Genomic DNA, 259,832 nt, shown 5'->3' with positions numbered 1-259,832 from the left:
GAGAGTTTATTGTCATGTGTCCCAGATAGGACAATGAAATTCTTGCTTTGCTTCAGCACAGTTCACAGTGTGCCGACTGATCTTAACAAACTTCTCAATGCTACTGGAAAAGCAACTTGAAATCAGAGTCTACTGATTATAAACCTGTAATTCATGCTGGAAAGATTCACATTGATGGATTAGAAAAGAAACAACTTGTGGTAGAATAGCCTTTAATCAGTGTTTATGGTATTCTGTGGTCACAGGCAACATAAGAAGACTTTCTGTGCTCATGTTACTGCATCTTGGATGAACTGATGGACATATATGTTCCTAATTACGAGCAGGAATATTGCAGTTGGCCCTTAAGCCTGATCTGTCTTTATATAGATACATAGACAATAGGTGCAGGAGTAGGCTATACGTCCCTTCGAGCCAGCACCGCCATTCAATGTGATCATGGCTGATCATCCACAATTACTACCCCGTTCCTGCCTTCTCCTCATACCCCTTGATTCCGCTAGTCCTATGAGCTCTATCTAACTCCTTTGAATGCATCCAATGAATCGGCCTCCACTGCCTTCAGAGGCAGAGGATTCCACAAATTCACAATTCTTTGTGTGAAAAAGTTTTTCATCTCAGTTCCAAATGGCCTCCTCCTTGTTCATAAAGTTGTGGTCTCTGGTTTTGGACTCCATCAACTTCGGGAACATGTTTCCTGCATCTAGCATGTCCAATCCCTTAATAGCTTTAAATGTTTCTATCACCTCTCATCCTTCCAAATTCCAGTGAATACAAGCCCAGTTGCTCCATTCTTTCATCATATGACAGTCCCGCCATCCCGGGAAACAACCCACGCTGCACTCCCTCGATACAAGAATGTACTCCCTCAAATTAGGACACCAAAATTGCGCACAATACTCCAGGTGTGGTCTCACCAGCGCCCTGTACAACTGCAGAAGGACCTCTTTGCTGCTATACTCCTCTCGTTATGAAGGCCAACATGTAATTAGCTTTCTTCGCTGCCTGATGTACCTGTATGCTTACTTTAAGTGACTGATGTACTAAGCCACCCAGGTTGTATTTCCCCTTTTCCTAACTTGACACCATTCAGATAATAATCTCCCTTCCCATTCTTGTCTCCAAAGTGGATAACCTCACACTTATCCACATTATACTGCAGCTGCCCACTCTCCCACCTGTCTAAGTCACTCTGCATCCTCATAGCACCCTCTTCACAGCTCACATTGCCACACAGCTTTGTGACATCTACAAATTTGCTAATATCTATTATATATTAAAACTGTGTGGCTGCCGCCTGCCACCTGGCGTTCGGCTGCCTTTTGATTTGTTCCTTCCTATCAGCTTCCAACACACTTCAAAACAAAGTTGCAAGACAGGAACACTCTGAACTTTTCACCTCAATGGGATATCACAGCAAGTGCTTCAACAGGAGGGGGAGGGCCAGTTGGTATTGCAATTGGAACTGCTGCAGCAGGCAGGGGAGGTGCAATTGGAATTTTTTTTTAATCCACTGCTGAGGGAGGCAAGGGAGTGCTGGAATCTTAGATTTGGGAACGGGTTCAGTTCCTTTGGAGGAGACGGGTGCATGGTGGAATATTGGGTTGGGGGTTCACACCATTGGGGGAGCAGACCCAACGGGTTTGCACTTGGTCTAGTTACATTTAATTCCTTAATCTAAATCATTAATGTGTATTGTAAATAGGTGCAGATCCGGCACCCCACTAGTCACAGCTTGCCATTCTGAAAGGGACCCGTTAATCCCGACTCTTTGTTTCCTGTCTGCCACCCAATTTTCTATCCATGTCAATACCCTACCCCCAATACCATGTGCTCTAATTTTGCCCACTAATCTCCTGTGTGGAATCTTATCAAAGGCTTTCTGGAAGTCCAGGTACACTACATCCACTGGCTCTCCCTTCTCCATTTTACTTGTTACTGTAGATCAGTATTGCGGATTTGATCAGTGTCTGGTTTTGCTGCTGACCTGATCCATAATCAAAGGTTTTCACACTACCACCTGGTGGAATGCGAGCAGCCATGTTAGGTTAGTTCAACTTATGACTGCAGTACGCATTTCGATGGTTTCTATATGTATCCAAATTAAAGTACTTGTTTTGATATATAATGACTCTGTATCAATAGTGCTTTGCACATGGTGTCAGAAGTGGGATTTCGGTTCGACTTTGGCTGTTATTTACAAGGCTTTTCATAGACATGGCTGAAGGTTTCAGAAAACCTGACCCATTTGTCTTCGATAGGCGAATCGGACAGTAGTGGCGTACCTTTGAGCGACAGTATGATTTGTTCATTCCTGCAACTTCTCATGACAAGCCGGCAACGGTCTATGCAAGCATGCTCCTTCTCCTCACAGGAGATGTTCCCACAGGCATGGCCTCCATTGGGAGTTTCTTAGCAGGCGACGACTCAACCAGCACAGGTTTTGCAGGGGATTTGTCGACAGGCTTTACGAAGATCTCCATCATCGGCACCAGCCCCATTGTCAGTCTTTTTGCAGGCACAGAAACAAAGTCCTGATCCCGGAACTGCTCACCGTCTGCTGTCAGATAATCGTTTCCATCCTCTGTCCATAACACATCATCTGGGCCATCTGCATAATCATACTGAACCTGCCTCAATGGCACCGGCTCATTTACTGGCAGAATATGTCGTTGGTTTCGTCTGCAGAGTCCTCCACCAGATTGAATCAAATAAGACCTTGATTCCGGACACACCTCCTTGACCATGCCCATACGGTCATACCAATTCTGGGTTTGGAGATGGACCACCTGGCCCTCCGACAATGGTTGGAAAGGACAACTACAACGGTCATAATACGCCTTCTGCATCAGTCATTTACGATGCAGACGCGTCTGAACCACCTCGGGCTTGCACACTTGTGGCTGGAGCAGCTGCTTCGAGACTAGTCTGTCTGGTCACGAGTCGCTGAGCTGGTGAACCGACTGTGGGATCACGTGGAATGTTGCGGAGATTGAGAAGATCCAAAAATACATCAGACCCGGCCCTGCTGGACTTCTCCATGAGCTCCTTTGCACCGCGGACAGCTCGCTCAGCAGGCTGTTCGACTGGGGGTACTCCGGACTGCTGGTGATGTGCTTAAAGTCCCATTCCTTTGTAAAGTCCTTAAAATGCTGGCTTGTGAATTGGCCACTGTAAACATGAACCAAAGTCATTGAGTGATTTAAACACATCTTTAATGAGCACTTAGCAGCACTTAGGACAACAGGTTATTGGCTCACATGCACTATCAATCTACAGCCACTATTGTCAGACATGAGGGTTTGAGGGACCCCATGAGCCGAAAAATGCCCCATTGACCACTCAAAGTGCAGCCGGGCAACCTAAATGCCGACTCATTTTGCCCAGCTTGGCAATCAAATACTGGTTTATACCGATAGACACAAAAAACTGGAGTAACTCCTCGGGTCAGGCAGCATCTCTGGAGAATAGGAACGTGACATTTCGTGTGGGCGGCGGTGGCTGTATTCCTCTAGTATCTTTGATAGTGGGGCAAAGATACTAGGTGCGTGGTGGCGAAGGGTCGAAGCGAATGATGGGCCCCGATCAGCGGCAGCAGCGGCCGCGACAGCGGCTCCATCGCCTCCTCCTCCCGCACTCCGCCCGGCGGAAGGAACCTCCCTCTCTCCCGGCGTGCGGGGGGTTGTGAAAGCGCCGTTGGCGGATTTGCAAGCAGCGGCCGCTATCGCCCTGATAACGGCCACTGCTTGCAAATCCACCAACGCCGCTTTCACAACCCCTCCCGCACGCCGAGACCGGGAGAAGGGAGAGAGGGAGGGGGAGGCCCCCTTCCGCCGTCTGAAGCAGCTGCACGACAGATCCTATAGCTATAGGATCTTTGAGCTGCACCGCTCGGCCCCGCACCTTCCTGTCGGCTGGCGGAGGAGGGAAGGCGGTGGCGTGGAGTCGGCGGCACTTCGGCGTTCTACAGGGACGGCCAAGGCAGCGGGGCGATGTTGTCCGAGGAGCGCTGACCTTCCTTCCTCCCCACCTCCTCTGCACCTTCCACCTCACCCTCTTGTGGCCCTATTGTGCTTCATTGTCTTCAGAGCGAACATTGACTATGTTTGATAACGGAATGCAATCAAATGTGTTTAAATTCCCAATGTTATTTTTTGATTTGACACCTTTAAACATATTACCAAAAGAACATTTGCTGCAGTTATGTCCTTTGGTCATCTCTTGTCAGTTAATGTAATGTTTAACCTGTCAGATGGGTATAGTCGGTTTTAACAGCTATTATCATAAAATGCCTTTAGAAATAATTTTGCTGCATGTCATTGCGGTATATATAATGTCTTGATTGGTGAATATGTTTAGTTTGTGACTTTATTTGAAGCAGAAATAATATGTGAATGTAGACAAAAGTGCTGGAGAAACTCAGCGGATGCGGCAGCATCTATGGAGCGAAAGAAATGGGTAACGTTTCGGGCCGAAACCCTTCTTCAGACTGATGGGTTTCGGCTTGAAACGTTGCCTATTTCCTTCGCTCCATAGATGCTGCTGCACCTGCTGAGTTTCTCCAGCACTTTTGTCTACCTTCGATTTTCCAGCATCTGCAGTTCCTTCTTGAACATAATATGTGAATGCTTCATTGAGCATAATTCCAACTGGTAACTACGCACTTCGTCCAAGCACATTATCACACACTTCATGCAAACCGTCTTAAATGACCACCTAAACTGTCATTTGGCAACCTAAAAAGCTGTCAAGGTTGCCCGACTGGCAACAGGGCAAAAAAGTTAAGCGAGAGACCTGGTAACCACCATAGACTACGGCAAGTCAGGAACCGGGTGCTGCAAAAGGGGCTCTTTCTGTTGATGTGGAGCCATGCTGTTGCACACAGCGCATGACTGCATCCTCTGGCGTATATAATCCGACATGGCAGGCCAGGAAAACATGTCCACGATCCTGCAATAACTCTGGATAGAGCTATCATGGTCTGTGAGACACGAGCTGTCGATTCTCAATGCTCAAACGCTCATTCAAGCACAACATTCCAAAGTGGGAGTAGATTGTATACATTCCAGTATACGGGTTGATAGCGTACTAGCTCCGTAGTCCTTCATCGTCCTGGAAGCATAAGCAACAGGCTGCTCATCCTGCAGACATGCTGCACCGAGGCCATACTGGGATGCATCACAGGTCAAAGTAACAGGTTTGTTGACATCGTAATAAGCCAGGGTAGGTAGGCGTGACCTCTGACGTTTTAGAGTATCAAAAGCATGTTGCTGCTGTTCGTGCCATGTCCAGGCATTGTCCTTGTGAGTAAGCTGCTGCAAGGGAGTCAAGATCTCGCTGAAGTTAGGAACAAATTTTCCGAGGTAATTAACAATGCCCAGAAATCTCTGCAGGCCTGCAACATCAGTAGGTGTGGACATTTCACTAACAGCCACAGTCTTAGAAGAATCCAGCTTGAGACCATCAGCCGTGAATATATGCCCCACGTAGCTCTCCTGGTTAACACGGGACGGACATTTTTGGGGATTCAGTTTTTGGCACGCTCGAGTACCTTCTTCAAATTGACATCATGTTGTTCCATGTCTTTGCCACTAACAATGTTCACTTAGCACAAGGGTATCCATCAAATAGTTGCTCCATAGAGCGCTGAAACACCTCACTGGCTGAACTGATACCAAATGGCATGCGCAAAAATCTGTAGCGGCCGAAAGCAATGATGAAGGTGGTACGCATAGATGATGCATGATCCAGGGGAATCTGCCAGAAGGAGCTATTGGCGTCTACAGAGAATACTGTTGGCTTACCCATGTGGGCAGCTACCTCCTCCACGGTACGCATGGGGTGATGAGACCTTTTGAGTGCTGTGTTCAGGTCCCTCGGATTATTATATATACAAATCACCCCATGCGTACCGTGGAGGAGGAAGACTCTCTCTAACTTCTACAGGTGCACAGTAGAGAGCATGCTGACTGGTTGCATCGTGGCTTGGTTCGGCAATTTGAGCGCCCTGGAGAGGAAAAGACTACAAAAAGTAGTAAACACTGCGCAGTCCATCATTGGCTCTGACCTTCCTTCCATCGAGGGGATTTATCGCAGTCGCTGCCTCAAAAAGGCTGGCAGTATCATCAAAGACCCACACCATCCTGGCCACACACTCATATCCCTGCTACCTTCAGGTAGAAGGTACAGGAGCCTGAAGACTGCAACAACCAGGTTCAGGAATAGCTACTTCCCCACAGCCATCAGGCTATTAAACCTGGCTCGGACAAAACTGATTATTAATAACCACTTTCTGCTATTTGCACTTTATCAGTTTATTTATTCATGTGTGTATATATTTATATCATGATATATGGACACATTTATCTGTTTTGTAGTAAATGCCTACTATTTTCTGTGTGCTTAAGCAAAGCAAGAATTTCATTGTCCTATACAGGGACACATGACAATAAACTCACTTGACTTGACTTGACTTTATTCTTCTTTGTAGCAGCCACCATCGAGGACATCCAGTCCGTGGGTTCTGAAACAGACTTGATGACTCCCAATGTCACCATCCTATCCAGTTCGGCTTTGACCCGGTCTCTCATGGCAATAGGTTCACGCTGAGCAGGACGAACCACAGGACGCATCTCCGGGTCTAAAGACATAGAGTAAGTTATTGGTAGCTTGCATAGTTTCTCAGTGAAATGATCGTGGTAATCCATGAGAATACGCTGTGTAGAATCTGGAACTGGAGTTAGTTGATGCACGGCCTTGCTGAAGGTAACCAGTCCCATATCTTTGCAGGCATCATAGCCAAAAAGTGGAATAACATTGCGGTCAACGACATAGAATCGCAACCTGTATGGTTGATCCCCCTAGGTGGCATTATAACTTTATAATGCCGACCATGTTGACCTCGCTTCCTCCATATGCGAGAAGAGTAACATTGTTGGGTTTTAATAGCTCTGCCTTCCTCAGAGGATTAAACTGTTCCCGAGATAAAACATTGCATTTCGCTCCAGTGTCGATTTTCATCTCGGTCACTTTATTGTTTACTGTTACGGAGGCTATCGGCACACTATTCTGCACATTTTATGATTCCATCGACCTTTGGCCTCTCGTCCATGCTGCTATCGTACAAATCTGACAGGGGCTCAGCCTGCAGCAAATTTATGGGCTCCTTTGTCTGCTCTCTGTTAGGTCGGGATCTGTAACATCTTTAGAAATAGTTTAGTCTGTTGCACCCATGGCAAACTTGATCAAAGGCAGGGCATTTCTCTCTCTTAATCAAGTGCCCCCCATCACAGTTGTTACATTCTTGAATAAAACGAGCTGCAGGATAATTAAGTTGTCTCTGCCTTGTTAATTCTTGTCTTGGTTGACTGGGGGATAAGGCCCGAGTGCTCCCAAGCTGACCTTGTAGTGCCATCTGCTGCTGCCTTCGTTGCCTTTGAAACGGAACTAGCACACTACCAACCCCTATACAGGAATGTACACTACTACCATGCTGGAATGTTGTGTTTGAGTGTGTGTTTGAGCATTGCAAATCGACAGCTCATAAGTCTCACATATCGCGATAGCTCTATCCAGAGTTATTGCAGGATTGCGGACATGTTTTTCTGGCCTGCCATGTCTGATTAAATACGCCAGAGGGTGCAGTCATACACTGTGTTCAACAAGCATGGCTCCACATCAACAGAAAGAGCCCCTTTGGCAGCACCGGTTTCTGAGGCCGTGGTCTATGGTGGCAACCAATACTTGGTCCTGGTTGACTCTTACTCCGGGTGGTTTGAGATCGATCTGCTCTCCACAGCTTCCGCTGCGGTGGTCGTCAAAAAACTTGCGAGGCGTTTTGCAGTCCATGCGGTACCTCAAACCAGCATGTCTGACAATGGTGTCCAATTCACAAGCCAGCGTTTTAAGGACTTTGCAAAGGAATGGGACTTTAAGCACAACATCAGCAGTCCAGAGTACCACCAATCGAATGGGCTGGCTGAGTGAGCTGTCCGCAGTGCAAAGGAACTCATGGAGAAGTCCAGCAGGGCCGGGTCAGACTTGTTTTTGGATCTTCTCAATCTCTGCAGCATTCCACCTGATCCCACACTCGGTTTGCCGGCTCCACGACTCGTGTACAGGCAGACCAGGACTATTCTTCCAGTCTCGAAGCAGCTGCACCAGCCCCAAGTCTGCGAGTCCGAGGTAGTTTGGGCGCGTCTGCATCGTAAAACTGACACAGAAGGCATACTACGACCATTATAGTTATCCTCTCCAACCATTGTCGGAGGGCCAGGTGGTCCATCTCCAAACCCAGAAGGGGTATGACCTTATAGGCACGGTCAAGGAGGAATGTCCGGAGCCAAGGTCTTATTTGATTCAATCTGGCTGAGGTCTCTAAAGATGAAACCAACAACATCTTCTGCCAGCAAATGAGCCGGTGCCATTGAGGCAGGTTCAGTATGATTATGCAGGTGAGCCAAATGATGTGTTATGGACAGAGAACGGAAACAATTATCTGACAGCAGACGGTGAGCAGTTCCGGGATCAGGACTTTGATTCTGCACCCACAAAAGGACTGCCAATGGGGCTGGTGCTGATGATGGAGACCCACGTAAAGCCCGTTGACAAATCCCCGGCAAAACCTGTGCTGGTTGAGTCGTCGCCTGCTAAGAAACTCCCAATGGATGCCGTGCCTGTGGATTCATCTCCTGTGAGGGCACGGCTGAGGGGTACGCGTGCAAGATGGATCAGCAAGCTTGTGGCTAGTCAAGAGTGTGTTATTGTCATATGTCCTGGATGGGACAATTAAATTCTTACTTGCTGCAGCACAACAGAATATGTGAATATGTAAATATAGTACATAACGGGGGAAGAGAAAAAAAGAGGAAGTTCAATAAATAACAAATATAGTGCAATAATAATAGTCTTTTGCAGTTCAGAGCTGAGAGTTTATTAATTTTTGTGTTTAATAGCCTGATGGCTGTAGGGAAGAAGCTGTTCCTGAACCTGGCTCAGTTTTCAGGCTCCTGTAACCTTTTTTCTGATGGCAATGGTGAAATGAGTGTGTGGCCAGGATGGTGTGGGTCTTTGATGATTTTGGCTGCCTTTGAGGAAACGACTACGATAGATCCCTTCGAAGGTGGGGAAGTCAAAGCCGGTGATGGACTGGGCTGTGGTCACAACTTTTTGTAGTCTTTTCCGCTCCTGGACGTTCAAGTTTCCGAACCAGGCCACGATGCAATCAATCAGAATGCTCTCTACCATGCACCTGTAGAAGTTTAGGAGAATCCTCTTTGACATGCCGAATCTTCGTAATCTTCTCAGGAAATGGAGTCGCTGATGTACCTTCTTTATAATTACATCGGTGCTGGGTCCAGGAAAGCTCTTTGGAAATGGGCATGCCCAGGAATTTGAAGTTTTGACCCTCTCCACCATCGTCCCATTGATGTGAACAGGATTGTGGGTCCTCATCCTTCCCCTACCAAACTCCACAATCAGTTCCTTGGTCTTACTGATGTTAAGAGCCAGGTTGTTGTGCTGGCACCATTTGGTCAGTCAGTATATCTCACGTATACTCTGACTCATCCCCATCTGTGATTCGTCCAACTACAGTGGTGTCGTCGGCGAACTTGATGATGGAATTCGCACTATGACCGGCTACGCAGTCATAGGTATAGAGTGAGTAAAGCAGCGGGCTGAGCATGCAGCCTTGAGGTGCTCCCATACTAAATGTTACTGAGGATGAAGTGTTTCCGCCAATTCAAACAGACTGTGGTCTGTGGATGAGGAAGTCGAGGATCCAATTGCAGAGGGATGCGCAGAGGCCCAGTTCAGTGAGCTTGGTAACTAGCTTGGAAGGGATGATGGTATTAAATGGTATTTAAATGGTATAGATACTGGGATTATGTCTAGATGCAGATCTTGGACTAACTATAATCAACGTTACATATTACTTGCTATATATCCTCCATTGCTTTACTTTATATACATATTACTTCTGCATGCTTTATGTTTACCCTCCGGGCAAAAGCCTAAGAAGGGGGATGTAGATCAAACAGTATTGTTGAATTGAACCGTCTGGTTTTGCTGCTGACCCGATCCATAATTCAGGTCAAGTTTCCACACTACCACCTGGTGGAATGCAGGCAGCCATGTTGGGTTAGTTCAACATGACTCCGAGCCTGAAGTACGCATTTCGATGGTTACTGTATGTATCTGAATTAAAGTACTTGTTATGATATATAATGACTTAATAGTACTTTGCAATAACATCCTCAAAAAATTCCAGAAGATTTGTCAGTCCTCTTCGTAAATCCATGCTGACTTGGACCGATCATGTTACAGATATCCAAATGCTATTACATCTTTGATAATCGACTCCAGAATCTTCCCCACCACCGATGTCAGGCTAACTGGTCTATAATTCCCTGCTTTCTCTCTCCCAACTTTTTTGAAAAGTGGGACATTTAGCTACCCTCCAATCCACAGGAACCGATCCAGAATTCAAGATTCAATTTAATTGTCACATGTACCAATTAAGGTACAGTGAAACTTGAGTCACCAATTGAATTTGAATCTAGAACATTGGAAAATGATCACCAATGTGTCCACAATTTCTAGAGCCACCTCTTTGAGTGCCCTGGGATGCAGACCATCAGGCCCTGGGGATTTATCAGCCTTCAGTCCCATCAGTCTACCCAACACCATTTCCTACTTGATGTGAATTTCCTTCAGTTCCTCCGACACCCTAGGTCCTCTGTCCCCTAGTACATCTGTGAGATTGTTTGTGTCTGCCTTAGTGCAGACAGAACCAAAGTACCTGTTCATCTCGTCTGCCATTTCCTTGTCCCCATAATAAATTCATCTGTTTCTGTCTTCAAGGGACCCACATTTGTCTTAACTAATGTTTTTCTCTTCACATACCTCAAGAAGCTTCTACTATCCTCCTTTATATTCTTGGCTAGTTTACCTTCATACTTCATCTCCCCATATTGCCTTTTTAGTTTCCTTCTGTTGATCTTTAAAAGTTTCCCAATCCTCTGGCTTTCCGTTCATCTTTGCTGTTAAACGTCTTCTCTTTTATCCATCCAGCCTTCCTTTAACACTTTAGCTTCCGAATCCTTCTTCCTGGCATTTGCCAATGAGAAGTATTTATTTAAAACCCGACTCATATCCCTTGACTTCACACATAAATTACCGCTTTGGTTCCATGGAGGCTGCTCTTTCCTTAGCTACCCTTGATAAGGTTCACTACTTAAAACACAGACAACTCACAAAAACGTTATACTGATCATCAGGAAGTGACGGGGATACACCAGTCAATGTAGCAACAGGCACTTGACTTCCCCGCGCCACCACTTCAATGAACAAAGATTTGCATGTTGTTGTATGCCGTGTGTCACTTAGTCACATTCCAAAGATGTTAGTCACGGTCACAGGATGCAGCCAATGTACATCACTACAGGACGAGTCTGAGCTTGTCTCTTATCAGTTGGTTGGCTCTCTTATCAATTAGTAGACACATTTCAAAGGCATCTTATCAGTTCCCCGCGCCACCACTTCAATGAACAAAGATTTGCACGGTGCTGTATGATCAAAAGTAGTATATGACATAAGCAATGTGCTGAATATTTGTCTCCATTGATCTCTGATATGACCAAATCAAGTTCAAATTTTAAATATGGTATTTTATGTTGGCGGACTGGAGTGCACGTAACAACTTGTCATTAAACACCTCCAAGACCAAGGAGCTGATTATTGACTTCAGGAGGTCCCATAATGGAGAATACGCCCCAATCTCCATTTACGGGGAAAGTGTGGAGAGAGTGTCCAGCTTTAAATTACTGAGCACTCACATTTCAGAGGACCTCACATGGTCCACCAACACACTGGTCAAGAAGGCACAACAACGATTGTTCTTCCTGAGGGCATTAAAAAATACTGGTCTGCCCCAACAGCTGCTGACAACGTTCTACCGCTGCACCACAGAGAGCATATTAACGCATGGCATCTCTGTGTGGTATCTCAGCTGCATGGAGGCGGAGAGGAGAGCTCTTCAGCGCGTCGTCCACAGAGCGCAGAGGATTATTGGGACACAGCTACCAGCCTTGGAGGGCATCTACCACACACAGTGCCTCAGGAAAGCCGTCAGCATCCATAAAGACTCCTCACACTCTTGTAACTGACTATTCGAACTACTTCCCTCCGGCAGACATTACAAGGCCTTCTACGCCCGAACCTCCAGACTCAGAAACAGCTTTATTCCCACAGCTATAGTGGCTCTGAATCGGCCCTGCTGAGTGCCCCCCATCCACCCCTGGACTGTCTCCCTCGGATGGTCACGTCACACAGCTTATTTATTTATTTTACTTTTCTTTTACATCGGTTGGAAGCTGCATACTAAATCTTGTTGCACTGATGTGCAATGACGATAAAAGATATTATTATTATTATTTTTATTATTATTAAGTATCGGCATGGGTCAAATCAAGCTGACACAGGCCCTCTGCCTGCAATTGCCGCTCACGGTGGCTCCAAGTAAAAAGATAACTGGTCCGGTTGCAAGGGAGACCCTCTGCTGGTCTACAACGTCTCTGACTCCAGCGAGACACCTAAAAATCTTTTCACAGCTTTGACAGCTGTCAAAGCTTTAAACATTACAGTAATTTTCAAATATCTCAGAATGCCACAATCATTTAGAAACCATTACAAAGATAATAAATAATTATTTTTAATTAAAAGTAGTAAAACGTGGAAATAAGCCACATTGTTTGAAACGATGAACTTACCTTCTCCTTTATATTTGCAGCTACAATAATTATTAACTACAATAATTATTGAAATGTTTGGATGCTTGATCCTGCACCATGTGTAACCTTGGATCACATGGAATGCAACAGAGGACTAAAATAGTGAATTTAGTATTTTAAACCTTTAAATCCAGGACGATACAATCACAGAAGAGTCAAGAGTCAATTTAATTGTCATTTGGACCCCTTGAGGTCCAAACGAAATGCCGTTTCTGCAGCCATACATTACAAACAAATAGATCCCAGACACAACACAAATTTACATTTTACATAAACATCCATCACATTGCTGTGATGGAAGGCCAAAAAAACTTATCTCTCCACTGCACTCTCCCCCCCCCCCCCCCCCCCCCCCCCCCCCCCGTCCCCCCGATGTCAGAGTCAAAGTCAAGGCCCCCGGCTGGCAATGGCGATTGTCCCGCGGCCATTAAAGCCACGCCGGGTGGTGCGAGGTCGCACACCGGGTCTTAGTGTTAGAGCCCCCGGCGTGCGCTCGCAGAGTCCCGTGGCCATTCCAAGCCGCGCGGGGCAGTGATGTAGGCCCCGCTCCAGGAGCTCTTCGACCCCGCAACTCGGGCGGGAGAAGTCGCCGTTGCAGGAGCCCTGAAAAGCGGTCTCCCTCCAGGGACCCGCGGGCTCCCGATGCCGCCGTCCGCAGACCCGCAGTTGCAGCCTCCGAATCAGCATCAGCAGCAGCAGCAGCAGCAGCGCTCCACCACCGCTCCTCCCGCTCTGGACTCGGCCAGCTCCGCGACAGTGAGGTGAGTCAGCACCAGAGTCCCCGGCTTCTTCTGTTGGAGGCCACTCCTCATTTGCAGCCCCAACGACAACGGAGACCCGACGAGAAAAGGTCGGGTCTCCCGTGTAGGGAGAGATTTAAAAGTTGCCCCCTCCCTCCCACCCCCCCCCCCCACACACACCCCCCCCCCAAAAAAATAACAAAAACTACATATAAACATAGACAAAAAAATAATTAAAACGCGGACGGGCTGCAGAGGCCGCTGCTGACGAGAGTCGCGCCGCCTACCGGTGCGACAAGACCTGACCTACTTCCATTTAAACAGATAAAGTCAGTGTTTTTGTTCAAAACAGCAAGCATTTACCAACAAGAACAAAGCCATGAAATATCAGTCTACCTTTCATTTAATATTAAGCTTTACTGGATTTAGGTTTGCAGAGATAGAGTTTTGTAAACAAAATTAAAGCAATGGTGAAGATTTTTCATTTTCTACTCACATATCGAAATAGTTTGAACTCTTAAAATTATAGCTTAAAAACAGAATGACTACACTGTTCAAATCATAAGTGGCAAACATTCATTTCTATTAAAACTTTTCTAAACAAATGTGGAACTACATATTAGGTTTATCAACATGTAAAAGGAGGCACGTCAATATTTTGAGTTTGAATGGAATTGAGTGTTTTTACTTACTTGTTGATGAGGTGAGAACATTGTCCTTAAGAAGTTGCGGCTCACTGTTTTCTTGAATAGCTGCAGCCTATGGTGAAAGTACTCACTTTCTCTTTGACAAGCATTATTGATAAGTTCCAGAACTTTGATCCAGTAATGGCAATATATTCCCCAGTCAGGAAGCTAAATGCAGGATTATGGAACTGTCTTTCAGGATGGGAGAAGCCACAATGTGTTTAAGAAGGAACTGCAGATGCTGCACCCACTGAGTTTCTCCAGCATTTTTGTGTACCTGGGAGAAGCCACAAGTTTGGGAGGAGCTGCTGAAGGACCTGCAATGCATCTCATAAATGGCACACACTGCAGCCACAATGTACTACTGATAGAACAATTAATATTTAGGTACGAACCTCAATCAATCTTTTTTCTTTTTTCAGATGCCGAATGACCTGATGTTTTTTTTTTTTAGCATTTTGATATAAATCAACTTTCCAGCATTCATTGGTGTACATTGATATCTTAGGTAGTCAGGTGATATCATGAAATTTCTGTAGCAGACAAAAATAAGAAAGTCCCTTAAACCTCCAGACTCATGGACAGTTTCTTCCCAGCTGCTGTCAGGCAACTGAACTATCCTACCACCAACCAGAAAGAGGTCCTGAGCTATTATCCACCACACTAGAGATCCTCGGGACTATACTAAACTTTATCTTGTACTAACCATTATTCCCGTTATCCTGATTCTGTACATTGTGGATGGCTCGATTGTAATCATGCGTAGTATTTTTGCTAACTGAATAGCACGCAACAAAAAGCTTTTCACTGTATCTCAGCACACGTGACAATAAACTAAACCAAACCATTACTGGTGACAGACAACAATTAAATCCTGAAGGCACAAAGTCACTAGGCCAGTTGTGCAGCCATGATGAGGGAGCCAACATAAAATAACGATCCATTCGACTGTATGCTTTTCAATATGCCTTTCATAAGGCACCTGACCAAAATAATTTTGATAGAGATGACCACTGCACAACCCCCATGAATTCCTCTTCTCATTCAGGACATGGTAGGATGCCATTACATAAAACAAAATAGATTCAGAAGAGGATGTCATAGCTGCAAACCGAGCGTTGACTAGGAGATGAGGTCTATGGGCAGTAGATCTTTGCCTGACCCCAATCAGGAGCCATATTGTTAAATTACCATTAGCAAGGCCAGTGGATCAAGGTTACTTCACTGAAACATGTTAAAACAAAACCACATAAGTGGCAGCAACAAACATTCTTAATATCAGGTACCAAACTTGGAGCTACAACTCATGTTGAGCAGCAGAAACAACATACTAGTGGCAGAGGTAAGCATTAGATTAAATCAAAGTTCTATAATCCTACCATTGGCAAAAAAAAAAAACTTCCAACAGATCAAGGGTCTCAATCCAAAATGTCACCTATCCATATTCTATCCAGAGATGCTGCCTGACCTGCTGAGTTACTCCAGCGTCTTGTCTCTGATTGTTTATCAGGCTTTAACTAATATTCCAAGGGTACAACATTTCCTCTTTACATTTGTCATTATATTACCAATTTCCCCAACAACTACATTCTGAAACCACCAATAAAAACTTGAAATCGAGCCACTCGAACCGTTTTCAACATTCAACGTGATCTTGGCCACTCTGCAACATAACACCACGTTCCTTGTTAGTAATAGGTATCTACAAAAAGTATTCTCACAATTAAAATTAACAATTGATGTGACATTAACTGCCATTTTCAGGGGAGTTCTATACTTCCACCATCTTGTGTATCTAGAAGAGTTTCTTGAAGTCACTATCCTAAAACCTGGCTCCACAAAATTCACGCTAGATATCAAAATCAGAAGAAAAAGTTTTAATTCTTAGCCTTCACTTAATACCTTGAAAACTTCATAATTACAACTCTATTTTGTGTCAACTGATGATGTAAATCTCAGAGTTGTTATCATTATAGAAGAATTACATTGTACTTCCTCTCAAAGGCGAAGTATTCTTCCCAAAGTGTGGTCTCAGAACAGTGGAGAGTATTTATTTATAGATTAACCACGACTTTGTGTAGCTGTACCTAGTCTATTCCTTTGTATTCTAATACTTCTTATTTACCTTATCAATCCCATTAAATGCTGGAGGATTTTCTCGTTCCTTCTGAAATTTCAAAAAGGTTTTTAATCATTTAATGTACAAATTATCTCTTTATTCTTCATCACAAAATGCATCATTTCATATTCTTACTTGAAATTTCAAGTAATTTACATTCATCTTCAAAATATACTAACTGTCTTGAAGATATTTATAGGCCGTTTCACAGTGAAACAAACTCTTTGCATTTGATTATGCACCCAAATCTAAATCCACATCATTTCTACTTACTGAAAAAATACACATTAATTACATGCATTGAAAAAGTCTCCAATGCTTTTGGAAAATTGGAGATTTGTGTGTTTTAAATCACAATGTAAAAGATTCTGATTTAACGACATCTGTCCTCGACCTCCAACAATTAGATAGAAAATTACAATACTTAGCCAAAGAACATAAAAGAAAATGCAGTTTCACCCAGAAGATATATTTTTTTATTTCCAAATCCCTTTTCTAAATTGATAAATGATAAAAGAAGGGACATATTTTCAACATAATCTTATTTTACATCATTAGGATAATTAAGGATACTCTGAATTCCACAAAATACTAAGGCGGCATTTTTGAAGCTATACAACTCAAGTAATGTAATAACAAACACTAATTTACAGGTACACCATTTAATATTTATTATATGCATTTTATATACATTACTTTTAAACAACTGTATTTTAGCTATGTGGTACAATCTTACAAATTTACTTAATCATGTATTGTAAAACAAAAAAACCTTACAAAACTCATCAGAACTTGCAAACTCATCAGAAATCTTTGTGGAAGACTAGAAAAAATACTTTATTGTATTAATCATGCATTACACAAACAAAATCTTTAGTTACACCATTAACTGAAGCACTTTGAAAATCTGGGCTAGCTATTTCAAATACAGCAGCTTTCTGAATCTTGATTTGGCCATTTTAGTTTTCTATGTTTTTAATCCAAAATAAAATCTTTTCACTCCGGATTTCACACAAATTGTTCAGTTTCATGGAGTTAGGGAAAGCCCCTAAAGCAAGTATTCTGACAAGAAATCCTGGGCTGTGATATAAACAGTGTTCCACTTTAAACCTATATTTAGAGCTTGCTATTTTTCTGCAAGAGTTCCATGTTAGACAAAGATATACAAGGCCCGTTAACACACAATACATGAAGGATATAAAGACCAACAGAAAAGTGAAATAAATAACAGTAGGCCAATAGCATTAAGATGGTTAACCCTCGATAAATAAACTTGTAAATACAATAAGATGTACAAAATATCACATAGTGATAGGATGCTGCAATTTTATTTAACAGAGTTAATTATGGGTGTTAAACCCTCTGTGTTTAATTCCAACACATTTTACAGTTTTCAATGATTACTCTTAATTAGCTTTTACACTGATGTTAAAATAGCATCCACGTGGAAGGATTCACTGAGGATTTTGTTTCATTTAATGGCGCAAGGGAACGATGCAGTTACATAATAGTGGATCAGTGACGTTTCAGTGTGGTCTTGAGCCAATGAAACATAATATTAACCCTGTTTGGAGCATTATTCTGACAGGAAAATTATACAAAAGACATATAAAAACTAGACATCCTGTCAAAAATACTGTAAAACTAAGGTTAAAATATATTTAATTTCTATTTTCTTTATAATGCTGTAAGTTGCTTAAAAGTATGTTTGGTGGTGGAAAACTGATAAAGGAATTGAAGGATGACACTCTATGGTTCCATTTTAAGCTTGTTGTCCACCACTGTACCATAGTCCTTACCATAAGGCAGGATATGAGCCCGAATTATTTACTGCTGCAAGAATAAATTCCACAAGACTTTGAATACACCTACATAACAGTAAATTAGCTCAGTTTAAATCCAGTCAAGGCTACAAATACTGGTTTGTTTCTTTTTTTAATTACAGTAATTAAAATTAGTCAGCCTGACGTTATTCAAGGATCTGGTGCTTCTTGGATCAGTATGCACTGTCCCTTAACAGAGTGCCTGGATATCACCGCCCAGGGAGAACAGGCCAGTACTTAGTGTTGTATGATAACCGGGCAACTAATGGCAGTGAAGCAATTCCTGTATTTCCAGCTCACCTGCTACTTTGGGGCAAACATGTTCTAGCAATTGTTAAACAAACACCTTTGCGAGGGCATCTGCTCCTGCACAAGCAATATAGGCCTTTGATGGATGGAAGGCTACATCATAAATAGATTCATCACATTTCTTTCGATGGGCAGTAATTTCTTGAACACATGTCTTGCTATCCAAGTTCCATAGGCGAATAGAACAATCATGACCTGGTACAAAATTGAATATAGAAAATCTGCATTACAGTAGAAGAGTTCAAGTCCAATTACTGAACATATTAACATTTCTTTTTTGCAAGCTTATTACAACATTTTGATCCAATATAACCAAAGCTAAAGTAAAGACATTTCCATACAAAGACAGTTTCTTCCCAGCTGTTATCAGGCACTAGAACCACCCTCTTACCAGCTAGAGTATTGACCTGACCTTCCAACTACCTGATTGGAGACTTTTGAACTTTATCTTGCACAATACGTTGTACCCTTTTACCCTTTATGGAATGGAATGCTGAGGCTCTATAAGGCATTGGTAAGGTCGCATTTGGAATATTGTTAGCAATTTTGGGCACCATATCTGAGGAAGGATGTGCTGGCTCTGTAGAGGTTCCAGAGGAGGTTGACAAGAATGATCCCAGGAATTAGTAGGTTAACCTATCATGAGCATTTGTCAGCACTGGGCATGTATTCACTGGAGTTTAGAAGAATGGGGGGGGGGGGGGGGACCTCATTGAAACATGCAGAATAATGAACGGCTTAGATAGAGTGGATGTGGAGAGGATGTTTCCACTAGTGGGAAAGTCTAGGACTAGTGGTCATAGCCTCAGAATTAAAGGACGTTCTTTTATTTGGTCAGAGGGTGGTGAATCTGTGGAATTCATTGCCACATAAGGCTGTGGAGACCATCAGTGGATATTTTTAAGGCAGAGATAGATAGATTCTTCATTTGTACAGGTGTCAGAGGTTATGGGGAGAAGGCAGGAGAATGTGGTTAGGAGGGAGAGATAGATCAGCCATGATTGAATGGTGGGGTAGACAATGGGCCAAATGGTCTAATTCTATTATCACTTATGACCTTGTGTGCACACCGTGGACGGCTTGAATATAATCACGCAAAGCCTTTTCTTTGACTGGATAGCACACAGCAAACAGTGTTTCACTGTACCTTGATACATGTGACAATAGTAAACTATACAGATGAACACAGCAATTATTCAATATGTCTTATAAATACTAAGGGCCTTGAAAATGACATTACTAAGTAGAATATTATTGTGTATTAGTATAGTTTTGTGTAGGAAGGAACTGCAGATGCTGGTTTACACCAAAGATTGACTCAAAATGCTGGAGTAACAGCAGGACAGGCAGCATCTCTGGATTGAAGAAATGGGTTACGTTTTGGGTCAAGACCCTTCTTCAGACTGTCAGGGGAGAGGGAGACACTGAGAAAAGGAAGGGTAAGATGTGAAAACAAAACATCAAATGAAATATCAATGAAAATGTAAAATAGATCATTGTTAGCTTGAAAAGATTGACAATGAAGCAAACAGGGATAAAATTCAATCAGGGGGAGTCAGCCTGGTCCAAGATCTAAGAAAGGGGAGGGATGGAGAGAGGGTAAGCAAGGGTTACTTGAAGTTAGAGGTCAATATTCATACCGCTGGGGTGTAAGCTGCCCAAGCGAAATATGAAGTGTCACAGGGCCAATGTGACGGAAAGGTCAGTTTGGTAATGGGAGGAGGGGTTAAATTGGGTTGAGCACCCAGAAGATCAAGTAGGTTTAGGCGGATTGAGTGGAGTTCAGCGAAAGGATCGCTGAGCCTGCGCTGGGTGTGTCCGATATATAGGAGTCTACACCAAGAACAGTGGATACAGTACACCTGAAAAGACTGTCGGGGTCCTTGGACGACATTGGGATAGGAGCTATCGGGAGGGGTGTTGCATCTCCTGCGGTTGCAGGGGAAAGTACCTGAGAAGGGGGTGGTTTGGGTGGGAGAGGAAGAGTTAACCAGGGAGTTGCGGAGGGAACTGTCTCTGTGGAAAGCAGAAACGGGTGGAGATGTGAAGATGTGACTAGTGGTGGGATCCCGATGGAGGTAGCGAAAATGTCGGAGGATTATGTGCTGTATGTGATGTCTGCTGGGGTGAAAGGTGAGGACTAGGGAGTCTCTGTCCCTGTTGCGACTGGGGAGAGGGGGAGTAAGAGCGAAGCTGCGGGATATCAAAGAGACCCTTGTGAGGACCTCATCTATGATTGAAGAGGGGAACCCCTATTGTATGGTCCCAGAGTAGGGGAATCGAGGACCAGAGGACATAGGTTTCAGGTGAGGAGAGAACGATTTTACAGAAGGTGGTAGGCGTATGGAACAAGCTGAGGGAGGAGGTAGAGGAAGCAGGTACTATTGCAACATTTAAGAAATATTTAAACAGGTACATGGATGGGATAAATTTAGAGAGATATGGGCCAAATGCCGGTAGGTGCAACTAGTGTTGTCAGCGTGGGCAAGTTGGGCCCAAGGAAGGGCCTATATATAATCTGTTTTATTTAATCCTTGATTTGAAAAAAATAGCTATGGTCTAGTAAATTAAATTAATATATCTTAACATTCAAGAACACATTTTCTATTACAGAAAGGAGCTACATACTTCCTGACATTAAGTAGATTCCATTAGGATCCACTGCTAAACTAGTAACAGCATCCAGGTGAGCCACCATAGCATGGATCAGTTTACCTAAATAAATGAACAAAGCAGAAGTCAGCTAGATTCATTTGTAATTGTACATTATAAATCTTGATACTTTCAATCACTCACCTGTTTTATTATCAAAAAACTTAATATGCCTATCTTCATGAGCCGTGATAGTAACGGGCAATGTGGGATGACTGACAACTCTATTTATTTGATTGGCTAGAGGAGACACTGTGAACAGAAAGCAAGGGAAAATTTGATAAAATTATTCAAATCAAAACATAATTCTAATCATATCAAACTGTAAGCTACTGCTGTGTCATATCTAGAATTCCCAGAGAATTAAGTTAATATAAAATGGAAAAGGTGCAATTTAATCTAAACCATGCAGTTCTGAAAATTAAGCACTATCTTGATGACTTTCCTTCCATCATAAGGTCAGAAGCAAGGATATTTTGAAGAATGCACAAATGTTAAATTCCATTAATAACTCCTCAGCAAATGAAGGATTCGGTGTCCACGTGGAGTAAGACTTAGACAACATTCAGGCCAAGGTTCCACAAGACCCTTTCACCATCCACAAGGCAAAGTCAGGAACATGATGGAATTTTCTCCATTTGCTTGGATGAATTCAGTACCCACACTATTCAAGAAGCTCAAGGTGATCGAGAAAAAAGCTGCCTGGGGGACTGTCATCTGATCCATTACTATAAACATTCATACCATCACTGGCACAGTCGCCTCAATGCGCACCATTCACAAAATGCTCTACATTTACTCACCTGGGCCACTTTGACAGGATCTCCTAAATAGAATAAATAGAACTTCTACTGGTTCTTTACCACACTGTTTCTCATTGAGATTTGTCTGCATTTGTCTTACTATTAAGTCAAGCCAAGACACTCATCATCACTGCTATGCCTTCAAATCTATGTTATAACTTAATTAGTTACATGAAATTATGACATCCTATAATTAAAATCACATAAAGCATGTGGGTAATGAAATAAGCATGCTGACACTATAAGGCAGATATCCGAGTCGGACCATTTTGGAAAGCTACATTTCTATATAGGGAGAAATGAAAACCAGCAAGCTTCCATGGCACTATTCAATCCTCCCTGGAGATACGCTGGCCTTGATCCAAGCCATCTGTCTATCTATTTTTGGGGAACAGTGTATGATGTGGAATCTAAATTTACATGCATGGGGGAGGAGTAAAAATAGAACAAGCAAAGTCATTAATTGGACATTGGAAATACGCTAGTTTATTTTAACGTATTATAAAAGCACAAGGTAAACCAACAAGTGCAAGAAGTGTAAAAGTAAATTCTTTATTGTACCCGTCGAAAGGAAAATTATAATGTAACTTACATTATAACTATCCACTTTCTGAAGTGATGCAGCCTGACCTGTTGATTTACTCCAGCATTTTGTGCCTATCGTTTGCATTATACCTATCAGCCATACGGATGTTTTAATCTTTCCTTATCATTAAACAAAACGCCACTTGCATCCTAAATCATCATCATATATTTTTTGAAAGATTTAATTGTACATGAAGTTTTCAGCAAAGAACTCTCCCTTTCTAGAAGTAACTATAGATCACAGTTGGATATATTTTAACAGGTGGAAGAACGGACCTAGCACCAAGATTGTATTTCCTTTGCTCGCTTCATTAATGAAAGGAAAAATAATCTGACTATTTCAGGTGTCTTGCAGGGTTCAAAGTTAGGAGAAAAAGGGAAGCTAAACAAAGAAGACAAAAAGTGGGCACTGGTGAATGCAGAAATAAAATTTGATCTGCATGAAGCCACAGAATGATATTCAATTAAAAAACATTATTTATTTCATTGTTTATATTTTCATTCATAAACTGTCATCAAAATGTTGAAGGAACCTGAAGGAAAATAATAAGGTATGAACCAAGCCATGTATTGGACTACATACAAAGCTATCATATTTCAAAAAGCTAATATAAAATAGTCAACTTAAGAAAATATTCGTATCGATTGTCGATTTCATTTAAAAAAAGCTCAATTAACAATAAAGCATTGAGGAATCCGACCCAACCTGTTGCTTCAGAAGGGGTAGGGTACTCAGTCTCATTTCAACAATGCTATTTTTCTCCCTTTTACTCTAAAGTACTAAAAGTATTATCAACAATCATATGTGACGTTTTATAGCCAAGGTGATCATGGATCTTCAAAGCAATGCACTGATCATATTACTCATTTATCTATTCACTGGAGTTTCTGTACTATTTGAACTTCCTGCTTTTATTTCCATTGTTCAACTCCCTTTTGCGCTGATCTTGAATAATGCAGGCATTCAAAAACCAAGCTAATGTGTACAGCAGAGAATATCTTATTGACAATCAGGATTTTTTTTATTAATTAAAGAAATTTGACCTTGATACTAGGTTCAATCTTTTGCCTGCTGAGGTCAGAATTGCTTGAATGCTTTTTGAATTTTTCAAATTTTTGTTGATCAAATATGGCAATCAAAGTACAGACAGTGGAAGAAATAAGCAGCAGGAATAGCCATTTAAACCTTTAGGAAACAATGTTGGATGTGGAGATGGTGATAAGTGTACTCTTCCTTACTGCCCGGTTTGTTTCCCAGTTTCCCATACACCAAATATTTGTCAATCTTGAAATTACATATATTCAATGATTCAGCCTTCCAGGGAGCACGAATAGAAAATTCCAAATAGTTCAGAAACTCTAAAATGAAATTCCTCATCATCAGTTTTAAATGGGCATCCTCTTATTCTGAATCTGTCAATAGGCAATAGGTGTAGGCAGTAGGCCATTCGGCTCTTCAAGCCAGCACTGCCAGTCCATAACTTAGAGCAAGTCCATAACTTTAGATTTCCCCCACGAGGAAATATTCTTTCTACATCTATCTTGTCAAGCCCACTCAGAATCTTATGCATTTCAATGAGAAGCCACAAATGATAACTTAAAGAAGCTATATACGAATAAACTTTTAAAAAAAAATGTAGTATGAGACATTGGTTGAAAATATAGCATCAGAAACACAGCCTTACTCAAATGTTCAGTCTTAATGCTTTCAGGATTAGGAAACGAGAAGTGGAATGGCGAAAAATGGGCATTCAAGGAGTCAATTTAATGACGATTGACACAAAATGCTGGAGTAACTCAGCAGGACAGGCGGCATCTCTGGAGAGAAGGAATGGGTGACGTTTGGGTTGAGACCTTTTTTCAGACTGATGTCAGGGGAGTGGGCGGTACAGAGATAAAATGTAGTCGGAGACAGTAAGCCTGGTAAGAGAACTGGGAAGGGCGAGGGGATGGAGAAAGAGGGAAAGCAAGGGCTACTTAAAAGTTAGAGGTCAATGTTCATACCGCTGGGGTGTAAGCTACCCAAGCAAAATATGAAGTGCTATTCCTCCAATTTGCACTGAGGAATGAAAAACTTCAAGAAAGTGTTATAGAAACATAGAAAATAGGTGCAGGAGTAGGCCATTCGGCCCTTCGAGCCTACACCGCCATTCGATATGATCATGGCTGATCATCCAACTCAGTATCCCATCCCTGCCTTCTCTCCATACCCCCTGATCCCTTTAGCCACAAGGGTCACATCTAACTCTTTCTTAAATATAGCCAATGAACTGGCCTCAACTACCTTCTGTGGCAGAGAATTCCACAGATTCACCACTCTCTGTGTAAAAAATGATTTTCTCATCTTGGTCCTAAAAGACTTCCCTCTTATCCTTAAACTGTGACCCCTAGTTCTGCTTCCCCAACATCAGGAATAATCTTCCGCATCTAGCCTGTCCAACCCCTTAAGAATTTTGTAAGTTTCTATAAGATCCCCCCTTAATCTTCTGAATTCCAGCGTGTACAAAACAAGTCTATCCAGTCTTTCTTCATATGAAAGTCCTGCCATCCCAGGAATCAGTCTGGTGAACCTTCTCTGTACTCCCTCTATGGCAAGAATGTATTTCCTCAGATTAGGAGACCAAAACTGTATGCAATACTCCAGGTGTGGTCTCACCAAGACCCTGTACAACTGCAGTAGAACCTCCCTGCTCTTATACTCAAATCCTTTTGCTATGAATGCTAACATATCATTTGCTTTCTTCACTACCTGCTGCACCTGCATTCCTACTTTCAATGACTGGTGTACCATGACACCCAGATTTCGTTGCAGCTCCCCTTTTCCTAATCGGCCACCATTCAGATAATAGTCTACTTTCCTGTTTTTGCCACCAAAGTGGATAACCTCACATGTATCCACATTATACTGCATCTGCCATGCATTTGCCCACTCACCCAACCTATCCAAATCACCTTGCAGCCTCCTAGCATCCTCCTCACAGCTAACACTGCCCCCCAGCTTTGTGTCACCCGCAAACTTGGAGATGTTGCATTCAATTCCCTCATCCAGATCATTAATATATATTGTAAATAGCTGGGGTCCCAGCAATGAGCCTTGCGGTACCACACTAGTCACTGCCTGCCATTCTGAAAAGGACCCGTTTACTCCCACTCTTTGCTTCCTGTCTGCCAGCCAGTTCTCTATCCACATCAATACTGAACCCCCAATACCACGTGCTTTAAGTTTGTATACTAATCTCTTATGTGGGACCTTGTCGAAAGCCTTCTGAAAGTGTTGTACCCATTTATTGCATAGCAAGCAGATTTGCAATAACCTATATTCATGCAACTCACCAGCATCCACCTGTGATGCCAGCATCACCAGAGACTGAGATGTTTCCATATCATAAATGACTGAATTGCCATTATTAAAGGAACCCACAATGTGTGCTGGATCAGCACCTACAAAGTCAATAGACGTCGGGATTCCATTTTCTGAAAATAAATACAAATGAAACAAGTTAATTGTACTTCTACACCTTTAAAAATAAATATTAAATGGAGGATTGAATACAGGTGCACAACCTTTTATCCGACGATCCAGATAACGAAAACCTCCGAATAGCGACATTTTTTCGGTCCTTGAAGAAAGGTCCTTGAAAACGTTCACCGAGGGCGGCCCGCAGAGGTGACAGCGGAACCTCCGGTCGGTCCTCGAAGAAAGGGGAACTAAATCCCCATTCATAAAAGAGAAGGTGAGGGTATATTGCGCGGGAGGGTTAATAATTGACAATATGCTGCTACCTGCCAGCTGCGTTAAAAAGTTCCTACGGTAGACTCACGATACACAGTGTATCGTGAGTCTTGCTTGGGAACCTTTTAACTCAGCGTGCAGGCAGCAGTAGATTGTCGCTCCCTTCAGTTTCACCCCACCTACACCCCTCTGCTTCCCGGCCATGTGTGTGACCCCTTCCCTCCCCTCTCCAGCTCCCCGCTCATTGCACCGGCGCGGGGGCTTTGTACTGTCTTCACGTCGCGATGCTAGCAGCACAGTGCCAGTCACCAGAGACCAACGGAACACCGACCCCCAGGCCCACTGCAAGCACGGAGATCCCAGATCAGCAACTCCAGCCCAGCCCCGTTCCAACTCCAGAGGAACACGCTCCCCGTATGGGCAGAAGCTGATGGTGTGCAAGGGGTACGTCTTGTTCTTGGGTTGGCGCAGCTCGGGCTGTGGGCGAACTGCCACGTCGCCGTAGCGGCCCATCGGGGAGCGGATTCCTCTGGAGTTGGAGGGGGAGGGGGGTAATGTGCTGTTTGATCGCCCCCTACTATTCCAGGGACAGGGAGACAGGACGTTCACCGAGGGCGGCCCGCAGAGGTGACAGCGGAACCTCCGGTTGGTCCTCGAAGAAAGGGGAACTAAATCCCCACCCATAAAAGAGAAGGTGAGAGTATATTGCGCGGGAGGGTTAATAATTGACAATATGCTGCTGCCTGCCCGCTGTTAAAAAGTTCCCACGGTAGACACGATACACAGTGTATCGTGAGTCTTGCGTGGGAACTTTCTAACTCAGCGTGCAGGCAGCAGCAGATTGTCGCTCCCTTCAGTTTCACCCCACCTACACCCCTCTGCTCCCCGGCCATGTGTATGACCCCATCCCTCCCCTCTCCAGCTCCCCGCTCATTGCACCGGCGCGGGGGCTTTGTACTGTCTTCACGTCGGCGATGGCAGCCAGCAGGCTAGTGCAGTCACCGGAGACGTCAGGACCAATTGGACGTCGACCACCAGGCCCACCGCAAGCACGGAGAACCCAGAGACCCACAGCCTGCAGCAGCCCAGCCCAGCTCCAACTACAGAGGAACTTGGGTTGCGGATGACGGGGCGCAGCTCGGGGCGTTGTAGGGGCCCATCGGGGAGCGGGTTCCTGTTGGTCCTGACGTCTCCGGCCACCTGCTATCCTCCGGAAACTGTATCGCCCTTGCAGGAGAGTGGGGTTGTTTGCAGTTGCAGAGGGAGGGGGCAAGGGCGGTACAGTTCCCAGTCTCAGCTCCAGTCCAGGGGGGTGGCCGGAGACGTCAGGACCAACGGGACAGCGACCCCCAGGCCCACTGCAAGCACGGAGATCCCAGAGACCCACAGCCAGCAGCAACTCCAGCCCAGCCCCGCTCCAACTCCAGAGGAACACGTAGGGGCAGAAGCTGATGGTGTCTCGTTCTTGGGGTGGCGCAGCTCGGGCTGTGGGCAAACTGCCACTTGTCGCCGTGGCGGCCCATCGGGGAGCGGATTCCTCTGGAGTTGGAGGGGGAGGGGGGTATTGTGCTGTTTGATCGCCCCCTGCTATCCCAGGGACAGGGAGACACAGCGGCGTTTTAGACTGGTGGGCAATCACTTCCAAAGTTCTGCCCACACAGTCAATACACCTCTCCTACACTGCATTTCATACAAACATTTATTCTGCATGAAAAAACGACATTGAAGACTCAAACTCGCGACCGAGTAACTGCCGGGATCAAGGCGCAAACTCGCGACCTTGCGGATACGAGCCGAGCACTCTACCACTGAGCCAGCCATTAAAATCTACGCTAAAAAAATTCCATTCCGAAGACCGACAAATTCTGAATTACGAAAAGTGTCTGGTCCCAAGGCTGTTGGATAAAAGGTTGGGTTGGGCATAAACTTTACATCTCTGACTAAAATACCTACTTGTAAAGATTTTTGGTAGGAAAATTGTAACATGGGGCCACAACATCACATTAATTACATGGCGAAGAATGAACCCTACTTTGCATTCAACCATTTAAAAAAAAAAATCTAGAATGTTTGTGCGAACACCGCATATTCCACTTGATCAAAAAATAGGAAAATGGAAATCTAGATGTACCACAAATAATCTTAAATATTTAATACCTTCTGTCTGGATACCTATTAATTTTAATATATTTATATAATTTAATGTTACGAGTTCATCCCACAAGTAAACCTGTCTTCCACTTCAAAAGGTTGGAGATGGGAAGGGGAGACAATGCCTGTCTACATGAAGATGGATATCTATAATGTAGTCAAAAGTATTAACATAGTGGCCTTTTCTTATCCCAAGTATTAAATACAGCAAAATAAAACAGCTCCAACCACGACAAATAGTGACTGCAATATTTCTCTATTACCTAAATCCTGAGTGAAATATTATTTTACATTCTCATCAAGCAAGAACACTAACAGCTTGATTGCTTTATATGTAAACTAACCAGTAATTATATCCTGCACACTCACATATTGTGAAGACGACTTTCAACCTTTATAATTAACTAAAAGAGCCGTAGTCAGATCATTTTTTTCTTTTTTTAAGCAGACTATTTGCCTTGTATGATTCACCCACATTAAACAAAATGCTAATGCCTCAGTCACGCAACTATTCAGAAAGAATACACTTCAAATCCAACGTGAAGAAAAAAATCACTTACCCCTTTCTACATTGTAAGTACTTAGGCAAGGAGACTTATCCGCTGGATTCCATAACCGAATAGTGCCATCTGCTGAACAAGACAGCAACCGGTTCTTTATACCACTAAACGAAAGGCCCCATACTGCATCCGTGTGGGCGGTCAGTGTACTCAATATCACACTTGGATCTGCAGTTCAATGTGAAATGAAGCAGTTAGCTTGGAAAAAAATTATTAGAGTTCTTTAATGTTTTGAAATCTTCTTTCAACTTTGCCCCTCTCACTTAAAGCTGCACCCTCTAGTCTTTGACATTTCCACCTTAGGAAAAAAAAGTTCTGAGTGTACGCAATATGTATATCTCTCATAATGTTGTAGCTTCTATTGGATGTCTATCGGTTACTGATGCTAGGGAAAATCCAACCTCCCCCTTATTGCTTATACCCTCTAATTCAGGCAGCATCTTGGTAAATCTCATTGGCATCCTCTTCATGTGGCTGTCCAGAACTACACACAAAGGTAGTGGCATGTTATCTGGATTTCTTTGCGTGATTTGACAGCCACTCAAATCATTCAAATGAATGTTATGTACTGTGATTTCATTATCACTACTTTTAGGAAATTGGAGATTTGTATGTTTTAAATCACAATTGTAAAAGATCCAAGTATAAAAGACATACTTTTGGTTCAGTACTTACCATATGTATCATATGGATCAACACTGGGGCTTGGCATATTCCAGCAACGTATCGTTGCATCAATTCCACCACTAAAACACTGTTCACCGTTAGAACTGACAGCCAAAGAAAGCACAGATCCACTGGGCACAATGGAAAAACATTTGTATAGAATTAACCACACCTGAACTTCACTGCAATAACTAAATGAACAATTAATAGTCATACCACACCTAAAGCATAAATATATTCAATTGATCTAATTATAATCATGTTTACAGTAGTTTAGTTTATCCAAAATTAACAACTAATTAGAATTAAAAAGCCTTTGGCTTCATTTTTGCAGAAAATTGTGTAAGTATTGAACATTGCTGGATATTTTTACCAATAGTTTAAAATAAACAATATAAATGACAGCAGGTATAAGGCAAAGATAGAGGCAGGCTGGTGTTTCATCCGCATTTATTTCAAGGCTTGAGGCTCAACAGGTAAAGTGAATGATCTCAGTGGGTGTATTGGCTTGGGGAACTGGTTTATTATTGGCATAACAGAAACATTGCTGGAAGAAAGGCAAAATTGGCAGCTCAATATTCCAAGGTATGGACGCTGCAGGTATCATAGAGATGCAGGTAAGAGAGGAGGGGGTGATTTTGATCAGGGAGGACATAACTACAGTGCTTAGAGAGGATATTCTTGAGTGTTTGTCTAGTAGGCAGAACATAGCAGGAATGATTACATCACTAGGAACACATTATAGGCCTCCCAATAGTCAGCATGAATTTGAAGAGCAGATCCTTAGATTGCAGATAACTGCAAAAATAATTGGGTAATATTTGTGGAGGATTGCATCTTCCCCAATGTTGATTGTGTCTCCCATAGTATAAAAGCGCATGGCAGGATGGAATTTTTGTTTAAAATGTGTCCAAGATAACGTTCCTTGCTGGAGAAGGTGCAACACTGAAACTCCCCTGAGGGAATGAGGTAGGGAAACTGATTGATATGTCAGCCGGGCAACACTTTGGGACCAGTGACCATAATTCTATTAGTTTTTAAAGTAGTTATGGAGAAGGATAAAATATGTTTACAAGTTAAGATCCTAAATCAGGGCAAGGCCAATTTTGGAGGAATTAGGCAGGAGCTTCCAGAGGTCGATTGGACAAGTCTGTTTGCAGGTATGGAGATGGGTGACAACTGGGAGGCATTCAAAAGTAAGAGTACAGGGCAGAATGTTCCTGTGAGAGCAAAGGAAAAGGCTGGTAGGTTTAGGGAGCCCCAGTTCACAAGAAATATTGAGGCTCTGGTCAGTAAAATAAAGGAGGCATAGATCAGATGTAGTCAGTCAGGATCAAGCAAATTCCTCTGTGAGTATAAGGGTAGGAGAACATTCAAGGCAAACAGGCAAAAGGGGATTATGAAATAAAGCCAGCAGGCAAGTAAAGGGAAATCCTGAGAGATTCTACACATTCATTAGGAGTAAAAGGATCACATTAAGAGTAAAATGGAAAGAATAAGTCCCCATGAAGATCAGCGTGGTCATAGTTGTGTAAAGACACAAGAGATGGGAGGATATTAAACACATTTCTCTCATATGATTTTACTGTGGACAAAATCATGGAATGGTGATGTCTTAGATCAGATTACCAAAGAGGAGATATTGGCTATTGTAAAGCAAATTAAGGTGAAAAAATCCCCATGGCCTGATCAAGTGCATACTTGTGAGAAGCTAAGGAGGAAATTATGGAGGCCCCCACTGAGACATTTGCATCATCTTCAGCCCCAAGTGATGTTCAGGAAGAACAGAGAGTGGCTAATGTTGTACTGTTATTTTAGAACAGAAGCAAGGACAAGCCTGCAAACTACAAGCTGGTGAGCAAGTTCTTCAAGGGGATTCTTTGGGACAGGATCTACCAGTGTTTGGATAAACACAGACAACGTAGCGATGGTCAGCATGGATTGTGCATGAGAATCATGTTTCACAAATCTGATGAAGTCAGTCTTTTTCCCAGGGTAGAGGATTCTAAAACTAGAGGACATAGGCTTAAGGTGGGAGGGGAGAAATTTAAGAGAGATCTCAGGCGCAACCTTTTCACTCAGACAGTGGTATATATCAATAATTTGCTGCCAGAGGAAGCTATAGAAATGGATACAATTACAACTTTTAAAAGACTCTGGACAGAGATGTGGATAGAAAGGGTTTAGGCTAAAGGCCAAAGGCAGACAGGTGGGGCTAGTGTAGATGGGGTGTGTTGGTCAGCATGGGCAAGTTGGGCCGGGAGGCTGGTTTCAGTGCTGAATGATGCAATGACTATAAATGGGAGTAGCCTAGCATTCCAACTTGATCAGCATGAATAAGATGGAAGGGCCTATGTCCGTGCCGTGTAGCTCTGTGGCATATATGGCTTTACTTACATATGGGCTCTGAATGTGTATATTGGCTCCACATCTAATGAGGTACTTCTGAAAGAAAAGAAACAGTTCAACATTAGTGCCTTTTGGCTACAGCGGAAGGCAACTAAAGTTATTTTCCAGGTCATTAATTGGTTATTATTGATATTTTGAACAAAGGAGTTGAAACAAAATCAAACAAGATCACAGCAAATCTGATCTTTAATATCACAATTAAAATGCTTCTTAATATAAAAGTATACAACAAAAGAAAATGCTTTATTTCAGAACTTTCAGTTCTTATCATTTCCGAGTACATAAGGTTAAAAGAGTTGATAAATTGAAATAACTTCTCATGGAGAAACCTCCGAGCACCAGGCGCAAATTATCAAAATTTATGCTGCCTATACCGTGGAGTTACTCCAGCATATTTTGTCTTTCTTGGGTGGGCAAGAATGTGAGTGAGAGGAAGAGAATGTGGCATGGGAAAGAATGGTATATGTGGGAGGATCCTGGTGGGAATGGATGGATTGGGGTTACCTGAAATTAAGGAATTCAATGTTCATGCTGTCATTTTGTAGACTACAGAGGTGGAATGAGGTGGCTTTAAACTAGAGGAACTGATGCAAGTTAAAGGAATAACAAGATACAATAAAAAGATGCGTTCAGTCGCCTACTATGCTCCCTTTACACTTACGACTGTATGGCCAAATTTTGCTGTAACTCCACCTATAAGTTTGCAGAACTGAGTAACATTGTAATTGTTAGGAGAATAACCGCCCCCTCAATGACATCAAGATGAAGGAGCTAGTTATTGACTTCAGGAAGCACGGTGGAGTATTGCTCCAATCAGTATCAATGGTGCCGAAATGGAAATGGTTGAGAGCTTCATTCTTTGGGATTAATATTCCAACAATTTGTCGTCGAACAATTAAATTGATGTGACAGCTAAGAAGGCATACCAACGCTTCTACTTCCTCAGAAGACAGAGGGAATTCATTATGTCTCTAATGACACTTACAAACATCTACAGATGCACCATAGAAAGCATAGTGCTGGGTGGAATCACAGCTTGGTTTGAGAGCAGCTCTGTCCAAGACTGTAGAAAATGTCAGAGTTGTAGATCTAGCCCAGTCCATCCTCCAGATTTCCCACCACCGACTACATCTACACTTCATGCTGCCTCGGAAAATACAGCCAACAAAATCAAAGACTTATCCCATCCCGGTCATTCCTTCTTCTCCCTGCTCCCGTCTGGTGGAAGGTACAGAGTTTGAAAGCATGCACCACCAGACTCAGGAATAGCTTCTTTCCCTCTGTGATCTAGCTTCTGATAGTCTTTTCAATCGTTAGGGTATTACCAATTCATCTCTACCCCATTGCGGACATTGGACTTTGTCTATGTAATACAATGCTGAGAACTATATTCTGCACTACATCTCCCCTTTTGCTTTACCTATTGTACTTGAGTTTGACGATTGTATTTATGTGTAGTATTATCTGATCTCATCGGTTAGCATGCCAAACAAACCTTTTCCCGGAGGTTTTTGTCGGTCTCCCTACCTGCTTCCACTACCTGCAACCTCCGGCAACCACCTACAACCTCCGGGAACCGCACGGAAACCTTGGGTGTGGCGCAAAGTCTCCAGAGGTTTCCGTTCAGGTTTCCTAAGTGGGACAGGGGCTTAACTCGCCTGTTGAAGCCCTTCTGTGGCTGTTTGCTGCTGTACTGCCTTATTCGCAAGCTCTGCAATATTCTCATATCCAGTTTATGAAAACAAGCAAATCCTTTGAATCACTTCTTGCCTGTACAAATTACTCAAGTGTTTCACATGAATAATTGCCAAAACAACCAAATACCGGCATAAAGGCACCACAAGTACCTAAAACAGAAATTCAGAAACTTGATGATGACTGTCTACAAGTAGAAGTGGGGGAAAAACTCCTACAGATAATAGAAAATTAAAATAAAAACAAAATACTGGAAATAATCGGGTCAGTCTGTGGAGAGAATGGAGCTAATGTTTCAGGTCAAAGATGTGTCAACAAGTCTATGACTTGAAAAATTAATTATTTTGCTTTCTCCCAAAATACTGCCTGATCAGCTGAGTTTTTCCAACATTTTCTGCTTTTATTATAGTTTGAAGCTTTTTAAATAACATTGGCAAAAGTTGATCTGTCTATGCTCTAATCACAAATTTCACCGAAGGATCCTGACTGAAGCAGAGAATCCTCCTTAATATAGTTCAACAACAAAGCAAGGGAGTGGTGTCAATACAAGGGTGTGCCTCGAATGTAAAATTATGCTTTGCTACATCAACTTAGACCCAGGAAATGTGGCAGTGCTTAACACATGCCAACTCTACCTGACATATAAATATATAATAGTTTAAAAACAACTAAAAACATACTTTTTGGCAGGGACAGTTTTTTGTAGATTCCAGAGTTTAAGCGTGTGGTCTTCAGAGGCTGTAACCAGCACAGGCTCTACAGGATGGAAAACTAATGCACGTACTCCATCAAAGTGACTCCGTAGTGTGTATTTGGCGTTCCATGTCTTCCTGAATGCATCCTTATTAGCCGGTAACTGAAAATGAACATAGGATTAAAGTATTATATTGCTGAATTATACATCTAAATATAAAACATTAAAGTGGAAGGACTCTTTACAAGTTGACCAAAACCGCATTATGTAATCTTTAAAATATTATAAAATCAATATTCAAAGTGTGTAGGACCTCAACAAAATACACCTAGCTATGGATTTTGGTTTATCCTCCATTAATAAATGAACAGATTATAACCAAAATACTGCCAGCCAAGTGGGCCTTATTTTGATGGATTAATTTTTCTGACCCCTACAACCTGCAGTGGAAATTAGAACATAATTGTTCTTTAGGCTTCGGCAGAAAATGAACATGACCCATGTACAGTGCCCTCCATAATGTTTGCGACAAAGACCCATCATATATTTATTTGCCTCTGTACTCCACAATTTGAGATATGTTATAGAAAAAAATCACATGTGGTTAAAGTGCACATTGTCAGATTTTAATAAAGGCCATTTTTGTGCATATTGGTTTCACCATGTAGAAATTACAGCGGTGTTTATACATAGTCCCCCCATTTCAGGGCACCATAATGTTTGCGACACTGCAATGTCATGTTCATGAAAGTAGTCATGTTTAGTATTTTGCTGCATATCCTTTGCATGCAATAACTGCTTGAAGTCTGCGGTTCATGGACATCACCAGTTGCTGGGTGTCTTCTCTGATGATGGTCTGCCAGGCCTGTATTGCAGCCATCTTTAGCTTATGCTTATTTTGGGGGCTAGTCCTCTTCAGTTTTCTCTTCAGCATATAAAAGGCATACTCAATTGGGTTCAGATCGGGTGATTGATTTGGCCACTCAAGAATTGACCATTTTTTAGCTTTGAAAAACTCTTTTGTTGCTTTAGCAGTATGTTTGGGATCAGTGTCTTGCCGGCCCGCTGGCCAATGAGTTTTGAGGTATTTGTTTGAACTTGAGCAGATAGGATGTGTCTATACACTTCAGAATTCATTATGCTACAACCATCAGCAGTTGTATCATCAATGAAGATAAGTGAGCCAGTACCTTCAGAAGCCATACAAGCCCAGGCCATAACACCCCCACCACCGTGTTTCACAGATGACGTGGTATGTTTTGGATCTTGGGCAGTTCCTTCTCTCCTCCATACTTTGCTCTTTTTTCCAGAACTGTGGTTGCTCTTTTAAGTACTTCTTGGCAAACTGTAACCTGGCCATCCTATTTTTGTGGCGAACCAGTGGTTTGCATCTTGCAGTGCTGCCTCTGTATTTCTGTTCATGAAGTCTTCTGTGGACAGTGGTCATTGACTAATCCACACCCGACTCCCGAAGAGCGTTTCTGATCTGTCGGACAGGTGTTTGGGGATTGTTCTTTATTATAGAGAATTCTTCGGTCATCAGCTGTGGAGATCTTCCTTGGCCTGCCAGTCCCATTGCGATTAGTAAGCTCACCAGTGCTCTCTTTCTTCACAATGATGTTCCAAACAGTTGATTTTGGTAAGCCTAAGGTTTGCCTGATGTCTCAAACAGTTTTATTCTTGTTTCTCAGTCTCATAATGGCTTATTTGACTTTCATTGGCACAACTTTGGTCCTCGTGTTGATAAACAGCAATAAGAATTTCCAAAGGTGATGGAAAGACTGGAGGAAAGACTAGGTGCTGAGAGCTCTCTTATATCTGCATGAAGGAGGCAATTAAACACACCTGAGCCTTTACAAACACCTGTAAAGCCATGTGTCCCAAACATTATGGTGCCCTGAAATGGGGGGAGGGACTATGTATAAACACTGCTGTAATTTCTACACGGTGAAACCAAAATGTATTAAAATGGCCTTTATTAAAATCTGACAATGTAACCACATGTGATTTTTTTTCTATTACAAATTGCAAATTGTGGAGTACAGAGGCAAATAAATAAATGAGGGTTTTTTGTCCCAAACATTATGGAGGGCACTGTATGAGATTTTTTTTGTTAATGCTTCTAGTACATCAGATTGAAGGGATGGCAAGCAAAAAGGTTTGCTTATGGAATTTTTAATGAGGGAACAGTAATTCAATATCAGTAATCAAAATCTCAAATAGAGACAGAAGATGCTGGAAATACTAATTACGATGGAAAATTGTACGGGAGAAAAAGATTTGATGTCTCAGGCTGATGGCTTCATTTTGAATATGACACAGGCAATATTGCAAGAAAGAGGAAGTTTATTTGGATTCCTGGGATATATTGAAAGTGTAAAGGAAGATAACAGGCAATTATAGGAACAGAGGGAACATTTCATGGACAAATGCAACTTGGGAGTAAACAATAGATGCAAGGAGGGTAATGTCAGAAGCAATAAGTAAGAATTTAAGGAACAAGGACAGCCCATTTGTCGTCTCAAGCCTCCACCATTCAGTAAGATCATGTTTGATGTCTGATCTCCAAGCTACCTTCTCTCTCCTCCCTCAGCCCTGATGAAAGGTCTTGACCCGAAATGCTAACAATTCCCCCCCACACCCCCTACAGATGTCACTCCACATGCAGAGTTGCTTGAGCAGATTGTTTTTCGTTCCAGATTCCAGCATCTGCATTCTCATGTCTCCATGACTGATCTTTTCTTGCACACAAATGCAATTTCCTACCTGAACCCCATAACCCTCAGATCAGAAATCTATTCCTGTCTTGTACATTTGCTATAATTAAATTTCACAATCTGAGCCGGAGTTTTAAAGATTCATTAGGGGGAAAAAAATTAACCTTCAACTCTGTCTGACACAGATGACATCTTTGGTGGTAGGAATGTATCAGGAAGATTAATTGCAGTGGATGGTGTTTTATAGAGCATTGGGATGTCAATAGGTTCTAGTAAAGCTATGAAGGATGCTAAGAGGACACTGGAGATGCATTAGTGCAATGTACAAGAGATCAGTATTCCAAATATATCAACAGAGTAATGCATAGAAACTCATTCTGCAATCATTTGCTTAAAAGATTTTTTTTAAATCAGAAAGCAAATCTGACAGCCACTGAGATACAGCAACAGGAACAATGTATGCTGTCATAGCTTATCAGCGACACTAAAGTATGATCAATGGGATATTACAGGCAGTAAATAGCAGTTTTAATTGATTAATAAAATAAGACACAAAGTGTTGGAGTAACTCAGCGGGTTAGACAACAACTCTGGAGAACACGGTAGGTGACGTTTTGGGTCGGGACCCTTCCATCTGAAGATGGGGCCCGACCTGAAACCTTTAGCTATCCATGTTCTCCGGGGATGCTGCCTAATCTGCTGAGTTACTCCAGCACTATGTTTTATTTTTGTAAACCAGTATCATTGTTTCTATTAGTTTCAATTGATATGCAATTTACAAGAATATTTCTGCATTTCATACTTCCCTACAGTGCCACCAGATGGTGGTATAATCAAACTTTTAACACCACATTGCACGGAAAGAAGGAAAAAATAACTGAGATTGACACAATGAGAGTATGAGAACACAGAACGAATTAAACAAATTGCGAATAAATCCGGGAAAACAACTCAAGATTAATACTTTAAATAAATTTCTGGGTTTGTGATGGGACAAAATTTGCGAAAGAGGAAAGGCAATACAACAATGAGAAAAGTACAAGTGCCAAATGACACAATCTAACCAGAGTTAATTATAGATTTTCCTCCTTACAGAAGATAATATTTTTGGCAGTTTGATTCATTTTACAGTTTCTCAAGAAACAGCTGACTTCACTGAATGCAGCAAAGGCTACAGAGTCAAGCACTACCAAGCAACACTTCAAGTGTTTCAGTACTGGCCACATTGCCAACACAAAGTAAAATACTGTTGATGCGTTAGGTTCTAAATTAAACAAAAAGTGCTGGAAATATTCCGCATGTCAGGCACCATCAGTGGAGGGGAAAAAAAGAGGTTTCAAGCTGCTCTTCTGTCATTAAAACTGGGGAAATAAGAGTGACAGAAGTCTTAAATTGCAGAGAAACCAATGAGTGGAAGAGAGAACAAAAGGAAAGATCTGTAATAAGGTGGAAGCCAGGAGATGCAGATATCTGCAGGAGATGCAGACACCTGTTCTTATATCTTGACTTTTTTCATCTCCAGGGACCCAAATAGCCCTTCCACATGAAGCAGCAATTCACAAAATAGTGCATTTCATTGGGTGCTCATGATTTTATTCTGGAGGGTGCGAATGCAGATTGAGCGACCTCGATGCAGTTCAATTCTACTCTTTCTGCTTGGATGACCTTGAGCTTCCAGCATCCTGTCAATTTAATTCTCCTTCCCATTCTGACCTTGACCTCCTACACCGTTTAAATAAAGTGCAGCGTCAGCTTGTGAAACAGCACCTCATCTTCCATCCAGGCACATTGCAACTCTCAAAACTCAACAATGAATTGTATCATTTCAGATAACCAGATTTCAGATAACTGTTTGTGGCAGAACTGACTTCCAATGCAAGGTTGTCCACCTAAAACATTAGTGCAACTTTCCTCTCTTCACAGGTGCTAGCTGGCATGCCGACGATTCCCGGCATCTTCATCTTCTTCATTCAACACTGCCCTCATTCATCTTCCTCCATTTGTACTCTTCCAGTGACCAAGCCTCATTAACAAGTATTCACTTCCTTCTCTTGGAAAGCACTGAAAGCACCTGAAGAAACTCGTCCTCATCCTAAAGCAGTTACATTTTTGTTCCCCTCACGCCCGCCACCCCTCCCTCCTCACTTCCCACGTCCCCACCAAACCGTTGCCACTTAAAGAAACCTTGTTTTCTTATTTTCCAGTTCTGATGAAGTCATTGATCCAAAACGTTATCTGTATCCATAGATGTTACCTGACCAGCCGAGCATCTCCATTGCTTTCCAGTTTTATTCAGAACCAGGTGAGATTGAATAAATCAAGTTGTGGCTATACTAACTAAATGAGAGTGGTAGAGGCATTGTTGTGGGATTGTGGGTAAGGAGGACACGACCAACACAATCGAAAAGTATCAGGCAAGAACAAATTGTGCAATTCAAATCCAAATTAGCTAATTTATTGTAATTGCTAAATTTGTTATTGGTGCTGAAAGTACTAAGTTGGAAGAGGAGGTAAGCTACGTTGAACCAATGTAGGAAGCCAAAGACAGAGGTCAGAGCAAAAAAGGCAAAATAAAGTGACAGACTAAGCTCAGGGGCAACTCTGGACTGAATGGAGATGCTCTGTAATATAATCACACAATGTGTTATCTTTCCCCAATATAACCATATAACAATTACAGCACGGAAACAGGTCATCTCGACCCTTCTAGTCCGTGCCAAACACGTATTCTCGCCCAGTCCCATATACCTGCGCTCAGACCATAACCCTCCATTCCTTTCCCGTCCATATAACTATCCAATTTATTTTTAAATGATAAAAACGAACCTGCCTCCACCACCTTCACTGGAAGCTCATTCCACACAGCCACCACTCTCCGAGTAAAGAAGTTCCCCCTCATGTTACCCCTACACCTCTGTCCCTTAATTCTCAAGTCATGTCCCCTTGTTTGAATCTTCCCTACTCTCAGTGGGAAAAGCTTATCCGCGTCAACTCTGTCTATCCCTCTCATCATTTTAAAGACCTCTATCAAGTCCCCCCCCTTAACCTTCTGCGCTGCAAAGAATAAAGTCCTAACTTGTTCAACCTTTCTCTGTAACTTAGTTGCTGAAACCCAGGCAACATTCTAGTAAATCTCCTCTGTACTCTCTCTATTTTGTTGACATCCTTCCTATAATTAGGCGACCAAAATTGTACACCATACTCCAGAATTGGCCTCACCAATGCTTTGTACAATTTTAACATTAAATCCCAACTTCTATACTCAATGCTCTGATTTATAAAGGCCAGCACACCAAAAGCTTTCTTTACCACCCTATCTACATGAGATTCCACTTTCAGGGAACTGTGCAGTTATTTCCCAGATCCCTCTGTTCACCTGCATTCTTCAATTCCCTACCATTTACGATGTACGTCCTATTTTGATTTGTCCTGCCAAGATGTAGCACCTCACACTTATCAGCATTAAACTCCATCTGCCATCTTTCAGCCCACTCTTCCAACTGGCATAAATCTCTCTGTAGACTTTGAAAATCGACTTCATTATCCACAACCCCAGCTATCTTAGTATCATCTGCGTACTTGCTAATCCAATTTACCACACCATCATCCAGATCATTGATGTACATGACAAACAACAGTGGACCCAACACAGATCCCTGTGGCACCCCACTAGTCACTGGCCTCCAACCTGACAAACAACCATCCACCATTTGAAATATTTCTGTCATAGCCCCTGCTATTTCTACACTAACTTCCCTCAATGTCCTAGGGAATATCCTGTCCGGACCTGGAGACTTATCCACATTTATATTTCTCAAAAGTGTCAGTACTTCCTCTTCTTTGAATCTCATAGTCCAATGCAGGGGAAACATGTTAAATACATTTAAGGGACATTTGAGCTCCTGCAAACAGGAAAGGAGTGGATAACTGTACAGCTTTGGCAAGTGAGTCAGTGGCATTGGAGTGTATTGTGAGAAGAAGAGCATGCGTTAATGTTGTTGGAGAAGACTAAGCATGGAACGTTGTAAAAGAGAGAAGGGGAGATGAATCTGCTAGCGGTGGAACATAGAAGGCGGAAGACATTATGGAGAATGATCTCTGAAAACTGGAGACTGGTATAGTGGAACCAGAGAATAAGAGCAATCCTACCCATAATTGGAATAGGGATGAGAATCGGAGTGCAGGAAATCCTTTCAGACACGAAGGTGATCTCATCAGAAAAGATGTGACTCTTATGGGGGAACAAAGAGAAAAGCATGGCTTTTCTGCACGGATGGGAGGAAATGAGGACAGTGCTCTCCTCTGCATCTTGGAGACACCAAGAACTGCAAATGCTGGAATCTTGTGCAAAAAAAAAGTGCCGGATAGCCTCAGCAGATCAAGCAGCATCTGTGGAGTGAAATGGACAGATGACTTTTTGGGTCGGCACCCTTCTTCAGGCTGATTGGAGTGGGGGGGGGGGGGGGGGGGGGGGGGGGGGGAGGGGGGAAAGCTGGAAAGGAGAGGGGGGCAATGGGACAAAGCTTGGCAGGTGATAAATACATACATGTGACAGTTGTGAATAGCAGATGGACAGAGTAAGGAAGGTTACAATGAAAAGGAGACAAAAGGGTGCAATCTCATTAAACTACATACACATCTTAATCTGGCAAGCAAAAATTGAAGAATTGTAAAAATAAAGATACATTCTTAACCTAAAGTGAGCAGAGGATAGGTAAGGAGGAAACAATGCCGAACTTCCAATAGACAGTGACGCTGCTAGTAGAGCTGCTGCATCACAGCACCAGAGACCCGGGTTCAGTCCTAACCTTGGGTGCTGTCTGTGTGAAGTTTGCACGTTCTCCATGACTGCATGGGTTTCCTCCGGGTGTTCCAGCTTCCTCCCATATCCCAAGAACGTGCTGGTTGATAGGTTAATTGGCCACTGTAAATTGCCCCTAATGTGTAGGTGAGTAGCAGAATCTGTGAAAGTTGATCAGAATGTAGGGAGAATAACAAAGGGATTAATGTTGGATGAGGGTTAAATGGGCAGTATATGGACTGTGTGGATTTGGTGGCCTGAAGGACCTGTTTCAGTAATGTGTCTTTCAATGATTGTGACACCAATGACGTATATTGATCACATAAGATTGTTCAAAAAATATTTGCATAATCAAATATTTAGGGTTGGTAAGTGAAACAATTCCTGTCATGATGGAATGCATATTTTCACATGCCTCTAATTTGGACTTTGCTGGTGACATTTTTCCAATTTAGAGGCAGCAGTGAATGAATTCGGGAAACTTGCCAAAGTCTACCTCAGATACACTTGCTATATACACTGAAACAATTGCATCCATGTTCGTACTTGGGTTTGAAGGAACAGTGTTTAACCTTCTTTATCATTTTGTTACATTGGCAAAGTTACATTTCCTAAAGACATTTTTTAACAAAAATCACGAACAGTACAACTACAACGGAAATGTACAAATAATTGAAGATATCAAACAAGTTACAAAATCTCAGGTTACATATTATACAGTACAAAAAGGAAAAGCAAACATATGAAGTATTGCAATCATAAACATTTTACAAGGGCAAGTTTAAAAAAAAAAGATGAAAGCCAACAAAAGTTCAAAAGGAGAAAAATACCGTATTTCGCGGCAATGAAGACGCACCTGCGTCGAAGACACACACCTATTTTGAGTTGCTAAATTTTGAAAAAAGGCTGGCGGGACATAGAATTTCACACGCTCAAAATATATATAAATAAATAAATAAAGTGACAATTCAATTTGCCCAAGGCTTCCAGATCTCCTCCATTCTGAATAACTGAATGGGTGGGGGGTGGAGGATGGTGGGAAAAACGGGAGCACACCGGGACAAGTTGAATCAGTTGTCATCTTATTGAATGACAATACCAATTGAGGTTACTCACACTGACACAGGAGTAAGCTCCACTGCCCCCTGTCCTGTTATCCATCACCCGCTGACCCGCTCTATGATCTTTGCTCTTGAGCTGGTCCCCTCATTGTCCGGTCTACATTGAAAGACACGGACCGGGCAGTGAATGCCATGCAGTGTCACCAAGTGAGGCCATGTTCTGCTCCTGGCGGCAGTCGGAATTTAAGGATTTGTGGGAAGCGGCTGACATGAGCAAGGCCGGCGAGCAACAGGAGAGAGGTGTTCAGACGGAGAGCACTGCCAGAGGTGAGTGGGCCGGCAGAAGGCGCTGAGGTGGCGGCCGGTTCCGCTGTCCGGTCCAGGCGGCTGCTTGCAGCCACCTGAGCTACTTCCCACCCCGGCCACAATGCGATGGTTCCCCGCCGGGAGCGCCGCGGCAGCAGTGAGTTGCTGGCATGATCCCCGACCCCCTCCTTCTCAACGCTCCTGCCCGTGCTGACCCGGGCCAGACTCCCCACACGCTGTGAAAGGAACTCTTCGCCCCCACCCCCCAGCGGCGCTGTTCTTTTACAGCCGCTTCCCATCAGCTGCCAGCAATGAGGGATAAATTTGGCTATCCCTCAGTACAGCAACATCGTTCTTGATGTTGCTGCACTGAGGGATAGCCAAGTCTATGTTTCTTGGCTAACAACCTAACCTTCGGCCTCCTAGACGCAGGTAAATTTTCATGCTTTATTTTTGGGTAAAAAATAACGTCTTCATTGCCGAGAAATACGGTAATTACTCACTCGAGAGTAATTTTGAGCTTTATTATTCCAAATCTAAATTTATTTCCAGGACTTGCAGGAAGTCGTGTTGTAACTTCATAGGACTTGAGATGCTGCGTTTGGAGTTTGGTGTGCAATTTTGATCGCCCCATTACAGGAATAGGAAGGTTTTAGAAAGGGTTCAGAAGAGGTTTACCAGAACGTCGCCTGGATTAAAGGCTACCAACTACAAGGAGAGATTTGACAAACTTGGATTGTCTTCTCTGGAACATCGGAGGCTGAGGGGAAACCGGATAGTATATAAAATATAAATATAAGTATATAAAATTATGAGAGGGATAGATAGGGTAGACAGTCAGAACCTTTTTCCCAGGATGAAAGTGCTGGAGGATATATCTTTACTTTTAAGATGAGAAAGGCAAAAGTTAAAGGAGTTATATGAGACAAGTTTTTTTTTAAAAACAGTGATGGGTGTCTGGAACGTGCTGCCAGAGGTAGAGGTAAGTATGATAGAAGTTTTTAAAAGGCTTTTGGATAGACACATAGATATGTAGGGAATGTAGAGATATGGATCACATGCAGATAGAGAAGATTTGGTTTGATCTAGCATTATGTTCGTAGGAACATTGTTGACTGAAGGGCAGCAGTACATGTTCCTCAGCAGTACATCTACTGTTCGATATTTCTGTGTTTAATGTATATTAAGGTGATGATGAATAATCTTCCTGAACTGTGCAGATGATCTAGCAAAGCTGTTCTCACAACGCTGAGTTTTGCAAGAAGGAACGGCAATATATTTTCCATTCAGTATTTCATCCAACTGAGGGATGTGGTGGCATCCACAGGAGCTTGTTGCCCTTATCAGTGTGTGATGGAGGCTGCAGGTTTGGAAAATGCTGTCACAGAACTCACATTAAGTTGTAAAAGCTGTGTATTTTAGATGGGTTGGTGACAATGATGTCAATGTCTCTCATGATGAATGGAACGCCAGCCAAATTAGTCTCTTTTTCCGTAATGGAGACACAAGGAACTGCAGATGATGGAATTTTGAGTAAAACCCAAAATGCTGGAGTTACTCTGGGTCAATCAGCATCCCTGGAGGGAATGGACAGGCGGCATTTTGGGTCTGATCTAACCCACTAAGTTCTTTGTTTTGCACTTTAAGCACTTTATTTCACCTTGAAGAGTTCATTTTCCACAGCGTTGCTCAACCATGCAAGCTCACGGTGGCCCATCACATTCATGACCTGGGCCATGTAGCTGGTGGAATTACTTTGGGGAATCTGGTAAAGGGTCATGCGCCACAGGATACCCACAACTACTTTATCAATAGAATGTTCTTTACTAACTTTCAAAGAGAATTGATAGAAAGTATTAGCTGTAATACTAATCATCTGTAATACAATTTCATTTTGAAATCTGTCTCATGTTTATAATCTCACATGGCTCTGTTTTACACCATTACTCGGTAACAATGTGGCTGGACCAGCTACAATAGGATAAAGATGTTCTATATCTACTAATTTTCACCTCAATGTGCATTAGGGTAATTATAAAAAAATGTAGTTTCTGTCATGAATTTAGCAGCTGCCACTGACCCAGGTGAAACAGTATCAATCTACACCACAGGGATGGACATTCCAATTCCAGACCATTAGTGGATTTTTAGCAATGGAAAGATATCAAATTTCTTGGCTAAATAAAGCAATGAAGAGAATAGTGGGACTGGAAAAAGAACACATCCATTGCCTTTACTCCCCTCCAATCATAAATCCTAATGACATAAAACAATGACATGCCACACACAAACACTAATTTCCACCAGTTGATCATAACTAAAAGAAAACCACACATCTTTAATTTTTCAAGTCTGCTGGCTTAAAATTGGTCTAGGTGGCAGAGATGGTGGAATGCTGGGGATTTCTTTGCAGCGAGTGACTTATCTCTTGCCCCTGCCAACATTTTCATCACCAACAAGACACAAGTCCAGAGTATTGGAAAGGTCCCCACTTGCCAGTGGAGATATCCTCCAACTTTACTCAAGACACTCTACAAAGAACAAAGAAAGAACACTAGACTGGAAATCTTCCTACCATTTTCAACATTCACTGCTTTCATCAAAGACACAGTGTGACTACAAGGGCACCATCTACAAGATGCAACAGAGTAAGTTGTTAACACTTCCTCCATTAACACTATCCAAACCCTCAAACCTTGCCACTAGCAGGCAGGCAGCAGTTGGAGGGAATTTCAACATTCTGACTTGCAAATACATTGCTGTTCTTTCGGATGTAGAGTAGGAATAAATGGATTTGCTCAGGTTGGGTGGCTGTGACTACCGACCGGTGTAATGCACAAATCAATTCCTGGGGCCACGCAATTCACAATCTACATTAATGATTTGGCTGAGGGAATCAAAAACCATAAGCAGCACCTGTATTACAGCACCTGTATTACATCCATTTTTTTTAGGGTAATGGAAAATCACCCTAAAAAAAAAAATCACAAATAATGACCCAAACATTTGGGGAACGGAATAAGATTCACTCTTAAATAATTCGTGAATCAAATAGTAAATAAATAAACACAAAATGTATTTTTTCAAACTTTAGTTTCTTGACGCATGTGCAGTTGATGCAGGTTTGCGTTACAGAAAACAGTGATATGTATGTAACATGGGGATTGTTACATTTCCGAGTCTGTGGACAATACTAAACTAGTTGGGATTGTGAATGTTGAGGGCAATACAAAAAAAATTCAAAAGTGATACGAAAAAGCTTTGTGGGTGGGAGAGAACTTGGCAGATGAAATATAATGTGGAAAATGGTAGGGGCACCAACACTAATGTAGATAATGGAAAAGCAAAGTGTTAGTTAAATGGTGAGAGATTAGGCAATATTGATGTTTAAAGGGACAGAGACATACTTGCAACATGCAGATTTAGCAACTAATTGGGAAGGTAAATTTTATGCTAGCCTTTATTACAATAAGATTTAAATACAGGAGTAAAGAAATTTTAAAAAACACACCAAATATTTGTGCCAAAACTGTTGTCCAGTAAAAACCTGCTGACCTACACAATTACTGTAAAACAACTTCCTGGCCCTAAAATCTAAATTTTAGGTATGCACAGTAAATTAACTCAAACATATTTCAAAATATCATTCATTAGAAAATAGCTTGAATAACATTTAATATTTCAATTGGGTCATTTTGTCTATAGTGTCAATTGCCATTTTTGCATTCTGTAAAATGTTCAAAATTAAACATTTTAGAATGTTCTGGTTTGCACTGCAAGAGATTTTCTGTATGACATTTGATAAGACATTTGAATTGACATTTGCTGAATTCCAGGAATCTTTTTGATTTGACAAAGGACCAAAGAGGGGAAAGTCCATATCACCACAACGCAAAATCTTTTGAGTAACCTTCAAGTACTGTGGTGAACCTTGCTAAATACAACTAACTGACAAAACCAGGCAATAAATATTATGTATAGTAATGCTTTTTCTATCAATATAGAAATGAACTGCTCTTCATCTATGTGCTCCAAAATATTTTTTAAAATTCAACTGTGAAAATCAAACTTAATTTAAAAGAACTTTAGTTAATATACTCACATCATAACTGAAGTCTGCATCATTTGCTACTGTCAGGTCTGCAAGGTCACCAAGGCCCAGAACACTTTCCAGCACATCATCTGGGCCCATAATAAATGATTTCCCAGTTCCAGATGGAAATGTTAGTGGCTCAGCTGTTTTGAAAAAAATGTTATGTTAAGTAAGTAAATTGAAAAGTAATTTGTGTCATAGAACATGCTCAATTTGTTTTAGATATCTTTAAATATATTTAAAACTGATGTATTTGACACACTCTCATTTTTGAGTGGATTTTATACACACTCATTTTTCGATGATTAAACAAGCTTGCAATGTATCTGCAGACTATCACTAATTTCAATCTTGTCATGCAGTCAAGAAAATTTACAAGATTCAAAGGTAGACATATTGACATAACACACACACCAGACCCAGGTTTATAAAAGTATACTTAAGTCTTCATGATGGGGTTCCATTTCTTATCTCAGAGGAGAAATAAGAAATGGAAAGGGGGGAGGGGGGGGGAGAAATCCTGCAAAAAGGAGCTTGCACCAAAAATACACCAAAATACAGATCCCTTGGAAGCAACCAACTTATGCAGCAATGCTATATTAAATTATGTTCTGCTTACATATTATTGTAAACAAAATAAAGCGGAAAAGGATCATTCATACAATGTATTTTTCTCCTTGTTGTGTTTTATCAGCTCATTTAGACTTGAGGATTCTCTCTCATTCCCCAAGAACATATTTTCTACACTCATGGCTATCTCTAATTCTACAGATTTTGCATTCACTTGATTCTAAATTATTATTATTGGTGCAATATTGATAATTTTTCACCTAACAATAAAACCAACTGAGAGAAAAGAAAAATTCAGTAACATGCCACAAGACTACCACTCAAAGAAAGCATCAAATGTGCAATTATGAAAAAAGCAAAAAAGTCTGAAAATGTCATTGAAACAGCAGAAACTCAAGCAGTCCTTGCATGCAGAAAACATATTCACACTGAAGACCCAATTATTCACCACTCGCCATAACTGTAGGTAATGCTTAACGAGTCAAGTCAGTGCAAGGAATCTCAGTAATGTACTGTCTAAGAATATCCTCAAAGCTCAAATGGGAAAAGCCCATTCATCGACAATTTCTTTGCTTTCCCAAATACTGGCAGGTAATATACGTCTGTATTTGACACCACGGAATAACTGTCAAGTGTAACCATGCACTGTAGTTTTACAAATAGCTAGTACAGTATCTATCAATGAGAATGACTTTTGAGTTTCATCGTGAGTTCTTCATAGTTATTGTAGTTGCAATCTGTGGACTCAAGTAGATAAGCACCATTTAGAGCATGAAAACAAAGTTCTTAGCAGAGTTTACACACTCCATCTCACAGGAGGAAATAGCGTAAAATAAAAAGTAAACTAAGATAGTTTTCGTGCAGATTACAAATACCAGTTATGAAGCAAGTCATCAGTCAAGAAGCATTGGAGATTTAGACCGGAATTAAATGGAGAACCTAGATCAAAAAACTAACATGGATATTCTTAACTCTTATGTTTTATGTTTAATGCAAGTTGTTTAAAAATGTAAATATACGATTAACTAAATCATGCAAGGAAAATATTGCAATATTCTGCTGCTTGGCAGAATGTTTTCCCCAAACATTCTGCTTTCCCTAAGCTTAACTGAGATATTACTTTGCCAACAATGCTAAATTTATTTTCAATTGCAATCCTTTGTACAAAATATTAGGGAGATTTACATTTACATATCACTACAAAATATTAGGGAGATTTACATTTACATATCACAAAAAAATATTTGTTGATTTAAAAATGGATAAATGCGCAAATGAAATAGCTTATCAAACTCTAAATAACAAATTATATCAGGCATCTTCAAAATACAAATTTCCAGTGGGCAATTGCATTATTTTGTGTATTTTACCCAATTGAATGCAGTGCTTTGAATGTCACAATTTTTTTTACACAATTGTTTTGACACAATATTACAATTATAAATGATCAGCATTATCTAAACCAAGATAATTTGGTTCAGATAACTGCAAAAGCCTGAAACAAACGATCAGTCAGTTTTTGTTACTTGGTAAACAAAATCATTGAATAAAATTAGGGAATCGTTATGTCATAGGAGAAGGCCATTCAGTCCACCGAGTCATTGTCAGCTATACATGGCAGATTTTAGTTGGTTCCATTCCTCTTGCCCGTCCCCTCAAATGCCTTTCCTATTGTCTTTACTGCATTTCGTTGTCTCTGTACTGTACACTGACAATGACAATTAAAGTTGAATCTGAATCTTTTGAAAACCCCGATTGTCCCAGCTTCCAACATTCTACAAAGGCAGTAAGCTCAAGAATGTAACCACTCTTCACATCAAACAGTTTTCTCCTGTCAATATTTTGCTCATTAGCATTTATTAGCTAGCATTTATTTTGAGAGAACTTATATACAAAAACAGGATGTAATGCTGAGGCTCTATCAGTCGCTGCTGGTAAGGCCGCATTTGGAATATAGTGATCAATTTTGGGCACCATATCTGAGGAAGGGTATGCTGGTTCTGGAGAGGGTCCAGAGGAGGTTCACAAGAATATTCCCAGGAATTAGAGCATTTGACAGCACTGGGCCTACATTTGCTGGAGTTTAGAAGAATGAGGGGTGAGAGACCTCATTGAAACATACAGTATTGTGAAAGGCTTGGATAGAATGGATGTGGAGGGGATGTCTCTACTAGTGGGAGAATCTAGGACTAGAGGTCATAGCCTCAGAATTAAAGGGCGTTCTTTTAGGCGTTGGCTGCCTTTCCTGGAGACCGAAGTGCGCTCCAAGCCGTAGGAGTCTGCGGGACTTTAACGTCACGGAGCTTGCGATCCCTTTGCCGGGGATCGAAGCTCCAACGGCGGGGCTTGTGGACTTTAACATCGTGAAGCCCGCGGTCTCTGGTAAGAAGAGACTCGAGAGCTCCATGCCGCGGAGAGAGTTTCAACCGCCCCGATGCGGGAGTTTTGATCACCCCGACTGGGGCTTCGATCATCGGCTGCGGGGGCTTTGATCGCCCCGACTGCGGATGTTTGACTGCCCCGACCACGGGAGAACAAAGAGGAAGAAGATTGAACTTTATTGCCTTCCATCACAGCGAGGAATGTGGAATCCACTGTGGTGAATGTTTATGTTAACTTTTATGTGGTTGTGTGTCTTAATGCTTTTCACTTAGTATGGCTGTGTGGTAACTCGGATTTCACTGTACCTTAATTGGTACATGTAACAATAAACTGACCTTGATGCTTTGAAACCTTATTTTTACTTGTAATATGTATTCTTAGTGCTGTAGCTGTAAGCATGTTGCTTTGATAAAGTTTGTGAATGCGAGCTGAAAAATGAGCACTGCGCATTTTCAGAGGAAATTGTAGAAAAGATTGATTAGAAATGCTCGAAGGACTATAGATTTAGTTGCAAGGTGGAGTTGTCTTCCTTGGAGCAAAGAAAATGTAGGAGAGCTTTAATGTCGGTGCACAAGTTAATGGCAGATATTTATTTCGAGAGGGTTTATATACAAAAACAGGATGTAACGCTGAGGCTCTATAAGACACTACTGGTCAGGCTAGGAAATTAAAACATTTTACATCCTCAGATTCTATTCACATTGCCAAATGAAAAATCTTAACATTACATTTAGAACATAGTCCTGTGCACAAACATTTATCACATTATATCTACACCAAATGTTTAAACTGACCGGAGATACTATTTTTCACTGTCAATGTCAGAAAAATCAATGCATTGAGGTTTATGTTCTTGGCACATATGAAATACAGATACTAGAATCTACAATTCATTCATCTCTTGCCTCCACAACTATTAAAGTGGGAGTTACCCAGCATATTGGGCAAAACCCATTTGTTAAAATGAATGGATGAATGGACTTGGAGGATAAGTCCCTGGGTTTTGATTTAGTGATTGCCTCTTTAAAAGCTCAACCAATATGCTAAGAGCTTAATAGGTAGCTTAATCTTTATGGCTCATGATGATAGGAACTTTGGTCTCAAAATCACAAGACAAGAGCACTGAGATAGGCTCCGACTGAATTTCCAAACACATGCAGACTGAGTAAATGTTTATGTACTTACTGATAGTTTCTTTTGTACGCAGTGCAGCTGATAATTAAAATTCCCAATAACTCAAATCAGAAGTGCTAAAAGTTGCTCTGTTTAAGTGTATGAAGGCAGCTGCAAAATTTTTATAGGGTGGCAACTTAAAAAGATGCAGCAATGCAAATATGGTTTTCCAAAAAAGATGTGTGATGCTCTTTCAAGAAATCTGTAATGATTTTGCTATGATCTTGAAAATAAAGATAATACTTGTATGACATGAAACTTGCAGAATCATAACGTCGGGGTTGATTCTGGATCTATATGGATCTCAGTTATATAAGCAAATAGACAGAAAAAAATACTAGGAATTCTTGTGGTTACATACTTTTTAGTTAATTATCATCTAATGATGCCTATTAGAAAGTCAGTCATAGCAATGGAAAATAATCCCATCAAGCTCTTGTAAATGAACTTACATAATTTCAATTATTTTTTGAATATTATCCAAAAAACAAAAAAAACAATTGCTATTAGTTCAAGTATAACTACAACAGACACGTGATTAAATCCATAAAACATGCAAGAAACCAGAAAACATACAACACATTACTGGAAGTAGGTAACCGGAGGAACTGAAAGAATTGTACTATGCACAACCATATTATGTAACGCAATAATTTACATTTATAGCCACCTGAATGTCAACGTAAAAACCATTGACACAAACTTGTGCAAGTGGTCATCTGAACAAAAGAACCTGCTTTACATACTTTGAATGATCGAGCAATCTTCAATATCACACTTTAAAATCCCCACAGACGGTGCTGGGGATCACAAACCCCAAGATAAATCTTGTAAATAAGCAGCATTAACAAGGAAATCTTAAGTTAATTATAGAAGGATCTTGTTTCTGAACTGTCTGTATAGCAGTAGCATTTACCTTTTCAAACAAGGAGCATTAAATGGAATCAGCTATCCTCAGTTCAACTTCCAGTACACAATCATATTGACCATAAGAAATACATTTCTTAACACAGCACCTAATGAGAATATTACTAATAAGTAAATAAGTTTTATTTATATAGCACATTTTAAGTCAACTAGCATTGACACCAAAATGCTTTAAATAAAATAGATAATAAGTTTCCATACAAACCATAGAAAAAAGTTAAAAAAATAAAGAAAATGGACTCAACACATTATAGAGATTCAACACAAATGTCCCCCCACGGCAGAATCAAAAATTTCCACTGTGGGGAAAGGCACCAGAAAGTTAAGTTCTCTTCCTCTGTGAAACACCCGAGGTCGGGGCCCATTTGTGGCCTTGCAGCCAGTCCGATAATTTTCAGGGCCCTCTTGCCGTGAAGATGGAACTCCGGCGTCGGGTGAAACATTCCTCAGCGGCTTGGAAAGTCTGGAGCGGCTGCCTTCTCCCCGGAGACCAGAGACCGGGGCATTCGTAGCCCTCAGGCCGCGCCGATTGGAGCTCCGACCCCGACGAACTCGATCCCAGGCTCCGCGGCGCTCCAAATCCAGCGCCGCCTGCGGCCGGACGCCCGCAGCCACAGCTCCGCGATGTTGGGAGGTCGGCGGCCACAGCGCTCCGGAGCTTACCGCACGGCGACCCGGTAAGGCATCACCCGCTCCATGATGGTGTCCCAGCGCTGCGCCGCGGCCGAAGCTGTAGCCCCGGACTGTCCCGACAGGAAACGCCGCTACATTCTCGATGGTAGGCCGCGAGGACGGGGCGAAGAAGCAGCTCGGAGGGATGCTGCCTCTCCGACCAGGTAGGGGACTAAAAAATAAAAGTTTCCCCCTTCCCCCCCCCCAACCCACCACACCACATAAAAGACCTCCAACTAACATTTTATGACAGGGCTTAAAATTAAAAAAAAGGTGAAGAGACGGACTGCGAGCAGGCTGCCATACACAGACGGCGCCCACTCCTGCACATCCACCATCTTTAACTAAAACTTTTAAAAATGTATGAAACTTTGGAATTAAGTCCCATGAGACATATACTTTAAAAGTTATATATTGAAGCAGTTTGAAAGTACTGCTCAAACTTAATACATACGTAACTGAGATAAAAAGACCTCCTCCAGAAAATGAAGTAAAACATGATGGAAATCTAATTAAAAAGTTAACCTGGAAATTTAATATTGTCACTTCTTTATCAAAAGAATAAACAATATTGCTAAAAATTGAAAAGCTCATGACCAAATTCACACACATTGACTACAATCCACAAGTATGTTTAAAAGCCAGTTCTAGTGTTCATAAGTCATAGAATATTTTTCCAGACTAATAATTTTCTTTCTAGGTTGATTATTGGAAACTATATTGCTGCTTAATTCAATGGTGTAGGGACATTTGTAACAATAAAATATTAAAGTGTCGAGGGTAAAATATTTGAAAATGTCTCATCAAACTATCAAAGTTTAAGTCAGCGCAGCATAAACTTTTGTGCTAGCATTGATAAAATAAAGACAAGTCCCACTCAAGGATTTGAATTCTTATTTTCAATTCATTTCAGGGATGCAAGATATAATTGCACTTCTAAAAAAAAACCTTCTTGAAGGGTCCTTATGTGGTTTTTTTGATATGGTTCCTACATCAAATGGAGAGTTGGGTGGATCATACACAAACCATTTTTTGTCTGAAAATGGTTGGAAACGCTTTAGATTTGTCTTTTGCACCATCATGCTGTACACCATATTCTTTGAAGATGGAGATTTTCAGTGCCAGCTCCTGCCAATATTGTTTAATTATCAACCATCATTCATGACTGGATATGGCAAGCTGAATAACTCCAAAATAATCCACTGCTTCTAGGAATGTCTAGCCTTAATTACAGCCTCAGTTTCAATATGATGCATGCAGCTCCTGACATTCATTTTTATATTCAATCTCTGCCTTCCAATTTAATAGCAATGATCAGAGAAATAAAATAATGAACCACGGTAAAATTGATTAAAAACAGCATATGCAAAGTTCAGCAAGACATTGGGATCCATTGGTCAGGTATTGAGTGTAAAGGGCCTTGCTGGAATCTAGAGCAATAAAAGGGGAGCTGCTGGAGCAATTCAGCAGATTAAAGGGAACAACACCATTTCAGGTTGAGATCTTTCATCAGTCCAGATAAGAGTCGCAATCAGAATTGATGACCCTCCATTACCCACCACAGATGCTGACTCCCTCCAGCAGCTCTCTTTCTTTTGAAACATAGAAATTAGGGGAGCTGCTGGCCAGCAAGCCTACAGCAGATTATGATCATGGGATCATCCAACAGTACACCATTCTCTCCAGGATCCCCTTAGAGACATCTAACTCCCTCTTAAATATAGCCAATGAACTAACTACCCTCTGTGGCAAGAGTCAGAGATTCACTCTCTGACCCTCCAGTTACCTCCCTGCTCCTATACTCAAATTTGCAATGACTACCATTCGCTTTCTTTAATGCAGCTGCACCTGCATGCCTACCTTCAATGACTGGTGTACCATGACACCCAGGTCTTTTTGCTTTAAGTTCCTATTGAACCAGTTATTATGAAAACGTTCATATCATGGAAAGTACAATAAACTTTTGCTTTAGATGATAAGGTAGTTAGAAACATCTCTTTTTTTAGCTCCAGAAGCTCAATCGGTAGTGTACAGGTGATCGCCAGTCGGCATGGAGTCGATGGGCCAAAGGGCCTGTTTTCACACAATATTTCTAAAGTGCAAATCTCCTCCCATTGCAGATGCAGTATATTAAAAGCAAATTGCAAACATTACCTATTCTTATTCTCCAGAGATGCTGTCTGACCCTCTGAGTTACTCCAGCTTTTTGTGTCAATCTGCAAATTTACAAATGCAAGCTGGTCATTCATCCAATAATCATTATTACCAGATGGAAGGGTTCAGATGCCTGGGAATTTATTGCAGCTAGTTAATTTCCAAGCTTTGTTCCAATGAACCTGATCAGAGACTTTTTTTCCATGGGTCTATATTTGAAACACAACATCCAAATGAGTTTGCTTCCCTTTCTTGGAGCAATTGAAGCCTGGATTAAATGAGAAATCGCATTAAATGAAACCATTCATTGAGTGAGTGTTTCTTAACCCAATAATATTTATCTCTCAAATCAACACCCTTGAGAAACAGATTAGCTGGTCTTTTGTTTTATTGCTATTTGCATGCAAATCAACATGTCTCCAAAACAATTAGAATTCACAAGTAATTAAGATGTACATTTAACTTAATAAGCAAATGCTCCTTGACTCTGTCCAACTGGAGAAGAGGAAGTTAATTATGGGTTAATCTACCGAAAAGACAAACCTGAATGATTTTTGTTCTCATTTAACTTCCCTAGATCCACACAAAACATTTGCTGTGGGTAAAGATGATTATGGAATAGAATGAAGTCCCATTAACATGGAATGCACAATTCTCATCCCACCACCTCCACTCCTTTTCAAAATGTGGCACTGTTACATCAGACTGCAATGTTTCAGCATTTCGCTAACTTGACAATTCAATATCAATAACGCAAAGTGTTCATTTAAGGCAGCGCTAAAATGGTCTTGCATCAACACCCCCTTCAGAACATTCCAATGTGGATTATATGAAATCATGAACTAAGTTGCAAACCATGTTGGAAAACTCAAAATATCAAGTCACAATAGAAATTAATGAAGGCTTGAAACATATTCATGCAGAGTTCAACAACCACTCAGCCAACTGAAATTCCTTTCTACCAACTGCAATAATCTTTTCTATGATCTAATCACTGACCACCTGTATCATAACACAAAATAGCAAAACTCCACTCCACGTGATAACAGGAAGAAATGGAGAAATGCTGTTTTTATTTAGGAATATTGATGGGTTGCAATGTTAAATGTTTGTTGATTTAGTTAGAAACTGGAGCAGGGAACCGTGTGGTTAACTAACCTCTTTATTTTTTTTCAGATTCTCACATGAAAAGAAATCTACTTTTCCTTAACAGATTAAAACTGATGGATATGTTCGCTAACACAATTATGTTGGGATGAAAAGAAGATACCAACACAAAATACTGACAGCTGAATAGGGAGACACAGTAACAATTTTAATGATACCTTCTTCTGCTCTTGAGCTGTCATGATCAGCCAGTCTGGAAGGGATTGGCCTAGACTGAATCATGGTTCCAGATGGCATATGAGGCAGCTCATCATCTCTAAGATCTGCAATCATATCCTGAAGTTTTGACCTGTTTACCCCTGTAAATGAAAGCCATTACAAACTGTTCAGTTACATATTTACATTCTTGCTTGTGTAAAATAGGTACTATGACTACATCTCTCTGTTCTGATGGTCAAATTAAACATAGATTCACTCTAACTCTTGCTAAAGCAGTCCAGTCTAAATAACGTTTCATACATGAATCCATACTCAGGCATCATTAAACAATTGTCGCATTAATCTGTACATCACATTATAGAAATTCAGTATGCACAATTTTAAAGTTATTAAAAAGTCATTATGTTACTGTGTCAAGTAAAGAAAAGTCATTAGGTTCAGCTATAGAAATAAGAGTTCATTGATTATGCTTTGAAAGGAAAAAAAGGAACAATTTATTTGAGCAACATGAATGGAGAAAACAAAGATGAAAAGGTTAAGACTTTACTCTAGGGGTGCAACCAACTAGGACTTCAATTTTAGGGTCGCAAGACTTGACTTGATCAGCTTCTGTCATGATGATTTTATTTAATATGTTCTGAGTTACACCAAAGAATGCCTCACCATACAAATAACAGGAGCAAAACAGGAAGCAACTATTCATCTTTCCCTTTCTTTCTTCTTTACCTAGATATTTCATCACAGCAAACTTGATGAAAGAGCAAGGCTAGCATAAATTATATTTCTCAAAATAACAATTACTCACCAGGGTAATGCTAATCCTCCATGGCAAGTCTTCCATGTTGTTAATTTTGCATCAGACTACCTCATGATCTAGAAGTTGAGTGTAATGTCTTATAGTCAATTTATGGAATTAGCTTCCATCTTAGGATTCTTCAAAGGCCAGAGGAATTTGTACAAAGAACTTTTGTACAAAGATGTGGAAGTGCTCTTAATTCAAATCGGTCATGGGACCATCTGATATATCCAATATATCCCCACACTCCAAGAAAGCACTGTCAGTTAACTGAAGAGTAAGGTCCAAACATAGACTCAAGGAGTTCAAGCACCAACAAATAGAGGAATGGACTTAAGTGCAAAAGATTTTCTTACTTAGAAATGATCAGCAGAACGTCCAAAGACAGCATAGTAAATAGTTGTGTGCAAATGCATAGTAAGCAGCGGTATTTCCATATTCAGTGTTGCTGCTTCCAGCTTCAGTTTAGTGTGAAACAAACTGGTAGACGGTAAAGAACAAGACATTGCTGGAAGGATCATGAAACAAATCATCTATAAACAGGGTTTAAAGGAAGAAACATTCCATACAAGGCAAACAAAAGATAGTTTAATGGCCTGTTCCGATAAATGGTAACATTTGAGTCACCCTGTGGAATCTTATCAACTGTTAAGAGAGAATGCATACATATTAGGTAGCATTCATTCTTCACACACAGCCTCTCAAAACCATATGAAATGTCATTCTATATGTTACAGCTAAAACACACTTGCAAGCCTTTAGGAACTTTACATCTTCTCTTTTTAAAACATAGTCAGACTATAATTCAAGCACACTTTGGGGTGTCTTTTATTGAACATTAAGTTCTTGCTTCCAGGCAAAGTGCATATCGATTTTAGCCAGGTCATACAAACACAAACAAGCCTTTCAACCTACCAGGTCTACAACAGCCATCAAGTTCCAATCTAGACTAATCTGACAAATGAAACATTTCCTATGTATGTATCACAGGAAGCAATATTCTCTTCCAAGGACGAAGCATACAAGAATACTTCCCATGTTCCCATGGGTAACACAATGCTAACATGTATTTCAAGAGGACAAGAATACAAAAACAGGGATGTAATGCTGCGGTTCTTTTAGGTGCCGGTCAGGCCGCATTTGGAGCCATATCTAAAAAGGAAATGCTGCCTCGGAACAGGGTCCTGATGAGGTTTATAGGCATGATCCCAGGAATGAGTGGGTTAACATGAGTATTTGACGGCACTGGGCCTGTACTCGCTGGAGTTTAGAAGGATGACGGGACCTCATTGAAACTTACCGAATCGTGAAAGGCCTAGATAAAGTGGATGTGGAGAGGATATTTCCACTAGTGGGCGAGTCTAGGACCAGAGGTCATAGCCTCAGAATTAAAGGACGTTCCCTTAGGAAGGAGAGGAGGAGAAATTTCTTAAGTCAGAGGGTGGTGAATCTGTGAAATTTTTTGCTACAGAAGGCTGTGGAGACAGAGTCAATGGACATTTTTAAGGCAGAGATTCTTGATTAATACGGGTGTCAGTGATTATGGGGAGAAGGCAGGAGAATGGGGTTAGGAGGGAGAGATAGATCAGCCATGATTGAATGGCAGAGTCGACTTGATGGGCGGAATGGCCTGATTCTGTTCCTATCACATATGACCTTAAGACCCAATGAATTGATCAATCATTGAGATTGTCTGCTTTGTTCTGCCACTTAAGATATAGAAGCCAAGTAAAACTCTTTACAAAACAATGTGTTTCACAAAACAATTAGAAGTGAATGTAAAACTAATTGCTATTGTAGCTCTTCCATTGACACCTGATATATGTTAAAACCAAAAATATTAGGATATATCCACATGTATGGACATTTTTGCACGAGTCAATTAATTTCAACTGGTCAGTGTTTGAAATGTTACTAATGATGTCTACTGACGTGCTGGTTGGGGGAAAAAGTGGGATTGCAGGATTATCCTGCAACTCTCCATCCAAAGTAAATATGTGTATGTCAGATATAAACCCGATACACATATCCTCTCTTGAACAAGTACGTTGAAACTATTCATCTCATCTAAGAATAATGCTTATTTCAGCAAGTCAGCATCTTGAACAGTTAAAAGATAACAATTTGTTACAAATAAAACCACACAGCATAAGAGTGTAGTATTCAATAGATGAATAGCAATTCCAATAAAGTGCTTTGAAATGTGCCATATTGACAAATAGGTTTCTTACACAGGAATCATCCAACTATTTATGTTCCTCAGGAAAATTACATTCTAAGACAAAGTTTGAAAAAAAAAAGTCCTTGTAGTTCTATTTATATTCAATTATTAATCATTATGTTTAATCTGACATTGCACGTATTAATCATTGCAATTTATTTCCAAACTACAACACATGGTCCAAGATCTAAACACAGAGGTTAAATAGTGCTGGCTATCCCCTAACAATGATGCCATTTTGAAAATAAATTACTCCTAATTCAGCAATTTCAGAGTTTAAGCTTAAAAAACAATGTAACTTTTTTGCTTTAGTGGGAAAATTATTACTAATTTGAAGTATACTTTTGCTGGACTAATCTTGGTTTGTGGTATATGGACAATTAAATAATCCAAAAGTAGGCACTGGAACAATAGACACATAGACCATCTTCCTACAAACCAAAAGTGCTGAAGAGGACATGAATGGCAGTCTTCAACTGCAAAACAGACACAAAAAGCTGGTGTAACACAGCAGGTCAGGCAGCATCTCTGGAGAAAAGGAATAGGTGATGTTTTGGGTCAAGTTCCTACGGTGTTTCAGTCATATAGCTCGTTATCACCTGCCCCACAGTCAACAATGGACCATTGTGGGCTCCATCTTTCCTTGATCAACATTGCTTTTTGCGTATCTTTCATTAATTTGTTCTACATCACTGTCTATATCTCGTTTCCTTTTCCCCTGACCCGCTGAGTTACTCCAGCTTTTTGTGTCTATCTTCGGTTTAAACCAGTAGCTGCAGTTCCTTGCTGAACATGTAGTCTTCAATTACAACCTGGGAACATATTAGATTAGATTAGACTTTATTAATCCCCTTATTCAGGGGAAATTCAGATGTCCTTGCAGCACACTAATAAAAATACAACATAGCATTCAAGAAGAAATTCAACACCATGTTCTCTTCGTAGATAGCTAGCAGAAGTGTTAGTTGAGGCAGGTACTATAACAACATTTAAAAGACTTTCGGACAGATAAATGTGGGGATATGGCCAAACATGGACAGGTTGGACTAGTAGAGATCATGGTGTCATGGGAAAGTTGGGCCGAAGTTCCCATTGCCATGCTGTACGATTCTATGACCTGCATGGAAAATTTACAGGGATAATGACCTCATTGTATTTGTCTCTATTCCTTTTGTCTAAAGGATTATGAATGCATAATTGACTTTTAAATATTTATGTAGCAGTAATAACTGTCTAAGAACAAAAGAATGAAGGAACTTGTTTAAAGGTACCCCAATGGTCAATGTGACTTTGGAACTATTTTGACTTGATATAGTTATATTTGTGATACCGAAGACTAATGACTTGCTGGTGGGGGATGGAGGTGTAGAACGACTGAACGTTCATAGTAAAGATGAGGGAGTAGAGCCTTGAAAATGGAAGTCATTAGAGGGAAGAATGGCGTGTGAAGTATCTTGGACGTAGGTCGGTTGGAATTAGACCAGGGGGGGGGTAGGATGGAGAAGTCTGCGCCCAAGGTGAGTTGTTCCATACGAGAACATCAGAGATATCCTCAGTCTTTAGGGAACGGGATTCCTCTCTTCTATCATAGATGAGGCCCTCACATGTGTCTCCTCGGTACCCCGCAGCTCCACTCTTGCTCTTCCTCCCCCTAGTCCTTACCTTTCACCCCAACAGCCGTCACACACAACACATAATCCTCCAACATTTTTGCTATCTCTAACAGGATTGCACCACGAGTCACATCTCCCCATCTCTATCCCTTTCCGTTTGCACAGAGACTGATCCCTCCACAACTACCTGGTTAACTTAACTCTTCTCACCCAAACCACCCCTTCCCCAGGTAACTTACCCTACAACTGCAGGAGATGCAACACCTGTCCCTATACCTCCTCCCTCGACTATCTATCCAGGGACCCCGACAGTCCTTTCAGGTTTGGCAAATGCTCATTTTCACCTCCTCCAATATCATCTACTGTATCCATTGTTCCAGGTGTGGACTCTTGTAGATTGGTGAGACCAAACATAGACTGGTCAATTGGTTCACTGAACACCTTCGCTCAGTCCACCTGATCTCCCGGTCGTGAAACACTTTAACTCCCCTTCCCATTCCCATATTTACCTTTCCATCCTGGGCCTCCTCCATTGTCAGTGAAGCCAAATGCAAATTGGAGTACCAACACATCATATTTCATTTGGGCAACTTACAACTCAGCAGTATGAAAATTGATTTCTCTAATTTCAAGTAACCCTTGCATCCCATCTCTCTCCATCCCTCCCCTACCCGAGTCGTTGTACTAGTTTCACTGCCGTCCTGGAGAGTTCCATTGTCTATAACTTGTTTTCACCTAGCCCACAGCTACTATTTCCTTTATCATCGTTACTTTTTTGCATATCTTTCATTCATTTGTTCTATATCTCTCTCTGTACCACCATCTTTCTCTCTCGTTTCCCTTTCCCCCGAATCAGTCTGAAGAAGGGTCTCAACCCAAAACGTCGCCTATTCCTTAGCAGAGATGTTGTCTGACCCGCCGAGCTACTCCAGCTTTTCGTGTCTATCTCTATACTTATAAAACTATGATCTTGGATGTGTGTATTTATTTGTGTATTTGTATGTGTGTTTATTTGTTCGTCTGTGATTCACATCACCTCGAAAACACGACACGCTAACGGTGAAATTTTTACTTATTCCGATAGAGCTTTACGCCATGATGTAAAAAAATCGCCTCATCTGAAAATTTGATGCATATTTCCCCCCCCCCCCTGAGTTATTTATGAGAATGTTCAAAAAACTTGGTAAATAAACGGGATGGTCTCGCTGATGACATCACAACAGCTCTGCCTGCCTGCCTGCCTCTGCTCGCGCTGTCACAATGGATCTGCCTGCCGCTGGGAGTGACGTCATGCCGGTTCTGTCTTCTGTACCTCTTGGCTTCTTGACTTTCACTTCTTTAAATTTGTCACTTAGCGTTTTTAAACTGCTGCTCAGGTCGTGCTGCACGCTCCGCTGGGCTCCTTCAAGTTCTAGAACACTGCGGCCGTTATCTGTTTTTCCACGTGCTTCAAGTTACCCCCCCCCCCCCCCCCCCCCCCCGACTCGCAGTCTGGCCGCAGCCCGCTCGTAGTCGACTCGCACTCGGCCGGCTGTCCGCCTTCCTCCCTCCCCCTGGATTTAAGTCTCTGAACACGCAGTAATTTGGTTGGGCTTCTGAGGTCCCGAGTGCTCCCAAGGCCCGCCCCCCACTCGCAGTCGGCCCCGATCGCTCAGTGTCCGCGCCGCTCGCTCACCAAGTTCAAGTCCGCTCTTTCCCTCTCTCCCCTCTCCGCCCTCTTACCCATCTCTCTCTCCCTCTTACCCATCTCTCTCTCCCTCCCTACCCTCTCCATTCCCCTCCCAACCACCTCCCTCTCCCTCTATCTCTGCCCCACTCTCTGTCTCTGCCCCACTCTCTGTCTCGGCCCCCCTCTCTAGACACGCCCATGAGGTGGGGGCTATGCATCAGTGGTTAGTGTGTGTGTGTGTGTGTGTGTGTGTGTGTGTGTGTGTGTGTGTGTGTGTGTGTGTGTGTGTGTGTGTGTGTGTGTGTGTGTGTGTGTGTGTGTGTGTGTGTGTGTGTGTGTGTGTGTGTGTGTGTGGGGGGGGGGGGGGGGGGGGGAGGTGGTTAGTGTGTGTGACGCCGTAGCTTTGGATGTCCTTGCAAATAAATAATTTATTTCTGTTAAATTTCAATTTGCAGTGCTGGCAAATCAGACAATCATGAAATCTCTAGCATCAGGCGGGTCCCGGAGGACTGGAAGAATATTGTTCCTTTGTTTAAAAAGGGAAGTAGAGAGAATTCAGGGAGTTATAGGCCCGCGAACTTCATGTCAGTGGTAGGGAAGTTGTTGGCGAGGATTCCTTGTGATTGGATTTACTCGCATTTGGAAGAGAATGTTAACTAGGGATAACCGCCATAGCTTTATACACAGCAGACTGTGTCAAACTATCTTGATCGAATATTTTAAGGAGGTGATGAAGGTAATCGATAAGTGGTAAAACAGGCATATGGTATATTTACCTTAATTGGTGGAAGCATTGGGTACTTGTCAGGAAGTCACAATGTATCTTTATAGGCCTTGGTTACGCGGCATTTTGAGTACTGCATTCAGTTGTGGGCTCGCCAATACAGGGAGGATGTGGAGACTCTGGAAAGGGGGCAGAGGAGTTTACCAGAATGATATCTGGATTCAAGGCTATTAGCTACAAGGAGAGGTTGGACAGATTTGGAAGCCGAGGAGAGACCTGAGAGATGTATATAATGAGAGGCATAGATAGAGGGCATAGGTTTAAGGTGAGAGCAAAGTTTAAAGGAGATGGACGAGGCACGTTTTTTTTTATTACACAGGTGCCTGGAACGCACTGCCAGAGGTGGTGACGGAGGCAGATACGTTAGTGACGTTTATTTAAGAAACTTTTGGATAGTCACAAAGATATATAGAGAATGGACAGAAATAGATTTGTGCAGGTAAGTAAAATGTGTCTTGTCATCAAGTTCGGCACAGACATTGTGAGGTGATGGGAATGTTCCTGTGCTGTACTGTTCTATGTTCTAAATACTAATTTTCAATTTATGTTATTGTGTTTCAATTATAGAAGGACATTACACAATTTTTGTTTGTCTGAAACACGTTTGAACCTGCAAGGAATTCCTCAATTCCTATGGACTTTAGTTCTCACACAATGCTACACTCATGACCTTAATATCAATGTACCTCACCTGCAAAACACCTGTGAGATTAACAATGATAAACCATATGAAAGAACTGGTCATTGACCAGCGAAATGAAAGAGATGATTACTAAGTTATTGAGCTTTCATTTCAAGGATTTAGACCGATGATGAAGGAACTATAACATTTTTCTCAATCAAGAAAGTGCACAACTTTGAGGTAAACCTATAAATTGCGCATCTCGTATTATTTACATTCATGCCGGTAGTGATTGTGGGTGTAGGATGTGGTGAAATAGGAGTCTTAGCAGATTGCTGCATTGCATTTTGAAGTCAGTGCTCTCTGTAGCCACAGAGTGTCTGATGTGGAGGCAGTGGTTGTTCTGACTGGTGGATTTGAGTGCCAAACAAATGGGCTGCTTTGCCTTGAATGCTATGATGTCCCTGCAGATGCACTTACTCTGGCAAGTGGAGGACATTCCAATACATCCATCTTGTGTTTTGTAGGTGGAAAGGTTTGCATAATCAAGCCAGTCGTTTGCCATGCGATACGCAGTCTCCAGGTTGTTTTTGTAGCCACAATAATTGGACGGCAAGTCCAGTTCAGTTTCTGGTCAATAATAACAACCTGAATGTTGATGGTGGGAGACTCAGCAACTCTGACTTGCTTGAGATGGTCTTTACGTGACAGTTGAATTTAGCAAATATTACTTGCCACTTATTATACCATGCCTGCATTTTGTCTAAGTCTTGATGCATGCAATCATACATTAGTTCATTTTCTGAGCTGCAAATTGAATTAAATATTGTGCATTTATCAACCAACCATCTTCACTTCTGACCTCATAATGGAAGGCCATTAATGAACCAATTACAAAGTGTTTTGACTCTGTAGCTCCTTAAATGATAACCTGGGGCTGTGATGATTTAACCAACGAGCTTTCTCCTTAATTCCTGTGGACTTCAGACCTAACATGATGCTACCCTCGGTGAAATATTGCCTTCATCAACGTCTCCACCTGCAAAATTTGGCTCTTTTCTTTATGTTTGGACCCAGTGTAGGGAGCAAGTTTCTCAGCAAAAAAAACAAATAACACCGGTGAGATTAACAATGAGAAACAATACAATGGAGCTGGTCACCAACCAGCAAAATGAAAGTGATGATCATGGAATTCAGGACGCTGGGGAGTACACACCCCAGAATGCATCAATGGTGCTGAAGTGGAGATGGTCGAGAGCTTCACGTGCCTTTGTGAAAATATAACCAACAATTGTTCCCAGTCCAATCACAGTGATGCTACAAGAAAGTACACCGATGACTCAACTGCCTCAGTAGACTAGGAAAATTCAGCATGTTGCCAGTGGTTCATTCCAAATTCTACAGATGCTTCACAGAAAGCACAGAAAACTATCTGGATGCTTCACATGGCAACTGCTCTGCCCAAGATCGCAATAAATTGCATAGTTGTGCTTGCAGCCCTGTTCATCACACAAACCAGCCTTCCTCTATTGACAAAATCTACTATCATGGGTGCCTTGAGAAAGCAGCCAACATAATCAAGGACCACTCACTCTGTTCATTCTCTCTTCTCCCATCTCCAGTCAGGCAGAAGATACAAAAGCTTGAAAGCACATTCCACCAAATTTAAGAACAGCTTCTTACCTACTGTATCAGACTCTTGCATGGATCTTTCATATGCCAAGGACGAATTCCCTATCTCCAAAATTACCTCACTGAGGTCCTTTAATCTTATTTCTATCTGCACTTTGTCGTAGCTGTGACACTATATTCTGCACTGTTTTCTTTCTCTTTGACACTGCATGTTTTCTCATGCATAGCATGATTTTACACATGAATGGTAGGATTTGCCTGCAGAGCAAGCAATACAGAACTTTTCATTGTATCTGAATTAACTTGACAATAATAAACCAAAACTGTTTGATAGCAGTCAAAAGTCTATTCCATCAATTTGTTGGACTTGTGCAAAATGGAGGAATGGCAATTGTCCAAATTAGATTTATCATGCCTCATTCTATTAATGATACATCAAAGTTAACATTATGTTCATGTACCAATGTGCCAAAGCATAAAAAAGCAATTATGTTATTGCTGCTAAACTTCAATTTTAATTTCACTAGATAGTGAAGCCTGGTATTGTGGCACGAAAAACCAGAAAAAAATCAATCAGTAAAAAAGATGATATGGTGCAATGACTGAGGAAACCTAGACTTAGAAAGGCAGTTGCACAACTTTGCAAAGGAACAGCATTAAAGAATCTAGTGCAAATACATCCAAAATTTTATGTCAATATAAAGTAGTAAGCACTTAATTAGTCTTTATCATCTTTGAATTCTATTTATCGAAAATTATCTTATAATAACTAATAGAAACGATCAGGTTCAGAGTCATTGAACATCTTGTGTTTTCCCACAACCTATGCATTGTTCCTGGGAATTAAATTTATCTCACCTTTGTCACAACTGTATTCAGTTTTGTGTTTATCACTTAAGTAACTATGTTTGTTCGCTTGTACTGTGATCTCAAACTGCTTATATAGGATGTCGAGCATTTGTGGATTTGGAATGCATGTCTGGATACTCATAGCAGTATAAGCCTAATTCAGAACCTTCTTCACCTGGAACTAAACCTGCCTGAACCTAACCAAATAAATGGCAATTGACGCTATTGACAGAGGCAAATTATTTTTGAATTTCAAATCTATATTTCATTTGTTAAAAATTGAGCAATACTTTATTGATGGGTCGTCTTTCAAATTACATTCCTAAAATTAAACCTTAATTAAAAGGTCCAGAACTACCCTTTTCCTCATCTCACCCTGGTCCAGTTATACATGAAGAAACAAAAACCAAAATCTTATTTTCAGTTAATACTGCAGCAATTAACAAAATCAAAAATATAGTGGGCTTTGAGGCTCCATTACTAATTCTTCCACCGCTTACTCCATTGCATCTTAATGATTATTTTAAGATTTGATCTTAAATTAACATCAAATATTAAAGAAAGTTGACTTTAATTACCTTGATAAAAATATTATTTCATGCACATGCATCCATTACTAAAAAAGATTTGCAAAACTTAACCAGTATACATGCGCTTCTATTTTGTTTGTATGACATTCATGCAGTTTGAAATATTTAACGTGCAATGTTAGTTACAATGTGGCATGTGCAGCATTTCAACTTTATCCTAAGATAAATGAGTTTATATTTTGTTTGTTAAAAGACAAAATCGGTAATTTGATTTGCTATATCCCGAACGATCATTATTTACCAATCTTTTAATTGAATACTTTAGCTTTCAAACAAAATTCATGAACTTTCTGAAACAGCTGTTTACTTATACGGTACAAATGTATCACTTCAGAAGTAAATCCATTTAAATAGACCCATCTCACCAACTGGTTCTGCCTAACACAAAGGGAATCTCAGTTTATGAGCAATTTAATATTATGATAGAAATTTGATAATGCATTATTTTCTAAAGGTTTGAACCACAGATATAATTGTACTCTCAGACTATGACTTCCAAATCACAAATTCTAACCCAACTAATCGATGTTCGTTGCACCCCCAATCTATCGCGTCAGAGTTAAAGAAAAATAATGAGCAAATAGAAAGGAAGCTAATGAAAAACAAAGTTTTGGACAAATGAAAAACAAATGAGAGTAGAACAAGTTTATGTCTACAGAAAAAGTAACACTATATGGTTAATAATCATCTGCACTTACTCTTGACCCCCTTCTTGCCCTTCCGTTCCTTCATGTACTCTTCCTTCAGTTTATTTATTAGTCCCTTGTCTACAGCCCAAATCTCCGAAGATGGGGAGAAGTCATCTTTGTCTACATGCAGCACATCATTAAAAGAAAGATCAGCCAATCATTGCTGCTAATTCATGAAGATTAGTGGTTTAAAACATAACCAACGAATAATTACACACGTTTTTAACAATTTTAAGTGTTAACAAAACATTTGCAAGCAAATTATTTTTTTTGTTATAAACCCTATCTTAATGGTCAATGTGAACATAGTTAGAGCAGTTCCACACCATCTTATCCAATATTGCAAAGCACCAATGCAGCCTGCATTTTTACAAAATCCTTACAAGCAATAAATTAGACAGCAAAATTACAAGGGTTCTCCCTACTAACAAATTCACTCAATGTCTATATCAACATGTGCAAAGATCAGGAATAGCTTTCTTTAATTTGATTACTCTGGTGATTGCCTGTTTATTGAATAAATGGCCACAGATTAGTTTCATCAATATATCAAATTTATTATCTTTTGACATGACTTCTAAATTGCATTTTTCTGGATTTGTTTTATCCTTTTACTAAGTTGCTTATTGATGGCACAAAAATGTTTTATAGTCAAAGCCCATTCTTGACACTGATAACCCCTGCAAGAGGCCAATTACACAAATGCTCCAAACCCAGATAACAAAAATATATTAGTAACTAGATAAGCAAAGAAAATAACAGAAGAAAAACTATTCAGAGTTCTAGTGTTTAATTTGTGTTAAATTTTCTGGACCCATTCAAAGCAATCCATTCAATTGTATTTGGCAAATGTAGACTTTAGACTTTAAAGATAAAGCACGGAAACAGGCCCTTCAGCCCACCAAGTCCGCACTGACCAGCAATCACCCCCTACACTATTAACCTACAAACCTGTATGTCTTTGGAGTGTGGGAGGAAACCCACACGGTCACAGAATGTATAAAGTCCGTACAGACAGCAGCAGTATTCAGGATCGAACCCGGTCTCTGGCACTGCAACATAGCAACTCTACCGCTGCGCCACTGTACCACTCTATTAATAGAGGATGTGGCGGTTCAGGGTAAAAGAGAGAGCAGGGATTTGGAGATGATATCGACATTCAACCACAATATCATTAAATGGCGGCTCTGGCTCAATATAACCCCTCAATTCTATACCCTTATCTTTTTATTGTCTTCATGGCAGATTTCACAATTCAGTCATCCCCAATATAAACAACAGCTTACTGACAAAATATTATTTAAGTATTAAGTAAGGGGGTAAAGAAAATGAGTGTAGACAGGAAAAATCCTAAAAGTAGAAAAACACAAAGAGAAATTTAAAGTTTTTTGGATAAAAAGCTAAAATTCACTTTTTTCAGATTTTATTTTGGTCCAATCTATTTCAACTAAAACAAAACTTGGAGCTTTCTAATAAATACCCAAAACCAAAATATCTAAAAATCTCGGAATGGTAGTCAGCAACACTGGCTGAGGTTTATCATGCCACTCAGTTTTGAACAATTATTATGAGGGGAGAAGTTCAGAACCAAACTAATTTGATTTAGTTGGACAAGTAATCAAACATAAAAAAATAATATAGAATATTTTTGGAAATAATCCAGGGATTTTCTTATATTTTCTATTCTGATCATTTATTTTCCAGTATGATTATTTAATAAAAATCTAAACCAACTGAATTATGCCAAAGATACACACTGAATATTTTATTTCAAGAGATTTTGTGTAAGAGGTGAATTATTAACAACAGGATAGCAGGGAGAGATCTGCTGAGAAAAGTAATATGTTAGAGAATTGTGGAACATCCTTTAATCACAAGGGAAAACATGCAGAATGAAGTACCAGGGTCAAGGCACAACATTAATACATGTTTAACACAAACTTGCAGCATCACCTGCAAGGAACTTATTGTTCTTGAAAATGCATTTATCAGAACAGACAGCAGCTTATTTCAAATCAACCGAGTAATCAGAGAAACAAACCTTGAAACATGTTCAGGACATGGGATTCAAAGGCACGATAGGCAATCACTGCTTATTTACTGGGTTACCCTAATAGAGGTTGTGGGCTGTGCAATTGCGATCCACGTGGACAAAGCATTCCCATGATGAAATTTGTTCATTTTCAGGATATTAGCCAAGTATTGACAAAAGGCCAATACAGATCCTAGTCAAAAATGCAAGACTTGGTTGGTATCCAGTATTGTTGCAGTTTCACCCTTTCAGCCTCTGGTGAGTATGCCATCATACTCCTGAGTGGAGGTTCCTAGTAGATATTGGGAAAGCTTTGGAGGATCTTAATCCATAATTTGCCCAACTCAGTTACAATAGTTATGTGGCTGATCTGGCATAATAGCGACTGTAAATCCCCAACGCCACGAATTTGGGCATTTTAGGACAGAAATAGCATTGAATGTCATACGCAGGTTAGACTCTCTCTTCCTGTAGATGGTCATCACATATCACCTATTAATCTAAGGCACAATCTTGCCCAGGTCATTGATACACATGGGAAAACTACACCATTACTTGAGGAACTATAAAACTGAATCCATATTGCTGATCTTATGATGGAGGAATCCCGCTTCACGAGACTGATGAATACTTGTAACTACGGATAAAAAATATTAATAATGGAGGACAAATGCTAAGCCCTCTGCCTCAAACACAATCTCAATTTCTTTCTAGAGAAATAAAACTAGAACTATTTGCATGTGACAGAGATAATAAGTTCAATCACATCAGATTACATTAAACTAATTCTTAAGATATATTGTCGCAAAACCAATGGTAACATTGTCAAATCTCATCAGAACTCAATAAACATCAACAAATACCAAATCACATGCAATGAATTGGCCTGCGTGTGTAATTTGTCTTTAGATGTTCTTACCCCATTCTGTTCCATCCCCAGAGCTTCTAGCTTCCCCAGCTCCTTCACCATCTTCAGCTGTAACTAAGAAGTCAAATTCTTTCAAAGCTTCTTCAGTGTCATCAGGCAAGTCAGTAGCTAGCCCTTCGTTACCGATCTAGAAGTTCCAAAAATTGATCATTTTAAAATCACTGTTGGTATCTTCTCCAGTCAAATGCTCCTCAACTTGAAATGGTTAGCTGATACTGTTCAAGAGCTTTACAATAGTTTTTTTTTAAATTAAAACAAATAATTTTGAAAATATCTTGTTAGATCTCAATCAAAGTTACACGTCACAAAAATGTTCCTACAAGTTTGGAAAACAAAAGTGCTATTTCAGGACCACAATACTCACACAGGAGAATGAACAAAATAATGTTCCAAAGCAGTATAGTAAATTATGAATAGATTACTGCTGTTTTATAACAAATTATGATTTGACTACTGCTGTTTTCTTATATCTTCCCAATTAACTACAAAAGATATTTTTTGTGTAGACCTTTGAGTAACAGTGCAACTTCATTGTGTCATATTTCAATAAAATATTTAAAATGTTATGAGGTAAAATACTGTTGCAAAACAAGAAACAATCTTTACTGTTGCTTAACGTTTCACATGATGTATTATTATTCTTTAAGAAGTTGTATGAAGTCTCTCAAAGATACTGGTACAACATATCTGAATATTTACTTTATGCTTCTTGTTTATTCTGTGCTTTTCTTTGCTGTCTGTGTTATCTTCTGTCATTTCACCTTCTTCTTCATCATCATCACTGTCATCATCTGTATTTTCTAGGAAATTAAATGTTTCAAGAACAGTCTCAGCTAAGCCACCTCTTGGCTTATCTCCTGCATTCCTATATATTGAAGAGTATAGAAAAAATTAGCATGATCTAAAGAGAGCATTGATATTCAGAAATTAACTTTACAAAACAACTTACATGTCTTCAATACACAATATTCATATTCATTAAAATTTAGCTGTGAATACTTTGCCTTCGCAATCAGGATTGACTTTATTGCACTAAAACCACCTCACGGTTTTAATCTGTTTTTCACCCTCGCCCTCCCCCAACAGTAGAGCGACTTCATTCCACAGCAAAGACTCCATTTTGATCAAATTCATCTGTGTTCATTAACAACTGAGATTGTGTTCAGGCTATTTTAAGGGGACGGGACCCAACAGGTCTAGTATTTTTTTTTATTTTTTATTTTTATTTATTAGAAGCAAATGTACAAAAATAAAACCAACGGCATATAAAATAATAGTTATTGTACAGCTTCAATTTTAACTTTTAGCTATAGTCGGAAGAAAAGAAAGGAGAAAAAGCAAGAAAGAGAAAAAGTGAACTGTACAGATAGAACCCCTAGACTACCAAAGTGGTGTAGCCAAAGAGTGAATAAATGAAAGAAAGAAGAGAGAAATAGAAAAAATAAGAAAAATCCACTACACTACATCCACTGGCACCCCTTCATCCATTTTACTTGTCCCATCCTCAAAAAATTCCAGAAGATTAGTCAAGCATGATTTCCCTTTCATAAATCCATGTTGACTTGGACTAATCCTTTTACTGCTATCCAAATGCCCCATTATTACCTCTTTGATAATTGACTCCAGCATCTTTCCCACCACCGAAGACAGGCTAACTGGTCTGTAATTCCCCATTTTCTCTCTCGCTCCTTTCTTGAAAAGTGGGATAACATTAGCTATCCTCCAATCCACAGGAACTGATCCTGAATCTATTAAACATTGGAAAATGATCACCAATGCATCCACTATTTCTAGAGCCACCTCCCTGAGGACCCTGGGATGCAGACCATCAGGCCCAGGGGATTTATCATCCTTCAGTCCCATTAGCCTACCCAATACTATTTCTCGCCTAATGAAAATTTCTATCAGTTCCTCTACCCCCTTAGGTCCTCTATCCTCCAGTACTTCTGGGAGATTGTTTGTGTCTTCCTTAGTGATGACAGTTCCGAAGTACCTATTCAACTCTTCTGCCATTTCCTTGTTGCCCATAATAATTTCACCCGTGTCTACCTTCAAGGGACCCACATTTGACTTTGCTACTCTTTTTCCCTTAACATATCTAAATAAGCTTTTACTGTCCTTCTTTATATTCCTGGCCAGCTTCCCTTCGTACTTCATCTTTTCAGCTCATATTGCCCGCTTTGTTCCTTCTGTTGTCCGATGAAAGTTTCCCAATCCTCTGTCTTCCGGCTACTCTTTGCTGTGTTATACATCTTCTCTTTTAGTTTTGTTCTATCCCTAACTTCTCTTGTCAGCCACGGTTGCCTCCTACTCCCCTTAAAATCTTTCTTCCAAGGGGAGTAGGAGGCAACCTGTGGCTGACAAGACAAGATAACCCAACCACATTTTAGTTTGGAAGTGGAAAGAACTAATAGAAATTGCATTAATTGCAATGTATAAAAAGAGTTGAGATACTGTCTTATAATTTTGCTGCATGTCATTGTGGGATATATCATGTCTTGATTGGTGAATATGTTTAGTTTGTGACTTTATTTGAAGCAGAAATAATATGTGAATGCTTCATTGAGCATAATTCTGACTGGTATCTACGCACTTCGTCCGAGCACATTATCGCACGGGTCATGCAAACCGTCTTAAAAGACCACCTAAACTGTCATTTGGCAACCTAAAAAGCTGCCGAGGTTGCCCGGCTGGCAACAGGGAAAATAAGTTAAGAGAGAGCCCTGACATCTCTTTTAATCTTTACCTCTCTCAACTTAAAGCTATGCCCACTTTGATTTTTTCCATCCTGGGAAAAGATTCTGACTGTCTACCCATTCAATGACTCTCACATAGAAACATAGAAATTAGGTGCAGGAGTAGGCCATTCGGCCCTTCGAGCCTGCACCGCCATTCAATATGATCATGGCTGATCATCCAACTCAGTATCCCGTACCTGCCTTCTCTCCATACCCCCTGATCCCTTTCGCCACAAGGGCCACATCTAACTCCCTCTTAAATATAGCTAAGAGCTATAATATAGCACAATTTCATATATTTCTACCAGCTCTCCCTGCAACCTCCAGCGCTCCAAAGAAAACAATCCAAGTCTATCAAACCTAATAGGAATCTGGAGGGTAACCTTTTCACACAAAGGGTGGTGGGTATATGGAAGGAGCTCTCAGAGGATATAGTTGAGGCAGGTTCTATCACAATGTTTAAGAAACAATTAGACAAATACAGGGATAGGACAGGTTTAGAGGGATATGGGCCAAATGCAAAAGGTGGGACGAGTGTAGCTGGGTCATGTTGGCCAGTTTGGGCAAGTTGGGCCAGGGCCTGTTTCCACACTGTAGGACTCTATTTAAGGATGCCACATAAATGATAGCTACATTGTTCCTTCTCAGAGTTCTTTAAAATAAAGATAAAGGAAAAGCCTAATGTCAAGTGAAGGCTAGAAAAAGTTTGCTTATGTTTCTTCTTATTCCCGTTGTGTAATAAAGGGAACACTGCAGTCACTGTTCAAATGAGAAACTAAATACTTGCTTTTCATTCATCTACAGGGGACAGGTCAGATTCAGATTCAGATTCAATTTTAATTGTCATTGTCAGTTTACAGTACAGAGACAACGAAATGCATTTAGCATCTCCCTGGAAGAGCGACATAGCAAACGATTTGAATAAATAATAATAAGTGTCCGGGGGGGGGGGGTGGTGATTGGCAGTCACCGAGGTACGTTGTTGAGTAGAGTGACAGCTGCCGGAAAGAAACTGTTCCTCGACCTGCTAGTTCGGCAACGGAGAGACCTGTAGCGCCTCCCGGATGGTAGGAGGGTAAACAGTCCATGGTTGGGGTGAGAGCAGTCCTTGGCGATGCTGAGCGCCCTCCGCAGACAGCGCTTGCTTTGGACAGACTCAATGGAGGGGAGCGAGGAACCGGTGATGCGTTGGGCAATTTTCACCACCCTCTGCAATGCCTTCCGTTCGGAGACAGAGCAGTTGCCATACCATACTGTGATGCAGTTGGTAAGGATGCTCTCGATGGTGCAGCGGTAGAAGTTCACCAGGATCTGAGGAGACAGATGGACCTTCTTCAGTCTCCTCAGGAAGAAGAGACGCTGATGAGCCTTCTTGATCAGAGTAGAGGTATTGTGGGTCCAAGAGAGGTCATCGGAGATGTTGACTCCCAGGAACCTGAAGCTAGAAACACGTTCCACCTCCGTCCCGTTAATGTGGATGGGGGTATGCGTGCCGCCTCTGGACTTCCTGAAGTCTACAATGAGCTCCTTGGTCTTCTTGGAGTTAAGGGCCAGGTTGTTGTCAGCGCACCATGCTGCTAAGTGCTGGACCTCCTCCCTGTAGGCCAGCTCATCATTGTTGCTGATGAGGCCAATTACCGTTGTATCATCTGCATAATTGATGATGGTGTTAGTGCCATGTACAGGTGTGCAGTCATAGGTGAAGAGGGAGTAGAGGAGGGGGCTCAGCACACAGCCCTGAGGAACGCCGGTTTCAGGGTGAGGGTTGAAGAGGTGTGCTTGTCTAACCTCACAGACTGGGGTCTGTTGTTTAGAAAGTCCAGTATCCAGTTGCAGAGGGAGGGGTCGATGCCCAGGTTACCGAGTTTGGTGACACGCCAGACCAGCATTTATAGTCCACTCCTCATGATGAACTTACAATGGCCCTCACATCAGACTTTTGGAATTAATGTTCAAAATTTTGTTGCAAAAAAGCCTAATTTGACTGACCGGGGCTATGTAGATTTTGTTTAGTAAGTTACAAAAAAATCTTGTTAAATCCCCAAATTGAGATTTGTATGATGCCAACCCACTTTAGTCATTGTATCGAAACTAAATCAATGTTGGGGAAAGTACGATGCAATTAGAACACAGAAAACCTGTACACAGTATTCTTCCTCTTATCCAAGCAAAACAATGAACATTTTAGTATCTCACCTTTTAACTTCTTGTGTTTTTTGTTTAGATGGCGATTCTCCCCCATTAAGAATCTGTTCCAGATTTTTTGACTCAACTGAGCCATTCTGCTCAGAGGCAGTCAGGCCTAATAATGATCGCACTCTTTGTGATCGCACATCTAGAATTGTGTCTGTGTAACCAACTTCCTGTAAATACCTGTGAAATTTGAAAGAATACTCATGATTTTTGATTTGCAATTATTTCAGATTTCTATTGCACTTTTAAATTGCTACCAATCAATATTGCTGAGATCACACAAATGTTTATAATAAATGGATTAGTTATGCCATATTTCACCAGTAACAGCTTTCAATATATTAACATAAAGAAACTTCAGAAAAGTTGCACAATTAATGTCATTAGCATAATTATAATCATTGTTTAAGTACATTCTTTCACCAAATCAACATTTTTCAAACAGTGGTTGCTTTATTAATACATAAATTGAAAATTAGAACTGTAACTATGGGTTATAGAAGAGGGTAGAATAAACCATTACAAATTAAGACTAAACAGTTTATTTAAAAACACAGCAAATTCTTAGAAAATGAAGCATATATTATCTTCAATTTTTCGAAAATATTGTTCTACAGCACTGTAATAAGAGAAAACAAAATTCAGCTCGTACTTACTGTCTGAGCAACTGCCTGCCTTGTTTCCATGTCAACTGACTATTCTGAGGTACAGATGGCACCTCTGTGTCTTTGGTTTCATCTAGAGAAGAAAACACACAATATCAGAAGATTAAAATAGTGAAACTCCAAAGAAAGCAACAGATGGCCAGGAAAAGGCAATACAGCAAACACACCGAGTTCCTACACTCACACCCAACTGTTATGCAAAGGATCACTCAAGGCTACATTATAGGCTCAAAGTGTGCATTTCATCTGATATTTTATGGGTTTACATTTTATCCCACCTCCTAAGGTCGCCAACAAAATCAAAATGAAGGTGCAAAGTAAATCCCCATTCCATCCGAATGGAAAAACTTTTCTTATCAGCGTTTAATGAGAAGCGTCAATGTTTTACTGATTGAAGAAATGGAGGTCTAAACATCATGGCCCAAACATTGTGCTATTCTCAAAATATCCCAAAGTAATCACTCTTAACTGATAAACCCATCACACAATAAACTTGCTTTTGTTTCTTTAAGAAGGAAGACTTTGTTTAACAATAACAATCTAGTTTGTTGGTATAAATAAACTCTAATTTTTCTCTTGGGAAAACCTGATGACCAAAATGACTTCCGCCTAGGTTGTAAGCAAATAACGGCATGAGTTCCCTTGAACTTCCCGACCTTCTCCAGACTAAAGGGCATGTCTCACTTACGCAATTTTTTTTTGGCGACTTGCCGGCACCCGCCATAGTCGCAGCAAGTCGCAGAAAAATTTCCAAATGTTTAAAATCCAGCGGTGACCAGAAAAAGGTACGACTCTTTGGGCCACTACTCCCGACCATACAGGCGTTACCCCGCGACTGTTTGGCAAGCTGTAACAAGTCTCTGCTATATGAGGCCAAAGCCATAAGCAATGACTGGTCGTGCTTTTTCAAATGTGAGCCCCATTTATATCTATGTTAAGTATGTTTGCATAATTTTTCTTCATTCACATACACCTAGATCAGATCAGAGAAGGAATAAATAACTGAAAATTTATTTTTGCCCACAACTGGAAAATACCATATCGCTATCAAGTGGAAATATTTTTTACGGGATTTTCATTCGGGGGGGAGGGGTGGGATAGGGGGGAGCTTTCATTTGGAAAAAAAAAACATCGCAATTTTCATGGAGGGGGGTGGAATAGGGGGGAGGTGAGGAGTGGGGGAGCATGGGGGATAGAGGTAGGGAGGGAGGGGAGAGGGAGGGGAAAGTGGGGGAGGTGAGGTGGGAGAGTGAGGGGGAGGGGGGGGTAGGGAGTGGGGGATAGAGGAATTGGAGGGCGGTGGGGGGGGGGAGCATGAGGAGGGAGAGTGGGAAGGTGGGCTAGGGGGGAGGTGAGGTGTGGGGAAGCAGGGGGATAGAGGGAGAGGAGGGGGTTAGGGAGGGGAGAGGGGTTATGGAGGGAGGGAAGGAGTGACTGAGGGTAGGGGAATGGAGAGGGAGAGAGTTGGGGAGGGGTGGAGGAGGGGAAAGACGAGGGAGGGTGAAGAGGAGTGCTGGGGATGAGGGCGGATGGAGGAGGATAGTGTTAGGAATAGGGATAGCGAGGTAATGGAGGAGGGGAGGGGGAAGAGGGAGGAGGGGAGGGAGGGGATGATATTTTATAGGTTATTGACACTTTGAACTTTCCCACTTGCCGGCCGCACCTGCGCGGTTGGGGGAGGGTTTGCTGTGACTCGCTTCACAACGGGGATCTCTGGCGTCATAATGGAAACCCATCATGTATGCGCAGTTGGTGGCTATGGGTCAGTGGTGGAATATTGCCTTGGGGGATGGGCCCAACGGGTCTGCACCTGGCCTAGTATATCTATATACTTATATAAGTCTCATCTTGTTTCTATGTGTGTATATGTATTATTGTATCTTCGCCAACTTTAGCGCCAACATTCTTGCAGAACCGTACTCAGATTTTTCATCATCGCCACCCTTTACAGGTACTTTTTTTATTCATTGATTGTTCCACTCATTTGGAATATCTTTTAGTTATTTAACATGTTATACTTCTTTCCATGCTGCGGATTAGTAACCTTGCTCAAGGTTCTATGGTGCCATATATTTCACCTCATCGTTGAACTTTTAATGATCTACAGTTTTGGAGCATGCTCTTTTGCCTAAAGTCATGTTCAAACTCAGAAACAAACATTCCTCCAGCTCTAATAGAAAAAACATCAATACTCATGAAAGCACAAAATAAAATACCAAATCCCACCTCAGTTGTTGCTAAATTTCAGAAAAATAAATCTAATTTCCTGTTTTTGGTTAACAATTAAAAAAAACCCTCTGGTTTCTAAACACTAAACAAATCTTCAAAGCAGCATTATGAAAGTTCTTATCAAAATATTTAAAGCAAAAGAGAGCAAATTGAAAGGGCTATCTTTCAAATAAAAATAATTGTGTAAATATTAGCTATTTAGTACAATCAAAATCCATATGGATTATTAACACTGGCAAGGTCATCGCAAAAATAACTTGAATTTGCTCATCATACTTCTACTGCTACACATATCTACTGTGGTGCCATACCTAAACAGAAAAATGTACTTTAAAAATGTTCCCAATTATGAACCGACTGCTCTGATAATTTGTTGGTATCACAAAGTAAAGAAGAAAAATTATGAATGCCTACAGACATGCAGGATGGAGTACATTCAGCTAGGGATCATACTTATTTAATTTTTTCTGTCAGAAACATGGTACGGCTATGATGAGTCCGATCAATATTATACCGTTATTGATTTATCTTTATAATGTAGCAATGTTAACCTATTGCTTTTATCTGTTAAGAAAAGAGTTTAAATCAACCAGATATCAATGGGCTTTTTTATCAAGAGTTTACAAACATGATATTGATTGGTGCAGATTAAAGACTTCCAGAAGTAATAACTAATAACTAATTACATATAACTGCAGCAAAATGACCAGTAACATAATTAAGGAAGGAAAAGGGAGAAAATTTGAAGTTATTATTTGTTAGTAGTTGTTAGTTTATTTATAGTCAACTGTACAGAGTCACAATTAAATGTTTTTCTGCATGCTATCCAGTCAAATACGAGAATTGATACACGTATCCCTGAGTTGTTCCCAGGAATACACTTGGAGATTGAGTTCAATTCAGTTAAAGACTCTTTGGTCTGCCAAAACTTGTTGTTCTTCCAGCACAGCAAGATGCCTGCAAAGGAATGCTGCCTATTGGCTCATTGCAGACTGCAGAAGGAAGTGCTGAGGGACACACTGAAGCTTGGTGCAGCCAATGCAAAAGGCTCTGTGGGGGACAATCAGTCAAGTGTCCTTCTGCTACTGGACATTGAGGGGCAGAGTCTGGATGGAGCACCCCTCAAATAGAGGAAGAGAACTTCATCTTAGTAGGATACGAGTGAAAATGGTGTGACGAGTAAAGAAAATGCGAGGTGTTAACAATACTGCATAGAACATACAACGGTACAGTACAGTACAGGAACAGGCTCCTCTGCCCACAATGTCCGTTCCGAATACAATGCCAAGTTAAACATATCTCCTCTGCCTGCATGTGATCCATATCTCTCCATATCCCATGTATCCATGTGCCTAACTAAAAGTGTCTTTAATGCCACAACCATATGTCTCAATCACCACCTCTGGCAGCACGCTACAGGTACTCACCATTCTTTATAATAAAGCTTCTCCCGCATGTGACTTTTAAAGTTTGCCCCTCACACTTTAAACCTATACCTTCTAATCTTTGACATTTCCACACTGGGAAAAATGTTCCGAATGCTGACCCCATCTCTGCCTCTCATCCATCATTTTATATAGTTCTATCGATGTTCCAGAGAGAAAACAATGCAAGTTTGCCCAAACTCTCCTTCTAGCTAACTCCACCTCCCCATGCCCCATCATTCTGGTAAACCTCTTTTGTAACCTCTCCAAAGTGTCCACATCCCGCCTGTAATGGAGCTACCAGAATTGCACACGATACTCCAAATGCAGCCTAACCAAAGTCCTATAAAACTGAAACATGATTTCCTGACACTTATACCTGCCTAGACTGATAAAGGCAAGCATATCATACACCACCTTTACCACTCAAAAATATAAATGTATAAACCATCATGAGAGGAATAGATCGGGTAGACGCAAAGTCTCTTGAAATCGAGAATCAGAGGGCATAGGTTTAAGGTGAAGGGGGAAAGATTTTATAAGAATCTGAGGGGTAACATTTTCACACAAAGGACAGTGGAATTATAGAACAAGCTGCCAGAGGAGGTAATTGAGGCAGGGACAATCGCAACGTTTCAGGAGCAATTAAACAGGTACATGGATAGGACAGGATTAGAGAGATATAGGCCAAATGCAGGCAAGTGGGACTAGTGTAGATGGGTCATGTTGGTTGGGGTGGGGAAATTGGACCAAAGGACCCTTTTCCACTGTATGATGCTATGACCACTATCCACTTGTGTTTACACTTTCAGGGATTTATCAATGCTGTAAATATTCTGGCCAAGTTTCCCTTTATATTTGATCTCCAAAGAGCAATACCTCACACTTGCTTGGATTAAATTCCATCTGCCATTCCTCTGCCCATTTCTGGTGCTGATCTACATCCCACTGTATACTTTGACAACCTTCCTCACTGTCCACAACTCCACCAATTTCTGCAAACATACCAACCAAACCTTATCTAAGTTGGTTACATATAATCACAAACAACAGAGGTCCCAACACAGATCCCTGCTGAACTCCATTAGTCACAGACCTCCAGCCAGAATAACAACCTTCCACCACAACCCTGTCTTCGCTGAGTCCAACGACCAAGTCACCGTGGATCCCACACACGTTAATCTTCTCAAGCATGCTACCATAAAGGACTTACTAGATGACATCCACTGTCCTATCCTTATCGATCACCTTCATCACCTCAAACTCGTAAGACATGACCTGCAGAAGCAAAGCCATGCTGACTGTCCCAATTAACCCATTCTCTTCCAAATGTGAGTAAATCTATCTTATCATGAGGAATCTTCTACAATAGCCTCCTTACCATGTGGGGTGGCACAGTAGTAGAGTTGCTGTCTTACAGCTCCTGTGACCCGGGTTCAATCCTCACTAGAGATGTACAGTTTGTATGTTCTCCCTGTGACTGCGTGGGTTTTCTCCGGGGAGCTCCGGTTTCCTCCCACATTCCAAAGACATGCAGGTTGGTGTGCTAATTGGCTTCTGTAAAATTGTCCCTAGCATGTAGGATTGAACTTGTGTACTGGGATTGCTGGTCTACATGGACTTGGTGGGCCAAAGGGCTGTTTTCATGCTGTGTTTCTAAACCTTTTTTTTTTAAATCCACTGATGTGAGGCAGTGTATAATTTCCTAGATTATCTCTACACTCCTTGTTAAACAAAGGAACAATATTGGTGATTCTCCAGTCCATTGGGACACGTTTGTGGCTAGAGTAGATACAAAGATCTTCATCAATGCCCCTGCAATCTCATCTTTTGACTCTCTCAACAACCTGGGATAGTTCCCATCAGGTCCTGGAGATATGTCCACGTTAATGTTCTTCAAGAGCCCCAACACCACCTCCTTCTTGATCTTAAACTGCCCCAGCATCTTAATAAAGTGCACATTTAGTACCTCGCCTCCATTCTCTGACCCCAGGCATAAATTCCCCCCTTTATCCTTGAGCAGTCCTACTTCTCCCTGGTTACCCTCTTGGTCTTAATGTGCTAATAAAAAGCCTTAAGATTTTCTTTAATCCGACTTGCCAATGACATTTCATGGCTCCTTTTGGCCCTTGTAGTTTCCAGCTTGAATTCTACCCTGCTCGTTTTATATTCCTCAAAGATCCTGTCTTATTTCATCTTTCTAAACCGTACCTACACTTCCTTTCTCTTATTGATGCTATTCCATTCACGCTGGTGTTTTATTCAGATGTACACACAAGTTGAAACAACATATTATGCAACCCATCATTAAAAGTTCGTTAGTCACCACATTCTGCTATTTTTTTTAACCCAGCATTGGTTAGCACATTTGTGAAGTTTAGAGGCATATCAGAAAATTTCTTAGTGATAGTTTCTGATTGAGCAACTTCAGAAAAATATACACGTTAATGTAATAATGTACACTTTAGTTTTCTCATCGTATTTCCACTTGCTCTTCACTTCTGTTTCTTCAACATTATGCCATTCGTTAGCACAACCAAAATAGAAATTGGATTCATCATTAATCTCTGCATATAAATTGAATAAGACATGCACAATTCTGGCTGGGTATGAGGCTGAGCTACGGGAGGTATTTGATGTTTTCTTTTTGTTAATATATTGAAACTGGAAATTTCAAGCCTTAGCTATAAACAAAAGCAATCCTCTAACATCAATAATACACTAACTTGAAATCAAGATCTGTTTTTATAATTTTGTTTGCCAATGACATTTATGGCTCTATTTGGCCTTAAACTGAGTAACTTGCTCAGCCACATTGTCGTGGGTACAAAGTAACGTGTATAGAGGTCAGGCAGGGTAACAATTGCAGTTTCCACTCACATTAATAAATCAGATGGGTTTTCACATCAATCTGACCACCATCAACTGGATACTTTTTTTTCTACTACAGATAATTTAATACATTTAAATTCTTAAGCAAAAAGCAATGCTAGCGGAACCTAGCAGATTAGGCAGCAACTGCAGATACAGTGCCCTCCATAATGTTTGGGACAAAGACCCATAATTTGTGTGCCTCTATACTCCACAATTTGAGATTTGTAATAGAAAAAAAAATCACATGTGGTTAAAGTGCACATTGTCAGATTTTAATGAAGGCCATTTTTATACATTTTGGTTTCACCATGTAGAAATTACAGCAGTGTTTATACATAGTCCCCCCATTTCAGGGCACTATAAAGTTTGGGACACAGCAATGTCAAGCAAATGAAAGTAGTTATGTTTCGTATTTTGTTGCATATGCTTTGCATGCAAAGACTTCTTGAAATCTGCGATTCATGGACATCACCAGTTGTTGGGTGTCTTCTCTGATGATGCTCTGCCAGGCCTGTATTGCAGCCATCTTTAGTTCATGCTTGTTTTGGGGGCTAATCGCCATATTCTCTTCAGCATATAGCATATTATATTCTCTTCAGCATATAAAAGGCATGCTCAATTGGGTTCAGATCGGGTGATTGACTTGGCCACTCAAAAATTGACAATTTTTTAGCTTTGAAAAACTCCTTTGTTGCTTTAGCAGTATGTTTGGGATCATTGTCTTGCTGTAGAATTAACGCCGGCCAATGAGTTTTGGGGCATTTGTTTGAGCGAGCAGATAGGATGTGTCTATACACTTCAGAATTCATTATTACTACTACCATCAACAGTTATATCATCAATGAAGATAAGTGAGCCAGTACCTTCAGCAGCCATGCATGCACAGGGCATAATTCCCCCACCGCCGTGTTTCACAGATGAGGTGGTAGGTATGCTTTGGATCTTGGGTAGTTCCTTCTCTCCAGCATACTTTGCTCTTGCCATCACTCTGATATAAGTTAATCTTCATCTCATCTGTTCACAAGACCTTTTTCCAGAACCGTGGTTGCTCTTTTAAGTACTTTTTGGCAAACTGTAACCTGGCCATCCTGTTTTTGTGGCTAACCAGTGGTTTGTATCTTGCAGTGTAGCCTCTGTATTTCTGTTCATGAACCTGCCAAGCCTTCGACCCTGGAACTGTGTGAAGTGGGAAGCGGCTGATGTCTCTAACTGTTTTATTCTTGTTTCTTGCTCATAATGGCTTCTTTGACTTTCATTGGCACAACTTTGGTCCTCATGTTGATAAACACCAGGAAAAATTTCCAACGGTGATGGAAAGACTGGAGGAAAGAATAGGTGCTGAGAGCTCTCTTATACGTGCATTAAGGAGGCAATTAAACACACCTGAGCAATGACAAACACCTGTGAAGCCATGTGTCCCAATCATTATGGTGCCCTGAAATTTGGGGGGGGGGGGGGGGGGGGACTATGGGTAAACACAGCTGTAATTTCTACATGGTGAAATCAAAATGTATAAAAATACCCTTTAATAAAAGCTGACAATGTGCACGTTGAGCATGGGATTTATTTCTATTACAAATGTCAAATTGTGGAGTACAGAGGCAAATAAATAAATGATGGCTCTTTGTCCCAAACATTATGAAGGGCGCTGTATGTAGTGGAAAGCCCAGTGTGGTTCTGTAAGGTGCATGGAAGTACATGGTGGTTGAGGCACAATTGTGGTTAGGGTTATTGAACAGCCTGACAGCTGATAAAAAGAACCATTAATTAATTTAGAGGCAATGATTCAGGTAGCAAATGATTAGCAGTAAGTGGTGTGGCCAGGGGAGTATGGATCTTAGCTGCCTTCTTGAGGCAATACTTCTGGTGAGTCCCTTAAATTATTAGGGGGTCAGTACCCATGAAAGATTGGGAAGAATTCTGCAGCCTACTTCATTCTTAAGCAATAAAATAGTAAGATTAAACGAGAACTTGCCAGATCGAAGTTTGATCATTATTTTATGAGGAGTACGTTGAGGGAATACGTGAAGAACCCCGCCAGGACGCATGCGTGTCATTCTTCAAAGCAGCGGTGTGAAATCACAGATAACTGTAATGACTTAAACATAGTAAGATTAGAGAATGAAATACCAGTTGAGTATATGATCATCGGTGGGAGCGGAAGGCACGTATTCCCTCAACGTACTCCTCATAAAATAATGATCAAACTTCGAACTGGCAAGTTCTCGTTTAATCTTACTATTTTACCTCGGAGTCACGTGAGTGACGTGAAGATTTCAAAGCTCTGTGATTTCATGCCGTGGAAACGAGTCCATGTATCACATCTGCCTTAATGACTGTAGGAGGAATTGTGTCAATATATTTTAGACATGAATCCGACATTGAAATCCATGAATTGATTAACACAAATTATAGCCCCTATTTATGGGGTAATTAAATTACAGAACTTAAATTGTTTCTGCAAATGTTCCAGGTTTAATGACTGGTTTATGATAAAATAGTTGGAATGTTTTTTCCCCTGACCATCCTGCTGCCTTGAGGATTTGGTCCATTGGTACATCCAACTGCATAGCTGCCGATGTAGCTGCAGCCCTGGCGGAATGAGATTTAAAATATTAGTATCCACCCCAGCCAGTGTTAGAACCTGTTTCAGCCATCTTGAGATGATCTGGACCGACACTTTTTTGTGTGGTTGCTTATGGCTGATTAAAAGTGCCTTCTCATTGCCTCTGATGATTTTCGTTTTCTCCATATATAACGACTGTAATGACTGTACCCTTTGTGCCGTGACCAATGCCATTAGCATGACTGTTTTTAATGTCAGTCTATGTAGGGACAGAGCTGTTGCTGGAGACCAATTCCTGAGCATCTTCAGGACAATACTCACATCCCATATTTGGGAGTACCTGGTTCTTGGGGGATTGGTATTAAAAATTCCCCTCATAAGTTTTGTTACCAGTGGGTGAGTTCCAACAGAGTGACGCTCTGTTCCTTGCCATAGATAAGTCGATAAGGCACTTCTGGCGCAGTTGATGGCACTATAACTGAGCCCCTCATCATAATGGAGGCCTGCCAGGTATTCCAGAACAGACGGGATGTTCATATCTCTGTAGGTGATGCTGTTTTTGTTACAATACATCTCCCACTTCCTGATATTGACCAGATACTGTTTTTTGGTGGACTGAATTTGGGCCGCAGAAATCATGTTCACTGTTCGGTCCGTCAGTCCCAGCTGTAGTAGAGGTATTTTTAAACTCTACAATTTAATAAATTCAAATCTGTAGTCTAACATGCTGGTGATATGACCCAGTACAATATGACTTTAGGCCATAGAATGCACCCAACATTTCCAGGTAGTTTATGCCCAGTGTTAGTAATAATGATGCCTCCTGAGCAGTCCATCTACCTCCACAGCTGGAGATGGAATTGGTGGCACCCCAACCAAGTGCACTGGCATCAGTTTGTAGCACCATAGAAGGGTTGCTGATAATGATTGGATTGAAAGCCAAATGTTATCTATTCACCATTTTAGTTCCATTATAGCTTTGATTGGTAGCTTCATTGGTCTGTCAAAATGACCAGCATTGATTTTGAGTGCTTGTATTTTTGCTCTCTGTAAATTTTGGTAATGTAAAGGTCCAAATTGTGTGGCTGGAAAAGCAGCCACCATTTTGCCAATTACTTTTGCTACCAATCTGATGGACGGTTACTAATGGCAATGAGGTTATTGCAAGCCTCTATTAAGTCTATAGCCTTTCCCTTTGGCAAAGTCACCGACGTGTGAACGGAGTCAATGGTGAACCCCAAATAGTCCATAGTAGTGGAAGGCGTTAATTTAGATTTAACTGGATGGATAATAAACCCCAGTTTTTCAAATAACTGTTTTGTGGCTGTTACTGTTTGTTTGGCCAATTCCAAAGTTTTGCCCACAATAAGTATGTCATCTAGATATGCCATGACCATGTGTTTTCGTTTCCGTAGAAACGCTAGGGCTGGTTTCAAAATTTTAGTGAACAGCCTGGGGGCTGATGTTAACCCATTTGGCAGCGCTCTATATTGCCAGTGCTGTCCCATCCAGTTGAATTTTAAGTAACATCTGTGGTCACCTCGTATAGGCACTGAATAGTAAGCATTTTTTAAATCAATGCTAGCCATGAAGTAACCTTTGGAAATCAATTGTTTAGCAGTAACAAAGGTTTCCATTTTAAAATGAATATATTGTACAAATGTATTCAATTTGGTCAGATCTATGATGATGCGACAACCACCATCTTTTTTGATTTTGGTAAAGATATTGGACACGAATTCTAGCGGTTTGTGTTGGGATTTTTCAATTACACCTTTTGCATAAGGCCGCTCCAGTTCAGCCTGCGCTTCTGATTTTTCTTTACCGGAAAGTACTAACATTCGGTTCGGTATATGTTGAACTGGAGGGCTGTACTTGTGTATAATTCTATTGTATATCCCTGGATACTGCTTAAATATAAGTATCGGTAGTTAACATACTCCATTCATCCAGAAAGGAGAGTAATCTCCTCCCCCCCCCCCCCCCCCCACCTCCATGCTCCCTGCAATTTGTAGGGAACCAGACCCACCTACCTCCATAGTTACCAATGGCAGGTTTACTTATTTTTGTAAATCCATCGTTGATGTTGAGGCGTCGGTGTCTGGGTTTGTGGTTTGGTTGATGTTGGAGGTTTGCGTATCTTCCAAGAAGGCCGGTCTGGGCCATGGCCTAAGAAAGACTCATGTTTGGTGTACGGACCTTCGAGCTTTCACCAGTCGGTCTTGTTCTACTGGTGGGTGCGTAAGGGTGCTGTCTATGGCCGTGTGTTGCAAAGCAGTGCCAGTGCATCCTGTTGGTCCTGCGACATGTCCTTCTCATCCACTGTGCGGGTGAAAGCTGTTATCCCCGCTGTTTAGGAGTTTCCATATACAATTATTTACTACAGGAAACATTCCGGGATATACAGTTACCCGGTGTCAGATGTCCTCCAGGTTTTGGCCAGTCTGGTCTGTCTGTATGAAGTTGGACACCATGTCCAGTAGATTTTCACGTTCCTGCACCCCCTGCACACTTGATTTCTGTTCTGCAACCCCCTCTTCAGGATCAGCCCAGAACTGACCCCCAGTGCTCCCCTCTGATGAAGGAGAAGCACTGTGCAGCCCTACAAGAGGTGCTGCTGTGGGTTTTACATAGAGCCCACAGTGACTCGACTCCATCTCCCGGAGCCTGTCACGTTGGAGCAAATGTTCCACACATCGCTCCATCTGGCTCCAGCGCTCACGGTCGCTGGCCGCCCGCGGCTGCTCAAAGTCGGACTCTTCTGAGTCCACGACTTTGATGGTTTTTTGGCTTGCCTTACCGCCCGGCCGCGGAGTGGATCTGGCCGGTGCGGAGGCGACATCGGGCACAGCTGATCCCATTATAGGTGATTCAAATGCCGCTGGCCGCTGCTAGCCCACCAGCTTTGTCGCAGCCCGTTGGTTTCTCCACCTGTAATCAGCATGGGAAAACACAAAAAGACCGCAGCTCTTACCTGCAGGTCCAGGTTTAAATTGTCGCTACGGGGAAACGTCGTTCCACCCCGCCTCCTGCCGTTTTCGACTTGTCAAAAGTCGACGGCCGCATCTGAATAGTCTCCTGCCCGGCCGTGGTGTTCTGGCCGGCGCGGGACCAAAAGTCGGCACAGCTGATCCCTTACGGGGCTTGTGCCTTCAGCTGCTGCTGGCTCCCGCAACTTCGCGGTCCTCCCCAGCCAGCTTCACTCGCAGCACTTGTGGACACTATTTTGTCCAACTTTCCCCCTTTGGATAAACACAGCGCGGGGACAAAAACTACCGCAGAGTAAATCACTTACCTGCAGGTCGCGGTTTCAAACTTACCGTTGCGGGGGAACGCTCCACCCCGCCTGTCGTTTCGCAAGCGTGAAAGCGATATGACACGCATGCGTCCTGGCGGGGTTCTTCACGTAGTCACTCACGTGACTCCGAAGTAAAATTTCTGAACCAGACCATGATCAACCAGTCAGTATGCTCTCCAACCTGCACTTTTCGAAGTTTGATAAGAGTATTCAGTGGCATGCAGAATATCCTCAAACTTCTGCAGTAGTGGCTTCCCTTGTGATTGGGCCCAGAACAGATCATCAGGGTTTGTACACCCAGGAATTGACAATGAAGACCGAAACATGGTCTTTCAGCTTTTCTTTCCTTAAGTCAACAATCACCTCCATGGTCTTGATAACACAGAGAGCAAGATCTTCCTCTTGTACGCTAACTCGTCGTCACCCATTATTCATCCAATGATGATGTCAGTAAATTTAGAGATGGCATTGGAGCTGTGTCTGGCAACAGAGTCGTATATATATAGAGAGAGTAGAGCAGAGAACTAAGCACACAGCCCTGAGGTCCCCCTGTGCTGATGGTCAGCAAGTGTTGTTGCCAATCCAATCCATACTGGTTGTTTGTCAATTAGTAAGTCATGGATCCAGTTGCACAGGGAACAGCAGAAACCCAGTTCCACAAGTTTGATGATGTGCTTTGACGAGATGGTGTTGAACAGTAGATGTAGAACAGGAAGATGTACGTGTTCTTATTAGACAAGTGAACAGTGCAGAGTGGAAAGCCAACGAGATTATATATGCTGTTAAATTGTAGTGGCAGAAAGCGAATTGAAGTGGGTCCAGGTCATTGCTAAGGCAGAGATTGTTTTTTTGTCATAACCAACCTTTTGAAGCACTTGATCACAATGAATCTGGAATGCATTGAGTAAAAGAGGTAAATTCCAATGTAGTAATCACATGGGATGAATGACCTCCTCTGCTAAAAGCAATTAGCAAATTATTAGACTGGACATTGCAAATTATACAAACTGTTCCAAATGAAGTGGAATTATGGATAAAGTTCAAGTTCACATTTATTGCCACATGCACCAATTAAGGTACAGTGGAATTTGATTTACCATGCAGCCACACAAACAAAAAGAGCACAATACACAATAGAATATAACATAAACATCCACCACAATGGAATGAACATTCTTCACTGTGGTGGAAGGCAATAACGTTCAGTCAGTCCTCCTCCTTTGTTCATCTGTGGTCATAAACCTGATAACAAGTGACGTAAAGATTTTAATAGATGAAGCAGACGTTTTTAGTTAAATGCCGTTGAAATGCCCAATCAGTTGTATCATTATTGCTATTTTAAAACAAGAGAGAACTGAGCAGACCATCAGGAATGAATGAAAGCAACAAATCTTGACAGGGCAAAATTTCTACCAGCACAGTTGAACTTGTAACGTCGCCCTCATGAAATGGTGCAGATTGATATCTAAATTACGAGAGTTTTCCCAACAAAAGACAGCAGCAACATCGTTACTCTAACAGAATCAGACTTTGATTCAGGCAATGTGCCCGACCTCCATTACGATCCCCAATAGCTCCCAACGAACTTCTTTCTTCAAGGACCAGAGAGACTATTCCCCTTCTAAGTATTTATTGAGGATTCCTGCATAGGATGCGGTACTGTGGAAAACTGTCAGGAAGGAGTGGACTTGGGAGTCCGCAATGACTCCAAGAACCATGATCAGCATCAGGACTAACATGGGGCTGGTAACCACCACAAACACTCCGCCTTCTGCTGATGAATTTGTTCTTGTAGTTGAACAACGCTTGACATACTGGAAGTAAATAAAGGGCAGAGATCCTTGCCTCTTGATAATCACCTCGACAGACATGACCTTGACTTCAATGTCTAGCACTAAGAGTGGCTTGATAGCACCACTACCATCCCCAAATGCTACCTGAGCTGGGAAAGGTACTGAATGTAGAAATATGTAGAACTGTAGTTGCTTCAGAAAAAAGACTGTGGAAGAAGAAGGGTCAACAAAACATCAACGTTCAGTCAGAGATCCTGCCTCCTTTGTTCATCCAGCATTGGTCATAAACCTGTCCCACTAACAAGTGACGTAAAGATTTTATGGGCATCATAGATGAAGCAGACGTTTTTTGTTAAATGCCGTTGAAATGCCCAATCAGTTGTATCATTATTGGGTCAACGCGACCACGGGGTCGCGTAATTTGCGTGCCAAGGACACGTAAGTGGGACAGGCCCTTAACTCAGCAGGTCAGGCAGCATCTCTGAAGAACATGGATAGGTGATGTTTGATGGACAGGGGAACTGACCCTTCTTCAGACCTGATTGTTCACCTACAACAGAATGGAAGGACCGAACTGGGCCGGCGGTCCGGATCCGCCCCCACTTCTACTCCCAGAGCGGGGCCAAGAAAATTGAAGATAGACACAAAATGCAGGAGTGACTCAGCGGGACCGGCAGCATCTCTGGAGAAAAGCAATGGGTGACGTTTCGTGTCAAGACCCTTCTTTTCAGGCCGAAGAAGAGTCTCGACATGAAACGTTACCAATTGCTTCTCTCCAGAGATGCTGCCGGTCCCGCTGAGTTACTCCTGCTTTGGGTCCATCTTCAAATGACATCACGCACTCCAGACGTCTGTGCGTTCGCATGTAATCACGCCCGACCTTCGCAAGACCGTCTTGGGTCAACGCGACCATGGGGTCGCGTAGTTTGCGTGCCAAGGACACGTAAGTGGGACAAGCCCTTAACTCAGCAGGTCAGGCAGCATCTCTGAAGAACATGGATAGGTGATGTTTGATGGACAGGGGACCCTTCTTCAGACTGATTGTTAATGGAAGGAGTGGGGCGGTTAAAGAAAGCTGGAAAATAGGAGAAGCAGGACAAAGCCTGGCAGGTAACATGTGGATATAGGTTGGGGGGGGAGGGGGTTGAAGGTCGTTTAATAGACAGATGGTTGGACAAAGGTCAGAAATGAAAAGGTGGAAGGTGTGTGACAAAAGGATTGAAGAGTTGCGAATTGTGAAGCTAGAGGAAGGAATGTAGGTGTAAGGAGAGGGCGGGGCACAATGGCAGGATGTGAGTATCGTTAACTAAAATTGGAGAATTCAATGTTCATACCATTGGGTTGTAAGCTACCCAAGCGGAATAGGAGTTGTTGTTTCTCCAATTTGTGCGTGGCCTCTTCCTGGCAATGGAAGAGGCCCAGGATAGAAAGGTCAGTATGTGTACAGGCAGGGGAATTACAATGGTAAGCTGCAAGCAGGCCTTGTTGGACTGAGTGCATGTTTGGTGAAACGGACACCGAGTCTACACATGGGATCGCCTATGTACAGGGGGCCACATCGGGAACACCAGATGTAGTAGATGAGGTCAGAAGGATATAATTACAAGACTGTGTCTGAGGCAGCTGAGGAGCAAACCAACAGAGGTCACATAATAACTTGATTTTGAAATTTATATTCCTTCATTAGCTCTAGTTTTGAATCCTGGAAAAGTTAGTGCTAATTAACATTTTAAATTACGGAGAAATTCAAAAGAGAATACATGCCAACTAAAATTAATCCAAATACTCCATGCACAGTTAACTTAAAGGCCGAAAAATTAATCAGTTGTGGTGAAATATTAACAAGTAACTGTATAAGTGGTCCTGTTAGCACTTATTTTACAAAAGTAGATCTCAGATGTGCACCAGTTGCATATACTTACAATTGCATATTTTGGTTTGAATATGGTTTGCCAGAGATGCAAACGAATAAACTGGGCATTGGTGAACAACAAGATCAGTTAAGCTTCTTCTTAACGAAAGACATTTAAGAATTGAAAAGGAAGTTGGTGCCAAATTGGATACAGAGTAAGAACAAAAGCAGATCAACTTAAGAAAGCGGAAAACGAGACAGAAAAGGAAAAGTAAAGATTAAAAAAATAATTTGGGCATTTTAAGTCTCCTTAACCTTTTGATTCCACACACATTACCTTACGGGAGAGAAGGTGATTAGTGGTCACCAGCAAGGATCATTACATTATTACAAGTGCACATAAGCTGATAACTTTCTGCGATGTGATGATCAATTAGCTCACAGTTGCAGCAATACCATGTAAATCTGTGAGATTTGATGAAATTAAATAACAGCACCAGAACAAATCAACAAACATAGTAACTTTGACTTCATAGGATTCCCTCTATCTTCCTGACCTCTAATCATTGCAAATTAAAAAATAATTATTTAAGCTTGGTAAAAACAACAAATTTCTTATAACATCCTTGAGCAAATGCATTTTGTAATTATTGTCTTAGTCCTAAATAATTTGGTATACAGTGACATAAATATATAAATATATTATCCAACCAACTTCAAATTAACTGTTGAGTACCATTAAGAAACTACTGTAAAATAAGATATATTTAAAACATAAGTATTTCATCTGCTTTTATTACCTGATTCAAATGTTGGCATCCTTAAGTCACCTTGATTCAATTCTGTGCCGTATTTTAATTTATGATATTTTGCCCTTTGGAAATAAATAAAATTGTTAGCATATATCATTTTTTTAAAAACAAATCTTATTTAGTGAAGAGTGCAACAGTAATTCCCAAAATAAAAAATGGAAAAATTAGTCATTGTTCCCACTCCTATGGTGTTCCCTCAATCAAAAGCAAGGCTAAAAAGCTTGATGATGTACCAAGCTTGATTGCTGACCATTGCATTCAACATGAAACATTTGCAAAAAATGTATTATCTAAGTTTTCAATGTTTTTGAAAGCAAAATACAATAAAAATCAATGTATTCATATAACTATGAATAAATTTATGAATTATATGAATTTACAGTCAGATAATTTATACAGTTCAGTGTGGAGAATGTTCAAAATAGTAAAAATTACTGAACATCATTAGGTCTAACAGAAACAAAGGATAAACCTGACCCCAACATTTTCCCATAATCAAGAACCAGTTTCACACCCTCTTCTCCCCACTACAATCAGGCAAGAAGTACAGAAGTGTGGAAATGCATACCTCCAGATTCAGACACAGTTTCTTCCCAGCTGCTATCAGGCAACTGAACCAACTGGAGAGCGGACCTACCCTACCATCTACCTCATTGGAGAGCTTCAAACTACCGGTATCTTTAATCGGACTTTACCTTGCACTAAATGTTACACATGTTATTCTGTGTCTGTATACTGTGGTCAGCTTGATTGTAATCATGTATAGTCTTTCTGTTGACTGGAAAGCATGCACAAAAAAGCTTTTCATGCACCTCGGTAAACGTGACAATAAAATAAACTAAATAAGTCCGAAGAATCATTAGCTATAATGGCACATAAATAACTGTGTACCTAAGCATAACACAGTCATAAGTTCCGGTTTACAAATCAGACATTATTCGAGGTTGGGCAGAAGAGTGGCCTCACTGTTTCAGTAACCTGGGATCAACAGGTGTTAATTCCCCCCACCCCACTTCCTCCATACAGGTATGGTATGGGGAGATGTTTAAGGTAAGGTTAGAGAGAAATAAGTGAGGTAATGAGTTTGATCCTTACAGGTCTGTCCCCCAGCCTGGCACTGCCCCAGTCCCACAACGGCCGTGACCCCCATTCTGTACACTGGCAGTCAGGGGGGTTCAGTAAACTGGGGAACGCACAGAATCTGCCCGCATCCATTAATTATGCGAGTCACGGAGCCGGTGTAATCCAGAAACTCTACGGCAGTCTCATTCACCGTTCACCTCCAGTCAGACTCTTGCCTGAATTTCACCTCCTGAACTTGTTCCAAGTCACCTCATATTCACCAGCGTCCTCTCCACGTAGATCACAGATTTCCAGACTGAAATTCCCACGGCTAAGAGTTATGCCCGTCCCACTTAGGAAACCTGAACGGAAACCTCTGGTGACATTGCGCCCCACCCAAGGTTTCCATGAGTCGCCAGAGGTTTTGGTCACTCGCCTGGAAAGCCTCGACCGAAGCGTGAGCTGCATCTACCAACCAAAGATCCTACAGGATCTTTGCTACCGACCGCACACACACACACACATCGCGAAGGTGGGGCCAGGGACAACAGAGGAGTGCTTAAGAGGAAGAGAATGACTGCCACAGAGTACGGTAAGTCATTTAGAGAGCGTGGGAGCGGGAGAGAGAAGGGGGAGAGAGAAGGGGAGAGAGAAGGGAGAGAGAGAAGGGGGAGAGAGAGAAGGGGAGAGAGAGAGGGGAGAGAGAGAGAAGAGGAGAGAGAGAGAGAGGAGAGAGAGAGAGAAGGGGAGAGAGAGAGAAGGGGAGAGAGAGAGAGAGAGGGGGAGAGAGAGAGAGAGGGGAGAGAGAGAGGAGGGGAGGGGAGGGGGGGAGAAAGAAGGAGTGGAGACAGTTTTAAGAAGTTTAATAAAGTTTAGCGGGCATTTTACCTTCTGGCGGATCTTCTAGGTCCTGAAAACTCCAATGAGCCAATCAAAATGGCTGGTCATCGAAGGAGATTGCCTTCGACTGCCTGTAAGTAAATAGCGACCACACTCCACTGGCTTCGACCAAGCAGCAACCTATTTTTAGTCGAGGCCGGTTTTGATTTTGTTGAAACAATCGAAGGAACATAGATGAAGCCTCGATCATGCGGAAACTACTTTCCACCATTAGGGCGAGTGACCAAAACCTCCGGGAACCTCATGGAAACCTTGGGTGGGGCGCAAGATCATCAGAGGTTTCCATTCAGGTTTCCTAAGTGGGACAGAGGCATATCCCGTCCCGTGTAATTGGCATAATAGTATTCAATGTTCCCATTCGAGTCTCGGCACTACCACAGAGCCCGCTAAATAGACCGCCACACGGAATCCAACTCCCCATAGAGTAATATACAGCTGCCTATTATTGAGCACAAGATGGCACTGTTACTTTTTCTAATTAGCTTAATTAATTAGTGTGCAACCCTTTGAATTGACGAGTTATGAATTCCTCTCAATGATTTTTTAATCTAAATCTGTGCCAAATTACAAGTAGATACCAGAGATGGATCATAAAAGTGAAAATCAAGACACATTTTGGATGTTCGGCCCACCGCTTAAGCTTTCAACTGAGAGCCTCATTGTGTTTATTCTTTTCAGTCAATCTTCTCAGTTCTATTAACATACAAATCTTTGTGGCACCTTCTCTGACCATCAATCTCAATTTTTTTAATGTAGGCCAGAATTGTGCACCAGGTTCGGCATATCTGCTCTTAATTTGGTGTGTCTAGGAATTAATTAAGTTCTTAGATTGATTTTTTAACTTTATTTAACTTTCTCTCAGCCATTTCTGCATCTGCACTTCTACATCCCTTTATTCCTCGAGTCCATTCTTATATGTAGTCTCATTTTCTTCCCATCAAAATATACCAGCCTACAATTACCTCCACGGAAATTGATTTGCTAATTTCATTAAAGTTACAAAAGTGCTAAATTACTTTACTGTTTAACATGTCTATATATCATTCTAATGTATTCTACCTCATTAATTAACCAAAATCACACCCCTCCATTACACTTAGCATTATCTACAATTTAGAAACACTCAATTTCCTGCCTGCTGACAACAGCATAGTCCACACTGTAATAGCTTATCAAAAATCCTTTTGAAATAATATCTTGGATTATATCACCAATTGTTCACTTAAAAAAATCAATGATCATGTATACATTTCATTTTGAAATTCATTGTTAAAAAGAGGCTGATATCAGCAGACATAGAACTTACAGAAATTCCCCTTCTCAAGCACCGGCAAGTTCAGTACTTTCATGTATGCGACTTATTTATCATTTTCCACCGCCAGATTCAGTATAGTGAATAATTACATACGATTATAGCTGAGTGTCAGTATTTCTTGATTGTTTTTTTTAATTCCTTAACAGTGTTAAATGTTTGTGTCATAGGCTGTTTTAATATGTTTAATAATTGCTTTAAGTTGAATAGCTAAAATTACTCTAATAAGCTTTGGACTTTATTGAATGGTAGAAACAATCTTTTAACAGCCAGCTAAAGAGGGATGTAAATTAATTGGCTGTCAAAAACCTTTCAATATTTCCATAACCAGACCTTATTTTCCTGCAACATCAAATAACGATTAATAAGGCCCTCCCACAGTGCATCAACTTGCTGTAGGGTTTGCAGCCAGTCTTACAGCAATTTATCTATTATTACATTTTCAATATCTCCATCATTTATTGGATTAGGAGTTTTTAATCTCCCAACATCAATAATCAGCTAACATAAGGGTAAGAATAATTAATTCTTAATTAAAGGTCCTTAAAGCCTGCACTGCCATTCATGATCGAGAGCTGATTTTCTATTTCTGCAGTATCTACATCCCTTGATTCCCTTAGTCCAGAAAGTTAATGACCTCTGTTTGATTGAGCAACCGAGACTCCACAGACTTCTGGGCTAGAGAATTCCAAAGATTCTCCACCCTTAGAGAGAAGAAATGTTGACATTTCCCTGTGCCCCCTCTCTACTTAAAATTAAAATACATTAAATGCACGAATTAACAAACATCTTGAGAGAACTCACAATACTCTTTATGAATGAAAAGCAAAACAAAAAACTGCAAATGCGAGAAACATGAAATAAAAACAGAAAATGGCAACATCTATGGAAAGAAAACAATAATTTATGTATGGGAACCTTCACTGTTTCTCATTCCACAGATGCTGCCTGATCTGCTGAATGTTTACAACATTTTTTATTTTTATATAACTTCATATATTTTGTCAACTGCTCATAATAAGCCAATGAAAAATGTTGTAATAGTATCTATCTATCTATCTATCTATCTATCTATCTATCTATCTATCTATCTATCTATCTATCTATCTATTTACATAACTAAAACTGATCTTGTGCTCTTCCGGTTTGCGCAGTCTTTCTGTTTGCGCAAAAATGGTACGCAATAGCGCTATGATTTTTCATCAGCTCACCGTTCTCCTATGCTGCGAGTGCACCAAGTTTTGTTCCGATCGGTAGTATGTTGTAAAGGTTAGTGAGGTGTAATATGCGTAAAAACCGCGAGATCGCAGATCCGCGCTGATTGGTCGCTTCTCCTGTCACTCCCCCGGACGGTCCGCCCCTTCCTGCACCATCGTGTCTTCATTGGAACTGAGGATGGCCGGCAGAGGTCTCCAACCGGACACAATTTTCGGGAAAGGATCTACTATTATCCAGTATAACAGTTCCATTCGTTTACTAGTGTATGATTATACTCGGGTATGATTTGACTGGTCAGCATGCAAATCTGTTTTTCATAGTATCTTGGTGCATGTGAAAGTAATAAACTAAACCAAACTAAACTTACTCCCTCCCCATAAATGAGGGACCAGTAATTCCATGTGAGGTGGAGATTCGCAGACACTGCTCCAATCTGGTTGACTGCATTCAGTGCTCGTTATGAGGTTCCTCTACATCACCAAGACCAAGCATAGACAATGAAACTATTTTGCAGAGCACCTGTGCTCTACCCACAATAGCCATTTTGAACTTCCAGTTGCATATCATTTGAATTCCTCAACTCCTTCCCACGATTACCTATCTGTTCCCCAGTGACACGGTGAGGTAAAACACAAACTAAAAAAATAACACGTCATGTGTAGCCTACTATCCAATAGTATGAACATTGAAATTTCCTATTTCAGGTAACCCACACCCTCTGTGTTCCTCAAACCCACTCCCACGGGTTCTCTCCCTTTTCACTCTTTCCATCCCTTCTCTTCGCATTCACCCCTCATTACCTCGACTCATTACCGTCCCCACATATTCCCGCCATCCCTCCATTATCTGTTCCACCTGTCATCTGCCAGCATGTGTTCCACCCTGCTACCTCCTCCACCTGGTCCCATAAGCCCAATTCCAACCTCCTATCTGTTTTCAACGTCGTCTATCAACCTTTGTCGCATTCAATCCTCTTGCTTATTTATACTGGCAATCTTCTCTTTACACTTGGGCCAAATGAATATCCTTTTGTCTATACAGACACCGCTTCATCCACTGAGTTCCTCTACAAATTCATTTACTGAAAACATTACTGCATCAGTTTTGTATTTACCTCCATTTGAGCACATTCCATGTTGTAGACCCACCCCCAAGAAAGAAAGTGTATTATGGCTTGTTAACTAGTCTTTTTAGAATCCTAAAGTGACTTTTATCACAGTCCTCTCCTTATATTCCCTTCTTTGGTCCATCCTTACTCTGCATGTCAAACTGATTGATCTTCAACTGGTCTTCATTCTGTGAAATATTATTGACCCGAGCCATATCAGTTTCTCTCTTCGCAGATTCTACCTGGTTTGCTGATAATTTCCATTGTTAAATTCATCAGCTTTAAATCTTAAAGGTGGGGGGATCAGGGGGATTGAAATTAGTGCTTTACTATTATTATTATTATTGCTAATTAATACAATATTAAATATTCATTTGTCATGGATATAAACATTCTCTCACTCAAATTGTCTTATACTTCAACAGTAATAATGACCTATTGTATTGCTCCAATTCAGCTTTTTTGCAAATATATTTAATCTATACTTTTATTGCAGTAAAATCCTTATAATGGGTATATGATTAAACCAAGTACAGGTGCACAACCTTTTATCCGAAAGCCTTGGGACCAGACACTTGTCGGATTTCGGACATTTTCGGATTTCAGAATGGAAGATTTTTAGCGTAGATTAGGTAGGTAGCTACCGGGTTTGTCTGATCATTTCCATTGTTAGAATCATCATAAATTTAAATCTTAAATGTGGTGGTGGTGGTCAAGGGGATTTAAATTCTTAGTCCCCTACCTATTATCGGCGACTCCCAAACCTCGCGGAGCTGGGGGCTCCGTGCCGGCCGCGGCGGCGCGCCGGTACCCCGGCAACTCTACCCCTGGCTGCGAGGCGCTCCAAATCCATCCAGCTCCGAGAATGTCGGGAGTCGGCGGCGTCGCAGCGCTGGGATACCAGCGGGGAGCGAGCAATGCCTTACCAGGTCAATGCGGCAAGCTCCGGAGCGCTGTGGCTCCAATTCAGCTTTTGGATTTACAAACCCCGGGCAACTTACCCCTGGCTGCCGGCTCCAAATAATCCAAATATACTTTTCGGAGGCCACAGCGCTCCGGAGCTTGCAGTAAAATCCTTATAATGGGTATATGATTAAACCAAGTACATTTTTTGTACAGGGTGCCCCTTGGTTACAAATGACCTGACTCACGGAAATCTAACTTTACACAGATTTTCCCATATATTTTTAAAGCATTTATCAAGCTATAAGAATAGATTGTTCCATGGTATACATTAATGACTGGATACAATAAATATTACGTTAGTTTAAGGCGGCTATTCAATGAAATGAAAACAATTATTCCACATCCCCTTGCGTCATCTCACATCTGGATTAAATCTAATTTGCCATTTCAGTTTTAGTTTTAGAGTTTTGGAGATACAGCATGTAAACAGGTCATTCTGCCCACCAGCAATCCCCGCACAGTAGTTCTATCCTACAGAATAGGGACAATTTACAGAAGCCAATTAACCTACAAACCGGAGTGAGTGAGAAAACCGGAGCTCCCGGAGAAAACTAGTGCGATCACAGGGTGAACGTACAAACTCCGTACAGTCAGCACCAGTGGTCAGGATCGAACCTGGGTCTCTACCACTGTGCCGCCTTCTTCTCAGCCCAACTGAACAGAGCATTTACCTGTTTACATTGTCAAAACTTACCTATGCTTTATCAGTCATCCAATTTTTGTGCAAACATCTATGCCGTGCTTTTTATATTTACGTCTAAACAACCAACAAATGTTTAAAAAATACAGGTACCGAGTTCTGATGAGAACACACTAGGTACAATATCATCCGTCAGCCATTACCACTTACTTCCTGCCCAAGTCGATTTTAGTTTCAATTTATTTTTAATATTTTGATAAAGCAGGATAGTGGATTTAATTATTTACAAGAGCATGGATAACCAAAATTAAAGAGGAGCAAAAGCTATTTCAATGTAATCTTAAGTATATTCCAATAGAAAGCCAGTAAAAGAGTATCAAATCAAAATCAAAAGCTTCAAGTTACATTACATTTTTCAAGAACTGTATACTGTATTCAGCTTTTCTGCATTTAAAAAGCAAACATATTTTATTAATTTAAGAGAAACTGACATTGTTGGCACTATCTTTAATTTGTTTGAGGAGTCTGATGAGCCGTTGTCTTGAACATTGTCTTGGAACAAATTCACCATTAGGTATGAATTCCATGGTCTTGGCCAACTAATGATAAGAAATAGCAATTCATGTTCAGGTTAGAATGTTGCATGACTTGAAGGGAACCCTGCAGTGGTGCTGAAACTACATACATTACCACAAAACCAGGGCAGAAATCATCCTCAATCGAGGGACCACCTCAGAAATCTCAGACCTTCAAAGTAATTGAGGCAGTGAATCTGGAGAATGTTATTAAAGTCTAAATACTGAATTGCAGTGTGCTGGTGATAACGAAGGTGAATGTTTAACAGGTTGCTTTACCCTGGGTGATCTTTAGCTTCTTAAATTCTGTTAAAGCTCATCCAAAGAAGTGAAGAGTATTCAATCACACTCCTGATATAGATAAGTGTTAGAATAGAAGCCGTAAGTGTGCAGTCATATGTCACTAATATTTTGTGCCAAGACATAATAGAAATGTATACACTACCACTTCAATGACAAGCCTAAAAAGGTAGGATACTCCAGCGGAACGAGGGATGCAATCATGCCAAGCCTCATTTACAAGGACAAAATTAAATGACAGTGCTACTTTAATGACAACACTGAAGCTGACATTCAAGCAATGCTTAATCAATTATTTAAGAACATGTATTCACAGACAAATATATTGAATGAAAATCAAAAGATTCAAGTAGCATTACATTTTTCAAGAACTGTATACTTGCAAAGCTTTAAAATAAAACCCTCAATCAGAAAATGCTAGTATTGCAGAGAATATCAATTAAGTTGCAAGAAATTTGATTAATTTATGACTGTTTTTATTATCTTTACATAAGCTTTTATACATTTGCTCAATTTGATGCCAATTATCAACCAGATTCAGGAAGTGTTAAAATTAACCATGTAAGGATTGCCGTGGCTCACTATTAATGTCTTTATTTCTGTACCAAGCTCAACTTTGGATGTGAATCACCACACTATTAGAAGTGTCATCCTTAACATGAGACATTCATTCAAGACGTCATCTGCCCTCTGCTGTGGATATTATTATCACTGCAGATTCCATGTCACAATTTGACAATAGAGACACAAAAGATTGCAGATGCTGAAATCTCGAGCAAAGAAACAACCTGCTGGAGGAAGTCAATGGTAGCATCTGTGGAGGGAAATGGACAGTCACCATTTTTGATCGACCAGAAATATCAGCTATCCATTTCTCTCCACTGAATTCCTCAAGCAGCTCATTTTTTGCTCACAATTCAATAAAATGTATTTGGAAACTCAGTACACTGGCTAACATTCAGCCCATAATCAACATTTATTATTTCACTGTTCATCAAAATTTTGCTGAAACGAAGCAAGTCATAATACTTCCAAATTACAACTGCACTGTGCTCGAAGTAATTTAGTCTTCAATCATTTTGCAGGCAACAATAAGATTATAAAAGGATACCATATACTACTTAGAAACCAGAGAGAACCATCATTTAAGTGTTAGTTGTACTTCACATGCATTTTCAAATATCAGTGATGTACTGAATCATTAATGGCCCTCACCATAGCAACTCAATTCAATTCAGTTCAATGCAATTACTTCTACAACAACAACAATCGACATTCATTCACATTGCAAAAAACAAAAATTTCCCAAAGTGCAACTTTAAAATGTAACCAGTGTCCAGGTACAAAAGTAATTGTTATCCATCAACAATCTTTACATTGATCAAGTACCAGCAAATCAGCAATCTGTACCCACCCCCCCCTCCCCCATTCAAATCCATTCTCCTTGCTGTGACTCACTTCTGATCCTAATCTCATTGCATTCAATTTAGTAACCTGCACTCTGATTTTGCAATTTACCCTGTAACCAAGTCAAAAGTATACATTAGCACTCAAATTTTGTTCTATCATTTATCATGGACCTGGAGCCAAAAGCTCATATTTCTCTCTCGAAGACAGCTTTGCATCGATTTTTTTCTAGTGTTGTTATGACTGTATGAAACTTACGTTAAATTAACAGCTGTATAGACAGATATGAGAAAGAGAGTAGTTCCATTTCTCAACATGGACATAATCTGCATTTATTTCAAAAGTATTTGAACTCTTCGCTGTAAATAATTCAATAAATATAAAATCGCCAATTCGTTATAGAAGTTCTCGGCAGGATGTTTTTGCAATGTGCTCAAATTAACTATAATTTTAATAGTTGCTCATATGCAGATAAGTTACCTTGTTTGACAAATACGTAGCCCCATTACATTTCTCTCCATACAGTACAATCCCTCAGAGAAACCAACACTTTCTGGGGCTAAATAAGAGCAGAAAATGCTAGAAAACTCAGCACTTCATGCAACATCTGTGGAGAGAGAATTGTGGCCAATCTTTCAGGACGATGTTCAATCAACACAACTAATCATTGCCCCGAAATATTCAGTTTCTCACTCCATAGATGCTGCCTGACTTACTGAGCATTCCCAGTGATTTCTGTTTTTATTTCAGATATATTGCCTTCTCAATATTTTCTGTGACTTTGCTTTTAAGGTTTAAATGTTAGTATAAGATGTTTAAATGTTAGTATAAGACCAGTACATTATTCTCCACTGTACAATTTAAAATGATTGAGTATTTAGACAAAGGACAATAGGTGCAGGAGTAGGCCATTCGGCCTTTCGAGCCAGCACCGCCATACACTGTGATCATGGGTACCCCGTTCCTGCCTTCTCCCCATATCCCCTATCTTTAAGAGCTCTATCTAATTCTCTCTTGAAAGCATCCAGAGAATTTCACAGATTCACAATTCTCTGGGTGAAAAATGTTTTCCTCGTCTCCGTTCTAAATGGCCTACCCCTCATTCCTAAAAGAGGTTAAAAGAATTTAAAATTCTTATTATTCTTTAATAAATGGTATTAGTAATAAGTACTCAAAATTTGGCTTTTAATTAGTTTGACAGTAAAAATGCCGATTTCCTTACTCTTTCTTCCAATTCTCAGTAATGTTCCAGGGCAGGTATGACTTTCTCATATTAGAACCAAGCAGCTAATTTTCACATGAAGCCAAATGGAAAGCTGTCATCAGATTATTTCAAAAGCACATTCAAATTAAACCCAAACAGATTATCATCATTAATATATGAACAGGAATGTGCACATGAACTAAGGGATCCTATGTAGTCTCATTGTAGATTTTTTTGACATTCCATCATTTACAATGTAAAAGGGATTTTTTTTAATGTGCCTTGTAGCCAGTGTATCAATAACCCTACTTCATAAAAAAATATGCAATCCTTCCTTGAATGCAACAACCAGAATTAACTTCCAATTAAGCAGGATTTTACACAGTACTGAAATAATCACTCACAACCGATCAATAAATGTTCACTTTGAACTAACTAACAAATGAGTAATGCGTATTTAAATATTCAAATTAGGAAGAACATTGGAGGGGAAACTAATATATTCTGGCTGGAAATATAATAATTAGGTTAAATTTATACTTTTATAATATTATGATCATCAGTTGGAAAATTTCCGTATAGATAGTACTTTAAAACAGTTACCTTTCTTGTTTTAAGGCATATTCTAACATTTTTATTCTTCTTACTAGGTCCTTCTTCAAGTTTTCCTGACCTTTCCTTTCTCCTTGTAAAAATGCTATCCGAGCCTGAAAAATAAAATGAAAGGAAATAATTGAACAGCTAAATCAACACCTTGTGGTATCTGCAACAGAGATCTCCAAAATCTCAACAATTAGGAAGTCAAGTGTTGGTCAGAACATTGGCTCACATTTTAAATATTCGGTACCATGGAGCCTATTTTAGTAAACTTTTAGCAATAGTTTCATCAATATAAAATACTTAAATATAAAAAGTGTGGAATCATTACTTCAAACGGGAGTGCAGGATAGCATCACATTAAGCAGGTTTTAAGCAGCCACAATGAGGCCACCACAAACTAGAGGAAGAGTACCTCATATTCCGCTTGGATAGCTTACAAAGTAACAGTACGAGCATTAAATTCTCCAATCTTAGATAACACCCCGCTTTCCTGTGCCCCTCCCCCTCCCCCAACCCCAGCGTGTACCCGTTTCTCCCAATATCTCGGCTCTCCTTCCACCTCTATCCATCTATCACTTGCCAGGCTTGGCCCTGCCTCCACCTCTTTTTCAGCCTACTCCCCCATATTGCAATCAGTATGAAGAATTGACCCAACACAAACCGTCACCTATCCGTGTGCTCCAGAATACTGCCTGATCCACTTAGTTACTCCAGCACATTGTATTTATTCTATGCAAAAATCCAGCATCTGCAGTTCCTTGTTTTATCTATGTTATGCACCATCATTATTGTACCGGTAAAAAAAAACAATGAAATCATGCTCTGAAGATAGACACAAAATGCTGGAATAACTCAGCGGGTCAGGCAGCATCTCTGGAGAAAAAAAAGTGGCAACATTTTGGGTCAGAACCCTTATTCAGACTAGAAGTAACTTTCTTGTATTTTTTCATATTTTTTATCCCTAACTTTGTTACCATAACTTTGTCAATTGTTGGTCAGCCTGGCTCTACTAGACACCACAATCACTTATAATTGGCTTCAAGTTATTGCCACAGGCGGCTGTGGAGGCCAAGACATTGGGTATTTTCAAGTCAGAAATTTATAGGTTCTTGGTTAATAAGGTTACGGGGAGAATGGGATTGAGTGAGAAAAATAGATCAGCCATAACTGAATGGCAGAGGAGACTCGATGAACCAAATGGCCTAATTCTCCTCCTATGTCTTAACATTAGAAGACATTTATTAGAAGTACAAAATTGCAGGTAGAATGTAACCGTGAGCTACATTCTGTTCAATTTTTCTGGTAGAAAGTGATAAAATTAGTATTACCATCATGGCACCTGGAGATTTTAAATTCAGTAAAACAAAAAGTAAAGTTGTAATTTAAAGCTATCGGTAATGATAAAAAAATGGCCATATACCTACATACCTATTCTGGTTGAAGAAGAAAAACCTGCTGTCCTTACTGATTCCTGTGATCACAAATAGGCCAGATTAGATTCAAATTTCAGAATCGAGAGAATTGTCCTAAAGTTGTGCATCACAGAAACAGGGCCATGTAGACAACTTTTCCCACTTTGGGTCACATTATAAATAAGGGAGCATTCTCACTTAAATACAGAAAACCACGTATCCAAAACAGCTGTTTAAGTCACAAAAATAAATAGGATTGTAATTCTTTTCAATAAACAGATGCAATGAACCTGTTCTGTGAGAAACAATTAAACCCTTTTAATTTACACATTTAGATAATGTACTCCTTTCACAATAGAGATTTCCTATATACTAAAGACATCACTATTCCAAATCCAGAAATATATAATTTAACACTGGATTTTTGGATGACAATCGTAACAAAAATAAAAGGGTCAATATTAGCATCAAATTAAACATAACATTAAAACAAATATAAGTTTAAAAAAATGTACAAACGTCAATAACTTATTTTTAATTGTCTAACTGCTCTTCACTTCCTTTTCCAAAAGCACATCTATAGTTTTTGACAATATTCTGTTTCTTTCCCTCTTTTTATTAAATGTAATTATTGCTGATTTATTTAAGCGAGTCTATAAATATCGAGCAAGGAAAGATAACACTTTAACTTACTCCAAATGGAAACTAAATTGTCAGCAGGGAATGACGAAAAGCAACAGATGTCTTAATAGAACTGCTTTCCAAATTCTATATCTGTTGTATAGACTGAAATCACTCACTACATTTACACTATCAGCTAAATAAAAACATATTTCCTCCTCTATGCTTATAAACAATGTGGGGGGAGGGGAGGTTAAAACTCTAAAGGTTCACATATTCAGAATTATCAAATCTAATGTGTAAACATTAGGCCAGAATGCGGATAAAAAAAACCTCATCTTCAGCAAAAGTTATTTTAAAAAGGTACAATTTTCAAAATTGTTACTAGACTTACATAATAGAAAAAAAAACAATTAAATTCCTAGAAGAAGTTCTTGGATGCATCAACATCAAAGAAAAACTTGTATAAAGCATTATTATTTGTTTGACAAACTACAGATATGTTATTCCAGCATACACTCATGTGTTGCTTATCGTCAAACTAATGGTTAAAGCAAACTGCAGATCTTACTAAAAAGGATATTGAGATAACGCAAATGCTTAAAATGTTAGGGCACTTGCCAATAAAATAATTAAAAAGAGGCTACTAATGATAAGAATGCAAACTCCTACTAATATAGAATGTAACCATGAGCTACATTTCTGTGACTCTTCTAATGATCTTCTTAAATATCACTATCATCTTACACTGGAGAATGTGATGGCACAATTCATCATATATTTTATCTTCAGCAACTTTTAATTAACATATATCAATTATTCAATATAACAAATCTCCAAACAAATGTTGCCATAAAATAATAAAAATAAACATTTTATGAATGCTCATTCAAAATCCAAGAGCCAAACCACACATTGAAGAATAAAACTAGGAGCAAGCCATTTATCTAATTTCCCCTCGGCTTTTAATTAGATGCATAACTTCTCCTTTTCTACCCCACCTGTAATTCTTAATATAGATACAAAATGCTGGAACAACTTCGTGGGACAGGTAGCATCTCTGAAGAGAAGGAATGGGTGACGTTTTGGGTTGAGACCCTTCTTCAAACAGTCATGGGAAAGGGTCTAGAGATATGGAAGGGTAAGGTGTGTAAATTACATAACAAAGCAGATGTTGATTAGGAAATGTGGAATGGCTCTTTCTTAGCTATGGGGAAGGTGACAACGCGGCATACAATTAGTAATATAAAATCAGGAGGACAGTAGAACTAGTCGGAGAACTAGAAGATAGACACAAAATACTGGAGTAACTCAGCAGGACAGGCAGTATCTCTAGAGAGAAGGAATAGGTGACGTTTCAGGTCGAGGGGGAGAGGGAGGGGGATGGGGGAAGGGGAGAGGGGAGAGAGAAAGCAAGGGTCACTTGAAGTTAAAGTAATCAATAAACATACCACTGGGTTGCAAGCTGATTAAGTGAAATATGAGGCGTTGTTCCTCCAATTTGTGTCGGGCCTCATTCTGACAGTGAAGGAGGCCCAGGTCAGTATGAGAATGGGAGTGGGAGTTAAAATATTTAGCAACCCGGAGATCAGGTCGGCCTAGGCGGACTGCTAAACATCTTTTCCCTATTTTCAGTCTAATTGGTCCACACCGGAAACGTCATATATCCTTTTTCTCCAGAGATGCCGCCTGTCTTTGGTATAAACCAGCATCTGATGTCCTTTGTTTCAATACATTGTCGATGTGAACTTTAGCAAGGCCTTTGACAATCTCTACTGCTTTGGCCTCATGCATCTTCTTGGTTGCCTCATCAACAAATTCAGTTAAATTGAGGCATGATTTCCCACGCACAAAGCAATGCTGACTATCCCTAATCAGTCTTTGATTCCCAAATGAGGAATAATTCTGTCTCCAAGGGGGAGTCTGGGGAATATTCTACTTCCTTGTTCTCATTCAACCATGAACTCAACAACTTTGTCTATATCTTCTCTTTCAAGTACAGTTATGGATGGGATTCTATGGGCTGTTGGGATTCTTGACCTTGTCCCCAATTGAGTGTTGGCCTTGAACTAAACTTTCGATAGATGATCTTGAGGTATGTGTACCACCAGTCCTAGCCAGCGAGAAGACTAGAATAGTCGGCATAGATTGCCATAAAAACAGAAACTGCTGGAAAATACTCAGTTCTGACAGCATTGATGAAGAAAGAAAGAGATCGCATTTCAGTTCCGTGACCTTTTCTCAGACCTGTGAACATTTAGAACTTTTCTAATTTCACCTATTTCTGATGGAAGTTATTCAAAAGGTTACTATGTTAGTACTGACTGACATGCAATTTTAAATATTTTCAGTTTCAGTTTAAATTTCTAGAACCTGCAACTTTTGTTTTTCTATTTCTGTAGACATTGAAAATACAATGTGGAACATTCAATACAGAAGGATGGCAACCAGAGCAGGTAGTTCGCTGCAGGCAGAAAATGTTGTACTCCATTTGTCCAGTCAATAAAAGATGTAATCTTCGACAACTTTCCTCACTGTCAAGACATCTTTAAATATATTATCACTGCTCCTCAATCTATTTTTATTATTGTTTTAAATCATTGGTAATTGCAAAAAAACGGATGCAAAGCAGCTCATTAGTAATACTGTCATTTACTCTTGCCAACTATAATATCACTAGTATCTGGCTTCAAATTTAACTTAGCCAAACACTTTCTCTTGATAATAAAAACCCTTGTGTTGTTTTATTTTACAATCCCTTTCTACATTTCTTACCACGTTCTATCATTTGCTGTCGGTCATCTCTCGCACATTAATAGAAACCCTACCAGTTATGTTTACTAAATCATTATTAATCTTACAGTTTTAGTTTATGAGACTGCAAAACCTTGCAGCTCAGAAATACCTTCCTTAAACTTCTTCGTATTTCTATTTCTCTTTCCAGATTTAAAATATGACAAAATCCCAATTTTTATCTCACCTTCGGATATATATGTCCAATATTCCTGAAAGATCACATATTTTTATTTATTTGATATCACTCATTTTGGCCGATTTAATAACTTTTACTGAAATGGAAGTTGCTATTACAACATCCCACTTCCCCTTGTGATAACTGCTTTTAATTACACATGTAAATTTAGCAAACTACAAAGATCTTATCTTGTGCTAGAATCATACAGTACAGATATAGTTTCTTCAGTGTACTGAATTTACAACGTCAATCACCCAACACTAATCCCATTTTATTCTTCCATATTCCTATCAAGTCTCCCAGGTTTTCACTTACACAGTAGGGATAATTTTCAGTTACCTGCTAACCTACCAACCCACAGCTCATTGTGACATGGAAGAAAACTGAAGCACCTGGAAGAACCCACAGCGTCACATAAATAATCTGCAAATGCCACACACAGCACCGGAGATCTGGATTGAACTATGGTCACTGAAGCTGAGAGGAAGCAGCCCTATGAGCGGCCCATAACTTTATTTAAGCTTTACTTAAATTTAAAACATTGATTTCAGATTTAGTCTTCCCCTTTTCAAACCGAATACTAAATTCTAATATGGTATGGTTAAATACAGAGATAGCCGAGTGAATAACAAAGTGCTTATTTTATGGAACTAAAGAGAAAGAAAAGATGGGTGATAGATTATCAATGACAGATCAATCAGGATCCCTGATCTAATTGTGTTAAAAGATGTATAAGCACAATATAAGGGCAACAATTGGAATTAAGAATCCTTGACGGCTGAGTTTCTTGAAAACCCATTATTCTAAATGTGAAGCTCAAGATATCCATCAATAATATGTTGAAGGTACACAAAAAAGCTGGAGAAACTCAGCGGGTGCAGCAGCATCTATGGAGCGAAGGAAATAGGCAACGTTTCGGGCCGAAACCCTTCTTCAGACCGCTGAGTTTCTCCAGCTTTTTTGTGTACCTTCGATTTTCCAGCATCTGCAGTTCCTTCTTAAACAATAATATGCTGAAGTTGGGGTCAAGGAAAGAGCGTTCACGTCGCGGCCCTGTTTACACCTATCTTTCCACCACCACGCACAAGAAAGACACCATGAAAGTTGTTCAGCTCTGGCTGAATAACTTCTAATCTTGTGTGTCGACACAATAAGATGAAGATGCTGAAGTTTAAGACAACGGATAATTTATTTTTTTAAGTGGATGAATTGAGAAAAGCTACATTTAAATTAGATTCCAATATATTAGAGTCATACATTAAAGTGATGGACCCTTCAGCCCAACAAATCTCTTATGAAATAATTCTGGTACAATGACGAAAATTATTACCACATTTGTGGAATACCAAACATTTGTTCATATTCTTTATTAATTTCTCACAGCAGTACAAGTCCTTCCCATGTCTTACATTCGAATCTAAAATTATTTTAAACATACTCAAATCGATACAAAAATCTTATTCTTAAACAGACCGAGGACAATACATATTTAAACAAAGGTATGTAAATAAAAATAACAGTATATAAAAAATTACTGTACAGCAAGTTTTTGTCATCCGCTGACTTATTATCAGAGGATCAGTATACACACAAGGTCATGTAGGGGGATACTGCATGTGCTGGTTAACACCAAAGATAGACACTAAATGCTGGAGTAACTCAGCGGATCAGGCAGCATCTCTGGACAAAAGGAATAGGTGACGTTTCGTCGAGACCCTTCTCTGCTGAAGAAGGACCCAAACTGCTGAAGAAGGGCCCCTACCCGAAACGTCACCTATTCCTTTTCTCCAGAGATGCTGCCTGACCCGCTGATTTACTCCAGGATTTTGTGTCCATCAACACACAAGGCCGACCGTGCATTATGTGGTGTTAAATATTACACAATCCTTTGGAGCCTTCTTCTGTGGCATCCAATGAATTCTGTCTGCCACAAGATTGGCTGTATTTGATGGTTTTGTGTTGACAAATAGTGAAATGTCAATAATCAGTGTACAGCTAAAGCAGGGGTCAATAACCTGGCCTGGATTTTTTTTCATTGGTTACCATGTTAATGTTTCCAAAATATTCAAGATTACATCTAACCTTGCACATTTTGTCTATGTATGGGTCTTTACAATTCCTGCAGTCATCTACTGGGAAATTAAAGTAACAACTATACTGATACATAAACTTCCTTTGCGGACAGAGCTAGGATAAGGATCTAACATGGACAGGTTTGTGTGGAGTTTCGCTGACAACTGTACTGTTTCTGCTTCAGAGGTAGTTATAGCTGCCCTGGAAGAAGAGAAAAGTCCAAAGCAAGTCAATCTCCTCCTCATAAGTCTGCAGCAAATCAAAAGCAAATTTAATTTTCTTCACCAAGTTGAAACCTACATAGAGGCTGCTATAACCGCAGTAGGTTTGACAACTAAATTTCATCGTAGCCTTTGTATCACTGTCAGTGGCGTTTAAGGTATGTGTTGTAGTTACCCATAGGAAGTGTGTTTCTCCCTATTCCTCACGAATAACAAGGACTTCAATGTCTTTCTTTGACTTCATAAAAGTAGAGCCACTGGCTTGTCCCAAACGATATGTTCACCTCTAAGTACTTCTCACTTAGCCTGAAAAGTTCCTCTCATTTGATTTTCTTAAATTTTCATGTCATAGCATCCAGTTAAACTACTCAATTAATACAATTTCACCAGGACTCAATCTCATCCCCATCCCTCTTCTTCTTCACCTGGAGTAAGGGACGTAGAATCAATTTTGAACCCCTCAAACAACACAAACGATCCATAGGTTGAAGGTCTTAAATAAAGCCCTCCGTTTCTTTCCCGACCACAGAACCAACCAATCCCCGTTTACAAATACTCTCCTCTGCCTAGCAGCGCTGGTCCTTACCCTCAGCAACTTTTCCTTTGACTCCTCCCATTTCCTAAAAAATCCAAGGTGTAGCTATGGGCACGCGCATGGGCCCCAGCTATGCCTGCCTCTTTGTAGGGTACGTTAAACAATCCTTGTACGAGGTGTACCGTGGCCCTATCCCCGAACTCTACCTCCGCTACATTGATGACTGCATTGGTGCTACCTCCTGCACCCGTGCAGAACTCACTGACTTCATCCATTTCACCCCTAACTTCCATCCGGCACTCAAATTCACCTGGACCATTTCCGACATCTCCCTACCATTTCTAGACCTCACTATCGCCATCCCAGGTAACAAACTACTGACCGACATCTACTACCAACCCACTGACTCCCATGGCTCTCCGGACTACACTTCTTCCCATCCTACATCCTGTAAGGACTATCCCCTACTCCCAATTCCTCTGTCTACGCCGCATCTGCACCCAGAATGGGGTGTTCCAAACCAGGGCATCGGAGATGTCCTCATTCTTGAGGGAACGGGGGGGGGGGGGGGGGGGGGGGGGGGTATTCCCCTCTTTCGACTATAGATTAGGCTCTCACCAGAGTCTCCTCTATATCCCGTAGCACCGCTCTCACTCCCCATCCCTCCACTCGTAACAAGGACAGAGTCCCCCTTGTCCTCACCTTCCACCCTACCAGCCATCACATAAAACAGATAATCAGCTGACATTTTCGCCACCTCCAACGTGATCCCACCACGGGCCTCATCTTCCCATCTCCTCCCCTTTCGACTTTCCGCAGAGACAGCTCCCTCCGTAACTCCCTGGTCAATTCGTCCCTTCCCACCCAAACCATCCCTCCCCTGGTACTTTCCCTTGCAACCGCAGGAAATACTACACTTGTCGTTTTACCTCCCCCCTCGACTCCATCCAAGGATCCAAGCAGTCTATCCAGGTGAGGTAGAGGTTCACCTGTACCTCCTCCAACCTCATTTATTGCATCCGCTGTTCTAGGTGTCAACTGCTCTACATCGGTGAGACCAACCAGGCTTGGCGATCGCTTTGCCGAACACCTCCGCTCAGTTTGCATTAACCAACCTGATCTCCCAGTGGCTCAGCACTTCAACTGCCCCTCCCATTCCGAATCCGACCTTTCTGTCCTGGGCCTCCTCAATGGCCAAAGTGAGTCCAACCACAAATTGGAGGAGCAACTCCTCATATTTCGCTTGGGCAGTTTACACCCCAGAGTATGAACATTGACCTCCAATTTCAGGTAGTCCTTGCTTTCTCCCTCCTGCCTTCTCCCCTTATCCCCGACTGCTATTTTTAAGAGCCCTATCTCGCTCTCTCTTGAAAGCATCCAGAGAACCTACCTCCACCCTCTGTTCTCTGAGGCAGAGAATTCCACAGACTGACCACTCTCTGTGAGAAAAAGTGTTTCCTTGTCTCCGTTCTAAATGGCTTACTCCTTATTCTTAAACTGTGGCACCTGGTTCTGGACTCCCCCAACATCGGGAACATGTTTCCTGTCTCTAGTGTGTCCAAGCCCTTAACAATCTTATATGTTTCAATGAGGTTCCCTCTCATCCTTCTAAACTCCAGAGTATACAAGCCCAGCTGCTCCATTCTCTCAGCATATGACAGTCCCGCCATTCCGGGAATTACCCTTGTAAACCTACGCTACACTCCCTCAATAGCATTGTGAACAGCAATAGTCAACCTCCGCCTTGAGGTTGCACAAAACCAAAACTTATTACTGAGACTATCACTGCCTGAGGAGGAATGCAAAGAGCCAAATCAGTGGTTTCAAGAAGCGATGGATTATCTTATAGGCGTTGTTGGCAATGTAGAGAAATGGATAGCTGAAGTTGATTATAGGACCCCATGTGCTGCAGCTGGAGATGCTACATGACAAGGTGTGGAAATCGAACATGAAGTAACACCACGAGATAATATCTCAAATGTCTCTACACGAAGATCAAGACATAAGTCTGGTTCTGAAGCCAGTGCAATTTCAAGAGCCTCTGCTCGTATGGAAGCTGAAGCAACTATGCCTGCTCTTTCGCTACAAGTTGCCACCTTGGTAAGAAAGCATGAGATTGAAGCACAGGAAGAACAGTTGGAACAGGCTAAGGCACGTGCGGAACAGATGAGGAGAGAGGCCGAGGCACGTGCGGAACAGACGAAGGGAGAGGTTGAGCAACAAAGAAGGCCGTTAAAGAGAGAGAAGGAACATTTGGAACTGGATACGAAGTTGGAAGCCAGGACTAAGATTGCGATACTGGAGGGCCAAGGTTCAAGAAGCAGCTCTAAAGTATCTGATGGGAATAAGCACTTATTTGAGAAAAGGAACTGCTCCAAGAGAAACAGCAGCTGAATTAAATATATAACCACCAGAGGAAGACTGGTCTAGCCATTCAAAGCTAGCACTGAGTAAGTGGATGGTTAATAAAGCTCCATCTCAACCACAGGTAGTCAAACCAAAGCAAATAACCTTTGGACCATTAGTTAAGGCTCGTGATAAGATCTACGCAACTCAGCACTCTTTTCAGAGGCCTAATACACAGGCTCGAGCAAGCCAAGATTGGCGGATGCCTGTTTACGATACATTGAGGCCTAGCCTGGGAAGAAAACTAGCCTAGGGACGTGACAAAACTTATCCAGACCAGTACTCTTCTCAGAGACCTGTTTACCGTTCCTCGGAGTCCAAGGAGGGATTTAGAGAAGAAGTCTGTGATTTGATGTGGAATAAAATGAGAATTAGCGAGCCTCTAGCTCAACATAATATCTCTCCCACTTTATCTCCAACGGAAATTCCTAAGTTCGACGGTGATCCTTTGCAATATGAAATTTTCATAGACCAGTTCGAGGATGGTGTGGAAAAGAAAACAACTAATGAAAGAGGTCACTTACAATAGACAATAGGTGCAGGAATAGGTCATTTGGCCCTTCGAGCCATTCAATGTGATCATGGCTGATCATCCCCAATCAGTACCCCGTTCCTGCCTTCTCCCGATATCCCCTGACTCCGCTATTTTTAAGAGCCCTATCTAGCTCTCTCTTGAAAGCATCCAGAGAACCTGTCCTCTGAGGTAGAGAATTCCACAGACTCACCACTCTCTGTGAGAAAAAGTGTTTCCTCGTTTCCGTTTTAAATGGCTTACTTCTTATTCTTAAACTGTGGCCCCTGGTTCTGGAATCCCCCAACACCGGGAACATGTTTTCTGCCTCTAGCATGTCCAAGCCCTTAAACGATCTTATATGTTTTAATGAGACACCCTCTCATCCTTCTAAACTCCAGAGTGTACAAGCCCAGCTGCTCCATTTTCTCAGCATATGACAGTCCCGCCATCCTGGGAATTAACCTGGTAAACCTACGCTGCATTCCCTCAATAGTAAGAATGTCCTTCCTCAAATTAGGGGACCAAAACTGCACACAATACTCTAGGTGTGGTCTCTCTAGGGGGCCCTGTACAACTGCAGAAGGACCTCTTTGCTCCTACACTCAACTCCTCTTGTTATGAAGGCCAACATGCCATTCGCTTTCTACATTGCCTGCATGCTTACTTTCAGTGACTGATGAACTTGTACTTGGCCCATTATATACTTCCCCTTTTCCCAACTTGACACCAGATAATAATCTGCCTTCCTGGTTTCGCCACCAAAGTGAGTCGCAGCGGCGGCCGACTCCCGTTTCAGCGGCCCCTACCGCCTGTCTTTTTTTTTTTTTTTGGTCTAGTTAAATGTAGTTGTCGTGTTTTTTTTTTTTTTTTTGGGGGGGTTATACTGTTTTTAACTGTGTGTATGTGGGGGATGGGGGGGGGGGGGGGGGGGGAGGGGGGGGGGGGATCAGGGGGGGGAAACTTTTAAAATCTCATCTCCGTTGTCATTGGGGCCTAGCACCGTGGAGCGGCCTCCAACCGGAACAACCTGGGGGCTCCAGTCGTGGAGCCTGCGGACTCACCATCATGGGGCTGGCCGGCCTCGGAGCGTGGGGAGCGGTGATGGCTCCAGCCGCAGGCCAGTGGGCTGTGACATTGGGAGCTCGCGGGTCCGTGTGGGAGACCGCTTTTTGGTGCTCCCGCAATGCAACTTTTTCAGCCCGTGTCGCGGGGTTGGAATGACCCAGAGCAGGGCCGTAAATCGCCCGGCGCGGCATTAATGGCCGCGGGACATTCCAACGCCCGCCGAGGGCTCCAACTTTGTGACGTTTAGACCTAGAGCGGGGCCATGCATCGCCCGGCGCGGCCTTAAATGGCCGTGGGACTTACCATCGCCCGCCTGGGGCTTCAACATCGGAAGAAAAATAATGCAGGGGAGAGAAAAGACTTTGCCTTCCACCACAGTGAGGAGGAGATTCATTGTGATGGATGTTTGTGTGAATTGAATTGTTTGTGTATCTTGTAGGAATTGTTTAGTTTGTATGGCTGTAGAAACAGAGTTTTGTTTGAGCCTCACTGAGGTTCAAATGACATAGAATAAATATTGAATTGAATATTGAATTGAATAACCTCACATTTATCCACATTAAACTGCATCTGTCATGCATCTGCCCACTCACCCAACCTGTCCAAGTCACCCTGTATTCTCATAGCATCCTCCTCACAATTCACACTGCCACCCAGCTTTGTGTCATCTGTAAATTTGCTAATGTTACTTTTAATCCCTTCATCTAAATCATTAATATATATTGTATATATATTGTATGCGTTGTGGTACCCCACTGGTCACTGCCCACCATTCTGAAAGGGACCCGTTAATCCCTGCTTGTTTCATGTCTGCCAACCAATTTTCTATCCATGTCAGCACCCTGCCCCCAATACCATTTGGTCTAATTTTGCCCACTAATCTCCTATGTGGGACCTTATCAAATGCTATCCAAAAGTTCAGGTACACTACCTCCACTGGCTAATCTTTCTTCCTCTTTGGAATGAACTGATCCTGCACCTTCTGCATTATTCCAAGAAATACCTGCCATTGTTGTTCCACTGTCATCCCTGCTAAGGTATCTTTCCAGTCAACTTTGGCCAGCTCCTCCTTTATGGTTCCATAGACTCCTTTGTTGAACTGTAATACCGACCCCTCCAATTTACCCATCTCCCTCTCAAATTGTAAATTAAAACTTATCATGTTATGGTCACTACCTCCTAATGGCTCCTTTACCTCGAGTTCCATTATCAAATCCAGTTCAATACACAACACTAAATCCAAAATTGCCTTCTCCCTGGTAGGTTCCAATACAAGCTGCTCTAAGAATCCATCATGGAGGCAAACTCCCTTTCTTAGGGTCCAGTACCATCCTGATTTACCCAGCCTACCTGCATGTTGAAATCTCCCACAACAACCGTTACATTACCTTTACGACATGCCAATTTTAACTCTCAATTCAATTTGCACCCTATATCCAGGCTACTGTTTGGGGGCCTGTAGATAACTTCCCATTAGAGTCTTTTTTACCCTTACAATTTCTCAGTTCTAACCGTACTGACTCTGCATCTCCTGATTCTATGTCACCCCTCGCAAGGGCCTGAATTTCATTCCTCACCAACAGAGCTACCCCACCCCATCTGCCCACCTGTCTATCTTTTCGATAGGACGCATACCCTTGAATATTCAGTTCCCAGCCCTGGTTCTCTTGCAGCCATGTTTCATAAGGAAAGTAATTTTCCAGCCAGATACCTGTACTGATTTTTGACAATCTGAATAACTTCTTTCAGTGATTATCACTGTGATCAACTGGAATCTAATTTATTCACATAATATATATCCAGCAAGTCTGAAATCACTTCTTCATGCAGGAAAATAATCAACATGTAATGTACTTATACTTTACTGCACTTTATTGGAGAGGATAACTGGCATTCATGGAGATTTAATAGTTTTATTCGGTAGTCGTACCTGCTTTATTTTGTAGATTATTTAAAAACAAATTCATTGGTGTGTTATCTGCCATGTGTTATTTAAACAGACTCTAATAATAATAATAATACATTTTATTTATGGGCGCCTTTCAAGAGTCTTAAGGACACCTTACAAAAATTTAGCAGGTAGAGGAAAAACATGTAAGGGGAATGAAATAAATAGTAGAGACATGAATAAATAGTAGAGACATGAAATGACATGAGACTCTGTTAAGTAATTGGAATTATCTGTAAAATACACATTAAATGCAAATCCTGTCATATTTCATGTCGGACCAATATAGTGGCCGACTGCTTTGTCAACAAACACTCATTAAATACAGCTTGGTGCTAAAAGCTTGTTACAATCAAGCAGGTATCAGCATTATGCAAAATGGGTCCTCGACGCATATCACGAAATAAGCTTCAGTTAATTTCCAGGCTGCAATTACCACAAGCTAAGACGTGATTTGGCATGTCTCTGCTGAATCCTCACAATGGAATTCTAACATTGAGTTTTGCATAATAATTTCATCAAGGGATTAAATCGAATGGTTGTTCTCTTTGGACACCACTGATTATAAAATTACAGGGTCAAACATACAAAATTACTTCCACCCAGCCCTCAAATTCACTTAGACTCTCTCTGACACCTTTCTCCCCTTTCTTGACCTCAACATCTGGCTCACCAGGTCCAAGTGTAGATTCCAATGCTCGTTTAAACCCAATGGAGACCTCAGCTCTTATGTTCCCTTAAATCCAGTGGGATCCTAGTTCCCGTGGTCCCTTACTAGGCTTGTTGAAAAAAAAAGTTATGCTTTGTGTAATTTCTTAAAAAGTTAATTGAATTGGAGTATTCATTGAAATATCCTTCAATAGTCTGAAAAGTTTGCAGGCTAACACCATCAAGATTCTGGGTGCCAATTAACAAAAGTAATACCATACCCCTACTGAAAGATGGTTTGGGCAAAAGTCCTAAAAAATCTCCAGATACTTGGTCCAAAGTAATGTGGGCCTGTCCCACTTAGGCAATTTTTCCGGCGACTGTCATAGTCGTAGCAGGTCGCCGAAAAGCCGCTGTCTGGACCCCCTACGACAATGTCTACAACAAGCTACAACAACCTACCACCTAGTCAAAGGCAAGCTACCGACAACCAGGGACCCATTAGGACGTCCACCTACAACCAAATCTACGACAGCCTACGCTCACAAGCTACGACCCTGTCGGCGACAACTGAAGACAACTCAGTCGCCGGTTGATGTAGGTAGTCGCCAATGGAATTCACCGGTCAGCACCCGCTACAACCCACGTCACTTGGCGACAACCTACGTCATCCTGGCGACAACCTACGATGGGACAGCACCTACGTCGGGAGAAGTCAAGCCCACTGTCGCCGAAAAACTTTGAACATTTCAAAATCCAGCAGCGACCAGCAAAACGCCACGAATCTTTGGGCGACTGAGGAGACTACTTACGACCGTACAGGCGACACCCCGGCGGTCATGTGGCGACAGCATGTAGTCGCCTACAAAATCACCTATGTGGGACAGGCCCTTAAGTCTCCCTTACAACCTTTAAGATCAAATTGTAGTTAAATTCAATAGTGCAACCAGAAAGGTGGGCTGTTAAAATGTAGAATAACCCCTCAATTGGTAGCTTCAACTGGCAAGCTGATCAGAACATCCTCCAAAATGGAATTTAAAGAGGGAATTATTTTGGTTCTTTTTTTTAAAGAAAGGCTCATGAATCAGGGTAAAAAGTAGGAGTACCCAGGGAAATGGTACCTTTGGGTCTCCAATGCATTTCTTTAGGGATATTGGGGACATGGACCAGTCTTTCTATATCATGGTCAAGCAAATATAGAATGTTTGTAAGAAGATGCAAAACATCAAAGTCCTTGAACAAAAATTTTCCCTTCCTTACGATTAACTAATTTCCAGCAGGTAAGCAGGTTTATTATGGAATAGCATTCCAACACTGCAGTTAAAACCACAACATATTAATACCGAGTGGCACCACCATCGTGGCAGCCTTGCCAACAGTCTGCGTGTCCTTTCCACTGTTTTTATTATTTTAAGTATGTTCTAAAAGTTTGTTTCATTGTTGGTTAATTTATGCAGGGAGTGGGGGGGGGGGGGGGGTCGCATCATAGCCCCCTAGGGGCAAACTTTTTGGTTCAGTCTTTCCTACCTCGACAGGGTTTCGATTTTCTCCAGACTCGCATCGCATAGCCCCCTCCCCCTTTGCCGGGATCACCAGAACAACCCGACCGGGGTGGTGCAGCCTTTCCTAGAGACCCGCCTGGAGCTTCAAGCCCTGGGTGCGGCAGACTTCACCATCGCAGAGCCGGGCAAAACCCCAACCGAGGGGTCACCAGAAGAAGAGCTCCTTTATTGACACAGTGGGGATGTTGATTCCCCTGTGTGACTTTGATTACTGTAAACACAAACTTGAAATATGCATTACTGCAGTGGCCCATCTGCCGCAGTGATAAAATGTCTCCAAAAATCCGTCCCGACATTGGAGTACTTCTGACGATCATCCCGATGAGCGAGACCTGGGGGCTTGGACATCAGACTGTCAGCAGCGGCGAACTGCGGAGGGTTCAAAACCCCAACCACCGCGGGTTAACAAAGGAGGAAGATGGCTGAACTTTATTGCCTTCCATCACAGTGAGGAATGTTGATTCCCCTCTGGTGGATGCTTATATTAAATTTATTTTATATGTGTATTGTGTTCTTTTCACTTAGTATGGCTGTATAGTAACTCAAATTTCACTGTTGATTAAGTGACAATAAACACAAACTTGAAATATGCATTACTGTCCTAAATCATGATATCTTGCTTTCACTGCAGACATCTTATGAAAGTAAAGTGATAAAATCTCTCGGGTAAAAAATGGCCTTTGTGAGACAATAATTTTGGTTTACATACTTCTAACAGAAATAACACTAAAATATTCAATGGACACATGAACCTACAGATGCTGCAAAACAAACTAACAATATGCAGAGAATGAATCATAAAATTTTAGATTTTATATAAATTCTGCAATAGTGAGGGACATTTCCTAGAACAGTTGACTTAATGTTTTTATTTGTTAGGTTGTGGCTTCTGCTGAAGAGACACTCATCATGTCCTTTTCCAGGAAGGGAAAACTGCAAAGTGCCAAGAGAAATAGAACATTTCTTGCTTGTTTTTGGCCTTGAATGGAAAAGCCAAAGCTTGGTTTGTAACCGGTAGTAATGAACGGATGCAACTTTCAAACAACTCTATGTAAATAATGACAGAAAATAAGAATAGTCCTCAGAAAATACAATTCCTGCATAATGTTGCTAGAAACAGAGGTCAATACTTACTAGTGCTTCCAATAAGATGTTGTTTTTCACCATATAATAACTTCACAAGATACCTTTCTTAAAATAAAAAAGTACACTGTGCATAAATAAGCACTAAGCTTGCAAACATCAGCTTCTTATTAAAAAATCATATTTTAACCATTTTTTCAGATCAGAAACCAAGCAATGGTCCATGCTACTTTTTGTATTTCAACTGCAACTGACTAAAAATATTGATGTAACTGTTATGGTTCAGCAAGCAAAATTCATGAAGAGATGTAGAAAAAATGTAGAACCAGAGCATGGGAATGGGGAAGGAAAATAAGGGACCGGAGAAAGAAGGGGACAGGGGAAAGTAACTGGGTGACGGGGATGGGTGGGAGAGAAAGGGGAATGGTTGTGGAACATCAGGTAATTGGCTAATTGAAATTGGCTAGTGACCCCTGACGGAATGCACAAACGGTGAAACGGTCGCCTAGTCTACGATTGGCCTAGTCGATGTAGAGAAAGCCACATCAGGAGCACAGAATGCAATAGATGAGGGCGGAAGAGGTACAAATAAACTTCTGTCTTACAATTAACCTACAAACCTGCACGTCTTTGGGATGTGGGAGGAAACCAGAGCACTGGGAGAAAACCCACGCGGTCACAGGGTGAACGTATAAACTCAATACCGACAGCAATACACAGATCTTCAGGAAGCATGACGTACATTAGCATCATTGATGTCAAAGTGGAAATGGTTGAGAGCTTCAAGTTCATTGGCATTAATATTACCCACAATCTGTCATAGACCAACCACATTGATGCAACAGCCAAAAAGAAATTAGGTATATCTCCAACGATTCTTACAAACTTCTGCAGATGTACCTTACAAAACATACTGTGAGGTTGCATCACCGCTTGGTTTGGAAACAGCTCTGCCCAAGATTGCGAGAATTTGCAGTTGTATATGTAACCCATCACTGACTCCATCCACACTTCATGCTGCCATGGAAAAGCAGCAAGTATAATCAAAGACGTGGCCCATCACAGTCATTCGTCCTCCTTGCTCCTTGCTCCCATCCGACAGACACTTGAAAGGGCTCACTACCAGGCTCAGGAGAAGTATCTCCCTCTCTCTTATTAGGCTTCTGAACGGTCCTTCCATAAGCTAGGGTAACGTCCAATTCATCTCTACCCCATTGTGGACATTGGACTTTCTCTATGGAACTGATGCGCTACAATGCTGAGGAGTATATTCTGCACTCTGCATATTCTCCTTTGCTCTACCCATTGTACTTGAGCTTGACTAGACTTTATTTATGTATGGTACATTTAATCCATTTGGAAGCATGCAAAACAAATCTTTTTACGGTACACATGACAATAATAATCATAAGCATGCAGGAGCTGAATTTAAGAATGGATTAAAATCAGAGTAGTTACTCTCAATAAAAATAAGCATAACAAATATTGAAATTACTTTATAGCAGAAATCTATTTTTAAAAAAGCAGAACTGATCAAACGCTCAAAACACAGCAACAGGATTCACAATTTCCTTGTTAGCAGATCTCAATCAGTACGAATTAGCAACAACACATCCTCACTGACCACCAGCACCAATACCTCAGGCTGCATAGTCAGTCCCTTTCTCTATTAAAATCCATGACTGTGTAACCTCACACAGCTCCAACACTGTCTTTAAACTTGCTGCCGATAGCACTACCATTGGACCAATAATAGATAATGATGAGTCAGAGTAAAGGAGGGAGATCAATAATCTGGTTAAGCAGTGCCTGAACAACAATCTTGCTCTCACGATAGCAGGTTCAAGGAGCTGGCTGTTGACTTGAGTAGGGAAAAGCCACGGCACCATTCATCTGTCTTCATTGGTGGGATGTTGGTGGAGACAGTCAGCATCTTTGTTCCTCAGTGTACTCTTCACCGAAGATGTCCTGAGCTCACAAAGAAACAAGCACGTAGAAAGCTCACAAATGTCTGCCCCTACTTCCTCAGAAGTTTGAAAAGATTCATTTTGTCGCCGAATACTCCAATCAAACCTTTGCAGGTGTGCATTGGAGGGCATACTGACTGATTGTATCATGGCATGGATCAGTAATCCGAGCTCTCAAGAACGAAGGAAGCTATAAAACTGGTGGACATTGCATGGACCTTCATGAGTACTGACCTCACCATCAAAGGGATCTACAGGAAGCATTGTCTCAAGAAGGCAGCTAATATCTAAGAACATTTTATTTTATATCTAAGAATATTTAAGAACAGCCCATCAACCATCAGGTTCTTGAACCACTCTACATAACAGTACGTCAGTACCAAAGTACTATGGGCTTTGTACGACTGAGGTTGCACTACATGCTTCAGTTAGTGCTATCAAGGCCAGGTTTTCCTCGAATACTTGCAAATTTTTGTGTTGTTGCATTGACGATGCCAATAAAGCTGCAGAAAGTAAGACTTTCGTTGTTGTTGTTCATACTTGATGCATGTGGCAATTAAACGAACATAATAAACAAAGAACATTTCTTCCTAAAACATTAAGTAGGACATTGCTATTCTTCCCAACCAGCATTGAACATGATCTACAAGTGCATAATTGTATTTATCTTTGTATTGCTACTACTCTTTGTATTGCTCCAACTACTCAACTCCAGCGTAAATAAAAATTACCATATGCACTGGGGGCTTGAAACAATCAAATAAAATCACGTTCCCAGAGTTGAAATGGTGCTGGCTCAATGGGCCGAAAGGCCTACTCCTGCACCTATTTTCTATATTTTTTCTATGAAATGTCAGTACTTGCTGTAAGTTGAATACTTTAAAAGTTCAAATAACAAGTAATCATCCTATATTCCAAGAAACAAATTTACATATTTTTCCTTTTTAATCTTATAACTTTTGATTTTATCTTTAAGACACACTATCTTGTATCATGAGGTTATATTCATGGAAAGTAACATGCCTTAGAAAAAAAGCCATATTTTTCTCCTTCCACACATTTCGGGAACCTAAATCGTATAGCTTAGATTTCTATCAGAACACCATGACATCTCAATAATAAATTACTTCTTGAAACATGCATAAGTAACACTGCTTATAGTTTCTCTAGAGATGCTGCTTGACTCTCACCTAACTTTTTTTCCCTGTTGCCAGCTGGGCAACCTACGCAGCTTTTCAGGTTGTCAAATGACAGTTTAGGTGGTCATTTAGGACGGTTTGCATGACACGTGCAATAATGTGCTCGGATGAAGTGCGTAGTTACCAGTTGGAATTATGCTCAATGAAGCATTCACATGTTATTTCTGCCTCAAATAAAGTCACAAACTAAATCAAGACATGATATATACCACAATGACTTGCAGCAAAATTATAATACAGTATCTCAACTCTTTTTACACATTGAAATTAATGCAATTTCTATTATTTCTTTCCACTTCCAAACAAAAATGTGGTTGGATTATTCAGCGTATGATCAACCTGTGTCAATGAATCCTGGACCATGGTAACATATATGCTTAACCATGCACAGCAAGATTGATGCAAGCATGTTTTCTGTGAAGAACCGAAAATTATCATGACATGGCCATAGCATGGGTCGTTATTGCTATTGGCACAGAAACACTCTTGCATCCCACATAATTTATCCACAACAAAATATACAGGTTGCAAGGAAATGTCTAAAGGCATTTTATGATAATAGCTGTTAAATCCGACTATACCCATCTGACAGGTTGAACATTACACTAACTGACAAGAGATGGTCAAAGGACATAACTGCAGTAAATGTTCTTTTGGTAATATGTTTAAAGGTACAAAACGCCACATTACCGGACATTCAGATTAGATGTATATGTTGTGAACAGCAATGAAGATACCCAGTTTGTAAGCACCAAATTAAAAAAAAAAAAATTGGATTAAATCAAATAATAACATTGGGAATTAAAACACATTTGATCGCATTCCGTTATCAAACATAGTCAATGTTCGCTCTGAAGACATTTCCAGCACAACAGGGTCGGGGGGGGGGGGGGGGGGGGGGGGGGGGTGGAGTGGGGTGGATATAATCAATGCGGGATGGATAGATGGTGGGGGTGTTTGAGAAGGCAATCGGCGCAGAATGGATGGATTGATGCAGGGGAATTAGTGCGTGTTGGTTGGTTGGAACAGGTAAAAGTGTGAGGGGAGAGCGCAGGGGATGTCAGTGGGGTTAAAATGGGGGGGATCAGTACGGGATGGGCGGGGGTCTGTGCAGGATGGATGGGGGGGGATCTGTACAGGATGAATGGGGGTAGACAAAAATCCTGGAGAAACTCAGTGGGTGAGGCAGCATCTGTGGAGCGAAGGAAATAGGCAACGTTTCAGGCCGAGACCCTTCTTCAGACTGATCCCTCCATTCTTCTCGAATGGGGGGGATCAGTACAGGATGGATGGGGGGGATCAGTACAGGATGAGGGGATCAGTGCAGGATGAATGAGGGGATCAGTACAGGATGGATGGGAAGGTGGGTCAGTACAGGATGGATGGGGGGGAAGCAGTGCAGGATGAATGGGGAGAACAGTACAGGATGAATTAGGGGATTAGTGTAGAATGAATGGGGGTTAGTACAGTGTTGATCGGAGGGTCTGTGCAGGATGAATGAGAGGATCACTACAGGATGGATGGGGGGCATCAGTACAATATGAATGGTAAGAGCACTACAGGATGGATGGGGAGATCACTACAGGATGGATGGGGTGTCAGTACGGGATGAATGGGGAGGGGGGGGGCCAGTACAGGATGAATGGGGAAGCAGTACAGGATGGATGGGAAGGGGCAGTACAGGATGGATGAGAAGGGGGGTCAGTACAGGATGAATTGGTGGACCAGTGTAGGATGTAAGGGGGTGGCAGGAGAATCAATGTGGGGTGGATAGGGAGATCAATGCGGGATGAATAGAGGGGGGGGGGCGGGGTAGAGGGGGAGGGGAGACAGGGGATGTCAGTGAGGACTGGATAGAAGCGGGAATGGGGATCAGTTCGGGATGGAGAGGAGGGGTCCCAGGTTGGAGGGGGGCGAACAAGAGAGAGAGAGAGAGAGAGAGAGAGAGTAGAGAGAGAGGAGAGAGAGAGAGAGGGGGGAGAGAGAGAGGGAGAGAGGAGAGAGAGAGAGAGAGAGAGAGAGAGAGAGGGGGGAGAGAGAGAGAGAGGGGGGAGAGAGAGAGAGAGGGGGAGAGAGAGAGAGAGGGGGGGAGAGAGAGAGAGAGGGAGAGGGGGAGAGAGAGAGAGAGAGGGGGAGAGAGAGAGAGAGAGAGAGAGAGAGAGAGAGAGAGAGAGAGAGAGAGAGAGAGAGAGGGGGGGAGAGAGAGAGGGGGAGGAGAGAGAGAGAGGTGAGAGAGAGAGGGGGGGAGAGAGAGAAAGAGAACACCGGGGAGGAGATGGGGAGGAAGGAAGGTCAGCGCTCCTCGGAAAAACACCGGCATCATCCTTAGCCGTCCCTGTCCACCGCCAAGTGCCGCCACCAAAGGGGGAAGGCAGTTGGGATTTCCTCGCCACCACCTCCCCTCTTCTGCCAGCCAACAGGAAGGTGCGGGGCCAAGCGGTGCAGGTGATATATGATCTTTGCTCCGGACGGCAGAAGGGGGCCTCCTCCTCCTTCCTTCCTCCCTCCCGGCCTCGGCATACGGGAGGGTTTGTTTTGGAAGCGTTTATCGGTTGGCGGAGTGGCACACAACGGCCGCTATCAGAGCGGGTGGGGGAGGTGGAGCTCCGACCCTCCGTCACCCCGCACCTAGTATCTTTGCCCCGCACTACAGTCGCCGCCGACACGAAAGGTCATGTTCCTTTTCTCCAGAGATGCTGCCTGACCCACTGAGTTACTACAGTTTTTTGGATCTATCTTTGGTATAAACCAGTATCTGCAGTGCCAAGCCAGGCAAAATTACACGGTATTTAGGCTGCCCGGCGGCATTTTAGGTGGCCATTGGCACCCGGGCAACCGCTAATTTCGAGCCCTGCTCCAGCATTTTGTGTCTATCTTTGATATAAACAACTGTCCGCAGTTCTTTGTTATAACTCTTACAATTTGCTTTAATTACAACATTGTAACACTTGATACCTACTTAATAAAACATTTCAGCTGTATAATTATTTTGACAATTTAGCAATGAGATCTCCTTTTGATCTAAAAATAATTTTGTCATACATACAAACACGGATGCAAAAAAAGTTCTGATTTTGTTTTATTCAATTGGCTATATCTTTCATTTCAACGATTTGAACAGGTTGTTCAATAGACCAAAAAGAAAATTAAAATGCTATCAAAGCATACCATGAATAACAAATCGAACTTTACAAATTTTACTATACAATTCGATTACATTAGATCTGGCCCAAGCCCTGAATAATTTGTAAACAAAACACATCACACCTCATCTGAAAATCAATGATAGTCATGCATTCATACTGCTAATTTGAAATGCAATGAGAAAAAAAGTTATGTACCAATGACCCAACAATCTCATAAAAATGTTAAAGACTACAAATGCTGAAAATCTGAAATAAAAACTGAAGATGCTGGAAATGCTCTGCAAATCAGGCAGCATTTGTGGAGAGAGAAACAGTGCTAAAGTTTCATCAGACTTGAAAAGTTAATATTTACTCTTCCCATTGATGCTGCATAACTTGCTGAGTACTTCCAGCATTTGCTTTTTATTTTACCTAGGTATGCAACTAATACAATACAATAAATAAAATATAATACAATAATAAAAGTGGCTTTACAAAGGAAATTAACATCCAGTTCTATTCATGGCTAATATAATTAATGAGAAAATTAATGAAGGAAATTCATTAAGAAAAAGCACCAAATGTAAAACAGGTTTATGATATGTAACTCGATAGATTGACATTTTTTACACCAATTCAATTTAAATAGAAAATATTCAAAATGCCTTAAAAACCTGTACTGAATAAAAATGTCAATCTCAAATATTTAATGAACCCAGCATCCAGAGAATATTCATCATTGGCACCATTGTGTTTATGCAAATGTGTGGATTTCTACACAAGGATCTATTGCGTTTACTACGAAATAGAATTATAAAATATTCCCTGCTGAAAGAGACACAAACAAATGGTCAATTTTATTCAACCTCATTGCATAATTCACAATTCAAAACCTCCCTATTTTCCACAGGTTTTTTTAATTATCTCTTGTGCTTTGCACCCTCAATCCCATGCATAATGATTTATCCTGCACTTTTTCTTGGTGTTTATCAAAATGAATGTTAAAATAATTTCCATCAATGCTGCTTTACAAACCAATCTGTGGTCTCTGATCAAATACTACAGCTAAATTGCAAAATAAAACAAATCTAAAAATAGAAATACAAGTCAAAAAGAAGTGGAAAGTCTGACCTTCACAAACTAAAAATATTTTGTAAACAAAAGAAAATGGTCATCTAAAGAAAAAGTTGAATTGCAACTACAACCCAGGTATGAAGCCTTGGAAGTCACAAACAATCCAGATCCCAGTCTTCAAACCAAACATACTGATCTGAACCCACATCACATAGGCCAAATCCTTAGTCTCCCAGCTATTTGTAGCCATACCACCAACTATATTTAATCAAGTAACTTGCAATACAGTAGTACTGAATCTAAATTCGACTATAGTTTTGAAGTCTATTTTATGCAGCTCAAAAATTGGCGAAATTAAAGATCATAAAGTGGAGTTTAATTTCGATCTAAAACAATACTGTCTGTTTCACAACAGGAGCCTGAAATGCTTTTTTCCCCAAGAGCAGCTTAAAATACATATCCAGTTCTCCTCCTCCCACCTTTTCTAAATATATACAACTGACTCACCTTTTTAATCAGAGTACATATATTTATTGCTACATTGCAACAGAAACCAAATTTAAAATATACTTCATTTGTGATATTGGAATATTTTTATTGAGATGCAATATGATTAATGATGAAGTATTAGCTCATGAATAAAAAATATTATCATGACTCACTGCCTTTATGTGTATCATGCAAGATTTTGCTGCCAGTTAGCACCAGTAGTATTATTGACCTATGCGTGAAGGCTGTACTTATCTTTTGAGGATAAGAAGGGTCTCGACCCAAAACGTCACCCATTTCTTCTCTCCAGAGATGCTGCCTTTCCCCGCTGAGTTACTCCAGCTTCGTGTCTATCTTTGTTTTAAACCAGTATCTGCAGCTCCTTCTTACACACTTATCTTTTGAAGGTCTACTAAAGTCCATTTGTTCATTCCAGTTGACCCAATTGTCAATGTTGAGCCTTTGTATGATTTAAAAAATCCTATGAAACAGACAAAACCCTATCCTGCCCTACCACTGCAACAAACCTTTACACAACTGATTGCTTGTAAATGTCATTGATATTCAGAAATATTATAAAATCAAAATAATTACAAAAATATTTAAAAAAAGCAAAAATGTAAACACTCTGGAACATGTAAATGAATAAACCAGGAGGCATAGAATACAAGGAGTACTGAGATTATGCTGTAAATCTACACAATACATAAACCACAGCTTACTACACAATATTTAGGTGCCATTATGGCACAGCTAGTAGAGCTGTTGTTCCTAGCGCCAGAAGCCGGGTTCGATCCCGATCTTGTGTGCTGGTGTTTGGACGTTCTCCCTGCAACTATAACCATATAACAATTACAGCACGGAAACAGGCCATCTCGGCCCTACAAGTCCATGCCGAACAACTTTTTTTTCCCCATAGTCCCACCTGCCTGCACTCATACAATAACCCTCCATTCCCTTCTCATCCATATGCCTATCCAATTTATTTTTAAATGATACCAATGAACCTGCCTCCACCACTTCCACTGGAAGCTCATTCCACACCGCTACCACTCTCTGAGTAAAGAAGTTCCCCCTCATATTACCCCTAAACTTCTCTCCCTTAATTCTGAAGTCATGTCCTCTTGTTTGAATCTTCCCTATTCTCAAAGGGAAAAGCTTGTCCACATCAACTCTGTCTATCCCTCTCATCATTTTAAAGACCTCTATCAAGTCCCCCCTTAACCTTCTGCGCTCCAGAGAATAAAGACCTAACTTATTCAACCTATCTCTGTAACTTAGTTGTTGAAACCCAGGCAACATTCTAGTAAATCTCCTCTGTACTCTCTCTATTTTGTTGACATCCTTCCTATAATTGGGCGACCAAAATTGTACACTATACTCCAGATTTGGTCTCACCAATGCCTTGTACAATTTTAACATTACATCCCAGCTTCTATACTCAATGCTTTGATTTATAAAGGCTAGCATACCAAAAGCTTTCTTTACCACCCTATCTATATGAGATTCCACCTTCAAGGAACTATGCACGGTTATACCCAGATCCCTCTGTTCAACTGTATTCTTCAATTCCCTACCATTTACCATGTACGTCCTATTTTGATTTGTCCTGCCAAGGTGTAGCACCTCACATTTATCAGCATTAAACTCCATCTGCCATCTTTCAGCCCATTTTTCCAAATGGCCTAAATCACTCTGTAGACTTTGGAAATCCTCTTCATTATCCACAACACCCCCTATCTTGGTATCATCTGCATACTTACTAATCCAATTTACCACACCTTCATCCAGATCATTGATGTACATGACAAACAACAAAAGACCCAACACAGATCCTTGAGGCACTAGTCACCTGCCTCCAACCCGATAAACAGCCATCCACCATTACCCTCTGGCTTCTCCCATTCAGCCACTGTTGAATCCATCTTGCTATTCCTGCATTTATACCCAACAGTTGAACCTTCTTAACCAACCTTCCATGAGGAACCTTGTCAAAGGCCTTACTAAAGTCCATATAGACAACATCCACTGCTTTACCCTCGTCAATTTCCCTAGTAACCTCTTCAAAAAATTCAAGAAGATTAGTCAAACATGACCTTCCAGGCACAAATCCATGTTGACTGTTCCTAATCAGACCCTGTTTATCTAGATGCTTATATATATTATCTCTAAGTATCTTTTCCATTAATTTGCCCACCACTGAAGTCAAACTAACAGGTCTATAATTGCTAGGTTTACTCTTAGAACCCTTTTAAACAATGGAACAACATGCGCAGTACGCCAATCCTCGGGGACTATTCCCGTTTCTAATGACATTTGAAATATTTCTGTCATAGCCCCGGCTATTTCTACACTAACTTCCCTCAATGTCCTAGGGAATATCCTGTCAGGACCTGGAGACTTATCCACTTTTATATTTTTCAAAAGTGTCAGTACTTCTTTTACTTTGAACCTCATAGTATCCATAGCTACTCTACTAGTTTCCCTTACCTCACATAATTCAATATCCTTCTCCTTGGTGAATACCGAAGAAAAAAAATTGTTCAATATCTCCCCCATCTCTTTTGGCTCTGCAGATAACTGTCCACTCTGTCTCTCCAATGGACCAATTTTATCCCTCGTTATCCTTTTGCTATTAATATAGCTGTAGAAACCCTTTGGATTTACTTTCACCTTACTTGCCAAAGCAACCTCATATCTTCTTTTAGCTTTTCTAATTTCTTTCTTAAGATCCTTTTTACATTCCTTATACTCCTCAAGCACCTCATTTACTTCATGCTGCCTATAATTATTGTAGATCTCCCTCTTTTTCCGAACAAGATGTCCAATTTCCCTTGAAAACCAGGGCTCTTTCCAATTTTTACTGTTTCCTTTCAACCGAACGGGAACATAAAGATTCTGTACTCTTAAAATTTCCCCTTTAAATGTCCTCCATTTCTCTTCTACATCTTTCCCATAAAACAAAATGTCCCAGTTCACTCCTTTTAAATCATCTCGCATCTCATCAAAGTTAGCCTTTCTCCAATCAAAAATCTCAACCCTAGGTCCAGTTCTGACCCTCTCCATAATTATATTGAAACTAATGGTATTGTAATCACTGGACCCGAAGTGCTCCCCAACGCATACCTCCGCCACCTGTCCCATCTCATTTCCTAACAGGTGGTCCAGCACTGCCCCTCCTCTAGTAGGTACCTCTATGTATTGCTGCAAAAACTATCCTGCACACATTTTACAAACTCCAACCCATTCAGCCCATTTACAGAATGTGTTTCCCAGTCTATGTGTGGAAAGTTGAAATCTCCCACAATCACTACCTTGTGCTTACTACTAATATCTGCTATCTCCTTACATATTTGCTCTTCCAATTCTCGTTCCCCGTTTGGCGGTCTATAATACACCCCTATAAGTATTGCTACACCTTTCCCACTTCTCAATTCCACCCAAATAGCCTCCCTAGATGAGCCCTCCAATCTATCCTGCCAAAGCACTGCTGTAATATCTTCCCTGACTAGCAATGCAACACCTCCACCTCTTGCCCCTCCAATTCTATCACACCTGAAGCAACGAAATCCTGGAATATTTAGTTTCCAATCACAGCCCTCCTGCAACCACGTTTCACTGATCGCCACAACATCATACTTCCAGGTGTCTATCCAGACTCTAAGCTCATCCACTGTGTGGGTTTCTTCGGGGTGCTCCAATTTCCTCCCACATTCTAAAGATGTGTAGGTTAATTGACCTCTGTAAATTGCCCTTTGTAGGGAGTGGATGAGAAAGCAGACTAACATAAAACTAGTGTGAACAGGTGATCATGGTCGGTGTGGACTCTGTGTGCCGAAGGGCCTGTTTACATGCTGAACCAAACAATCAGTCACTTGACTAGAATAAAAAAATAAAGTAATTCTAAATGCTCAAGTGAAAGAGCGTGCTTTGTTCTGAAGTAGAACATGACCCATTTCACTGATACTCCATTGCAAAGATTTTGCCAGTTGTAATATATTGTCACGTGCACACTCAATTGACCATTTTTGTCCTATTATAAGCATAGAAACATAGAAAATAGGTGCAGGAGTAGGCCATTCGGCCCTTCGAGCCTGCACCGCCATTCAATATGATCATGGCTGATCATCCAACTCAGTATCCTGTACCTGACTTCTCTCCATACCCCCTGATCCCTTTAGCCACAAGGGCCACATCTAACTCCCTCTTAAATATAGCAAATGAACTGGCCTCAACTACCTTCTGTGGCAGAGAGTTCCAGAGATTCACCACTCACTGTGTGAAAAATGTTTTTCACATCTCGGTCCTAAAGGATTTCTCCTTTATCCTTAAACCGTGACCCCTTGTCCTAAAACAGGAGGGCAGAAACAGGAGGATTATTGCGAATGGGCAGCTAACAAGATTGCACATTTACTTGGACTCAAAGGATGAGGGGGTAGAATTTTGCCCACACAATTGCAACAAATCAAAACTGATGACGATAACAAATGAAACAAACATTTGAGTCACAATGAACAGCAGGATCAACAGTGAATCTTCTTAAACAATGCGATTTCAAAGATTCCAGTACACAGAAAAAGTAAAAATAATAAATTGAAGCTTGTGAATTCAATGTCAAATCAGGTAAAGGAAAATAATGGAGAGAAAGAGATGTGAAAAAGACAGAAGGAAAATAAAAGTAAATCTGCCTGAGATTAAAAATCTGAATAATTACAAATCTCAAATAAGCCTTCACTACTGTAATAATTTATTTTCAAAACAGTGGTGATTTATTAGAATAAGTTAGCAATTATCAAGTTATAACAACCATATAACAATTACAGCACGGAAACAGGCCATCTCGGCCCTACTAGTCCATGCCGAACAAATTTTGTTATCTAGTGATTACTTTCATGGTGTGCATCCAGCACTGAACTACAACAATTAAATGCACATCAATAGCAAGGCAGTGCACAAGATTTATTTGTGGAGAACTCAATTCAGGTAACAATTTGGGATTCTTACATCTAACCTCACATCTGCCCCTTGCCTAAAGCTGTTTAAATGATGGCCTGTGCCATTAACACAGTTTATCTAACAAATAGTTGGGATCAGTTAACATTTCACTACTGGTGATAATTTGGCTCCTTTACTACTGGCATTCTCCATTTCAATAAAAAGAGCATTACATTTAATCACAACAATGTACAGAAATTGATGCTTCATTGAATCTTACAAACCCATAACTGTTACCTCAATCTACCACCATGCAATTGAATCCACCAAGTTAAATTTAACATACAATACAATACAATACGGGTTTATTAGTCACATTGCACATAAAAGTGCAAGTGAAATGAATACAGCTCGTGTGCAATGTTATGAGCACAATGTTTCGTGCTCAAAATTATTCAGCCATGGCTACTTCAAAGGGTAACAATAGTATTCAATGGTACAATTCTGAAATAGTTGAACATTGAAGGCATTGTGAGTCTCTGCACATGGCTGACCATACCCAGATTTACTTCACCAACCTACGACATCCCTGCATTGCTACATTGCTTGTCAGCACCAGATGAACTGAACTTTCCTCCATAATAACATTGGGATGACCAGGACCATTACTTTTGGTCCCCATTAGAAACTTTTTTCTCAGTCATTAGCTCTATTACTATGTTTAAGAAGGAACTGCAGATGCTGGAAAATCCAAGGTACACGCAAAAGCTGGAGAAACTCTGAAGAAGGGTTTCGGCCCGAAACATTGCCTATTTCCTTCGCTCCACAGATGCTGCTGCACCCGCTGAGTTTCTCCAGCTTTTTTATGTAGCTCTATTACTATTCCTGGCAAGTGCCTGAAACTGAAGCTAAGTGTTCACAAACCTCGTATCATCATATCATATCATATCATATATATCTATAATACTAAAAGTCTGATCTTGACCACTTCCTGTTGTTCTGTCTATTGATTTAAGAAAAAACGCTGCCACTTACGGCTGTGATTTTTGGCCATCTTACTCAGTCCCCCTCAGCTGCACAGGACAAGAGGATTTTTCCCATCGATGAAAAATAAAATAGTCATTAGTGTTTAAAAAATGTTGAGATGCTCTCTCCTGAAGGCCCGCCCCTTCCGGAGGGACTATAAAACCCAGAAGTGTTGTGCCTCAGTCAGTCTCTGGAAGATGGGGGAAGCGAGAGGATCACGTCTCTCACTCTGAGCTGTGAATAACACTGAACACATGTCAACTAAACTGCGAGTAGTTTTACTGACCTGTCAGTGCCCTTAATGTGGTTTAAAAATATAGTTTGGAAATGCTAAAGCTGTGTTGCCTTTGGTTTGGAAATGATAAAGCCTGGTGTGTCCTATGGTTTGGAGATGCTAAAGCTGCCTTGCCTAAGTAAAGTTGCCTTGCCTAATTAAAGTTGCCTTGCCTAATTAAAGATGCCGTGCCTAAATAAAGTTGCCTTGCCTAAATAAAGTTGCCTTGCCTAGTTAAAGTTGCCTTGCCTAGTTAAAGTTGCCTTGCCTAGTTAAAGTTGCCTTTCTAAATTAAAGTTGCCTTACCTAATATATAATTAAAAGTCTAATCTTGACCACTTCCTGTTTGCACTTTATATTGATTTTAGAAGAAACGCCACACGTACGGCTGTAATTTTTGGCCATCTTACTCAGTCCCCCATCGCTCATCAGCTGCCGAGGAGTTTTCCCATCGATGAAAAATAAAAGAGTTATTAGTGGTTAAAAAATGTTGAGATTCTCTCTCCTGTCAATCACGCCATGAAGGCCACGCCCCTTCTGGTGGGAGGGACTATAAAACCCAGAAGTGTGGGTGTGGCTCAGTCTCTGCAAGATGGAGGAGGGAGAGATCACGACTCGCTGTCTTTAGTGGCCTTGCACCTGCTTGAAATGGTATGAAACTGCACTTGAATTTGGTGGCCTTGCACCCAGCTTGAAATGGAATTTCAAGGAATAGCCGTGAGTCAACTGCCAGCCCACTAGCCGTGAGTGAGCTGCCTGCACAACAGGCTTGAGTGACTGAGCCGCCAGCCCAAGAATCCATTCGGCCCACAATGTCCATACTAGCCCTCTGGAAACCAGTCCGTTCAGCCCACAACACCCATACTAGTGCTCCAGAAAGCCCCCCCTCCCCTCTCCTCTCTCCGGCCACCAATATTGGAATCGGTGGAGAGGAGGAATATTGCATTGGGGGACCAGCCCTCCCCAAAACGGTAACATTTTAACATATTCTTGTAGAGTTTTATCCGGGAGTCCAAAATCATCTTACCTGAAAAATTCGAGCTTGAGTTATTTATGAAAATTTTCACAAATGTTTGAAAATAAACTAGATGGGCACGTCACAATGTCTCTGTTCGCGCTATATTCCACGGGCTGCGAGTGACGTAACCCTCCAACCCCTCTACCCTACCCCCCCGGGCTCTAGATTGAAGCCGCTGAAGTCCTTTGGTTGACGCATGCCCCGTTGCTCGCTCCCTTCCTCCTCTCCTCACTCTTCCTCCTCTCTCCCCCCCACCCCCCATACTCGGGCTCTGAAGCTTGAATGAAGTCCTTAGGTTGACGCATGGCCCGCTGCCCGCACCCAGCTCCCTTCTCTTCCCTTCCCCCCACTCCCCGAGGGAACAGGACCCCCTTGGTCTAGTAACTATAAAAAGTCTGATCGTGTGTGTGTGATCACATCTGCTCCGAAAAACGACACCTTACGGTAAAATATTTACACACAATCTTTCCCCTCTCACCCCCCCCCCCCCCCCCCGGGCACCCTCCCCCCCCCTCTCTCCCCCCGGCGCGTCCTCTCCCGCAGCTCGGGCCTCCAACCTCTCTCTCTCTCTCCCCCCCCCCCCCCCCCCCTCGGGCCTCCCCTCCGCCCACTCTCTCTCTCCCCCCTCCCTTCCACCCCCTCTCTCTGTATCTGCTCCACTCTCTAGACGCGCCTGCGAGTTGGATGCCAAGCGTCAATGGATAGGGCAGGGATGGGGTAAAAGGAGCAAATAAATAATATTAATATAATATCAAGGAGGGTGTGTGTGTGGGGGGTAGTTAGTGTGTGTGTGTACGGGGTGGTTGCTGCTGTCCCACCCCCCCCCCCCCCACCCCCCCACCAAGGCACACGTTGCCATTCAGCCAAGATGACACGTTAATATTTTTAAAACTGTAGAGTAAATTTATGGGAATATGTGGGGGGAAATAATTCAATATCAATGCCATTCTATGTTTTTATTTCCACAAAAGAGAATGTAATCATGCAATACAAAATGCTTGAAATATACATTGAGTATAGAAATTCATTATCTTTAACGAAGGATACCAAATCACTGGACTATGAAGGGGGTCTTAAATGTAACAACGACTAAAAATGTCTCCATAAAGTGAACTGATTTTTAAGTAATAAGCAACCATAGAATTTCCCTGCTAATAAAAATAATCCATTGGTCTCCAAATTTTCTGCTTATAGTTACAGATGCCATGCGCTTTTCTGGGCATAATGGGATTTCTAATTATGCCGAGTCACATTATACATGACGTATGCTCAATGTCTAAAACATTGGTTTAAAATATACGTGTGAAAATTTACAAACCAATCACATCCTAAGCATGACTAAAATTTGAAGAGAATTCCTTCCCAATGTTTACTTTGCCGATGCTCAACACGTCATTGCATTGCACGCTGTGTATGGAACGATAAGGTATGATTTCAAGCAATAGTTAGTTCACGTCTCGTTCACAAACAGAAGGTGGAGTTACATTTAAACGTAAGTGACATAAAGTACAATAAAGGCAGCAAATTACTGAACTATAAAATCAAACTTTATCTTGGGTGTTCCACCACGTTTACTTTAAAATATATTTTACTAGTACTTATTATCCACAACAAATGCAGGTTGCAGATTAATACAACAAGATAGATAGGCTGTTCTCAAGCCGAACGTACACAATAGAACGTTATTTCACATCTGATGCTCTAATCAATTCAAACTTTCAAGAACACGTCTGAAGCACTTTAAGGGAAACGGTTTTTTTGTGTCTAGGTTGTTAGCTTTGGTCAAGTGACACAACGCGAGTCACCCCGACATCAAGTGTTCCTGAAATACTGCGCGAGTATGTGCAATAGCCAAACAACCCCAAATTATAAGGAACTGCAGATACTGGTCCAGTCTGAAGAAGTCTCGACACGAAACATCACCTATTCATTTTCTCCAGAGATGCTGCCTGACCAGCCGAGTTACTCCAGCACTGTGTCTCCCCACATTGTTTAAAAACAGGTAGCCTGAGCTCAGGGAAACCCCTTGTGATCTGATGGAGGGGACGTGCTAAGTGGGCACAGGTTCAAGCGGTGAGTGGGATGGATGGTTGGTGGACTGGAGGTGTGTGAGTGAAGGGGTGGATAGAGGGATTGAGACAAGCACACAAACACACAGAGAGAGAGAGAGAGAGAGAGAGACGCACACAGACAGAGACACACACACGCAAATTGTCCCAAGCTTTAGTCAGCAGGCTGGCGCCATATTGGAAACCAAAATGGCGGCGGCGGCGAGAAGGCTTCCACATTTGGGTAAATACCAGCTACTGCTCCGACCCCTATCCCATCCCTTCCCCCGGCCTTTGGCTGACTGGGGTCAGCCAACGCCTGCCCTGTTCATCCCTACCTGCAGCTCGGCTCTCTCCACCTCCCAGTGAGCTCGCTCCATCTCGAAGCGGGCCCACTCGTGCTGGATGTAGTGTAGGATGCCGGGGATGGTGTAGTGGGGCCGCTGCAGCTCCTCTTGCTGGCCCATCGCCTGCTGCTGCAGCGGCTGTTGCTGCTGCCACACTCCGCCGCCGTTGTTGTTGTTGTTAACGCCGTTCCCGTTGTTTCCCGGGCCCAGCAAAGCGCCACCGGGGCTAGTATGCGAGGACATGCCCACAGAGTGTTCATCCATGTTTATTATTGTTATTAATGAATAAGGTTATTATTATAACTGTATATCAGGAGGGGAGGGAGGAGGAGCAGAGCCCGACGACGAGCCTCAGCGCCGCCAGCGAGCCGCCATGGACATTCTTTCTGCAGAATATGGCGGCGCGCTGCATTGTGGGACGAGTGCGCGCTCCCGGCGGCGCGCGGGTTCACGCCGCGGGTGCGAGCGCGCGCCCGGGGGGGTCGTCGTGGGGCACGCGCTCCGATCCCGAGGGGAAGGGGCGGCGTCACGTGGGTCAGGGGAGGGGGCGCGCTCGTTCACGACCTGGGATTTCGCCAAAGAGAGAGAGCGCGAGCAGCAGCAGCGGCGGCGGGAGGAGGAGGAACGGCATCTGTCTGTAGAAGGGTCTCGACCCCCCAAACGTCACCTATTCCTTCTCTCCAGAGATGCTGCCTGAGTTGCCCCAGCACTCTATGTCTATCTCTGGAGAACACGGATAGGCGATCTTGCGGGGTCAGGACCGCTCTTCTGGCGGTTGAAGGGATGATAAGTAGTTTTCAGTTCGTCAGGCTGTTCGCTTTGGAGTTCCATCAGGTAATTTGATAATTGTCAAAGACAGGAGGTAAAACAGACATACATCACGGAAACAGGCCCTTCTGCCGAATTTACCCATGCTGACCACGATTAATTATCTCCGCTAATCCCACCTGCCCGCGTTTGACTAGTATGTTAAACCTTTCCTATCGATGTACCTGTCCAAATGGCTTTAAAATGTTGTCATAATTCCTGCATAAAATAATGAGTCATTAAGTTAGTCAAGGTGAAACACATAGCTAGGGTAGAGGATTGTTAAACGACAGTAAATTGAGTTACGAGTTGACACTAAAGGACGCAAAGTGCTGGACTAACAGGGCAGCATTCGTTAACCTTTTGGGTCGGGATCCTTCCAAAAAAAACGGCTAAATTGGATAAATTTAAAAAACGTGAAAATTGGTTCAAGTACTAAAATACTGCCCACTTCAAGCTATGGTTCTATGTCGCTGATGTGGGACTACATTGCATACTGCAGGAACAAGGAACTGCAGATGCTGGTTTACGGGGAAAAAAGAAAAAGTGCTGGGGTAACTCAGCGGGTCAGGCAACATCTCTGGAGAACATAGATAGGTCAAGTTTCGGGTTGGGACTTCTTCAGACTACACATCCATGTTCTCCAGGGATGTTGCTTGACCCCCTGAGTGACTCCAGCATTTTGTGTCCTTTATTTTTGTAAACCAGCATCTGCGGTTCCTTATTTTTACAGCACAAAATGGAGTCCTTCAATCAGAGACCAAGAACCCGCAACGTTGCCTATCCATGTTCTACAGAGATGCTGGCATACGATACGCCATACATTGATACAATCAGTTCAAACTTATGCGATAGATAGAGTAAAGGGGAAGACATAGAGAACAGAATATAGTTCTCAGCATTGTAGCTCTGTAGACAAAGTCCATTGTCCGTGAATCAAACAGTACCCTAGCTCATGGATGGAACATTCACAAGCCTGATAACGGACGGGAAGTTGCTGTTCCTGAGTCTGGTGGTACATGCCTTCAAGCTTCTGTACCTTCTGTTGGAAGGAAGCAGGAAGAAGAAAGAATGGCCAGGGTGGGGCTAGTCTTTGATCATATTGGATGCTGTGAAACAGAAAGGGATTGAGAGATATTTCTAATAGAATTTAGCTTTTAAACACCCAAGACCCAAGTAGGTTGGTCGGTGGGGGCGCTGCGAGTCGGCTGCCCTGCCAGCAGCATGTTCTTTAATTCAACTTTTTTTGGTGTGTATAATGTTAGTTTAGGTGTCTCTTGGTGTGTCTTGTATGGGGGGGTGGGGTGGGGGGGGCGGCTTTTGGTCGCCTCCTCGACGGAGAGGCGACTTTTTCCATGTCGCCTCCCTCGTGACCTAACAGCATGGATTGGAGCAGCCTTTCCCGGAGTCGGGCCTGGAGCATCAGCAGCAGGCACAGCATGGACTTTTCCATCGCGGAGCGTGCAAACCCTTGCCGGGGGTCGCCAGAGAGGAGTGCTCCGATCGCTGGCCTGGTGACTTTTGCATCATGGGGCTGTGGTCTGCGGAGCCTCTAGCCGCAGGCGTGGCGTGGACTTACCATCTGGAGTCTGAGATCCCTTGCCGGGGATCGCCAGAGAAGAGCACCAAGCACCGGATTACGGCCTATAACATCCTGAAGCCACGGTCTCAGGTAGGAAAGTGCCGATTCGGGTGCTCCAGGCTGAAGAGTGTGTTTGACCATCCCGACGTCGGAGTTTTGATCATCCTGACGAGAGGGCCTGTACATCGGGCCGTCCGTACCGGCGACTACGGAGGGTTTATGGCCCCGACCACGGGTGAACAAAGGAGGAGGACTGGCTGAGCTTTGTTGCCTTCCACCACAGTGAAGAATGCTGTGGTGGATGTTTATGTTAAATCTTATTGTGTATTGTGTGTTCTTTTTAAGTGTATCGCACCTTTGGGTGCATATGACGAATAAAATTGACTTTGACTTTAGCTAGTAGCTGAAAGAATAACCACTCGTATTTCGATCATCAGAAGGCAAGTTTGCAGGATATATCTATCTTGGCCAGTTCCAGGAGTGTGTAATCTAAATGCTACTGTGCACAAGTGGGAAAGGAGAGAGGACTGGAAATAACCACTATCCTTTGATCACTATCCAATGATCGTGGCCATTTTGAGGAAGGAGCATGGTAGTGTATTATTGAAAGCAAGAACATAGAATCTGTAGCAAAAAAAACAAACTGCTGGAGGAACTCAGAGGGACAGCAGCATAATTGGAGGGTAATTGACAGTTGTATGTTTGGTTCGAGCCCTTTAAATGGACTGGATAGTCTGGCAGAACAGTATTAGAGTTGCCTTGGTCCTTACTGAAAGGTCGTGTTCAGATACCTCTGCAGATGCTGCCATCAATTTGCTTTAGTTTTGCTGGCAATCTCTGACAAGAGTCAAGAGTGTTTTATTGTCATACTAGACCAAGTGGGACCCGTTGGGCCCCATCCCCTAATGCAATAATCCACCACTCACCCATTCCCCCAACGCAATAATCCACCACTCACCCAGAGCCCCCATGGGAGGCCTGGTCCCCCAACACAACCCGTTCCCCAACGTAAGATTCCACCACTCACCCGTTTGGTCTCTGTCACACGGGAGGCCTGGCCCTCCAATGCAACCCGTTTCCCAACATAAGATTCCACCACTCACCCGTTCCCCCAATTCCCCCAATGCAATATTCCACCACTCACTCAGAGCCCCCAACTGTGCAGGTCATTTTAAACTTTTAAAAAAATGCAATTGCACTATGATTTAATGTGATGTCAGTGCCACCGACAAGGCTTTGTTTGTTATCCAAATCTAATCATTAAACTTTGCTTTGCCGGCAGATTATTTCCCTGAAGGACATTTGCCGTGAAGGACTCGGTGTTCTGGGATAGAAACATTGTAGCCGAAGGGCATTGTGACATCATATCTGCCTAACTGCCAGTGCAGATTTGAAGAAATCCAACTTTTAAATGTCACTTTAAAACTTTTAAATCTCCCCTCTATGTCCCACTCCTTACAACAGAGATCAGCAGCAGAGATCACATTGTGATGTCATTTTCGGTTTTCGAAATCTTCACGGCAGCTTGTATAAATGAGATCCCATTGTGATTGGACGAATGTGAAATGCCATTGTGACATCATCACTGGAAGCTGCTAGAAAAGTCTCCCACTCACAGGCAATTATTATTTTCAAAGTTGGCTTTTTAAAAACTTTAAATATCAATAACTTGTGAATTATAACATAAAATGTAAAGAAACATGATACGACCACGGGAAAAAGCTGAGTAAGATTCTGCAAAAACAATTGCGCTATTGTGTGCTGTTTTGGCGTAGTTCCTTGATCTTACAGACAGACAGACAGACAGACAGACAAACAAGCCAACACTTTTAATGGTATACTGGACCAAGTGGGACCCATTGCAGCGTTTGCAGGGGGGGAGGGGGGAATCTGCGGCGTCACACACAATAACCACACACACACACACACACTCACTAACTCTTGTTATATTATTATTCCTTCACTCCTTTTCCCCCATCCCCTCCCCAATCCACTCCTGCATAGCCCCCAACTGCGCAGGCACGGCTGGGGGGGGGGGGGGGGGGGTAGTAGTGAGGGCGGGGGAGGGGGTAGATAGGGAAGGGGAGGGAGGAGGGTGTGGATGTGGAGAGGGGGGCGGCGCGCGGCGTCACAGGGGAGGGCTGGTCTCCGAACGCAATACTCCACCACTAACCCATAGGTCCCAATGCTCACCACTCCCTAGAGAGGGAGGGGTGTAGAGAGGCAGTGGGGTAGAGAGAGTGAGCGGGCAGAGAGAGAGAGGGAGGGAGTAGAGGGAGTGGTAGGGGGCTAGAGGGGGAGGGGTGGGGGGGGAGCGCGGCGGCAGAGGGGAGGGCTGGTCCCCAAACACAATCACCTATAGGTTCCAATACTCACCACTCCCTAGAGAGGGAGATGTGGTAGAGAGGAAGGGGGAGAGAGAGGGCGCAGAGAGAGAGTGGGGGCAGAGAGCAGAGAGGGAAAAGAGGGGGGGAGAGAGACAGAGAGAGAGAGAGAAAGATGGCAGAGAGCTCAGAGAGAGAGAGAGGGGCAGATAGGGAGAGGCAGAGAGAGAGAGAGAGAGAGAGAGAGAAAGAGCAAGCAGAGAGATGGCGGAGAAGAGAGAGCGGAGAAGAGAGAGGGCAGAGAGAGAGGGGGCAGAGAGAGAGGCAGTGAGAGAGAGAGCAGAGAGAGAGAGGGGGCACTGCATGGTCTCCAGTCCAGGCCCCAACTTCATCTCCGGGCTCGTCCCTGATCCCGGCTCATTCTTGGTTCCACCGGCAGCTTCTTTTTGGGTCGCCAGTCTCGGCCCCATCCCAAGCCCCGAGCTTGAAAAAGTAATTGGAGAACTTGAATGCCCCTCCCGCGCAGAGTGTTCTGGTCTGACGTCAGTCGGATTTATTGTTGTGTATTGAGCGTTTGAGTGCCCCTCCCGCACGGAGTGTGCTGTTGTGCCTAGCGAGTTGATTGTGACGTCAGTCGGCATTTTTTCCTTCAAAATTAGAACTTTGAAAACCTTAATATTTTGAATCTGTTATTAAAAGGTTAGTTACTTTTTAAATATGGATTGAAATGCAACAGGAAAATATGTATCCGGTCGGCGTAAAGAATGTGAGTAGCATGAGTGAAAATGGGAAGGCTGTGCCCTAGCGTTTAGGAGAAGGCACAAATTAAGGAGATTAAATCAGAGCCAACACAACCTGGCTCACCCAGACATTTAGAATGTTAAGAACAAAGTTTTAGTATAATAGAGATATAGATAGATGTCCCAGATAGAACAATGACATTCTTCCTTGTAGCAGCACAACAGAATGTGATCATGGTACTCAGTAAACAATATAATAAAAGAGAATTTTTAAAAAATCACCATACCGTGCCCCCCATGTCCATGTCCATGTCCATCAGTGGAAGGACCCTAGACTGTGGTCCTCCCCCACCGAGCCTTGGCGTTGGCTGCACCGAGCTTCAGTGCGTCCCTCAGCACGTACTCCTGCAGTCTGCAGCGGGCCAATCGACAACATTCCCTGACGGACATCTCGCTCCGCTGGGTGGTGAACAACGCTCGGGCAGACCAAAGAGCGTCTTTCACCGAGTTGATGACCCTCCAGCAGCACTCGATGTCAGTCTCTGAATGTGTCCCTGGGAACAGTCCGTAAATCACAGAGTCCTCTGTGACGGAGCTATTTGGGATAAAGAGTTCCAGGGACCCTTTCATACTTCTCCAGACTCTTTTTGCAAATCCACACTCTGCAAAGAGGTGGGCAACCGTCTCCTCTCCATAGCAGCCGTCCTGAGGGCAGCGTGCACTGGTAGTGAGGTTCCGACGGTGCAGGAAGGATCTGACTGGGAGGGCTCCCCTCACCGCCAGCCAAGCCAGGTCTTGGTGCTTGTTGGTGAATTCTGGCGATGAGGCACTTTACCAGACAAGCTGGGCAGTCTGCTCTGGGAACCACGCCACCGGATCCATCGAGTCCTTTCCCTGCAGTGCCTGCAGGACATTCCGTGCTGACCACTGCCCAATGGACATGTGGTCAAAGGTGTTGGTCCAAAAGAACCTTTCCACAGATGACAGATGGGGCGGCAATGTCCAGCTGACTGGCACATTGCGTGGCATCTGCGTCAGGCCCATCCTTCGCAACACCGTGGACAGGTGAAACCTCAGCAGGTAGTGACACTTGGTGCCCACGTGCCATGGCTCTACACTCCGCCTGATGCAGCCACACACGAAGGTGGTCATCAGGGTGAGGGCGACGTGGGCACGCATTTACCCCTGTTGTCTGCTGACTTGTACATTGTGGCCCGTCGCACCCGGTCTATCATCGACCCCCAGATGAACTGGAAGATAGCCCGGGTGAACCCTGTGGCGTAGGAGGGAGGGACAGGCCACACTTGCGCCAAGTACAGCAGCCCTGAGAGCACCTCACACCTGATGACCAAATTTTTTCCGGTTATGGAGTTGCCTCCACAGCTCCAGCTTCTTCCCCACCTTGGCTATCCGCTCCAGCCAATTCTTGTTACGCGCCTCAGCCCCCCGAACCAGATCCCCATCACCTTCAAGAAGTCCGGCTTGATGGTGAAGGGGACAGAAGATCGGTCGGGCCAGTTGCCAAAGAGCATAGCCTCGCTCTTCCTGCGGTTCACCCTGGCTCCCGTGGGCGACTCAAACTGGTTGCAGATACTAATCACTCTGCGGACCGCTCCTGGATCCGAGCAGAAGACGGCGACATTGTCCATGTACAGGGAGGTTTTGACTTGAGTGCCCCCACTGCCTGGCAATGTCACTCCTCTTATGCTCGCATCCTTCCTGATGGACTCGGCAAAAGGTTCAATACAGCAGACAAACAAGACAGGAGAGAGACCCGGCACGACCCCAGACCTTACAGGGCAACTGTCTGATTCCCACCCATTGATTTGGACTGCACTACGGATATTGGTGTAGAGCAGTTTGATCCAATTTCGGATTCCCTCCCCAAAACCCATTCTGGAGAGCACGTCCCTCATGTACGTGTGCGATATCCTGCCGAAGGCCTTCTCCTGGTCCAAGCTGACTTAGCAGGCATCCACCCGTCTCTCCTGCATGTAGGCAATGGTATCTCTCAGCAGCGCTATGCTGTCGCACATTTTCCTGCCAGGTACAGCACAGGTTTGGTCCGGGTAGATCACCCGTCCCAGAGCAGACTTGACCCGGTTGGCGATGGCCTGAGACAGGATCTTGTAATCTTCATTCAACAATGTTATGGGTCTCCAATTCCTTATATCCTTCATCTTCCCCTTCTGCTTGTAGAATAGGGTAATGCTGCCCTTCCTTGTGGAGTCTGACATGCTGCCGGCTAGAAGCATGTCGTTGTACACTTCCAGCAGGTCCGGGCCCACCCAGTCCCACAGAGCTGAATACAACTCGGCCGGTAAGCCATCGCTTCCGGGAGTTTTACTCGAGTCAAAGGAACGGATGGAGTCAGTCAGCTCCTCTGGGGTCTGTGGTTGGTCCAGACTCTCCTGCTTGCTGTCCTCCAAGACCTCCGGAAGTTCTGGGAGGCGGTGCTGTCTGTGGCCTTTTTGTCATACAAATCTGTGTGAAAGGATTTGCAGATCCTCAGCATGTCCGTCTGCGAGGATGCTACCACATGGCTGACCCTGGATCGGAAGATGATGAGAAGAAAGCCATTATCTCTAATGCAGGGATACCAGGACAGGCTACAAAGTACCAAAGCTACTCTCACTGGCAAACCTTTCACTCATAGTGAGTGTAGCACAATAGAACACAATTGAATAACCAGTTTAGTGATGAGACAGGAGTCGGGTGAGGGTTGGGTGGTGGATAGCACATTTTATCTAATTTATACGATTACCCCATTGGTGTGTTCTAGTTTAAATGTTTCAAAATAGCAAATCACATTACATTTATTTCAGTTTGCTTGCGGGTGATTACATTTTGCTTTGAACTGTGAATGGGGTTTCCTGTCATGTGAACTAGTGATAACAAGGTATTTATAGTATCGGCAGAATTAAACTGGAATGCAGCTGTGAAATTACTGGCATGGAAGTCACTGTATCCATTAACCCCATTCAGGCCTGCCTAAAGCAGCTGTTTGATCTTTATGACTTACCCTTCAGTTAGTTGCTGCGAGGTAAACCAAAAGACGGTTCATTTTGAATGTAGTTCTCATTATATTTTTGAGTCTGAAGGATCCCGACCCAAAACGTCACCTATCCACGTTATCCAGAGATGCTGCCTGATTCGCTGAGTTACTCTTGCACTTTGTGTCCTTTTTTGTAAACCGGTATCTGCAGATTCTTGTATGCTCTTAACAGCTACAAGCATCAGGTTCTTCAACCGGCCTACACATCCCCAAAAAAAAACCCTCACACGTATCCACCATTCACTTGCCAGGCTTTGTCCTGTCCCTCCTCTCTTCCAGCTTTCTCCTCCAACCCCCTCCTCCACAATCAGTCTACACAGAGTCCCAAGCTGAAACATGACCTATCCAAGTTCTCCTGACCGCTGAGTTACTCCAGCACTTTATCTTCCCCAGTGTCTTACTCTTCTTATAACGTGATTATTAAAGTTATTTGCAACACTTACAGGCTACCTGTGTACAGCCAACTTATACAATGCGACACCGCTGCACTGAATAGTATTGAGAGTTACTCTTTATTATTTTGTTCTTGAAAAGTAATCAGATTGCTCTGCAGCACAGGTTCCAGTAATTTAAAAGCGTATGAGGTCATATTTCTCTTTTGGAGGATACATTACAGAGCATGCTTCCACTTCCCAGCAATGGCATTTTCTGCCCTCGCTGATCTTCATTGGTTTCTTGTGATGAAGAAAACAGATAAACCAGCTTCCTGGTCATTCCTATCACTTCATTTTACAATAAGAGGCACATGAGAACAGTGCTTTCAAATTCTGTACTCTTGTAGATTGCTGGCCTAGCATTGTGCTGAAAATCTGTAGGAGGATCGAATCAAATCTGATTCTGATTCTTCCATGGTGTTCTCTACTGCTGCTCCATCACATTTTTATGTTGCACCAACATTAAATAATCATTTCTTTAAGTTCCAAAAAGTTACATTTAACCTCACAATAGCAGTTATTTCAATTGGAAATTAAGTATATTGTTATTTTTGACAACCTACAGTGCAAAACAGAACAAATTGAATCTGATAGACACATGGTATAATTTTACATTGGCCACTGATTAGTTAATGAATCAAATTTTCCATATTTACAGTCCATATCAGTAAGAGTTCTAGTGTGAAAGTTATTGTAAATGATTTCAGCTTTTTAGCAATAAACTTAAAAATGATAGTACCTTTATTTAACCATTCCTGTTTTAACTACGCTGGGGCAGCACGGTGGTGCAACGGTAGAGTTGCTACTAATGATGCCCCAGTCCCACTTAGGAAACCTGAATGGAAACCTCTGGAGACTTTGCACCCCACCCAAGGTATCTGTGCGGTTCCTGGATGTTTTTGTCAGTCTCCCTACCTGCTTCCACTACCTGCAACCTCCAGCAACCACCTGCAACCTCCGGGAACCGCACGGAAATCTTGGGTGGGGCACAAAGTCTCCAGAGGTTTCTGTTCAGGTTTCCTAAGTGGGACAGGGGCATTAACTGAGACCCGGGTTCGACCCTGACAGCGGGTGCTATGGAGTCTGTACAGAGTTTTACGTTCTCTCTGACCGCGTGGGTTTCTCCGGGTGCTCTGGTTGCCTCCCACACTCCAAAGACATACAGGTTTGTCGGTTAATTAGCTTCAGTAAAATTGTAAATTGTCCCTAATGTGAGGACAGTGTTAGTGTACGGGTGAACACTGTCCGCGAGCTCGTTGGGCCGAAGGGCCAGTTTCTGTGCTGTAACTCTAAGGTCGAAAGAATATCTGATTTATTAACACGGCACAGTTGTTCAGAATTCCAAAGATAAATGTAATGATTGCTATATTTTACTGGTTTATTTTCAGAAACATAAATGGACAAAATTTGTCTTTCTGAAGAGATTTACAAAATGATTAAATTCTTCCTTTTGATGAACAAGCAAGGGCAAATAAGACTCTGTCGATATTATGAGCCTATGGAAATCCAGAAAAGGACATTGTTAGAGTCTGATGTCATTAAAAAATGCCTATCACGTACAAAGGACCAGGTAAAAATGTAACACTTTTGATAAGTTACTAAATCTATTCAAGATTCGGAAATAAATCTTTCTTAAAAATGTAATTGCTTATTTCAGAACCAATTTGACTTGTTTAGAAACAAGGAATTATTGCTGCTAGTTTACCAAGGAAAGACACAGAGTACTGGAGTAACTCAGCACGTCAGGCAGATTAGACACAAAATACTGGAATAGCTCAGCGAGACAGGCAGCATCTCTGGAGAGAAGGAATGGGTGACGTTTCGGGTCTAGAACTTCTTCAGGGCATGGATAGATGTTTCGGATCAGGACCATTATTAAGACTGATATGTCAGAAGAAGAATCCCAACCTGAAAAGTCACCTATCCATGTTCTCCAGGGATGCTGCCTGACCTGCTGAGTTACTCCAGCACTTTGCGTCTTGTCTTCTTGTTTACTTCAGCTACAGTAAGGTAGCATTTTGATGTTAGAGCAAGTTTCAACAGCCAGATGTACCATACCGGGTTTGTGGATAAGAAGTGGGTGGGAGCCACCTTGTAAAGGACTATGTAGAAACAATTTGGAGTAGGAAAAGAATAAAATCTTCTTTAAAAAAATAAGAATCATCAATGGAAGAAACTTACATTTGAGTGGATCGCCCTGCTACTTCCGGATAGAGAAGTCCACATTACCATCCAGTTGTTGAGGTTAGGATATAATGTGTGACTCTAATTAACTGAAGATAGTAAGCAAAATAAATTAATATTTTTAAATTTGAAAAATATTTGGATTTACACATCAATATAACAAATTAAGGTCATGAAACTAATGAGGATGCTTTCTGTCTTTGTTCCAGTGTTCCTTTGTTGAATACAAGGATTTTAAACTAGTTTATCGACAATATGCTGCACTCTTCGTTGTAATTGGGATTGATGATGCCGAGGTAAACAGTGCTTACCATGCACATTGAATCAATATCTGCTGAACTTCTGTAATTACACAGTGCTCTATTTTAGTCTGAGTATGTATTCTATTACTTGTTTCTACAGAAAACTCATCATATCAAATCAACAGCTTTTCTTTCCAGTGGCAAAATCTTTTAGTTTTTAGTTTAGTTTATTGTACTAAGGTACTATGTAAAGCTTTTTGTCTGTGTTATCCAGTCAGCGGAAAGACTGTACATGATTACAATCAAGCCATCCACAGTGTACAGATACAGGTGCAAGATAAAGTCCAGTAGAGTCCGATTAAAGAAAATCCAAGGGTCTCCAATAAAATAGATGAGTGCTCAGGACTGCTTGAGTCGTTGACAGAATGGTTCAGTTGTCTGATAATAGCTGGGAAGAAACAGTCCCTGAATCTGGAGGTGTGCATTTTCACAGCTGTATGGCTCTTGCCTGATGGGAGAGGGGAGAAGAGGGAGTGTCCAGGGTGAGATTCCTCCTTGATTATTCTGGTGGCCTTGCCGAGGCACCGTGAAGTGTCGATGGAGTCAATGGAATGGAGCTTGGTTTGTGATGGTCTGAGCTGCGTCCACAATTCTCTGTAATTTCTTGCAGTCTTGGACGGAGCTGTTAACAAACTGTGTTACGATGCATCCTGATAAAATGTTGTTTACAGCACATCTGTAGAAGTTAGTTTACTTCTCTTTGTTCTGATAGTGATGAACCGTTTTCCCCCATTGGAGTGTTCCCTCCATTCACAATACTTTGATAATCCTTTATAAATAAGACCATAAGACATAGGAACAGAATTGGGCCATTCTGCCCATTGAGTCTACCCCGCCATTCGATCATGTCTGATCTATTTTTCCTTCTCAACCCCATTCCCCTGCCTTCTTCCCGTAACCTTTGACTTCCTTACTAATCAAGCTCCTATCAACCTCCGCTTTAAAAATACCCAATGATGGCCTCCACAACAGTCTGTGGCAATGGATTCCACAGATTCACCACCCTCTGGCTAAGGAAATTCCTCATCTCCATTCTAAATGAACGCCCTTTTATTCTGAGGCTGTGTCCTCTGGTCCTAGACTTGCCCTCTACTGGAAATATCCTCCGCATTATATCTTCTAGGCCTATCTCTATTTAATAAAGACAGAGCTTTCTGAAGATTCTCTCTGGAGAGAATGCTTCAGATTCGAAAACCTCAGCTTGTGGGCCTTCACCAGAATTGTTCAAAATTCCAACGAAAGGTCATCGACCCAAGCATTAAGGGTTTTTTATTCTCCACAAGACACTGTCTGATCTACTGAACGTTTCCAGCAATTGTTCTCTTCTTGTTTATCATTTACAACAATGGCAGTGTATGTTCTTTTACTTTTCAATCTTTATTCAGGAGTTTTTGTTTTCCATCCTAACTTTAGTGCAACAACCCCCTTCTTCATACCTTCCTGCAATTGCTGTTCCCACGTGACATGCAACCATCCAATTTATTGATAACATTGAAAGGGAAGTAATGGTTAACTAAAAAAAGACGAAAATGCTGGAGTAATTCATCTCTGAGTAACTTCTCTGGTGAAATATTGCCTGACCTGCTGAGTTCCTCCAACACTTTGTGTCTTTTTCTGTAAACCAGCATCTGCAATTCCTTGTTTTTAATCTGTTTCTGATTTTCAGAATGAACTGGCAGTGTATGAACTGATACATAATTTTATTGAAGTTTTGGACAAATACTTCAGCAGAGTGGTGAGTTATTAAAGAATGTTAACAATAAGTGAGAGAAATATATACTGTTTGGACAGTTAAATGTATTCCATAATGTAGCAGCACAACACATGAAAACAAAAGGTAGAGACACTAATACCATTGGACTGGGTCATATGCATAATACCAATAAAACAATAGTACCTATAATCTTAATAAGGAATTAAACTGACATTTAGTGGGAAAAATAACTGAAAGCAGTAAGTATTGAAATTCTCATGCCAGCTAGATTAACTAGTTAAAGATCAAACTACTGGAGGAACTCAGCGGGTCATGCAGCATCTGCAGAAGATAATGCACAGATGACATCTGAAGCCTTCTTCAGACCTCCCATCAGTCTGAACCAAAAAGTTGGTATCCATTTATTTCCCCACACATGCTGCCTGATGCTCAAGAGTTCCTCCAGCAGGTTGGGGTTTTTTTGCACCAGATTACAGCATCTGCATTCTCTTTTGTCTCTAGATTAACTACTCTTCGTTCTCTTACTTTGGGTTAATTATTCATTTAACGTATCTATTCCCCTCATGATTGTATACACCTCCATAAATCACTCCTCATGCTCTTGTGCTCCAGTCCCAGCCTTCCCAACCCTTCCCCACAGCTCAGGCCCTCAAGTCCTGGCAATATCTTCTTAAATCTTCTCGCACTCTTTCCATCATAACAACATCTTTCTTATTAGGGTGACCAAAACTGAACACAATATTCCAAATGTGGCCTCTCCAACGTCTTGCACAGCTATAACATAACATCACAACTTCGATACTAAGTACCCTGACTGTTGAAGGCCAACGTAGTGAAGACCTTCTTGACCAACCTATCTACCTGTAATGCCACTTTCAAGGAACTATGTACCTGCACGCATAGTCCTCTCTACTCTAAAACACTCCCCAGAGCTCTGATCTTTTTGGCTCTGGAACTGATTCCCATATGCTTGTAAATGATGCATTTGTCTCTCCTACATTCTCTATGAATGATCCTCTCTATAAATAGTAGCAGTTTTTAAGAAGTTAAACTTTTAATGCAATGAGTTAGTCTTGGTGATATGACAGTAGTACAGAGAGCTACTCCATAATGCAGTTCTGCACAGCTCAGGATTCTCTATTTTAAACAGGAGGTTTGTTGAAATACAAGAAAAGAGAAAAATCCTTGATTTCTTTTCTAATTCTGTTTCTGTATTTTGTTTTCCAGTGTGAGTTGGATGTATCCTTTTGCTAAAAGTTAAGTGTAGTGGACTTCCTCTCAGATTAAGTGTTTTATTGTTTACCTACCCATGGTAAATACAGTAAAACCTCGTTTCAACACACCTTTTTATAATGGATATCGTTGAGAGCGGACAGACAGGCCAACATCACCACGGCTTCCATCGCCTACCTGGCCGTTTAAAGCTTCCAACACCACCCCAGCTCGCAAGGTGCACCAGCGAGCCCTTTTTCACTCACAGCATGGTCTGGTTGACGTGGCTGTTGTTGCGGCATACCTTGTAGCTCCTGGAGACGTCCTTTTCTTCAGGCTGCTACTACTGGCAGGATGTGCTCGGTCACAGTGGGGCTCCCTCCTCTCTCACCAGCTCCACCGTGGAAGATGTCGACGACTATGTGGGGGGGAGGAAGAGGAGGATACGGCAGTGGAGTGGAGACCAGACAAAGCAATAGCCGATAGGAAGAAGCGGCAGCTGGTGAGAGGAAGGGAGTCCCATGGAGACCGAGCACGTCCTGTCAGTGGCAGCGGCCTGAAGAAAGAGCTGTCGGCCAGAGGCTACAACGTGAGCCACAACAACAGCCGCGATAACCATGCAATACTGGTGAAGAAGGCTCACAGGACATTGGCGCCTAGTTTTAAGGTGACAATGCCTCCTTAACGTGTTCTCCAGAGATGCTGCTTGAACCACTGAGTTACTCCAGCACTGTGTCCTTTTGTGTATTAACCATCATCTGCAGTTCATTGTTTCTACTACGTACAATCATAATGCCTTACTCGGTTATAACAGACAATCGGCAATAATGGACACCATCTCACAGACAGCACCCCGAGTCAGGATCGAACCCAGGTCCCTGTACAGTAACGCAGGAACTCTACCACTGTGACACCGCGCTGCCCCACTGTTAAATAGTAATAGGACTCCAAAAACAATCCGCACTTCAAAGGCTTCTTTAAATGGTTACTATTGTAATATCAACTTGCTGTTGTTGAAAATTGTATTGTGTTCTGACATTTTCTCAAACAGGATTGTCACTCTCCTTAACATCTGCATTTATTCAGATTATGTTTAATTTAGATAAAGTCCATGTCATCTTGGATGAAATGATCTTGAATGGACGTATTGCAGAGACCAACAAAAGCAGAATTCTTGCCCCACTTCTTGCACTTGACAAAATGACTGGAAGTTAAAATAAAAAAAACAATTTGCCCAAAGCCAGCACCATCTGAATGTTCTTACCAAATGCTGCATAATAGATTGCTACCGAGGTTCTGACTTTTATCACAATGAACACGCTTACTAACATTACTGCTAAAGTTGTTAATTGTTGTCCTGAGGAAGTAGTGCTGAGCCACAAGTGATAAAGGAAATGAAAATGTAGGGAGAAAAAATGGGATCCCGTCAAACAGATTATCCTAAAAAAGACAAAGACTCACCGGGGTCAGGCAGCATCTTTGAAGAACATGACTAGGTGATGTTTCGGGTCGGGACCCAACAGATTGTGGGTGGCACAGTGACGCAGTGGTACAGTTGCTGCCTTACAGCGCCAGAGACCCAGGTTCGATCCTGACTACGGGTGCTGTCTGCGAGGATTTTGTACATTTTCCCTGTGACCGCATGGGTTTCCTCCCTCACTCCAAAGACGTACAGGTTTGTACGTTAACTGGCTTTGGTTAAAAAAAAATGTAAATTGTCCCTATTGTGTAGGATAGTGCTAGTGTACGGTGTGATTGCTGGTCGGCGCGGACTTGGTGGGCCGAAGGGCCTGTTTCCGTGCTGTATCTTTAAAGTCTAAAGATTATCTTGCCCTGGACAAATACAATTGCCATTTATTATATTATGATTGGTTTAAAGAGTTATTTATGTATGAAGAGCTGTATCTTGTGTATCTTCTCTCTACTGGCGCGAGCGACTAGAACCAGTGCTTGGTTATCATATGTTATCTTCAGTATTTGACATATCTTGAAATAGGTGTGAATTTAAAGTTGTGAACGGCCTGGGATACTTAAGACAGTTTCCATTGCATTGGAACTGTGCCAGAAACTGGAACAGAATGTTCATATCGATTTCACCGAGCTTCAGATGGAGGAATAATAAATTATTCAAAAGCTGAAAATTGGTATTCACTCAATAAAATAGACTGGACACTGAAAAAAATCCATTATCTTTAAGCAATTAATTACAATTGATTTCATCATGACAGCTATCAATTAAATTGTCTTGTGCTTGAAAAGCTGAATACATTTGTCTAGAAAAATATTTCAAAGATCCTAAGACACCTTGAACTGATTATATGCAGTACTTTCAGATTTTCAATACCAACGTTAGTTTTCTGTTCAGAAAATATCCATGATCTACCTTGGATCAGTGTTAATAGGGCTGAGACAGAAATACCGCTGCAGAACCCGAGGTATAAACTTAAGGATAGGCACTATCTGAAGAAGGGTCTCGACCCAAAACGTCACCCATTCCTTATCTCCTGAGATGCTGCCTGTCCCGTTGAGTTACTCCAGCTTTTTGTGTCTATATTCGGTCAAAACCAGCATTTGCAGTTCTTTCTTACACGTATAAACTTAAGGGTTCTATATGTCTGGAGATACAGTGTGGAAACAGACCCTTCGGCCCACTGAGTCCGTGCCAACCAAAGATCACCCGCTCACATTAGTTCTATCCTACACACTGGGGACAATTTTACAGAAGCCAATTAATCTACAAACCTGTACATGTTTGGAGTGTGGGAGGAAGCCGCAGCACCCAGGGGAAACCCATGCGGTCACAGGGAAAACATTCAAACTCCATACTGACAGCACCCGTCGTCATGATCAAACCTGAGACTCTGGCGCTGTGCCACTGCTGCCCTGCAGTAATATGTGCAGTAATACAAGTGACTATTGGTATTAATACAAATACTATTACTCAGTCGGTCCAAAGGGAAGAATGACAGGAGCATTGTTACTAGCCTGACAAGTGGATTTGGTTGTTAGTCCTTTTAAAGACCTGCCTGGCTGGGACATTAAATTGCTCGTCTTCCCAAAGTCCACATGCATGGCTCACTCATTGCTTGCCAGCAGGCATTTGATCAGTTCCATTCTTGTAGAAATCACTTCCTCCCCTACCCCTTCTAATAATGTCACTAATTAGTTATTTGATGACCTACGAGCATAGTTTTACGTGGCAGACGCCATTCGCTGACGTAAGTGACAAAACTCCATCAGACACTAATGTACAAGTATGGGTGACGGTGGCGCAGCGGTAGAGTTGCTGACTTACATGACCACGTAGGTTTTCTCTGGGTGATCCAGTTTCCTCACTCACTCCAATGACGTACAGGTTTGTAGGTTAATTGGCTTCTGTTACTATGTCCAGTTACTCTTTTTCTCTCTAAAGTCTAAAGTAAAGGTAAAGTAAATGATCCCAAGTGTGTAGGATAGATCTAGTGTTCGGGTGATTCCTGGTCAGCTCGGACTCATTGGGGCCAAGGGCCTTTACTTTAGACTATAGAGAGAAAAAGAGCAATGGACATAGCAACAGAATAAAATTAAGATCTCTTAGTACCAAATATTTCAAAGAATCATACTTATGTTAATGATTCTTAATTGGATTAATTTAAATGATATTAATGGGGGGTGATCTTATAGAGGTGCACAAAATCATGAGAGGAATAAATCGGGTAATGTTCATAAATTCATGTGATAGGAGCTGAATTAGACCACTCGGCCCATCGTCTACTCTGCCATTCAATCATGGCTGATCTATCTTTCCCTCTTAACCTCATTCATTCTCCCCATAACCCCTGACACCCGTACTAATCAAGAAACTATCTATCTCTGTCTTAAAATATCCATTGACTTGGCCTCCAAAGCCTTCTGTGGCAATTAATTTCACAGATTCACCACCCTCTAACCGTGTGGGTTTTCACCGGGTGCTCCGGTTTCCTCCCACACTCCAAAGACGTACAGGTTTGCGGGTTAATTAGCTTTGGTAAAAATTGTAAATTGTCTAGTGCGTAGGATAGTGTTTGTGTAAGGGGTGATCACTGGTCGGCACAGACACGGTGGTCTGAAGGGCCTGTTTCCATGCTGTATATCTAAACTAAATTAGAATATCGTCATCTTGGCCACAGCACAAACAGATGCCAGATTTCACTGAGTAATGGTGACACCAGCCAAAGGAGTCGAGTTTCAGCAACATAGACCTATCATCTAATCAATGCCTTCCACCGGCTGCTTCCCTAGTTCCATCAAACAAGATAACACCAGCTGTGATCTTGACATTTTAAATGATAGTCCAGTGTAATGATCTAAGCTTATTTAGCAATATTGGTGCCTTTGCCAAAGATAAGGAACCTGTACCGTTTCAGTGTGGTCAATGGCAGGTCAGTTCCGATCAAAATTCTGCATTGATGCAACAGTTCCCCAAAATAGTCCTTCACACATCATCTAGTTGGTTGGAAAAAGTGGATGCAAGGATGAGCTTCAGCATGAACTGAACGAGAAGTACTTTGGTTTATGTCCTGTCACAAATTAAACAGTGTTTGGAATTTTAGAGGCATTTGAAGTCACAAAGACCAAAACACCACTTGCTGCTTCTTGGCATTGTTCCATTGAATGTTGAATATTGACCATTCCTCAGCCCACTTGCCCAACTGATCAAGTTCCTGCCGTGATATTTGATAACCATCTTCTCTATACCACCCACTTTAGTGTAATCTGTAAAGTTCCAAATCATTGCCTTCTACGTTCTCATCCTAATTGTTGATATAAACCACAAACAGCAACAGGCCCAGCATCAATCCCTGAGGCACAACACCAGCTCCTGGCCTCAGTCTGAACAACAGTCTTCCACTATCACCCTCTGCTTCCTTCCACAAGGCTGATTCTATTCAGGCAGCTAGCTCTCCAAGGACCTCAGTTGCTCTGCTCAGGAGCAACCTACCATGCAGAATCTTATCAAATGGTATATAGGGTGATTTCACTAAAGGTCACTGGAGCGTAGATCCGCACCCACGTGACCAAAATTCTCAAGTGGAGGACACTCGAGGGTTCCGGTACATGTTAGTGGATGGGAAAAAACGCATTTTCTCACCCGTTAAACACATAGAAAATGGCGAGGTTGTGAGCTGCAATTTACTGTGCCAGTCGGGGTGACCGTGAGGCACAGCTACCTAGATTTACAGGGAAAAAAAAAAGATAGCAAGTAAGGTAAATTCAAGAGGGAACTGAAGGTGCCAAACCGGCGGAAGTGAACAGCCGACATTTGCCGTGGATATTTAAAGGTCCAAAATATCGGGAATTATCGCGTTTGTTCGCTGAATTTCATCAAAAGTAAGGCATTATTAACTTACTTTTGATGAAATTCAGCGAGCAAATGTGATAATTACGCTCTATGATCTACGCTCCAGTGACCTTTAGTGAAATCACCCTATTTGCAAATTATTTTCAAGAGTATATTGCAAACTATTCTCAAGATATCTATGCTTTACAAAACTACAGCTCTGCAAATGAGAACACGTCATCCATAAATCTGCAGTCATTCTTAGATGAATGCCTGGAAGACATGCAATGCTTCACTTCAAGTGCTATTAAAGAAGAATTGTTACAGTAGGGAAAATAATTCTAAGTATGTTAGAAGGAACTGCAGATGCTGGTTTAAACCGAAGATAGACAGAAAAAGCTGGAGTAATTCAACGGGACAGGCAGCATCTCTGGAAAGAAGGAATGGGTGACGTTTCGGGTCGAGACCCTTCTTTCCAGAGATGTTGCCTGTCCCACTGAGTTACTCCAGCTTTGAGTGTCTATAATTCTAAGTATGATCCTTCCGGACAGTAACTTGATGTGGAATACCTACCTTGGATAGCGAGAGATGAAGCTAAGTATTTCCCCAAGCTTCCAGCTTTTTTATCTAAAGGGAATGAGTTCCAATGATTAATGAAAGCCAGTGAAAACTATGACAGTAGGTTTCTTCTAAATCTTTCAGTAACCAGTCTTGTTAATCAAGCGGCAGACAGGAAGATCGGTATATATTAGCCTTGTGCACCCTCTTGTGGTAACAGTACACCAAAGCACCTCATATTTCACTTGGGCAGCTTACAACCCAGCGGTCTGAGTATTGATTTCTCTAACCCATGCTTTCTCTCTCCCGCCCTCCGCCACCCTAGTTCTCTGATAGTTTCACTGGCTTCCCGATTATTTTTGCAGATTGTATGCCTCGTCACCTTTCCTTCAGTTGACAATGATCCACTCCACATTTCCTTGTCTGCTCTGATCTGTCGTTTTCACACCTTACCCATCCATATATCTCTAGTCTCTCTCCCCTGACTCTCAGTTTGAAGAAGGGTCTCGACCTGAAACGTTGCCCAATTGTTTCTCTCCAGAGATGCTGCCAGTCCCGCTGAGTTACTCCAGCATTTTGTGTCTGTCTTCAGGTGTAAACCAGCATCTACAGTACTTCCTGCACAGTACAGCAAAGGAGATTTTTTATTGGACAGTAGAGCAAGTCATTTATTTACACTCAAAATAGAGATTAGTGTAGAGTATTGTTATGTAAACTTGCACCAGGACATATTAAGAGGAAAAATATTACGAATCTATTCCATCAAATTAAGTTGTTGTTCATTCTTTATAAAGAAAGACCTGCATTCATATGATACTTGATGCATTGACCATTCCAAACTACTGTGCATATTCTGCTTGTTGTGACTGTTTCAGGAAATCAGATGCCAATTGTGGGCATAGCTAATTCCCACAAATAGCATTATGGCCATGACATCAATAATCTGCCTTTCAAATGCTGGCTGGGGGATAAACATTGGCAGAATCCCAAGGATAACTCTCATGCTCTTCTTTAAAATGGTGCCATGGGTTTTAGCAAACAGTTGAATGAAGATAATGTCTAAATTAAACATCTCATCCAAAATTCAACAGCCCTGACATCGAGCATTCCTTTAGTAGCCGGGCAGAGAATCAGCGTGGACTTTTGTTCTCTATCATGTGGAGTCAGTCTGGTACTTACATTTTCTAACTCTTGTAAGAATGATACCAAAAGAGGACACAAAGTGCTGGCATAACTCAGCAGGTCAGGCAGCATCGTGGAGAACATGGACAGGTGATGTTTCCGATCGAGAACCTTCTTCAGACTGATTGCAGTGGGGAGTTGGGGGAGGGGGAGTGAAGAAAGCTGGAAGAGGGGAGAGGCAGGACAAAGTGTGGCAGGTAATAGGTGGGTGATGGCACCGTGTTTCATTGGAATAAAGGCCAGACATAAAAGCAGAAGGTGTGAAAGGATTGAAGAGTTGTGAATTGTGAAGCAAGAAGGAGGAAAGCAACAGGAGGGGAAGGGGTGGGGAGAGAAATCGGTGGGGGTCCAGGTGGGGCACAGAAGAGGGAAGAAGGAAAGTAGAAAAAATGGGGGGGGAGGGAGGGTAGGGGTAGTAGGGAAGTTAGTTAGAGGTTGCCTAAAATTGGAGAATACAATGTTAATTGATACCTCTGACATCCCAAACAGGTGGTTAAAATTTCAATCACAGCTGCCTTTAATTTTATAGCAATCATGATACCAACTGGATTACAAGTGGCAGTTAGTTCCTGCTTGTTTTCAATCCCTTGGGGGAGTGGGCGATTGCAACCTTCATGTGGTCCACCCTGTTTTGACGAATGCAATCAACCTGGCTTGCACAAACAGAAGATCAAACAGAACAAGGTGTCTTACAACTTTAGGCTGTGCACGCCACACACACAAAGATGCATCCCTTGGTCAGATTTTATTGCAGTGACATTAGAACAAAAACATGCCCCAAATGTCCTTTTGGAAATCAGTTTGAAATGGAGAGTTATATTTTGCACATACATTTCAGTTAGTACTCATTGTTAGGTTGTAGAGTTCATGTGGCTGCATGCAATACTGTGTATCCAGCAACATGTGGATGTAACAAAGTCACTCCATCATTATTGTGAAAATAATAATTCAACTGTTTGTTCCAATAACATGTAGAACATTGCTTTTCTTGTCTTAGGCAGATTTTAAAAAAGTTTTCGATCTTATTCTGATCATATTATTAATGTGACTGTCCCTGGAAATCTTATGTTACAAAATCATATCCATCCATCATAAGACTCTAAATAATTCATAATAACCAGAAATTCCCAGCTGTTGCCACATTGCTTGGCCTCACATTAATAATCAAGTTATGTGAATTAATTTATCAGTCCCGAGGAACCCTCCCTCCCCTCCCCCTCCCTCCCTCCTTCTCAGTGACCCCTAAGGTAATAGGTTACAATAGAGTCCACTAACAATGTATTAGAGCGTTCCCAACACCTTCAGTCTGAAGAAGGGACCCAACCTGAAACGCAACCCATCAATTTTCTCCAGAGATGGCCCCGAGCAGAAATGTCACCCATTCTTTTCTCTGGAGATGCTGCCTGATCCACTGAGCTATTCCAGCACATTGTGTCTATCTTTGCAACATCTGCAGTTTTGTTTCGACATGCTGCCAGATTCACTGAGTTATTACAGCACTTTGTGTCTACGTTCGGTATAAACCAGCATCTGCAGTTCCTCATTATTATATTGTAAATTGTGTAGCAATCGTTCACTAAATAAATTATTGCGAAACAAAGTCTGCCTCTTTGGTGCAGCGGGCAATGCCCATGTTCAGTTCAGTTCTATTTTATTTTCCAGTTCAGTTTAGTTTATTGGCAAGTGTGCTGACATACAATGAAAAGCTTTTGTTGCGTGCTAACCAGTCAGCAGAAAGAGAAAATATGATTAAAATCGTGCCATTTAAGGTGTATAGATACGTGATAAGGGAATACCGTTTAGTGCAAGATAAAGCCAGCAATGTCCAATCAAGGATAATCCAAGGGCATCAATGAGGTAGATAGTAGTTCAGCACTGCTCTAAGGTTGTGATAGGATGATTCAGTTCCCAACTGTTATCAGGCAACTGAATCATCCAACCACAACCAGAGAGCAGTGTTGAACTACCATCTACCTCATTGTTCAACAATGATCTTTCATTCACCCGTTTCACAATCCAGAGCTTTTAAGGTTTCCCGCCATTGCATGAAGTTTGTATTTTACCCTATTTTGGTGCTTTAAATTGTTGCTGCTTCTAATAGAAACACCAAAAAAGGGTTCCTTCGAAGGATCGCAACAAAAAAAAGAATGATTCCCATTTAATAAAACTGCATTACATCCCTGACTTGTGTAAGTTCAAACAGGTGCACTAAATACTCATTGCAGCTGCCATCACTTTATAACAATCATGTAAGGCAAGGCAGCGCCTTTACCACCTCAGGCAATTGAGGAAATTCAGAGTGTCTCTGAGGATCCTCCAGTGCTTCTACTCAGCGGCTGTGCAAAGCATCTTGTCCGGAAACATCACAATTTGGTTTGGGAATTGCTCTGCTCAGGACAAGAAGGCTCTGCAGAGAGTAGTGTGTTCGGCCGAACGCACTATGGGAACGACACTCGCCTCCCTGCAGGAACTATACATCAGATGGTGCAAATCCAGAGCCAACAAGATCATGGGGGACCCCTTTCACCTCAGCAACAGACTGTTCCAGCTGCTACGGTCAGGCAAACGCCTCTGTTGCCATGCTGTGAAAACGGAGAGGATGAGGAGTTTCTTCCCAGAGGCCATTAGGTCTATAAACTCCTATCTCACCAGGGACTAACTTGCTGTACCAATTTACTGTTGTGTGGTGTCTTTTTAAAATTGCTGTTTTTTCTTTTTTTTCCCTCCCACAAATATGTAATCTGTGATCATGTTCCATTCTGTTTTGTAGTTTTTTTGCACAATCCGCGAGCATTGCCACTTTTCATTTCACTGCACATCTCGTATGCATATGTGACGAATAAACTTGACTCGACTTGACAAAGATTGTCAGATCTGAGATGGCCTCAGCAAGGCCCCTGCTACACCCATTATGGCTGCCCTGGAAGAGTCTGCCTGTGAAGGTGGTAGAAACTGGTGCATTCACCAACATTTATAGAACAGTACAGCACAAGAACAGGTCTTTCGGCCCACAATGTTTGCCATGGTGTCAAGGCCAACTCTTATCTGCCTGCACATAATTCATATCCCTCCATTCTCTGCATGTACAGGTGCCGATCCCAAAGTCTTAAATGCCACTATTGTATCAACCTCCAACCACCATTCCCGGCAGCACGTTACAGGCACACACCACCCACTGTGTTAAATATCTTCTCCTGTACATCCCCTTTAAACTTTGCCCCTCTCACTTAAAGCTACACCCTGTAGTATTTGATTTTTCCATCCTGGAAAGTATCTTCGCTTTTTATGCCCCTCAATTTTATGTACTCCTGTAAGTTCTCCGTTAAATCTTTCAACCTCTCCTTATAACTCAAGTCCCCCGGACTCGGGAATCTTTCTTGCACCTTTTCCAGGGTCATCCGAACCATTCAGTGCACCAAACGTGGACTTAACACATGTGGGCTTTCTCCCTCCAAAATGCCATCTATTCATGTTCTCCAGAGATGCTGCCTGACACGCTGAGTTACTCCAGCATTTTGTGTCAACCTTTGCCATCAACCTGCATCTGCAGTTCATTTTTTATTACATTTGGACTTACCAACGTGTTGTACAGATGTTAACATTCTTTGTGCAGATGTTGACATGTCCTTCACTTTACATTCTTCCTCATTACAAATTATCCAAGTGCTAAGCTATAGCAAGGCAGACCTAGAACAAAGCTAGGAAACAATCACAACTGCAGACCTCTGATTTACGTAATTTGAAGATTATTCTGGCCTGATACAAAGGTTTAGTTTAGTTTGATGTCATGTGTACTGAGGTACAGTGAAAAGGTTTTTGTTGTATGCTATCCAGTCAGTGGAAAGACTATCTACGATTACAATCATGCCGTCCACAGTGTATAGGTACAGGACAAAGGATGTAACGTTTAATGCAAGATAAAGTCCCATAAAGTCCAATTAAAGATAGTCCTGGGGTCTCCAATGAGGTAGATGGTAGGTCAGGACCGCTCTCTCGTTGGTGATAAGATGGTTCAGTTGAAGGGTTACGTGCAGTTGTACTGTGGTCAGTTGAGCAGAGTACAACTGCACAAAGTTGCAATGCCCAAAGGAGTCCAGTGAGGCGATGTCTTTCAGGAGAATGCGAGAGGGGATGCAATGTTACACAGTGCCCTCCATAATGTTTGGGACAAAGACCCATCATTTATTTAGTTATCTCTGTCCTCCACAATTTGAGATTTGTAATAGGAAAAAAGTCACATGTGGTTAAAGTGCACATTGTCAGATTCTAATAAAGGCGATTTTTATACATTTTGGTTTCACCATGTAGCAATTACAGCTGTGTTTATACACAGTTCCCCCATTTCGGGGCACCATAATGTTTGGGACACAGCAACGTAATGTAAATGAAAGCAGTCATGTTTAGTATTTTGTTGCATATTCTTTGCATGCAATGACTCTAGAAGTCTGCGATTCATGGACATCACCAGTTGCTGGGTGTCTTCTCTGGTGATGCTCTGCCAGGCCTGTATTGCAGCCATCTTTAGCTTATGCTTGTTTTGGGAGCTAGTCCCCATCAGTTTTCCCTTCAGCATATAAAAGGCATACTCAATTGGGTTCAGATTGGGTGATTGACTTGGCCACTCAAGAATTGGCCATTTTTTAGTTTTGAAAAAGTATTTTGTTGCTTTAGTAGTATGTTTGGGACCATTGTCTTGCTGAAGAATTAACCGCCAGCCAATGAATTTTGAGGCATTTATTTGAACTTGAGCAGATAGGATGTGTCTATACACTTCAGAATTTATTATGCTACAACCATCAGCAGTTGTATCATCAATGAAGATAAGTGAGCCAATACCTTCAGTATCTACGCATGTCCAGGCCATAACACCACCACCGTGTTTCACAGATGAAGTGGTATACTTTGGATCTTGGGCAGTTCCTTCTATCCTCCATACTTTGCTCTTGCCATCACTCTGATACAATCTTCGTCTCATCTGTCCACAAGACCTTTTTTCCAGAACTGTGGTTGCTCTTTTAAGTACTTCTTGGCAAACTAAGCTGGCCATCCTATTTTTGCGGCTAACCAGTGGTTTGCATCTTGCAGTGCATCCTCTGTATTTCTGTTCATGAAGTCATCTGTGGAAAGTGGTCATTGACAAATCCACACCTGACTCATCAAGAGTGTTTCTGATCTGTTGGACAGGTGTTTTGGGATTTTTCTTTAATAAAAAGAGAATTCTTCTGTTATCGGCTGTGGAGGTCTTCCTTGGTCTGCCAGTCCCTTTGCGATTAATAAGCTCACCAGTGCTCTTTTTCTTCTTAATGATGTTCCAAACAGTTGATTTTGGTAAGCCTATGGTTAGGCTAATTAACTGTTTTATTCTTGTTTCTCAGTCTCATAATGGCTTCTTTGACTTTCATTGACATAACTTTGGTCCTCATGCTGATAAACAGCAATAAAAGTTTCCAAAGGTGATGGCCACAACCTGCTTTAAGGAGGCAATTACAAACACCTGAGCAATTACAAACACCTGTGAAGCCATGTGTCCCAAACATGATGGTGCCCTGAAATGGGGGAAGTATGTAATTTATACACGATGAAACTAAAATGTACAAAAATGGCGTAAATAAAATCTGACAATGTGCTCTTTAACCACCTGATTTTTTTCGATTACAAATCTCCAATTGTGGAGGTCAGAGGCAAATAAATAAAGATGGGTCTTTGTCCCAAACATTATGTAAGGCACTGTAAATGCTCAGTAAATTGTCAACTCTGTCAGACTGAACACACATGGTAAGGAGCATCACAATTTTAATGCAGGCAGATCACGTTGAGTCCAGAGAGCATCACTTCTACTTAGTGGTTCATTATTTTCACATGTACACAGGGGCAGTGAAATTAATTTTGTTTGCATACAGTTCACCTATGTACATTCACTGGTTAGTGAAAAATGTATAGAAATAGTCCACTGAGACAGTATACAAGTCTCTAGGTGTTGGCACCATTTTCAAATGCCAGTTTGCCAGTCTTGGTCTCTTCAAGAAGGAACTGCAGATGCTGGAAAATCGAAGGTACACAAAATTGCTGGAGAAACTCAGCGGGTGCAGCAGCATCTATGGAGCGAAGGAAATAGGCGACGTTTCGGGCCGGAAACCCTTCTTCAGACTGATGGGGGGGGGGGTGGGGGGGGGGAAGAAGGAAGGAAAAAAAGGGGAGGAGGAGGAGCCCGAGGGCGGGCGGATAGGAGGGTGGGGGAGGAGACAGCTAGAGGGTTAAGGAAGGGGAGGAGACAGCAAGGGCTAGCAAAATTGGGAGAATTCAATGTTAATTCTCTTGGAGCAGTGCCTGATCTAGCCATGCCCTAAGCTGCTGCACTGGTCTGTGCCCAAGATTCTGGAGCTAACATGCATTACTGTGCTAGTCACAGACAACAGCTTGGGAATGGAGTTATTGATATGCCACGTTTCAGGTTCCACGGATGCAGCAGGTCAGAGCAATCAAAACCTGCACATCTCATCAAAGCTGTGCTAACTGTGACTGAAAGTGCTGAAGTATCTCTGGTCAGGCGAAAAAGGATGGGTGCCATTTCTGGTTGGGACCTTCTCTAGTCTCCGACCCAAAACGCCACCCATCCTTTTTCTCCAGAGATGCTGCCTGCCCCGCTGAGTTATTCCACCTTTGGCAGAAACCAGCATCTGTAGTTCTTTGTTTCTACATTAAGGCTTTAACTCCCCTCACCTCCCATTCCCCCACAAGGCACAAAGATTTCAACTCCCACACTATCCTTTCAACGAAAGGTTACTTAAATAGGTAGATACTTTATTGTCACATGTACCGTGAAATTCTTTGTTTTTTGCATACATGGTACAGGGCAAGGTGCCGACAAAGTTATAAAAGTACCTTTAAATATTGTTGGTCCCTTCTTCGTCATCCCTTCCCCCCCTCCACCCCCCAATTGTACCTCTTGTTTTCTACAAGTGCTTCTTTTAGAAAGGAGGAAGGTTTTCCAAGGCTGTTGTGAGAATATTATTTTCCACGATATCCACTTTTGGTAAAGACCACGTTAGAAGAGAGGAAATATGGATCTTGTACAGGCAGATGACATCAGTTTAACAACCTCATGTTCGGTACAAACATTGTGGGCCCAAGAGCCCATTCCAGTGCTATACTGTTCTATGTTGTATATGTCGCACATCTATCCCGTTTTGCTAATATAGTTAAAGGGATCCAAACAGAAAAATCACTGACCCTTGAATGGCTTTACTCCCAAAGCTGTTCCATTACTGTGATCCAAGTAAGGCACTCGCATTATGTTAGGTACGGTCTACACAAAAATGGACTCTGTGATCTATGATCACCAAATACACACTGATGGGCTCAAAAACCACCTCTGCCCCTTCAAATGCCTTACAATGACCTCATTTGCAACCAGTCAGAAGCAAAATATTAAATGGTGCTTTACTGTCACACATACAAAGTGCTAACACACAGTGATATCATTTTCTTACAAACAGTCCAGCAGGGTATTGCCATACCAGCCCGATTAGCAATTGTACAGAAATAGTTTGCTGAGCTCGCATGCAAGAGGCGCCATGTTTTAGCACCATTTTACAAGTCCAGTCCGTGCTCCAGTTGTTGTGAGTGGTACCCGATTCAGGCCCCAGGCTGCTGCGGGCCACCAGCCATTGTCCCTTGGTCGACCAGCAACCTATGTCCCTCTCCGCACCCGTCCAACTTTGTTCACTGGGGGAGCCTCCCGCAGCCGACCTCGAGGGTGTGGTACGGCCCGACCATGGTTCCCTCTCCTCGTCTATGGCCCTCTCCTCTCCAGTCGCCGCTACCTCCATCCTCCCAGACTCTGCACTTCAGGGGGGGGAGCAGCAGTGGCTCAGTGTGCTCCCCCCTTCCAAGCTGGGGTTCACCAGACCCTCCAAGCATGGGCCGGCTTGGCGGCTACCCCTTGCAGGCCGTCAACCACCAGGTCATGATTCAGATCCAAGTGCTGCAAAGAAAGGCCAGCATTTCATTCCTTTAGAACAAAGAACAAAATGACCTCACACGGTTAATTAAGATAAAGCCCTCCACCATTTCAGCCATCAGTATTTGCCTATTATGCCTCAGTTAGACATTTAACATTAATGGGAACTGGCTGCTAATAACCTGGCAGATTTCACCTAGGAATAGATCTGTTAGTTGACTACAGGGGCTGTTCAAGTATTTCATTTGATCAACAGCTGCAAAGCTGATGAATGGAAGGAGCTAGCCATAAGGGGACTGATCCTGTCTGGAGATTAATTAGAACATTATAGAAGCAGCAGGTGCATTGCAGCCAGACTAATGGACTCAGTCCTATCAAACAAAACAACCTCCCTTTCATTTACACTTCACGCTGCCTCAGCAAGACCGCCAGCATAATCAAGGACAAGCCTCACCCCAGTCACTCCCTCTTCTCCCCTCTCATCAGGCGAGGTACAGAAATGTGAAAACACACACCTTCAGATTCAGGGACAGTTTCTTCCCAGCTATTATCAGGCAACTGAACCATTCTATCAACAACTCGAGAGTGATCCTGATCTACCAGATTCCTCAATGGATACACTTGGACTATCTTTAATCAGACTTTACCTTGTACGAAACGTTATTCCCTTCAGCCTGTATCTGTACACTGTGGATGGCTCGCTTGTAATCATGTCTAGTCTTTCACTCAGCTGACTGGATAGCACGCAAAAAAAAAAAAAATTAATTGCACCTCAGTACACGTAATAAACTGAACTAGTGTATGAACTTGACACTTGAAGCAGCTATCACAGAAAAGACCAGTGTGTGGAGATCAGCATGAGGCCAATCCTGCACATTCCAGATATTGTTCATACTTTCAGCTTCCTGCTGATTGCCTGAAACAGATTTCAAGTGCAGTGCCTGTGGCTACATACTGGAGAGTAAAGCAAATGTTTTTTAAGAAGTCATTCATTTATCAGGATGTGTGCATTGTGTCAATGCCGGCAGTTACTGTGTGCCCCTCACTGTCCTTGAGAAGGCTCTCTTGAGAAGAACAAGCCAGTTTCTTGACACGATGTAACCCTTCTGTTGATGGTATTCTCGTGTATGATTTAGTGATGAACCTGTGGGTGATAGTGCCCATCAGGTCATCAATGTTGCAATGTCCTGAGGAGGAAAATCTACAAAAGCAATTTCAATATATTTTTGGCATTTATAGTACAGGTTTTCCAACCTCCCTTCCATTGACTCCACCAACACATCACGCTGCCTCAGCAAGGCCACTGGCATAGCCAGGGACCAGTTTCACCCGTCACTCCCTCTTCTCCCCTCTCTCATCAGGCAAGAGATAAAGTATGAAAACACACACTTACCAGATTCAGGGATAGTTTCTTCACAGCTGTCATCAGTGAACGGAACTCTCAACAGCGTGAGACCGGTTTTGGCCTTCCAGCTACCTCACTGGAGACCTTTGAACTGTCCTTAATTGAACTTTATCTTGCACTAAATGTAACTATCCTTTATGTTTAAGAAGGAACTGCAGATGCTGGAAAATCAAAGGTATCTGTGCACTGTGGATGGGTTGATTGTAATCATGTATGGTGTAATCATGTATAGTCTTTTCGCTGACTGGATAGCATGCAATGAAAGGTTTTCACTGTACCTCAGTATACGTGACAATAATAAACTAAACTATCCAAAGTATTTCTCCACCTCCAAGTTTAATTAAGATTGTCGCAAAAAGATTATTCACTTAAATACTTTGCAAACATTTTAATGATTATTTGAGCATACACATTTGAAAATAGTTTGTATGACTTGAAACTGCAACTCAAGTTAAATAAATGTGTATAATATACAAAGAAATACAGAGAAAAGCTTAGCTTGCTTCAACGTGTGCCTTGCACCTAGAACCAGTGTTTCTAGCTTTACTGTAAAATTGCACAAACGCATTCAAGGATTTAATCTTCAGAGCAGGGCATTCAAGAATGAAAACATACACCGAAGAAAAAGGGGGGTGGGAGGGGGAGGGGGGGGGGGAAAGGGGGAAAAGAAAGCTTATTCATGATTGTATTACAAAACTGAGGGAAAATAAAACTTTAATACTCCAATGAACAGTGCAGGCACTAGTAAACAGGAAATGTTGTTGGGAGCAGTGCCCATTCACTCTCTACATTACAATTCTACTCAAGCATTTTGCTCACCAAGAGCTTTCAGCCAGCAAAGGGGATCAAAATGTGGCATTCTTAGTGAACCCAGGTACCAATTGCTATGAGTATTGAAAGAAAATATGACACAATGCATTGTCAAAAATTAAACACTGAAAACATGACAAAAGAAAACTGCCCTTGGGAACATAGAGAAACTGTTCCACCTTCAGCCTCTTAAGCCCTTGAGGCAGCACACAGTGCCCTGTGCCATTTTATCTGCTGGCTTTGTAATTATTAACAGGAGAATTTTGTTCCTGCCAAAACATTAGCAGCTAACAGTTACCGTTATGCTTTTTATTTCTCTAAAGCCTCAAAAAGGCAGACTGCATCAGAGCACAGCTGGAGGTCAACATTTTTTTTCACACAAACACAAGAGGCTTTTTTTTAGTTTCAGATTTAGTGTCTGTTCACTATCCACCAATAATCAGCTCAATTAAGATGGAATCCTTTTTCCATGGTAGCAGCTAGCAAACGTTCTCTCATGATTTCTTCAGAGGAATATTCAGGCAATTTAAGGTAGTGCACGCATGTGTTCACCGATGGATAACTTGCATCTGTTGCATCAACCTAATAGGAAAGAATATGTTCAAATTAATTCTTTAGGTTTAGAGTTGAGAGATACAGCATGCAAACAGGATCTTTGGCCCACCGACTCCACACTGACCATCGATCACCCGTTCACACTATTTCTATGTTATCCTACTGCCTACTCACGTAGGGGCAATTTTACAGAGGCCGCTTAACCTACAAACCTGCACTTATTTGGGATGTCGGAGAAAGCCAGAGCACCACGGACAGTACCAGAGGTCAGGATTGAACCCGGGTCTCTGGCGCTGACAAGCAGCAACTTCACAGGCAGCGTCATTGTGCAGCCGAGTAATTTAGTGTGGATCATTATTTTTAACTAGACCAAGTGGGACCTGTTGGGCCCCGTTCCCACAATGCAATATTCCCCCACTCCCTCCCGTTTCCCCCCAATCAACGCAATCTGTTTTCCCCCGCCCCCAACGTAAATGTATCTCCCCTACCACTCACCCACACAATGAAAAACCACCAAATTGGGCAGGATGCGGCTCATTAAATAAATTCATCCCCCAGCACCCTCTCCCCCCCTACCCCTTCACCCTCCCATCTTCTTTCCCTTCTCCTCCTAAAATCAGATCCCACTGTGATGTCATTGTCCTGGGGGACCCTCACCCCCATTGTGACGCGATATCCCACCTACCAAGTAATTTTTCTCAGTCGGCGGTGAATAACTCCCGAAGAACGAATCAATCGTCCCCAAAGGGGGTATAGCAGGGTTTTGCAGGGGCAGGCACCGATTTTTGAACACTTTCAGTAATAACTCAAGAAATAAAGCATGAAATTTTCAAAAAAGGCGATTTCGGACTCAACGGAAAAAATCTCTACCAGAATATGTAAAATTTGTACCATTAGCGCGTTGTTTTTTTTTTCACGAAGATATGATTATGCACAAACTAACACATCCAAGATCAGACTTTTAATAAGTACTAGACCAAGTGGGACCCGTTGGGTCCTGTCCCCGCAACGCGCAGTTGCGGGGAGAGGGGTCAGCCTGCGGCGTCACACACACACACACACTAACCAACCCACACTCCCCCCAGATATTATTCAGGGCTTGTTTTTACGGAAAGCAATACTCCGCATAGCCCCCAGGCTCCTAGAGGGACAGAGACAGAGACAGTGAGGGAGAGAGCGAGTTTCCTGTCTTTTGCAGCGGGCAGGGGTTTCAACGATTTGCAGCGTTCAGCGGCTTTCCAGTGACAGGGGGGGGGGTGTCGATAGGGAGCAGGGCTTGTTTCGGAACGCAATACTCCGTTGCTCCAGGGACAGAGACAGTGAGAGGGGAGTTTCCTGTCTTTTGCAGCCGGGGTTTCCGATTTGCAGCGTGTTTTTGACAGGGAGAGGGCAGAGACAGGGAGAGGGATGCGGGCGGACGTGGACTCGAGGGAGGCCACGGGCGGGCGGACGTTGACCCGAGGGAGGCCGCAGGCGGTCATGGACTTGAGGACCCCGAGCGCGGGGTGGGCAGCCGGCCGAGCGGGGCCGACTGTGAGCGGGTGGGGCCACAGCGTGCATGCGGCGAGCCCACGGCAAGCGTGCGGCGATAAAAGGACTGTGAGTCTAGGGGGGAGGTGACGTCACTCGCAGCACGTGGAAAACCGTGCGGCCGCGCATGGAAAAACAGCACGGAGCAGATCCATTGTGACGTCATTAGCTCATTTATTTTCAAAGACATTTCAGATTTGTGAACATTTTCATAGTTTACTCAAAGAATAAAGCACAAAATTTTCAGGTAAGCCGATTTCTGAATCCAAGGGATAAAACTCTACAGGAATATGTAAAAATGTTACCATTAGAGCATCGGTTTTTTCGAGCAGATGTGATTATACACACACACACATCCAAGATCAGAGTTTTAAGTATATAGGATATGATGATAGATAACAGATGTGACAGATTACATGTCAAATTCTATAGATCCAACAAGATCCATGGTGGCAAGCCAAAACTATTTGATGAGCACCTGGCGAATATTTTACAGACAAATACACACACTTGTGCACCATTAAAATTGATGTTCTTGTGTGGAGCAACCTTGCATCTTACCATGCCAAATCAGATGCAATCATTTCCACTAAAGTTTCCCTAAATATTTCGGGCTTTCTGCCGATTCATTCAGGTGACACTCTGAAGGCTATATTACATACCTTGCGTACAATAGTGAGGCGTGGGTGAAGATTGGCAAGTCCACCTGGTGGGAGAGTGGAACACCCTGTAGTAAATTGCAAAAATGCTTTCCTTTCATCAGACGACATCCCACAGAGCACCCTCACAAATCGGATAAATCCCGGACTGAGGGGAAAAGAAGAAAGAGCTCTTGAGTGTCACTGAAGTTGGTTCATTTACGATCATTTTGTTGTAACACTTACACTCAGTCCGCCTTGGCCTACGCGATCTCCCATTTGCCAAACATTTCCAACTCCCCTTCCCATACTGACCTTTCTGTCCTGGACCTCCTCCACTGTCAGAGTGAGGTCACATGCAAATTGGGGGAACATTTGCTTGGGCAGCTTACAACCCAGCAGTATGAACGTTGAATTCCCTAATTTCATGTAACTCCCTCCCCTCTCTCCCTCCACACCCCTCCCTCCACCTGCCAGCCTAGTCATTCTACCAGTTCCACTGTTTGCATTGTATCCCTTGTAACCCTCTCGTTATTGCACCTTCCCCAGCCAATGATGGGCCATTATGGGCTCCTCTGTTGCAGGCCTTATTTGTTCTGGCCATTCCTCGCCTCCAGTTTGTTTTCCCTCAATACCCCTCCCCCTCCCTCACCACCACTACCATCCCCACTTCTTTCAGTCTGAAGAAAGGTACCGACCCGAAACTTCACCAATTATTTTTCTACAAAGATGTTGCCTGACCCGCTGAGTTACTCCAGCATTTTGTGTCTATTTTCTGGTTCATGTGCAACATATTTATACATTGTATTATGTAATTATCAATATTTAAAACTATAGAATGCTGCAACCTTAAAAATAAGAAATTCAACTATTATTAATCAAGTGAACAACATTTTGTAAAACAGTCTTCAAGATATCTTGGAATCATAAACATGTCGTTGAAAATGGGAGTCCATTTTAGACCCATGGTATCCAATGGAGGCACTGTAGGAATTTTCAAGGGAGGAAATATTTATGGATTGTTTTCCAAAGCAGTCTCAGATTCCTCATGCATTGAGAGCAGCAGCAACAGAATTCTCAAATATATTACTTTTCAATTCCCACATAAGATTCATTGCTGAACATGCAAAATTTCAGGGAAGGAAAGGAAATATTTAAATTTGCTTCACAGGTCACATTGTTTAACCAATCATGACACGTATCTGAAATGTCATTCCTGTTCATCTTGTATGTTTAGCTACAGCCCTTGAAAGTATATTCCACAGAAAATCCCACAAGTTAGGGTCATCGGCTGTATTGCCAACAGATAGTTCACACTTCCAAATGAAACCATCCATTTCACAATTAATTTGACCACTTTTGTTACCAGAAATGGCATGCAAATGTTGATGGAATTTTCTCGTCAAAATGCATCCGTTTGCTTCAACTATTCTGATGATGGGGTAGCATCTTCCAATGTTTAATTTCTTAAGTCATTTTATACCGACAGCAGAGACAGAAGACAAAGAGACATATGCTGGAAACGTGAGCAAAACACTGTGCTGAAGGAACTCAGGTGGTCAGGCCTTATTATGATTCTATCTTAAGCCAAATCTATAGTTTTTTTGGAAACAACAAATTGCAATGTGCCTGTTTGTAAGTAATTGTAAGTAATATGCCTATTAAGAACAAATCAATTTTGGACTTTAATACTTTTTGAAAAATCAATCACAATTGGCATTGTCTATTAATCTTCAAAATGTTTCCTAACCAAAGGGTTGCTCCCAAAGTGCAAACAGTGAAAGGTTAACAGTGACTATTTTGCACACATGGGAAACAAACAAGGACGATTAAGTGGAATCATTCCCGGTACTTGGTTAGCTCATTATACTTTAGCATTAATAGCATACTCATTCAAACGGAAGGGTTAACCCTTTACATATGTATTCGGCTATCTGAGTCATAGTGTCATGGGACAGTAAAGAATCGAATTACTGGTTGTCAGAAGGCTTGATCTTTTGTGCATTTCATCAGTACCTGGAACATTTAGGTAGAGATTTGCTGTAGGAATCTTCAAAAGGGAACTAAACATGACCACCGCCAAAAATTACAATGTAAACTGTACTTTAATAAATCTATCTGAAGACTACTGGTCTCCTGAAACCTGTTTTAGTTACCTTCAATGATAAGCAAAGTATTTCCTTTATCTCCATAGCCTCTCCTATTGGTGATTGGGGGAACAACAGATCATGGTGCTCAACAAACTTCATGCAGGTGTGGATAGATGATGTTTTAGGTGCAGACCCGTCTTCAGACTTATTGAGGTGGGGTGCGGGGAGAAAGCTGGAAGAGAGGTGGGGCAGGACAAAATCTGGCCTCGTATGCCCCTCCTCTCTTTCCACCTATTCACCAGGATTTGTCGGCATCTCTTCCAGCATTCTCTGCCCCCAACTCAAAACCATATTCAGTCTGAAGAAGGGTCTTGACTGGAAAGGTCGCCTGTCCATATTCTATAGAGATGCTGCTTGACCACAGAGTTACTCCAGCACTTTGTTTTTATCTATAAACCAGCATCTGCAGTTCCTTATATCTAAATTTCATTATATAGTCAATAAACCAACTGATCCAATCAATTTTAAGGTAGTGCCGTTCAAAGATTGGGTATTCATTCACAAAAAAAAGGAAATATCCAGGTCACCCAAAATTACCCTTCGGAACAGGTTATTCTGTACCTCCCGTCACATATACTCAGTACAAATAAAACATACTTCTCACAATAATAAAAAGTTAATGGTGCTAAAATGAAAAGATCCACTGATTGTTGATTGTTAATTATTATTTGTGAACATAACTGTTTATAAATACCTATCACGGGTGTAGCCCAACTTAGGTTCAGTATAGTTAATGATGTCCTCTGAAGCCCAAGATGGTGACTGGTTTCCACAAAGAATCATTTGAACTTCTTCATGGCTGAAAGAACTCAGCTTTTCCATAGGAAAGACACGGTTGAACCCATCTGGATAGGAAGAACAATTCTCAGTCATAGTCAGAGCGTGGAAACGGGCCCTTTGCCCCAATTTACCCACGCCGACCAACATACTCATCTACACTAAGTCTCACCTGCCCGCGTTCAGCTCATATCCCTCCAAACCTATCCTATCCATGTACCTGTCTATATGTTTATTAAATGTTGCATCAAATGTTTATATTTTCTAATTCCATCCTTTAATTTATACTGCTCATTTAACTTTGACAAAGTTTTTGTTTAAAAAGAGCTTTGCTTAGAGTTGACAAGACACTGTATCAAAATGCTAATATATCACCATTCATTTATTAAAATGTAAATACTTGAGTTTCTACTGTCCTCCAAAGTTCTGCCTTTACATAAAACTACATATAGCTTGTGTAACATTCAGAGAGCATGTTTTTTGCCACTTCTCCCAGTATTATTAACTACATTACAGAAGTTCACTGCATCTAGCAAAATGATAATTTCTCACGAATATTCGAATGTTCACAGTCCAACGTTAACAACCATCTTTCCTTGGAATGCAACAAGACCCAGCCAGATTATTTCCCCAATGTAGCACACTTTACAGCATGGATTAAAACGAATCAAGAGCAGGAATTCTAACAAATCTACAGCATGGATTCCTTCTTTTCAGTCTTGTAGCATTAATTCAAAGGACGATAGTCGCCCAGCTGAGGTTAACTAACAGTGCAGAAGACAATCCTCATATCTTTGTACCATGTGGGGTAGTACATATCGGGGAAGTCGAAGCATTCAATTATTCCAATTAGAAAATTATATTGAAATAGACTGATCAAATTGGACAACCGACTGGGCATTTTCATAGCAAGTAAGAAAAGGAAACTATTACCGCTAAATTACATAACTATATTATACAAGACTTTTCTGATGAAGCGTATGTGTGTTAACAGTGCACTCTGGTTATTAATGTGAAAACGTGCCAGCAAGTCTGGGGTATTAATAAAGATACCATGAGTTGCAAATTTGGATCAATTAATACAGCAACAAAACTTTTTATCCACAAAGGCAGTCTTCCCACATTGCATTTACTACACTTCTGTCAGCTAACAGGTAGGAAATTATGGCCGAGACATACTTAGAACATTAAATAGAGCATGTGCAAGATATCTTGCTCCACAGCAAAATCAGGGCCATTAAATTTACAAAGAAAATAAGATACCTCTGAAAGCATCCATCTGTTTTTGTATTCCGGTATGCATGCAGAAGTCAAACATCAATTCAACATACTCTTCAGCATTGTCTATCGTTACCATCTAAAACAAAATATTCATTTGATGAACTTGAAGTAATAGCAAAAATTAGACAAACAGTAACATTCTGACCACTTTGATAAACAGCATAAATCAGTGAAGAATCAAAGGGGTGCTGATACAAAGGAGAGCTGGGGGTGTGGTAAAGACCACATGGTAGTAAATAAAATCTAACCTCAATCCTTTCTGAAAATTTTACCACTCACCTCATCATCCCCATTAGGTTTTAGATCAACAGATGTAAATCCATGCACTTTGGATGAAGGACAAAACTGGAAGTTCAGCCTGCAAGATTTAAAATATATATTTAGGGCAGCAATTAAAAGTAGATTGTTACCTTGTTTCTAAAGGGCAACTGCTAGAAATATTTACAATATGCTCAGAATCACTGATATCCTTGTGATTTTCCTCAAACATTTGCTTATCTACATTACTGAGTAGATGCAGCCATTGGCAAAGGCAACCAATTTTCTGGCATGATTCAATCAACAGGAGCTCATTTTGGTAGCAGTCAACAGACCTAACTTTTCAGAAGAATGAATTATGATCCTAATCAGACATAACTTATGGGGAATAAAAAGACACAAAGTGCTCGAGTAACTCAACAAGTCAGGCAGCATTTCTTGGAGATTATGGATAGGTGACGTTTCAGTTCAGAACTCTTACTGAGTTTGAAGAAGACCCTCACCCAAAAAAAATCACATTTTCATGTTCTCCAGAGATGCTGCCTGACATGTCTGTGGGATATGGGCGGAAACCCACACACAGTCACAGAATGTGTAAACTTCAACACAGCACCCAAAGACAGACACGAACACTGGTGTCTGGAGCTCTGTTCTGGCAGCACTAACTGCTGTGCCACTTCCCACAAGTGTAATCCTCAGATACACCGAGAGATTCCCCTACTTCCCGCATCCTGCTGGGTGAGCATACCAGTACCTTCATTGCCATCCCAATTGCACTAAAACCATGGACGAGTTACACCAAAACATCTTTATCATTTGATCACTCCATCCTTTACAAAATAATAACGTGAAACAAAAAGTGTACAGATAATAACCTCATGGTTATTATATGATAACAAAATCCATACCCCAAATCCTCTATACCAAGCGGTGGTCCTGATCCCGATCGATTCTTCAGTGTAAGCTCTTGGAGCTGTGTGTTTTTCTCATCTTCTGAAAGCGCCCTGTTACTAAGTATTTGCCGTCTTTTCACAGAAAGCTCTTTTATTTCCTTCAAGAACCTAGCTCTATGTGGATTGACTAATTCAAAATCGTCCCAGGTTAAGATTCCATGGAACCATCCAGGAGGCTTGGGTTTGGGGGGATCAAGAATAAATTCTGATTTGGAGTCCTCATCAAAACTTCCAACAGATATAGAATCGTGACCCTCCTCTGTTGAAGCTTCAGATAGGCTTTCAGTATAACGTAATTCACCATCTACCCGGGTACCGTATTCATGTAACAGTTTACTCATATTGCTTTTGATATCTCCCATACACATGAGTTTAAAGAAAGGCTTAGAAATCGGAATGTCCACCAATCTGTTGTCCTGAACACATTTGGCTAAGAAAATTCCAAGGAAATGGAAAAGTTTGGTTATTCTGTCCATTTCTTCACTGTCCTGTGGGAATGCTGCAGAAAAAAGACCACAGGATCGCTGTACATAGTATCCTGGCGGCTTAAGTCCTCCTCCCAAATCGACCTATTTCAAATAAGAAAAGTTACATGTAAAACAAAGTTAGATAAAAATTTTACTTTTAACTCTTTGCCTCATAAAAACAATGCATTCATGAGTATTGTGTTCATTCTGGGCACCGTATTATAGATAAGACGTTGATCAGCTGGAAAGGGTGCAGAGAAGATGTAACAGGATGTTGCCAGGACTCAAGGGTCTGAGCTATTGGGAGAGGTTGAGCAGGCTAGGACTTTATTCCTTGGAGCACAGGAGCATGAGAGGCGATCTTATAGAGGTGTACAAAATCATAAGGGGAATAGATCAGTTAGGCGCAAATAATATCTTGCCCAGAACAGGGGAAATGAGAACCAAAGGACATGGATTTAAGATGAGGGGGGAGGATTAAAGAGGAACCTGAGGTATTTTATACAAAGGGTGGTGGGTGTATGGAACAAGTTGCTAGAGGAGAGAGTTAACGCAAGTGTTATCACAAAGTTTAAGAAACATTTAGACAGGTACGTGGATAGGGTAGGTTTAGAAGGATATGGGCCAAATACAGGCAGGTGGGATGATGCAGATGAGACAGGTTAGTCGGTGTGGGCAAGAAAGTGCCATTTCTCCATGCTGAATAAATCTATGATAAAAATCATCACTGCTGCATGGCCGTTCTTTTCTATTTAAAATTAATTACCTGTCGTGACTCGTCATCGGGAAAATCATCATCGCACAGCCAAATTCCAAGTTCTTTCTTTTGAAACTCTGCTGCTACGAGTGCATAAAACTCTAAAGTGGGACCAAGACCAGTCCCTTCTTCACCTAAAAATTCAACCTAAAAACACGTAACAGGTAGATCAGTGGAAAAATATCAGATTGACAACATGTAGAGCAGTCGTTAATATTAATCAGAAATAGTAAATATACCAAGATATACAGGACAAAAAAAATATTGTAAACGTTTTATTTAATTACAAGCAGTTTCTGCCAAATCTCTCCTGAAAAAAATCTGGAAGGAGATAACAGTACACTTGCACGAGCAGGGAGGCCAAAAACGGCCAAGGTCTGCAAAGTCAGCAGAAACCATGAATTATGAGCGTGAAAGACTGAATCTTTTAGGTTACATACAATTCGATTAGTTTATTGTCATATGTACAAGGGTGTAATGAAATTCCTTGTTGACATGAAGCTCCCAGAGTAAACAGTATACCTACAATAATGATAAAGTACAAATCAGCAAAATGGTAGAAGACTGTAGTGCAACCCAAAGCAAAGCAAAAAATATTGAAGTACAATAACAGAATAACCAAATGAGGAATGTTAAGAGTAAAAGTGCATGGCAGCACCTCTGAGAAGGGAGTGTGAAAGAGCCGACTTGTTCCAGATTCTCACTGCAGTGAGGAAGCCGCAGTTAAGTCTGGACATCAGTTTCCAAGCTCCTCCACCTTCTCCCAGAAGATGGGAGAGAGAAAATGGAATTCCCAACGTGGTAGGAATCCTTGATACTTCCAGCCACCTTGATGCACGCACCATGAAGATGGTTGAATGGAAGGAAATTACGAGCTTGTGATGAACTGGGCTGTGTTCACCATTCTCTGCAAGTTTGTATGGTCAAGAGCAGAATACTTGCTATATCGACCGGGCTGAGATGCATCCTGTCAGAATACTTTCCTCTAGCACACCTATAGCAGTTCAAGAGAATCCTCATAGACATGCTAAATAATTTCAAATGCCTAAGAAAATAAATATACTGATACACTTTTTTGATCACTGCATTAGTGTGAGGGGCCCACGTTAGGTGTCGTGGCCATTTGGTTTATTTTGTGTGTCATTAATTAGTGTTATTAATTATGGCATGTGTCTTTAAATTTTAGACTGCTCGTTATTATGTGGGTGGGATTTATGATGTATTCTAGGGCGTGTTTGGAGCTACGTTTCTTGCACAGAAGCTTAGTTTTGGACTTACATGAGGAAGGCATACCCTTCGACCATGTGAAGTGTAACGGAGACACAAGGAGTTTTTCTAACGTTTAAAGCGATATGCTGGAGTTTGACGAAGATTATAGTGTGCGAGTCGGAAGAAGGTCGGATGTATACCTTATTGTTTTTCTTCAACAATAAATAATCTATTAATCAAAAGATTGTGTTATGAAGATTTATCTGTGAAGAAGCTCTGAAGGTCTCACGGAGAGCTCACATGCGTATTACGACATTCTCCTTAATCATGTAGTCTATTTTAGGCTAGAGCGAGTAATCTCTTGAACAATATAAAAATCTGCCACTACATTAGGTTCCTGTAATAGGAATTTGAAGTTGTTGACCATCTCTACAGCAACTACAATGATGAGTACAGATATTTTGTTCACTCCTGTTTGAGCTAAATTGCTATCCTGACACAAGGTTCTCAATCTCTTTCCAATACTTCATCTAATTGCTGTGTTACTCCAGCCTACATCAGTAATATCAAGGGCAAATATTGAGATCAGTTTGGAGATACACCGTGGAAACAGGCCCTTAGAGACACCGAGTCCACGATGACCAGCGATCACTTCATACACTAGTTCTATCCTACATGCTAGGGACAATTTACAGAAGCCCTAGAAACCTGCATGTCTTTGGCATGTGGCAGGAAACAGGAGCACCCAGAAAAAACCTATGCGATCACAGGAGGAACGGACAAACTCCATAGGCAGCACCCGTGGTCAGGATCGAATCTAGGTCTCTGATGCTGTAAGGCAGCAACTCTACGTGCCTAGTCACTGTGCTGTCGTCGAGTTAACGTCGTAGTTGGCCACAGTCTAAATTGTTCGCCTTTGGCAATTTCAAGAATTATATATCTGCTCATTTAAAATTTTCTCTTGAATGTAATAATCCAGATATTATTCCAACTGAAATTATAACCATGTTTTTTTTCCATCACTTACCTCCAGAACCGATTTCCTGTCAGCATGAATTTGCATGACATTCTCTGCCCATTCCATTAATGTATCACCTCGAGGAACCTTAACCCGCTCATGTTTTAATCTTCCAACTCTAAACTCTCCGGGGTCATCACGTCTCACTGCAGTGGTTGTCCGGGTTCGTTCCATGGTGGCCTCGCGCCTATTCTGTAGCCAGACTATTGCTCTAAAACAAGTGGGAGTATGGAAATACAGATATCAAGCAAAGGTTGCAAATAACTATCTTCAGCAAAGCAGAGGTGAGAGTTAAGAGAAACAGAAAAAACAAACAACAGGCTTATGCAGCAACATTTTAAGCATTGTCATCTTTGCTATTGACTAGACTTTAGATACAGCCTCGTGCACTAGCACTATCATACACCCCAAGGACAATTTACAATTCTTTTTTATCAAAGCCAATTAACCTACAATCCTGTACGTCTTTGGATTGTGGGAGGAAACCGGAATACCCAGAGAAAAACCATGTGGTCACAGGGAGAACGTACAAACTCCATACAGACAGCACCCGTAGTCAAGATTGAAAATTATACCTTGATGCACCAAATGCTGTGCATGTGAAGTATAGTTGTCTGGTTTCAAAGGGGATTAAGAATGGGCACTTGCTGGTCAGCTGCTCACACCAGTCTGGCAATGCACTACTAGCCAAAGCCAGAGGTTCCTGTAATAACAAACAGCAGAAGTAGAATAAATGAATAAGCAACTTATAAGTTTAAATGCCACCCCAAAAAAATCAATCTCATTTCCCTTACAAATAAATTCATATAACAATGCAAAACAATTTTACACTAGATAAAGGAAACAAAGGCTACACATACAGACAGTGCTAACACGGAAAAGGCTTATAATGCCTTAAAATGATAAAACAAGTTAAAAAAAACCCCAACAAAAATCTTAAAAATTGCAAAATTATCTTTTCAATATTTGCCAAACAAACTAAACACAAATATGCATAATTGTATTGCTTCAGTATTAAATAATATTGGAGTGAAAATGTGCTTGAAGTGTACATTGTTTTAATTTAACATTACCTCAATTTGCTGCAAGATTTTTGTGGTAACTTTTTTGCTTGTGAATTCCTCTGCTGAAACATTGAACTCAAGTTGACCATCACCTTCTATCGGGGAACAAAAACATTGTCCACATTAAAGTTTGCAAAAACATCCCCTATTTTAATGTAATCATCTTTTGTTGTCTAGTGAGAAAAATTAGTCTAACCTTCCTGACTTCTCCATGTAGAGTATGGGTCACTGGCGACAATGTAGAGAATTCGAAGTAATTGTAGAACATCTTCCATACCACAAGCATTCTGCCCACTTCCAGCTTTTGCTTGCGGCTGTTCCCGTGTTCCACTAAGAATCTCGCAACTGTGCAAAGATGATATAGACCCATGGCTTAATCCAGAAGATTTTGTTCCATGCTCACAAAATTCCTGTAAAAAGGTCATTTAAACAGAAACACCTATTAACCCATTAAAATTATCATCTGTATGTATTTTCTGTTAAAAATCGCAACCACGTAAAATGTATATATATATATATATATACACACACACATATGAAGGCGTAGAAATATTAAAATGTATATATACACATATGAAGGTGTAAAAATAGAATATTTCTACTATGAATGCATTTAGGTGCAAACTTACATTAAGCTCATTTCAAGCATTTACTTTTATAAAGCAAGCATTGTTTTTGCTTATACAGATGCAGACACACATTATCCAGAAGAAACATGTTGCACAGTAATATACCTTGTATGCAGCTATGAGCTGAGAACAATTTCTGTTTTTCCTAATACTTTTATTAGTGCCGGTTAATTTCCAGTGCCGCAGGAAAGCTGAGTCTGCATTCTTCTGCAGGTAGGTTATCAAGTCATTCTTTGGTAATTCATCAGTGCCAAGGTATTGTTCCACATGCTCTACAGACCAGCAGCCCTACAACAGGAAGAACCATAGGTTGGTCTTTCCTGATTGTAAAGTCTTACAGGTTGTACATGCATTACACATATGAAATTTTTATTCATGCTTTTCAGTTTTGTCAGAATTATGTTAGTTAATCAGTTTAAAACAGTAAACACATCTTAGTTTAGCCTGTTATTCTTTGCAGCAAAACAAAATCTACTGACAATAGTGGAACACGAATAGAAACACAACTTACCATCTTTCCACTTTCCACTCTCTCTTTATCAGAATCTTTCATCTCTCTGTACATAATCCTGGAAATAATCACACAATCATTCATCATAGTGTTACAAACACAAAAAGATAGTAAGAGGTTATTTTCACCATTATGTATGTATAAGAGATCTACTCGGTCAAATGCCATCTTTCACCATGAACTCGGTATCTGCCAACCACAACTCTTCAAATATACACCTACGTAACAACTTTAAAACATGAGGGCTTCTGCCTCAATCAATTCATCATTAGAGAGCCAGATCCTTACCACACTCAGGTTATAATTTATCTATCTCTGATCTTTCTATCCATTTAAAGCCGTACACACTGGGTTCTGACCCTCCGCCAAGTAAAAAAGATCCTTCTTATTTAAGGGCAGAGCTGCCAAATTTTGTCAAAGCATATCAGTATTCTAGTACCTGAAAATCAGTATTTTGCTGAGGAAATCAGTATTTTTATAGTGCCATTTTGCTGATTTTTTTTTTAAACTTTTTTTAATATGCAGTCATACCCATGTAAGAGTACAAGAATGCATAACTTTGTTACCAATTGGCATGTCTTCTACGCACCTTACTTGACAGTGCATTCATTGCCATCTCTTTGTATGCTGCTGTTTGAATAGATGCTTCCTGCTTTTAGCACCAGATGATGATGTCGAAGGCATTTTGGAAGCCTCCCTCTCTCTCCCTCCTTCTTCTCTCTCTCTCTCCCCCTTTCCCTCCCACCCTCCCTCTCTTCCTCCCTCCTTTTTTTTCTCCCTCCCTCTCTTATTCCCTTCCTCCCTCTCTCCACCCCTCCCTCTCCCCACCCTTCCCTCTCTCCCCCTTGAGCCCACCCACCATTCTGTAAAATCAAGGTCAATCCCAATGCAACTGCAATCCCATTGGTAACCTTTCACCACTAGGCTTATCCATAATTCTACCACTGCCTGAAAAATAATCAAAGACTCAACTACCACTGAGAAAGAGAATTGCAAAGACTCATTGTTATATGAGAATTTTCCTGAACAGTCTGTGACCCATAGCGCATATCTGTAAAGCCCATAGCGCTCCAGCTGGTAGAGCTATTTTTAGAACCCGTAGCGCTGTAGCCGACAGGTTCTTCATTTAAATTCCCACGTGATAAACTAACAGCGCTCTGTTTAAACCTGGAGCGGGACAGGCAGCGACTCTGGAGAGAAGGAATGGGTGACGTTTCTGGTCGAGACCCTTCGTGAGACTGAACTGAACTCCGTATTTAAAATCCATATTTAACAACACAAAATCATACATCCCTATTCGTGCGTGCATGCGTGTGTGTGTGGCCGGAGGGCCCTCCCCTGCAACCGCGCGTTGAGGGGACGGGACCCAACAGGTCCCCCTTGGTCTAGTAAGAATGAATGTATTATGTACATTGGATTTTTTAATATCCATAATATTGTGGGAGCTCGTTAATATATATGATGCCCATAAACCAGGAGTGGTAACTCAGGGATGGCCTGTACTTCATCCATGCCCTTCTTGCAATCAGATCTTCCCTCAATCTCTGCTGTTGCAAAGGAAACAAAGCTTGTTTATTCAATCTATCCATTTTTTTTAATTAAAGAGATGAACAATTTATGAAATTTTCATAGTTGACTTAATAACAAAATACAGCAAGATATTCATGTCCAACTGAGAAGTTTAGGAAAACTAACACACCAAGCCAAACTTGTGGAAACCACCATTATTCATTTCACACTCAAACACTACTCGAAAAGTGATTAGAATTTAATAAGCATAGGGCTGCAAAGAGCACCCCAAAGAACCCACCTGCAGGTTTACATATAGGCCTTGCTTGCACTGACTGTACTGCCATCAAACTCTTTTAGAGATCAATTATTGCTTTCTCCTAAAACAATTCTAAAATGGTAGCAAGAATTTTGAATATAAAATTCAAGAGCAAATAACACATTTTAGATAACTCATAATTAATCATTTTAGGACTTCCAATGAAACAAGTTTGAGAAATAAAACATCATAACACATTCACTTACGTGTACGTTGGTTCCCAAATGCGCCTAAGTTTATCGGATTTTATATTTCCATTGCAGGAGAACTGCAAAAGTTTCTGTACATAACAGAAAATGGTTGCTCTGTAGTTTGAGAGTGGCAACTCCACTTCACGAGAGGTTCCCAACCCTGCTACCTTAAGAGTGAGTGCCAATCGTGGCGATGGTGCACACTCCACTTCCTCCAGAAGCTCAGATCGTGGAGTTCCTATATGTTTAAAAAAAATCAAATTTAATTCCCTACGTTTTTGGTGAAAGACACATCCAGAATGATTATGCAAAATCAATACACTGCTTGCTTTGAGAAAAATATTGCAGCAAAACCAAATTGTCATCTTTGTCTTTATAGCAACATTTCATGTCTCATTATGTTTAGTTTTGGAGACACAGCATGGAAACAAGCCCTTTAGCCCACTCTCACGCTGACCATAGATCACCCATTCACACCAGTTCCTAGCCAATCCTGTACAAACTCGAGGCCGATTAACCCGAAAACATGCACATCTCTGAGATGTGGGAGGAAAGCAGAGCACCCGGAGGAAACCCACGCGGTCACAGGTCGAGACCCTTCTTCAGAGTGAGAGTCAGGGGAGAGGAACCGAGAGATGAAAAGATACGTAAAACAAATTAATGAAAGATATGCAAAAAGACAGATCAAAGCCACTCAGGGTGAAGAAGGACCTCGATCCGAAACGCCACCCATTCCTTCGTTCCTGAGATGCTGCCTGTCCCGCTGAGTTACTCTAACATTTTGTGTCTATCTTCTTCAAAATAAGTCTCAATTGGTTTGACATATGGGAGAATGCATCATTAACACAAATGAAAGATCTTCAAATTCCACCAGTTTATTTTTATTTGGTGAATAAATGTACCTGGGGGTGGGATCTCCAGGTCAGTTGTTTGCTGTACATTTGTACGGCCAGGGCGTGGATCGAAAGCAGGTACTAAGGCAGAGAACTGCCTTTTTAGAACAAAATCATCATCCCATGTTCTACGCCGCCCTCCTTTAGTTTCATATTCCTCTTCTTCCTGCATTCCAGGGATAAAATCAAGGTGATTTTATTCTTAAAAGCACAATAAACTCTAAACTTAATAGAATACAAGACATCAAGCAAAGGCAATAACCAGCATTATGATTTCAATTAGTTAAAAAATATTTTTGGTCTTAATATGAACACACTGCAAGAAATAAAAGACACTCAATTTAAATATCATCTGCAAAACATACCATTACTTCTTCATATTCTTGATCTTCTTGATTGTCATCCTCATTTTCATCATCTTCCTCATCTGGTTCAGGCAAATCTTCATCATCTTCCAGTTCTGCTAGTAAAGTACTAGCTCGGCAGCTGTCCAGAAAATCTATACCACATCATAAAAATCATTGGTTTGTAATAGTCTACAATCAGTCCAAAATTAATCTTATGTAGAAAACAAAATCAATATCCCCAATAAATATGAAACATATTCACATGACAATTGCTGAATAATTTAGGTTAAGATTGTGGAGAACTAAATATTTTTAACTTCAAGCTATAAACACGAGTCAAATTGGTACAGCTTTATGAATCATCTGATTTACTGAGTTATAAAAACTCAATTCTCTCTATACACTGTCAAAGTTGGCAGATAAACTTATGAGATGGTGGGCGTGTGAAGGGACACATGGAAAAATAGCATTCACGATGCTATCAAAATGACAAATAAGACATCCAAATTTGACCAAAGGGAGAAATTGCAGTTTACTTTCACGTTTGACATATTGTTCAGTGGGACCACACTGATACCATTCTGACATGAAGAAAGAGTTTAAAGTCTTGGACAGGAGGATGAGGAATTTCAAAGCAGTGTTGGATCAAAGGGGAAGAAGATGTAATTAGAACCATAATGGCCAATGGAGTTGTATCTTAAGCGTATGCTTTGTCAGCTACAAGGATACTGTGGTCAAGGGAGGGTGATCTAGTGGAGTGACCAGCTTTTATTCCCCACAGGTGGACCCCCCAATACAGTGGCTGCATGCAGGGAAGGTGACCAGGTCTGCGTGCTTCATGTGCTGATATATTAGTACTAATGGAACAATCATATCAATGAACACGATTAATGATAGATTATTTCATGATAATGCCTGCACAAATGGAAAGATTGAAAATAAATTTGATTATATACAGATCATGTTCAACAAAATGAACACTGAAATATAACAATCATTCTCTCAATCAGAAAATAACTCACCATATAAAGAAAATTCTGCCTCTTGACCAGTATCACTTTCGCTGGAAGTGGATGTCAGGCTGGTTGTCAAAGTATTACTGAGTGATTGACCAACAGTCAAACCTGTGGTTGCTGTGGCTACATTGTTGCTGCTGGTGACGCTGGAAGTAGACATGGTGACAGTCGATGTGGTACCGGTAGTTGTAAGATTTGGGAAACTTTGGGCACCCATAAGAGGAGATGCTGTAACATTCAGGAAGTAAAATACTGGATCATTGGCATCTCACAAAAATACAAAATTCCTATCCATGAAAATCAACAGCTATATAAAAACAAATCAGTATTAACAAAACTCTAATATATGTTTGCAAAGTATTGGAAATCAAGATGAAAGTAAATTGTCTGAAGGGTCCCGACCCGAAACATCACCTATTCATGTTCTCCAGAAAAGCTGCTGACTTACTCCAGCACTATGTGTCCCTTTGTGCTTGAAGTTCATGCCATCTAACAAATCAAGGATTAGCCGATACGTAAAAAATAAGCAAAACCATAAAATGAGTATTCAGTGCTTTTAACCTAATTATTTACAATTTTACTTACCTGATGCATGGAGTATTGTTAATACTATTGCTGGATATTAAAAAGTAATCTCAAAAAAGGCGGTGTAATTGCAAAGGGAAGCACGGTGAAAGTGAACTACAGTCATTTCTAGTTGCTAGCACATCTCATTAAAATTATTTTAGTGGCTTTTTAAACAGGAATGTTCAAGGAAGAAAGTAGATAACGGGATGATAACTTTCTACAGTACAGAAACAGGACCTGCAGTTCAAGTCTTCACCAATCATCACTGAGCTCTTGTTTTCACTAATCCTACACTAAATCCCTCTTTACTCTCCCCACATTCCTTTATGGCGTTTCCCCTCCTCAAGATTCTACCATCGATCTATATACACAGGGCTACTTAAAGTGGTTAATAACACAACCAACAAGCAGCTTTATAGGACTTTGGTGAGGCTGCATTTGGAGTATTGTGTGCAATTCCGGTCGCCTCAATACAGGAAGGATGCGGAGGATTTGAAAGGGGTGCAAAGAAGGTTTACCAGAATGCTCTCAGGATTAGGGTGTATTAGCTAAAGGGAGAGGTTGGAGAGACTTGGATTGTTTTCTCTAGAATGCCAAAGGTTGTGGGGAGACAATAAAAGCATATAAAATTATGAGGGGCATAGATAGGGTAGACGATCAAATTCCCAGGATGAAAAAAATAAAATACTGGAGGGCATAACCTTCAGATGAGAGGGGCAAAGATTAAAGGAGATCTGCAGGATTATTCTCTTTAAAACACAGAGGGTGGCGACTGCCTGGAACACACTACTGGGGTTGGTGGTTGAAGGTGGTTGTAAGTGGCATTTAAAAACTTTTCGATGGGTGTATATATCACTAAAGCTGTGATGCATTCAATAAATCGCACAACTATGCTGCCCATGGATTCAGTTAAGAAATCAGTTTCCAAGGTCGGGAGTTCTCAAAACTTAAACCCAAACTCTCAATGAGATGATGCTAACAGGTTAGGAAGGACGTTGGCATAAAACTGTGTATCAATGAAACAAAATCTTAACTGTGAAAATTCCTCATGGTAGAAAACATTGAAAAATTAGCAGTTTCTCAATGCATTTTTTTGCAGCATATTAAATTCTACGTCAATGCAAAAATAGAAAAATAAATGACTTACTTGCAGTACTCATTACGTTTCGTCCCAAGGTGTTAGTGTTGTTATCACTGCTACTGCGGCTTAAATTCATGTTGTTGGTGGCATTGGTGCGTGCAATGTTTGCAACCCGCCGTACAAAGGACTCCATAAGGCTGGAGGCTTCCCGCGAGGATAGATTAGGTACACTGGCACTTGAGCTCATGGGCGCTCCAGCAGCCAGCAGGGAGCTCACTGAAAGTCTATTACTGGCTGAAGAGCTCAGAGGCCGTTGCGATGCTGCTTCTTTGTTTGACGACTCGGCTACCAAACTCACATCGGGGGAGCTCACACTAACAATACCCATTGATATTGCTCCCGATTCTCCAGAGTTACGCATCGAAGCCTCGGGCCCAGACTTCCTGTCTGCATTTTCACTCGCTGTGTCTGCAGTCAAGGTGCTGGTACTGGCACTCGATGTCGATCCTGCTCCACCCTGGGGCAAAATATCAGCAGAAAGGACAACAATGGGTTCATGACTGTCTGTACCAGTCCCTGTAGTCTGTTCCAATAAGCTTTCAGATCTGCGATCCATTTTAGATGAACTCAAGCTTATATCGCTGCTACTAGCCACGCTACACACAGAACTGCTGCTTCCTTTTCGACTGGAGGAGCCCGGTGCAGTGGCCACCATCTTGTCTGGGCAGTTGTTTTTCACCAAGCTGCTCCATGCCTGCGCGGTGCCTGAAACAGTGGATGAAACAGGTTTGGGTGATGGCGCTGAATCAGGGTCGTACCCTGGTGCAAGCTTGAGGTCAAACTTTCCTTCTGCGCCCATACGGTAAGAGTTAGAGCCACCAGCATCCCAGGTGACATCAATCCAGCCTGGAAAGGGACAGGAGTTTATCAGACCCAGCAGAAAGCAGACAGCAGCAATATGGACAGCAGCTTCACCCAGTGGAACCAGACTATTACATACATAGAGAGTAGTTTACCATTACTTCATTTAAAATAGCCACATCATTTTAAATAGAATAACTATGTTTAATAGTAAACCACACTTACTCTCCAATGTATGAAGTTGAGATCAATTACATGAAGATTTCTTGCCAAGGGCATATCATTATATTCAACAAGTAGCCTCATTAAGCACAAAATGTTCTGTGCATTTTACGCAACTATGATTTACAGTTTATCAGATTACAGATGTCACTGCAGTTTAATGTACATATTGGAATTTATAATAAAACTGCAGTCTGGTCCCAGTGATGTAACATGAGGAGGAAAATTGAGGAACAGAGAGATAAAGAAATGTTTTGCAAATGCCAAGCCAAAAGCAACATAGAAAAGTGTAGTACCCGGCAGAAAATCTAACTTTATGCATACAATGAATCTTGATGCACCGTTAAACAGTTACACTGTTGAATTATAACTTAGTTAAATAAAGTAATTCTTAAAGAACTGTTATGTTTTGAGACAATAATTTAACACACATCCAAATGGTAGCATCGCACCTGGTAACTAGCGCATGTCTGTTAGTTTCAACTCAACAAGTACAAATTAAAACTGTTTTCTGTTGGCTGTGGAATAGGTTTAAGTAGCCTTCATTCCGTTTCTATTGGACATCAGGCTGAAACATTGAACTGAACCTAATTCAGTAGCATTTAGCGTTCCTTTGAGATAGATTGCAGAATGACTTATTTGGCCTGGGGCCAAAGTACAATGCTGAGAAAGAACTGAGGCATCTTCATACTATACCTGAACTGTGTGTGTTCTTGTGTTTGATGCTTGCATGCACATGGAGATGTCCTGCTCCCTGGTATCAACATGTTTTACATTCAGAATCACAGAAATGCAAGCAGAGACCAACCTAATCCCCTTTCTCATATCACTTGCTGTGTTAGCCCGAATAATGATGTACATGCGTGATTTTCCAAACAATTCCATGGAAAAATCTCAATTCACGTCTTTGTTGTTCATTTTGAAGGTACACCCTACCATTTAGCCAAAAAATTCAATGAAGTTGGTCAATCATTACCCATCCGATAGATTTATCCTGACTGGCATAAATAGCACGTTTTAATGTTGGCCAAGAACCCCAACTCTGGCCAAGAGCCCCAACTGTCTGAAAAGACGAGAAATTTCTGACAAAACCCTTTCCCCAATGACAACATAAGCAAATTAAAATTATAACTGGTGTCTCTGAAACTTAAACACTTCTTGAAAACGTGGTTGTATTCCAGTTATGGTTTATGCACATCTTCCTCATTGCTCCTGCAATTCACCCCACTTTATTAACCAAAATGGAAACTTTTATCATCCTAAATATTTTCTTTCTCTCTCAGCAACAAATTCAATTACCCAAAACCAGCCTATTAATTCCAAAAAGTCACGAAGCTGAACAAAACAGATCTATGACACTGGAAATCTTGGCATCAAATGACAACCCCCAAAAAAATGCAGTCAGAAAGCCTCTAATAAATAAACTAGCCAAATGGGTTTATTAGTTTTGATACTTGCTTTTCAACAAGCCAGTTGACAGGGTCCGTATAAAGTGGAGAATGAAAGAGTAATAACTTAATGCATAGGAAGGAACTGCAGTTGCTGGTTTATACTGGAGAAAGATACAAAATGCTGGAGTAACTCAGAGGGACATCACCTATTCCTTTTGTACAGAAATACTGCCTGACCTGCTCAGTTACTCCAGCACTGTGTGTTTATCTTGAGTAATAACCTAATACCAGTAGGCTAAAAGAAATGAACTCTAGACATTAAAAAAAAAACTGTAATAAAATAGAAAATATTGGAAATATTCTGCAGGTAATGTAGCATCTGTGGGGAGGGACGTTTCAATTCAAAATTAATTGACCATCAAATGAAATGCTACATAACCTGCCCATTATAACCACAATTTCTGTTCTGGTTTCTTAATGTTAATGATCCCAGATGTTAATGAACACAGATAATTTGTTTTCAGCAGGCTTGTATTGTGATTTGAGGCATACATTAATTAAAGTTGCATCTAAATATTTAGTTTGTATTCAATTAATCGATCAAAATGAAATCAGTCAAAAAGGCAGCACAATTTTTCTTCTATATAATGCATGACATTTATGACACTTTTCATGTATATCGCAAATGTTATAATTGCATATTAATAAAGCTATTAATAATTCAGGTGGGAATGAATATTGCAACAAGTAATATCAATTTAATTACAAAAGAGCAAGATCATGAAATCTCATGTTAGAGTAGATACAAGTCAGACCAAGAGCACTGGATTTACATTTTACATCAACCTGTTCTTGCTTTATTCAAACAACAATAACTCCAAAAATGGTGAAGCCATGTTTTTAAATTTGCATTCGCTGTACACGAGTTAGCACTCCTTTTTAACACCACATTCAGTGCTGCAAGGATAGAAACAAATCTTACTAGTTTACCATTATGCAGTTCTCCTGTGATAGTGCCCTCGCCTGGTGGATTGCCATCCTGATCTCTCCATTTCCAATCAATGCCTCTCACTACACGTGCTCCTGGGACCATATACTTCAGAACCTGGGAACGCACTAGGCGCCTCTGCCTCCTTAGGTTGGCTTCCGCTTCCTTAGCTGCTTTACCTAATATGAAAACAAACTTAAAATTGCAGTACTCCTCCTTTGGAGATGGAGATACAGAGAAGGAGATACAGAGAAAGAGATACAAAGGGATACAGATACAGAGAGAGAGAGAGAGAGGGAGAGAGAGAGAGAGAGAGAGAGAGAGAGAGAGAGAGAGAGAGAGAGAGAGAGAGAGAGAGAGAGAGAGAGAGAGAGAGAGAGAGAGAGAGAGAGAGAGAGAGGAAGAGAGAGAGACAGAGACAGACAGAGAGAGAGAGAGAGAGAGAGAGAGAGAGAGAGAGAGAGAGAGAGAGAGAGAGAGAGAGACAGAGAGAGAGAGAGAGAGACACAGAGAGAGAGAGAGAGAGAGAGAGACACAGAGAGAGAGAGAGAGAGAGAGAGAGAGAGAGAGAGAGAGACAGAGAGAGAGACAGAGAGAGAGAGAGAGAGAGAGAGAGCCAGAGAGAGAGAGAGAGAGAGAGAGAGACAGAGAGAGAGAGAGAGAGAGAGAGAGAGAGAGAGAGAGAGAGAGAGAGAGAGAGAGAGAGAGAGAGAGAGAGAGAGAGAGAGAGAGAGAGAGAGAGAGAGAGAGAGAGAGAGAGAGAGAGAGAGAGAGAGACAGAGAGAGAGAGAGAGACAGAGAGAGAGAGAGAGAGAGAGAGAGAGAGAGAGAGAGAGAGAGAGAGAGAGAGAGAGAGAGAGAGAGACAGAGAGAGAGAGAGAGAGAGAGAGAGAGAGAGAGAGAGAGAGAGAGAGAGACAGAGAGAGAGAGAGAGAGAGAGAGAGAGAGAGAGAGAGACAGAGAGAGAGAGAGAGAGAGAGAGAGAGAGAGAGAGAGAGAGAGAGAGAGAGAGAGAGAGACAGAGAGAGAGAGAGAGAGAGAGAGAGAGAGAGAGAGAGAGAGAGAGAGAGAGAGAGAGAGACAGAGAGAGACAGAGAGAGAGAGAGAGAGAGAGAGAGAGAGAGAGAGAGAGAGAGAGAGACAGACAGAGAAGGAGAGAGAAGGACAGAGAAGGAGAGAGAAGGAGAGAGAGAGTGAGGCAGAGGGAGAGGCAGAGGGAGAGAATCATAGTCATATAGCATGGAAACAGGCCCATTTGGCCCAACTTGCCCACACCAACCAACATGCCCCATCTATACTAGCCCCACCAGCCTGTGTTTTGCCCATATCCCTCTAAACCTATTTTATCCATGTACCTGTCCAAATGTTTTTTAATTGTTGTACCTGCCTCCTCTGACAGCTCATTCCATAAACCTAACGCCCTTTGTGTAAAAAGGTTAGAGAAATAGAGAGCGTGAGAAATATGGACAGAGAGAGAGAGATACAGGCAGAGAAAGGAGAGAGAGAGAGAGAGAGAGAGAAAGAAGGGGAGAGAGAATTCAATTAATAATACATTTTCTCTAAATTATATACAGCATTTGGATTATGATCACTTAAGAGCAAAGACATTGAGTTATGATTTTTTTTTAACGTATAATTGTCTATTAATCTTTAGGATTCTGTCCCAGTTTTGATTAAGTGAATTAGAGGAGAAAATTAGTTTGAAAATACCAGTGTTAATTTAGCAAATTTAAACCAGTATCTAAAACCATTATTTTCTTTTTCTTTTTTAATTACTTTCTTACCAAGTTGGTCTTCACACACACCGGACACTGTCCCGTATAATTCAAAACCAGACAGGGAAAGGTAATGGGTCTGTCCACTAGCATTTTTACCCATCTGTTTGATGCGAATATGTCGCCACCCTTGTTTCTCATCCTTTGGAAGATCTAGCGGCCACGTTGCTGTGGAACTAAAGAATAATTTTTAGTGTGCATTCAAACTTATTCAACCAGCCAAAACCTTAACGACAACTCTTTACAAATAATAATCTTTCAATCACATTTTGAATCTAAATGTCCACTGCAAATTCACATCAGTCATCCAACCAGTGCTTCCACACCTCAAAAAAAATTCCCCTCAATAGAATCCCAAATTTCCTGGAATTGAATGGTATTTCCTGAAATTCCCCGACTGTGCATGTGTGACTGCCGGCCCACTGTGCATGTGTGACTGCCGGCCCACTGCGCACGCATGCATGGGGAGACTGCGTCATTTTGCATCCCTACCGCGCCACCGCTGACATTTTCCAATTGTGACGCGGCTGACGGGCCTCCCCCAACTGCACAGGTGCAGAGGGCTCTAAATATACTTTTATTTCCCCCAAATCACCCCGCGGGCTGGATTGGACCCCTTCGCGGGCCGGATGCAGACATTTCCCAAAATTATTTAATTTCTGTAAAATTACCCGAAGACAACCAAAATTTCCTGAATTTCGGGCAATTTCTTTCAAAGTGGAAACACTGCATCCAAGTGGCAAAAATAAAGTCAAAGTGACCTTCTCTCCCACCCACTTGTCCTTCACTTTGTTCTCTCCCCACTTCCAGGCCTCACACCCCACTCCTCCAGCCTTCCCCCCCCCCCCCCCCCCACTAAGGCTTCTCAATTAAGGGAATTATATAATATACGTTTGTAAATTATAATATGGAAACTTGAGAAAATAGATGTACTTTGATTTCATGCTTAAGAAAATCATAAACTACCAGTAAGACAGTTTGCCAAAATAATTGTCAAGTTGCAGGAATAAAAAACTTGAGAATTGTGCTATGGTTATAAAGCACAAAAGACACTTATTTAATAAATAAGTTATTTAATACCCAGGAAGGTGGAGAATAGTGGAGTGCACCAACATAATCAATGAAGCAAAGTCAAGATTCAACAATAGATAGGTAAAAAGAAAATAGACAATAGGTGCAGGAGTAGGCCATTCGGCCCCTCGAGCCAGCACCACCATTCAATGTGATCATGGCTGATTATCCACAATCAGTACCCCGTTTCTGCCTTCTCCCCATATCCCTTGACTCCGCTATCTTTAAGAGATCTGTCTAGCAGGTTCTCTCATCCTTCTAAATTCCAGTGTATACAAGCCCAGCCGCTCCATTCTATCAACATATACTGAGTTTCTCCAGCATTTTTGTCTACCCATAAATGCCCCACCAGTCACTGCCTGCCATTCTGAAAGGGACCCGTTAATCCCTACTTTTGTTTCCTGTCTGCCAACCAATTTTCTATCCATGTCAGCACCCTACCCCCAATACCAAGTGCTCTAATTTTGCCCACTAATCTCCTATGTGGGACCTTATCAAATGCTTTCTGAAAGTCCAGGTACACTACATCTACTGGCTCTCCCTTGTCCATTTTCCTAGTTACATCTTAAAAAAATTCCAGAAGATTAGTCAAGCATGATTTCCCCTTCGTAAATCCATGCTGACTCGGACCGAACCTGTTACTGCTATCCAAATGTGCGGCTATTTCATCTTTTATAATTTACTCCACCATCATTCCCAACACCGATGTCAGGCTAACTGGTCTAGAATTCAGTTTTCTCTCTCCCGCCTTTCTTAAAAAGTGGGATAACATTAACTACTCTCCAATCCACAGGAACAGACCCTGAATCTATAGAACTTTGGAAAGTGATCACCAATGCGTCTACAATTTCTGGACCCATTTCCGTAAGCACTCTGAGATGCAGACCATCTAAATCATTGGTGATTTATCTGCCTTCAGTCCCATCAGTCAATCAAACACCATTTCCTGTCCAAAGTGAATTTTCTTCAGTTCCTCCGTCACCCTAGATCCTCTGGCCACTAGTACATCAGGGATGATTGTTTGTGTCCTCCTTAGTGAAGACGGATCCAAAGTACCTGTTCAACTTGTCTGCCATTTCCTTGTTCCCCATAATAAATTCACCTTTTCCAGTCTTCAATGATCCAACTTTGGTCCTAACTAAATTTTTTCCTGATTGTAGCCATAAGATATATCAGGACTACAATTAGCATGGAAAACAAATAATATTGAAAGTTGAGATGATTCACTTCTCTATTTTTATTTTAATGTAATTCCTTAAAATTTGTAAATGGAAATGTCACATTGCACATGACTTATATATTGCTATTGGTTACTTGCCCCTAATTTTGGTGACTCACCCTGGCTCATTCAAGCTGCAGTCATCCACATGGGTATACAGGGTTGTCCAGTTTTGTCCATCTTTGGATACTTGAAAAACCCAATTCCTCAGAGCAGACCGACCATAACCACGTGCATGTCGCAAAGTGTAGGCTGAAGGTATCACCCAAAGCCCAAGGTCAATGGCAAACCAAGCATTCTTATCGTCATTCGTGTGACAATTAAGGGCTGAGCTGTCACGGCTTAAAATGTCTTCCAATCGCCCGTATGGCAAATTCCTGCCTTCTGAGGATGTCACAACTACCAAGCCATAAGCTGCAGGATTCACCCACTCGTACGCTGTTCTGAAATACAATATTGGATATAATGATGAAGAAACAAGGAATGGCAGATGCTGGTTTACAAAAAAAATGGACACAAAGTGCTGGAGTAACGCAGCACATCAAGCAGCATGTCTGGAGAACATGGATAGGGACTTTTCTTCAGACTCAACCAAACCATTACGATTCCACATTCTCCAGAAATGCTGCCTGTTCTGCTGATAACACAAATATGAAGGAAGTCTTAGACTTCAGTAGGTATCAGTTAACTTTAAACCCTAGTGCAAATCATGTGGAAGACCTCAAGGAGTTCCAAGATGACTCAAATCAGAAATGACTACTGCACACAAGAATATTCACTTGTTCAACTTTGGTACAACCATCATAACTAACCACCAACCTTTACCAAAATATATCTACAACTCATCATCAAAATATTTAAATAGTAGTTTTGAATCTTACTTTGCATTTGTCCCAATCCAGTATATTATTCCATTTTCATCAAAATTATGTTGGTGTCGGAAAAAGAATGTCTGTCCTTCACGCAATTTACGTACAAATACAAAAGTCGATCTGTCAAAGTCGTACCACTGTTTTGCCACCTGAACGAAAAAAAGCTACAATTTGTAACATGCACTTTTATTTATTTATCACTCAATCTTCCATAAATGTATGAAATTTAAACTGTTCATTGTTGGAAATGTTTCATCACTTTGTTTACCATTTTAAGAAGATACTGCTCTAAGGATTCGACTGTAGCCAAAGGTTCCATTTTGAGCATTCTTCCAGTTCTATCTATCAAAGATGTTTCCCCAGGAGCTCGTTCTAACCTAAACCTTAGCCTTCTTGTAAGTATCTTGAAAGGAGGAAAAACAGTCTGTAAATAGATTGGTAGAATTTCATCTGAATCTCAGTTATCTACAATAACTTTAAAAAATATATTTAAAGTACATGATTTATTTTAACAACAATCACCAAGACAAATGTGAGATGGCAGACAATTGGGAAAAGTGCTGAGTGGGGAAATCAATGTTTTAATGGTTACACGCTGCTTTAACTTCATTATGTTTTTATCAAGCTACTTTACATTAAGAACATGTCCTGCAACATAGGACAGGTTTGCACAGAACAAAGCTAACAAAATAATTTCTCAGTATTACAAATAGAGCTGAACAATGTCACTATACATAAAGTAAAAATATACAGAGCAATAGATAACAAATTATTACATCTACCAACTAACTAAATGAACTCATAACCACAGGAAAAGAAGATCAAACCATGAACATCAAGCAATAGCCTTCATACCTGCAAATTGTACGAGGAACCAGGGGTATCATACAAATGAAGAGGAAGCCTCTCAATTGATTCCAACACTGCTATCAGCTTTCGAACCAGAGCAACAGCTGGACGACTATGAAGAAATACATCTGTTAAAAAGCTGAAAATGTTAAAAAATAAATTAAAAAATGCAAGATAACACGACATACCTTTCTTCATCTTCATTTTCACTGAATGCAGTTTTGAAGACATTTATTCGTTCAATTAGTTGGCTACAATCTTGTTTCACATCCAAGTCCATATTCTACATCACAGGAGAAAATTAGTTAATACTAGACCAAGGGATGGGGGTGTGGGGGCGGGAGGAAGGGATAACTTTATGGCTTTGCAATTTTGGTCCTTCTCTTGCTCAGAGCATATTTCAGAACTATGTGCATTGAAGTCTCTGTGGTTTCTGAGCTGTTGTCAGGAATGTGAAGTTGGGAAGGACCTTGAATAACTTTATCAGCAGCTGGCCTGTAAGTGGGATTGAATTCCTTTACCACGGTGTTGAGAGTTGGCCATATTACTTGCAAAGCATATTTGGTTCGCGATGGGAAGTGGTATGGAGGGAGGAGCAGTGAGGAGGGAGCACCGCGCTGCGGGAGGGAGGAATGGCCGTTGAGGAGGGGGAGGAGGGGAGAGGGGAAATAAAGCACAAATTTTGCAGGTAAGCCGATTTCGGACTCCAGGGGGTAAATCTCTACCGGAATATCGAAGTTGGGATGTAATGTTAAATGAGTATAGAAGTTGGGATGTAATGTTAAGTGAGTATAAAAGTTGGGATGTAATGTTAAAATTGTACAAGGCATTGGTGAGGCCAATTCTGGAGTATGGTGTACAATTTTGGTCGCCTAATTATAGGAAGGATGTCAACGAAATAGAGAGAGTACAGAGGAGATTTACTAGAATGTTGCCTGGGTTTCAGCAACTAAGTTACAGAGAAAGGTTGAACAAGTTAGGGCTTTATTCTTTGGAGCGCAGAAGGTTAAGGGGGGACTTGATAGAGGTTTTTAAATGATGAGAGGGATAGACAGAGTTGACGTGGAAAAGCTTTTCCCACTGAGAGTAGGGAAGATTCAAACAAGGGGACATGACTTGAGAATTAAGGGACTGAAGTTTAGGGGTAACATGAGGGGGAACTTCTTTACTCAGAGAGTGGGTAGCTGTGTGGAATGAGCTTCCAGTGAAGGTGGTGGAGGCAGGTTCGTTTTTATCATTTAAAAATAAATTGGATAGTTATATGGATGGGAAGGGAATGGAGGGTTATGGTCTGAGCGCAGGTATATGGGACTAGGGGAGAATATGTGTTCGGCACGGACTAGAAGGGTCGAGATGGCCTGTTTCCGTGCTGTAATTGTTATATGGTTAATATGTAAAAATGTTACCGCGTCGTTTTTTCGAGAACACACAAACAAATAAATACACAAATACACACACACATCCAAGATCAAAGTTTTATAATTATAATAAGGATATATATAGATTCCAAACGACACAGGTCAGAAAAGAAACAAGTATTCTTTTGCAAAAATCATACTAACATTATTGAGGACAGTAAGTAGTGCTTGCACCAAACCACTGCTGCACATCTCATAAGGTGAAATTGTGTTTTCATCCTTCAATAGTACAATCAAATTCTCCAGAGCTGTTTTCATCAAATCTCTCCATGTCGCCTCTCCATCCACACCCTGCAACATAAAACAGAACTTATTTGAAAGAGTAAGCAATGCAACACAACAATTGGAACATCCAATTCTGTAATCTTCACTAAATGAGTACCATTTTGGAAATATCATCTCGAGTATCAATGACTTCCAAGATTTCGATTGAATCAATCTCCCCACAATTATAAAAGACACAGAAAATTCCTGTGAAAAACTTAAAAATGGAGCTTGAGAGCAGAAATTAACTTCAAAATTCACAGAAACATCTGATGTTTGTGACAATAATCACTGGTTGATTGTCAGAGAGGTATGTGTACGCATGCACTCTCCTTTATATGTATCCATGTGTGAGGAGTGCAAAGGCCTGCATGCTGCTCCAGCAACTGAATATTGCGGCAGCTAAGTTCATTATATAAGTAGCAACTCTGTAAACGTATTTACTGAAAGAAGGACGAGGCACAGAACACATGGGTGCAATGAAGTTGGCCAAAAGAGAAATATCGCATGCACTTGCAGCAGAAGCAGACCTATACAGCAGAGAGCAGGTAACCATTACTCACTTACTCTGCAGTCGAATTCTAGTTGAGTTCTGATCAACGGTCTCCGACTTGAAACATTGGCTCTGTTTCTCCTCTCACAAATGTGGCCTAACCTGCTGAGCATTTCCAGCATTTTCTGTTTCAGCAGTTAACTATGCCAAGGCAGTAACTTAACGTGGCCTAGCTATACTTTCTAAATGGGCAACAATTCAAAGAGCATCACCACCTCTATGGACTTCAGGCACCATAACTTCATTTTAAAATAAAGCTTCAAACACCCTTGCAAGCTTTTGCTTTACTGTTTAAGTTCTCGCACAGTAACTAATCCAGCTGTTGCTACACATCAGTTTACCTCGTTGCAATCAGTGGTCAATCCCACATTCATCAAATGCGGTTTCATTAATCTCCGATGTAAATATCAAGCTTATTGTCCTTTACACACAGGTTTGGTGACATGCACGTACAATGAAAATACTGCTTGTAGTATGATCACAGTGCACATACTCAGGCAAGACAAAAAAATAAATGAAATGTAAGTTACACAAATTCTACAAGATAGTGAAAGGGAAGAAGAAAAAGACATAGACATTAAAGAAAAGAACAACGCAAAGCTAATTAAAAAACAAGTTTGTGGTAGTGCAGAAAGCAATTAGTAGTGATCCATTGCCACGGTAGATTAGGGTAGTGCAGGTCGATTCAAGAACCTGATAGTTGCACGTAGCTAATCCTGAATGTTGTAGTGCTTCAGAGAAAGGTGTCAATAACATGGATTGGAGGTGGAAAAGCCCACATCGTTAAATTCAGGTTCCTCATCCTATGACCTCCCACGACACCTCCTTTTGCATGGGACAGATAACATAGCTCCTCGATGTTCCATTTCACAGATACACATGTTGTTTTTTTACACCTACCTGTCTGTTAGCATGAAGCTCCCAAGCCGACTCGAGCTGCGTAGCAATGTTTCGCAGTGTGACCACCACTCCTCGAGGCATACTTTCTACAGCCTTAAAATGGTCATCATACAAGTCTCTGGCCATGGTTCGTACCTGCAAATAAAACTATTTTATGTTTTCAGAGAAAGTAATTGTGGTTCCCTGCTCTGAATAACTTTATCTCAATTGTTAGTGACTACAACATTTGTTAACCAACTGTGCTTTGGATACCCATTCTTGTTGGATCTGCTCTAAGTTTACCCATAGAAGTGAAGAATTTCTGTAGTGCACTATGACTAGACCTGGCACTTATTTTTTTTTTTTAAAACAGGTCCTGCCTCTCAAGTATAGGACATCTGTTAGATTAGGAGAGAAAATCAGAAATAGTTTCAAAAATTTATAACTACGCAAAAGATTCTATTATCTAGTGCAGCAATTTTAATTGGATGGAGACAACATGTTGGAGAATCTATTTATCAAGCACCCAAAGGAAAAACTCATGAAATTTAATGATTCATTACTGAAAATATTTTGTAATGGGTACTATCTCTCATAACACTTATGCTGTATGAAATTGTAACGGTTTAGTTTTTTTCTTTCAACTGTGCCGCAAAATGCATTCGAAAAAAGCCAAGTAGAGCATATTGAACATAAGCTTCTTACAACATCCTGAAAAATTCAATAGTATTAAATGTTTTGAGTTCAGTAACTCCACTCTCAAAATACAATGCATTGAAAATATTCTCATGAGAAACGTATTAAGTAGACACCAGTGAAGAAAAGGTTTCATGGAGCTTTCATATTCTCCAATGATAAACTGCAAGTTCATGCGCAGATATGATAGTCAATGTAAGCAAATAGATTGGCTCACATTTGTCAACCTAGTGGGGGAAGGTGCCTTAAGGAATAATATAAAAATAAAAACAAATGGTTCTCCATTACTAGATTCTTCTAACCAATTTCATTATCCCACATGGTAAACCAGAGTCAATCTGCATAATTCTAAAAACGATTGGGAAAAAAAGGGCACAATAAAATGCTCGAGTAACTCAGCGGGTCAGGCAGCATCTCTGGAGAACATGAATAGGCGACGCTACGGGTCGAGACACTTTTCAGACTCCTTAGAGAGGGGGAGCAGTGAGTTAGGGTCTCACAGAACTCCCGTTAGAGGAGGAAAACTCCTTCAAAGTAGGCATACTTTGAGGAGATTTCGCAGTTAAAATGTAGAAAATCCATCAATTGCGTTGCTGAATACGTACCCATTCATTCCACAATAAACTAGTTTTGACCTTACTGTGTGCTGCAATGCACTCATGTCAGGCACACTGCAGACATTCACCCCCAGTTTCTAATCCTCAATTACAGCAAGCGAACAGCCAAACCTTGTGATAATTCTACAATTCTAGTACATTGAAATGTAATCTTCCCATCAACGACTCAACACTATTTGCTTTATTATCCAAGGCTTAACATCAAGAGGCTAAGAACTGATTATAAACTTTGATGTTATATGTATATAAAATCTATTTTATGCATGTATATAAAATCTATTTTACTAGAAAAGTATTTAACTCCCCGAGAATAACTCACTTTTTGCTTAGTTTTCTCTAGTTTTGATTTCAGCTTTCTTCCTCTTTTGCCAGTCCAGCCAGCAACAAATTCTGATCCTGCAATCCAAGAAACTAATTAAATCCAAAATATGCTTGCTTCAGGAAAAAATATTTTGTGAGCACAACAACCACAAAAAAAAAGAAAGAGTTTAAGTGCACCCTTACCGAGTGATGTCTCTGCAGTAAATGAATGTTTTGTCCCTCGATTTGACTCGAACACGAATCCAGGCAGATCCTCTTTCAATATAGTGGCCTGTTGACCATCAGAGTTGTGTATTGCAATTTCCCCTTCTTTCAAACAAGTAAGAGACCAGTTGCCTACTGTAAGCTTTGTTTGCCCCGGTGCAGTGAGAATTGGTTGGCTACTCGTAGCTGGTTTGACTTGACTTCGCGCTCGTTGCAACTTTTCCAGGAACTCACTTCTGCTTTCTATAAATATAGAGACAAAATTAATTTATATACCTATTGCAAGTTACAAAGAAAAAAATATTGTTTTAGAACAAGTCTGGTAATCAAAACCAAATATTATTCTATAGATTCTTCCAGTAAAGACAACCCAACATACAATGATATTTTCCACTGGCACTTGGGTCAAGGTGGGCAAATAAACCATTTGGTGCATTTTCAGGATTTAAAAAAAATCACAAAACAATCAATCAAGCCAAGTTAAAACGCGTCAATGATTTGCTTAAGGTTTTTTTAAACATTCTTCGAAAGAGTGGAAAGACATCCTTACACCCAAAATTATATGCAATTGCAGGGGTTAGAGATCTATAAAATCACGAAGAGCAGAGGTAAGATAGATTGTCACAATCTTTTTTGCATGATAGTGTAGTCTAAAACTAGAGGACATAGGTTGAAGGTGAGAGGGGAAAGATTTATAGGAGACCCGATGGGCACCTTTTTCCACGCAGTGGATGGTAGATTGATGGAATAAGCTGCTGGTGGAAATGATAGAGGCAAGTACTATTACAACATTTAAAGCATTACAACATTTATGGGCAGCACAGTGGCGCAGCGGTACAGTTACTGCCTTACAGCGCCAGATACCCGGGTTCGATCCCGACTATGGATGCTGTCTGTACGGAGTTTTACGCTCTCCCTGTGACTGCATAGGTTTTTTCCGAGATCTTCGGTTTCTTCCCACACTCCAAAGATGCACAGGTTTGTAGATAAATTGGCTTGGTAAATGTAAAAATTGTCCCTAGTGGGTGTAGGATAGTGTTAATATGCGGGGATCTCTGGTCGGGGCGGACCCAATGGGCTGAAGGGCCTGTTCCTCGCTGTATCTCTAAACTAAACTAAAAAGACATTAGGGTAGGTAGATGAATAGAAATATTTGGAAGGATATTGGCCAAATGCAGGCTTATGGGACTAGCTCGGGAAGACACAGTGGTCGGCATGGGTGAGTTGGGCCGAAGGACTTGTCACGGTACTGCATAATATTATGACTTTCAAGTTCAGGACTTCATCCAGACACTTTCCCACAGAAAGGGCAAGAAAAATAAAATTCACTTCTTGCTGCAAAGATTGAAGGCTTTTTGATTGCATATACACACACACACAAACAGTGTCAATGTTTCTTAGGGAGTCAATGATATGCTAGGATACCCTTTGAATAACAATAATAATCCTGTCACATTTTACCACATTTAAACGTAAACATTTAGCATTTCTATGACATGAGCATCAAGCAAGAATAATTCTATGCAAGTGCTTCTCCAACAGCTTTTTCTTTCTTCCCCAATCCTACAAACAGTTTGGTCAAAAAAAACCAACACACACTTCCAGTGCCAAAATCAACAGCAGAAACAAGGTCTGATTTATGGCTTACTTAACCTACATGGATCAGCACAATACCATTTGATGCACCTGCACATTTCAAAATGTATTGGTCAAACATACGTTACCTGAGCTGTCTGAACCACCTTCTGGGCTTCCACTTGAATACATAGTAGCTAATTTCCCATCCAAGATGAATCGAAACCATCCATTACTGCCATTCGACAACTCTAAGGCAGCTGCATCACTCCAGATGTATAAACAATCCCTTCCCCTGATGATAGACCAATCCCTCCAATGGTATGGCCTGCCCTGCTGCATTTCTTTGGCATCTTCTTGAGGCTCATCATCCTGAATAGAAAACATAGTTAGCTAAAAGAACACAACAGACCTCTTGCCCTGAGACCACTTCCACCATGGAACCAGGTGGAAAAATCCCACTGGAAGCCCAGATCTCAGCTCATTCGCAAAGTCCAACACGGCAGAATGCAATACTGAGCTTCTCCGTGCCCAAGTGTTCTGAGAGGAAGACTCATGAAGACTCAAAAGTACTAAAAGGTAGAAGTTTTAGACATTTGAACACGTACACCCAAAATTATCATTCAAGGTCTGGTTTTGAAAATTAAACGCTAGACCAAAAATAGTGCCTCACACACATAAACATGTATAATTAAATACAATTAAACAAATCTAACTCAAATAGATAGGGTAGACAGTCAGAAACCTTTTCCTCCGGGGTGGAAATATTCAACACTAGGGGGCATAGGGGGACAAGAGATTGGAGATATGCGGTGCAATCGTTTTACACAGACAGTGGTGGGGGACTGTAACACATTGCCAGTGATGGTAGTGGAGGCAGATATGATACTCGCAATTAAGAGGCTTTGAGATGGCACACGGAAAAAGCAGGAAATAGAGGGATATGGTTCATGTACAGACAGGTCTCCCATTCACTTGAATGGGATTGCTGTATTTACATTGATTGAACTTAATACATTCTCAAGCAGTTTGAGAAATCGGTAGATACTGAATCAGTTCATTAGCACAGGTTTCCCTCAGCTGCCATCCTGTTAATGGCCACGCTACACCTTCCTCTTGGGTAATGCCCTGAAACTGGTTTTATCTGCAGACCTCCGCAAATAAATAAATAGTCCTTTACAAAAATAGCAGCCCCACTGAATATTCATTTCATTGCATCCAGACATTTTGTTCTTTAAACAGCCCTTGATATTAAAAAAAACGGTCAAATTGCCCATTCAGTTACCACATGCCACATTTAAAATACGTTTGTCTACTCTTTTTCTTTGGTCTAATACCAAGCTTCATTATATTGTCCTCGAGGTATGACATTGTTCACATCTTTACCATTCATTGCTGGGCTTTCAAGTACCCAATGTCAATGAAAGTAAGGCATGAAGGCACAAGAGACTGTAGATGCTGGAATCTGTTGCAAAAGAAGGGGAGCTGCTGGATGACCTCAGCACATCAGCCATCATCTGTTCAGGGAAATGGATAGTTTACCTTTCAGGTCAAGACCCTTCATCATGAAAAATAAGGCAAACCAACCTCCCTGTTATCACCAACTAAACAGTGGACCTGACCTCCCATCGAACTATCTTTAGTTGGACAATACCTTGCACTAAATCTTATACCCTTTATCCTGTATCTGTACACTGTGGACAGCTCGATTGTAATTATGTAGTCTTTCCGCTGACTGGATAGCACACAACAAAGCGCTTTTCACTGTACCTCGGTACGTGGGACAATAATGGTCAAAACTATATTACTTTTTAATATCAGGTCAAAAGGTTTGGTGAACAACTGTAGTTTCCTCATCTTGCTCAATATCAAAACTTGTCAATGGAGTTTTCAGTTATCCAATATTGTTTTTGAATTTCCAAATTAGAAAATAAGTCACCCCACTGAGGGATGCTGAGTGTAGGTTGAGCGGATTTTTCAAATCAACCGCTCGGCCAAATAATGAACACTACATTAAAAAAAACAACCTCTTCATCTACAGCGCTATTCCTACTCCAGATGGAAAGTGTCCCAGAATCCCAATGTATGGCAATATAAAAAGATGAGTGGTATAAAAAGATATCATTTATCTTATTATATTTACACATTATATGGTGGAGTGAATTCAAGGCTTCAATTCTGATTTCAATATGTACGGAGCTATGCGAGTTTATAACCTTAGCTCAGGAGGAGGATCGTTTCATATGCAACATTTATGGAATTAAGCAACTTTCGATCAACCTCTAGCCAAATAATGAACACCCACAACAAATTTCATGGCCTTGAAAAGTTACCAGAAATTATATTCATGGTGTTCCAAGTCAGACATTACTTGCATGCAGAAACAAAGAACAGCAGATGCTGGTTTACACCAAAGATAGACACAAAATGCTAGTGCGACTCAGCAAGTCAGGCAGCATGATGCACTGTCTATCTTACATTACTTACATGCATTTTAACTGTTTGCTCGGAATTGTTAAACTGCAATTGTAAGCTGGTTTTCTGTATGAAAATCTATCAAATAAAATAAAGATGATCACCTTATCAGGCTTGCAATCCTCTTCATTTTCATCATCTGAAGATGGCCCTGCCAAGGTGGACACTTTATTGATTACACCAAGCCTCGCAAGTTGATCCAGAAATAGGTCACCTCCTTTGTCTACAAGATCTCTAATGATCTGCAGAGCTAGCAAATGGCCGTCATCATCATCCTAAAACACAAACATCACACTGCTGTATCATCAATGAAACTTTGTTGTTAAGAGATCAATTTATGTTTCGTATGTATATTTTTCATTGCGGACATGGCAAAAAAATCACCAACTATTCAGCTGGTGAAGATAAAGGCTCTACTTCAACAACCTAAAAGACTTAAAAACTGGAAGATTATCACAACAAAAGGAAGATTTTCATGCATTAAATTTCCCAGGGGGTAAATTTGTTGATTCTGGATTTGTACATATTTTTTCTCATTGACTGACTGTGTTTGGTTCTGGTTAAGAAGGAACTGCAGATGTTGGAGCAATCGAAGGTAGACAAAAATGCTGGATAAACTCAGCGGGTGAGGCAGCATCTATGGAGCGAAGGAATGGGTGACGTTTAGGGTCGAGACCCTTCTGTTGGGTTCTGGTATCTGTTCATCATCAGTTGTTCATAAATAAATGAAATGACATTGTATGTGCTATCAAAGTTGCCAGGGATAAACGGGCGAAAAAGATTGGGAACCCCTGGTTTAAGGGATCCGGGCCAAACGTGGGCAGATGGGACGGGCGTTTATAGGGCACTTAGGTCAGCATGGGCAAATTGGGCCGAAGGGCCTGTTTCCGTGCTGTATGATTGACTTTATGACTATGACAATCTCATGTTATCGAACCCCCAAATGTTCAATTTGGAGACAGCAATTTACTTATATTAGAAGGCAGTCTAACCTCTTGATCCAGGACTGTGGCTGTAATTTCTACCAGCACTGTCGGCAAATTATGGCCAGCGTCAGAATCACACACTTCCTTCAGAAGAGCCTCAGAACAATAATGTACCATCTTTCGAACAAGAGCGAGACTTGCTTTCCTAAAAATAGAAAGAGGACAATGAACATTGGTGATTCAAATATAAGTAATGAGCTAAATAATTGACAAAAGTCAACTAAAATTATGCCTGTTTCAAAGTACTGATGGCAATCATGAAAATGTTTCTCACAAATTAGAATGCATTGTTCAGTGAAGTCTCCTCTGATCAAACTTTCTATACATTAAAAAAAAGTGCTGAAGTAATGTAGTGGGTCAGGCAGATCTGTGGAGAACGTGGATTGGTGACATTTCATGTCGGGAAAAGTGTTGACCCGTGTTACCAACCCATGCTCTCCGGAGATGCTGCCTGACCCAATGCATTACTCCAACACTTTGTAACTTTTTTTGTAAACTAGCATCTGCAGTACCTAGTTTCTAAATATATATGTATTCCTGTTTATCATACCAAACCCCATTGTCAATAGCTTTTCTTAAAAATTACAATATTTGTGAGCAGACAGCTGTTCTTCGCAAATGAGTTGCTTTTCTTCATGAAGAGAGAGATGTCATGTGAGAAATTGTCTTTCCCCCTAATGTAGCAGAGGCTGGATCTCACCACCCACCCACACTACTCTTCACAAGGAGAAGAATCCTGTTCAGAACATGCAAAGAGCTGACCTCAAGGAGTGAAATGGAGGCAGCAGGGAACCTGTAAGTCGAGGTTAGTCACCCAGCTGGATTGGGAAGCTGAAACATCGGCAGAACAGGATGTGCCAGCCTACAGCTGTGCTATTGTCAAACCAGTCCTTCGAGAGGTCACCCAAAATGCACATTCAGACATCTCCTCTTACCTCATCCCTCACAAGGCACTTTATATCTCTCCTCACCAGATCTAGCTATTCTAAATGGCTTTTTCAATTTGTTTAGGCCAGCCTATTTAAGCCATGGGTGTCTCTTGGGTTATCGTGGATTTGTATAAATCAAAATAGAGCAGGCAGACTGCAACCAGAAGAGACATTGATACATCATATGAGTGGATCTAAACGTGCATTTAAAGCAGATCCAAATACAATAATATCCGAATATTGTAACAGTTGACATTTTTTTCTTGTCACAAGCAATTCTGAACATATTAGTTCTAATTACGTTGGAGAAACGGCATCATTTATTATGCAAAGACAAATAACAACAGTGTAGTATGTTTAAAAAGGAACTGCAGATGCTGGAAAATCGAAGGTAGACAGAAATGCTGGAGAAACTCAGTGGGTGAGACAGCATCTATGGAGCGAAGGAAATAGGCGATGTTTCGGGTCGAGGACCTTCTTCAGACTGATGTGGGGGGGTGGAAGAAGAAAGGAGGAGGCGGAGACAGTGAGCTGTGGGAGAGCTGGGAAGGGGAGGGGAAAGAGGGAGAAAGCAGGGACTACCTGAAATTGGAGGTCAATGTTCATACCGCTGGGGTGTAAACTACCCAAGCGAAATATGAGGTGTTGCTCCTCCAATTTATGGTGGGCCTCGCTCTGGCCATGGAGGAGGCCCAGGACAGAAAAGTCGGATTCGGAATGGGAGGGGGAGTTGAAGTGCTGAGCCACCAGGAGATGAGGTTGGTTATTGCGACCCCAGCGGAGGTGTTGGGTGAAGCGATCGCCAAGCCTACGCTTGGTCTCACCGATGTAGAGTAGCTGACACCTAGAGCAGCGGATGCAATAGATGGGATTGGAGGAGGTGCAGGTGAACCTCTGCCGCACCTGGAAAGACTGCTTGGGTCCTTGAATGGAGTCAAGGGGGGAGATAAAGCGACAAGTGTAGCACTTCCTGTGGTGTGCAAGAGAAAGTACCAGGAGAGGGGGTGGTTTGTGGGAAGAGACGAATTGACCAGGGAGTAACGGAGGGAGTGGTCTCTGCGGAAAGCCGAAAGGGGAGGAGATGGGAAAATGTGGCCAGTGGTGGGATCCCGTTGGAGGTGGCAAAAATGTCGGAGTATGTTGTACGTGACGGCTGGTAGGGTGGAAGGTGAGGACAAGGGAGGTGGGAGGTGGGGGGAAGATGGGGAGTAAGAGCAGAATTACGGGGTTTAGAAGAGGCATTGGAGATGTCCTCATTCTTTAGGGAATGGGGGTTCTCCTCTTCAACCTATAGATTAGGCTCTCACCGGGGTCTCTTCTATACCCCGTAACTCTGTTCTCACTCCCCATCCTCCCCCAACACTTCAACTCCCCCTCCCATTCAAAATCAGATCTCTCAGCCTTGGGCCTCCTACATGGCCAGAGTGAGGCCCACCGTAAATTGGAGGAGCAGCACCTCATATTTCGCTTGAGTGGTTTACACCCCAACGGTATGAGCATTGACTTCTCCAATTTCAGGTAGTCCCTGCTTTCTCCCTCTTTCCTCTCCCCTTCCCTGCTCTCCCACTGCCCACTGTCTCCGCCTCTTCCTTTCTTCTTCCTGACCCCCCCACCCCATCAGTCTGAAGAAGGGTCTCGACCCGAAACGCCACCTGTTTCCTTCGCTCCAAAGATGCTGCCCCACCTGCTGAGTTTTTCCATCATTTTTGTCTACAGTGTGGTAGATATTGGCTTTGATGCAAACCTTGTCCCTCAGAAAGCATGTTAGTGGAGTGGTCCCAACAATGATATCACTTAGGTACCCATTTAAAGAATGTCATCTTCTAAATCCTGAAGAAATCACCTTGTTAGTTTTAGCGCACACTATGAACTTTGGAACATTTCAGAGAAACCACAATTCGGTGACTATCCAGGCAAAATTCATGACAGTGAGCTCCTTAAACTTCAACAAAAGCAACAAATGCTATGCGTGTATGCTCCTAATTAATATGTATATTAAAAACACTTTTCATTATTGCTGTTTTTTCTTAGTTTTTTCCCCCTAATATAAGCCCTATTTTAAGAAACATATCCAATTTAAAAATATACACCTGATGGATGGTAGCATAGTTTGTTGAAATGTCTGTGCAAAAACTGGCAACAATCTCTTCAAGTATAGTGGGGCCATTTCAGGGTCTCCTTTTGGTTCATTTCCATCTTCATCTTCTCTGTTAGCATCTTTCTTCTTCTTATCCTCTCCTTTATTTACAGGACACATCCAATCTCCTAAAACCAAAACAATTAAAATACATTTTATGCACATTTCTTTCTATTACGAATGTTTGTAGATGTCTAATGGGTGAAACATTAATGTCTGCAAAAGAGAATGACATACAAGCAGCTCGTATCAACCACAATTTGCTATAGAAATTAAGTGCCTGAAGACGTATCCCGACCCGAAATGTAACCTATAACCTTTCTCCAGAGATGCTACCTGACCCGCTGAGTTATTCCAGCATTTTGACAGTCTCTCTTATCAATCCCTCATTCCTTTAAATTCCAATAACTACAACTCCTATGGTAATATAGAGATCAAGTTGCTGAACTAACAGCTAGAATTCTAGGACATTGAATCACAAGATCAAATCCCACTACTGCAACTATGGAATTTAAAAGCAAGTAATTAGGTAAATCTGGAATTTTAAAATAAGCTAGTCTCAGTATTTTTAACCACAAAAGGAAATTCTTCAATGCTCTAGAGAAAGATATGTGTCATTGGTGCATATAAATAAAAAGGTCAATTTGAAACCAACATTCCAGATTACTAAGGAGTTTCAGTGTCTGAGATTCCATCCCAAATATTGGCCTGAAGATTCCCACTTTCACACCTTACTTCTAGGAATGACAACAAAACGACCACAGACATTCACAGAAATAAAAGCTGAATATATAGTTATAACATGTTGCTATTAGATAGCATCTGCAATGGCTTTCTCTCCCTTTGACTGCCCCATAACCCCGATGTTCTCCTCAACCCCAACAGATCTAGTGTTGATCTCCTCCTACTTCTCAACATCCCCATCCATGCTTCTGACATCAGATTCTACCTCTCCATCTTTCATGCCCCTTCATTTTACCTGTCGGTTACTTGCCCAACATCCTGTACCAGATAAGCAGACATTGCTTTCAATTAAATCATAACTAAATCCATTTCATCTCCTCTGCTCCAAAATAATCACCCATGCGTTTGTTATCTGAAGGCACAAGTACTTTAGGCCAGCCTCCATAGAAATATGGTCATCCAAACCACCGGTGCCCATCATCAAATGCAGCGTCAGGTTTAGCATTCTGATGAAGGGACTTCAACCCGAAAAGTTAACTGCTTTCTCTTTCCACTGATGCTGCTTAACTGCCTGAGTTCTTCCAGTATTTCCGCTTACGTATACATCCATCTTGTGCTAAAGTATGTATATTAGCATCAATTAAACATGGATGCAATTTTAAAATTCTCATCGCCTCCATGGCCTCACCCCTGTTCATTTTTCTAATCTCTTCCAACTCAACAACTCCCAAACATAGTCATGATTTTTGCCTTAAACTAATCTCATCACAAGTGCAGAACACATATTTGAACCCACCCCAAGCTCCTGAAATTTCAACATAAATATCTCCTCCTTCATTTAAGATGTTCCTTAAAAGCTTTCCATGTACGTTTTTTGATATTGCTCAGTGTCATATTTTGCACGACAATATTCCTTTGAAACATTCTCGCAAGTGTTACTACTTTAAGCTGCTACACCAAGTTCATTATTTAGTTGAAGTAGTTGGAAAGAATAGGCTTATGTTCTTTGTAATATTTTTCAAATAAGTTATCAAACATTTGTTGGGTTGATTCTGATGGTCCGTTTCTTCTGCCGGATAAACTGCACAATGAGTCATTACCTCAAGATAAAAGAGTTGGCCCCTTAGGACAAATGGGAAGCAAAATATTTTATATTCATGGAACTATAAATCTTAAGAATTCTCTGCCCCAGATGGCTGCTGATACACAATGAGCACATTTGAGAATTTGTTCCAGAGTTTTGGACTGAAGAGATGAAAGTTAAAAGAAAGAAAATAGAGTGAAGCAAAAGATCAGCCATGACATTGGTGAAGGTCGGATATTATGGGAGGCACGCTCAAAAGGTTACATGGCTATTTCATCTTTGTGATGCAAAGAAATAGTTTAATCTACAAATGAGCTCACATTTTTACACATCCAGAAACAGGGTCTTCAAGCACATTTTGTTTTCAATGCACTGAAAAGGCCGATTATACACCCAACCATCATTCCGATCTCGTACAGACATTAAAATCACACTCAACATATTACAGCTCTTGCAGTGTAGCTGCTGCTGGTGCCATCGATGGCTGCCAGGGTGTACTGCTCCTTGCTGTTTTGTATGTGTTTGCTCGTTTGTGTCGTCTGTGAAAACCCTACAAAGATTACTTTCACGAGAGAGGTACTCATTAACATCGGACATACAGTACCTCCAAACATCGTTCTGGATTTCTCTCACTCGCTGGATTATTTGGATATACTTGTCGGCGGGGCTGTGGCTGTGTTCAAGGTCTTGACAATAGACAATAGGTGCAGGAATAGGACATTCAGCCCTTCAAGCCAGTACCGCCATTCAATGAGATCATGGCTGATCATCCCCAATCAGTACGCCGTTCCTGCCTTCTCCCCATATCCCACGACTCTGCTATTTTTAGGAGCCCTATCTAGCTCTCTCTTGAAAGCATCCAGAGAACCTACCTCCACCGCCCTCTGAGGCAGAGAATTCCACCGACTCACCACTCTCTGTGAGAAAAAGTGTTTCCTCGTCTCCGTTCTAAATGGCTTACTCCTTATTCTTAAACTGTGGCCCCTGGTTCTGGACTCCCCGAACATCGGGAACATGTTTCCTGCCTCTAGCATGTCCAAACCCTTAACGATCTTATATGTTTCAATGAGATCCCCTCTCATCATTCTAAACTCCAGAGTTTACAAGCCCAGCTGCTCCATTCTCTCAGAGTATTCCCATCCCGGGAATTAACCTTGTAAACCTACGCCGCACTCCCTCAATAGCAAGAATGTCCTTCCTCAAATTAGGGGACCAAAATTTTGACACAATACTCCAGGTGTGGTCTCACTAGGGCTCTGAACAACTGCAGAAGGACAGGTATTTTACCTGGTGAGACGCAGGAGGAGCCGGGCCCGGAATCACCCCATAGAGCCCGAAGCCTCCAAGTGGCGCAACTAGTCCCTCGGAACAGTTCTCCGGAGAAGGTTTGAGTCAGATGGCCTCAGGCCTGCAAGACAGCAGTCTGGCATCAGTTCGGCGAGGACATCGACAAGGTGCTAGAAGCAACTGCGAAGGGAGACGTGGACCGAAGGCTGCGGTCGATGACGACAATCATCATCAGCCTAGCAGTGGAAAGGTTTGGAGAAGTGGAGAAGAAGCCGGCCAGAACACCTTTCACCATGAATCAACGAGCAACGAAGATCCACAAGATCCGGCAGGAGCTGAAGTCCGTTAAGAAGCAGTATAAAGAGGCCAGGGAAGAGCAACGTCCCCCCTTGGCTGAGCTGAGAACCATCCTGAGGAAGAAGCTGATGACCCTCCGTAGAGCTGAGTGGCACCGAAGACGCCGAAAGGAAAGAGCTGGGAAGCGAGCATCCTTCATAGCCAACCCCTTCGGCTTCACCAAACAACTACTCGGGCAGATGCGCAGTGGGAGTTTGGCTTGCTCTAAGGAGGAGATCGACCGGCACATCCAGACGACCTACAGTGAGACCCCGTCAGGCAGCAGGAGCTGGGCCAGTGCAACATCCTGATAAAACCACCTCCACCCATCAAGGAGTTTGATAGTAGAGAGCCACTCCTGAAAGAGGTCCAGGGCGTTGTGAAGAGAGCAAGATCTGGCTCAGCCCCTGGCCTGAGCGGAGTCCCCTACAGGGTCTACAAGAACTGCCCCTTGTTACTGATCCTGAAAGTCATCTGGAGGAGAGGAAAAATGGCGCAGCAGTGGCGATTCGCTGAAGGAGTCTGGATCCCAAAGGAGGAAGATTCCAAGACGATCGATCAGTTCAGAATCATCTCCTTGCTAAGCGTTGAAGGCAAGATTTTCTTCAGCATAGTGGCGAGGCGGCTGACCAACTTCCTCTCCAGCAATGGTTACATCGACAGCTCAGTGCAAAAGGGAGGCTTGTCTGGAGTGCCGGGGTGTCTAGAGCACACGGGAGTGGTGACCCAGCTCATCAGAGAAGCCAGGGAGAACAAGGGTGACCTGACAGTGCTCTGGTTTGACCTGGCCAACGCCTACGGCTCCATCCCACACAAGCTGATCCAGACAGTCATGGCTAAGCATCATGTGCCGGGCCAAGTGGCAGATCTCATCCTGGACTATTACAACCAGTTCAGCATGAGAGTCTCATCAGGGTCAGTAACATCAGAGTGGCACAGACTGGAGGTTGGGATCATCACAGGCTGTACCATCTCTGTGATCCTTGTTGCCTTGGCGATGAACATGATCGTCAAGTCTGCTGAGCCAGAGTGCCGGGGCCCTCGGACCAAGTAAGGAATGTGCCAACCACCAATCAGAGCCTTCATGGACGACCTGACTGTCACCACTGAGTCAGTGCCAGGAGGCAAGTGGATCCTGCAGGGGTTGGAGAAACTGATTGGATGGGCAAGGATGAGGTTTAAGCCAGGAAAATCAAGGTCACTGGTGCTGAAGAAGGGCAAAGTCATGGACAGGTTCCGCTTCAGCATCGAAGGGACACCAATCCCAACTGTCTCCGAAAGACCAGTGAAGAGTCTTGGCAAGGTGACTAACAGCAGCCTGAAGGATACAGCATCTGTCCAGGCAACCTGTCAGGAGCTGGAGAGCTGGTTGAGAACAGTGGACCGGTCGGGGCTTCCCGGCAAGTTCAAGGCATGGATTTACCAGCATGGTATCCTGCCAAGGATACTCTGGCCACTGCTTGTCTACGAAGTCCCAATATCCATCGTAGAGAGATTGGAGAGGAAAGTCAGCAGCTTTCTCAGGAGGTGGCTGGGACTGCCCAGGAGCCTTAGCAGCATCGCCCTTTACAGAAATGCTGACCCTGAAGTCCCTGGAGAGGAAAGTCAGCAGCTTTCTCAGAAAGTGGTGGTGGGAGCAGTGACTCGGGGAAGAGCAGGCCTGGGAATCTTCCCATCTCCCCAGTTTGACAAGGCCAGGGGAAAGGAGAGGCGCAGGCTGGTCCAGGAGGAAGTGAGGGCAGTGGTGGAGGAGGAGAGGTGTACCAGAGCAGTTGGATTGAGGCAGCAGGGAGCCTGGACAAGGTGGGAGCAGGCCATGGACCGAAAAGTCACATGGACTGAGCTCTGGCAGGCTGAACCACAGCGCATCAAGTTCCTGGTCCAGGCTGTGTATGATGTCCTGCCCAGCCCACCGAACCTCTTCATCTGGGGCAAAGCAGAATCTCCAGATTGCCCGCAATGCTCAGGCAAGGGGACGTTGGAGCACATCCTGAGCTGTTGCCCAAAGGCTCTTGGCGTCGCGACCAGGTTCTAAACCCATTGCAGAAGCCATCAGCATGGGAATCAGCAGTTGCAGACAAGAACGCCCCACCACCCAGACAATCACCTTTGTGAAGGCCGGAGTGCAGCTGCCAAGAATCACAGCAGCCAGGAATCCTGGCGACTGCACAGGACTGGCAGCTTTCCGTAGACCTGGTGAAACAGCTGAAGTTCCCACAGCACATTGCCACGACCACCCTGAGGCCAGATATCCTCTTGGTCTCAGAGGCGACCAAAAACATCGTCTTGTTGGAACTGACAGTGCCGTGGGAGGACCGTCTGGAGGAGGCCCACGAGAGGAAGATGGCCAAATATGAAGAACTGGTCATAGACTGCCGCAAGCAGGGCTGGAAGGCAAGGTGTATGCCCATCGAGGTTGGCTGCAGAGGTTTTGCAGGGCAATCGCTCTACAAAGCCTAGAGTGCACTGGGCATCAACGGAGTGGCAAGGAGAAAGGCCATCAAGAACACCACAGAGGCAGCGGAGAAGGCCTCGAGATGGCTCTGGATCAGGAGAGGAGGTCCATGGTGAGGAGCGAATGCCACCTGAATACAAATCGTGGTCTGATCAACCATGACTGGGTCGCCTGGGTGAGGGTGTCTGATGTTGAAAGACCCGAAACACCCAATGACCCCAGGTTACATCACTGATGATGTGTTCAGGAGCATCTATCAATGCATTTGTATCAAATTTGCTCCTATATTCGATTCCTCTTGTTATAAAGGCCAACATGCATTCACTTTCTTCACTGCCTGCTGTACCTGCATGCTTACTTTCATAGACTGATGAAAAAGGACCCCCTGATCCCGTTGCACTTCCCCTTTTCCCAACTTGACGCCATTTAGATAATAAACCGCCTTCCTGTTTTTGCTACCAAAGAGGATAACCTCACATTTATCTGCATTAAACTTCATCTGCCATGCATCTGCCCACTCCCCCAACCTGTCCAAGTCGCCCTGCATTCTCATAGCATCCTCCTCATAGTTCACACTGCCACCCAGCTTTGTGTCATCTGCAAATTTGCTAATGTTACTTTGCATCACTTCATCCAAATCATTGATGTATATTCTAAATAGCTCCGGTCCCAGCACCGAGCCTTGCGGTACCCCACTAGTCACTGCCTGCCATTCTGAAAGGGGCCCGCTAATACCTACTCTTTGTTTCCTGTCTGCCAACCACTTCTCTATCCATGTCAGCACTCTACCCCCAATACCATGTGCCTTAAGGTATACAAAAAAGCTGGAGAAACTCAGCGGGTGCAGCAGCATCTAAGGAGCGAAGGAAATAGGCAACGTTTCGGGCCGAAACCCTTCTTTCGGCCCGAAACGTTGCCTATTTCCTTCGCTCCACAGATGCTGCTGCACCCGCTGAGTTTCTCCAGCTTTTTTGTGTACCTTCGATTTTCCAGCATCCGCAGTTCCTTCTTAAACACCATGTGCCTTAATTTTGCCCACTAATCTCCTATGTGGGACTTTATCATATGCTTTCTGAAAGTCCAGGTAAACTACATTCACTGGCTCTCCCATGTCCATTTTCCTAGTTACATCTTAAAAAAATTCCAGAAAATTTGTCAAGCATGATTTCCCCATCGTAAATCCATGCTGACTCGGATCGATCATGTTACTGCTACCCAAATGTTCGGCTATGTCATTTTTTATAATTGACTCCAGCATCTTCCCCACCACCGATGTCAGGCTAACTGGTCTATAATTCTCTGTTTGCTCTCTCCCGCCTTTCTTAAAAAGTAAGCTGCTTCTCCAGTGCCCCAACACGGTCCTTTAGGAGCTGAAGCTGGATGCACTTGCCACAGTTGTAGCAGCCAGAGGCTCCATCTGTGTCCCTGGGCTCCCACTTTCTGCAAGCCTCACACCGTCTCATCTGCCACGACATGTGTTCACCGTGCTCCTTCCTCTCGAGCTGTATGAGTAGCCTCCTCTCCTTAGCCTCCTCGCCGAAGACTCTCGAGCCAAAGACACACTTTTCTCACAAGGCTGCTCCCTCACTGCCGCTCCCTAAGAGCCGTTTTGCTTATATTGACTGAAAAATTGCCTAATTTAACAAATTACAAATTTACAAACCAAATTCCTCAGTCTTAAACTGTTTTCCCCCCTCTGACACTTCTAACTCTCCTCCCACTCGGGCTAGAGCCAACCACTGCTTTTTCCCGCTTCTCTTTGCTGCTGTTTCTTCAAAATCCACGGGAGCTCTGAGACGGAGGCGGAGGAGGACCCGTGGGGAGATCTCTGGGGAACTCACTCGACTCCAGCGATGAGGATCATGCACACCACTCCCGAGCAAATTCCTGGCAAACGTACGTTCTCTCAATAACAAAGTGGATGAACTGCAACTCCTTCGCCGGTACATGAGGCGCAAACGCGACTCGCTCTGTGCTGAACAACTGCCACCGGTCTACACAGACATTTGCAACCAGTTCCTGCAAACCTGTACTGTTCCTGCCTGCTTCAAAGTCTCCACTATTGTCCCTGTGCCCAAAAAGGCAAGGATTACTGGTCTTAATGACTACAGGCCTGTCGCACTGTCCACTGTAGTCATGAGGACCCTTGAAAGGCTTGTGCTGGCCAAGCTGAAAAATATCACAAACCCCCGGCTGGACCCTCTGCAGTTTGCATATCGGACAGGATGACGCAGTCAACCTGGGCCTGCACTTCATCCTCCAGCATCTAGACCACCAAGGGACCTAAGTGAGGATTTTGTTTGTTGATTTTAGCTCTGCATTCAACACTATTCATTCATTCATTCATTCAACTCTTAGATCAACTATGTATCCAATTCTATAAATATATCAGCCACTATATTTCCATATAATCTCTTCAAAATGCAGCTGAAGACTTAGGCATAGTAGTTCAATTAAATCAAAAACGCAAACATTGTATTATCTTAAACATATTAAATTAAAATCATCAATAAATTAATATTTTGATTTCGATCTGCTGAATAAAAATTCAAACCTGGAGACTGTAATATGGCCACAACCTCACTGTGACCTCTCTCTCTTGCTTTATCCAGAGGTGTTTTACCATCTTCGTCACGGAGATCTGGATTTGCTCCATGCCTTAACAAAGTCTAGGAAAAACAAAGAACAAGCTTTTAACTTAAAGATATCATTAGTGAAAATCAGGTAATATGCAAATCATATCTTTGTTTAAATATTAATAATCATAAAAACATAATAGTTGGTCTGATATACTTGAATGAACACACCATTTGAGAGCCCCATTAACAATTTTAAATATTCTCTTAATTTTTCATTAAAAAAAGCTCTTCATTTTTTATAATGTACTATCTTTCGCCATTCGCCTACATTATACTGAGCAAGGACAAGTTTCCAGTTGAATTATTTCTCGATTCTAACTCCCAGGTGGCAATGCCGCAGTAAATTTCACCTTCCACTGCGTGGCAAATCCCTCACCACATCAAAACACAATGGCTTTTAACTATCCATTGAATTATCATTTCAAAATATGATCGTCATTCTCAGCAAGGGAACAAATAAATGTCAGGTACCTCTGATTAACCTTCCATTTTTAATAACAGATTTTTTTTTAAAAGGTTGTCAACAAATTGGTCCACAGTTCCTCAAATTATTTGAGCCCTTCATCAGAGTCATGCTACGAAATGGGCACAACAATCAGTCAAATCTCAATTAAATCTCGAAATATAAATTAATACGCTGAGGCAATCTTCAATAATTGCCACATATAACTTCAGTTTTTTTCTCCCAACTGCCCCCAATTTATTTTGCTGGGAATCATGTCTTGGAAGCCAGCAATGTTTAAGAAGCTCATCTAAGCTATTGCCCTGCTTGTGTGCAATTGTTAGTGTGATGTTGCAGCCATTTAATTGAACTCAACCATTGCACACACAAATATAACTCCAATGAGACCCACAAACAGCAATCAAGAGAAGCTATGTTTAATTTTAACCATAAGCCAAGCCCTTCTTTGCTCAACTGTTATCCTTCATAAGAACATACAGTGCCCTCCATAATGTTTGGGACAAAGACCCATCATTTATTTATTTGGCTCTATACTCAATTTTGGTCCCATAATTGGAGGAACGACATTCTTGCTATTGAGGGAGTGCAGCATAGGTTTACAAGGTTAATTCCCGGGATGGCGGGACTGTCATACGCCGAGAGAATGGAGCGGCTGGGCTTGTATACTCTGGAGTTTAGAAGGATGAGAGGGCATCTTATTGAAACATATAAGATTATTAAGGGTTCGGACACGCTAGAGGCAGGAAACATGTTCCCGATGTTGGGGGAGTCCAGAACCAGGGGCCACAGTTTAACAATAAGGGGTACGCCATTTAGAATGGAGACTAGGAAACACTTTTTCTCACAGAGAGTTGTGAGTGTGGAATTCTCTGCCTCAAGGGCGGTGGAGGCCGGTTCTCTGGATACTTTCAAGAGAGAGCTAGATAGGGCTCTTAAAGATAGCGGAGTCAGGGGAATGGGGAGAAGGCAGGAACGGGCTACTGCTTGGGGATGATCAGCCATGATCACATTGAATGGTGGTGCTGGCTCGAAGGGCAGAATGGCCTACTCCTGCACCTATCGTCTATTGTCTACTCCACAATTTGAGATTGGCAATAGAAAAAAAAAAAATCACATGTCATTAAAGTGCATTGTCAGATTTTAATAAAGGCCATTTTTGGTTTCACCATGTAGAAATTACAGCAGTGTTTATATTTCAGGGCACCATAATGAATGGGACACAGCAATGTCATGTAAATTAAAGTAGTCATGTTTAGTATTTTGTTGCAAATCCTTTGCATGCAATGACTGCTTGAAGTCTGTGATTCATGGACATCACCAGTTGCTGGGTGCCTTCTCTGGTGATGCTCTGCCAGACCTGTATTGCAGCCATCTTTAGCTATGCTTGTTTTGGGGGCTAGTCCCCTTCCCGTTTTCTCTTCAGCATATAAAAGACATGCTCAATTGGGTTCAGATCGGGTGATTGATTTGGCCACTCAAGAAGTTATCATTTTTTGGTTTGAAGAACTCCTTTGGTGCTATGTTTGGGATCATTGTCTTGCTGTAGAATGAACTGCCGGCCAATGAGTTTTGAGGCATTTGTTTGAACTTGAGCAGATAGGATGTGTCTATACACTTCAGAATTCATTATGCTACTATCATCAGCAGTTGTGTCATCAATGAAGATAAGCGAGCCAGTACATTCGGAAGCCATAAATGCCCAGGCCATAACACCCCCACCATCGTGTTTCACAGATAAGGTGGTATGCTTTGGATCTTGGCCAGTTCCTTCTCTCCTCCATACTTTGCTCTTGCCATCACCCTGATACAAGTTAATCTTCGTCTTATCTGTCCAGAAGACCTTTTTCCAGAACTGTGGTTGCTCTTTTAAGTACTTCTTGGCAAACTGTAACCTGGCCATCTATTTTTGGCAGCTCACCAGTGGTTTCCATTTTGCAGTGTAGCCTCTGTATATCTGTTCTGCGGACAGTGGTCATTGACAAATCCACACCTGACTTCTGAAGTGTTTTTGATCAGATAGGTGTTTGGGAATCTTTCTTTATTATTGAGAGAATTCTTCTGTCATCAGTGGTGGAGGTCTTCCTTGGCTTGCCAGTCCCTTTGCGATTGGTAAGCTCACCAGTTCTCGCTTTCTTCTTAATGATGTTCCAAACAGTTGATTTTGGAAAGTCTAAGGTTTGGTTGGTGTCTCTAACAGTTTTATTCATGTTTCTCAGTCTCATAATGGCTTCTTTGACTTTCATTGGCACAACTTTGGTCCGCATGTTGATAAACAACAATAAAAGTATCCAAAGGTGATGGAAAGACTGGAGGAAAGACTAGGTGCTGAGAACTCTTATACCTGCATTAAAGAGGCATTTAAACACACCTGAGCAATTACAAAAACCTGTGAACCCATGTGTCCCAAACATTATGGTGCCCTGAAATGGTGGGACTATGTAAAAAGACAGATGTCATTTTTACACGGTGAATCCAAAATGTATAAAATGGCCTTTATTAAAATCTGACAATGTGCACTTTAACCACATGTGATTTTTTTTTCTATTACAAATCTCACGTTGTGGAGTACAGAGGCAAATAAATAAATGATGGGTCTTTGTCCCAAATATTATGGAGGGCACTGTGTGAACCAACAAATCAATAAATATATCCAGATTGGCTGCAATAACTTTGTATCACATTGCCCGTTACCTAGTAATTAAACTCTTTTCCACAATAGTTAATTCAAAGAGAAGAATCGATCAAACCTTTGCAACTTGTGGTCTTCCAAAACAAGCTGCATAATGCAACGATGAGGATCTCTGACCCCTGTTGACATCAGCACCCCTCTCACATAGAAATTCCACCTGAAAAGATCGTTTGATGAGATATTTCTGTTTTAAGTAACCATTAAATTTTCCAATCTATACTCGGTGCAAATTTTAATTTTTTTGTTCTTAACATTACTAATTTGACACCTGACTGAAAAGAATGGCAGGTGGCTTCTACTCTACTGGAGATTATTATTTTACGGCTCGCATCAATATTTAAGCTTGAACAATGGGCCAGCTCAAAAAGGTGGAAGGATTTGCTTACCATTTCCTGAGTTCCAAAAGCTGAAGCCCAATTCAAAAGGGTTTGGCCCACATCATCCATGAAGTTCACTTCAAAAGCTAATGCAACAAAATTTTAAAAAATCAGACTGAGGGAAGACACAGTTTAAGAAAATAAATGTAGTTTTTCCACACGCAGACATTAACCTACCTCCAGTATCAATGGCATCAATCAGTGCGTCGGTGTCTTTACTACGAATGCAATCAATAAGCTGACGATGAGAACGCTCTCCAGAACTGTCCAGCCTCCTAAGGCCAGGGATCCTGCCCGTGGAACCAGCACTAGACTTTGGTAAAGCTTTACGTCCTTCAAAAAGTAATACCAGAAGTAGATCCACCAGCCGCATAGTGTCAAGCACACACCTTTCATCACCCTGCAGTGCACTTTCTATCGAGTCAGGTAGTGCGGATCTTAATAAATCCTAAGGGGAAAACATCTATTAACAATACAATGGTGAAATCAAACAACAAATGATAGAACGGGCCAAAAAGCATGATAACCTCATTATCTATGGATTTCTGTAGTCAATGAATAGAGCCAACTGCTTTAATTTGAACTACAAAAAACAAAAATTGTACTTCACTGAATTGGATATCTAAAAAACTAGTCAAAGTCAAAGATTTTTCTAGTTCTCATTTTAGTAAATTTATAACAAAGTGGCCCAAAGTTGAATATGAATTGTGCTATCAGGAGAGTATAGAGATAATGCATAGTTTAAATACAAATATAAAGACCAAAATATTTAAAATTCTAACATATGAAAATCTTCACAGGAATTAAGTATTGACATCGGGGGTCGGCAACCTTTGGCCCCCGGGCCGAATGCGGCCCGCAACCCAAAATCATTCGAGCACGGCCGAGCTCTGTCTGTACCGCATCCTGCGCAAAGCCGCCGGCAGGGCCGCGCACCTTCTGTGAACACATTTAAGAAAGAGCTGCAGATGCTGGAAAAATCTAAGGTAGACAAAAATGCTGGAGAAACTCAGCAGGTGAGACATTCAAGGATTGCATGAAGCTGCCTCACACGCTGAGTTTCTCCAGCATTTTTGTCTACCTTCTGTGAACGCATGATTTGATGCGTGATTTGATACATCCGGGGCGGGAACCATGTGTACACGTGATAGATGTGTGTGGCCCACCATCCGCTCACAGACATGCGTCCCAGCCCCTATGCCGAACAAGGTTGCCGATCCCTGGTCTACATTTTTCATATCTACTATCTATAACATTCTTCAATTAAAATAATAATTGTTTTCCCCAAAAAAGTCATATTCAAATCTTGAACCACCCTTTGTTTTTCCTTTGCTACTGTAGAATCATGCCCAAGTAGGGAGTTAAAAGAGTTGAATCCTTACATGTGTCACAACAGGTGAGCCTCTGCAAAGTGTGGAAAGTAGACTAACAATTGTTGAGACTTGGTTACTAAGTTTAGAATCAGCTGCATTGGGAGTTGCTCCTGTGGATGTACGGCCAGGTTTGCAAGCAGATGAAGACCCTCCTGCCACCAAACCACCCGCTGCTGCCATACGAGAAAGCAGTTCTTCAGTCAATCCATGTTTTGCCAAAGGAGCAGGATCAACTCCACGACGGGTGAATCTATCCGCTAATGAAGCAAAACAACGCAGAGCTCCATCCGATACCTGAAATAAGAAAAGACGCATCCACTATCTATATTACCAAAACTCTGTTCTTGACCGGTTTCGGCTTTCTGTGCTGCGGTTTCCGAGAGTACGCCGCGACCTACGGCCGCCATTTTTGGCCACCTCGCTCAGAGCCCCCCCTCTGCCGCATGTGTGCCGAGGATTTTTCCCGTCGATGAAAATTGACAGAGATATTTATGTTTTTACAACATTCCCCATTCTCTCTGCTGCCCCTGCTGGAGGGAGATGGAGAGACTATAAAACCAGGAAGTGGTGTGCCTCAATCAGTCTCTGCAAATGGTGTGCCTCAATCAGTCTCTGCAAGTGGTGTGCCTCAATCACTCTGTAACATGGAGGGCACTCCGAGCTCTGAATAACACTGAACAAATGTCTTCACACCTGTGAGTAAGTACCCATAATGTGGTTTGAAAATAAAATATGGTTAGTTTGAAATAAAAAAGCACTGCCTGCAAATGGTTGTTTGGGGGGTTTGGGTTCCTCTCTCTCCCCACCTCTCTCTCCCTATCCCTCTCTCTTTCTCTCTCTCTCTCTCTCTCCCCTGTCTCTTTCCCTTTCCCTCTCTCTCTCCATCCTCCTCTCCTCCCCCCCCTCTCTATCTCCCCTATCTCTCTCTCCACCCCCCCCCCCCCCTCCTCCCCCCTCCCCCCTCTCCTCTCCCCCCCCCCTCTCCCTCTCCCCCTCCCCCCTCCTCTCTCTTTCTTCCCCTCCTCCTCCTCTCCCCCCTAAACCCCCCTCCCCTCTCCACACCCCTACCCCCCCTCCATGCCTCCCCCCCTCTCCTCTCTCACCTCACCTCTTCCTTTCACCCCCCTCCCCTCCCCCCCCTTCCCTCCTCCCCCCTCTCCTCCCCCCCCACTATCTCCCCTCTCCTCTCCTCTCCTCCCCTCCCCCCCCTTTTTCTCCCCTAAACCCCCCTCCCTCCCCTCCACCCTCCCTGCTCCCCACCTCTCCCCTCACCTCACCCCTCACCTCCCACCCCCTCTCAGCACACCCTCTCCCCCCCCCTCCCCCCCTCTTTTTTCTCCCCCTCCTCCCCTCCATCCCCTCCCCCACTGTCCCTCCCCTCCACACACCCCTACCCCCTTTCCCTCCACCCCCCCCTGCTCCCCACCTCCCCTCCTCCCCTCACCACACCCCCTCCCCTCCACCCCTCTCTCCACCCCCCCCCCCCCCCCCTCCCCCCCCCCCCCCCCCCCCCCCCCCCCCCCCCCCCCCCCCCCCCCCCCCCCCCCCCCCCCCCCCCCCCTCTCCCCCCCCCCCCCCCCCCCCCCCCCCCCTCTCCCCCCCCCCTCCTCCCTCCCTTCCCACCCCCTACCCCCTCTCTCCCCCTCACACACCCTCCTCTCTCCTCCCTCCTCCCCCAACACCCACCCCCTCAGCTCCTCTCCACCCCCTCTCCCTCTTGCCCCTCTCTCTTCACTGTCTCTCCTCTCTCTCTCCTCCCTGCCCTAACTCCTACCCCTCACCCCCCCCTCTCTTCTCCTCCTCTCCATCTCCCTCTCCCTCTTGCCCCCCCCCTCTATGGGGTCTCTCTCTCTCTCTCGAATCCCTTTCTCTATCTGCCCTAATATTAGCGCTTTCTTAGTGTGTATGACGCTGCATGCCCCCCCCCCCCGCTCTAGATGTGACTGCCCAACGGGTCTGGGGTCTAGTCTGCGTTAAATAGATAGGGTGGTTATGGGGTAAATGGAGCGAAGTGAAAAGCTTTTTTGGCATGCTATATAGTATTATAGATGATTACAATCAACCACAGTGTACAGATATAGCTTTAATTTTAGTTAGTGGGGGGGGGGGGTTAAAGATAGCAATCAAAAGATAATTCAGTGTGTATGTGTGACATTTGAAACAACTATTGTTGAAGTGAACTGAAGGCTAAATGAATGTAATGTTAGTTTAAAATGACCCTCCCCCCCCAGGCCAACCTGTATCCCCCCCCCCCCCCCCCCCCCATCGCACATATTTGCAAAGGAAAATAAGGGGGAACAGATAAGAAAATATTATCCTAGCTAAGAAAATATTATCAACTAGCCACTTGCGGTTGGTTCCTAGGTCTGCACTGGATAAGGTCTAGCCTGAATTAAATCTATGCCGTGCAGAAGTGAAAATAGTTTATTATCTCATGCGAGGTGCAGTGAAAAGCTATTTTGTTGCATGCTATCTAGTCAGCGGAAAGACTATAGATGATTACAATCAACCACAGTGTACAGATATAGCTTAAACGGAATAACGTTTAGTGGAAGATAAAGTGCAATAAAGTCTGTTAAAGATAGCAATCAAAAGATAATTCAGTTTTCTTTTGCTGTTGAACATTTGAAACAACTATTGTTGAAGTGAACTGAAGGCTAAATGAATGTAATGTAAGTTTAAAAATGACCCTCCTTCCTCCCAATAATAAAATTTAAATATATTAATTTCAGGCCAACTTGTATCTTTGGAAGATGTGAACTTTGACATTGCAAAAGCATATTTTGCAAAGGAAAATAAGGTAATAACTTAAGTTGTTAAAATAATTCCAGATAAGAAAATATTATCAACTAGCCACTTGCGGTTGGTTCCTAGTTGTACTTACTTGTGGATCTTCGTGTTTCAATAAACTGGATAAGGACTCCACACATGTTTCAAGAGATGAATCCTGAGGCTCCATTTTCCCACAAAGTCTGGAAACTACAGCCATTGCAGAATGCAATGTGTCTTTATGCACAAGGTGACCACTATCTCGTATAAAGGTTAACACACAATTCAAGCCTCCTGCTTCAAATACTGCTCCTGATTCTCGAGTACAGATAAGTTCAAGTACCTGTAAAATTAGATCATATTCATTGTCATTTAACAGTTTTCTGAGATTAATGACAAACAGCACAGGGAAAAGAAAAATTGTTTACAATATTGCAAGCTCATTGGTTTTCCAGTTTCTTCCCACATTCCAAAGGTGCGCATGTTCGAAGGTTAAGTAGCTTCTGTACATAGTCTCCATGTGTAGGATAGCACTAATGTATGGGCGATCGCTGGTCAGCAGGGACTCGGAGGGCCAAAGGGCCTGTTTTCAAAGGGTACCTCTACCTAAACTATATTCTGAACTAGTTCTACCTCAAATTGTGATTTGCAAATAGCACCAAGGTAGATAAGTCCTTAGGGTCTGGTAGATCTTTTCCATGTTATTGAGTGAGGCCAGGGACGAGCTAGCTGGGGCCATGACAAAGATCTTTGTATCCTTTCTAGCCACAGGCGAGGTCCCAAGAGACTGGCGAGTAGTCAATATTGTTACTTTGTTTAAGACGGGAAATAGATATAATCCAGGAAATTATAGGGTGGTAAACCTCACATCATTGATAGGGAAGCTGTGGGAGAGGACACTTAGTGCTGAGATTTACACACATTTGAAAGAGAATGAGCTAATTAGGGACAGTCTGCATGGCGTTGTCCAGGGTATGTCATGCCTTACGAAGAAGGGTCCCAACCCAAAATGTCACCTATCCATTTTCTCCAGTGGTGCTGCCTGACCCGCTGAGTTACTGGCATTTTTGTGTTTATCTTCAGATCTAAAGTTATACCACATTTCACAAAATCAGTTCCTTATAAATAATAGCAAAGACAAAACAGTCTTTATTAAAATATTAGATTAATTGCAGAAAAGATGGTCATTACCTTAACACACTGTTCAGCAAGATCTCTACTAGTCCTATTATTCAGCTCAACTACAACCAAACGATTACAAAGTGCTTTGATTGCTCCATCCACTCCAACTATCCTTCGTGTACATTCAGCAGACACATCCAAGTAGTATGTGATGGCACGGGCCGTCACTTCCAATACATTATCGGGCGCACTTTCATCCAGAAAAATTTTGCATAGAGCTGGAAGAAAAGTACGAGGAGGGCACCTACAAAGGGCAAACAAAATATACAATTAAAAGTACGGAATTTATAGAAACGTATTGCATAAATGTAACCACTTTATATTTTATTAATTATATTTATTATTATTATATTATATATGTATTTAATGGGCAAATTCATTTGTCAATAAGATAATATACATAAGAAAATATCACATTAGTTTATGTTAAGGACCAATCACATTTTTTGCACTTTGAGTGATAATTAACAGAAGGCTGATGGTACACTGCACACACCACTCTACAAAGCAAGACTTTACAATGCATCTTTTTAAAGATTAACATATTAAAAATTATTCATTTCATCAACAACAGATTCATACAGATTCATGGGCAAATTTCAAGGTCGAGACCCTTCTTTCGTCTGAGAGTCAGGGGAGTGGAAGACTAGAGATATGGACAGGCAAGGTGTGAAAATGACAGATCAAAGCAGACGTTGATCAAGGAAACGTAGAATGGTTCATTGTTAGCTGAGGGGAAGGTGACAATAAGGCAGACAATCAGTAAAATTAATCAGGAGGACAGTAAAATTAGTTGGAGAACTAGTGTGGGGATAAGGACAGAGAGGGAAAGCAAAGGATTACTTGAAGTTAGAGAAATCAATATTCATACCGATGGGTTGTAACCTGCCCAAACAAAATACGAGGTGCTGTTCCTCCAAGTTGTGAAATAGATAGATTTGCACAAAAATTTAGGTGGGCTAATTAATCAGTTTGCAGACAATACAATAATTCAAGAGTCAAGAGTGCTTGATTGTCAAATGTCCCATATAGAACAATGAAATTCTTACTTGCAGCAGCACAACAGAATATGTAGACATAGTACACTGTTAACAATATAATAAACAAGAGAAAAAAGGTTCAGTGTGTGTGCACACACACACACACACACACACTCAAATATACACATTTATAGATCATGGGGTAAGCCATTTAGAACGGAGATTAGGAAACACGTTTTCACACAGTGTCTGTGGAATTCTCTGCCTTGGAGGGCAGTTCTATTCAGTTCTCTGGATATTTTCAAGAGAGAGCTAGATAGTGCTCTTAAAGATAGAGGAGTCAGGGGATATGGGGAGAAGGCAGGAACGGGGTACTGATTGGGGATGATCAGTCATGATCACATTGAATGGCAGTGCTGGCTCAAAGGGCCTACTCCTGCACCTGTTGGGTCTGCTCCCCCAAAGCACCCGTTCCCTACCCCCACGGGAGGCATGGTCCTCCAACTCAAGCCGTTACTGAACGTAAGATTCCAGCACTCCCCTTGCCTACCTCAGCAGTGATCTTTAAAAAAAATGTCAATTGTAATTGCCCTGCATGTAGCAATAACAATTCACTCTTCCCCCTCTAGTCGAGCTATCGTGATGTCATCATTTGAAGCTGGTCGGTTTGAAATTCAAGGTAATTAATCAGTAATGTCGAGAAATAAAGCATAAAATGTTCAGTGAAAATGTTCTCTGCCTCGAGGGGGAAAATGTGAATCAGAATATATAAAAATCTTGTGAAAGGTTGCTTTTTTAAAACTTTAATCGCAAATAACGTGTCAAATATAGGATTAGAACTTCATTGAGGCTGGTCTCTTGATAGCTGAGTCATTGTGGCGTCATCATTTGAAGCTGGTGGTTTTAATTTCAAAGTCTTTTTCACTTTTTTAGACTTTAATCAGTAATAAGTTGAGAAATAAGCATGAAATGTTCAGATAAGGTGTCCTGGCCTCGGCGGGAAAAAATGTCAACCGGAATATATAAAATGTTATCGTTACCGCGTAGTTTTTTTCGCAAAGATGTAAAGACAACCACACATATACACACACACACACATGTACACACTAATAAGATCAGAGTTTTAATAAGTATATGATGATATACATACACGCGCGCACACAAAACAAAACTCCAATAATAGTGCAATAATAGTCTATGTAGTTCAGAGCTTATTTGAGGTTGTAGTGTTTAATAGCTGAATGACTACAGGGAAGAAGGTGTTCCTGGACCCAGACGTTAATTTTCAGGCTCCTGTACCTTCTTCTTGATGGCAGGGGTTAAATGAGTGTCCAGGATGATGTAGGTCTAAAATGATGCTGGCTGCCATTTAGAGGCAGCGATTCCAGTAAATCCCTTCAATGGTGTGGAGGTCAGAGCCAGTGATGAACTAGTCAGTGTTCACAATGTTTTGCAGTCTTCTTCGCTCCTGGACATTCAAGTTGCCGAACCAGGCTGTGATGCAATCAGTCAATATGCTCTCTAATGTACACCTGCAGTTCAAGAGAATCCTCTCTGATATACCAAATCTCCGTAATCTTCTCAGGAAGTCTGATGTGCCATCTTTATAATTGCGTCAGTGTGCTGGGTCCAGGAAAGATCTTCGGAAATATGCACGCTCAGGAATTAGAAGTTTTTGACTCTTGATATAAAGATTGTGGGTCCTCTTCCTTACTCTTCCAAAGTCCACAATCAGTTCATTAGTCTAAGTGATATTGAGCCAGATTGTTGAGCTGGCACCATTTGGTCAATCGATCAATCTCACTTCTATACTCTGACTCATCACCATCTGTAATTCGTCCAACAACAGTCGGCAAACTTGTAGATGGAGTTCACACCAACTTTGGTTCGCACTGTGTCCAGCTATACAGTCATGAGCAGAGCGAGTAGAGCAGGGAGCTGAGCACACAGCCTTTGAGGTGCTCCTGTACTACTTGCTATTGAATAAGAAGCGTGTCTGCCAATTCGAACAGACTGTGGTCTGTTGATGAGGAAGTCGACGATCCAATTGCAGAGAGATGTGCAGAGACCCAGTTCTGTGAGCTTGGTAACCAGCTTTTTTTGTATCAAAAACTATTTATTTAATTACTATCACGATACAAAACAAAACCGCGGTGACACACCCACCACCATATTACAAAATCACCAAATTATTCAGACACTAAATTTCCAAACAATTATGTTACAATCCTTACAAATATACTAAATAACTATTAAACAACTATGTCCCTCTCTAACACCACCTGGGCGCAGACCTAACCCCGGGCAAAGCCCTCTGACAAAGCATCTGACTCGGGCAAAGCCCTCTTTCGCCTGGTGCCGTGACTCAATAGACAATAGGTGCAGGAGTAGGCCATTCGGGCCTTCGAGCCAGCACCGCCATTCACTGTGTTCATGGATGATCATCCACAATCACTATCCCGTTCCTGCCTTCTCCCCATATCCGTTGACTTCGCTATCTTTACGAACTCTATCTAACTCTCTCTTGAAAGCATCCAGAGAATTGGCCTCCACTGCCTTCTGAAGCAGAGAATTCCACAGATTCACAACTCTCCGGGTGAAAACGTTTTTCCGCATCTCCGTTCTAAATGGCTTACCACTTATTCTTAAACTATGGCCCCTGGTTCTGGACTCCCCCAACACCAGGAACGCGTTTCCTGCCTCTAGCGTGTCCAATCCCTTAATAATCTTATATGTTTCAATTAGATCCCCTTTCATCCTTCTAAATTCCAGTGTATACAAACCCAGTCGCTCCATTCTATCAACATATGACAGTCCCGCTATCCCGGAAATTAACCTTTTGAACCTACACTGCACTCCCTCAATAGCAAGAATGTCCTTCCTCAAATTTGGAGACCAAAACTGCACACAATATTCCAAGTGTGGTCTCACTAGGGCCCAACTACAGTAGGACCTCCTTGCTCCTAAACTCAACTCCTCTTGCTATGAAGGCCAACATACCTTTAGTTTTCTTCGCTGCCTGCTGTGCCGGCATGCTTACCCCCAGATCTCATTGCACTTCCCCTTTTCCCAACTTGACACCATTCAGATAACAATCTGCCTTCATGTTTTTGCCACTAAGTGGATAACCTCACATTTATCTACATTAAACTGCATCTGCCATGCATCTAGCCTCTCACCCAACCTGTACAAGTCACCCTTCATCCTCATGGCATTCTCTTCACAGTTCACACTGACACCCAGCTTTGTGTCATCTGCAAATTTGCTAATGTTACTTTTAATCCCTTCATCTAAATCATTAATGTATATTGTAAATAGCACCGAGCCTTGCGGTACCCCACTAGTCACTGCCTGTCATTCTGAAAGGGACCAGTCAATCCCTACTCTTTGTTACCCGTCTGCCAAGCAACTTTCTATCCATGTCAGTACCTACTCCCAATACCATGCGCTCTAATTTTGAGCACTAATCTCCTGTGGGACCTTATCGAAGGCTTTCTGAAAGTCCAGGTACACTACATCCACTGGCTCTCCCTTGTCCATTTTCCTAGTTACATCCCCCTAGTTACACCCCCCAAAAATTCCAGAAGATTAGCCAAGCAAGATTTGGGCCGATGTTGGCTCTTTCGGTGGCCGTGACGAACTCGCGGATTTCCTCCGAATGAGTGGAGTGGCGTCGGGGGGGGGGACGAGAACATCCATTGACTCATTGTCCGAGGAGGCCCCTTCCACCCTCTCACTGCAGATGGAGTCACCATCCCCATCCCCGGACACACCCTTAGTGCTCACTACTCCCGCCCCACTCTGTGCAGTGTTTGCCTCTGCCCCACCCGCTGGTCTCTCCTCCACCTCAGTCTCACCCCTGGGGCTAGTGGCAGAGGGGCCTTCCCCAGATGTCTCCGGGGAGTCAAGACCACCGACAGTAGGGGCGTCTATCCCTCCACCAGTTGGGCCCAGAGTGGTCTCTGGTGCACCAGACTCACGGAGTCCCTCTGGAGCCAGGTCCTGAGGGAGAGAAGGGCTGGTTTCCCCACCTACAGTCTCTACCTCCAGAGGCGTGCCTGACTCAACTACAGGGGGAGTGGGGGGGGGGTTAGTGGCACCGGAGGCGGAGGCCTCTGCCCGGGATTTGGGCCAATTCCTCCGAATATGCCCCACTTCTTTACAGGCATGCCACCTTGGACACTCCGATGTCCAGAAGACGGTAAAATCACGCCCATCCTGCTGGACACAGAATCTCCCGTCAACTACCTCCTCCAGCAACATCGTCAGCTGGTGCCAGAGAGAAAGAACGTGCCGCAGCTCCTTCCTCCCGAACCCCTGGGATATCAGGGTGATGTCCGTGAGTACCTTCCCCAGAGTGTGAAGGTAGGGAAGGAATGTCTCATTTGTGATGCAGCTGAAGTTCCTGTTGGCCTTGTTGATGGCGTTGTCAAGGTCATACCTGGACTTCTTATACACCTCTGCGAGTATTTTGTGGAGTTGTCAATAGCAAGGAAGATGGTCAAAGAATTGAACAAGCATTAGACCGGTTGGAAATATGGACATGGAAATGGCAGATGGAACTTAATCCAAATGTGAAATTTTTGACTTTGTTTAGGGGAGGAGTATGCTGTGAATGGCAGGAACCCCAGGAGCATAGATGTCCAGAGGGCTTTCCAGCACAAAGTCTAGCTCTTTGAATGTAACAACATAAATAGATAGGATGGTACAAGAGGCATATAGCATGATTGCCCTTCAGTCTTTGTTAAAGTAGAGAGGCTTGCGATACAAGCCACTATAAATGGCTTTGTGCTATTTCAGTATCCAATTATTTGAGCACCTGACAAACTCAAATTGCCCAAGGTCCAATTCCTTACCTGCGTGTTTAGGAAAGGAAAAATACATCATATGCCGCAAGTTGAAATGTTAACCAACACCCTCACAGAATCCCCATCAAGACTTGGGTTGAAAAGTGAAATAAATGCAAGGAATCTTATATTCCTGGATTACAATTTTAATTTTAACTGCTGGACTATATTTTGAAGCGCTTGCAATACCCGACGTTCTTTCAATATTCTCCTTTTGGGGGTGCTATAGAAATATTTGATTCTAACTCAGTTTTTATGTCACTTTTTAATAGTGGTTGAGACTTTAAGAAGGGTGACCTTTAAGCCATAAAATCTAATTAGCTAGACCATAAGACATAGATGAGCCGAATAAAGCCATTCGGCTCATCGAGTTTCCTCCACCATTTCATCATGGCTGATCTATTTTCTCCCTTAGCCCCATTGTCCTGCCTTCTCCCCGTAACCTTTGACACCCTTCCTAATCAAGAACCTATCAATCTCCACTTTAAAACCAAATAAATAACATACCTCTATCCCTCTCATCATTTTAAAGACCTCTATAAGGGGGGACCTGATAGAGGTCTTTAAAATGATGAGAGGGATAGACAGAGTTGATGTGGGCAAGCTTTTCCCTTTGAGAATAGGGAAGATTCAAACAAGAGGACATGACTTCAGAATTAAGGGACAGAAGTTTAGGGGTAATATGAGGGGGAACTTCTTTACGCAGAGAGTGGTGGCGGTGTTTAATGAGCTCCCAGTGGACTTGGTGGAGGCAGGTTCATTTAAGTATCATTTAAAAATAAATTGGATAGGCATATGGATGAGAAGGGAATGGCCATTCGGTTATGGTACCGAATGCAGGCAGGTGGGACTAAGGGGAAAAAAGCCCCATTGCATGGACTTGTAGGGCCGAGATGGCCTGTTTCCCTGCTCAAGTAATTGTCATATGGTTATAAACCAAATAAATAACATGGTTATCAGTAGATAGCTTAAACCTCATTTCCCTCATATACAAAAAGCAAAACTGACAACTTCTTGCAACTGTTCATTTTTATGTAAGCTAGTTTTGCACACAGTGGCTGAAAGGAAACCTAGGTACTGAACTTAATCTAATGCATTATTTCTAATACTATAAAAAATAAACAAGTGGCAAAACTTCCAAGATCAGTATGGTTACCACAGAAATACTGGTCTTATTTAAACATATACATCATTGTATCGTGAAAAAAATTGAGAGTATTTTTATAGTACACCCAAAACTGTTTGTGATATCAATACACCAGCAGTCAAAGGAAATCAGCTTTTTATTGCGTACATAATAGAGGAACCACCCTTCCCTTTGTGTCCAAATACTGCAGGCATAAATACTTGACATTGCTGAATTATTTTTAGCTTACGTGTCAAGTATAATTGAGAATTTCGGAAGGACATTATATCTCCAAACTCCTCTGTATACGACCCCTTTACACTCTTTGTAAATTGATTATCCTTCTAAAAATGTTTATTTGCTATTTCTCTAATGCCATTGCAATCATATGTATAAAATGCCACGCCGTTTCTTCAATAGTTATGAGCAATAATATTCAACAACTGGGTCGATGAATAGTATTTTCCTTCAAATGTGGATTACTACTTGCATCTAATCAATCAAATCAAAAGTTTGGAATTAATAAGTACAATATCAGGATGAAAAATAAATCAACATGACGTGAAGACTGAACCACAGAGTGCCAATGCATAATAGCCAACACAGAAGGAAGTACTGGTAAAATCATGCGGGAATGCATCAGAATCATTTCACAACAACTTGCGAATTGATTCCGACCACCTTGCTTCAACCAGGATAAGAGCAGATCATTACAGCAAAAAACTGTCACTAAAGCAAAAAAGCAGGGCATGTCTAAATATCTATATGCATCAAAATAAAACTTAGAAAATTGGACATCCAATCTAAAATGCCAAATAAAATCACCATGAAGAGAATTTGGCAAAAGATGCATTCTTCAGACTTCAGAGATACAGCGTGAAAACAGGCCCTTCGGCCCACCGAGTCCGCGCTGACCAGCGGTGACACTGTACATTAGCACTATTCTCCACACTAGGGACAAGTTACAATTTTACCACGCTAATTAACCTACACACCTGCATGTCTTTGGCGTGTGGGAGGAAACCGAAGCACCCAGATGAACACACATGGTCACAGGGAGAATATACAAACTCCGCACAGACAGAATCCGTAGTCAGGATCAAACGCAGGTTTCTGGCACTGTGAGGCAGCAATTCTACTGCTGCGCCACTATGCCGCCCTTAAGGCCACCTTGTTTCAACCAGGATAAATGCCAACCACCCAGTCAAGACAGTTTTAGATGCATTTACAAGAATACATTCATTGAATTAAAACTTGAAAAAAAGGAATTACAACTAAATCTCAGAAAAAAGAAATACTTCTGCTGGTAGACACAAAATGCTGGAGTAACTCAGCAGGACAGGCAGCATCTCTGGAGATAAGGAATGGGTGACGCTTCGGGTCGAGACCCTTCTTCAGACTGTCAGGGGAGTGGGCGGGACAAAGATAGAATGTAGTCGGAGACAGTAAGATTGGTGGGAGAACTGGGAAGGGGGAGGGGATAGAGAGGGAAAGCAAGGGCTATTTGAAGTTAGAGAAGTCAATGTTCATACTGCTGGGGTGTAAACTACCCAAGCAAAATATGAGTGGAGGTGTTCAGCGAAACGAACACCGAGCCTGCGCTTGGTCTCGCCGATGTAGAGAAGTTGACACCTGGAACAGCGGATACAGGAGATGAGATTTGAGGAGGTGCAAGTGAACCTCTGCCACACCTGGAAAGACTGTTTGGGTCCTTGGATGGAGTCGAGGGGGGTGATAAAGGGACAGGTGTTGCATCTGATTCTGCTGCTTCTGAATACAATCAATGATTTTGGCTGATCAACTGGGAGGCACCACTCATTCACTACTCACAACCTGGTTAATCAGGATTGACCGCAGGATAATAGCTGGCCTACCCTAACTTAGGGAACCCATTTACTGACATTATCAGTTTCAGTATTCCTCTAAGTCAGTTCACCTTTTGCCATCTAAACAAATAATCATTCTTTAGGCAATTGAGCCACATGAAAAACCCCACATAACAGCAACATATTTGTAGGATTATTTATTATCCAATATATTTAACACATTCATGCAAAACTTTCAGGCACCTGTAAGGGTTATCAGTCCAATCTTAATTAAGCTTTCTTTTTTTTTTAAATCACAATATGGTACTCATTTCTGTCTAATTTCAGGGCATTTTAATGCACCATAACATTTCCCCATAATTTCCAATCTTGATACCAAGCCAATTTGTGCACTATGTCTGAGTGCTCCTGTATGATGACTCCCATGTACACAGTCAATTTGCATGATTTTTGTTTCCATGGTTGTTACTGGACAAACATAGTCATGTATTTAATTATTTGAATACGTTCATAATTATTTTGTATTGTGCAGCAAGTATCTGCACAGGCCATGGCTGTGCTAATGCAAATGCTATTAAACATTTTAATCCATCAAATTCATTACAACATTTTGATAACAGATCATTCTACAAACTTCACATGAACCAGAACCAATATTTGTCACCTGAAAAGTCAAGGAGATTTCTATCTGGATGCAACAAAGAAGAATAGATGTATTGGTATTTTCACACTAGTATGCTCTACTCTATTTATACGACAATGAATCCCATTATTTATGATTCATTCACGTTTTAATTGAATAATTCTTTACTTACTTGCGTTTTAATAAAAACTAGGTATCGTATATTAATAAACTTTAAACACGCTAACATAAATGAGGAAACAGAACAAACAGCATTAGTGATAATTTTTCAGAACTCTTTAGATTCTGAGGATTGGAGTGGTAGCTAATGTAACCCCACTTTTTAAAAAGGGGAGAGAGAAAACGGGGAATTACAGACCAGTTAGTCTAGCATCGGTAGTGGGGAAACTGCTAGAATCAGTTATTAAAGATGGGATAGCAGCACATTTGGAAAGTGGTGAAATCATTGGACAAAGTCAGCATGGATTTATGAAAGGTAAATTATGTCTGACGAATCTTATAGAATTTTTCAAGGATGTAACTAGTAGAGTGGATAAGGGAGAACCAGTGGATGTGTTATATCTGGACTTTCAGAAGGCTTTCGACAAGGTCCCACATAAGAGATTAGTATACAAACTTAAAGCACACGGTATTGGGGGTTCAGTATTGATGTGGATAGAGAACTGGCTGGCAGACAGGAAGCAAAGAGTAGGAGTAAACAGGTCCTTTTCACAATGGCAGGCAGTGACTAGTGGGGTACCGCAAGGTTCAGTGCTGGGACCCCAGCTATTTACAATATATATTAATGATTTGGACAAGGGAATTGAATGCAACATCTCCAAGTTTGCTGATGACACGAAGCTGGGGGGCAGTGTTAGCTGTGAGGAGGATGCTAGGTGGCTGCAAGGTGACTTTGATAGGCTGGGTGAGTGGGCAAATGCATGGCAGATGCAGTATAATGTGGATAAATGTGACGTTATCCACTTTGGTGGCAAAAACAGGAAAGTAGACTATTATCTGAATGGTGGCTGATTAGGAAAAGGGGAGATGCAACGAGACCTGGGTGTCATGGTACACCAGTCATTAAAAGTAGGCATGCAGGTGCAGCAGGCAGTGAAGAAAGTGAATGGTATGTTAGCATTCATAGCAAAAGGATTTGCGTATAGGAGCAGGGAGGTTCTACTGCAGTTGCACAGGGTCTTGGTGAGACCACACCTGGAGTATTGCGTACAGTTTTGGTCTCTTAATCTGAGGAAAAACATTCTTGCCATAGAGGGAGTACAGAGAAGGTTCACCAGACTGATTCCTGGGATGTCAGGACTTTCATATGAAGAAAGACTGGATAGACTCGGCTTGTACTCGCTAGAATTTAGAAGATTGAGGGGGGATCTTATAGAAACTTACAAAATTCTTAAGTGGTTGGACAGGCTAGATGCAGGAAGATTGTTCCCAATGTTGGGGAAGTCCAGAACAAGGGGTCACAGTTTAAGGATAAGGGGGAAATCTTTTAGGACCGAGATTAGGAAAACATTTTTCACACTGAGAGTGGTGAATCTCTGAAATTCTCTGCCACAGAAGGTAGTTGAGGCCAGTTCATTGGCTATATTTAAGAGGGAGTTAGATGTGGCCCTTGTGACTAAAGGGATCAGGGGGTATGGAGAGAATGGCAGGTACAGGATACTGAGTTGGATGATCAGCCATGATTATATTGAATGGCGGTGCAGGCTCGAAGGGCCGAATGGCCTACTCCTGCACCTATTTTCTATGTTTCTAAAACAAATAAAAAATGGCCGGCACTTAATGCAAAATGTGTTCGTCCTTTGGTGCCAACAGGATTCTATTAACATGGATTTTCCAGTTCCTCAAACAGTATACATTTGAATCTACCAATTCTTGAAATGAAAATGAAAATGTAATGTCTGAATAATATTAGTTATTTATAATATAAATATATATATATATATATATATATATATATATATATATATATATATATATATATATATATATATATATATATATATATATATATATATATATATATACACACACACACACACACACACACACACACACACTAGACCAAGTGTAGACCCGTTGGGTCTGTTCCTTCAACGCCCCGGGTGGGGTGGGTGGGGGGGGGGGGGGGGGGGGGGGGGGGCGGCATGCGGCATCACATGCACTAACCACCCCCACACACAAGCTAACTACCCTCCCCCCCTTGATATTATATTAATATGATTAAGAGAAGGGGGGGGGAGAGAGTGGGGGCAGAGAGAGAATGGGCAGAGAGAGAATGGGGGAGCGACAGAGAGAGGGGGGAAGAGACAGAGGAAGAGTGGGGTGGAGGGGAGGGTGGGGGGGGGAGAGAGAGAGATGGGAGAGAGAGAGGAGGGGGAGCTGAGAGGGGGGGTTAGGGGAGGGAGGGCAGGAGGGTGGGGGAGAGAGAGAGAGGGGAGGGAGAGAGAGAGAGGGGGGGGGAGAGAGAGGGGGGGGGAGAGAGGGGGAGAGAGACGGGAAGAGAGAGAGGGGGAGAGAGGGGAGAGAGAGGAGAGAGGGGGGGAGAGGAGGAGAGGGGGGAGAGAGAGAGGGGGGGGGAGGAGGGAGGGGGGAGAGGAGGAGGGGGAGAGGAGGGAGAGGGGGGGAGGAGAGAGGGGGAGAGGGAGGAGGGGGAGGGAGAGGGGGGGGAGGGGGGGAGGGGAGGGGGGGAGAGGGGGGGGGAGGGGAGGGGGGGGGGAGAGGGGGGGGGGGAGGGGGGGGGGGAGAGGGAGAGGGGAAAGGGGAGGGGGAAAGGGGGAGAGGGAGAGAGGTCCATGCCCTTATTAAATGAAGCACATTAAGCTTCTTCCTTTTGTTTGTTGCTAAAATTACCAATTTCACATTCTCCCACTATACTTGATTTGCTAAGTCTCTGTCCATTCATTTAAAGTACCTGTGTAGTCTCATGCCCTCCACAAATCACTATACAGGTGCACAACCTTTTATCCGGTGTTCCGGAAACCGAAAAACTCCGAAAACCGGCCATTTTTTCCAGGATGTCATCTGCACACCAAAGCTCGCGTTTGGCGCCAAACTTGACCCGAAACGACCCAGGGTCACCCCAGGTCTGTACTACTGTAGTGGCTGTCTCCTCCCTGGAGACCGGGGAGACACTTAAACATCTGTAAATCATTGCTTAAATGTTAGTCAGTTAGTTTTGAGGGCTTTTATGTGAAGGGGGGGTTGAAGGGGTAAACTTTAATTCTTAGTCCCCTACCTGGTCGGAGAGAAGGGGAGCGGTCAATGCCTTACCGGGTCGCCGTGCAGTAAGCTCCGCAGCGCTGTGGCCGCCAACTCCCAGCTGGGGCTGCGGGCGGCGCCGGTTGTAGCTCCGACCCCGGCAACTCTACCCTTGGCTGCGCGGCGCTCCAAATCCAGCGCCGCCCGCAGCCGGACGCCCCCTACCCCAGCTCCACAAATGTTGGGAGTCGGCGGCGTCGCAGCACTGGGATACCAGCGGGAAGCGGGCAATGCCTTACCGGGTCACTGTGCGGTAAGCTCCAGGGCGCGGAGGCCGCCTTCTCCCAACATTCGCGGAGCTGGGACTGCGGGCGGCGCTGGATTTGGAGCGCCTCGCAGCCAGGGGTCGAGTTGCCGGGGTCGAAGCTACAACCGGCACCGCCGGACGGAGCCCCAGCTCCGCGATGTTGGGAGTCGCCGACCAGGTAGGGGACTAAGAATTAAAGTTTCCCCCTTCACCCACTCACCCCACCACCACCACCACCACATAAAATCCCTCCAAACTAACTGACTAACATTTATGCAATGATTTACAATGATTCCCCGGTCTCCAGGGAGGAGACAGTCGCTCCAGACTTTTCAAGCCGCCCGCGCTACCTACCTAATCTATGCTAAAAATCTTCCATTCGGAAATCCGAAAATGTCCGAAATCCGACAAGTGTCTGGTCCCAAGGCTTTCGGATAAAAGGTTGTGCACCTGTACTACATTATCAATGAGAAAACAAATTCAATTTATAAAAGCCTTTCAGATCCTTTTCAGATCATCGCAAAGTACTTCACCACCAATGAATTCTTAAAAATGTAACTGCTAAAACAACAGCAAATGCTCACAGAGCAAACTCCACAACGAGCAATATGGTAATGGACAGACAATCTCTTTTAGAAATGTGGAGCCAGGGATAAATGCGAAGAAATTACAATAATTCAACTGCTCTACAGAACTATAGCATGCAATTTTTTTATATTTATCCAAGAAAGTAAACAGGGTGCCAAAGTTCAATTTCTTTTGCAAAGTCTGCACTTCCAATAGTACTTGACACACTATGAACTGCAGTAAAGTCTTGACCCGATTCAAATCATTGGTAGGGAACTCAGAGGGAACTCTCTGACTCAGAATCAAGAGTGGTGTTGAGCTAAGTCAGAGATCTTTCCACTAAACAGTACAATATTGTGAGAGGCTGGTGAATCTGTGGAATTCACTGCAAGAGACGGCTGTGGAGGCCAAGTCATTGGGTATTTTTGAAGCGGAGATTGACAGATCCCTGATTAGTAAGGGTGTCAAGGATTATGGGGAGAAGGCAAAAGAATGGGGTTGAGAGGGAAAGATAGATCGGATTGACTGACAGAGTAGAATCGATGGGCCGAATGGCCAAATTCTGCTCCTATGGCTTATCAGCATATGATTGTGAACAATACAAAATCCTTCCAATGTCCAAAACAAGACCTGTTCTCAAGCAAAAGTCAGTCGGTATGACATCGGGTTATTTTCACAATCATATGTCGCAGGTGCTGTGACCGATGAGTCAACATGGGTCGGAAGGCAATTCAGACCTACGGGCAGATCCATTCCTGCCCCAGCAGGAAGTTGCTCAGTCAACAAGACCTGCCAACTTACACAATTGATGAACTAGGTCAAGCTTTTTTATAATTAGAAATTAGTTACCTTGCCCACTCGTAGCAACATACATAAAATAAGATTTCGAATGAAATACAAGCTGTGGAAAGAAAAATTAGACAGTAACCTATTAGATAAGTAGCCTGAAAACTAATGTCCAGATTCAAGGACATCTGTTTCCCAACAGCCATCAGGCTTATTAAACACTACAACCTCCAAATGAGCAACAGTGTTTCCAATTTGAAGGAAATTATCCGAAATTCGGAAAATTCTAGTTGTCTTTGGGTAATTTTAGGAAAATTAAATAATTTCAGGAAATTAAATAATTTCGGGGGAAATCTGGCCCGCGGGATGATTTGGGGGGAAATATATATTTGCGACCATCTGCGCCTACGCAGTTGGGGAGGCCGGTGACGCGGTAGGGATGCAAAATGGCGCCGTCTCCCCGCGCGTGCACAATGGGCCTGGGCGGGATCAGATCACCACCATTTTCACTTCACACAATCATACATCGCCTCGACGCCTCGTTTGGGTGATTGGAGTCGTGGAATATTGCGTTGCGGGAGGGGGAGTCTGTTTTTTACCAGGGGTGTCTGCCCGCCCGGTCCATCACCTCTATCCGTGGCGTCGGAGCTTCGCCGCCGGTCAGCCTGGCGTCCAGGGAGCAGGTCCATCGGTAGAGGGGGAGACCGTTCTCCCGTCGCCAGGCAGGAGTGGGAACGACCGACTCTGAACCTAGTCCTGGCAGCAACGGTGACCAGGCACCAGGTACCGCTCCGGCCGGGCCCTCGCCTCTCTCCCCCGCCATGGGCCCTCCAACGCTGCGAGGTAGGGACGTGAGAGGAGGGGAAGGGGGGTGGGAGAGAGACAGTGGGGAAGAGGGGGTGGGAGAGAGAGAGAGGGGGAAGAGAGAGAGAGAGAGAGAGAGAGAGAGAGAGAGAGAGGGAGAGAGACAGAGAGAGAGGGGGAGAGAGAGAGAGAGGGGGGGAGGGGGGAGGGGGGGAGGAAAGAAGGAGGGGAGGAGAGAGGGAACAGAGGGAGAGATGGTGGAGGGAGAGGGAGGGAGTGGGAAGGAGGATGTGGAAGAGGGAAAGAGGGAGGGAGCCGTCACAACCCAATAGTTTAGTTTGAGGCTAATTAGAGGCTGTATGGTAACTCACATTTCACTGTACCTTAATTGTTGCATGTGACAAATAAATAATTTGATTGATTGTTGTATTAAGTTCTTTGTGACACTGTTTTCCAGGCACACACTGCACCGAACACACAATATGCATACAATGCAGGCTAGGCTACATCATATATGCGTACAGTGCATAACATTGTACAAGTGAGTAACAGAAGCAGGTAGATGCGGTGTCGTTACATAGATCTGTTTTGCCCTGTTCTTCTTTGTGTAGTTAATGTGTGCCCGCGAAAATTTCAGGAAATACCATCAAATTCCAGGAAATTTGGGATTCTATTTCAGGAAAAAAAAAAAATGAGGTGGAAGCACTAGCTCTGAACTACATCGGCTTGGGGGCATTGTGGGAGTGTGTGCGTGTACACTGGATTTTTGACAATTGTAAATAAAGCTATTTACATTGCAAATAAAGGTGCCATCCTGGTGTATTTTGTTTGCAGGTTCCCCTGGGAGCACCAGTGAGAAATGAGTAACTAAACTGATTACAAACAACGCTGAAAAATCAACAATTGGGCAAAAGACAACAAGGCAAAGTTCAATTATAATAATCTCTGACCAAATGCTAAATAATCTATGTTTATTTAAAGTATGAGTGCAAGAAGATATCAGTGGAATTTGTTCTGGAATTGGCCAGGCAAGAACGTTACACCCGTGGGGTCAGGCACAGTAGGGCCTGTCAAGTCGCCGGCGGGGGACAGGGCAAGCAGGGGGAGCACTGAGTGAAATTCACACGGTGCAAGGCCAATGTCATACAGACACACACACCATGATGAACAGGAAGTTTGGCGCTATAATTAAGACGGTGAACGGGAAGGGGCACGTATGTCCTTTAAAAGAGGCGGGAGAGAAGGAGTGGAGACAATTTTTAAGAAGCCAGAAATACATGGCTGTGAAGCTCAGCGGACATTAACATTACCGGTCGGTCCTTGGTTCTGAAAACTACTGCTTATGTTTGTTTTCCCCCAATGAGCCAATGAAATTCACCGGTCAGCACCAGCTACAACCTACGACAACCTTCGACTTTCTGGCGACCCACTACCACTGTACCTACAGCATGAAAATTCTTGCTGCTCTCCATGGCGACTTCATTCTGGTTACCGCTAATTTTTCAACATGCTGAGAAATTTGCGGCGACCATAACGAGGCCGCGACTAGTTCCCAGAATGCGGAACTCCTCATGACCATGAATACGACTACCCGGCAACCACCCCCGAACAGGTGGCGACTGCATAGTCTCCTGCAGTCGCCTAAAAAGGCACCTAAGTAGGACAGGCCCATAAGAATCCTCTGTCCAGGGGATAAGCCTGAGTTTGTTTGTTTGTTCTGGTTAAGGCGCTGTGCACACAGCAGCCAGCCAACAGACGCTTGTCTTTTTCTTTTTGTTTTCACATTTTCTATACCCTGTTGTGTGTAGCGACTGTTGTCAGACCAATTTACCAATTTACCTCCGGGGATGAATAGAGTTCTATAGTATCGTATTTATGCATACATTGAGGATTAACGAGTTGCATATAATGTCTGTGATTTTCAACTTTGCTTTTTTCAGCAACAATGCAAATTTCTTCTGATGCTCATATCTTTGATGTGAATTCTCAATTCCTATTGCACCTCCTCCAACCTCATCCACTGTATCTGCTGTTCCAGGTGTGGACTCCTATATATCGGTGAGACCAAGCTCAGGCACGGCGATCGATTCACTGAACACCTCCGCTCAGTCTGCCTAAATCAACCTGATCTCCCGGTTGCTAAACACTAACTCCCCCTCCCATTCCTACCTTTATGTACTGGGTCTCTTCCATTGTCAGAGTGAGGCCCAGTGAAAATTGGAGGAACAACGCCTCATATTTCGCTTGGGCAGCTTACACCCCAGCAGTATGAACATTGACTAACTTCAAATAACCCTTGCTTTCCCTCCCTCTCCATCCCTCCCCCTTCCCAGTTTTCCGACCCGTCTTACTATAAGACTACATTTTATCTGTTTGCCTTGTTGTTACCTTCTCCCAACCAACAATGATCTTCTAAATTTTCCTTGATCTCCATTCCCTTGGTCCTGTTTTCACACCCTTATCTATGTACCACCCTCTCCCCTGACATCGGTCAGAAGGGTCTCGACCCGAAACATCACCCATACCTTCTCTCCAGAGATGCTGCCTGTCCTGCTGAGTTACTCCAGCATTTTTTGTCTATTCTCAATTCCCATTCTATCTATAACTTTCTCCATTTGAATACAACTTACAATTCATACTTTTCCTTACAAAGTATTATTTTTATATTTCAGTTACTTCCACAACCATAGGATCCTTAATAGGCCCAACTTTTTTTAATTTGGCTAACCTCTTACAACTTGTTTAAAATATTTCCTGTGGTCATATCCTCCCTAACAATTAAAATGAAATGTTTTAAAAATGTATTCATAGTTCCATGCTATGTATTTTCAACATTATATAATTCTGCATTGCCATGAAAACACAATAAACAAGTTAATGACATTTTGCTTTCTCAAAGAGGACGTAGATGGGATTTTAAGTCAAGGTCCTATCTGTACTCTCAGGAGAATGTGAACAATCCCTCCGTGATTTCCAAAGAACAGGAATGCTTACACTGCTGTCTCTTGACAAGCAACTAAAAAACCTGGTTGATTAACATTATATTTTTCTCTTGTTGGAATTGTATGCTGCACTTTCCAGATGATAACAGCAAAGTAATTTTTGGGCTAGAAAGCAGTTTTGAGGGATCTTAAGATCGTGAGAGGTGCTCTTTAATGTGAATCTCCCCAAAATAAAAAATGTACCCTTGAACTTAGTCAGCCAAGCCCTGCTGGATGTCCTGGTTGCCAATCATTTTAACTCCCATTCCCACACTGACCTTGTGTGTAGGAAGGAACTGCAGATAGACACAAAATGCTGGAATAACTCAGCGGGTCGGGCAGCATCTCTGGAGATGCTGCCTGACCCACTGAGTTACTCCAGCATTTTGTGTCTACCCAGGCTGACCTCTCTGACCTGGGCCTCCTCCACTACAAGCCCTTATCTCCTCTTGTTTTCTTCACATCTCTGACCTTTGTCCATCCTTTGCCAATCAAAACCCCACTCACCTCAACCCATCCATTACTTGTTTGCCTTTGTCCCCGTTTCTCCCCCCAACCACCCCCCTTCCAGCTTTCTCTCCCCCACTTCAATCAATCTAAAGGATCCCAATCTGAAAAGTCACTATCGATATTCTTCGATGCTGCCTAACCCACTGAGTTACTCCAGCATTTTGTGTCTTTATTTGTAAGCCAGCATCAGCAGTTCCTTGCGTTTAAAAAAGTACCCAAATTTGGAATTGTGATGTTCTACGTAATAATTTAGATTTCAAAATATCCAACAAAATTGAAGGGTAACATATACCGTATTAATTATAATATGACTGTCTTCAACTTTTTTATCATTACTAGATTGTTAAATAAAATTCGAGCTATCACAACTGAATTAGATCCTTTATTACAGCTGCATCTTGATTCTGCAATAACGAGTTAAACCACCTCTGGAATCATCTTTTGTTTATCAAATTCCTTTGTCGTAAACTCATATTTGAATTATATTAATCATCATTGACCTCATTTTTTTCACCTGGCTTTGTATTTGCTTTAAATTTGTTCCTCGTTACTACTTATCAGTTCAAATTAAAGGTTTTGTTCACATTTGTTCAGTTGTATCCAGTATTTTCAATTTAGTCTCAGATTTGCATTGCAAATTTTGCAATTCCCACAGCATTTTGATTGTGAGTATAAATTCTATTGTAAAATTGTGCGACTTGCCCAAGGAAATTTTCTACTACTCAAACATAAATGCCCTTCAAGTGTTAAACAGCAATTACCTTCAGAATACCCGTGTACCAAAATCCTTTTTGGGTAGTGCTAGTCTAGTTTGGAATGAGAAGTATTTTGCAATGGATTCTAAATCATTGTGCATAGCTTGCTACATTCCTGCCAACTCTAGAAATATTTATCTAGTTCTCGGGAAATAAGTTGCTCATCTATTTTTGAAGAGGCCAAACAAGGAGTTAAATTGAATAAGCAAATAGACCACTCCCCCAAGGCAACCAATGAACCATGGCAATAATCTCCACTCGATTTTCATTGTTCTTTTAACGCTAAAAGTTAGAAAACTTTTTTTAAATGATTACCAACTCATTACAATTATTTTTATAGTCATGAAGCCATTGGTGAAATGTTGAGCAAAAAAAGTGATCAGTCAATACTGATTATTATTTGGAGATCTAAATGGATAAAACAATTCAGTAAAACTGTTGGCTGTCCAATGCAAAGATACTAATAGCATATTCAAATATGGAACAATACACTTCAGAGTTATGGGCCCCAAGAAAGAAATTCCCAAAACTTTTCATAATAGTCTTAAAAAGGAGAGGTAGAGCAAAATACAGTGGAGATGGCAGGGGCAGCTCTGAATTAACAAAGCATGAACTATCTAGATGAAATTGTATACTTATGAGATTTCATCAATGTTTGTTTTATCAACAACCAATAGTCTGTATACTCCAACCCAAATCCTGGAGGATACAAAAGAATGTTCTAATTATCAGGCGAATTCCATCCGACATAAAAATACTAAAAGGAAAGAACAAATGCCTATTTATACAGCAGCTCTCGAGTCCTCAGGGCATTTAGGCCTCACCAAAAAGTTTAAATAAGAAACCAAAGCAGCCACCTCATAATAAGATATAATAAAAAAAGGTAAGAACTGAATGAGTTTGTTTTTGTGGTTTTGGTAGAGGGAAAAGTACTCGAGTATCATACCATCTACATGTTATATCCACACCAGTACCAAAGAAGTCTGGGTTTCATTTACCCACCTGCAGAATGACATTTCAGAAGAACAGCCCTGCACTGTCATATTGGTATAGACATCCACTGTATGCTCAAGTCTCTGGTGCGAGGTACAAATTCAGAGTTCTTTATTAAGTTAATTACATTTACTGCCAACTCTTCTTAATAACCATTTTCTCCAGAGATCCCTTCATACCATACATCAGAAAAAAGTATATTCTGGGGAATGCTAAACAGTACAAATGACCCATTTCAGAAAGAAAATGCATGAATGGTACAGAAGGCAACCATCATACACCAATTTTGCAGGGCTTTGAGATAGAACAGAAAAAAACCCACCTTTAGATTCATGCTAACCAGTATGTACACATCACTACTAATTACATTTATCAGTACTCGGTCCATAGCCATCAATACCTTGGAAATCATGTGCTTATATCAATGCTACCTCCACCATCTGCTCAGGCAGAATATTTCAGATTCCAACTGCCATGAGGTGAAAATGTTCTTCCTCAGATCTCCTCTATAAATCTTCTTACCCCAAACCTATGCCCTCTCGTTTTAGGCACCTCTGCAATGGGATACAGCATTTTCTTCCTCTCATCTTCACCAGTCTCTTTATATTCAATTCAATTCAATTCAACTTTAATGTCATCGCACAAATACAAGTATGAGTACAACGAAATGCAGTTTTGCGTCAGTCCGTAGTAGTTGTGCATAAAGAAATTAAAAAAAATAGAAAGAGAGAAGATACAGAATAATCAAAAAATACAGAATAATTAAACAATGGGGACAGAGGGACCGGAGAAATCTATCGGCGGGACTCCGAGTTCAGCAATGTGATTGTATTGTTGTAGAAGCTGTTCCTCATCCTACTAGTACGTGACCCGAGGCTCCTGTACCGCCTCCCTGATGGGAGGAGGGCAAACAGTCCATGGTTGGGGTGTGAGGGGTCTTTGACGATCTTCCCAGCCCGTCTCAGACACCGTTTTCAGTGGAGGGCATCCATGGCAGGGAGCAGGGCACCGATGATGTGCTGCGCGGTTTTCACCACCCGTTGTAGTGCCTTCCTGTCCGCAGCAGTGCAGCTGCTGTACCATACCGTGAAGCAGTTGGTCAGGATACTCTCTATGGTACAGCAGTAAAAGTTGGTCAGGATCCGGGGGGACAGGTGGGCTTTCTTGAGCCTCCTCAGGAAGTAAAGGCGCTGCTGTGCCTTTTTGATCAACTTGGAGGTGTTGAGGGACCAGGACAAATCCTCTGAGATATGTACTCCGAGGAATTTATAGCTGGAGACGCGCTCCACCTCATTCCCTGTTATATGGATGGGGGTATGACTGCCTCCTCTGGTCTGCCTGAAGTCAACAATAATCTCCTTCGTCTTCTTGGAGTTGAGGACGAGGTTATTGTTGGCACACCAGGCTGTCAGGTGCTGGATCTCCTCCCTGTAGGCTGACTCGTCATTGTTGCTGATCAGTCCTACTACCGTGGTATCGTCAGCAAACTTAATAATGGCGTTGGATCCGTACTTTGGGATGCAGTTGTGGGTGAAGAGGGAGTAGAGGAGAGGGCTGAGCACACAGCCCTGTGGCACTCCGGTGTTCAGTGTTATAGTGGAGGAGGTGAGGTTATTAACCCTAACAGACTGTAGTCTGTTAGTGAGGAAGTCCAGTGTCCAGTTGCAGAGGGAGGTGGAGATGCCAAGTCCACTGAGTTTGGTGATCAAGCTGGCGGGGATGACGGTGTTAAAGGCAGAGCTGAAATCAATGAACAGCAGCCTGATGTAGGAGTTGTTGTAGTCCAGGTGGGTCAGGGCAGAGTGTAGGGCCGCCGATATGGCGTCCTCTGTAGACCTGTTGGTCCGGTAGGCAAACTGATGGGGGTCCAGTGTGGGGGGGAGGCAGGCTTTGAGGTGAGCCAAGATCAGCCGCTCAAAGCACTTAGCAATGACAGGGGTGAGTGCCACTGGGCGGAAATCGTTGAGACTCCCTGTAGCTGACTGTTTAGGCACTGGCACGATGGTTGATGTCTTGAGGCAAGTGGGGACAACACCCTGGGCCAGTGAGAGATTGAAAATGTCGGCGAGGACTGGGGATAGTTGTCCAGCACATGCCCTAAGCACCCGGCCAGGGATGCCATCGGGGCCGGCAGCTTTGCGCTCATTCACCTTGCTCAGTGCATCTTGTACAGCAGAGGTGGAGAGGCTGAGAGAGATGATAGATAGCTTGCTTACACTCCAGCAGGCACGTGCCGTCAGGGTAGGGAAGGTAGGAAGTGCCGACACCGACTAAAATTATAAAATGGTCATTATTTTATATATGTTATATATAAAATATATATATAACATATATAAAATGGTCATAAATAGTAAAGGCACGGCAGAATTATGCTTCCGTAAGAGATCAATCTCTTAGGGAGGCATAATTCTCCCGTGCCTTTCATACGCAGTACATTTAAAACGCGGAAGTATACGAGGTTTTCAAGATTTTTAAAAGCCACTGCCTACCCTGACTAATTACTCACGGCATGTGCCTGCACTCCAGTTCTATGGTGACTTATGAGGTCAACACAGGAACTGCAGACTCTTCCACAGATCAGGGGTTGGTGCCAATTCAATGGACAGGAGAGTTAAGGGCCTGTCCCACTTACATGTCCTTGGCACGCAAATTACATGATCTCAGCGATGTCACGCACAACTACATCCCCTCCGCGCTTCTCTGTGGGACCAGCCCCCCGCGACCGACCTGGCAACTGCAGCCATTCCCAGGGCACGCAGCCGACACCATACGATGCCCGTGCGCCTCAACGCGACCACGAGGTCGCGCAATTTGCGTGCCAAGGACACGTAAGTGGGACAGGGCCTTTAGTAACTGATGTAAGTGATGTTCTCCTTCCACCAATTTGCTGGACCTAATGCAACGATTCAAAATTTTTGCTGCTCTCCTGAATATTCATCCTCCACTTGAGCAGTCATAGATTACGAAGTACCAGAAATCATTAGCGGTTTTGCCAATGTTTTAAATAAGCTTTGTGCACACCCTCCGGTGTTTTCTCCTGTCCTCCACTGTCTCACCATCCTTATTTCAGCCTAAATCGTATTGGTTAATATCCTGAGGCCGTTTCCCCTGGATATTGGAAACTCCTCCACCAAAATTGTAGGAAATAGTCTTTCCATAACCAACCTGTTATCCCATATCAATTTTGAAATAAAAAGAGACAATGCTGAAAACACTCAGCAGGTCAGGCACCATATGTGGAAGAAAAGTATTTACTCTCCCAGGTTGAAATCCATAAACAACTCAACAAAATCCTTGAATTCCACTGGAAGGCCAAAAGAACAAGAGATGAACAGGTTTGAGGAAGGATGTCAATGTCCGAACTACTTTTGTCTCCTTCCCAGTTCAGACAAAAGATCTTCAACCTAAATCATTAACTCAGTTTCTCTTTCCACAGATGCTGCTTGAACTGCTCAATATTTATATTTTACTTTCAATACAGCACAGGAACAGGTCCTTTGGCCCCCAATATCTCTGCCGAACATGATACCAAAATTGTAGGAATCACTTATCTACCAGCATATAACCAATATCCCTCCATTACCTCCATAAATCTATCCAATAGTCTTTTAACTGTTACTAACGTATCTGCTTCAACCACCATCCCCAGAAGCACACTCCAGGCACTTGCTACCCTGCGTGCCACAGGACTGGCTGTAGCGCCCAGGTTGGCTCGCTTGTCCCAGGTCTGTCTGCAGTTCCCAGGTCGCCTGCGTGCCACAGGACTAGCTGTAGCGCCCAGGTCGGCTCGCTTGCCCCAGGTCTGGTTGTGACACCCAGGTCGGCTGCGTGCCCAGGGAATGGCTGCAGTTGCCAGGTCGACTTGTTTGCCCCCAGGTCTGGCTGTTGCGCCCAGGTTGGCTCACTTGCCCCAGGTCTGCTGCAGTTCCCAGGTCGCCTGCGTATATTTTTGGGGCTTATTTTATGTGAAAAAATAGTGTCTTCATTGCCGAGAAATACGGTAAATCTAATTAGAAACACAAAGCTCGAGATGTTGACCTCGAAGGGGACAGTGATCTTGGTTTGCTTAACTTACGATGGATTGGAGGATTGCCTTAATATACCTAGTTTCAGTGGGATCATCCCCCCATCCTCCCTCCCCTCAACCAACCCCTCACCCCCCCCCCCCCCCCCCCCCCCATAAAATTTGTGCCAGACCCAAGATCTTGATCTCTAAGTTTGCTAGATGACATAAAGCTGCGAGGACGATGCTATGAGGCTGCAGGGTGACTCGGATAGGTTGGGCGAGAGGGCATAAAGCATGGCAGATGCAGTATAATGTGGATAAATGTGAGATTATCCAATTTGATGGCAAGAACAGGAAGGCAAATTATTATCTGAATAGTGTCAGATTAGGGGAAGGGGAGGTGCAACAAGACCTGGGTGTGCTTGTACACCAGCCACTAAAAGTAAGCATGCAGGTAGAGCAGGCAGTGAAGAATGCGAGAGGATTTGGGTTTAGGAGAAAGGAGGTCCTACTGCAGTTGTACCTCCCTGGTGAGACCGCACCTGGAGTATTGTGTGCAAATTTGGTCTCCTCATTTGAGGAAGGGCATTATTGCTATTGAGGGAGTGCAGCGTAGGTTCACCAGGTTAATTCCCGGTACGACGGGACTAACGTATGATGAAAGAATGGGTCGACTGGGCTTGTATTCGCTGGAATTTAGGATGAGAGGGGATCTTAAAGAAACATTTAAAATTCTTAAAAACATTTCCGATGTTGGGGGGGGGGAGTCCACAACCAGGGGTCACAGTTTAAGAATAAGGGATTGGCCATTTAGGACTGAGACGAGGAAAAACGTTTTCACCCAGATAGTTGTGAATCTGCGGAATTCTCTGCCACAAAAGGCAGTGGAGGCCAATTCACTGGATGTGTTCAAGAGTTAGATTTAGCTCTTAGGGCCAAGGGAATCAAGGGATATGGGGGAAAAAGCCAGAACGGGATACTGATTTTGGATGATCAGTCATGATCGTATTGAATGGCGGTGCTGGCTCGAAGAGCCGAATGGCCTACTACTGCACCTATTTTCTATGTTTCGATGTTAAATACCCTTTTCCTCAATGGGCTAAAGGAAGTGGAGGCATACTTAAGGCAATGATAAAGTTCATGAAATTCAAAGCTTTTCAACTTTACGACTGGTTGCTGCTGCTCTCTGTATTTACATAATATATTCCTATAATTCTTAATTTAATAAAGATTTCCCAGACTACATGAGCATGGTTCAACAGCAACAAAAACAATACCTGAAGCTACATTTTGTGAACATCTATACTGTTGAAAGTTGAATATCCCATGCAAGACTTGTTCAAAACAATGTGTAAGGTTGTTTAAACTGATGACAGACACAAAAAGCTGGAGCAGCTCAGCGGGACAGGCAGCATCTCTGGATCTTGACCCAAAACGTCACCCATTCCTTCTCTCCAGAGATGCTGCCTGTCCCGCTGAATTTCTCCAGCTTTTTGTGTCTATCTTTTGTTTAAAACAATGCCATTTAACATTCAATTCGTTTTATTTTAATGTTTTTACACCAAAAAATTTACCAACTTCAAAATTTTAATGAGACCAGATAAATTCATAATTCCAGGCAATGCTGTGTTCTGGTTATTCTTACAGTGCTTTTAACATTCCCACACCAACCAAATCATGCACAACAAAGTATCAGTATTTTTTTAACATAAAAACATTAGGAAGACTTCCTTCGACACAGAATTCTGATAACTTTAATCGTCTTGTTTTCTCTTCTTTTTGAGAGAATCATACAGCATGGAAACAGCCCTTTCGACCCATCAAGCCCACGTCAACCATCAAGCATCCACTCGGTACTACTATATTAATCCTATATTTTTTATTTTCCCAACCTTCCCAATAACTCCCACATAATGTTACTGCTCATGAACACATCAGGGGCATTTGAGCGACCCATCCATCTTTAGGATGTGGGAAGAAACTGGAACACACAGACGAAACCACATGGTCACAGGGAGAATATGTAAAACTCCACACATACAACACAACACTAGTGGTTAGGAAAGAAGCCAGGTCTCGGGAACACCGAGTCAGCAGCGCTACTGGCCGCACCATGTTTCTCTGAACTTTTACTCTGGAAGAAAAGAGACTTTGGAACTCTGCTTCCATCAACCTTTGAGGGGAAAAAAGTATTTTAAAGCAAGGCTAAATATATTTTTGATATCCCCAGGTGCAAAACTACCCTAAAATAAACTTCAAATACGATTTTTTTTAAATACTGAAATAAATGTTGAAGTTTGAGTGAATTATAAACAAAAACAACTTTGAAGTTTGACGTATAGTAAAAGTGAATTATAAACAAAAACAAACAGCCAGTCAGATTTCACTTACGTTTCAAAACAACGGTCCACATTATCGGACATAAGAAGGAGCATACACAGCTGCTCCAAGGCTATCAGCTGCATGTCCCTCTCGTCGCCCTGGCCCATCTGCAGCCATTCCAACAACGTATCGGGATCCACATCGGCCATGCTGAGGCCGCTTCAATATGTAATTATATTCCCCCTTCACACTGTTCTTCTCGGAGTTAAAATACTGGCGGAGATGTAGTATCACGGGAGAGATGGCCGACAACTCACGATTAGTCCGTAAAAAACCTTAATGGAAAGCAAAGCAAATGTTAGCATGGAGCGTTCAGCTGCTTCAAACACCCACAGCCCGATGTTCCTCTCCCACCCTCCTGGGTCACGGCCGCCATTTAACCACCAGCCCGGGGCTCGGCTCGGCTCGGCTGTGTCTGCCGCCCCGGCCTCCCGCTGACATTGGGCCCGGACTCAGGCTCCGGCGCTGGGCCGAAGGTCGTGACCGTGTGTCGGCTCCAAACGCCTGATGTAACGGGGCCCACGGGGTGGGCGGCCTCCCGTCGCCACCGAGGCCGGACAGGAAGCCGGCTGAGGCCGAGGCCGCCGCCGCCGCGCGCTAGGCCCCTGGAGCCGCGGCCGAGTGAAGCGAGAGGCCTCGCGTTCGCCTCACATCCCCCACCGCACTCACCAGGCCTTGTCCCGGCTCGCCGCCTTCCCTTCGCCGGGATCAAGCGGAAGAGGCTGTGGCGGCGCCCGATCGGAGTAGCGGTCGCTCACGTCCCGTCCTCTCCCGTCCCGGCCCGGCCCGGCCCTCGGGCACGTAATGCGGCGCAAGGCGCAGCCTCGGCTCCTTCCTCTCCCTTCAGGGAGCGTCGCTAAAATGCCGCGGTCGACCTCAAGCGTTGAGCATCGGTCGCCTTCCTGGGGAGTTTAATTTCTGATACACTTAGTAACCTTGCCAGTCATTAACCTTTTGATAAACCTTGCAAGTTATTAACCTCAGATAAACCTTGTAAGCCTTGCAATATATTAATTGGAAAATATCTAATTTATGAATTGCTGGAATTCCTGATTTACATCTTAGTGCAATCTACTATTCTTACACTCTTATGTATGATTGGGTCTAGTATAGTAAAATTCTTACTGAACTGTATGCAAAAAAGGAATTTCCAAAGTACATGTGACAATAAAGTGTAATTGAACCATTAATTGCTGCCAATTTCAGTGGTGTTTGATACATCGCACTCTTTCCTTTCTCAAGTTCGCAATCCCTCTTCAGGGATCAGTTTATTAGCCAGTCAAAACTATAAGCCCAATAATTATCATCACTACAAGCCTGACCATACTCTTCCCCTCCTCCACTTTGACGTCAGCAAGAACACAGAGTCATCCAGCACTGAAACATGCCCTTTGGCAAAACATGTCTGTGCCGGCCAAGATGCCCTACCGCCACTAGTCCCACTTGTCTGTGTTTGGCGCATATCTCTCTAAATCTTTCCTATAATGGGCAGAAATCACTTTTAAAACATGGACACAATGAGGCCTAACATCTAGGACAGGGGTCGGCAACCTACGGCCCACGGGCTGTATGCGGCCCTTGACCAAAAATCATCCGGCCCGCAGGCGTTTTTTTTTTTTCAAATAGTTTTCGGGACCTGGGATCTGAAGCCAGTCCCGGGGCAGGTGAGCCCACCTGGGAGCCTCAGTCATTCCCGGAATCCCGGGCGGTTTTGCTGCAACATGTTTCACAAAACATGGGGGGGGATGGGTCCCCCCCCCCCCACACCCAGGATTTCCGCCCATTATCTGTCCGTATCTCATTTAAATGTTGTTTATAGTACCTGCCTCAATTGCCTCCTCTGGCGGCTTGTTCCATGTACCCACCACCCAATGATTCTGTGATTCAGTTTCTGTTTTCCTTCCAACTACAATGGTTTCTTTCTATTCCTCTATTCACACGAGTACTTCTGCAATGTTTCCCTTTTCCCTCAACCACGGTTCTCCTCTGGACAGTAGAGCACAGAACAGCATTTGCTACGTTTCTTACATGCTTCAACGTTTCAACTTCCACCATACAGAGAAATTTCTGTTCCAACTTCAAAGCTTCCACCCCAACAGTTTCTCCATTAAGCAATTTCCACCATATCCACTGTAATGCCTCTCCCCCACAAAGTGAAATACTGCAACTATCAAAAATATTAAATAATTTTAAAACAAAAAATGCTGGGTATATGTGGCCAGACTCAGAGCATAAGGAGAGAGGGACAGATTTTTAAACTTGATGACCTTTCAAAACCTTCCCTTCCTTTTCTTCTTCATATTCTAGTCCCCTCTTCCACCCTGACCAAATCCCCTTCTCACAGATTCTTCCCATACGCTATCACCCACTTTATCATTTCTGTCCTTAGGGCTTAAGATTTGGTCAATAGGATGACCACGTTGCGGGACATCTATTTTTTGTCCTCGAGTGTTATCCCGAGTATCCAGTTCCTGTAACTATTTCTCCATCCCACTTCCAATATGATCCCTCTGTCCATGGCCTCAAACAAAGTTAAAACATGTTTCTAAGAACAGCACTTACAAGCCGAGTCTATCTTCCAACTGACAAAGATAACCCCAGATGCCTAAGATGGCAACAATGTCAGCAAAATGTGGGGCTGGAAAGGCATAAATGAATCCATTCCGAGGACATATGTGAACATTGGGCATTGTGACATCACACGATGGAACGTTCAGCATCTCTTGGGCTGGGTCTGCTTAAAGCAATGGGTGACGTTTCATGTCGAAGGACCCTTCTTCAGTAAAGAAATGGATGAGGAATGCAAAGAAAAAGTGAAATGAAATGGAAAAGATGTCGGCGATTCTGCGGGTTCGGAGTTGCAGAGAATC

The 259,832-nt window shown here is 42.2% G+C and overlaps 3 protein-coding genes across 13 annotated transcripts; 1 reads left to right on the top strand and 2 right to left on the bottom strand.

Annotated features, from left to right (window-relative positions):
• Positions 1-16,649: 16,649 nt before the first annotated feature.
• On the bottom strand, positions 16,650-139,739 carry strn3 (striatin, calmodulin binding protein 3). Of its 4 annotated transcripts, XM_055640660.1 has the most exons (18): positions 139,315-139,739; positions 104,763-104,866; positions 93,456-93,529; positions 76,611-76,692; positions 75,958-76,134; positions 71,723-71,888; positions 71,015-71,150; positions 68,073-68,183; positions 56,598-56,738; positions 47,404-47,537; positions 34,403-34,578; positions 32,016-32,063; positions 29,628-29,749; positions 28,953-29,120; positions 25,842-25,982; positions 21,265-21,372; positions 21,097-21,183; positions 16,650-18,663 (listed from the first exon to the last, which is right to left on the bottom strand). In XM_055640660.1, exons 1-18 carry the CDS (start codon positions 139,585-139,587, stop codon positions 18,494-18,496), a joined length of 2,418 nt encoding a protein of 805 aa, XP_055496635.1. In that variant the 5' UTR covers positions 139,588-139,739; the 3' UTR covers positions 16,650-18,493. The 4 variants fall into 4 exon arrangements, with proteins under 4 accessions (XP_055496635.1, XP_055496637.1, XP_055496636.1 ...); XM_055640662.1 differs by lacking the exon at positions 56,598-56,738; XM_055640661.1 differs by lacking the exon at positions 68,073-68,183.
• Positions 138,979-155,818, top strand: ap4s1 (adaptor related protein complex 4 subunit sigma 1). 3 transcript variants are annotated; one of them, XM_055640667.1, is made up of 6 exons: positions 138,979-139,001; positions 149,654-149,835; positions 150,659-150,745; positions 152,418-152,486; positions 153,693-153,704; positions 154,764-155,818. In XM_055640667.1, exons 2-6 carry the CDS (start codon positions 149,662-149,664, stop codon positions 154,890-154,892), a joined length of 471 nt encoding a protein of 156 aa, XP_055496642.1. In that variant the 5' UTR covers positions 138,979-139,001; positions 149,654-149,661; the 3' UTR covers positions 154,893-155,818. The 3 variants fall into 3 exon arrangements, with proteins under 3 accessions (XP_055496642.1, XP_055496640.1, XP_055496639.1); XM_055640665.1 differs by lacking the exon at positions 138,979-139,001 and adding an exon at positions 139,154-139,220; XM_055640664.1 differs by lacking the exon at positions 138,979-139,001 and adding an exon at positions 139,891-140,157.
• A 14,582-nt stretch (positions 155,819-170,400) lies between these two features.
• Positions 170,401-258,210, bottom strand: hectd1 (HECT domain containing 1). 6 transcript variants are annotated; one of them, XM_055640653.1, is made up of 42 exons: positions 257,632-258,210; positions 256,972-257,237; positions 230,261-230,495; positions 229,185-229,412; positions 226,310-226,594; positions 225,105-225,375; positions 224,937-225,013; positions 224,609-224,707; positions 221,314-221,428; positions 212,867-213,041; positions 209,854-209,992; positions 208,966-209,136; positions 206,536-206,758; positions 204,791-205,054; positions 204,606-204,682; positions 202,995-203,141; positions 201,422-201,568; positions 200,048-200,142; positions 199,866-199,971; positions 199,279-199,413; positions 199,020-199,159; positions 198,258-198,581; positions 195,858-196,024; positions 194,076-194,252; positions 190,678-191,517; positions 188,970-189,191; positions 187,966-188,099; positions 187,610-187,766; positions 186,723-186,945; positions 184,689-184,746; positions 184,283-184,465; positions 183,745-183,958; positions 183,558-183,643; positions 183,060-183,187; positions 182,494-182,695; positions 180,267-180,404; positions 178,989-179,602; positions 178,102-178,180; positions 177,805-177,898; positions 176,459-176,609; positions 173,639-173,783; positions 170,401-171,473 (listed from the first exon to the last, which is right to left on the bottom strand). In XM_055640653.1, the coding sequence occupies exons 2-42, from the start codon at positions 257,109-257,111 to the stop codon at positions 171,336-171,338; spliced, it is 7,743 nt and encodes a 2,580-aa protein (XP_055496628.1). In that variant the 5' UTR covers positions 257,112-257,237; positions 257,632-258,210; the 3' UTR covers positions 170,401-171,335. The 6 variants fall into 6 exon arrangements, with proteins under 6 accessions (XP_055496628.1, XP_055496629.1, XP_055496630.1 ...); XM_055640654.1 differs by having other exon boundaries at positions 202,995-203,129; positions 257,632-258,209; XM_055640655.1 differs by having other exon boundaries at positions 190,678-191,376; positions 257,632-258,207.
• Between the last annotated feature and the right edge of the window lie 1,622 nt (positions 258,211-259,832).

The sequence above is a fragment of the Leucoraja erinacea genome, chromosome 9 (genome assembly GCF_028641065.1).
Source record: "Leucoraja erinacea ecotype New England chromosome 9, Leri_hhj_1, whole genome shotgun sequence".
NCBI lineage: Eukaryota > Metazoa > Chordata > Chondrichthyes > Rajiformes > Rajidae > Leucoraja > Leucoraja erinaceus.
The sequence above is the reverse complement of the archived record's forward strand: the minus strand, read 5'-3'. Positions and strand labels throughout refer to the sequence as shown.

Excerpts from the sequence above, each read along its gene's own strand:
- ap4s1 (XM_055640667.1), top strand. The coding sequence starts at position 149,662 with ATGGACAAAATTTGTCTTTCTGAAGAGATTTACAAAATGATTAAATTC. Across the intron at positions 149,836-150,658 it reads TATCACGTACAAAGGACCAG|TGTTCCTTTGTTGAATACAA; the intron begins GTAAAAATGTAA and ends TCTTTGTTCCAG. Across the intron at positions 150,746-152,417 it reads TTGGGATTGATGATGCCGAG|AATGAACTGGCAGTGTATGA; the intron begins GTAAACAGTGCT and ends TCTGATTTTCAG.
- strn3 (XM_055640660.1), bottom strand. The coding sequence starts at position 139,587 with ATGGATGAACACTCTGTGGGCATGTCCTCGCATACTAGCCCCGGTGGC. Across the intron at positions 25,983-28,952 it reads TACTTACAATGTAGAAAGGG|AAAATGGAATCCCGACGTCT; the intron begins GTAAGTGATTTT and ends ATTTATTTTCAG. Across the intron at positions 18,664-21,096 it reads AATCTACTTAATGTCAGGAA|GTCATGATTGTTCTATTCGC; the intron begins GTATGTAGCTCC and ends ATTTTGTACCAG.
- hectd1 (XM_055640653.1), bottom strand. The coding sequence starts at position 257,111 with ATGGCCGATGTGGATCCCGATACGTTGTTGGAATGGCTGCAGATGGGC. Across the intron at positions 199,414-199,865 it reads GTTCCTCGTACAATTTGCAG|ATACTTACAAGAAGGCTAAG; the intron begins GTATGAAGGCTA and ends CCTCCTTTCAAG. Across the intron at positions 191,518-194,075 it reads CACAGGAGAACTGCATAATG|GCTGGATTGATGTCACCTGG; the intron begins GTAAACTAGTAA and ends GTCCCTTTCCAG.